Below are 288,358 nucleotides of genomic sequence, written 5' to 3'. Positions count from 1 at the left end.
GGAAGGGAGGGGCTTTGCGCATTGGTAGGCCCATCTGAGAACTTTTTAATCCTTATTACTGTTACACTTTTCTATGCCTGCCAGCCCGCAAGAAGGTTTGAAAGTCAGCCTGACCTCTTGTGTGTCTGATCTAGATCCAACAGGGAATGAGATCAGGGAGCTGTGAGAAGCAAGCTTAATGGGGAGACTGCTGCAAATGTAGCAAAACAAATAATAGAGGCTCGAGTTTTTTTGTTGTAGAAAATACAGTGCTATGGCTTTTGGGTGCCAAGAGGCAGTTCTTTTAATAGCTACATTCTTTGTAATGCTGATGAGTGGCAATATAGAAAGATGAAAGTAGGAGGGCATTGTATTATAGTCTTACATATATTATGCCACAAAGAAAATGCGGTTGCTGGGTGGGGATTCTTCGCCCTCCTCCTGCTGAGCTATTCATACAAACTCTCCTCTGTGGATGGCAATCCCCATTCCATCTCTCCTAAATCCCAAGGGGTTTGCCAACTGACTTTCAATTTTTCAAGTGGAAATCGCAGGACTGAATGGTGCATTGAAGTATTTCCTCCTACACCTCACTGCTGCTTTAGGAAGTGAGCAGACATTTTTTTTCCAAAAGATGTATGCCATCTCCTGGGAACAGCAGAAACTGCAAGCCCCTTGTATGGAAATCCCCTGTAAATTATATTTGCCTTTTCTCGGAGGGCATTCTACAACCACCAGAATAAGGTCTGCATAGCTCGAACTACCTCCCACTTCTGAATTTGTTGAACTGTCCACAATTTACACTAGCAAAACTCAAATGACACTGAAAACGTCATCACTTACTTTGTGTATCGGAAGATTTGGATGTATGCCAAATAGCATGACAAGATAAGATTCATCATTACATGATACTTATCAGTTACAAAGTAGTGGCGGAACTTAGCATACACTGATGCGATGTTTTAATGCAAAGGTACGAGTGCTGAAATGCAGCCCACGGCATTGCTCTGATGCATCTATTTTGTCCTACAGGACAAGTGCAAGAGACAGAAGAAAAACATCAGACACTTCCTTCATAAAACACTACAATATGATTCTTTAGCATACAAGAGAAGATACGTTTCTCTTAACTCATAAACTGCACCTTGCATGTGTCAACAGACTCATCTCCTCATCACCATTAGGCTTTTTATTTGCTACTAACATAGCATTTATCTTTCCCCTGTCAAGAAGACACTACAGGGAATAAAATCCATGGATAGAAATAAATATCTTTTTTCATTTTGAATTAATAGATGTATAGGTGGATTAATCCTTTGTCTTTGAACTGGCCCTTAAAACAAACTAGTTATTTCATGTGGATAGGTCCTTGAAATAATGTGCATAAGCATGGTTTCACACATAGAATGGTTTTCTGGGTTATGTCTGTTAAATATACCTACAAAAATCATAAAAATAACTTTGGTTTCATAAAGGTAGAACAATATCTACTTTTAAATAATTAGGGATGACACACTCTATGCACATTCAATTTGCTTTTATCTGGTAAATGTTAGATTTAATAATCTTAATTTTTTAATCATTTTTTTATCACTTAATCTTCTTAATTTTTTTTTATCCCTTTGTATTTCTTCCAGAGACCTGAGGGACTTTGGACAAGAACAGGAATGGGACCTTTTTTTGAAAAAAATATCATCTGACGATACCAGCAACTTTGTATAATGGCACCAAAAAGTAAGTAAACAGTCTTCAAACAAAATTTAGCATGATGTAATTTATAAAGTAATGTCACTGTTCATCCAGCAGCTTCCCGAGAGGCACCAAGTTTCAGCGGGAGATGGTGTTTGACAAAACTTATGTGCAATTTGCTGGCATGATGAGAGGTCACTCTCACTCTGTAACCCACTGTCACAGGCGTGTAATGTCTTTTGGTTGATTTAGTAACGCACATGCACCCTTGTATACATATCCTCTGCTAAGGAAAGGAAACTGTCACAAAACGTGGTCTTCGGTTTGAACTTAAAAGGCTAGAAAAGAGAAACCAGCAATGACTGCGGAACAAGAGAGGACCGTGACAGGCATCCGCACTGACTAGTGGCTGAGCTTCAGCAGACGTCACCTCTTAACTCCCCCAAGTCAAGTCAGGATACTCGAGTCCTTGCTGCCAAATTCCCAGCTTCATAGGACTTTGGCTTCATAGTTTGTCTTCATCTCCCCCTTCCTGAGGTCTGCCAAGTGCCTCGGGCTGCCATTTGGGCTGTCCTCACCCTGCGCGGTGGGGCGAGGGGAAAGGTGGGAGAAGGTGGAAGGAGGTTCATCCCTGGCAGGGTGATGGAGATCCCTTGCTAAAAGGAAGCAGGATTTCCTTAGGGCAGATCACCATCCACCTACACAGAGGTTTTAATAGACCATGCTCTCTAATTTATGTCCAGCTGACTGAATAATAAAATATATTCTAAAGCTCCAACCACAAATAAAATATATTTATTTCGCAGCCTTCGCGCAAGTCGTCGCCCGGGGAAGCAGAGGCAGAACTTCACCAGATCACCATCTAGTGACAGCGACCTGTGTCCCCTGCAGCGGAGATGGGGCTGCTCAATCCCCCCTCCTGTGCCCCCCCCCCAACCACCAACACAAACTTCTACCGCTTAACCCCCAGCTCGGTGAAATCCTTCTGGCACACTTGCAGGTATGGAGGTATAAAGTACTCACACCTGCATGGCTTAAATTTTCAGGGAGCAAGAGCTCTTTGCACCAACAGGAAACTCTCTAAATTTGGGAATGCAACATCTCGATAATTTTAATAGAAAAATCACCAATCGAGTCCAAAAACTTTAAGAAGTACACAATCTTGTAGAACCAGACTTACACCGAGATTTTTAAGTTTGAGCAGCCAGAGCTAATACCATAGTTAGGTGCCCAAAGAGGAGGTACCTGGTTTGCCTAGAAGCTGCAGATCTCCTTGATATCCATGGCAACTGATGTTTCTCACAGTTTTGAAAATCTGATCATTTTCATTTAAGCATCTCAAGTATGGTGTGGAGGAATCTGCCTGTAGAAATCAACACTTTCAAGGTCTGGGCTTACACACAGGAGTACCCTGCCGGCTGCCTGCTTATACTGGCAAGGTGTAGAGAAAATTAATGGAAAGTTAGTACCATCTAAGTGGATTTCTGCAACGTGTTTGCTATGTGCAGTAGGCATTTACTTGTCTTTTGAGACCATTAATTTTATATACGTGGAACGGTTAGCTGAGACAAACCACTCTTTTATAAACCATCAGTGCAATGCAGGACACTGTTCCACGGGTTCTCATTATAACGTCTCCATTGTTTGGGATGTCTCAGAAGTAGAATTTTGGAGGGTGGCCAAAACTAGAGGGAGAGTATATTTCTAAAGAGATATTTTTGCTACGCATACTCCGTCTCTGACCTGGACTTTTCTTTCAGTCTCTCTGAAATTGCTTCTCTCAATAATGCCTATATTTAGAATTCTAAATCTTTAAAACTAAGATTCGGTGTTTATGTGGGTGGTTGATGTATCAAATTTAGCATAGTGATTAAAGAAAGGCTATTTTATTTTATCCTGTTTTAATATAGTTTACTTTAATTTCCCATTTGCAAACTCCACTTGACAAAGAAATAAAATCTCTTTCTGAAGCTAACTAACTCCTACAGTTAAAATTTTACTCATGTCTTTGCTCTGAGGCAGGATGTAGAATACTCTGGGTTCCCTATGCAGTCACCTGGAACATAATGCACTTTTTAGGGTGGGTTTACTTGAGAAAACTTACTACACAACTATCAATCACCACTGGTCCCATCGATCTGGGACTCTTAGTTGACTATGCAGTCTTAACGTAGCATGTATTAATAACCCTATATATATTAAGAGCTGATGATATGAAGTAGAAAGGCACTGTTTTTACAGCCTGTATTCTCGACGGGTTTTTACTCTATGCAGGGACACTATGCAGCCAACACACCACAGGTAAGCTCTGCTTGGCACTGAAGAGTCACCATCACTTACGACCCACACCAATTCTCCCATACTGTAACCCTGAGCAATTGAAAGATACAAATATGAACTAACCTTTAAAAAAAAGTTCTAAAGTTGAAAAATAAAATCACAGTGACAGCAGCTCTGGACTGAAAATTGAAATATTAAAAGGTGGAAAATGAGGAGAAAGCCCTCTGACGTTATACTCCAGTGATTCAAGATAACAAAAATCATCGCGGTGTATTAAGACTGAAGCGGTTGGTGGGTTTTGTTTTTTTTTTTCCTCTTCCTGTTTAATCCCACAAGCTGTTGACTGCTGAGTTCAGGGTCCCCAGGCTGCTGTTGTAAAAACTTGTGGACGTCATTACAGAAATCTTCCTTCAGTGGACAGCAACGGTTAAACTTGCCCAAGGTTACCCAATAAGGAAGCTTGCATATGGTATCATCAGTGGGAAACAGCAGCAGAACCCAAGAGAAGGAGGGGGAAGGAAAGTTTGAAAGATTGCAGGCCATTGAGATAGATACAGAGCACGGAAACAAAACATGTTTTATTTATTTGGAAGGTCAGTGCCCTCAGCTGGAACAGAGGTTTTGGAAGTGTATTAGAGGAAAAGTTTAATCTATCACAAGCACTAGTTAAAGCATGTTTAAATTCTGTTTATGAAGCAGTTTAGGTAAATTTGGGCAATGGGAGTTGAGAAATTGTAACCACATTTGTCTAGTAGATTGCAGAAATAATAGCAGCCAAAGTTTAGGCATAATCCGTCCTGGAAAAAAAAAAATAATTTTTCAACAAATCTCTGTATGGAGTGACCTAGACAACACTCAATTCCCAGGTCATTTAAAATGCATATATTGACTGCTATGAACAATGATGTAGATGAACTTGACTTAAAACAACTATTTTCATATGCCTTTAGCCTAAACCTAAAAGGCCTGTGAAAGATAGAGCAGTCAGGCTTGTCACAGAGCAATAAAATAAAAGGCACTTTCTCTCTGGCATGTCTTTGATTTCTTTCTGAACAGCTTGGTTCAGTCAGATAATTCTGTTCATGGTTATATCTATTTAGTCTTGGAGTAATGCCATCAAACTCAATGGTATTATATGGATTTACACTGCTTAAAGGAGAGGAAAATATGTGTATTACATCACTAGTGTTACTCTGGAAGTGCATTTGGCCTAGAACATGCAGCTAATGTGCCAGATTATTTAACTGTTACCAAGATGAGACAAGCACAGGACATAGTCTCAGAGGCCATAATATAGCAAATACTCTATTCTTTTACTTTTCAACATTTCCATATATGATTTGTTGCTTTTCCCACACATGTGGGTGGTTATCGTTGAGGCCACAGCACATTGCACGCGCACAATATACATAGTCAATGCCTAGGAGGGTTAGGGAGAGGGAGTTACTGTGCTCTCAATATTAAAAGGAGAAATGGCACTCCCACCTGATATTTTTGCAGTATTCCTTGCAAAACCGCATTATCCCCTTCTTTGTGCGAGTATGCACATGCTGTGCTTACATGTTCACACTCACTCTGGGTGCCAGCTGGTTAAAACTATCCGTGGGTTCGTGACACCTACAGCTTATCTAAGTGCATATGAATCAATGTGAATAATGCAAATCCAACGAGCAAAGGACGTATCCATAGGTTCTGAACAGTATGACAGAAGCCAGGTCGGTGGTAATAAATTGTTTAAAGAGTGCCATGTTGGGGAGGTAAGAGAAAAGGCCTCCTCCACTGTCAGCTAGCTTGTCATTAGGAAGATGTTCTTCTTGTGTAGTAACATTGACCAATATTTTTAAAAGATGCAGAATGAAGTAATTTGAATTTAATCTGATGAGTTAGAAGTGGCTGTTGAAGCACATCTAATCATACCGCTGTTAGATTGCTGGTGTACAGTCACTGCACCTATGTGCAAGGGTAGGTGTAGTGAAAATAGAAGTGGTGTGGTATTATAATGACAGTACTGAGTTTTCATTGTCTCCCTGGTGAAGGAAATTGGCAAAAAAATAAATAAAAATAGCCCTTTATGGAAAAAAAAGTAAGTTCCAATAAGATAGTACGTTATGGACTTTCTGTAAGGTAAATTGTTGATATGAAAAATGATATGTATGAAAATTGGAAACCCTGGTGTTTACTTATATGTATGAAAAGAAATAGGTCAGTGACTTTGTTTCCATGGTGACCATTATTGGAATAAACCAAACTGACACCAATGCTGATTTATTTTCCTATTCTGCACTCTTTTTAACAATCACTTTAGTCTGAGTTTGCTACTGAATGTAAACAGGACGTCAGAGTGAACTTTCACAATGTGATCTTCCGAGGTTCATTAATGAAAGAAAGACCTAAAGAAAGACCCGCTTCAGAACAATTCGGTTTTCTGAGCAGGTGCCAATTCTTACTATCCTGCAGTAGCGTAGCTGACATGCTGTAGAATAAGAGCTCGTTCAGAATTATTAAACAAAACTAGTTTCAACAATGAAAAAAGAAACAGATTCATCAGATCCACAACATTTCCCAGAAGGATGGCAACATTTTCTTCTTTGGAAAATTTTTGCGTGAACAGATGCTTCAGGTCTGTATTTTCCAGTCAAAACCAGACACAGAAGGAGGGACTTGGGATTCAAAAGTTTGGCAACTGTGAATCATTCCTGGGTTTGCCGGTGGCCCAGTCTCTGCTTTGAATCGGACAGGTGCTGTAGTTATTGGTTTCTGTGACTTCAGGAAGACTTAGGCATCTAAACCAGGGACATCTTTTGTGCTCCTGGGTGCAGGGATATTTTAATAGCTTTAATAATCTTGGTCTTATTCTTTGTGATGCTGTGATGCTCACTTCCCAAATACCTAAAGTGGTAATTATAACAGTTTTCTATTTCACAGAGGTTCTGTGAGGTTAAATTCCTTGAAGATTTTGAGATGATCCAGTAATAGGGTTATATAGACATGCTAGAAAGAGAAGTCTTGCAGCTTTTCAACACAACCTACCAGACCAAGAATATCAACCTTGTTACCTTACCATAGCACTTAAGAAATAGTAGAGATACCGTGTTTGTTTGGCAATATCTGTTGGATATGAATTGTCATGGATATGGAAATGGAGGAAAAGAATAATACTTGTGACAAGAAGATCAATATTTGGGAGACGTCGAGTGTACACAGTTTATTTTTTTTCCCTGATATCATTGTTTTGATCTGTTATAATCATAGTCAATAAATTTATTTAGGCAAGGTAACTAGTGGGGAACATCCCAAGTCAGAGATTTACTGGTTTTATCCTGCATATGATATTGCAGCAACCCTACTGTTTCTATTAGCACATATGAGAAAACAAAAGGTGAAGGAACACATAAACACTTTTTAAACCTCAAACTGTAAAAGCAAAGTAAATACAATGAGGTGTGTTTATCAGAAAATGTATGCCTATCTACAAGCACGTAAGTCTCTAAGGAAACAGAAACATAAAGAACTGAAATGACAGCTATTAAACAATGTGAATTTCTCTCTCCCTGTTCTGTATGATGAAGTCTGTGACTTCAGTGAAAGCAAGATTGGACTCTACCTGCTTTCATTTATAGCAAAGAAAATGATTTCCTCCTCAGCTTGAGCCCTGAGCCCAAAATGCCGTTTAATGATATTTTTGGTTAGGATGAGATTTTTTATTTTATACCTCCTTTCTTGAAGTCCTTTCAGTGAGTTTCAAGTGGAGGTTTGGATGCCATAAAAGTAAAAAGCAGTGACAGATGTTGCTACTGCTCAGACCTGTACTGATGGTAGCCCAGTGCAATCTATTTTTTAATGTTGGTAGTGATTTCCTATACCATTGTTTTGCCATCGGAAAAACAGCAATAGGGAATCATGGCTACTGATTATCATGTACAATAAGGTGTAGGGTGGAGGACCGCCAATTGATCACATATTAATTTTTAAATAGAAGAAAAGTTATCTTTTTAAGTTCACTGTATACCAAACTGTATCATTCAAGGGCAGACCATTCACGTTACTGAGTTATTCTTCAAATTATTCTATGAGTAAGATGATAACAAAATCAGGGAAACTGGAATAGTCCTTTTTCTACCTCAATTCAGTAAAAAGGCCAGTAACTCAATGTCCTGAACGTTTCATGTAATGCTGTGATGGTTATCTTCTTATCCTACAAGGCTTCTTCTCCCAGTCTAAAGATTTACCTCATCCATTTTAATTATTTGGGGTAAATGCAGATTCCTGTAAATTCTGGTAAATTTTTTGACAACTTGTTTTGCTGCTAATGCTAAGCTAGCTCTCTTTCTTAAGGCTCCTTATCTCCTAGACATATGTTTTCTCAGGGCATGTCACCTGCCTGATGAGGGAAGAGATACCCTTCTTGTTGTACACCTTTCTGAGGGTTGTTGCTCTTTCACCATACTTAGGCTCACTTTTTCCCTCTGTGTCTGCATCCCTCTGTTCAAAGTTTATACAAAGTCCTCTGCTTTTGTTTCTACATAGTTTAAAAGAATTTGGGTTTTGATATAGCCATAAATAGAAAGGAGTTGAGAAAGATCAATCTGTATACCCTTTGCTTGAAACCCAGCCTGCTGAAGTCAAAGGGCTAGAATGAATGGTTAATTTTGATCCATCTCATAGCTCTTTACTAAATCCTGCCTTTTGGGCAAGCAAGGACATTCCTTTGAATTCCCAGTGACTATTACAGTGATACGAAACTGTAAATACCTACCATGAATGGATATATTCAAGACAAAATGTCAGAGCAATGAAGAGAAGCAGATGTCTTCTTATCAGGGATAGCTTCAGAAAGATTAAATTAAATTTGCCACAATACCAACACATGCATGACTCATCAGTGGTCATTTGCAACTCAAAATAGGCAATAAAGTACTAAATTATTTTTGTATAACAGCCTTAAGTTCCCACAGTTCTTTTTTTATTTAATTGGCTTTTCCAGACTAAGAAAGAAAACAAACAAACCAAACCTCAGAGATTATCTTTTTTCTTCATTATTAAATTCTTTTCTCAAGAAGGAAAAGGTCTTGTGAGCTGAGGAATGTTTCACTTGACTTGAAAATGGATCATTAATACTGTTCAGAGGAGTGTAATGCAGAATAAGTTGAGGAGAAACACTTAGGAGCAACCCAACCAAAGTCTTTGAACCATGAAATTGCAATGGTACAACTGATACCAAGATTTGGCTAATAGTTTCCTGATACGTGTATCTGATTTCCTTGCTTACATCATATCTGTCAGTGAATAAAAATAGACCTAGAGATACCTCAACCATATTGTCAGAACTCTTCATCTATTGCATAGTGTAGCTTAATATCTCTCTAATTATGCTGCACTTTTTGTTCTCTAATCACAGACCCAACTTCTGTAAATAGTGCAGGTATACTCTTTCCCATTGTCAAAATTATCTAGAGGGCAATTTAGCTTAAAGAATTCCACACAACTCACCTAGAGATATAGAAAGGCATTTTTTTGTAAGGCATTTTGCCTTTGAAAAATACATTTGAGCTACACAAAATGTAGGAAACACATATGATGGCCAAGCTATGGAATTTGCCCGCAATATAGTGTGCTTTGTGTTCTAGACTTTAAAAGTACAGACGAATTAGGCTCTAGGTAAATGAGATAAGATGCTTTATCTCTGGTAATTTTTGACTATTACAGTGCTCCTCCTTAGCCAGAGGAAAAAGAGGCATGCTTTCTTAAGAAGCACGCTTTCCTAAACCTTGCCCTCAAATAAACCTTGGGTTGTACCCTGCTATTGCAACTATTCTATTTATATATAAACAGAGCACATACATAGTAGGTGAGAAGGTATTTAGCAACATAAAGAATATATGAAAAGTGATCGTTTCCACACTTTTGATCATATTTGGCCAAAGGAAAAAAATAACTCGTAGTCCTACTGCACGACTCACGGAGGAAGATGTAGTAAGGCTGCTTGTGCTCCCCTGAGCACTAGCTGAGTGAAACCAGTAGAATGTAGGGCAATATCTCTTCCCCCAAAAAATGTGAGCAGCCAAGAGTATGTCTAAATGGCTGTAGCGTTTCTGAGCTTCTATGCCCAGGTGTGCCTCTTGACAAGGTATGGACCCCATACCGTGGTGAGACATTCGCACGCCTCAGACCATCCTGTCTTGGGTTTTGGTGCAAAACTCATGCGTCTGGGCTGGAGGGACCCCCAGGTGTTTGGTGAGTGGCATCTGTAGGGTCTTTCTCGGCAGCAGGTCCCCATTGCTTCAGCTAAGGGCAGCCCTGCACACCCCAGCTCTGTCTGCTTTCCCTCCGGTTTGCACAGAGAAAGCAACCCGCAATTCTTCATGCTTTTGTAGCAGATGCCATTAAGAAGGCTGTGAGGTGAATTGCACACGGTTTAATAGCTCCTGTGATGTAAAGGGGTTTTTTTTGATTGAATGTAGTTTCTAATTTAGGAAAAAAAGCCCAAGTAAACAGCAAAACAAATGGCATGAGTTCCAGTGCATGTAAACAGACATTAAACAAATGCTCACTAGAAACACAACACAAATTATGACTGCTGAGGTTAATTAATTGCTAAAATGTATGGGGAGGGCTGAAGTCAGAACTGGGTCTTCCTTGAAAACCCATGCCAACTCAGGCAGACATTAGGTGCTGGGTGTGTAAATTATTGGATGAGGTACTTTGGCCTCTGTTATGCTGAATGGGTTACTATAACCTATTAATTGCCGAGCAGATCCCTGAAAGAGTCATGGACTGCTCCTTCCCACTTTCCAGTGGAACAACACTGTATGTACATCTATATAGTTTTAGGTATGCAGATATACTGATTAATGTAAGTAGTGATACCTATCATTTAAACAGCATATAAATATGTAGGAGATATTCCACAGCATCAAGTGGCTCAGATTATCTGCAAATACATTGATGTTGCTCATATTGCAATTCTATATTCTGGTAATCCTACAGTGGCAAATGGGAATCAGCTAGATGTATGTTAAATCTGTGACAGCATCAATTGATCTGACGTGACAGAAGAGAGCTTGGCATGGTTTTCAGCTCTGCCTATTTCTTTGCCCCTTTCTTTACTAGGTCACCTGTGTGAGACCAATGTTGTGAGGAGTCAAGATGACTAGTTAAGAATATAGACTGGGATTAACATACAAGTCAAGAATAAAAGAGGCTTTTCAGGCAGCAGTTGCAGTCACCGGCTCGGTGAGGAGAGCTTCAGCTGTTGATGGGCTGGTTCATTTAGCTGTCAGTCCTATAGATGGTCTCAGCCACAGCTACAAAAGCTGGGTCAGATCACTTGGGAATTTTTTGCAATTCATAGTATAGCTAGTTCAGGTATTTAGTCAGTAGCCACGATGTAGTTTTCCTCATAATATTAATGTGGACTTCTAATAATAAATAGAACAAACGATATCTAAAGCTAATACAAAAATGTTTGTGGTGATGCATTTTTTTTTTTTCTGCTTTAAGATAACAGTTTGAGTATATTTGTTTCTATGAGGCAAAAACGAGTCTACAAAAAAGTACTAGTATTTTAGCGAGATTGACGCTTTTGCTCACATGGACAAGTAGTTGCTCACCTAAGTAATCCTAGCCTGGTCCCAACAAGGCTGAGGTAGGACAAGGTTTTATTTTTCTCTTCTGCGAATATATCTAGAGCATCGACCCATGGGCACATAATTCAACCATTTGATTTCAAGTGCTTCTTTCCAGTATGGTGACTTCTTTGCGCACAGTTTTCTTTCTTGTGTATGCCTGGTGCCATCTCTCGTTTGGCCCTGAGGGTAACGAGCTGAATGCAACACGGATGACTCACATGGAGCGCCAATCAAGTTGAAGAAGGCTGAATAAAAAGAAAGCCTTGAAATGTGAAACCTGAAAATAAATCTGGATGTGTAGATACAGCAGATGTGTACGCCTGCTGCCTTATGTGATAGCTGGAAAGGGGATGGGGATCCTTTAAATACAGTTGTGGTAATAGGACATGGAGCCTAAGGCAAAGAACTAAATGATTTAGCTCAGATACCATTTAGTCAGGGGAAGCCAAACAACCTACACTGTAGGCCATCCGAGTCAAAACTGTGGGCCTCGAATGTCTCCAAGACGGTTCGTGTCTCAGCCACACAACAGCACTCACTGCCCGAGGCACCCGAGTCCTCGGGAAAGAGCCGGAGGACTTCTCCTTTCTGCTCTCCCCTCCGTCCGCGTTAGCAAAGAGCAACGGCAGAACCTAACCCAGCCATGGACTGCACACCCTGTTGTTGACTGTCGGTCTTCCAGTGGCAGTGGAAGAGGGTCCTGTGGCACGGGAGCGATGAACGGCAAGTGCCAAGTACGATCCTGGCACAATATTGGGAGTTCTGGATAACTTCTGTCCCAAAACCCCGAGGTACCTGTCAGTAATGCCAGCTGACATTCCTTCCTACTGCAACACTTTGCTTTGGTTTTTATTACCAGACTTTACTGTTAAAATTAAGCCAGGAATAAGTAGAAAGATCTCACAAACATTGAAAAGCTCCCTTTAAAAACCCTTCCTCCTTTCTTTTTATTTGAACTTATTTTTCTAAACAGACAAAGTGCCCTCTATTTACAATATTTTTACTGGGGATCTAAATATGCTTTTTCAAAAACTAGTTCATTTAGGCTCAGTATATCCTTCTGAAATAAATAAGAATTGTTTTACAAATAATAAAACTGAAGCACATACAGGTTTAGTGACCTACTCAGGCAGACAAGTGCCTGTCAGAGCCGTGAAGAGAATCTTTCCTGTTTTCTAGCACTCTATCCTAATCAGAACAGTACGCCTCTCTGCATCAAACAAAAAGCAGAAGACAGGTTTGTTTTAGCTGAAAATGTGCTTCTATCCACAGAGAGCAGGTATCATTTTTCACTGTGTTTGACTGATCAAACTATATATTACACACGTGCTGTCTCTTCTTTTTCTTCTGATAGATTTCACAGGAGACCCCAAAACAAATATATTGAACATAGAAGGCTTTAGAGCAACGTTGTCCTGTTTCTTGTGGGAATATTCTGTAACAATCACATATACTGGCAGAATCCTCAGTATATCTTAAAAGCCAGCAATGAAAAGTCCTTAGTTCTTTAAAGTTTTTCAGGTTTTTATTGAAAAGAAGAAGAAAGAAAAACAGCATTACTGAGGTAAAACCAGCCACAAATGTGTGACTCACCCACTCACTGTCACATCTGTATTCACACTCCATACTGTCCCTAAAAGGCTCCCTGAGCAAGGAGAAAGTCATGAATTTGAGTACAGTAGCTGCTAATCAAATTGATACTACGCAGAGAAGCCAGTTTACTAATTTTACTGTAATAACAATATTACTGAAAAATGTGACTTTTTTGGCTGGAAAAAGGAGAGGGAATAGAACACAGATAGAGTTAAAGCACAATTAAAGTGTTTTTAGTAGAATAACACTTTACTGGAGGTGCCTATTTCAGTTGTTCCGTTGCTACAATGAAAACTGGGACAATTCCCTCTATATATAACTGAGAATTTTCTACTGCCTTGGTATTGCTAAACCAATAAGAGAGGCAATTTATTCCTGGAACTGCTACAGATATTTCTGAATGATAATTTTATTCCATTTGGGAGAAAGCAGAAAGCACCAAATTTCAGGTATTTCCAACAGCCTTGCTGGGTCAGGAGACTTCAGGAACTGAACACAGGAGCAAAATCAATTTTTCTGACTCCACTCCCTTTTTCTGCAACAAAGCCCAAATGCAGACCACCACCTCTAATTTCACTAGATATTATATTGTCACATGAGGAGCACAGTTTGTGAGAATTGCACCACTCTGCTGCAGTTTTAAGGGTTTTACCACTGGGGTTCCCGTGGATGTTCAGGTGTGTTGGCAGCACAGCATGAAGAAAGCCGTCACAGCCCTACCCAACCTCACCAGTCTGTGAACCGTGCCATCCTCAGGACATTTGGTTTCCTCCTTGCTTTTACTTAGAAGGGAGAGAGCTGGAATTACAGCAGCTCATTGCTCAAAATGGCAACTGAGTGAAATCCTTCTGGACACGTGTGTAGGGCAAGGCATAATGTGGCATTAAAAGAGGTGGCATTTGCCTTCTTCCAGCACAGCTCGTCAACTGTGAGTTTCTCATTAGCTACCACACGGCTGCTGCTGTTGTGTTTGGGCTTACAATGTTGCAGGAAAACATGTTTGATTTAATATTTTTTTAATAAGGTTTGTACCTGCAATATTTATCAGATTCTCTTCACATCAGTCATTCAAAGGGAGCACGGCAACTAGTGTATAAAAATTAAAGGTGGGTCTAAGCTGAGACCAGAAGTGGGTCAGCCTGCTGATCTGAGCTGGAGGATTTTTGTGGGGGATTTTGGCTTGCACGAATCAGTGATTTCCAAATGAACTTTGCATCAAACAAAACGACTAGACAGAATATCAGGTGATACTTATTTCTCTGAAAAGCATGCCACAGTCATTCAGCTGTATGCTGGCCATCTACATGTGGCTGTTCAGAGAACTTTTTCTCGGGTATACTGTTAATGCGTCAAAAAAATCTGAATGGAGAATATAAAGTAAGCATTTTATACCAAGCTGCCATAATTCTTCTTGTGCTGTGGTAGGTTTCAAGATAAATAACAAAAAGTGGGTGGAAAAGCAGAACCCTACAGTTTTATTAAGCATGAATGACATTAAGTGTTGGCGTAAACTACGGGGTGAGTCAGTGCTGTTAACTGCAAGGCATTATGTCCATCTCCTAGTCATATGATAGAGAAGGAATGCTGCTCACAGCGCACACAGAAATGACTTGTCTTGGCAGCACCAGCAAACGCACAGCCCCAAGGCATTTCTCTGTAATAATTTCCCTAGCAAAGGAACAAAAAGTATGACTGAAGCTTTCCCTGACCTTAGAAGTTGAGTCAGTTGGTTAAAGTTGACCTACTTTGGACTTCCATTTTCAACTTCTTTAACTAAACAGTTTTTTTGTTCTGTGGCACTGGTTTTTGGTTTGCTTTGTGGGGTTTTTTTTGATCCAGGGAAGAGCAGTAGATCAAGGATAAGGTTTTCAAGCATGGAGGGAGATAAGCGGAGAAGTTGTTTCCACTGCAGATTACATGTTTTCTTATAGCACGCTTATTTGCTAGCAAATTTATCCTAAAGCTGGCAGGCAACACGTTTCCTTTACTTCCTATCATATATTTTGGTGAATCGTAATATCTATGAATGAATCCTTAATTAAAGAAGAAAACAGAATTACCATAATGGTTTGTGTCATCAGAGTGCCTCAGTCATGGACCACCTAGGCATTATACAAACCCCGAAGTACTAGTTTTTATTATTTGTTCCTACAGATTTTAAACTGGCTGCAAAGAAATGGGAATGTCAGTATTTGCTCTTTACAAAAGATAAGACTTAGGGTAGCCTACCCTGTACAGTACAAAGTAGAGTTACCGACGTTTTTTTTCTAACCGCCCAAAGCAGCTGCAGGCAGTCAGCTCAGCTACAACAACAGGGATTTTCACAGAGCTGTAAAACTCCCTCTCTGGCTCGAGACAGAAGACAGAGTTGCGTTCCTCATCCATATGGGTGGAACCTCCACAATTATTCAAGGGAATTTCTACACAACACTACCGTTTGGCCTTTGGAAATAGGAAGACGTATGCTTTGGGTATGAGACTCGCTCACTAGCCTCTTGCCTCCCAGACGTCCACTCTGGGACATCACCCATCATAGGCAGCTAGACAGTGACCCCCTAACCAGCTGCACCCGGAGCTGAAGGACACTGTGGTGGTCTCTTGCATAGCGACCAAGGAGCAAGTTTCCTAGCAATTTTGGTGTAGCGAGGAACCCTTTTAAAGGGCATGGACTTCAGCCATAGTCTCATGCCAATGAATCTCTCGTTTAAAAAAATTACCATTTCTCCCAGCCTACTTAGTCAGCTGTGACTGAGCACTTTTCTTTCCCATCCTTCCTCCCTAGTTTGTGGTGATCAGAAGACGCTCCAGAAATTGAGACATATTTAAGATCTTAATACATCCTGCTGTATAGCGGTGACTTGATTTTCTCAAACACAGAGGCAGAGCCAGATATAAAACCCAACATCTACCTACCACCATAAATGCTGGACAGATATTGCTTGTTTTAGTGGAAGCAGATTATTATATATTATGTATATGAGGCTGGCATCTAAGCATGAAAATCAAGCAGACTGCCAAAATAAGGGAAGGGCTGTCATCTAGCACAGGCATAGAAACACTGTGAAAATGAGCAACAATAGTCTCCTTCTTATGGTAATCTGAGTTACCTTGAGCAACGCTGGAAAACACTATATAAATATTTCTGTTTGCAGTATACTTCATATGGGCTAGAAGTCTGAAAAGGATTTGGAGCCTGGCCATCAGTTCAGAAACTCTGTGCCAGAAGCAGAGCGAAAGCAACATTAAAGGTGCTTAACTAGCCAAATGACGGTTTCTCTGCATCCTTACCATCCACCTTGCAATTGCTGGCAGGGAGACAAGTGTCTTATTGGGTACTATTAACAGCTTAAGGTAGAGCAATCACAAGCACCAAGCGTACCAGCTTTCCCCAAAGCTGGGTTTCTACAAAAGAAAGTAAATCTACTTCTATTCATAAGGAGCTGCAGTAAGCACAGACAAGCTACGTCCATGCTTCAGGCCCAGAAGGCACATTTACTTTGTCATAACTATAGATTATACTACTACTTTGGATACTCAGGCCAGATACTGACACCTTCAGAGTGCACCAGAGTGCTGTATTATACAGTAATCCTGCTGTTTCCAATGGGACTATTTCATAGCACTAAACCCATGTACAATTTTACTGGGTATAAATTTAGAAATCAAAGGATGTAAACCAGTTTACACCAGTTGAAGAACTTTTTCCAAAATCTTTGCTTTTCTATAAAGTGTGCGTAAAGTCATAAAACAATGAATGCTTTTGCTTAATTCATCTGGAGGGAGAGACACTTCAGTAAGTCTCAGCAGAATCACAAATCTAGGGTCTAGCATAGCATAGAAAGGGATCTTAGGGGGTTGATTTAGAAACACTTTATTTCTAGTGTTTCCTTTGCAAGGATGGAGAAAATGGTAAAGAAAAGTGTGTAAAGCTTCTCTTCCCAAAACATCATGTTTGGCTGGTTCCTGCTTTATTTAGCATTGATACCATGTCAAACATCCACCAGATGACACCAATGCAGCATTCACCATGCTAGCAGAGACTGGTTTGTTCTGCTGTTTCTATTCTAGAAAGAATTGAGATCTTTCAAAAAGAAGGCTTGTTTTAGAACTAAATTAATTTCTGGAGTTAGATTAAAGATGTGTGTTCTCACTTTGTGCATTATCACCAATCTCACTGATTTAGAAGACCTAAACTCTCATGCAGTTTTGTAGGGTTTTTAGATTTATAAACAAATAACAGTGTTCCACCTGAGACCTTTTTGTCCTGTACAGGCTGAACACATTTGATGTCCCAATTTTCCTCAGTCTTCACCCCTGTGGTTCATGACATCAGTGTTGTTCCTCAAATGAATAAGCCTCCATGTGCCCCAGAGTCTTCTCTAATCTTGTGTATCCTGTATCTCACGAATGAAATGATAAAAACTAGAAAGTAACAGAACATAGTTGTAGTGTCTACAAAATAACACAAATAATTATTTGATTACATGAAAAAAACCGTTATGTTTCTCTTCTGGCTTCTTGGACACAGTTCTCTTCACTGCATAGATATAGTTTATTTCTTAAGATCTAATTTTCTTGTAAATCTGTATAGAAATAGTCAAGTACAGTAACATTCAGAATAACTTCTTTGAATCAGTGGGATAAATTCTACTCTTGTTCAGTTCTATATTAATTCAGCAATTTACTGCAGTGTTGCAGGGGTCAGAATTTGCCTGAGAATTTGATTTTTTGTCACTCTAAGAATTAATATAGACTAATATATTAGTATGGATGCTAGATTAATTAATCTAGTAATTAAAAATCCGTATAGAAACCAAATTTCATTCAAAGCCTGATATTAAGTAATACATTTTTTAAAAATGTATCTGTAAGTTACAACATTTTCTACCTCAGCAATTTTTGAACCTGTTATTCAGACAGAACTGCTTTTCTCTCTTTTCATGTGCAGTCTAGCTTTGCAAGGAAATAAGAGTTATGTGATTATGATGTAAAACGTCTTCTTAAAACCTTTGATTTCCTTTCGCCCATTTCAACGCAATTCAATGGCATATAGGTGCAACATAGTAGTGCCACAAAAATAGATGGGAATGTATAAATGGGATTCCACTGTTTATGTAGAAACTTGGGATGATTTAGGTTGGAAAGACACCTGAAGATTACCTGGTCAAACCTCTTTCTCAAAATGGGCCAGCTAAGCTTGCTCAGGAACTTGCCCAGTCAAGAGCACACCACCTCTGTGGACTGACATTCCACAGCTTCTCTGGGCAACCTGTTCCAGTGTCTCACCATTGTCCCTGTGGAAATAATTTTGCAGTAATGCAAAGGACGGGTATGAACTTTTCAAGCATTAAAAAATCTGCAGTAGAAATGGCAGAGCTCCATTATGAGTAACCCTACCACGGAAAAGTCTGTTAGATCCCTGAAGATGCAGTTGCACAACTGTTCACAAATCAAGCTTTGTTAATTTGACTGCTCCCAGAAAAACTTGGTTTTTTAAAGGATTTTAAAGTTTAGCAGCAGCATTCTCCTACAGCTTATAAAAGTCCTTGAGCAAGAACAACAGGATTTAATAATTTAGAATAAGACGTATGACAGAATACTGGGCAGAAATGTATTCCCCTAGCACCCCAGAAGAGCTACTACATAGTAACTTAATGAGGACAGAGGGGTACCAGGTACCCATATGTTCCTCGGCACTCTTCACAACGCAGTACGAGGAGATGCGGATCCCACTGACTCATTATGTATTCTCCTCACACAGGCAGGCAAGAGCAGGCAGATAGAGATTAAGGCTGGAGAAAGCTTTGCCCGAAAGCCAGCCAGCGTATCTTTGGGGTTTTTGCACAGAGGTGTTTACCCTTCTTCTGAACTGCACTGGGAGTTGGAAGGGGTTTTCCGAGCGGAGCACAACAGTGTGTTTCTTCTTGCCCTGAACTGCTTCTGGAGTCCTAAGTGCTGCACGTATATTGCGTGGTCTCCCCAGCTGGCGCGTCCAAGCTTATGCTGCCGTCGCATCCTCACTCCGTGTAGGCTGAGACCACATTTCCTATTCTCCTTTCGGCTTTGTGTTTGTGGAAAGGGAAGCACGGTACGTGGCCTGGAAGTGAGGGGAAAGGCACTTATCAGCTCGTTTCCCAGTTTGGTGAACTGGGACAAGCACACCTTCCACACAGCTTAGACCTCACTTGGGTAACACCACGCGTGTACTTGCTCGCTCTGACAATAAGCAATGCCTATACACTTCGCTGATCTTTTACACTTTATTTAAACAATCTTTTCCTTTTCTCATTGAAATACATACATGTATGTATGAAAGGAAATCAAAATGTAAAAAGAATCTTCATGTAGCGTTACAGGGATGCAGGGGCACAAAATGAAGTACTGTAAAACTCAGTGCTACATTGTAAAACTCAAAAAAGCTTTTTTTAAACTCTGAAAAAAAAATTTCAGTCACTTTAACTCTATTCAGTACACCTACACCTCTTTCACAGGCCAAATATACATCTTAATGTATTATTGTAGAATAACCCTAAAATAGATATTTGGTGTGGATGATTTAATGTGGTTGGAAAAAAATTCCCTTTTAGGATCTTCTAACCAGTAATTGTGTGACCTTACATGTCCTGTTTTACACTACCACTAATTTTTCACATGCAAGACTCACATTTGAAGATACAGTGTATAGGGACTGACAAGTAATACTTTGTTTTAGGTTTTCAGCAACAAGTACTTTCTTTATTACCAAAGGACATTTCACAGAGTCACTTCAGAGAATGCAAATGAAATCACAGAGTAAATGTCTTTCATCTTACTTCATGTTGGAGGAAAAGTGCGGTCTTTCTAGAAAATATTCTATTTTGGCATCATTTGAAAAGAAAGCTTTAATTAATAGTACGTTCAGTTTTCTGATGTTGAGTACTATTCAGAAATGTGGGCATCTGCAGCCAGCTAGAGGCCATTAAACATGCTTTTGCGCTCTGTTGACAGGGTTTTGCTTCAGTACAAAAAAGCTCCAACAAAAGTCTCTCCAGCAGCTACAGAAAAGTGAAAGAGTAGGAGAAGACTAGGAAAGCATGTTAATATATCAGGTAATGCACACAAGACAGAAAATGAAATTGTGAATCTGTATATACATGGAGTTAAAGGTTTATGTGAAATGGAAGCTGAGTGACTCATTTCTTGGTTTGCTGACTGAACAAGTTTGCTCCAAAATAAATGTTACGGGGTTGTTATATGGGGGATGCAAAGGCAGAAAGCAAAATGAAAAACTAAAAAAATCCACCTTGTCTTTTAAGTCAACTGAAATTGCTGACATGCAATGGCATTTTTCTGAAAACATAGTATCTGGGGGGGGGGGGGGGAAGTGTACATTACAGCTAGTTCAATCCCTCCTGACATTTTGGACTGGCCACCGTCAAAACAGGAATACTAAATATGCTGTGAACCTGATCTGTAAGGTCCTATTGTCCCTCAATTTGAAGTGACTCATTTAATCCATCAGAACAGTGAGAATATTCTGAGCATCTGCTGCAGGCACTTGTACAGTTGCATAATCCTCAGGAACAGGATCTTGAGGGGAAGGGAAAAATCTCTATGCTACGTGTTCAAGAATGTGATTTCTAGTTCTTTTTTTTTTTTTTTAAATAACTGCAGTCCTGCAAATATCTTCATGCTTAATCTCGGTATCCCAATTCGTCAGGTGTTTCACTGTCTTCCAGTGAAATGCTTTATGCACCAGCCACTGGAAAACTCCCCTGCAGGTTTGATTGATCCTATTAATGCTTATGCATTTGCACGGTGCAGTGCTGGCACACAGTTGCTAGGACGTCTTAGCAGAGATTCTGTAGCAGCCAGAGATGCATTCATAGGATAGCTGATTGCGTTGCTATGCCTGCCAACTAGTGGACAGATGAACAGTGAGCCCCTTAATTAGCTGAATCCATGTTAAGAGTACATTTTCTACATCTTCTTTCTGCATGCGCCTTAGGTTGATACAATACTGGTTAAAATTTTCTTTTCTTTATATTTTCTATCTTGAAGTCACTGCCTGTTCCTTGCTACATCTCTTCTATTGAACTTGATGGGAGATGCAAGTGCTTAATTATCTAAAAACCTGGCCATTTATTTAAGTGCCTGAATGTAGATTTTGAATACAACTTTGAATAGTGATATAGATTTTAATGTTTTAATTTTAAATTTAGATAGCACAAAATTCACACTTTGTGCAAGATCTAAGCTTAGAAATATACCCAAGGCCTTCTGATCTTCACAGAAATTGTAAAAAAATTACTCTAAAGTGGATCACGTGTAATAACATCAGTCAGGATGACACAGTGTGTCTTCAGATGTCCTACAGTAATTGTGTCCATGCCACCTATCCTTCACAAAATATTTTTTTGAAAGCATTAAGGCAGGCGTAGCTCTTCAGTAACACAGGGGTCAGAAATGACACTTAAATTAGTTCCAGCTGGTTCCAGAAATGCTGGCTTATCCACAGGATAGCGATGCTGGGGTTGTTGATATATGTGTTGTGGACAGTTGGCACAGTGTGCAGAATCACCTTGGGGATTCACAGGGTTTGCTAAATCTGCAACGACATGCAAACGTGGCTGCAACGACCGTAAGTGGGAACAGAAGAGGCCTCTAAACATATAGAAAATGGCTGTCTCTCTACTCGAGCCTCAAAGCTTCCTTCTTTTCAAGTCTGATCCCAGCCTTTAACACATGTGAAGTAAAAGAAAAAACCATAAAGCTGAGTATTTGTCGCTGTGAATGTTAATGCCAGAGCAGGGGATAGCGAAGGGGACAACTGAAGTTTACCAAACGTACCCCATGGAAGTCATCACCAAGACCGGTCAATTGCAGAGTGCAGAAAATGGCACTGAGAACCATGTGGCGATATTAATTCAACTGATTCGACCAATACACGTAGCCATGCATGTGTCCTGGAGGGCAGCTTGAACACACCAAGCTCGCTGAGGTTGCATGCCACTCCGTCGTGGGGAGCAGAGACGGGCACCCGCCTGACTCCCTGCGCTGCTGACAGTTCGAAGCAGTTGAGAGCAGAAGGTTGTTTTGGCTTTTCTCCTCCACAGATAGAGAGTCACTGCCGGCTGCTGGCACGTAGCACACACCTGAGGCATTCCAGGGAACAGTTAAGACAAAAAAAAGTACTCTAGGAAGTACAGAGCAAATCCACCATGGCCAACAGTGATGAAATTCTGATATATCACCACACCTGTTCGGAATAGTTGAAGGATGTGAAAGAGGTGTTTAGGACAGTTTTATGAGTGTGTCTGACTGTGTGAAAACTGAGAAAGTGGCCAGATAAGTACGGATGAGGTGACTTATTTGGAATGTAGGATGAGAAGTGGTCAGATCAGACAGCAACTGGCTACACTGGAAGCTAACCTACCTAACAAACACCAGATGATGACTCCTTGAGGTTATTATTGCCTCTCACGGTAAATATCTACTGTCTAATTGCCTAAGACCTACACTAAAAGATCAGTGGGGTGTTTCTTTCTGTTTGGGAGGATACATGGGATGATCACAGACCATAACGCCTTGCTGGGGATATTTCATTACCTACGGTGTGAGTACCAAGTCTCTAGAAATATTTGTTTCAGGTTGACCATTAAAGTTGTTTGAAAAATGATCCAACCCATGTGATGTACAAAAAAAATTCTTGGAACAAACCACTAGAACTAGATGTCTATGGCAGATGCCTTGTGATTAATTTCATGACTGCAACAAAATTACTTCATTTTATGCAGGACTATCCTTTTTGTTTGTATCACATCTACTAATTTTTGTTTTCTCTCCTACAGACAAAAGATTGCCACCTAAACATATAGGACAACATTATTGCACTTTGGTTGCACAATCATCGGAGTTCATAAACTAATACCTATTTTCCTGGATCCGTTCTAGGCAGCATTCCATTCAAATATGTGATGAATGCCCCTAGCCAAGGAAAGTGTCAGAAATCTCTTCCTGTGATCATACATTCATTTTTCTTGGACAGCTAACCTCTGAAGCCCTTATTTGAAGTCAAAAGGAATTTTCCTTGGAAAAAAAAAAGAAAAAAAAATCTAGCCCAAAGCAATTTTGTTTTTTAATACAGAAAGTTTCCAAAAATCCAGTGAGCAGCCCAGTCTTTATTCAAGCAAAATGTTTAGTTACATCACAAGAGAACATAAAAGCCATGCAAAGAACAACTGTAAAAATAAGAAAACTGACTTATCACAAAGGCAGTTATCTGCCACATGAATTAAATGAAGCTAAGCATGCCATTCCTGATAACATAGACAACACAATATTTTCTCATTAAATATTCTTTTAGTGGATCTGCTAGTGGATGCAGGTGAAGACGGCTTTCTCCAGGAATCTCAAATATTTGCAAAAGCTCGAGAGATAAACACAAAGAATTTTGGGAAGAGCGTGACTATGAGAATACACATAGCTGCAGGGTTCCGCTGCTGATCTACATTTAGAGCAGCTTAAAATTGTTTCCGTAGCAGGAAAAAACGGTGCCTTCATATGTTTTGCTTGAAGAAGTATAAAGCACTCTTGAATGGTCTCATCTCAATGCACAGAGGACCCTATACCCACACTGAGATGGAGATACACTACCAAAACACACACACACACACCGTGTTTCTTTTTCTTCCAGATTTTTGGATAGAATTTCATTTTGATAAACTGAGATCTATGCCGATGTAAATTACACATGCAAATCTTCCATATGTCAAGATGGGAAAATTTACCGCTTACATTTTGTACTTTATATTTCATTCTCCTGACTAAAGTAATTTTATCAACATAATACAGGCAGCAGGGCAACACTTCATAAGCCAGATGTTTATTGACCTCTATGACCCTCCAAGTGTTTTTCTCCTGATTATTTGTGGTATGAACATAACAGATAACATCTGAAGTAATGTGGGAAAATGGGCCTACAAACCCAGTCACTTTTGATTTTTGTTTCAGATCATTTTGATTTCATTGGATTTTGTTTCCTGAAGGTAAGAACTTAAGGTGAAAAAGACCGAGAAAACAATTGATCTGCCTCTCAGAAAGTCCCTAAGTTCCACTGTCGAATGCTGTAAGAGGGCACTGAAAATAGGATGAAATGAGAAACAGGTCAGTAATTGGATTCTACTAGAGGACTTATATAGCAAAATAGATGCTGTGTATTGTATAATTAACTGTTTGGTACTAACTATGAAGTGCAATATATTGGCATAGTCATTAAACTATTACAAGAAAATAATTATTCTGAACTAAAAAAGCTAGAATCCTAATTGGTACAATGCACCTGAAGTTAAAGCTATTATAGAAGAATTTAAGGTACAATGAGGGTTAAAGTTGTGTAAACAAGCAGGATAACCCTTTGGAGAGTATTATGCCAAACAGCAATTAGCTATGACCAGAAAATGATATTTTTCTTTCTGGATGGCATCTGAAGCCTTGAAGTTCCCTTATATTACACAACCCCAGCAGAAAGCACAATAACGAGAAACGAAACACAGAAAGGAAGATGGATGCTCAGTCTCATCTGCTTTTTCTAAATGAGTAGTATGCAGCCTTTGGCTAGGAGTTTCCCAGCTGTGAAAAAAGCAGTTGTTGTAGAAATAACTGCAGCACGCACTCCTCTTCCTCTATCCCCAGATATTTTAATGACTCCTCAGTAGGGCCATACAGCTGATTTAGTGAAACAATTTGTCCGTGCCCCTCGTTCTGTGCAGTGCCAAGTCACCTGGATGCCTTGAACTATCATCAGCTAGGATTTAGGGCAGCCCAGCTGGTTTTGTCCTGAAATATGCAAGGTAGTGATTTACCAGACCTGATTCATCTGTCCAGCTGCGGAGGAAGTAATTGTGACCAGAAAGATGGTGAGATACAAATATTTCCGATCATGACAAATATTTCTGAATTTGGCATGGTATCACCCATCTTTCTCTCGAGAACAGAGAAAGAGGCTGTGGAAAATTCATTGTTATTTGAGTGATGGTTGGTTGCAGGACAGAAGTGTCTAAAGAAATTATTCTTCTGCTTTTTGTTCCTACTTCTATTTAAAGAAAAGAAACTTCTGCATAATTTTTCAATGCACAAATTACATTAGTTAAATAACTGACTTGTCACTAATTTCTGTTTCATACGAAAAACTCAACTGCAAAGCTCTGAATTTTGCTACTGCTCAGCGAAAGGAGACTACTCTATCTAGATACTCGCCACAGAATCAGAATACTTCATCATTGCTGAAACCAACTGCCCTCAAACACTATTATTTTTCATTAATAGATCAGGCTGAGCTATTTAATTTGCCCTAGGTCTCATGGAAAACTTGTAAACTGATGATGAACAAACTGTGCTGAATGCTATAGTCTCTGGGCCAGAGATGCCGCAGATGATTAATTTCAAACTGTGTATGAAAAATACCACCAGATTTACAAAAGTGGTTTCCAAGATAGGATTCACTAAATCTAACACTTCACCTTTCTTTGGATGTCACAGATACTATGGTCGAACTCCTGTCCTCCATTAAAGACAGTGCTAACGATTGTGGTTCCGTTGTACATTTTGACTGCTAGTAGGATTTGCTGAGAACTGATTTTTCAGTTCACCGTCAAAATAAATTACGAGGTTCATTAACCTGTCAGAGCAGAAACTCTCCACTTTTAACCAGCAGCTCGGGGCCCTCATCCAGAATGTGAAACCAGGTTCGATGCCGTGTGCTTCAAACCACACGTGAGAGACATTCTGATGATGACGAGCGGGCGTTTAAGTAGGTTACACAAAATGAAGCAAGGAAAACAAGGTGGTGTGGGAAGATTCGCCCTCAAGCAGCCTGAGGAGTGATGCTTAGGAGGATCGTGCAAGAATCGGAAGGTCCAGACCGGGGAACGTTCGGCTGTTTATACAAAGGGGAACTGAGTAAGAGGAAGGGACCAAAGGCACTGGCTCCCCCATCCTTGCATACTAAAAACTTTGGGTTTAAGGTATTAGTCTGGATAGATGGGGCTTAAAAACGATGTAAACTCAACCTCATTTTTAACAGTTGTTTCTTATTTCATCTTCAAATGCTTCAGACATATTACTAGTGCTTCAGCCTTTGATACCTAAATTGGATATAAAGAAGCTATATTAAAAAAGGAACAATTTATCTCAGTTAATTTCCACAGATCACAGTTATTAGTTTCTTAAAGGAAGCATTGGAGAACTTTGCCTGCGGTATGTTATTTATAAACTTCTTTAGCCAATAAAGCTCAGATTGAGAAAGCTTTAAGCGTATAAACAGAGGTGGTAGTTGGAAGTCTTATTTTAGCATTAACATGTTTGAAATTAGATTATAGATAACATGCGGAGGAGTATAAACACAAAGCACTTCTGTTGCTGTGTGTATGTAAGAAAGCACGACAACCTCTCACAGGCTACAGAGCACCCCAGCAGTGCAGCGGCAAAACACGCTTGTAATACGGGTCTGAAAATGCCAGATGGACTCCAGAAAACTGATCTTAAAAAGGATTTAAGTAGCCTGTGGGGGAGGGGAAGTGTCTAGTGGACAATAACAAAGATTACAGTGCTGCTTGGTATTGGACAAAGCATTAGCCAGCTCAGGTAGCATAACTTTACCTGCCAAAATCCAAATGTAGCATGCAGTGTGCGAGTAAGAGACAAACAAAACCTGTATTCGTATAGAAAATGTAAAACACTGCTGTGGTTCTTCATGTAGGGAAAACAATCTTTTCTACAACCTCTTTCATGTTTCAGTTTGATGTCAATTGTTTTGAACAACAAAAGGGAAAGGAATAAAAATTTGGACTAAAGCCCATGTTTACTGAAATGTATGTGTAGGGAAGTACCAAAGATGCCATATGGGAAGGTTTTGACTAAACATTAACAAAGCTGTAATGAAAGAAACTGAAAAGAACAAACAAGAAGGAAAAAGAGCCTCTTCTGATTTCCTTCAAAATTTCATTACAACGTGATGGGATTTAGACGTCCATATGAAATATTTGAAATATATATATATGAAATATATATTATCTACCCCCCCCCCCCATTTACATTCTACTTGGGTATTTGGTTTGGAAGAAGAACATAAAATATTATTGAGTGGTGATATGCAAAATATAAAAACAAGTAATTAAGTATTCATTTGTACAAGCTTGAAAGGTGGTTATAAATTACATATTTGTGGATTCCCATCTGTGTGTGTATTTACTACAAGCTTCCTGAACAGGGGAAATAATATTTTGTCCATCCCACAAACAATTTACCAAGATGTTTGTCTTCACGTAACCTCAGAGGACTGAACTCAGCTCTGATACAATTCCAGTCTTTTCAAAAGAGTTACAGTTGTTATATGAGGCCTGAATGTGAGATATTCTTCTGAACTTACTTGCATTTTCATCTTTGCCCTGTATTGCTTCCTTCTTTACAGCAATGTGTAGGTGGTGTTTAGTTTTATCCTTGATACAGTTTTCCTCATCTGTTTAGGAAAAAAAAATTGACAAGAGTGGTAACAAAATTAGGATTATTTTTTTTAAACTGTAACAATGAGACATAATTTAAACAGATGTAAATAAGGCAAAGTTTTAGGGTGCCTGGTTGCTTTAGAGCTCTTTGTACAGTCTCCTTTAGTGGGACATTCCTAATGCAGATGAAAGCAAGCAGCTTGCCTCACGCCACACTTCTGAATTGCTTTTATTTTACTCAGTTTGGCCAGTTTCAGATGTTGTGTCTGTACGTTTATGGCATACTAGATTGCAGACAGCATTTATGGGCATTATTTTAGTCCATTGCCTATATTCAAACCGCATTTACTCACTATCTCCATCATCAAGTCTATGTCTCATGCACTTCAGGTTCACAGGTTACTTGAAGAAGACCCTTATGTGTTTCATTATGCAGCTCAAATAGATACTTCATACTCGTTCTTTCCTGAACAATGTAAAGAATTCCCAGAATTTCTGTAAATAAATGCACCTAATTTGCAAATAGTGGAAATCTCACGCTCTCCCTCCACTGGTGTCTAAAGACAGCGGCAGTTTTGACTCCCTAAGCTCCTTTGCGTGTATGAAAAGAAAAGGACAGCTCCATTCTCTAAGATGCAGGGTGGTCTGTAGTACCCCACTCTTCTGGCTCCATCAAATCAAGGTGTCCAGAAAGTCTGTTGTAGTGGCCGGCTGCTGGGCGGCGATAAAGGAACACAGTGCAAAGTCTTGTGAAATTTGCCTTGAGCCCACGGTCTATGCCTGGCTCTCCATTTGCTTGAAATGCTTCCTGTGTACATGCTAGGATCATTACTCTTTAAGTCAGTAGTAAAACGAACAGATTTCTAACAGCAATTTGACTTTTTGTGCATTCAACAAATGTGCTTTCTCTTTTAAACAAGACTCTCTTTTCCCACAACTTTAGAGGTAATATTTATCCCTCCACAATTAAAAGGAACTATATTTGGGCTCTCCACTGCTACAGATTTTTACTTTCATATGCCTATTTTCATGTTAATGCATTTAGCTTCATCTCTGGTCCCTCTCTATGCGTTGTATTTTATTTTTAATCAGACCATATATTTCATCACTATTAATCATGTTTTCCCCTGTAATTGCATCACACATACCAATAGCAACTACATTTGATTTATCTCTAGTTTATACTTCTTTTACAAAATAAGTCCTCAACTGTTTATATTAAGATTCTTGGAATGAAGAGCATTTAAGAATTGCCTATGCAACAGGCCGAACATTAACTCAGTGTGAAGATATTATCTCATGTTTTAACATATTTTGAATTAACATTTACAATTACATCAAAGTTTCAACAAACACTGAATTACTGAATACTAAAAGCTCATGTTCTACATTTTGTATGTTCCCCATTTGTGTTTATTGTGGGCTTCATGTGTCAGTTACTTATTTCCCTATGATTTTTTCTTTAATTTACAGTTATTTATTCTCTACAGTTTCTTCTCCTGCATTGACCTTCTAAACAGGCATACAAAACCAACATACATAAAATGAGTTGCATTTCACAGAACAGGATACATGGTGGTCCTTGTAATTATTCAACACGTCAGAGTCTTTTAGTAGGAGAATACAATTAACCCTGTGTTCCTTAAATCTGTCTTTTTAGCAAATTTATGTTCATCAAAACCCTTTTTAAAATCTGTGATTTGGGCTACATATTATTTGGTGTCTTCAAAGTGTCCTCAGAATCTTTTTAAAGCTTATATTATCTTCTAGACTATTTCTCTCAAGCACCTTTTATTCCTTCATCTATGCTATTACTCATTAGTTCTTTTCTTTAAGTGTTTTGGTTTATTGCTCCAGTTAGTATATCTGGTTTAGTGTTAGGAAAATCATGCCCATGGCATTCATTCACTGATGGAGATCTTCTTTAGAAACCGCATGATGTTGCTGAGTCACAGATTCTCAGAATAGTTGAGGAGGGAAGGGGGGAAGGGACCTCACCTCATCTGACCTTATCCCCCCCAAAGCAGGGGCAACTAGAACAGGTTATTCAGGACTGTGTCCAGTTGGCTTCTGAGTATCTTGAAATATGGCCACTCCACAACCTGTCTGGAAAACTTCTTCCAAGGTTCAACTACCCTTACAGTAAAAAAGATTTTCTTATGTTCAAGTGGAGTTTCCCTTATTTCATCCTGTCCCGTTGCCTCTTGTCCTTTCACTACGCACCACTGAGAAGACTCTGGCTCCATATTCTTTACTCCCACTCATCAGGTATTTATACACATTGATACGATCCCCCTGAACCTTCTCTTTTCCAGCCCAAAGAGTCCCAGCTCCCTCAGCCTCTCCTTCTAGGTCAGATGCTCCAATCCCTTGATCATCTCTGTAGTCCTCCACTGCACTCAGTCCTGTATGTCCATGTCTCTCTGTACTGGGGGCCCTGGGACATCTGGACACAGCGCTCCAGACGTGTTCTCACTGGTGCGAAGTGGAGGGGAACGATCAGCCCTCTTGACCTGCTGACAATGCTCTTCTTCATGCATCCCAGGACGCTGCTGGCCGCCTTTGTCACGGGAGGGCTTTGCTGGCTCATCCCGGGTCCTTCTCTGAAAAGCTGCTTCCCAGGCAGTCGGCCCCCGGCATGTACTGGTGCATGGCTTGTTCTTCCCCAGGGACAGGACTTTGCACTTCCCTTTGCTGAACTTCATGCAGTTCCTGTTGTCCCAGTTCTCCAGCACGTCAAGGTCCCCCTCGTGTATCAGCCACTCCCCTCAGTTTTGTACCACCTGCCAACTTGCTGAACATGCACTCTGTTCAGTCATGCAGGTCTTTAATGAAGAACGCTAATGAACAATACCGGTCCCAGTAACGAACCCTGCGGCACATCACACGCTAATGTATTGGCCTTGAGATGGACTTTGTTCCACAGATCACAACCCTTTTGAGACCGGCAGTTCAGCTAGTTTTCAATCCACCTTGCTGTTCTATTTAGCTAGCCCATATTTCATCAGCTTGCCTACAAGGAGGTTATGGGAGATGACATCAAAAGCCTTACCAAAGTCAAGACAAACCACATCCAGTGCTCCCCTCATCCACCAGGCCAGTCATCTCATCATGGAAGGCTCTAGGGTCGGTTAACCATGATTTCCACTCCATAAATCCTTGCTGACTACTCCCAATAACCTTCTTGTCCTTCACATGTTTAGAAATGCTTTCCAGGATTATTTGCTCCATCACCTTCCCAGGGATCAAAGTGAGGCTGACTTACTTGTAGCTCCCTGGATCCTCCAACTTGCCCTTCTTGAAGACAAGAGTGACATTTGCTTTCTTCTAGTCCTCAGGAACCTCTCCCAGTTGTCATGACCTTTCCAAGATTATTGAGAGTGGCCTTGCAAATGACATGGGGTCAATGAGTCCTTGTGCCAAGCCTATTGGGCAGTCCTTTTTCTGGCCTACCACTTGCTGATCCATCTATATAAATCATTTTGTGTTTGCTACATCTTTTGCCCTGCTGAGATACCTTTTCAGCTTCCAGCTTCGTTTGTAGATTATGTTCTCTCTTGATTCTTTTCTTGATTATTTTGTTAGAAACATGAACTAGAGTAAAAGACAAAAGTTTACTATTCGATATCATGTACTTCACCACTAAGTGGTCAGTGATTCCTCCTGACACTGATTAATAAAAGTACCCTTAATTCATTGCCTTCATTCCCGTACTTGATGTAAGCATAAAGTAATATTAATATGAAATTGTTTGCCAAGAGTGTTATTTATGGCAATACTAGCTTGACAATATGGTAGGATATAGGGTTGAAGGTGTGCCAACTTTCTGTTTAATCAAGAACTTCTTAGATATGAGTGGTACTTTGATCAGCTATAAAACAATCATTGCTTTGGCATGATGGCACCACTATGGTATCTTCTGCCTGGAAGATTTTATTACAAGTATTTATACTCAGCAGCATGAAGTTTTATTTCAAAAGGCTTCAAAGCCTTGACTTACTGTGACCATGACTAATTTTGTGCATCATATTTGCAGGGTGCTGATAAAAATTAAAAAATGTTTCAGGCAAAAAGAAATGCTGGACAAAAATGAAATGCAGCTAAATACAGAGCTAAACACATGCTAGCATTGGTGGACACAAGCTTTACAGAAATTATGCCCTGTCAGAGTACATATAGGTCAGTTTTGCTGCAACTTTCATCATAAACTAAATAATTACAAACACTCATAATTCTTCTAGCAGTCAAAATCTCAAGAGGTCATCATTTTATGTTTGGCTTTCTCAGTGACTTCAAGAAATGAATATATGGTCTGTTCAGTACAGAGAATTAATGAGTAAAATGTAGCAAAATATCAGCTTGAAGTCATAAGGCTCTGACATACCAAGAAGGTACCATGGGGTAATGAATTGCCATGTGTCAGCTCCTGTGAGGTAACCATCCATATACACATTCTTCCTCTCCTGCAAATGCAATATAATCATAGGTAGTTTTTCTCTCAATTAAAGGCCAGGCTATTTTGCTTTTACTTGAGGTAATAGAATGCACACAGAGAATTCAACATGCAAATTTACTACCTCCCAATAATTTGCTCATATTTCCTACGTATCCGTAAGAGTTCAAATGCAAAGGTGCTGTTAGGATTACCTAATCTAATACCCTGCAGAGCACTAGCCAGCAAGTTTCACTCATTAATTTCTAGAGTCATCTCAACAACTTTTTGTTCTAGATTACGTATCTAGAAAGCCATCCCACCATAAAGCACGCCACTTAAAGACAATTAATTTGAAACACCTCCTAACATGTCATTGATTGTCCATTAAAAACTTAGGCATTTTGCTGAATTAGACCTCAAAACTGCAGGACATGAAGAATAATAACATTTTCTCATAAGCTATTTCAAAGGTTAGTTTATTTACTTTCTACTTTGAGTGCTTCTGGTATTATCTTCCAGGTACAATCCATCCTCTTTTTCTGCTCCTATGTAAGTACTGGAATTGCCATAATCAGGCAGATCAAAAATCGCTCTAGCCCCATTACAGAAGGTCAAAATGGTCACTGAGGGAGACAGCATCAGAAACAGATCAAGTGTAGAGCAATCTTTCGCAGGAATATTCTCCATATTTCCAGGTAGATCCTGCATCGCAGACTTCTTTGGGGCTACTGTATTTAAAATTGCAATGGGCCTATCCTTCTTAAGTTTGTCCAGTCCCTTTTATTTAACTAACTCCCTCATCCTCCCTGCCAAATACTCAATTCTTGTTACAGCTGATGAAGAAAGCTCAGCAGCTGTAGAGCTGGCATGTTTACCGTGCAACCCAGTAAGTTAGTTGGATAGCACTCATATAAATGGGGAACGAATGGGTGCTCCATCCTCATTCTGCTCCAGCACTTAGGATGGGGCCAAGAGTTACTCCAGTGCGAATATGAGAACAATAAACAATAGGCCACAGATCAGTTTTTAAAAAAGCAAAATTTTAGTACTATGGATGCTGAGAATAGATGTTTTCTCTAATTTACAGACAAGCAAAATCAAAAGGGCAACAGCAACTAGCTTTTCAACATACTAACTGGAAGGAGCGAGTAAGGGCCCCTTTGGGGAGTGGTAACTAAGTAACTAACTAAATAGGTTGCAATTCAAGAAGATGAGAGAGATGGAGAAGGTCCCCGGGGCGCTGGGAGACTGATTACCGATGCATACATATGAGAGGAGTAGAAACCCAGAAGAAAGCAAGAGATGTCAAGGGCATACCTATGTGAGTAAGACATGCAGGGTTATTTGGAGCAAAATTTCTGGAAAGCCAGGCAGATTTTGATTTTTGAACAAAGAAGCTGCCTTATAGTGATTATTTCAACTGTTTCCTAGAAAACAGGATGGCGCATATGTTCTTGTAAATTACCAGGATTGTTGCTATTGGGCTATTCTCCATTTCTCTTCCTAATGCAGAGAGGCTCTAAATATTGGCTAACCACTCCTACCAAAGGCAACGAATTTCTTCTTTATGTGCAAAACTGAGAAATTTACCTTCCAAGCCTTTATAGAATTACGATCACAGTAATATTTGCATATTTTACAGCACAATAAACCAGACATTTTGTCATGAGGTACCAAAGTGTGATGTGACATATGAGATTTATATGGAGATGTTAAAGCCTGAAGGTTCACTGTTTGACTTTTATTTAAAAATGAACCATGACTCATTTTTCCAGGGCACTGTTTAGAACTCCATGAGAGCTACACCTGTAAAGTGAGAAAAGATTATGGTATTACGACTATATATTAACAGTTTCAACTAAGATATAATAACTTCCTTTTGTAGTAATTTCATTCTATGCCTTATAAAAAAAGTGTCATACTAACTACTTTCAGGAAAAGTTGGCCCCAGTCTGGATACCTTTGAGCATTTCACCCCAAATGGTTTACTCTGTCTGAAAAATGATTGATAATCTGATTAGCTTTTCCCCCAAACATAATTTTCTTTGGAAAGTGACAACCATGCTGTGTCCGAGACAGACATGGAGAACTACTCACCCTCTTTCCAGAGAAAAAAAGGATGGCTGTAAGCCCATCTTGCCTGCCCGCTTTCAGGACTAAAACTAAACAAGAAATCTTGGTTTGCACTTTTCTTGCTGTTTTAAGATGAAAAGCAGCCAGTTTCAAGGAGGTAGAGTAATAAATTTATTTATATTTCAATAAAAAAAGGACATGGAAATGCAAAAATGCTTTAGTTTCAAGTGCCTTTTGTGTTACACTAAGTCCAGAGGTCCAGAGTTCTACTACCTGAACAGAACAGTATCATTTGAAAAGAAATTGCCTTCTTTTCAAGAGGTATATTTCAAGAAGTATATTTCCTTCCATTACTTCTGCTGAGCTCCAGTTCCAAAATAACACTTCTCTGACAGTCAGAATCCTGATTCTAAATTCACAGCTTAAATTTAATTATGGTCGCTTCACAGGTATTTGTTATTCTGCCAGCATTGTCCCCTTAGCTGAACAGCTCTTTTCTCCCCCTCAAGGTTTTGTCACCCTTTTATACATGCATGTCGTAGTGGCTGGTAAGGTAGGTAAAACACCACTCTAGGGTAGAATCCATCAGTGCCTCTATTTATGATCAATATTAGTTATTATTTTTCTTTAATGGTCATGACACAAGCAGCATGAAATGTGTTGATGTCACATATTTGGGAAGCATCAACAATGCAAACCAGGACTGGAATATCATATAGATGTATAATTTTAAGCAGTGGAAAAAAACCCATCAAATGAAATGTAACAGCTTAACATGCAAGATGCTGTGCTTGAAGACTAACAGCAGAAACTTCTGCTCTGAGAACTTTTGCTCTTTGTACTTGTGGTTGGAAACATGTTTTTGCACATATTGATCACACATGAACCAACAGGCAAAGGGAACCCAGAACATATTGGGAAAGGCACTGCAGAGATACTGCATCTCTCTGCCACCCCAGAGTGGCACTCAAATGTTTCAAATCTGAAGGGATTGCGGAGAGGGACTGGGAGATAAGGTAATGAAGAACCCATTTTCTGAGACATTTATTTGTTTAACCTCAGTTCTGTGTTTTATTCTGTAATTTCCCATGCAATTACAGCATTACAGTAAAGTATTAAATACTTTAAATCTACTGAAAATCGAATGGAAGGATATTGGATGAAGATGATGTGATTTAATTTTAGTCCTTCTAACCACTATAGTGCTTTTATTTTACTAATTTTCTTCTTCCTCTGTACTTTTGCCAAGTGTGGAAATTAACATGAATCTCCATGTCACTCTTCCCCTGCTGTGCAAGCAATTTCTAAGCATCAGGTTGAACTGCATAAGCAAACCTATCTTGTGCTCCATACTGCTGCAGCTAGGCTGCTTCCAAGACATGAAGTAATTTATGTACAGCTACACTACATTTTAAACAGCGCTGTAAATATGAGAACGGTTTAAAGCTTCTATTTTAAAACTCCTCTTACCTAGGCAGAAGAACAGCACTCTAACAGTTAAGTGGAGTCCATTTTCAGAGATTCTTCTTCTCATAAAAAATTCTCAGTGACTGTGACTGAGCCCTCATAAGCAGAACTTTCCTCCAAAACCAGCCTTTAAAACCTGCTTGACTTTTGCTGCTTTCACACACCACTGCCTTTCCTCTCAAAGGATCAGAGAGATTTCCCTCTGTCCTTGAGGTGATGAAGGCTAACCACATCTTGCGCTGTATTGGGAAAAGTGTAGCCAGCAAGTCAGATGACGTGTTTTTTCTCTTTTATTTTGTACTTAGCAGACCACATCTGATGTACTGTGTTCAGTTTAGGGCTTCTCAGTAAAATAAGGACGTGGACATACCCGAATGAACCCACTGGAGGGCCGCCAAGGTGACCAGGAGGCTGGAACCCATCACACGCGAGGAGGTGATGGAGCCCTGTTTGTTCAGCCTGTACGAGGGAAGTCTAACGGGGGCTCTTCTGCTACAATAACATGACAGGGACAGTTACCTCTTGTACACAGTGAAAAAGTAAGAGGCAATGGTCCTAAGTGGCAACAACAGAAATTTTGATTGTATCTTAGAAAACATGCTTTCACTGGGAGAGTGGTCAAGCACTGAAACAGGTTGCCCATGCAAGTTGTAGAATCTGCTGAGAAACCTGATTTAACTTCCAAGTTAGATCTAACTTCAACATTGGTCCTCTGCTTTGAGCAGAGTACAGACCAGATGACCTCCAGAGGTCACTTCCAATCTAAATTAGTCTGTGGTTCTAACATAATCTGAGTTTGCAATTCTACCTTGCCTTTGTAACCCTTTGGAAATGTATGAAAGAGTCTACTGGAGTTATTTATTCCAAAAGACAATGAAGAGATTCTTCCCTCTTAGCATCTTACCTCTTTCCTCTTGGGGAACAGTTGGGTTTTTTCCAGGCCTGCTCTTGTGACTCTTGTGTGTTAAAGAGGAAACTTTGCTCAGGTCAACCTGCCTCTCCCTGGTGTTAGTATTAATCTTCAGCCCTTTCCTTCCAGATTCTAGGCCACTCTGTAAGATGCCATCTGAGGGTGAAAGAGGGTGCCAAGTTGCCTCCACAGAAGAGACAACAGTATGCTCTCATCACAAATAAAACAAGCAGCATACTGGGCTGTATTAGAAGGTGAGTGGCTAGAAGATAAAGGCAAGTTGTTATTCCCCTTCTGTTGGTGCTAGTGAGGCTGTAACCTGGAATACAGTGTCCTGCTTCACCCACTCCCTGGCTCAGAAGGGATGTTGAGAAACTTGAGAGTCCATCAAAGTCGTAGGAAGATGGAAAGGAGCTATAGGCATAGCTCTTCACATATGTGGGGAGAAATCTGTTCGGTTTGGTGAAGAAGAAAATATGGTGTGAGCTAATAGTGGCCTGCAACTATTTGAAGGGGAAATACAGAGATGACAGAAACTTTCTGTGGTAGTTGCAGATAGTTTTGCAAGGGGCAATAGCAGCCATGTGCAGCGTAAGAAGTTCCAACTGGACATTACAAAAAAAGTCTTCACTAAGAGCGTGGTGCAGCTCCAGGACAGAGAGACTGACTCCATCCTTGGAGGTTTTCAAGACTCGGCTAGACAAAGCCATTGCTGACGTGATCAGCCATGGAAAAATCCTCCTTCGGTTAGGCAGGTGGACTGGGTGATTTTCAGAGGCCCCTCCAACCACTATGTTTATATTTCTGTAATTCACAGTCTCCTATACTACACTGTTATCTCTCCTGCTGTGATCCCTGGGTATCTCCATTTCCCTGCTTTTCTAGAGAGGCAACTCCTGTTCTTTCCAGAAAATGTGTCTTCTACTTCTGTCTGTTCTTTGCCCATGCTTTTCAGTGATTTAAACCTGTTTTTCAGCTCTGCTCCTCCTCCACTAGTGATCTCTTCTTCCATTTTGACCTGTTGACGTATGGGGTTTTTTTGGTCATCCAACTCATTTAAGCATCTCTTCTCTATGTCATCTCATTTAATTGGTGTCTATAAATTTCAAGTCCCTGCACAGCCTCCTCTCTACCTTCCTTTGCCCTCTATTTTCATATCGCTCTTTCACCAATCCTCCAGCTGCAGCACTAATCCTCAGATCTTTTCTTCTGTCTGGCAACACTTCATCAGTAGGTAATTTCCATCAGGTACCTATTCAAGATTAGAAAATATTCTACAGCTTCTGCATGAAGTCCTTTTCATGCCTGTTCCATTTTTAGTCAGATTTTATGCATTAAAGAAATTGTATTTCTCTATCCCTTGCCTGTTTTTAATAGACTGTGGAGGCTTTTTTGGATGTGTCATATTGAGTCAACAACAATCTGTGTGGACATGAAAATATATAGTAACTTATGAAGACTATCAAGTTTGTGAAAGATGATTTTGCCTGACCTTTTAAAGACATGTGGTGTTTAAATTAGTTCTGTGAGTAAGAGATCAATTCAGATCAAATTTCCCTAAATTTAAAGAGAAAATTGTACTTCCTTCATCTCACCCTATAAAAACATTTTTTTTAATGCTCTTTATTTCTTCACTTTTATAGTCCCTGGATTTTCCTCAACATTGGCTACTTCCATTGTAAAATCTCAGCAGTTAACTGTCCATCAGGGGTGATTAAAAGCAGAAAGCTTCAGCTGGCTCAGCTGCACGCTGTCTGTGTTACTCAGCATCCCTGGAGAAGACCGTAAACTACAAACTGCAGCAAACCGCAGATCCCGCAGACTCCAACCAAGCCAACTACCACCAACCATTGCGACCTTGTCTTTGATTTGAAATGAAGTGGGAAACTGAGAGAACATGCCACAACTTTTAGTATTGGCTGAAGTTCCCTAAACTGGGGAGATTTACTGCGACCAGGTAGCTGGAATTGATATAGCTGATTTGAGATGTGACAACACATGAGTAAGTGACACAAATTTCTAGTGCTGCAAACTCATCGCTATGTCATGATTTTTGTGGTATTTGGTGATTTTCTTGAATATACCAGTTCTGAGAGTCATAAGACTACAAGAAAACACCAAACGTCACAGATCTTAGACATTGAGGACACTGACTGCAGTCTTCTGCTCGTGGAGTACTTTAACCAAACCTATTTACCTTGAGTCACTCCCAGTCCTAAAGATCTATTTATTGAACTGCTTTGCTCCTGCAAACTGGCAATCATAATATTTGATTTATGCATACATAATATGTTCACCACAATAAAAAAAAAATTAAAAAGTTCATGCATCACATTGTCCCAACCCATATTTATGGACTTTTATTTTTGGAATTGGTGGTTCGATGATAATTCAGATCTAGGTAAAACACCTAAAAATGGAGTCTTCTAACCATCATTCCTAGTTTTGTTTGCTATGTAATTTTATGTCTCTTTTCACTATCTTTAAATTAATAGTCTCGCAATATTTTGGAATAGCACTAGAATATCATGTCACAACATGGAGATTATGTTATTTGTAGAAGTAGGAAGGATTTAAATGAATTAGTAATGCTGAAAGAGAGTGGAAGGAAGAGTTTTAAAACCACATTTTTTCAGCTGACTGTAGGATATACCATAACTGAAGAATAATGTTTTTTATTGCTTGCTTATTTAGCTTCACTTTTCTTTTACAATGAAGATGCTTGTATTAATTCATATTTACTCCATCTTTTTTGTGTGGTAGTAAATGCAACCCTGCACAAACAATGACACCATCTGATCTACTGCTGCAGATCTGTTCCAACAGTTGGATACCAAAAGGCTTTTTAAGAATATGCTGTAATAAAGGCTGCCATTTTCTTTCTGTTCTGACTTCCTTATGTTGCTTTACCACAGTTTTATGTGCTAATTTTCTGTAAATCTTAGTCTTTGAAATATACAAACATAATTTCTTTACAAAAAAGTAAGAAAATATCCTATAATATACCAACCACAGGATCCTCAGAGTGATCCTCTTAGGGCCTTGCTCCTTTATCATCATGATTTGAAAAAAACTTCCATAAAAATACAAAGTGAAGGGCATTAGGGCTGTGACAGAAGCTTTTGTCTGACCTTTTGTGGGCTCAGGGGATTTAAATTAGTTCTGTAAGTAAAGAGCAATTCAGATAAAGATACTTGAATGAATAAATAACTTGGAGAAAAAGGGAACCATTTTATTCAGGTTAAAGCTGAATTCTTTATGCTTTCTTTATGCTGAGGTGATTTTCCTTTCCAAGAGAAAAGAATATTTGATGGGGTAAAAACCCCACCTTTTTTCTCTCATACAAGATTTGCAATCAAAGGACTGTAAGAATCAGGAAAAGAAGCTGAATTCAATGTAAAGGCTAATCAGTTATTTTTCATGTGTTAGGTGCTTTCAAATAGATTTTAAAATTTATGGGGGATTATCTGTTCTTTTTCAGCTAATTTAACATAGGGCACAACAAACAAATTTAGTGAGCAGTAGGAAGTAGGAATTACAAGATTTAAAACTGTGATAATTAACAAATTAAGATAATTCAAATAGGCAATCTCTGTTCATACCTAATCATTGCCTCAGTTTTTCTGTATCAAGTTAATATGGAACACGGTTACAATTTCGCTCAATTCCTACATAATCAGCACAGTTAATTGCACAAGAAAACTAAGCAATGTTTTTCAAAACCTGAAAGTCTTTCAAACCTATTTGTTTTCTGGGATTCTCTGCCAGCCTAGTACAATTACATAACCAAATCATGCTTTTTAACTACAGGTATTAATGATAGCTATAGGTAATATGCTATCCACTGCCCCAAATTAAGCCCCTCTAAGTATAGTTTTAAAATTATTTCATCTTCTAAATAAGTAACTGGTATCAAAGACAATAGGTGTTGGAGAGAGAAGACTCTGCACAGAAGAATGCTTCTGTATATTAAGAGGGACACAAAGCACTTCAGATTTAGTTGTCTACTCCTAAATTTGCCCTAAAGGTCACAGAATTAATTCTAAAACCTGTAGACATCTTCAAGATATTTTACGTTACTATGAGTCATGAAAAGGTTGGCTGCACTAACAAGATGAATACTACAAGGCCAGAAATCCAGAACAAAACTATAAATTTGTATCTCTCAAGAGTGAAAAGGTTCACACCAAAACAGGTATTTGAGACGGGATTTAATTTTAAATCTTTCCTCACCAATAATCACCAGTCTTTATCATCTCTGTGCCGTTGAAAAGAGTTTGTGGAATACACCGGTGAACCTAAGGCTATGTCTATGGTAGTGAATTAAACAGCGCTTGTGAGCGTTCCCAGGCGCTGCAATATGACTGCTCTGAAATTATTCGAGCGGTCCCTGGCATGCTCTTGGCCTGTACCAACTAGCAGTCTCCCAAGCAATTCCCAGGCACGGTCTGGGAGTTAGAACATCCCACAGACCATTACCACCCAAGGATTTGCATCCAGCCACCCTGTTCTGGGGCTCTGTTTGTTTACCAGTGTACTTGCGAGTCAGTCCATGCCAGTTGGCTTCCCTGCCTGGGAATATTCTTGGGAATGGTTTTATTTGCTAGTATAGACATACTCCTATCCCTTTCCCACTAGAGCTGAGGACAAGCAGCAGGCTTCAGGAAAGTAAAGACCCAATCAGTAAAGTTTCATTCAGTTGGAATTACTTTTGATAGACAAAACCATAAGGATGTGGGTTTTTTTCCATTTTTTAACAAGCCACCCTCCCGTTATTTTAAACCCACTGCAACAAAGGTGACACGGTATTCAGGTAAAGTCAGAAAGAGTTTGAGGTGCAGCTTGGTTTTTCTGTATCTTGATCAATCCCATGCAGTGCGTCAGGCTGCAGTTACATTTAAAGGCAGAATATGTCAATATTCAACATTCTAAGTAATTGGAAGAGAGTGCCCACCACCCCAAGTACTGTCCTCGAAGCCAAGAGACCAGAGCATTAATTCTTGCTCCTGCAGAGTCCTATCTTGTTTTGGGCAAATTGTTTACAGTCCAGTCCATAATGTCTAATCTGTTAGGCTGCAGGATTACAGGATTATGCTTCTTCTCTGCCTCCAATACAATCCACTTCAGCCTGCAATAAGATGATGACACCCCAAAGCAGACCACCAAGTACCCTAATGGTTAAGGCAGTCCTAAAGAGATGCTGATTTTAAATTCTTCCAGCTGAAGAGAGACAAAGTGGAAGGGCCAGTGTCTAGCATTTGCAGGCTAAATGCTCCAGCCATTAGGATAGAAGGTACAGTACAACCAAAGTTTACTTGCTCCCTTCCTACCTGTGAGTACTTACTCTCAGGGGAAATCTAGATTCTTACCTTGCAGTCTTGATATAGATATGCAATTCCCAAACAGAATGAGTTTTCAAACCTAGGTATTACCGGTACCTTTGGGATAATTTTAAGTGGCTCCTCAAAACATGACGTTTTGGGGTTATCCTAACTTTGTCTAGTCCCAAATTCTAGGCTTTGGATTCCATTCTTGAGTCCCAATCTCATCAAATTTAGCTGGGCTGTGCTGAACTTATGGACACCTAATTGCTGCAATAGCTCTGGCTTTCAGATCTCTGCTGTATTTACACTGTCTTGTTACTCGGGGCCAGAGTCAAAGTACCCTGGGGACTGCCTGCATGATGACTATCACTGATTCTCATCTGGAAAATCAAGGTGCCTCTCCAAAAAAGAAATCCGAGGCAGAGAGCAGGACCGGCTCTTACCTGAGCTCCTGCTCCTCCAGGCCATACAGACGTAGCTCGAGCCATTTGGCTCTTTGAGTTCAAACACAGATTTCAAAGTCGGCAGAAACAAAGCACTGCCTTAATTCCCCATGCGTAATATGGGGAGTAGCCGAACTTTTCTACTTTACAGGGATCGGGAAGATAATACATTCCCATTTTGGAGCCACTCAGGCAATACACCATGGGAGCCATACAAACCACACAGCCAAAGAGATGAAACATCTTCGGTGGCGCAGAGGAGGGCTGCAGGATGGAGGCAGTTACGGATCACTGGTTCTCAGGACAGACTCACCCTGTCCCAAATCCTGGTGAAAGCTTCTTTATGTACACCAGCTGAGGATAGCTGAAGGGCAAGGTACTCGCAGCCCTATGGCACAGGAACAGAGCGGGGCAGGAGCCAGCGAAGCGGGCTTGATGCCAGCTGAGTCCCCCAGCGCCAGGGGAATTCTCAGCTGGGAGAACCTGGCTGCCTTCCAGCCTTGCTCCTCTGCATATATATATATATGTATATATGTATAGCAGAACTTTTAAAGGAATAATTATCTTCCATATGTCTTCTAGTTTGAGTAAGATTTTTATCTCCTATCTAGTCTAGTATAGAATAAGCCTGCAGCTGCCTGATCTGTGATTACCCTCAGCTTTCACATAAACCAGATTGTTAAGCGATCATGTTGACAAAAATTTCTATGCCTCTCTTCTCAGAAAAAATGAAGACTAAATATCCCAACAGTGTAATGGCTGGAATACCTGTACTGGAGAACAAATATAGGTAGGCACTCCAATGATCTGCAATAACAGAAAATATCTTTTCGTACCTAGCACAGAAATACGTGGGTGAAGGTATTGGCTGAAAGCAGAAGGGAAGAGGGAATACCTAAATGGATTTCAAGATAAAAGTAAGTGCTCATTTCTTCCACCCTAAAAAAACCCCTACTTTACTAGTTACCAGGTGTTTCTAATTTAATTCATTTCATTAACTTCTTACAACTTGTTCAGCCAGCTCTGCAGACAATTGATTTTTATTACTATATGCCTCAGTGACTTTCTACACTAGATTTTTTTTTCCACTGGCAGTTCTTCAAATCTCTTCAAAATTATGTTTTATTTTGTTTCTGTCTTTTCAGAGGTTAGTCTGCCTTTTCGATCAACCCTATCACTTATTTAGCAAATTCTTCTATAAAGCAAATATAACATACATTATATAACATCAGATATTTGCATATATGGTCGTTGCTTTCAAAGGTGTGATTTCAAAGTTTTCATTATGGTGCTGCTGCTAGTGAAAATTGCTGACAAGACAGAAGAATAGCCCGATTATGATATTGTAACTATGTGATATATATCGGACATGTGAAACAACAATATTTGGAAAGTACTTTTGAATAATAAAGGAGCTTTTAAGATCCACAGCTGAGGATATCATGTGATGGCACTGAAACTTCTTAATCAGATTGTTTTCACTCTTAATTACACGGGCAGAGTTCACACTGACACCTGCTGTTAAGATTGCCTAACTTTTCCCAGTATAAGACCATTTTCAATTTCATTGCCAATTTAACTGTGTGGCTGATCTTTTCTGGGATAAGAGTCATCTTCAGATTTAAATCACAGGAAAAAAGAGAGAGTCAGTGTTTCAGATGAAATGTTTTTGTCATTTTCAAGAATTACGTGAGGTATAATAGCTCGCTCACTTCATATGAACTCTCACGTTACTGCATTTTAAAAAAATCAGTTATCTACATCCTTTGAAACAAGAACTTGAAAATCATCAGACTTTCACTTGCTGAAGTTCCCTAGAAAGGCATCCATACTTGGCCAAGCTACAATACACACTGACGTAAGTGGAAGGGTATTACAATTTTCTATCCAACATCTTTGAAGATTCCACTTGCTTCTACCTCTGACAAATTGCCAGGAGTTAAAAAAGACAGCTGGGGAAGGCAAACACCGACAAAGTAGGTAGGATGATGTGAACAGAGGTGTAGCAATGGGGTGTATGAAACAGAAGAAGAATAGACAAGCTCGGTAAGACATGCAATGCCAGTGAGGACTGAAAAAACAAACATTAACAAGAAAAAGAGATGGAAATACTGGGGAGGAGGATAGGAGGCAACAGGTGTTTAAATGATGAAGTATTTAAATCACAACTCCAAAGTCTTGACACTTCTCTGCTCTTTAGTAAATAATTATGAGGCATCTACTGTAATTTTCCATCTCTTTCTTTTTGTGTGTCCACAAAAAATGATAACCAGTTTTTGTTACTTCTTTGATAATAAAATAATGATGAAGTTCTGTGCCAGAGACCTAGGCAGCCCAGGCAGATAACTCACATGGAAGATGAGCGTGCAGTTGTTCTAACCTCCCCCAAGGAAAGTCAGCATTAGGTTTCTGTGCAGTTGACTGCATACCTGGAAACTGAGTCCAGACATACGCTATTACAAAATCATTTGTTCTGCTCCTAAAAATGATATTACCCAACTCATGTTACGCAGGGATAAATTAAGGCAACAATTCTGAAACACACTTCATAAAAGAAACAATGTTTTAAATTACTGGCATCCCTAAAATTGTTAGTGTTGAGTGCTCTTCTGCTAAGACCTACATATGAAATTGATGTTTGTTTTTTAATTAGGAAGATTTTACAATTTATTCTTCACCTCATCCCCTCTCAGAATTTGGAATCAGGAAGTCTGGGGTTTTAACCCTGAGTTTGCCCCTGGTTTTCTTTATGACTTTTGAAAATTCAGTAAACCCATCTGCCTTTGCTGTCTAGAATGTCTATAACATAGATATGCGTGTATGTGATCTACCAGCAATTTACAGAGTTTTCCACATACACGTTGGCAACTACATTTTGGCCCAGGTCAGCAGATGCTGAATGTAGCAAAGACTACAACTAACATCAGTAAAGGGCAATCCTCAGTGTCTGTCTTTGATGTAACACTCCTTGGCATTTATCGTTTCCTTCTCCTGTACTGACAAGTCACACAACCCCAATGTTTTACGGTCATCTGCCACCTAACTAACACTTCGTTAAGTAGAACACCTGCAGTGAATTTAACTACAACCCATGGTAATTTAGCCACTAATGGTCTACATTAGACCAGCAGTCATAAACTGGTTGGAAACTATCTGGTTGTCTCAGTCCTATGGGGTTTTAAGAATAATAATAGATGAATTATAGAAAATAGATGAACAATTGGTTTCTTTTCCTTATTTAAATAAGGAAAAATATTAAAATACAGATTTGTTGTGATGCTGACTGATGTATTTTTGAGCTGGTATAGTCTTCAAATACTGATAAAGATTATAGAGAAAAATGCATTCAAATAGCTGTCCTCCTGATGTCAGTTGGAACTTATTATGTTACCTACTGGCTTTCTCACCACTTCTTCATTTACCAGCTTGCTTATAATATTCCTGATTTTATGTGTTTTGTTTAGTTTAGAGTCCCAGAAGGTCATCCAAAAACTTCATGTGGAGCTGGACTCTGAAATACATTAAAAGATATGGGTTTAAAAATTTGCATTTCAACAAAATAGTTAAAAGAGATAAAAAAGCATACAACAGCTGAAAAATTGCAAATGCAAAAGAGTATTGAAATAATTGTATTTATTTTAAAAAAATATTCAGTCCAGTATTTTGCATTCAGTTGTGGTCATATATGTTACAATGTCTCTGTGCACAGAACTGCTGGGCAGCCTTCACCAAGTCTTTGGATGCCCCTAGGGACCAACAGGTGCTATTCAGAGGTATTCTGCTTAGTATCTTAGTATCTCTATTTCTCTGTTTTTATGGTTTTTACCCTTTCACTTTTCCTTCAACTTTTTTTTTTATTACAATTATGATGATTATTATCATTTGTTGCCCCTAATGATAATTTTAGTTTCTTCCTGGTTCCTTCTTCTGTAGCTTGCCCCTTGTCATTGAAAACATCTCCTTTCAGTCTAAACAGTTACAGCTTAAGTAATTTCTCATATGGAAGTTACTCTCTCTCTCTGATCATCCTTGTTGACCTTGACTAAATCTCCTCCAGTCCCTTGTATTTTTTTTTGGAGGTGGTAGGGAAAGACAAGGCCAGAACTGCACAACATAGTACAGATACGGCGAAACCACAGATTTACATAATGGCAGAGTGACATTTTCTCTTCTGTTCTTCATTCTTCTCCTAATAGCTCCTAATATTTGATTTACTCTTTTGATCACTACTGAGCACTGAGTGATGTTTCTGTGTGACTATCTATCATAACTCCCAACTCTCACTCCAGCCAGCTCACAGCTCATGGAAGTAAAATTAGGATTTCTTCCCCTTATGTACAGCACTGTACATTTATCTACACTGAATTTCAGCTGTCATTTTATTGCTCAGTCACTAAGTTTTACTACCCTGAATAAATTAATATCACCAGACTTGATTATCTCATTGCTAATGTGCTTTTTAAAGTCAGTTACAAGCTTGTTGAACAGCAAAGGCCCTAGCATAGATCTTACGGAACCTCATCTGTCACCACCTTCCACTGCAAAAGCTGACCATTTATTCCTGTCTTCTAACCATTTAACCATACAGGGATCTTCCCTCTCGTGACATGGTGCTAAGTTTCCCTAAAAGCCTCTAATAAGATGCTTCTCAAAAGCCTTTTGGAAAAACCAAGTAAGCTATGTCAACCACATCACAGTTATCCACATAGCTGCTGAAAAGACTTCAGAAAAGCTAACACGGCTTTTCTCGAAAAGATCACTTTATCAAGATATTCAGTAACTCTGTTCCTGCCAGCTAATCTGCATGGTACAGATGCCATGCTTAAAAGCTAGGTCGTTCTCCAGGTCTCTTCTCAAAACTTTTTAAAAATTGCCTTCAGATTTTCAACTGTCCTTGGTCTTTGGGTGCTAAGGCAGCTTTGTGTGAGAAGTCACACCACTGTCATGTTTGAGGAGCCATTCAACTCTTTTAGACTTAATTCCTTTTGAACTCTTTCATGACCACCACCTCGTCCTGGCGATGTGCTGCTCGTTGTGTGCTCTGTCTGCTCCATGTCTTGTCTTCGGTAGTCACCTCCTCTCCACGTGGGTCCTCTGAGGAGTCTCTCACAAAGACGACTTTAGATCAGAACCTGCCCCATTTCTCGTGCAGCAAGCACTGATGCAAATAATTAATTTAGCTTCTCTGCAATGGCCTAACCCTCCCAAGTGGTCTCTTCATACCATGATTATCATCCTGGTCCTTCAAAGTCTGATTACTTCCTGCTTTTGATATATTTGAAGAAAGATTTGTCGTTACTTGTGAATCCTTCTGCTATATACTCCTCAAAATTCTTCTTGTCTTATTGTGCTTTTACATGTTACCTGCCAGAATTTATGATCCTTTCCATTTTTTTAATATGGACATCAGTTTTTTGAAGAGTGTCTCCTTGCTTTCATGATGCTTGTCACTTGCTTCTTAGCTATGTGCGTTTTCTTTTGCCTTTTCCCACGCTTTTCTTCATAAGCAGGGTGTGTTGGCCCCGCACTTCCAACGCGTTGGTGACCTAAATAAATTCCAGGTGAACTAAGAGGATTTAATTCTCTTAGCTGACCTTTTTTTAACAAGGCGCTTCTTTTACGCAGCCCCCCTTTCTGAGAGAGCCCAACCGCAGCCGTTCCCAGAAAATTCCTGAAGCCGAGGGTGCCACGGCGTCTGCCGCAGAACAACCCTTCAGCTGTGGGGCTCTGAACCAGTTCACGGGCTGCAGACCCTCCTGGGCTCTCCCTGAGCAGGTGCCCCATGACACAGGTACTGATGGTGATCGCCGTGTTATGGTCTGATGTAGGACCGGCCCGATCGCTGTAGGTAACTGTGGAGGTCCATGATTATTCTATTTCCCGCTTTGGCTGCTTCTTTGATGGTCTTAGGATACTGAAACCAGTATTATCATCTTCGCTGAGCAGTTGTACAAAGCCAATGATACGTTTTTCTGATTTAAGCTTCAGATTTCAGTCCATGTGGATTCATAAGGTTGCTTGATGAAGTGGGGAGTTTCTTCATTAGTTTCTAATTTCTAAAAAATATGTAACACTACATCGCTACCAAGAAGGTCTACTTCATCTTTCACCTTCATCACCAAATATTTTGTTTTGGTGTTACAATCTGCTGTGGATTATCTTTCTTCTGTCAAGCTTCTGATATGTGTACTATGCCACTTCTTTCACTTAGGGCTAGACTTGCTTCCCTCATCCTGGATCTCAAGCACTTGTTTCTGCCATGTTTTCTTCTTTAACTGGCAGCCTGTTTGATCTTTCTCCCCTCTGACCAATGTATCTGAATTCCCATAGCATTGCCTGTACCACAAGTTCCATTTCAAACCACATGTTCTTCTGCACCTACTGGCTTTCTCACCACTTCTTCATTTACCAGCTCGCTTATAATATTCCTGATTTTAAGTGCCAGAAGCCCAGCTCCCTTACGACACCTCTTGTATGGTCTTGCTCTAACAAGGCGATGTTCCCAGTTCCTGGTAAATCCAACTCCCTGATTTTTGCAGCTTTAATATCTGGCTGAGGAGATAGCATTTGTGTTTGGCACCAGTATTATTGTGCTTGTCCTTTAAAATGGGGTCGGTTCCGTGATCTATTTCGAGTATGGTGTGCCCCCCGGTCAACCGTGCCAGCACAGCCCACAGTGACAAGCTGTGGAGAGAGGAAAAATCAATGAGAGAGTGGTAGGGAGGGAATTCCTAAGTGAGAACAGCCACCAAGTATTTCACAACGTTCAGCTACATCCCCAGAAGGACTCTGTATACAGTATCGCTCCTTCACGTGAATTAACACCATAAAAACACAAACCAATTGATTACATTGCATTGTTTGCTATCATGTGAGTTTCCAAAATGGCCAGACTATGAACATGAACATTGAGATACTTACATTGACCTAGAAAAGGTCACGCTTAAGTTTAAAACAGAAATGCTTTTATCAGATTTTTCTAATAAATGCAACGTATTATTTCAGTTGTTCAAGGAAGTATAATTGCTTACTTTTTTACTGTCACATTCCCTGCAAACACATACTCACTTCTTTTTGTGCTTTCTCACTGTGGGCTAATTTATATTAATAAATACCCATGTGTGTGATACAGTGTGAAAGACTCCCATCAACAAGTAGCAAAAACATATGCTTGTGAAATTATAAAAATCCCTTAGCTACCTATGTAAATAAAGTATGGATTAGCACTGGTTACAGCAGCTAAGATCTCCCCCTTTCCTGAATGAGGCTGGAAAACATTATTTTTTTTCTTCCTCAGGATCAAAGTATTTAGCGAAAAGTCCTATTTCAGGGTAACTCCTATTTCAGGGTCACTCCTATGCATAGTCTAGCTCTAAAGTCTGTAAGTTTGTTTCCATTGAAAATTTTGGGGGAAAAACAATTCCTGTGCACTTGAGTTGTGAAGCTTCTACAGTCTACACAGCATCCAGATACCAGGGCTCAGTAGCGTGTCCAAATACAAGCAAATACAATATATTTGGACAAATACAAGTAGTGCCCAAATAGAAGGATGGGGGGGTTTTTTCCTGTTAAAAACATCCTTCACATGAAAAGATCGATTTTCCAAACATAGTCTTCATACTGAAAAATATGTAAAGTCTAATTTCTATGAATGGAAAGCCTCATTTCAGAAATGGCTTTGCAGGAGACATCTTTAGACAGAATGAAGTCCTGAGCCTCCACTCTTACTTTCAACATTTGAAACATGCACCTGTTAGAAACAAGTTTACTCTTGCATATACATGAAATCATGAACTCATTGTAGTCACAAAGATAATATGTTTAGTAACTGGACATTCTTTACAACAAAATGGACATAGGAATGCATTTGAAAAGGCATATCTTGGTCATTACTTGTAAAGACTACTACATATTCCAACAACATCTGGGTATACCAAGAGAAGACCAGGGAACTTCATGCTTTTAGAGGCCTTCTAGGATTTTACATTCTCTCAAGAACTAATGAAAGGGTTTTTTTAAAAAAAAACAACTGTGGTCAAGAATCTGGGGAAGCAACAGACCAGTACATTTCTGAATTATGCAAGATAGCTGAATTCTGTAATTGTCAGATTAAAATCCTCATAAATTAGAATGAAGCCGCAGGAGACTGAATGAAAAGATGCAAAAGCTCCGTGTTAATATTATGAAGAGATACAGACAAGTGCAATATGAACAGCAACTCTCCAGCAGAGCAGTCTCAGAGATAATTTGGCATCTAACATAGGAAAAGAACAGAAACACGGCAAAAAGCCTGCCCAAGAACTCACCCCCAACACTAAAAAAACATCAAAAAGCAATACAGAGCAGAGAAGACAGGAAAATGACAGGATCGCATAAAATCGCTCCTGGTGTACTATGAAGAAAAATTAGATGATGGGCGGACCTTCTGTTTGGGGTCATACACTTGTAGCAGAAGAAATTATCATGCCAAAACTTGTAGACAAGGGAAAAGGAAAAAGGAGACGGAAGACGAGAGGAAAGAGGAGAGCAGGAAGGAGGAAGAGAGAAAAAAGGCAACATAAAACAGAAAACATAAACCTCAGCCTATCATAAGACATCGAGACGAGGCAGCATACAAACAGGATATTAAATGCCAAGTACACAGTAAGGCATCAGTGAACCTAGTGGATTATGAAGACTCCTATATTATTACTGGGGAATAGAGAGCAAAAATGCAACCACAAAAAGACAGATTAAAATTATACAATGCATGATCATAAAACCACAAGGATCACGTAATTACCCCAAAAAAGGACACACAAAGAAAACATACAGAGAAAGCTTAGAGGCTGCAATTTCAGGTAGTACAGACAACACAAAACCCAATGTCACTAAAAGAAATCATGAAATTTATTAGACTAAATTTCTGACAAATTATTTAAAACAGATACCAAAGCAAAGCAAACCCAACACCCCATACCATCTAGAGCAGATAACACACTATGGCATCCCTGCAGAAAAGCTACTGGAAGATTAGCAGGTTGTATTTGAAGGACTGGAATGTCTTCCAGGGATGTTACACCCACAAACAGAAAATACAGTTCAGCTGGTGGAGTACCTGCACCACAGGTTATACATTACAAGAAAAGAAGAAAAATGGGAGAATCAAATGCAATAGAAAAGACACAGCTCTAGTCATAGAGCCTCAGACTGATCAATATAATAGTAATAACTGCACATTTAGGAAAGCTGCACAAGAAAACTGTGGTATCTGTGTTCAGTTTTAAACGTGGAATGAGCCTTTAAATCCCAGTGTAGGAACCAACCTAGATTACACCGTTTTGTAGGAATTCGTAGCAATCCAATTAGAACTCGCAACACCAATAACGAATGTAATTTCTATCCTTTAGATGATCAGTTTGAGTTAGTGCCCAGCTGGCAGCAGATGAAAGTCACACAGACGTGAGATAATCTCAGTTCAGCAGCGTATGTTAAAAGAAGCTGCTAGGCTCAGTGTTGTCCTTACTGGATTAGTGGTCCCGGTCTCAAAATACACTGATTTCACCTTTAATATAGCTGTACTATCTCAATATACTATAGTACGATAGTATACTACCTCACTATGCTGAATTTTCTCTTAAAATACTGAACTGTGCATGCAGCCTTATGGCTGCCAACAAGAATTTTATGGGTACTATTCAAGTGGCTAACAGTATTTTCATTTACCTTTTTGATCTCCATTAAACGTTTTTTTGTAATGAATGTAAACATTAGGTTTTTACAGAGTATTAGTTTTTCATTAAAATACTATTTTCCACTGGAACAGCACCTTTACAAGCAAGCTAGTTGACAGGGCTGGAAACCCAAATCCTTGAGCCACACAAAAACAAATCAAGAAAGTAGGAGGCACCCTTCCTTTGGTAAATGAACAAACTAACCTAGCAAAGCAGAAAACATTTATCTTCCCTTGGAAATTAATATGTTACCATTGGAAAACTACTTCTTTAGTGAAATCCTACATACAAAATGTATACTGCAGTTCTCACAGCGTATAATTTTAACAATTACATACACGCTAAATATACACCAGATCCATTCTAGCTTTTGCTATTATAGTAATAGGAGAGAAGACTGCTGCTTTTATTGACATTTCCACATTACTGCAGGTTGTAGTTCAGGTTATGTCCTACAAGCATGAAGTTGCTCTTCCTGGTACAGCTTATTTCATTTTGACAACACATACAAGTCATTCCTAAGTGTATTTACTGTTTTGTGCCTACAGTAGGCAAATGTGCTGGTATAGCTACTGAAACACCCTTCTATGAAGGCCTGGCTATACTATGTACATAGGATATTGCGATGGCCTTTATTTCTCTCACCTCTGGCTGAACCCAGAACTACTCTGGTGTATCAGTATTTCCATCATGGTGGGAAAATTGCAAAGTTTTTTCTTAAAATGCCATTGCCTAAAGTCAAACCATGATACAAAAATATATTCATTAGAAGTATGTTTGTTTCTACTTCACAAGCATTCAGATATGCAAAAGCTAAAATATGAGAATTCAAAAGGTGTTATACTTATTTAAATGTCATTATTTTAAGCAAATTGTGGAGGGATTTGCCAGCTTGGGACACTACACACCTAGAGCTTTAACTCAGGGTAAGTACTGTGCTGCTCCAGCTTGGAAAACATGGACAGAGAGCTGTTACACGACCCAGTTCCTTAGAATGAAAAAAAATATAAAAAATATTGAGCAAATTCTAATCATTTTTTTGGAAACATGTATAAAAAGGATAAATTTGAAGTGTTATTGGAGAGAGTAATGCATTGGAGAGTTCAGCATCCTGGCTTAAAATTCATGCTAGAGTCAAAATTTTCTATCATTGGTTTCACTGATGAGTGCAGCAAATTTATGTGCCCTCTTAATAAAAAAGGTTGCAACATAATCTGACAAATAGAGGCAGTCTGTTCAAATCAAGCAAACCCAAACTGAAGTTAGACAGCTGGCATGGGAATTTTAGTCCAAACAGTTCAAGTGTAGCAAAGCCATAAGCAACTGAAAATAGTCTCTTACAACAGTAAGAGTCTGACAAATGTAACAGTAAATAGTACCCTACTTAGTAAGTAGCTTTACTGAGATGGTTCACCAGATTTCATTAGTTTGCCTTAAAATTTAGTAGCACATCAAGTACTACTAGTTGGTAGTAAAACCTAGAATTCAATTTGTTCTGTGGCCTTGTGTTAACCTTTCTCTGTCACTATATTCTTCATCTGTAGATAAAAAGCAAGCATAACTTTTCATGTTGCATATTTTAAGGGCTGACACTATAGCTGCTTTTCTTCCTAGAAATTAGTGATACCGGATAAAATTCATGATAGGAAGACTTAAAGGCCAACCAGCTAGCACTCTCTGTATTATGTTACAGATTCCATCTGGGGAACAGACCCACGCTTCCTTTGCATGGACAGCAGAGCATGAGTAATGGTCTGCTAGGCTCTCAACTGAGAAGGGGCTGGGTTGCAATGCTAGGGCACACCCCAAAACTGAGAAGTTTCCTGTGTAGCATCTCCAGAGTAATGCCAGAGACTTTAGAGAAAGACTGTAACAGGTTTTTTTATTATTTACAAACCACAACAAATTTTAAATATTTTGAAATATCATCATCTCTGCAAATGTAGACAATAGATTCACTAACAAGTAGAGCAACAGTTTTAGCTATGCATGCAGTGCCTTCCTTCCAGGAGTTGCGAAGTGCAGGTGACAAATATTATGTCAATCACATAGACAAAGAAGGGAAATTACACAGAGATTAAACAGCTTCGATAGATTGAAAATGGCTGTAAAGTTACAGACAATATTTTAAGCATATGATTTACCACTGAATTTTCTTATTAATAAAAAGTTATTTTCATATGCACTTCAACACCAATTCCATACACCCTTCATAAATCGTTATTTGTCTCCCAGTACCACAGGCCCCTGGAGGATCTGAAGTAAAATCTGATGTCTTTTCTACTTTTATGCAGAACTAGTTTTGTACAGAATGACAGAGTGATGCAGAAGTGTTAGAAGACTGATAGGCAACAACAAGCACACCACATAAATCTGGAACAGATGATGCACAGATTTTTGCAGTACAGAATTAACCATGACTGTGTGTGCTGCTGCTGAACACTGAAAGAACGCGCAGGGAACAATGATGTTGAAAAGCTAAAATAGAGATTAAAGTTGGCTTTTGCATTAGACTTGAAAAATGAGGTACAATTTTCATTACTATCAGTCCGGACTGAAGTTGCCTGCACAGACAATCCCACTTACATTCCTGCAAAGTGTGCATCAGTTCTTTTTAAAACTGAACCAAAACTCAAGATTCAAAGTTCTTAATCCTAAAGCAGAAGATCAACAAAAAATACAGATAATCCTGATAACAAAGTTAGAACAAAATCAGGAGTAGTAGTTAAAATAATGAGCTTGTGCAAAGTTTTTCTAGATACTGATTCAGTTGGGGTTCTTTGTTTCTGAGTCCCGTCCCTAGGGTCCAACTGAAATCATGTGAACAGCTGTCCCCTTGTCTCATGTACTTGCAAGTTGTAGTTCACTGCTGAAACGACCAGCAATCTTAATTTTCAGCACAGAACTAGCCTATAACCACCAGAGGACACTGCTGTTCTTTGCCTTTTCCCCGCCCGTAGCTGGGCTGTAGTGAGTAGTCAGCTCACAGGGGCCCCCGCAAGAGTCACAGCAGCTTCAGTCCTCCTTTCCGTATTTATCAATACTGCGCTCCTGCAGAGAAAATTAAACACAGTACACTTTTTACTTGAAGATAGAAGAAGAAAAAAATATCTAAATATTGCTTACCCAACCCTAGCCTTCAGGAAGAAATGAAACCTTGCATTCCAAAAACCTGATTTCATTCTTCGATATGATTAAATTTGGTAGCTAAAGGCAAGTTTTTACATGCAATTTAATTAGGTATCTGAAAGGCATTTAACTTAAAACTGATGAAAAAAATAGCTCCATACATTTGCCACAGAACAAGATAAATGAATTAACAAAGTGTTAATTAACATTCAGTGATGTAAAAACTATTAAGTAATGTTTTGCTGCTATAGTTTACAGGTGTCAGTATCCCGCCTGCTTATTTGTCAGGTGAAGACCCTGGTGACTGGAAAAAGGGAAACACTACACCCATTTTTAAAAAGGGTGGAAAGGAGGACCCTGGGAACTACCGACCTGTCAGCCTCACCTCTGTGCCTGGGAAGACCATGGAACAGATCTTCCTAGAAGCTAAGCTGAGGACAGGGAGGTGATTTTGAGACAGCCAGCATGGCTTCACCAAGGGCAAGTCCTGCCTGACCAAACTCGTGGCCTTCTGTGGTGGAGTGACTACATCAGTGGACAAGGGAAGAGCTGTGGACGTTGTCTAGCTGGACTTCTGTAAGGCCTTTGACACGGTGCCCCACAACACCCTTCTCTCTAAATTGGAGAGATATGGATTTGATGGGTGGACTGTTTGGTGGATGAGGAATTGGTTGGATGGTCGCATCCAGAGAGCAGTGGTCAACAGCTCGATGTCCAGACGGAAATCAGTGATGAGTGGTGTCCCTCAGGGGTCCATATTGGGACCAGTACTGTTTAATACCTTCATCAGTGACGTAGACAGTAGGATTGAGTGCACCCTCAGCAAACTTGCAGACACCACCAAGCTGAGTGGTGTGGTTGACATGCCTGAGGGATGGGATGCCATCCAGAGGCACCTGGACAAGCTTGAGAAGTGGGCCCATGTGAACCTCATGAGGTTCAACAAGGCCAAGTGCAAGGTCCTGCACATGGGCCAAGGCAGCCCCCAGTATCAATACAGGCTGGAGGATGAAGGGATTGAGAGGAGCCCTGCCAAGAAGGACTTAGGGGTACTGGTAGATGAAAAGCTGGACATCACCCAGCAATGTATGCTCACAGCCCAGAAAGCCAACCGTATCCTGGGCTGCAGCAAAAGAAGCGTGACCAGCAGGTTGAGGGAGGGGATTCTCCCCCTCTACCCCACTCTCATGAGACCTCACCTGGAGTACTGTGTTCAGCTCTGAGGCCCCAACACAAGAAGGACATGGACCTGTTGGAGTGAGTCCAGAGAAGGGCCACAAAGATGGTCAGAAGGCTGGAGCACCTCTCCTATCAAGACAGGCTGAGGGAGTTGGGGTTGTTCAGCCTGGAGAAGAGAAGGCTCCGGGGAGACCCTATAGCAGCCTGCCAGTACCTAAAGGGGGCCTATAAGAAAGTGGGAGAGGGACTTCTTCCAAGGGCATGTAGTGATAGGACAAGGGGTGATAGCTTTAAACTGAAAGAGGGTAGATTTAGATTGGATGTAAGGAAGAAGTTCTTCCCTGTGAGGGTGATGAGGCACTGGAACAGGTTGCCCAGAGAGGTTGTGGATGCCCCATCCCTGGCAGTGTCCAAGGCCAGGTTGGATGGGGGTTTGAGCAACCTGATCTGGTTGAAGATGTCCCTGCTCATTGCAGGGGGGTTGGACTGGATGACCTTTAAAGGTCCCTTCCAACCCAAACCATTCTATGATTCTAGGATTCTATTTTTTTTGATCAGTGATCTGAAGTACCTGCTTAATACTACCTGCAGAGACTACAGCAAGTGACATTAAAGTAATGAATGTAATAAATGAGGACAGGGTCATCCAGCTTGCTTAACTAAGCCTACATGATATTAAGTGTGTTTTAATACCGGCTACTGAAACACTGTATGATTTGAAATAAAGAACCCAGCCAAGTGCTGGCCATATAGGATGGGGAGAGGAAAAAAGGCATATCCTGGAAAGCAACAAGAACTCGAGCATTTTAACATTTGAGCAACTAAGCAGCACCAACCTGGCTCAGCAGGAGGTGGGTTTTGGATCAATCTTTGGGTAAAGACTGAGTAGCAAAAAAAAGAAAAAGGTCATTTTATCACTGTAGGCAGCAATCTCATAGCAGTTCCCTTTGTACAGATATACACCCTTTATAAAAGCATATTTAAAAATTAAAAGATGCAGAAGGAAAATGTAACTCAGAGAAAGCATTGGAATCTTACATAGATCAAACTAGTGAGATGATGAAAAAAGATTAATCAAGTCGCCCATCAAAAGCAAGTGTTTTGTATTTTTATTTTTAATTTAGCAAGGAAGAGGTGCAATAAAAATCTCATTTTAGAAACTGAAGCCCTATGAATTCAAACCCAACATACAGCCGTGTCTTCAGAGACAATGAAACCCGTGAAGCCCTGGAAAAAGCCATCAATAAAAGCATCTCCATCTTTATCGATACCTTTCCAGAGGGCACACTTCCACTGCACACAGGTGACGGCATTCAGTATTATGGCTTATGACAGCGAAAACCTGCTGTTAAACGATCTTTTATGACCCCCCCTTCTCCAGTTCTCCTCAGGCAGTACGCGATTCAGGCAGCAGAGCTCAGAAAGGTCACAGGCCGGCCGGGATTTAAGCAGCAAACCCCGCCAGCCCTGACAGGGATGAGTGCTGGAGGCGAACGCCTCTCCGAGCCCCGTGTCCGCCCTGCAGACTCTGTTACAGAGCTCTCGGGCTAAAACCAGAATTCGCGGAGGGCGCAGGGAACGATCGCCCCCAGAGAACGGCGCCCGAAGGCCCGACCGCCCGGGACCTGAGGCCGCCCCACCCGTTTCTACGCTCTGAAGGGGAAACTTCAGCCCTCCTGCGGGACCCACAGGCACGCAGACCCGCCGCGCCGGCTCCTACGGCCAGGAGGAGCGGAGGCCCTGACCGCGCCACACACAACCCCGCTCCGCCAGAGCCCGCCGCTTCCCGCCGCTGTCGCCACGCGCATGCGCCGCCATACCCGGATGTACCACCCCCCCCCCAAGGCGCGCAAGCACATCCATCCTCCCCTCACCTCGCCACTTGGCGCATGCGCAACTCACCCTCCCTGCCACCGCCCCTCCGCGACCTCTTTCACACCGCCGGGTACCCCCTTCCCTTCCCCTCCCCGGCGAGGCGCCCTCAGTGCGCCTGCGCCGCCTGGCCTTGCCGTGAGTTCGCCTCTTCCCCGCTCGCTCTTCACCCTCCCGCCTCCCCTTCCCTCCCACGGTGCGCCTGCGCCAGCTCCCCCACCCCGCGGCCTACTCCCACGGCGCCGAGCCCCCATCGGCCCCCGTATAGGGCCGGGTTCGTTTCCCTCTCTCTCGTCCCCGCCCCCCCCCCCCCTTCACCAACCGCCGCGTCCTTCCGCCGTTGCCAAGTGTGTGTGTGTGTGTGCGCGCGCTCGGGGAGTGAGGGAGGGAGGGGGGGGCGGGAGGGGAGGGAGGGGGTGGGGGCAGCCATGCCGAGGGGGCGGCCTCCCAAAGGCAGCAGGGAGAGTAGCAGGGCCGGTACCGAGTCAGGTAAAGAGCGCGGCCGGGCTGAGCGCGATAGGCACCCCGGGGGCGGGGGGGGGGGGGAGGTTGGAAGAAAGCGGGGCGAGGCGAGAAGGCGGCAAAAAAAAAAGGAAAAAAAAAAAAAAAGCCTCCGCCGGGTTCCGCATATAGTCCCCGGATATGGGGGAGGAAGGCCGGGTCTATTGTGTGAGTGTATAGGCGAGAGAGGGCGGAGGGGAGGGAGGGGAGCCTGGCCCGGCCCTGCGGAATGATACCGAGCGGGCAGCTCCCGCCGCCACACACGGCGGCACCGGCGGCGGTGGGAGCGCGGTTGGCCCTGCCGCTCTGCCCGCGGCCTCTCGGGGAGCGGCGGCCGTTGTAATGGCCCCTTCGCCCGCAGAGGGTGCCGGGGGGGACGAAGCGGCCGAGGCGCAGGCCGTTGCCTTGGCTTCTCTGCCCGCGCTGGGGCGGCGGCGAGGCTTTCTCGGAGGGTTTCTCGGCCCAGGCCAGCGGCCTTGCCTTCCTCTTCCTCCCGGTGCTGCCGGGGCAGGTGCCGGCGCCGGGCTGGCCGGAGCGGGTGAGGGCCGGAGGAAGAGCCCGGGCGGGCTTGCGGCGGGCAGGACAGGAAGGCTCCCGACTCCTTCCGCCTCTCGTGCCTTTTTTTTTTCTCGTTTCTTTTTTTTTTCTTCCCCCCTCGCACTGCCTCCCCCTTCCCCTCCCCCGGGCCAAATTAATGAGAGCTTCGAATAAAGGATGATAAACGAGTGAAACTTAAGATTCAACTCTCCCATTTTTCTGATTACGAGAAGGAGGGTTTTTCTTGTTTTGAGGTTTTAAAAAACACCTTTGTAGTCGTTTTCTTTGTGAGTATATGCATCAGAAAGAGCTGGTGGTCCTTCCCAAAGATGTACTAGTGCGTGTCACTATTTTCTAATCTTTGCTTGCATTTTAGCGTCGTTGATGGCTACAGAATACTTCAGGACAGGATTGCTTTGATGGGCTTGGGTTTTTTTGACAGCAGTTTGTAGCTAGCGAGTTTTACGGCTCTTTTGTGTAGTTCGTTTCTGATGACATTACTAGGGATCCATGAGTAGTATCTGAATAAAGCCCGCAAACTGCAAAAATCCTGTGTTTTGGGTAGACCTGAAACCCTCTTCAGTGACTTCTCTTTCAGCACAAGCTTGTGGCCATAGATGATTTTTTTTTTTTTAACCAGATAGAACAGGGAGAGGTTTCATAAAACATTCAAATACCATGGTTCTTTCTGTCATGAAAAGTCAACTCATTAATATTTTCAGTATATATTTAGAATGTCTGGTTTTCTGAATGCTTGCAGATGAGCTCTGGCTCTTCAAGAGGAATGTGTAGGTGAGCCTTCTGTGGAATACATCTTGTAGAATCTGTAGAATTACTGGCAGGAAAAAAAAAAAGGTAATGCTGTACTGTTACATGAGTGTTGGGAAGCTGGGTAAAATGTTTTCTCCAGTATGGAAAGCCAAATGGGCCACGGGAAGTTTTTATTATATTTTGTTGTTGTTGAAGCCGTTGATCTCAGCTCTTGAACACTAAATAATAAGTATATAAAGAAGGACACAAAGAGCTTTGGCTGTTAGCCGTTTTGGAAGCTGTGGTTTTGGGTTTTTTTAAAGTTTATTTTAACTGTCTACTTAATTCTCTAGTAGTTTTTGCAAGGGTACACATGTATCATATGCATGTAAGCTCCTATAACAATGGCACGGTGTATGAATGAGAAAAAGATCAAGACTGAGACAAGCTGTCCAGAAAAAGTGCCTAGTAGCTGTATCCCTTTTGCCTGTGGTTGGATCTTGATCTTAGACCCTTACTATGCTAAGAGGTATGGCTGACAGGACTTACTGTGGGTTCAATCATATTTTGTATTTTTCTTATATTTAATTTTTTAAATATTTATTAATGAAATTGTTTCATAGGGGTAGTTTGATTGCAGACAGTGATTTAGAATTACAGGGTCTAGGGCTACCGCAGGGATTCAGAGGCTTCTACGGTCTGCAATTGCAAGGCCTCTGCCCTGTATAGGCAAATTTTGCAGATTCTGGAGTTTTTGGTCCTTGAGATTTCAGCAGTTTGGGAAAATGGCAAAGTCAGTGTTGGCAAGCATCACATTTTTTTCTACACTTACGTGTGGCTGAAAGAAGGTCATGAGTGAAGAAGCTAGCTGAGCAGGACAGCTTGATCTGGGAAATTTATGTTCTCAGAACATTTGGCTGTTTGTGCCATTCAGATACAGGCTGACAGACTTCGAAAACTGGCTGTGAATTCCATAGGCTTTGCTTTTAGCAGCAGGAATTTTATTTAGAAAATAGCTGTTACAAAAATAAATTTCTTATCTTTTGCTTAGGAAACTGTACGTTTTTAGGTGTTGTTCCTTTTTAGTGTGTGCCCTCAGAATTCCTACAACCCTGGTATGCTAATGTCTTTCATGGAAGAGAAGTGTTGCTCTCTGTAGTTGTACAGTCTGTATGTTTATGATAATACAGCTTTGTTCTAGGAAAATAAAGTATTTTAGAGAAAAAACTGAACTCTAGGCAGCAACAGTCAAAGCAGTATCTTGACCTCAATGGCTGCTATTCTAAGAGAACTTCTTTTGTATTGGTAGTGTTTTCCCCAAACTGTCTTGTAATTCTCTCTCTCTCTCTCTTTTTTTTTTAAAACTTAATTGAACTGTTCAAGTTGACCTGTCTGATGGGCACAAACTGAAACACAGGATGTTTGGTCTGAGCATAAGGAAACACTTTTACACGGTGAGGGCGACCAAGCACTGGCATTGGTTACACAAGGAACTTGTGGAGTCTCCTTCCATGAAGATATTAAAAAAACGCCTATACGCAATCCTGGGCAACTGGCTGTAGGTGGCACTGCTTGAGCAGAGGGGTTGGAAAAGATGACATCCAGAGGTCCCTTCCAACCTTAACCATTCTGTGATTCTCCTTTGAGGTGGATGCAGTATAGGGTATGATTCTCCAGAAGCTTAAAAGAGCTAATCTTCTGCAATTTGGGGTTTTGCTGCTCCTTGATTCTTGCTCTGGCTGCTTAGCAGCGGCTGTATAGCAAACCCTTCTACAGAGGTGCTGCAAGTCCTTGGCTCTTGCCTTTCTGGAAATTTCAGGATGAGACCTTGTATGTATATTAAGCAAGAAGAATGCATTAGAAAAAATGCTACTCTGTGCAGATGCTTTTAAAGGAAGAAAAGGACAAGCAGCTCTTAACACATAATTGGTGTTAACACACTAATAGTACCTTTACACAGGTTCTTGTGACATAGCCTCTAACCTAAGAAGGAAGTTAAAGAATTATTCATGTGTGTGGCCTGAGAGTTTCCAGTGTGGCTGCTGTGATTATAAGTAACCTGCATTACAGCGTTTGAGCTGTCAGAGTTTTAGGCCATGTGAATTTTCTGTAGTCTGTTGGGCGTCATTGCCAACATTCATTTGACAACCACTGGCGGAGGGGCAGTTCTGTTTTCTCTGTTCCCTTAGGAATCTCTGTAAGACACTAGAAAGCAATTCCCACTGCTATTGTGCAGCTAAGGTAGCACAAAGAAAACATGCAGGGCAACATTTATTGTGTTCTATTTATTTTGGTATATGTTTTCTTATGCCCCTTTCTGAATATACTTATTTCTCTGATTTAAGCTTGTATATCTTAGCGATACTTTCTTAGTTAATACTACCTCAAACTGTTAGATGTACTTTTAGTTTTACTAGCTGACGTTGCATAAGATATTCTTTGTATGCTTTCTTTAAGATATTGGTGTAGTAGAAGATGCTAATTTTAAATACTTTTGGAGCTTGGGAGAAGTGCCTAAAAATTGAAAAGAAAAAGCCTTGAAACACACAAGTGTTTTGGAAGATGCGATATGATTTTGCTTTGAGAAGAGCTTTTAAAAATATGGTAGGCCTCACAGTGTAAGGATGTTATTTTGAAAAATCTTACTAAACTCTTTGTTTTAATTAGAATTTAGCAATGAAGAGTTGCTATTAAGCTGGAATTGAAATAAATACCAGGCTTTCACTGTTCAGTTAGCTAATGAAAAGACAATGTTTGAAGACATATTTGTTACAAATCCAGAGTAATATTTTGGGTGCTTATGGCAATGTTATTAGCTACTATAGTGGACCTGGGTTTTCTATAGGTCCTGTGAAAACTGGAGACTTTTGTCACTGGTTCTTTCTCTTAATTTGTGAGAATTTCCATTTTGTCCCAGTAAATGTGTAGCTGTTGCCATGAGTTGGTAGTCACTGCTTCGCTATTTCTGTCATTATTTCAGGTGTATGAGAAGGATTTTGAGGACTCTGTTGCTGTTCTTGGAGCCTCAGTTGTCTTTTCTTCCCCTATATTTTCCTTCCCTGTAGTGAAGGTCCTCTCTATTTGTACCAGTGCTGTTTGTCACTGTTTGAATAGCAGTAACATGAATGGCTAGTTTTGACTTCACAACTGTCTGATCATTCTCAAATAGCAGAAGAGGAATTCTTGAAACAGCAAAGTGAAATATTTGCAGGGTGTACTGAAGCAGTTTTTAAGCCTCGAGTCTATGTCCTATATTTAAACCCAAAGGCTACTTCTACACGTTTAAGCTGAATTTCTTTGTGAGTGCAGTTAAAACTGAGTATGTTGTGCCTTCAGAGGGCCTGAATTTTAACAGACTTCACATATGAAGAGTGGTAAATATTAAACACACAAAGATAAGAAACACAAAGAAGGAGATGTAGCTTTAAGTCTGCCTCTGCAGAGCTGGCTGTATTTTGTTTGCTGCCTGTCAGTCCTCTAGCATCAGTTAGGGTGTGGGTATATTGAATTAGGAGAAAGTCAGTTCTGAGGCTTTACATTCCAATTTTGTATTACTGAAGAAAAATGCAACTTGAACTTCCCAGTTAGGTCTTCCCTGAATTTATACTATGTAGAATATTTTAGAAGTGCACTAGGATTTTATATGGTGACCTCTGACTGACAGGAGAAGAATAAGGGAGTGATGTTGGGCAGGCAAGAATGAAGAGGTGGTGGTACTGCTTCTGTGATGTGGGCCAAATGTTTTAAATGTGATAGGTAAAGGTATTTGCTTTGTCAAATGTGCAGGAGGGACAACTGGCCAAACTTTTGCCTTAGAAAAGATAATCTGTAGGCTTTAATAGTGATACTTTTGTTTGGTCATCTCACTGTTCTGCAGTAACAAAATCTAGGTTTGTGTATGAGGGGTGTGTTGGGTCTTAACGAGAAGAAGAGAGACTTAGATTACACTGGTGTACTTTAATTCCACATTAGTTCCTCACTATACTTGATATATGTCTATGCCTTTTCCCCAGTGATCTATGCAGTTAAATAACTTGTGTTTAAGTTCTGGCTGTGGGATAACCTCAGCCCTTGTTCTGTCCCTTCTCCATAGCTTTCTGCCAATTGCAGGTCCTTGTTATTTTATTCCCTATTGCAGTTGCGCTCATACCTTCATACCTCATTCTTTCCTATGCATTAAGTGCTTCCAGATGTAATTAAATGTCTGTTTGACACCTCTCATGTCTTTTTCTTTTGAGTTTTTCTGCTGTAGTTGGATTGTGTTCACTCTCAGGGAGAGGGAAGATCATCTAGCAAATCATTTAATTCTGAAATTTCTGTTAACAGTGTAGTGGCTGGGCACAGGTAACGGTCAAGGTATCAAGCATGAGACATCCCAATCGTGTAAAAACAAACAGCTGAAAAATGCTAGCTTGGTATATTCATATGCAGGTGTCAAAAAAAGTGTAACTCCTGTTTTGGAATGTTTAGCAGTAAATATAGCAATATTTACCTGAATGCCAGATGAAGCTGTCAGAGTTGGTTAAGGAAATGCCAATTTTCAGTGATCTGTGTAGATTAGGATGATGTGGATGGTATCTCTATGTGGTGGGTTGACCCTGGCCAGCAATTAAGCACCCTCCAGCCACTCGCTCACTTCCTCCTGCAGTAGGGTGGTAGAGAGAATTGGAATAGCGAAAGCAAGAAAAAGTGTGCGGGTTGGGATGAAGACAGTTTAATAAATGAAGGGGAAAAGTAAAAATAACAAACAAACAAACACCAACCACAAAAAAACCCAAACAATGAACCAACAAAAAACCCAAACCAAATGGTGCAAAGGAAAACATTCCCCACCTCTCACAAGTAGACTGATGCTCAGTCAGTCTCTGAGCAAAGACTACCTTGGAAGGACTACCCCTGAGTTTGTATGGCTGAGCATGATGTTGTACTGCATGGAACATCCCTTGGGTTAATTTGTGTCAGCTGTCCCCTCCAACCTCTCTGCCACCCTCATCCTGCTCATTGCAGGGGCAGAGTGAGAAACAGAGAAGGCCTTCACACTGTACAAGCACTGTTCAGCAATAGTTGAAGCATTGCTGTGTTGTCAGCATTGTTTTAGTCACAAATTAAAATACAGCACCATACGGGCTGCTATGAAGAAAGTTAACTCCATTCCAGCCAGACCCAGTACAATCTATTTAACATCTAACCAGGCCTGTCAGGCTTCTCTGCTGCCTGCAGCGCATCAGTGTGGCTGTGCAACTTCTGGAGTCATCTGTGGTCTCAAAAAGAGTGCAGCTGCTTTGTGTTGGCAAATGCCGAGCAATTGGCACCTGGACATCCATCCCAGCAGTGTGCTCCTGGAAGCTAAGTGTCTGGACTGGTACTACTTTAAATACCAGATTGAGTATTGACCAAAATGTAATAAAACTGCCTGGTCTTATATGAGCAAATCTTGATTGATTTCTGGATTTTGGTCCAATACGTGGACCGAGAGTGGAGTCTTTCCCCTGCTCCTCCCTTCAGAAGTCATGAGGAATGGCTGTTTGCTGTTTTTGTTTAAGAATGCTGACCAAGGTTTAAACTAACCTGATTCTTTTATGATTGCAGAACTAAGCAAAATGTTTTAATGATTCATTATCTTTTGTGCTCTATGACTTCAAGTGTAGTATGAGGAAACATTAACATTGCCACCCCTGTTTTGTTCTCTTGTTCTCCCACTTTCTTTCCGCTCATAAGTGAGTAAATAGGTTTTGATAGGGTCAGACCCTTTTGTTCCTAGACTTGCCAGCTGCCATTTAACTTCAGTGACAAGTTTTCATCCATGAATTCCGCAAGCTTGAGTGTTGCATTCGCTGTGTCCTCTCAGTCGGATGTGAGTAGGCTATTAGAGATCTAATAAGGCTGTGCTGCATTTACAGCTGAATGAGTCCATCTGCGCCTTGCAGAGAGGACTGCAGGCTGTCATGAGGCACGGTGCTGCTTACATAAGGAAGGAATGGTTGGGAGTGCTCTAATTCTGTCTTCCTCCTTCCACATTGAGTTGTCATCAGTGGCTTATAGCAGAGAGCACCTGCTTGCTGACTCAACTCCCGAGGTCAAGTTTTCATGGAGACTGTATCACAGAAATCTGTAGCTGAGTTGACCCGAAGCTTCATTGCTGCTGCTTCTCTGTGAGGGACAATTAATTTGAAAAGAACTTAAAGGCTGTAATGTTAAAGGTTGTAACATTAAGAGTATTTAAAAGTCCATCTTTATTATCATTGATAGGTACTTTGTAAATCTGATTCTGGTATTTTTGGACACTTTGGACAAACTGTAAGCATACAGACAAAATGTATGTTTGACAGTGCATAATGAGCTAAGTCCTCCCTGTTTAATTGTATTGATGCTTGACTGTCTCTCTCAAGTTGTGATGGAATAGGGCTGATTTATGTTGCAACTAGACAAACATGCCAATTGGAGGGAAGGAAAAAAAAAAAGACAGTAGCTTTTGCACTGTTTCCATGCAGCTAATATTAATAAACGGCAGTGTTCTAAACTTTGCAGCTGTTCAGCAAGGTTTATCAATTGTTGTAGTGTGCAGACCTGAAAGGATCACTTATTTTTCAGGGGATTAGTTACTCTGATACTCATTTTCTATTTTCTCTGTGTGTGTGTTTGTTTATGGATGTCAGTAAGTAGCTTCTCTCTAGTAAGAGCATGCCAGCTTTTCATGTGATTTTGCTGATGTTATATGCTTAATCAGTTAATGTCATCTCTAACTAAAAACTCAAAACTTTTAATTCTGTGTTGTTGACTTGAATGGCATTCTGTTAGTTCATTAACAGACAGCAGACTTGTGTTTTCGTCTGGACAGTGTATATCTGACAATAAATAGATTGCTTAATCTGTGTACTTTATATTTTTCTGAGAGCATAGGCACCATATTAGGAATTTATGATAGGGTTGCTAATCTGATAAATGGTGAATTATGACCATCAAACACTATGCCACTTATGTCAGTATTTTTATTTTGTTTCCCTTTGGTACACAAGGGAAGTTTAGAGTTGCTTTTTTTTTTTTTAATTAACAAATTTCTCAGTGCATTTAAAAGTACAGGTTCCATACCCCACTGCCAACTTCTTGAATTGGCATCATCTGTGTGGTTTTGGTATTCAAAAATATTGGCCTTTAAGATAGATTCAGTATTTTGCAGCGTTTGATTTGTTTCATGATCCAGGCCAATGCGTCTGAAAGCATTTTTTTTCTCTGATATAAGGAAAGGTGATTGCACAACTGGGTTTTATTGCTGATTTCCCTGAAATATGATAGGCTATTACTTTGAATTGCTATGATAAAGAGGTATCAGTGTAAATAGTGTCTTCATCTGGTTATTAATTATTGCAACAAAAAACTCTCAAACTTTTATTTCATTTTTATATTGAAATGAAGACAGACCCAAGTCATACTTTATGAGTCTGTGACACCTGCCTGAAAAGTCAAAATGTAGCTCACTTGCTTGTTACTTTTTTTAATTTGCAATGTCTTTCCTGTTTTTCTGTCTTCCCCATTTTAAACACAACCTAACAGTTTTGTCCTTGCAGTTATCCAATTGCATGATTTCAGTAGGGTTATTATTCTGAATATGCTCCTTGTTGCTGGAAGAATAAAATAAAAAGTCACTTCCTGTATCTTTAAGAAAAGGGAGCCGTGCAACTCTCAGAAATACCCAGTATTTGTCTGGTAATAGAGGACCAAACTATTTTAGTGAGAACACAAGTAAAAGAAGATGATTATAGTCTCATCTTTCCCTTAAGCTACTTCAGACATAGTGTTAATGAATAAATGAATTTGTGTTTTAATTTTAGTCTGCACTAGATCCTGCCCTTTGAGTGGAAGTGAAACAATTGAACTTTCAGAGTTCTTTTAAATCCAAACTGGACTGTTTTTCTATTCTTACCGGCTGTAACTACTTAGAGCAGTCTTCAGCCTGATCGTCCAATAGTTGAGCCTTTGAAGATTTCTGGAATCTAACCTAAATTGATATGCTCTGCTTTATCCTTAAGGTTTTCTGTGAGAGTGCTCTGCCAAGTCAAGCTGGACCTTACAGTCCAGTTGCTGATTCTGGAGTCCAGTCCTGACTCCCAAACTTTTTTTTTTTTTGCTCTTTAGCAGTATGAAAGATAGGACCAAAAAAGCATAAGGTTTGGCTTTGGAAAGAGTTACAAAGATTTTCTTTGAAAGAGTAATGCTAGAGATGTTAACAGATGTAAGCAATGAATTTTCTAAATGTGTGCCTTCCACTACTTCTTCCTTGGGGTCTGAGGGTCTTTAGGAAGGTGGAAAGGCTTGCAGGCACCTTGGGTTTATGATCACCCATGAACTAGTCTTGAGAAACTCATGTTTTGACACGGGGTGTGATATGCTCAACTCCTCATTTCCCAAAGTGTAGGCTGATTTTTCTTTCCTATGAAATATTTTAAGGTTATGTTTCTGTTACCCCTTTCTGTTTATTTTAGTGGTGATCATTTCCTTCTTTTTGAAGAAAAGCTGAAATATCTTCATGCTGTATATCTCTGCATCAGGTGCTATGACTTCATACACTTATAGTCATCAAATTTTATTGAAACGTCACAAGGATATTTGATTTTTCATTAACATACAGTTAATTTAAACTCCTTTTTGAATTCCAGAAGAAAATTCATAGCTTGTAGATTAGTCATTATTGTGGTTGATACAGATATGATACACATCTTAATAAAAATGATATATAGAAATGTTATTGGCCTAAAAAGTAAGCAATTTGGTAATACTATTCAGACGCTAGTGAGCATGTTGCTTTTTCTGTGTTTCAAATTGTAGAGAAGTTAGCACCTTTGATTTTTTCAAAGTTACACTTTGGGTACTTCAGTTGCTTAGGTGTTGTTTTTCTATGTTGTCCAGTGTCTTTGATCTCCAGAGTGAGTGTTTAAAGATGACAGTCTCTTTGGTTCATGGAGAAGGTTTAAAGCCCTTTCTGAAATCATGGATTGGACCATTTTTCTGTTGTCAGTTTAAAGTGAGAGGTCAGGCCTTCATGGGGTTGAACAATCACTCCCTTTTCTAGGGGAAAAGACTCTCAGAATCATAGAATGGTTTGGGTGGAAGGGACCTTAAAGATCATCTAGTTCCAACCCCCCTGCCATGGGCAGGGACACCTTCTGCTTAGACCAGGTTGCTCAAAGCCCCATCCAACCTGGCCTTGAACACTTCTAAGGATGGGGCATCCACAACCTCTGTGGGCAACCTATTCCAGTGCCTCACCACCCTCCCAGGGAAGGATTTCTTCCTTACATCTAATCTAAATGGTCCTCTACCAAGCAGATCCCTGAAGAGCCCAAAGTGTGCTCTCCTGAAGCCCAGGGTAGCGAGCTTGCTGTGCGCCCTCCTCCCTGCCCTAAGGATCTTGAACTCCGCCGTTTCATGGTCACTGCAGCCAAGGCTGCCCTTGAGCTTCACATTCCCCACCAAGCCCCTCCTTGTTGGTGAGAACACGGTCCAGCATAGCACCTCTCCTCGTTGGCTCCTCCATCACTTGGAGAAGGAAGTTATCCTCAACACATTCCAGGAACCTCCTGGGTTGCTTATGCCCTGCCGTGTTGTCCCTCCAACAGATATTGGGGTGGTTGAAGTCCCCCATGAGGACCAGGGCTTGTGAATGTGAGGCTGCTCCTATCTGTCTATAGAGGGCTTCATCCACTTGGTCTTCCTGGTGGAGTGGCCTGTAGCAGACCCCCACTATAATGTCACCTATCCCTGCCCTCCCTTTGGTCCTGACCCATGAGCTCTCAGTCAGATCCTCATCCATCCCCAGGCGGAGGTCCATGCATTCCAGCTGGTCATTGACATAGAGAGTGACACCCCCTCCTCGTCTCCTCTGCCTGTCCTTCCTAAAGAGCCTGTATCCTTCCATTCCAACACCCCAGTCATAGCAGCCATCCCACTACATCTCCATGATGCCAATAAGATCATAGCCCTGCAGGCGTGCACGTCGCTAACTCCTGTTGTTTATTCCCCATGCTATGTGTGTTTGCATAGGGGCATTTAAGTTGGGCCCCAGTGAAGATGACTTAATGGCTGGAGTGGCTGGGATTCCTTTGTGCTGCTCTTCAGGTGCTCTCCTGCTGACCTGTGATGCCTCTCGAGGCTCTGGGTATCTCTTGCTGGCACTGGCATCAAACTGGTAGCGGGAGAGGGATGGATTGAGGTTCCCTCCTGCAGCAACTTTAGATTAAAGCCCTCTTCACCAGCTTGGCAAGCCTATGACGAAAGATGCTCTTCCCCTTCTCTGACAGATGGACCCCGTCAGCCCCCAGCGGACCAGGTTTTTCAAAGCAAGTCCCATGGTCTAAGCAGCCGAACTCCTGGCTGTAGCACTGGTCCTGTAACTATTTGTTGATTCGCCAGATTGGACTGGCCTTTTCAAACCTTTTCCTTTGACCAGAAGGACTGATGAAAAAACTACCACCACTCCCAGGGCTCTGTAATCCTTCTTGATACTCCTCAGACAGCTCCTGGCTGTATTACTGGTGCCCACGTGAAACAAGAACAGTGGATGATAGTCGGTGGACCGTATGAAGCTTGGTAATATCTCAGTGACATCCCTGATACGAGCCCCTGGTATGCAATACACTTCTCTAGAAAATGTGTCAGTTGGCAAATGGGTGCCTCCGTACCTCTCAGAAGAGAATCGCCTACTAGGAAAGCTTCTTGCATTACATTTTCATATAGTCCAAGTACTGGAGTAGATTTTTATTTCACCTCTCTTTTTCTTATCCTGTCAGTATTTACAGAAACTGATTTTGTGCCCTTTATTATACTCAGGTATGTTTATCACAAGGACACTTAAAGGACAGTGTCTTGTAATTAAAGCTGTGCTTTTCAGCTTTTGAAATCTGAGCCTTTCAGAGATGTTGTTGATAGTGCCTGCATATACTATGAATTTACAGCTGAGAGTCCTTTAAAGGATGCAGTAGGTTTAAGTTTATATATGTGAAAGATTTGTGATACTTAAGCAAAGTGTTTCTGTCTGACAGAAAGATGTATAACTAAACTTTGCAAAGCAAAAGTTAATTGGGCAATTTAGTCCAGAAATGGGAAGTGCAAGTCCCCAGGAAGTTGGTTTTAGTTGTGATTTCTCACCCAAAATATCTTATGCTGAAATGTTTCCTAGAGCTTTCTCAACATCAAGCTTTTGAAGTTTGTTTATGAGAATTTTAGCAGGAAAAAATGATGGTTAGGGCATAAGGTACTGATTTTTATTTCTTTTTTTCTTTCCTTGTAAATGGTGCGTTGAATGAGACAGGGCATTGAGGTAGGTGCAGTACTGAGCAGAAATACTGTATGAATCATAATCTTCAGTTTCCTCTGAGGAAATGTAAACAGGATGCTGTGAACTTCTAGTTTTGTTGCCTATGCCTAATTCTTACATGGTGAGAAGTACTGACTTTTAGTAAAGGAAAACATCAGGCCTTGCGTGTGTAGATAATAAAATCAGCATTCCCTTTTTTTTGCATCCTGTTGCATTTTGTTGTTGATGCACTTCATTGAATTGTGGCAGTGTTTGAAACTGAATTCTATGGTTTTTTTCACTTTAGTGTCCTTAATCTGCAGTATGAGTCAGATTTTAATTTTATTAATACTGCTTTGAATGTTCTTATGTATTTTAACTGCTCCTGCCAATTGCTTTTCTTAAAAGTTTTTCTTAAATAAAGATAAGTTCCTTAGTAATACAGTATCTTCTCAAGTTTAAAATGTGTTTAACTTACTTGGATTAATATTTTCCTTATATCTTAAATATTTATAGGACTGACTTAAGCCATTTGAGCCAGAGGATATAGAATCTTGCAACTTGTATATCAAAAGTTGTGTGACTGTAGGAGTTCAAAACAAGAAAGCTATATGGGCTTAGACTGGGTCTATAAAAAAAAAAATATTCTCCATTGAATTCATGTGTACACAGTTTGACTTGCAGTTTATTGTCTCTCTCTCTCAGCTTTTTGAAACATTGGTATTGGTTTTACAACTGTAAAGGTAACTAATAAAGGTTTTACATTGCCAGAAGTAGAAGAAAGAAAAGGTGCCTAATTTTTTCTTAAAGGAAAAGAAAAAAAGAGAGAAAGCAGCAGGGGAGGGCAGAAAACCTGTGTAGTCAGAACTGCTGACTATGTTGTATTAAAAAGTTTTTTTTAGAAACACATGATGTAATATTATTAAAAGCAACCTCTGCCAGTATCTCACTCATACCTGGTGTTTTTGGCAGCATTTTATTTTGTTGCAAACTTGATGGGTATTTATGAAGCACAGAAAGACTTTATTTCAAATTACTAGGAAAAGGTGATTATTTATCTCCTTAGTGACTGGCGGTTAGAGGGATGGATGTATTCTGTTGATCCTGTGTTAATGGAAGCAGTAATCATCTTTGAGATCCCGTGAAGTTAGAATCTTGTATAAGTCAAAATCTTACACAAGTTTGAATAGTTTGTGCTTCAAAGAATTCTGTTTTTTACAATAAATTATAAGTAAATGAAATGTGACTTCATACAAATGTTTTGTTGCTTGTTTTGTAGATGATGTTCTGACACCGAATATAGAGAACAATAATTTTCCCTACCAAGTACCTACCTTCCATAAGTGTGAAATCTGTTTGCTGTCTTTTCCAAAGGAGACCCAGTTCCAGCGCCATATGAGGGATCATGAGCAAAATGACAAGGTATGAATTTTAGTAGATATAAACTTAGAAAATACCAGTGTATATTGATATTTTCATACACTGACAAGTAAAGCTAACACAAGACATCACTTTCAATTTTTTTTTTAATCACATCATTAATAATTACTACTTGGGGACCTCGGAGTTTTATGAAGTTTCTCTTCCATGTTTCCTCATTCTTCCTTTGAGACAGGACCTTAATTTGTTGTCATCTAGTTAGATTGTTGTTTCCAGTTCAGTAATTTTTAATTTTAGCCATTTTCTTTGATTTATAAAATATTCAGGGTAGGTGAGAAAATCTATGGGTTTCTTTTAATCGAATTTGCAAACTGATTCTACACATTAGCAATAAAAAGAAAATAATGCTCGTATTGATTAACTGGACCCCACTAGTCTCTTAGAGATGTTCTCAATAATGTCAAACAACCTAATCTAGTATGTATGTATTAGTAAATTAATGTCATCACTTCAGCTGCTTACAAATCAAATTTGGGAAAGAATGAGAAAAATACAGATATGTGATTAAGACTGGAATGCCTTTTTAAATGAAGCATTTGCCACAGGTTTCATATGTAATCTGAAGCATTTAATTTCTGTTCCTTGCTTTCTATTTCACAAAGCTAAAACTACTTTACATGTGATGGAAAAATAGTTTTATTACTGTTTGAAGTAGCTGTAGATACAGATTAATTTTTACAAAATGTAGGACTTTGAGATGATAATTCATGTATACAAAGAACTACTTACACAAGTTTCAATGTTGTAAAGTTGATACATAAAAAATGGAAGATGCTATTGTTAAAACCATGCTATTGCACACTTCTGTAAGAGCCTTTATATCTAAAAGTGAAGGTGCTCTTAAAAGAATTTTCATGGTTTAACCCCAGCCAGCAACTAAGCACCATGCAGCTGCTCACTCACTCCCCCACACCCAGTGGGATGGGGAAGAGAATTGGAAGGAAAAAGGTGAAACTCGTGGGTTGAGATAAGAACAGGTTAATAGAACAGAAAGGAAGAAAATGATAATGATGATAATAATAACAACAACAATAATAATAATAGTATTAACAGAATTTGAATATACAAAACAAGTGATGCACAATGCAGTTGCTCACCACTCACTGGCTGATGCCTAGTTAGTTCCTGAGCAGCGATCCCTCCCAGGCCATCCACCCCGCCCCCCCCCCCCCCCCCCCCCCCCCCGTTTATATACTGGGCATGACGTCACATGGTATGGAATATATCCCTTTGGCCAGTCTGGGTCAGCTGTCCTGGCTGTGTCCCCTCCCATCTTCTTGTGCCCCTCCAGCTTTCTCGCTGGCTGAGCATGAGAAGCTGAAAAATCCTTGACTTAGTATAAACACTGCTTAGCAACAACCAAAAACGTCAGTGTGTTATCAACATTCTTCTGATACTGAATCCAAGACATAACACTATACCAGCTACTAGCAAGAAAATTAACTCTGTCCCAGCTGAAACCAGGACAAGAATGAAAACTGATTGTGCAGATACCAACTGAAGAGCAGTCAATCCTAGCATAAACTAAGCTTTTTGCTTTGCTGGTTCAATTATTAATTTTGCTTAAGGAGAGTTCACAATCTAAGTTAAAGTAGGAAAATTTATTTCTGTCTCTTGCTCATTCTCCTCTCCTGCTAACTTCACTCTCCTCGGACAGTCTCAGTTTTGAGCCTCTGCTTTCTTTAGTTCCTCTGCCTTTTTTCCCCGTATGCTCTTGAAATGCTGTATTTGCATTTTCAGTAGTGAGATACAAAGAATAGAGAATAATTAAGACTGGTATTATTAAGGATCATTATCATATGTAGATACTTGAATTGCTCTTTTTTTAATTTTAAACATTTTGATTTGTAAGGTTGTATGTGTCACCTAGGGTATATGTAACTTATGCGAGGATTGAATTCTGTCTTTATTTTTGTGGTTTTAACAAACAGCCTCACCGATGTGACCAGTGTCCGATGTCATTTAATGTTGAATTCAACTTGACACTTCATAAATGTACTCACAATGGTGAAGATCCTACATGTCCCGTGTGCAACAAGAAATTCTCCAGAGTAGCCAGTCTGAAAGCTCATATAATGCTACATGAGAAAGAAGAGGTAATTCATTAAACCTCATAATTTAAATTTTGAAAAGACATGTCATAATAGTTGTACTTAATCCCTTACCTATATGATTTAGATTGGAGAATTGAATAGATGTTCTCATTCCGAAGAAATATAAAACTTTTAGTGGGGAGTCTGTTTTAATAATAGTATCAGAAATTAATATACTGGATATAAGCAATTGTTCCCATCCTCTTTACTAACAAAGAGAATCTGTGTGTGTTTGATAGATATGATATATGAACATTAACTGATTAGTTATTTACAAATACTTTTATTGTGAAGCAATTCCTGTGACTTCATGTACTTTGATAAGCCCAGATGTAATAGTCTGGGTGATCACTTTTGATGGCAGATGTCATGGTGAGGCACTCTCACCATCTATTTCTTGCACCATGAAGCTGTTCCCTTATCTAGAACTCCCACCCCTTTTATTGAGTGGTTTTTTCGCTTGCGAGGACTTCTTATTCCTTTCCCTCTCACAATTTCATTTTCCATTTTTGTAAGGCATTGGTTAAATTCTTGTCAAGGAATTAATGCATAATAGTATTTTACACATTTTCTAGTCATTACTGCATTACTGCAGTTGCTGGAGTTGATTGTACTGCCTGGAATACCAAGTTTTCAATCATGTAATTACCTCTTCCTCCTGTGAAGGCTTTTTTAAAATTGTACTTTGTGTTGGAGAATTGGAGCTGAGTCAAGAATGCACTTTTATTGCCAGACTTCTAATCATAAACATAACAATTGTATGTTTCTCCATACCAATTGCAGACAGCTAATAGCAGTTTTGACCAGTAGGTTTGGGATGATAGGCCTATTTGCATTTTTCCCTAAACCAGACAGGGAATGCCATCTGTGGAGAATGTATTCCTTCTTCAATCTTGTTATCAGTTCATGTTTCATCATGTACACAACCGAGGTAAAATGAGAGGACTTGCGTACAATTTCGTTGCTTGTTAATGTATCTATAATGATATATAGCTTAATGGGTGTTTATTGAGGAAACTTGATTTATGAATTGCTAAAAACATCAGAATAAGGAAACTCAGCATTGAGAAGGATGCCTAAGAGTGATTTTTAGTATTCATTTCTGTCACTAAGTGATTTTTCATCTGCTTCAGCAGCTCTGCTTTTGATACTTGCTGCAGATGTCAGAAGAATAGGTTGTGTGATGCCTTCCAATTTAAAATTCAGTCTGCAGCTTGAAAATTAAATTTATAAAAATATGAATACCTTTCAATTGCTAATGAATGTATTTTTATAATGCCCTATAATTCTGTGGTAAAACAGAGATGAACGTAAAAATTAATTCACGGAGAATTGTAAGAATGACTTTTCCATTAGTTATTCACAGGGCCTGTAGGAGAGCTGGAATTGGAACTTGAAGCAGAGGGTCTTGACGATGGTACTAGTTGTCATTCAGGAGTTTTTCATAATGTGCAGAATAAGAAGTTAAGTTATCAGTGGAGTATATTCTCCCTTCTGTTTGCTTTTCTTACTTCTGTTGTTAGAAGGATTGAAAATTTGAAAACAAGAGCAAAGGTACATACTCACTTAGGGAACATATGTAGCAGTTGAGGAGATTGCTGTACAAAGCTGAGGTTTGGATAACTTTAGCCTTGTTTTGTGCTGCATCAGCCAACTTTATCTACAAATGGAGTGCAGAAGGGCAATAACAAGAAACTACTGTGATTAGCTTTTTGAGCTCTCCAGTTAGGTTGGGAGACTGTGTCTGTCTGTGTTGAAATGCAGATTTTTGTGATTGCTCCTGTGAGAGGTTTCCAGAAGGAATTTTCTGGGCTATTGAAATTGAGCTTGCAAGAGACTAACTTTTCTCCTCACATTCTTTGGTGATTTCTGTGTGATAAACTGGTGTAATGGAAAAAAAATCATGTTTGAAATTCCTCACTTTCAGGTAGCTTTCTTTTAAGAAGTCATAAAGAACATACCTTGTGTAAATATGCCCAACCTTGTAGAGGATTCTTGGTTTTGTCAGTTTCCTCAGTGGCAATGGACAGTGGTATCCACTGCTACTTTTTCACCTGGTGAGACAGGAATGCTAGATACAAACTGAAATTTTTTAATTTATTGCACTAAAACTTCTAAAATGTCTTCTTCCTCTGTGAGCATGAGGTTTTCTTGGGCTTTAGGAAAACCTTAATCATAGAATCATAGAATGGTTTGGGTGGAAGGGACCTTAAAGATCATCTAGTTCCAAGCCCCCTGCCATGGGCAGGGACACCTTCCACTAGACCAGGTTGCCCAAAGCCCCATCCAACCTGGCCTGGAACACTTCCAATCATGGGGCATCCACCCCTGCCCTGGGCAACCTGTTCCAGTGCCTCACCACCCTCACAGGGAAGAACTTCTTCATTACATCCAATCTAAATCTACCCTCTTTCAGTTTAAAGCCATTACCCCTTGTCCTATCACTACATGCCCTTGGAAGAAGTCCCTCTCCATCTCTCCTGTAGGCCCCCTTTAGGTACTGGAAGGCTCCTATAAGGTCTCCGCGGAGCCTTCTCTTCTCCAGGCTGAACAACCCCAACTCCCTCAGCCTGTCTTCATAGGGGAGGTGCTCCGGCCCTCTGACCATCTTTGTGGCCCTTCTCTGGACTCACTCCAACAGGTCCATGTCCTTCTTGTGTTGGGGGCCTCAGAGCTGAATGCAGTACTCCAGGTGGGGTCTCATGAGAGTGGGGTAGAGGGGGAGGATCCCCTCCCTCAACCTGCTGGTCACACTTCTTTTGATGCACCCAGGATTCGGTTGGCTTTCTGGGCTGTGAGCGCACATTGTCAGGTCATGTTGAGCTTCTCATCAACCAACCCACCCAAGTCCTTCTCCTCAGGGCTGCTCTCAGTCCGCTCATTGCCCAGCCTGTATTTGTGCTTGGGATTGCTCTGACCCATGTGCAGGACCTTGCACTTGGCCTTGTTGAACTTCATGAGTTGTGCACAGACCCACCTCTCAAGCCTGTCAGGGTCCCTCTGGATGGCATCCCTTCTCTCCAAGCGTGTCAACCGCACCACACAGCTTGCTGTTGTCGGCAAACTTGCTGAGGGTGTGCTCAATGCCACTGTCAGTGTTGCTGAAAAGACGCTAAACAGCTCCGGTCCCAATACTGACCCCTGAGGAACGCCACTCGACACTGGTCCCCACTCAGACATCGAGCCGTTGACCGCCGCTCTTTGAGTGCGACCATCCAGCCAATTCCTTATCTACAGAGTGGTCCATCCACCAAATCCATGTCTCTCCAATTCAGAGACAAGGATGTCGTGCGTGACAGTGTCAAACGTTTTGCACAAGTCCAGGTAGATGATGTCTGTTGCTCTTCCCTTATCCACCAACACTGTAACCCTGTCATAAAAGGCCACCAGATTTGTCAGGCTCAATTTGCCCTTAATGAAGCCATGTTGGCTGACTCCAACCACTTCCTTACTTTCCATTTGCCTTAGCATAGTTTCCAGGAGGGTTCACTCCATGATCTTCCTGGGCACAGAGGTGAGACTGACTGGCCTGTAGCTCCCCGGGTCTTCCTTTTTTCCCTTTTTAAAACTGGGGGTTATGTTTCCCCTTTTCCAGTCAGTGGGAACTTCCCTGGACTGCCACGACTTCTCAAATATGATGGATAGTGGCTTAGCCACGTCATCTGCCAGTTCCTTCAGGACCCGCGGATTCATCTCATCAGGTCCCATGGACTTGTGCACCTTCAGGTTCCTTAGGTGGTCTCAAACCTGATCTTTTCCTACAGTGGGTGTTTCTTCATTCCTCAAGTCCCTGCCTTTGCCTTCTGTATCTTGGGTGGTTGTTTTGGGTTTGTGTGGCGGGGTTTTGGTAGTGGTGGAGGGGCTGCAGGGCTGGCTCCTGTGAGAAGCTGCTGGAAGCTTCCCCAGCTCCAAGTCGGACCCGCTGCTGGCCAAGGGGGAGCCCATCAGCGATGGCGGTAGTGCCTCTGGGAGAACAGATTTAAGAAGGGGAACCTGCAGCGGGGCAGGAGATTGGAACGCGAGAGAAACCCCTGTGGAGACAGCAAGGTCAGTGAAGGAGGGGGAGGAGGTGCGCTGGAGGAGGTGATCCCCCTGCAGCCTGTGGAGGACCCCATGCCGGAGCAGTTGGATGCCCCTGAAGATGGCTGGGACTTCATGGGAAAGTCCGCACTGGAGCAGTCTGTGACTGAAGATCAGTGGCCCACAGAAAGGACCCATGCTGGAGAAGTTCATGAAGGACTGTCTCCCGTGGGAGGGACCCCCCGGTGGAGCAGGGGAGGAGTGAGGAGTCCTCCTCCCCCTGAGGAGGAAGGAGCGGCAGAGACAAGGCGTGAGGAACCGACCCCAACCCCCATTCACCGTCCCCCTGTGCTGCTGAGGGGGGAGGAGGGAGAGAATTTGGGAGTGGAGTTGAGCTGGGAGTGGGGGGGGTGGGAAGGTGTTTTAATATTTAGTTTTACTTCTCATTATCCTTGTTCTGATTTGATTTGTAATAAATTAAATTGATTTTGTTTTTTCCCCAAGTTGGGCCTGTCTTTTGCCTGTGACTGTAAGTAGTGAGTGATCCCTCCCTGTCCTTGTCTCGGCCCACGAGCCTTTCTTTGTATCTTCTCCTCATCCCACCGGGGCTGGCGGGCGACGAGTGAGTGAGTGAGCGGCTTTGTGGTGCTTTGTTACCGGCTGGGCTTAAACCTTGACAGCAGTGTGGCTGGAGCACTTGCTGCTTAAGACTGAGGCAAAAAAAAGTCGTTGAGTACCTCAGCCGCCTTCTCCATGTTGCAGGTAACCAGGTCTCCCGTTTCCTTCTGGAGAGGGCCCACATTTTCACTGGTCTTCCTTTTATCACCAATGTACCTATAGACACTTTTCTTGTTGCCCTTGATGTCCCTGGCAGGGCTTTGGCTCTCCTGACTGATCCCTGGCTGCTCAGACAACTTCTCTGTATTCCTCCCAGGCTACTTGTCCTTGCTTCCACCCTCTGTAGGCTCCCTTTCAGTGTTTGAGTTTGTCCAGGAGCTCCTTGTTCATCCACGCAGATCTCCTGGTGTTTTTGCCTGACTTCCTCTTTGTCGGGTTGCATCGCTCCTGAGCTTGGAGGAGGTGACCCCTGAATATTAACCAGCTTTCTCGGGCCCCTCTTCCCTCCAGGGCTGTATCCCATGGTACTCTACCAATATGTTGAAAAAGTTATAACTGATGTTTGGTGGATATAAAGTGAAAATTATGTTATTAAAAAATCCTGGTGTTTTGGGTTTTATTCTTTTAAATTATGTTCACTGTTTTGTCCTGTCTTATAATTAAGGAGCAATAGTCTTTGAAAAAGTGCAAATTGAAATCAGAAGTTCTTTTACAGTCATTGATACTAAACAGGTGGATATGGCTAGTTTCAAGGTATCCCTTCAGATACTGCATCTGATAAGATAAAGATAGTTAATACAGGTGAAATTAGATGAGTAAAGCTTCATAAAATTATTTCTGATTTGGGGAATTTTAATATTATCTAGCAATGTATGAACAGCCCCTTTTGTTCAGTGTTAGAAGGTGAGTTTAACCATAGTGAGGTTAATGATGTGCAATTACTTGTTCGTGTGTAGTGGGGGATTTTTTGTTTGCTTGAGGGGCAAAAAAATAAATTGCTACTGCCTTCCAGAGAGAAGCTATTGAGCTTGATATATTGCTGGTTTTTTGTACAGGTTTTCTGTTTTCCCATGTCCTTGCTTTTCTACAGCAAATTCTACAGTAATGAATAAAAATACATAGACCTTTGTTGTCTCAAATACTTCTTAGGCTCTTTGTGGAAGTTGCTTAGTAGAATGTGTGTAATAGCAACTTAATGTCGTAGGCAATGTGTGTCTGAAAAATGCTGAGAAGCAATTGACAAACTCTCAATTTTGGGGACCATGAGCGTGATATAGTATACATTGTAAGCCTCTCTTCACGTAATTTTTCCCCACTTACATAAAAGGATCATTCATAAACCAAATTTGTTGTGCAAGAACAGTATTTTTCAATAAGAAGTATTCTTACTGAGATTTGAATGTAGATCCTGGAAAAGAAAGTAAGATTTATTTACATCTTGTCCCAGACTGTAACTCGAGTCCAGTAATAATGATCTCTAGGTTAGATTAAACAAGTCATTTTGGGGTAGTATTTAATTTCATTAACGGACTTCAGATTTTTAAGTTTTTGTGTGGAAATGTTGTCTGGTGATACTGCAGAATTTTTGTTTTTTTCAGACTTGGGGAACACATGTATTGTCAAAGCATTTTAAAAATAGCACTGCATATCTTTGTTCCTCTTGATTAAAACATTCTCATGAATATCTTAATTTAACTGAACACTGCTGTTTTTTTTCCCCGCTTGTTGATCATTCAAGGAGAAAAAAAAGGGGTAAGGTTAAATAACATTTCCATTTGCAGTGATAATCACTATTAGTGAAAAATGAACCGAGACAAAAACTGTCTCAAATTTCTTACACACACCAGCAAGGAACATGTAACAGATGTATAGTCAAAGAGATGGTGAATATTTTTAGACATTTAATCTTAACTCTCTGCTTAGATTTTGCAAAATAAAGATATACTGAGAAATAAAATTAATGGTTTTGAAAAGCAAAAGGAAGTCAAATAAACGCAGAGCTTTTAGTTTTCATTGAAACAATATTTGACTTTGATTATTGCTCTGAATTTCAGAGAAATGGCAATGCTTTTGCATTAAACTTTATAAATATAATTTCTATTCCTAATGACATGGAATACTAATACAACTGGGAAGTTGTACGTTTAACACTGCTGTAAAATTAATGGGTTGAAGTGATATCTGTCAAAAACATTATATGTCCCTATTTATTTCTGTCATCTTTTCTGTGAAGATAGCTTAAGAAAAGTCAGTAGTAACTGTGGTGGAATTACTGTTAAAAAGTAAGTGACAACCTGTATCATTTTAACCAGTAAAAGTGTAAAATCCCTGAAGCTACAGTTAAGCTGTTTTTGGTTAGAAAGTAATATTTTTTACAAATGTTTAGGTAAACCATAGGGTAGTGACACTGAGGTAAGCTTCTGTGTGTATCCTGAACTAGCCTACCAAGGGAATAGGGCGTGGTGGTGATGGTACTGAACTGCTTGTTTCTGCTGTCATATGAACTTTTTTGGAATTCAGTTTCAGTGGAGTTTCTTAAAATACTAATACTACTGTAAGCTTGCAGTGATTATTGCTCATGATTTATACTATGAGGCTCAAACTTTTTTGCTTGTATACTTTTATTGCTGCTTGCTTCCAGCTGCCAATGTCCATAGAAGGATACATTCATCTACTTGAGCAAAGCTTGTGCACATGTACTGCTGTTCGGGAATCTTTTGAAAAATCAGTCTCTATTATCTCTTTCAGAATCTTATCTGTTCAGAGTGCGGAGATGAATTTACTTTACAGAGTCAGCTGTCCATACACATGGAAGAACATCGTCAAGAACTGGCAGGCAGTAGGATCCACAGCTGCAAGTCTTGCAAAAAGGAATTTGAAACTTCTTCACAGCTAAAGGAGCATATGAAGACTCACTATAAAATAAGGTAACAATCATGGGATTGTAACAAAATGAGCAGATGTTACTTTTATAGCAATAGCTGGGGAAAGCTAGAGTAGCATTTCCAGTCAGCGAAGTACCATGATCTATGCAGATAATTTCTTTTCTTTGGTATGCTGTTATGAAATGGCATTTGTTTTTTAAAACCTTGCTAAAAAAGGTGGTTATTTTTGGAGGGTTCCCCCCCTTTTTTTTTTCCTGTTTTCCTATTTAGACACCCATACTAAGCATAGTTCCATCTGCTAGCTGTTTGTAACCACAGGTGAAGTTTTTCTGATACAGAGTGCTTTTTGAAGTGTGTTTGTGTGTGATTTTTAAAGGCTAATGGCAGTACATTGAAGCAAATGTGTGTTAATTTTACGTAGCAGTTATTGTAATTGCAAAAATCCTAATACCTACCTTCTGCAAAGTAGTAAATTGTTCCTTGCAGTTTAATCGTCTTTTGCAAGTAGTCCTCACCACAACCTGCCGTGAGTTTATTGTAAATCTGAAAAAGCACAAAATGAAGGGGAAAAACAGGCCTCATAAATGCTGTTCGTTCTTTTGGAGAAAATTTGTTCTGTCCTTTCTTTCAGCTCTCTAGTTTAACTTCACTTTTTAGGAGGTTGAAAATTACTTTAAGTTAGAACAAAGAAAAACTTACTTCTATTGGTTTAGTTTATCCATTAAGAAGGCTTAAGTTTTTTGACAGGTGATCTCTATTTTAATCTTTCCACTGTTTCTATAAAAAACAGATGGGAAAAATTTATATTTAAAAATGAGAAATACTAGGTATTTCCAGTTATTTTCATTAGCAGATGATGCAGGTTGTGAGATCTTAATAGTTGTGTTACAGGTTTTAAAAAAAAATTGTAGATTTCCATCTGCAAACTGAAAATTGAGGTAAAGTTGTTACGTTTCTATTGAGCTATGTAATATTACACACAAAAAACGTTCTTGTTGTGTATATCTCCTGTGTAAGTTAGGATGACTATATAAAGAATGGATGAGTGAATCTAGCGTGATGGCTGCGATTTTGAGAGAGTATTATACATGCTACATTCTGATATAAGTAAGATGTAAGTGCTTCATGATGACTTGTTCTTCTTTATTTCCATAAACATGTATTATTTCTGGATTCAGAGCTTCCTTATATGAGATTCACCTCATTTATCAGTTCAGATGTAGAAACATGTTGCATTTGTATTCAAGAAACTACTGTCCGTGATGGTGTTTTACTGTCCTTTCACCAGCAGTACCAATACAACCCATGTATGTGAGCCAGGTTAATGAATTGCATAAATGATCCAGCTCCACCTTCTGTATTTCAGTAGAAGTGATTTTGAAAGGGAAAAACGTGGACATTCCAATTTTTTAATTTATTATTTGACACAATCCTCTCATACTGTTCAGATGAATTATGAGAAATTAACATTTGGCCTAACCTGTTTGACTGTATATAAAAGACATACATCAGTCGTTAGAAATCTTACTATTTGATTCCTGCTTTTCATTGTAAAATAAGCTTCAAATAATTTTTAGGATTCAATATTATGATGAGCTTTGTTCCCTTAAGTTTGTTTTTTTTTTCATAAAAGTGGTTGGCTTTTCCTTCCCTAAAAGGTGTTCATTTTGTCTTTGAAACATTCAAATGGAAAACTAGTATGAAGTTATAATTTAAATTTAGTATCTACCTTTTGCTAAAAAGAAAATGGTCATTATAACTCTAAATAGTGAAATATTTTAGAAGGTGATCTGACCTTGAAGGATTGTCCCTACAATTGTCTCCAAACTGGATATTATTTCCTTTATTAAAATGCTATAGCTATAGTTGAAACAGATGTTGCTCATCAGAGAGCACATTCTGACATTCAGGCTGGTCTAGACCTGTTCTGAGATGGAAAGAAGAAGAGGTTCTAACATCTGTGCTGTTCTCTTTCCTTCTTTTCCATCTTCAGTAGATTTTACTCTGGATACTTTAGTAAATTTTGGTAGATAAAATTAACACGTAAAAGTAAAATATATTACCCAAAATCTGTGCTCTCTCTGCAAGAGTATAAAAAGATTTTTAAAATGCATGTAATATTTGTTTGAAGTAATTGGAAGGGAAAAAGTGCTTTGTTTTAAATATCTGGGTATCTATGTTCTCTTAGAGTTGAAAGATGGGTCATTTGAGCAGAAGTTTAATGACTTCCTATGTTATGCATGAACTGTTACTTTCCTGCTATTTTTTTATACTGTTATACCAGCCTGGGTTTCAAGGTGGTGGTGTATTTTGCACATCTGCTCCACGTTAGCTAATTCTTATATCTCAGTTGTTCAGAAAAATACCAGGTACTTAAATTTGTGTAATTTCAGTTATCTTTAAGCAGCACTGACAAGCTGGATTACTGCATAGGTGTAAATACTCAGGCACTACGGAAAATGTGGAGTAATCTAGATATCATACTGCTTTCTGGTTTCACCTTTTTTAGCGGAGTTGTTGTAATCGTCTTTTAATATCCCCTAGGTTTTTTCCTTTTTCTTTTTTTCTAGCATAAAATCAGTTGTTGTTTTTTCCATGTTGCTGTTTTTCAGCAGTCATTTAAACTAATCAGTTTGATGTATAGAGAAATGGATTATGGGAATTTATATCATCTGTTACCATGTCTCAGTGAAAATTGTGATTTGTATTTGAGGAGCAGTGGTGAATATTTGGGTTGTTAAATTCTTAACCCGTTTTTGTTAGACCTCAGCAACTGCATTTACTGCATGCTCTACTTCATGAGCTCTTTCTGTTCTAGTTAAGAACAAAAGTGTTGCTGTGTTCCGGCAAAAGAAATAAAGTCATGCAAAGTTGAAAGATCCCACCAAAATAGTGGTTGTGAAGTCACTGTATACTTCTAGCAGAATTTACAGTGAAAATGTCTCTAGAGAACCTCTAAGAAGTATAAATTTTATTACAGAAATAACTAAAATTCTTGGTGTTTGTAGAAACTTTTCAAAGGGCTCCATTTACATTGTTCTTTTAGTATCGCTAAAGAGTTTGTTTTTTAACTGTTGCAGCTGATAATATATATTGTCATCGAATTTACACTGTATGTTAAAAAATGATGGGGTAAAATCAGCTTCTTCAAAATAATGTTTAATATTAGGATAAAGAGGACTTTATTAAAATTCCTTTTTTTTTTTTTTTTAAATGACAGGGTATCAAATACCAGATCTTACAACAGAAATATTGATAGAAGTGGGTTTACCTATTCCTGTCCTCACTGTGGAAAGACGTTCCAGAAGCCAAGTCAGTTAACACGACATGTTAGGATACACACAGGTGAGACTGTCAAACTAATTATTTTAGTTTGCATTTGTTTTACTAAATTCAATTAATGTGTGAAATGCTAAATATTTTTCTCCCAGACGGGACTTGAAATAGTGTTAATACATCTGGCTCATTAGATGCTGTTACCTGTTGATTTAAAACAGCCTTTATGTAATTCCCTTGCTTAGGAAGTTTATATGCTTTTAAAATCTTTTTAACTGTTTCTAATGATATACATCTGGAAATTTTAAGTACTTCACAGGTTTCGTTTGTTACAGAGTACCAGTTTTGGTACTTAAGGTTTCAATGGGCCCTAAAACTGGAATACCTCGATAAGGGCCAGTCAGGTACTCTAAATAAGATCTTATATAGTCTAGAGTTCTAAAATTTACAATCACAAAAAGAGTAGAAATACATGAGAATGAATAATACTACTAACATAGTGGCCTTGCTTTTTTTTTTTTTAAGATTGATTTATTTAAAGTTACTGCCATGTATTTACTGTACTTACTGTAACTGCCATTTTCAGGATGTCCAAAGTGAACTTGTGAGGTGATAAACCTAGACTGTAATTTTGATACTTGGAGAGCAGGTGACTGTTGAGTTTTGCAGAATCAATAGCAGATGGATTTTGCAAAATTACTGTAATAAATATGTGCATGTATTTAACCCTTACCCTTGAAGTAAATGAAAAATGCTAAGTATAAAATAATACAAAAGTTTTTGAAGTGTACAGAGGACTGTAAGAATAGTTCTCAAGTTTTAACCAGATATACATAATACAGCATGAGTTTGGCTTTAAACAAAACCTTCATTGAAGGTGCTCCAGTGATGTGCAATATATATGTATTTTCCATCTTGTGAATAAATTGCTGTTTGTCTAGTTTTTAGCTAATTAAAGTAGTAAATTATGTAAGTGTGCAATGTTGTTTGTATTAGCAGTCTGTTTAGTGATGTGACAAGTTGCCATGTACAAGAATGGCTTTGTTTGCCAAGGGAGAAATAAAAATTCTGTTGCATGACTCCTTCTTAGGAATCTTTTTAAGCTTTATAATTTAACTGTAAAACAGTAACACAAGAGGTCAGCCTTGTACCTGCTTTAAAAGTTGTCTCAAAGTATATCTAAAAAAAGCCTTTGAAAATTAACTTTGTTATTTTAGAGTTTTGTATCTATTCGATATATTATTTTAGCTTATTCTAGTCAGAATTAAAGCAGCAAGATTATAGTTGGTTGAGGACACTTTTCTAAAGCTTAAAAAAAGTTCAAGAGCATTTACAGTTCTTTTGAAGAGTAAAAAGACATTTGTCTATTGGGAAACCAGAGACAGAAAGCGTAATCCCAGTCAGCACATGAGGGTAGATCACTTTAAGCTCCAAGTAGCTAGTGAATACTCATTTAATTTGTGAAGTATGTTATTACTTTAAATCTGCAGACAATCTGTTTGGCATCCAATTGCTTGAGGTACTGTAAAATAATGTAGGAAAGAAGAACTCTGCTTTAAAGAATTTAGAATACTTAAGTCTTTAATTGTTAAAAGAACATGTCTGTGCTACGTGTACAGCATTACATTAGTGCCTTAATTGCAATACTTTTTTTGTCCCTAGCTATTAATTTCAAGCACTTACACCCTTTGGGAAAAAAAATTTAAGTCTCAGGGATTGCAATTCCCATATTAATAACTAAGTAATGAACCCTCACTTCCCCCTCCCAAATCCGTATTTTATTAAGTTATACTTGAGAAATACAGAAATTCCATGTTTCCACACTAGAATTAAGATTTAGTTTTTAAAATGAAATTTATTTAAATAGGCAAGCTTAACCTGAAGCAATACTTGTGTGTGTCCACCAGCAGCTATTAGTGGAAGCTAAGCCTTTTACCTATGAAAGCCCAATATGAGTTTTGTCACTGTATTTCAAGATCTGAATTAGTGTTCTGTATTTTAATCTATATTAAAAAATAGACAGTTAAAACCTACAGATCTTAAAGCATCTTCAAAAGCCATAAGCAGCAGAACAGAAAATATACATTCCTTCAGAGTTGGTACTATGTGAGTTACATGCTTGTAATCTATTTCAGAAAATAGCTGCTTTTATTTAAAACTGTGAATTTAATTAAGAATTAATCATTTTAAACTAGATGTAATTACAGCTATATAATTAGAAGTCGTATGAAAATATTCATTAAAACTGCTTTAGTGTGCATAATGTTTAACACATGGTAGTACTTACTGGTGTAGCAGACATAATGTAGAGCATGCTCATAGTGCTTTTGCTGTGGAAATGTGTGAAGGCAGAGTGTTAAACCTTTTCAAGGTCCTGGAGTTACCACAGCTAAACTACTTTCCTAAAAGAAAAAAGAGAGTAATACTGAGTTCACAGTGGAGATTTCCAGTAGTCAATTAAGACACATGGTTGTAAGAAACTGAACTTTGTTCTTAGTATCTGTGTGTTTAAAATATGTAGCTTTGTAATATGTTTATGCAGTTCTATTATGTTTTATCACTTAAAATTTCTGGGGAGTTTTTCATGCTTAATCTGTTACCATACAAATAGCTGTAAGTACATGTAGCACTGAGAACAAAATCAGGAAATACTGACAGAGCATTCCTGTAGCAATATTTCCTGGTTTTTCTTTAATGTTCAGTAATAATATGAACATTCAAGGTTTTAAAATTATTTTCTGAGCAGGGCTGTACAGTATCTCATATAATAAAAACATTATTTTGTTGCACATTTTCTATAGGTAATTGTAAAGAATGAACAGCTATTAATATTTATTGGGGAGTTAGAACTGTAGGCCATGTTTTGCAGTGTCACTGTAAGACTTTTTGATTTTAGACTAAATAAAAGGTTAAATTTTTGACTGTTATTCATTATTGTCGATTCCACCCCCTGCTCCCCTGTTTGTTTCAATGCAGGTATATAAGCATTTTATAGGATTTGGTGTGAAAGAATGGTGTATGTGTTCTTCCTCCTCTCCCTCTCCCCTTCTCCCCTCTCCCTCTCTTTCTTCAGTAGTTTTGCATAGGAGCTTCTGAGATCTTCCAATCACAAGTTGAGGGAGGTTGTTCTAAATAATTGTTTCATACAGGTTTCATTTATTTTACCCATTTTAACTGATAAATGTCAGCGGGGTCATTAAACTTCCATTGGAGATGTGGAGGTTAGTGGTCAAGGTAAACAATTTCATTGTCAAAACACCTAATAATGTCTGTTTCTGCGCTTATGTGTGTGTATGTACAGATATCTGTATGCAGGATTTTATTTTGCCTGTTACAATTTTTAATTTAGATACAGGAAACTGCTGACATTTATTTAAAGCCCCTTACCCCACATCCTCGTTTTTCTTTTTAGGTGAAAGACCTTTCAAATGCAGTGAATGTGGAAAAGCCTTTAACCAGAAGGGGGCATTGCAGACCCATATGATCAAGCACACTGGTGAAAAACCCCATGCTTGTGCCTTTTGTCCTGCAGCTTTTTCTCAGAAAGGCAATCTTCAGTCACACATACAGAGAGTTCATTCAGAGGTAAATACTATTATTCATAAAGTGGTTGGTGCTAATATACTGCTTATTTCATTTTCGGTATTTAAATTTTCCTGTTTGCTATTCCTATGCTCTCTGGTGCTTTCTGTAGCCAATATAGATTTACTGCTGTAGTATAGATTCTAGTTTGTTGGTTTTACCTGCAAGCTTTCCTAAAATAGCTTAATCTGTATAAATGTATACTTAGGATGAATAGCAAAACCATCATTTACCATTGTCCTTTCAGTACGTTGATAGATCAATAAATTATTAGTGGGTTTAGGTGTATAAAAATGTACCTGTCAGTCGTGGGAGAATGACGGCTAGAATCAGATGAAAGTAAGCCAAGAGCAGCAAAGCAGAAAATGGTGAAAAATTTAAAGGCCAAACAGCAGCCCACTAACTCCATCATAGAGCATACTTGAAATTTGTCTTTGAAGCATATATCTTACAGCCTTTTTCAGAGGTTTTTCAGTTACAGGTAGAAGAAAATTACAATATAAGATAAAAAACATTGTTGTCTCAGATGCCTTTATGCTGAGTTTTTCTTCTTTGTGACAATTTTTAAAATTCAGAAGGTACTGCTATGATAATGTAATACAATCTTCTGAGCAACATTGGCTCTGCAACTTTGTTCAGTAATTTCCTTGCTGACTTTAGTGATTTGTGGTTGGAAATACGCATATAAAGAGACCTAGTTTTGATTTGGAAGGTATGAAGTGATAAAGGCAGCTTTTTTTTTTTTTTTTTCCTGCATGCAGAATATTGTCTTTGCTCTCACTCTTTCCCCTAACTCTGCCTGACATTTGCTTTCTTGTTTTCCATTTTTGTGTTACAATGACAGGTTTTATTTATTAGATTTTTTAATTTTTTTTTTTACTAAGGATCCTTTTAGTGTGTTAGTTTCTTACTTTTAGGATATGTCTTAGTATATGACTATGCCTCAGTGGTTTGTATTATGCTTAATTATATTAAATCATATGTTTACATTTCATATAACTCTGTGTGACTAGTCTTCCTCACTGTTCACAGCTCCTGTATGTGATAGCTTTTGCTACATAAAAAAAAATGCACCAACATTACTTTAATGAATTACATTGATTTTTTTTTTTTTATATTACAAGATTGTTGGGGATCAAGCCAAAAATATTTTTCACTTTTTTCTCTGTTACTCTGTAAGTAACCGTAAGGAGAGGGGAAAAAAAAAAAAAGTTGTGGAATAAGGGACTTTAAATAAATGCTATCTCTTGATCATGTCTTAGGCTGTGTTTTGTGATCCTGAGCTTACATTTTAGTTATTGTTTTGGATCATTTTTTGATTTTTTTCTTTCTTACTGTTGCTCTATTTCCTTCAAGACTGCATGCAGAACTCTTAATTCTTCATTTTATCCTGAGACAGTCACAACATTACAGGTGATAATGAAATAGGTTGATTCTCACTTCATATATCACTGTTTACTTGTATCAGTATTTTATTAGTTGATACTACTTTCTGAAAGTCTTGTTACCGGTTTAAGCTAATGTCAGAAAATACGGAATTCCATACTATATTGCAAACAGTGCAGTGTGTTTTCTTTTGAAGACTTTTTCGTTCCCTTTATGTTGAAAGTACTGCGCTGGATCTTACTGATATGTGATAGACCGAGAAGGAGGGGGAAGTGAGGATGGTTGGAATCTGCAAATATAGCTGCTTTTAATTACCTCAACCCCTTGGCCTGAAAGTCCCAAACAGGTTGCTCCTGATCCCTTTCTCATCCTGTGTGTTCAAATGATACATTAAACTTCTCTGCCCTTCACAGTGTTAGTTTTTTTGGTGTGTTTTTTTTTTTTTTTATGCAGTCCCTATGGCCTTTGGCCCAATTTCTCGCCTTCGTTCTACTTTGACCCAAAAAAATGGATTTTATTTTTTCCTGGAAATTTATGAAAGATACTTTTGCAAAAGTAAACAGGAGAGTGCCAAAATTTGAAGATAAATTATCTGCATTTTATACTCTCCGTATTTCCAAACTTGTGTTTGTATTACGTACAGCGTTACATCTTCAGGCACATCTTAATTGATAAAGTTGCATTTCAGTTTTGTTCTAAGTGTGTAATGGTAGGAAATTGTAACGAGGGAAAAGTCTGAGGCCTCATTTGCGAGATGACATTTGTTTTGCTCTCTGGTGCTTCCCAACATTAAGAAGTGGTAATAGGAGATGACAGTCATGCACGTAGATTACAGTTGACTTGATATCCAAGAGACACCAGACTGATTCCATAAGTGGATGTCAGTAACTTGGAAAAATAAACTGGTCTAGTTCTCATAATCCTACGGCGTGTTTGTATATGATGAAAAATGTAATATTTGGTAGATGTAGGGAAAATTTACTTAATTTTTTTTTGTTTTATTGAAGGTGAAGAATGGCCCTACATACAACTGTACAGAATGTAGCTGTGTCTTCAAAAGCTTGGGTAGTTTAAATACACATATCAGCAAGATGCACATGGGTGGTCCACAGAATTCTGCGAGCGCTTCAACAGATGTATCTCATGTTACGGCAGTAAGCTTTGCTCATTATATTGTGAAAATGCCTTTAAGAGTTTAATTAGTTCTATATCTTAATTCCAGTAATTCTTGAGATAGGTTAGAACTAAAAGACCTGTAGCTGTCTTTTGTGTTTTTAAAGTTTTGTGTCATTTCTGGAATTGATTTGCATGATTAAATATTGGCAGAATGTGAATTGGCCAAGTATATGCAAAAAAGGATTTACAATTTGAAGGTTTGGTTGAAAATAATATTTGGGAAGTTTTACTGGAACAATGAAATTTAGAACTATTCAAATTATATATTAATTTCATCTCATTTTCAGAAATGAATTGTTTGTATAATTCTAGTCCATATAAACACATAGTGGATTCTTCTGAGTATTTCTGATAACTTGTTTTAAATGTTAGCTTCTTATTTGACAGATCACAAAGGAAAAATCTTAGCTTTACTGGAAGCACTGAATGTTTTTCTTTCTTTACCAAGATACAATAAAGAGCTAAAATTCTGGTTTCATAAAACTTATTTTTTGAGCCAGTGCATGTTTAATATATCATAGTACTTCTTTTTTGTTCTTTGATTAGAACTACCTTTTCTACCTTTATTCCACTCTGGTTTGCATAATTTCCAACTGTTAGGCTTTAATGTTCAATAGATGACAAGTAATACCAGACTTTGAAGAGGAGGGTTAAAATTTAAAGTCTCAACTTCATTATGCAGCTGTATTTTCTTGAAAACAAATGTCTAGTAGTGTTGTTTGGAGAAACTTTTTTTTTTTTTAAGATTTCATGAAGGTTTTTTTTGTATGGCAGATGCTATTTGTTTCTTCATAATAATAAAAAAAATACTTATGTGTCCTATTTGCTTGCAAGTGCATATAACCTCTATGTCTGTTTGTATATTTCTACATTCACAAGCCTAATCTTAAAAGCAGAATGGAAAAAAATTCCTTCATAGTATCTCATGTTTGCTTTCCCTGGCCAGCTCTGTTTTTCTTGTTTTGGTTTGCTTGAGTATTTTGCATTTGTGTTGTGTATTGATATTACAGCAGTGTGGTGTTATCCTTGCTGCATTCATACTTCTCTGCTTGCATGAAAGAGGGGAAAAGTAAAGAACACCTCCGTACAGTAGTATAAGGAAAATGGGAGGAGAAAATTTCTTTCTAAAAACAGATGCCAAGAAGTTTAACAAGGAAGAGCAAATATAACTACTGACATGTCAATTGCATATTAAGAGTATTATGCCTTTTATTTTTAATTTTATATCTGAAACTGCAGATATTTAATGATTGTTTGGGTTTTTTTGTTGTTGTTTTTTTGCTATAGAATGTACCATCTTTCTTAGATTAGCGCTAGCATTCTTAGATTAGAACTGACTTCTTCATTCTGCTCGAAACTTGCAGAGCTGCTTTAACAACAAATCTCCAGTGTAGTTATTCTGTTTTGAAGTTTGGAGTCTGTCATCCCTTGTTATATACCTGGGGATGAACAATGATTATGTCCTTAATAAATACACATTCCAGAAGTTGAAGTCTCCTGAAGTGCTGTGCTACCAAAGAATGCATTCTTGTGTGATACATGACTGTATCTTGTGAAATATGCTTACTGTAAGGCTGTTATTTGCCTTTTGCTGCATCAGTGCTTATAGCAAACATTTTGGTTTCTGTAACGTGTGTTCATTTAATGTATATAAATGATGATGCAACGTTAGTGATTGTGTGTACTTTTGTATCTCTCCCGTGGTCTCATTTTTTCTGTCCCTGCTCTTCATACTGTGGGAGAATGAACTGTGCTACTTTTCTGCATGATGTTAGCCATGTTTTTCTTATTTTTGCTTAAAATACTTTCTTTTCATTTCTTTGTAGGACTCTGTCACCCAACCTTTAACAACATCCCCTGCTAATCTTTTGCAACCTGTTGATAACAAATGGAAGAATGTAAGTGTAGAGGTTTTGTCATATTTTTGCGTCAAGACTGAAAGTGGGAGAAACTTTACAGAATTCTGTGAACTTTAATTTAGCTGGTGAAAAAGGATATGCAGAGGAAAGGTCCTCTGCGATAAGTTGATCAGCTAATATGTGAAAGCAAGCTCCTTAGTGAATGCAGCTGGTTACTTAGGAATGGAACAGGTCTTGAATGATTATATTCCCTCATTTGTTATATGCTCATGATTTTGCATATAATTCTGTTCATTGAATCTTCAAAATGGAGGCAAATACTCTCCTGTATAAAAAGACCAGAGGAGAGTAAGGACTCTTAAAAATAGTGGATTATCCTGCTGCTCTGACTTTACTTCACAGGAATACCATGGTTTGGGTGGAGAGGGAAGGAGCTGTGTTCATGCTGGTTGAGTTGGTTAGAATTTGAGGCAGCAGTGGATCCCTGGGTCTCAGGAGGAGCCCATGGAGCCGGGGAAGGATGATGCAGGGCTGGCTTTCTGGAACCTCATAGCAAGATATCTGAGGCAGGCAGGTCTTGATGTGCCAGTCACAGTGAGAGCATTAGTGTGTTTTGTTGCAGCTATGTACTGTGTCGTTTGTCAGCTATAGGTTGCAGTATGGTATCTTAGTGACAGATTTTTTGACTTAACTTTCCCCCCTTCCCATCTTCAGCCACTGATTATCTTCTCATGTACTAGAATCCACAAAACCAATGGCTAGGAAATGCGGCAGTATTGCTTTAAAGTCACTATAACCAGTCTATCCACTTTCTTTTTATCTTGTACTGTGAATTCAGTGGGACCAGTTAACTTAAAGCTGAACTGAACTGGTGCAGACTAATTAATTACTAATAATTGCTGTATTAAATAATTATACTATGTTTCTTGTAAGCTTTTAAAAAGTATTAAAAATGGCTGTTCTTCAAAAGCAGTTTATTTTAAGTAAATTTTCTTTTTTTTTAACCAATTGAAATGATTTTCCGTCATACAGAATGGGATCGGGTGATGCCTGGTTTTTGGGGGGGCTGTGTGTGTGTGTGTGAAAGCACAGGCCTGAAAGGAAGATAATAATCAATTTAGGGTACACTTTATTGTAAATATACTGGATTAAATGTAACATATTCGTAAATAATGAAGTTTTATAAAATTATAATCTGCATATATTTGTGCTAGATTTATGTTCTAGAAAGGGAGGGGGAAATTTGCCTAGAATGTAGTCTGTCAATTCATATTGATCTCTTAAAAATCACTTAAAAAAATAAAATTACAATATTAAAATTCAAGTCTTGCATAGTCCCCTCCATTTCTCACACCACTGTCCACCCCCCACAATAAATTGACTTTGTTTCGTATAACATGGTTTATATTCAAAAACCCTCCAGCAAATCAAGTTCCAGAGAGGAACTGATGATGTCCCTTTTTCTCAAGAATTAAGAGGATGTTTTTTGTCTTTTTTTTCATTGACTCTGAATATTGAAATTAGGCTCCTCTGTCAGGGTGTCATATTGTGTGGTTCCCAGTGAGAGGTGCCAGTTGGGAGCAATGGATCCCATTGCCCCCTCCTCCCATAATTGTCTGGTACTCTTGCCTACCAAGTGAGAGAACTGGTCCAGTTCCATCCTTAGTCTAAGCATCTTTCTCCAGAGAAAGATTTGGTAACTGCTGAACCACCAAGCATTTTAAGTGTGAACCTTTACAGAGTCAACTTCAGCTTACGTGTGGTGGATCTAGGAAACCAAGCAAGGAGAAGCCTGACTTTCCTAGTCTAGCAGTTAGAGCAGAAACCTGAATTCTCCTTCCACTTGCTAGGGTACCTTCTATTTTTACAGTTCTAACTATATACTGTAACATGTATGGGAATCTTGTGGAGAAGGAATGCATGGCATCACTTCAAAACTAATGAAGACAGACATCAACGCTAAGGTGAATCAGCAGCAATTTTGTTACATGTTTTCAGATATTCCTCCTTTGATGTACTATCTGCTTGTTTCCATGCCTTCAGATGCACAGCCTGCTTGTTTATGTGCAGTTGCTGTTCATTTGTTGAACTAGGATATATGCTCAGATTCCTCCATGGGATGGCACCATGTATCACCCATGTTTTTAAGAAAATGTATACGTATTTTTCTTTTATTTAATGTTTGCTTTTTGGTAAGTAGAGCTAGTTGCATCCTTAATGATTCTTCATTTTCCTTCTTGTAATGGAGATGATAAAAAGCAGGGATATGTTTTTTGTATTTTCAAAGAGAATGACATACTAAAATTAACATGAGGCGCCATGAGTGATTTTTAAAACTTTCTGAGAGAACTTGTAAAAGAGGTGTGCAGGGAATCACCATTGTTACTGTGTTTCTGATGGAGTCACTTGGAAAGTAATTCTTGACCCTACACTACTTAATAGTTTATCAGTGACCTGGAAGAAAATATAAAAACATCACTGATCAAGATGATACAAAGATTGAGGTAATTTATGAAGAGGACAAATCAGTGATACAGAGTGATCTGGATTTCTTGGTGAGCTGGGTGCACCAAACAATATATGTTCTGATGTGGCCCAGAATAAAATCACATATAGAAGAACAGGAAAAGCAGGCCATATTCACAGGGATAGGAGTTTTCAAGGATTTTAAATTCCCCTTATAAATAGGGATGGAAGAAGTAATAATTGATATATCAGCTAAAGGTTAGGTTTGCCTTGCCTGGAAAGATTAGTTTTAGTCTTTTTGTTTAGAGAAGAAACTTTGCACAGAAATGAAAACTCCCCTGTATTTCATTTGGGGAAGTTTTGCTTTTTTCGGTTGTCTGTTTACAGTGTTCACTATTCATGAACTATATTCAAAGATACAGGAGGAATTGGAGCCACCAGAATTCTTAAAGTATGATATGATGTATTTTATTATTTAAGAGATTCAAGGTGCATTATCTATTTTGCCCATCAGATAAAATATTTAAGGATGACTAATTCTGCTGTTTTGAAGAAAAGGGAAAAATCTGTAATCCCTTTAATAGGGAAGAGGAAAAATATTTTGAGGGTTGAAACTAGACAAATTCACACTTTGAAATAAAGTATGGAATTTTAGTGTGGATAATTTACTGTTGCAGCAACTTGTTGAGGTTGAATAGCAACAGGAAGTTATCACAATAAAGTACTTGATTTAAAGAACTGCTATAATTTTTGTACATTCAGTTTACTTGAAGGAGTAATTCACTCGGAGCAGTCACACGGTCTGTGTTACACAGCAGATCAGACAGACTAAGGGTGACCACAAGGTGCACTATTCTAATGGAACAAATGTGGAATTATGAAGTAGTAATAAAACACTTCATTCTCTATGCTATTTTTAAAATTGGGTAGTGAAGTGTGACCTACAAAGAGACCTGAAACTTTTTATGTTGAACAGGTATCTTAATAGCAACAACCTTTATATGCATGCATATATGTATGTATTATTTTTCAAGAAAGCTAACCTCCATGAGACTGTATATAAACTGCTGTGAACATACTGGCTAAATAAATGTAGTACTGTCATTTTCATGTCAAAGATGATATTGAGCAGTTCCTTCATTAACAATTTTTCTTCCCTCTTGCTAAAGCCTGGGAAAATTTTATAGACTTTTTAGTGTAGGCTTCCTGCTCTACTAAAGAGCTTCCCTGCATTCCTTTGCAAGAAAATGAATGGTCTCCATAAAGAGCTGTTACTCTTTCGCAAAACACTTTGCCTCAGTTCCCGTTTATTGCAATGAAAATGGCATACAGGGTGTTTTAATTTGTAGAATACATATTGAAATGTTTATAGCACTTTTGCTAAATTGGAATCTGAAGAGGTTGAGTCTTTCCATCTGTCCCACTGGTGAGGTGAAAAAAGATGAAGTAATGGTTAAATCAGCAAAATAGCGAGTGCTATTCTTGCATGCATGCAAGAGAAATGAGATAAGGGTTTGTTTTATATCATCTCATGAGAAGGCATTAAGAATACTTAATCAAATGCACAGGATGTAACTCGAGTCAAGCTAATTTTTCGTAATACCTTTCTTTGTAACTACCCTCAAATACGGTGACAGTGTTATTCTAACTGTCCGGTGTAATGTGTCAGTATAAACAAAATCTTAGGAGAGTTTTCAGATTGGAAGAAATACTACATGAAGCCTAACATTATTCTTTGTTAAAAATTATCTAAAAGAAGGTAGCGTTTTATGTATGCGTGTATGTGTGTGTGCGCGTGCAGGCGCCTGCAAGTGATTATTTTTGGTGAACAGAAGTGAATATTGGAAGCAAATTTCCAGTGTGTTCTAAGAAACAGAATTATGGGGCTAGCCACTATATAAATATAAATTTCTCTTTTCTACAGTAAAATAAATGATTGAAAGCAGTTGTTTCAGTAATGGTATACTTACAGAATCTATTTGTTATAACAAAGAGGAGTTTATAAATGAAGGAGAATAGGAGTCTTAATTTCTGATTTTAAAAAGAAATGCCAAGGCTCGTTATCATTTTTTTCTTCATATTTGTTACTGAGGTAGCCCAAGATACAATTATGAAATCAGAAATAAAGAAATTTGGTTTTTTAGACTTTATGTTTTGTTAGTATTTTGACACAGCTCCATCTGTATTTAAATTTTTAGACTATGAAGAGATTCTCCTAAAGCTAACAGATTTAGAAGATTGAAAGTTGAAGGGAAAAGAGTTAGTAGTTTGATTGTTCTGAAAGATTTTGATGTCACAACACAAATAATTTCATACAAAAAAATCTCAACTAATAGAAGGTTATTTTTCCAAAGGACTTGCTTTACTTAAATGTGAACTTTAAAAAGACGACCATGTCAGTGCCATTTATTTGTTGTGGAATTACTTTGCATGTGGCCTGTACATGTGGAATTCAGTAATTGATCCCTGTGTTTTGTAAACTGGTTGACAGTTCAGTAGTTACGATAACATTAATTCAAGCTGTAAGCTTACAGTTATGCAGCTTGGGAAGAACTCCAGAAAAGGGATATAGAGAAGCAATTCTTTAGTGGAGTGAGCAGACCTTGAATGACAGCTCTGTGTAATCCTTATGTTTTATGCAAGTGGACATCCTTGTAGTGGACAGTTGACATATTTCAGATAAGGCAGCTGAACAGATCAGTTCATACATACTTTTCATCTTCCTTTACAAATGTGCTGCTATATATTTCAGGCCACACATTTCCGGTCTCCGCTTCTTCAACAGACAGAAAACCAGGTGTCATCAGCTACTGCTCATCAGGGTCAGCAGGCTGTAACTGATGTCATCCAGCAGCTCCTTGAGTTATCAGAACCAGGTCCTGTAGAAAATAACCAGCCTCAACAACCTGGTCAACAGCTCAACATTGCAGTGGGAATCAATAGAGATATTTTGCAGGTAAGAGCTGTGTGTGAGAACAGCTTTATATTTCAGTCGTTTCTTTCTCGTTTTTATTTTAGTGAAATTTGTTCTCAGTATTTTCAATGATAGCATTCCTTCTGCATTTCTAAATGTTTTATCAGTCAAGAAAGAATTATAGAAATCTACTGAAGGAGTGTGGAATGCACCAAGGTATCTTTTTGTATAATTTTACAAAAACAAGGTTATGAATATTGATTACATGACCTAGAAGAAAGCTTTAAGTGTACACACCCATACATGGATATTTTATTGATCCCTTTGGCTTCTTTTTTTTCCCTGTTGCCTAGAAGGAGTTTGTGGCATGTCCTTAAGTTATGCTGTGCTTAAAACATGATGACATTTTAGAGGGGAAAAATATTTTTACCTAGTAAAAAAAAGAGAGTGTATACAGGGCCCTTATCCTGTTCTAATTAATAAGGCTATTTGGATATTTCTTATTGGTGCAAAGAGAATTCCTTCCTGGGTCAGACCAATGTTTTGCCTAACCCATTATTCTGTCCTTGATACTGGCAGTAGGAGATGCTGTGTAACAGAAGAGATGCAGGCAGTAATTCAACTGTCTATGCTTGTTCTGCATCCTCCACTGCATAATAGAACAGGGCAGAGAATATTATTCTTTAGTATTGGTGGTAGCCTGCTATAACCATTAAGCTATTTTTTTAATCTCTGGTCTTTTAATTACCATTTAAATTTTTTTTGGAAGACCCAAATGTTACATGTAGCTATGTGCCGGTTCACCATGTTAACCTCTGCTGAGTTCTCTAATGTTGGGACTGTGATGTGTAGTTGCACCAAATTAAAACACAAAATATAACTATTGTTGTGATAGCTATTAAAAAAGAAATCTGTCTTTGAGGTTGGTTCTTTAAGTTATTGTATGAGCATCACTAGCCATCTTGTTGTACAAAATAAAAATAAAACATTGTTTTCTTCCAAGCAATCAAATATCTGCACACTCCTACTTAAATGTGTGTTTGAGGTCTTTGATCCAGAGACTTTTCGGACACAATAGTATGCATAAAGGTGCCTACACCCCAGTCCCTTCCAGGTGTACATAAAAATGAGTGCATAGCTCTTGCCTTGGTCTGATGGTTACAAGTGGTTTGTTAAGAGAGCCTTTTGAGCTTTTCAGAGTCTGTCTTTGGTTTAGCATTCTTCCTTTTTCTTTATATCTTTTATGGCTTCTCCACAGCTGACGGGCTTAAAATTTGATCTTCTATGGGGAACTATTCTCTCATGTAGTAGGCATAAGAGAGTGCTACGTATTTCTGGCAAATGCTTGATTCTGTAGAAACAATTGGTACTTTTCTGAAAGGCAGCTGTTGGCACATGTATTAATGCAGCAAATCCAACTTAAAATCTCACAGGCAGTCAGAAGTCAGTGTTGTGTGAGAATGTTTTTGCAAGTTTGAAATCCAGCTGAAATTCTGGGAGGATGAGACATTTAATTCCTTTAATTATATTTGCATTATATCTTCTAAGTAGCTGTTTGAGAAAAGTTGGAGCAACTGCGGAATGTTTCTTTCTTAATCTAGAAGTTTTTTGTTCTCTTTTAGCAAGCTTTAGAGAACAGCGGGTTGTCTTCGATTCCCGTCTCTGCGCATTCTACTGAGTGCAGCCAGGCTAAGACTCCTGGGGCTCAGGATCAGAACCCAGACGTCCAGACTCTCTCAAATCATCAGGCTGACTCTAATAATGCAGAACAAGATAAGGAGCAAGAGAGTACAGATAAACTGGATAAAAAAGAAAAAAAGGTTATTAAGAAAAAATCACCGTTTTTACCTGGTAATGTTGCCACTGCTTGCTACTTTTTGTGCTGTAAGGACTACAGTATTTGTGGGTGTGATGGCTTTATAAAGGGATTTCCCAAAACATGCTGTGGATCCGTTACATTCTTCATCTTCTTTTATCTAAAATACAGTATGTGTGTAAGTTAAGATAGTAGCATTTATGACTTTCATTATACTGATACTAAAATGTGTCAGAATGGCATTAAGTGAAGTTACACTGTTAAATCTTTTGGATTTAGATCAGTGGAGTTTTTGGAGGAGGACAAAAAAGAAAGAATATAAATCTTTTTCCCTCTTTTTCCCATCATCCTTCTCTGAGGAGGATTTGGGATTTCATGGTGTGTCCCAGAGCAGAGGGTTCTTGCAGGCTCTACTCTTCCTTCTTGGAAGTGAGGTCTCGCAGAGGCAGAAGTGCAGTGCTGCTGCCTCATGCAGATTTTCACTGATCCAGGCCATGTAGGGAAGGAAGAAGGTTGGCATTGTGGATAATACTTCACGTCGCCTGTGTTTGGAATCATAGTGCTGATTTCATACCGTCACCATAAATGCATCTTAATAGTTCACCTCCTTACTGTATTGTGTGCATGCAAGTCTGGATTTTATCTCTGTGTGCTTAAATGCAACTTTAGTGTTAAAGTTGCTCAAGCTTTAAGGTTGCCAGCTCTATAATAATCAGTCATTGAGCTCTGTCCATAGTAACTTCATAGATACATTGACGTTGCTTTTTTCTTTGCAAGGGTTGCAGAAATTGATCCAAAGTCAAAAACTTATCTTGTCCAGCATAACTGGGCTAAAAACCGACATTAACTTTTTCGTCTGGTAATAATAACTATTTTGTTCCTTGTGTGTATCAGTAACAACTCGCTAACTCTGACTGCAAATAAAAATAAAAGGTCACTGCTGTATAGTCAAACACAACCACCTTTATTTTTTCATAAAATAATGTAACCTAAGTGTATTGACATGGTTTACAGAAAAAAAACAACGTGAACTGATTGAAACGAGCAAATGTCTGATATTGAACAACCTATATGAATAAAAAACCCTGATGGGATTTAGAAGCTTCTTTTGTCATTTTTATTGAGAAAAGGTATGCTGTTGCTTTAGGATGGAGCTTAGGGTTCTTGGATCATAAAACAACTTTTGTGAAAAAGTAGCCTTAAATTGTAAATATTTCAGAAGGACTTTTAATGGACATTTTACTCCTTTAAAGATGCATAAAATGTAATTTAAGTCTGAATTTGCAGAAGAGAGGGCCATATAAAGTATCTCTTCCACTTAGTTAGATAAGTGTTTAGTCCTTAATACAATTTGGTTTGGTTATGGTTCAGGAGTTATAGTCATTGTTGGGTAATTTTATGTTAGATATGGTATTTATAAGTTAACTGGTATATTATATTGCATTACAACTACATTCTGTATTTCTAAGTGGCATACAAACTGAATGCTTTCTATTCTGTGAAGTCAGAATTTCTTAGCTTTTTTTTTTTTTTTTTTAAAACCACCTTCCTTTTTGGTAGCATAAAAATGTTTGAATTTCAACAGGATTGTCTTTGGTTGTGTTTTTGCCATTCTAGACCATCACTATTTTTGTGAAGTAGATTGTATCTGATGGAGAAGTTAATTGTCTGCGAAGTGTGTTGTAATGGCATCTATTTCACAAAATGTTTTTGTGTTTTGATTGCTTGTATAATGGTGTCAGTGTGGTGGATTTTTTGAAGAACTGTTAAAATGTTTGAAACATTCATTTTTGTGTTCCCTATTTTAGGTTCTATACGTGAAGAAAATGGAATAAGGTGGCATGTTTGTCCATATTGCTCTAAAGAATTTAAAAAACCAAGTGATCTAGTGCGTCACATTCGCATTCATACCCATGAGAAGCCATTCAAGTGTCCGCAGTGTTTCCGCGCCTTTGCTGTTAAGAGTACTCTCACAGCTCACATAAAAACACATACTGGCATTAAAGCTTTCAAGTGCCAATTTTGTATGAAATGCTTTTCCACCTCAGGGAGTTTAAAAGTTCACATTCGTCTACATACAGGTAAGGCCTCAAAATTGCTTTTGTATTTTTTGTGATGTGGGTGAGACCTTAAATGAAAAAACACAATGTGAAGTGCTTAAATTGTAGAGATGTCTGTCACATCATTGATATATATCAGAGAATGAACTGTTTTTAGTGCCTTGTATGATGAACTTAAATTTTTGTCCTAACCTTTTAGTGTTTCATGGCTTTGAAACTTTGTTTGGGCTCTTACAAAAGCCATGAACATCTAGTTTTCTGTTGAAGAGTCAGCAGTTACTCCTTTTTAATATCAGTATTGTGAGTGTATTTAATGGTGCTTTCTAAAGGGTCATACTCTTAGAATTTGAGTTCTGATTTTACTTATCCCCAGTCATCTTTCATATTTACTCTACATCTTTTCTTCCCTCCCGTTCCCCACACTTGTTGATAATTTCACTATATCACTCAGGACTTTTTGGTTACTTCCCATTTCATCTTCAACAATAAGGTGTTGCTTTGTGCTTTCACCAACTTAACTGTTTTCAATATCTTACACTGCATAAACTCCTCTGTTTGTATGGTCCTTGTTTACATCATATATGATGTCTTCAATACCCGTTTTTCTGTGGCTGAACTTCTATCCTCTGCATAGAGAAAAATGAATTTTCCGCTTTTGGTGGACTACCTGGTTGTTTTGCACTTTTTCTTTCTTTATTCCTGCAGGTAAATAAGTTTTCAGAAAGATAAGCTCGTAAATGTGCTACTCTTTCCTTTCACTCCTGTTTGTGTATTTACATTCTGCAAAAGTATCATTCAATGGCTATGTGCATTTGGTGTTCAATATGTTTTATAGTCAAACCTTTAATCCACGAAATATCAAAGTTGGATTCATCTGCAGAAAGTTTTTCACTTTGTTTTTTGTAAACTTGTAAACTAGTATTTTTCCTATTACTTTAACATCAGCCTTGCTTTATTTAAGGAGTCAGACTCATGCAAAGTGGCAAAAGCACTAGGTGGCTTGAAAAATGGGTAGTCCAGTGTTTATGGAACTCCAGCATGTAGTTAACCATCATTCAGCCCACTGTTTTTTCCTGTCAGAGATGTTTGTTTCTTCCTCTGTCTAGCAGGTTGGGCTTACTGGGTCAGGTTAGAGGTTCAGCTAGCCCCATATGCTGTCTCTGATGGCAGCGTGCAGAAAAGGGGAAGCCTACAGTAATGCTTCTTAGCAGCATACAACCAGCTTCCGCCAGTCTTTGGGTTGAGGACTTCATGAAGCAGGCTGTACCTCTGCACTAAGCAGCAGTTTAAGTTTTTGTTCCAAAGAACTTAGCTGATTGATTTTGAACCCATGTGATCTTAATACTAGAACAGCCTCATATAATGAATTAAAACGTTGAGCTACCTGTTGAGTAAAGTGCTTTCTGTTACTTTAAATATTCTGTTCAGTAGTTTCATACGATGTTTTAGTTACTGTATTGTGAAGAATGGTCCATTCTTATTTCTTGTGCACTTTTTCTATCTGTGATTTTATAGAGCTTTCTTCATAATACCCAGTCATGTTTCCTAGCCTTCTAAGTCCAAGATCTCCCCTTGAACAAAAGCTTGAAAGTTCGACAGCTTTCATTGTCTGTAACTTACCAGGTTCTCCAGTAACCTTTCCAAGGAGAGATTTCTACCAGATATTGCATGGCAAAAGTCCTTTGTTAATAATTCCTGTTGGCATGCTTTTTTGACTGCCATCAAACAGTGTTGACGTTTTCAGAGACAGATCTAGAATTCTGTTAGACTTTGTCATATCACTGTTCTTCTGTTTTATTCTATTATATATCATTCGTCTATGTGTTTGTTGACTCTTTTTTCTCACAGTTTTTTAACAGTTTGTTTTGGAAGGACATTTGACCTGGTATCTGCAATTCTTAGGATAGCTTCTGGAACCCGTTGAAAATTGCTGTCACTTTTGCATCATCCAGTTTCCTGATAACAAGCTTGTGTAAAGTGATGTGTTACAACCAGTTAGTAGTTCAGCAATTTCATATTTACTTTTGATTGGATTTTATGGATCTGTTTTGAAAACCTATTTAACAATAAACACCCTTATAGGAAAAAAAACAAACAAAACCCCTCAAAATAGAAAAGAGAATCTGTATTCTAAAGGTACATTTCTAGGGCAGTGGAAATAAAATCACAAACTAATATTTTTTTTCTAATCTTTTGCAGGTGTTAGGCCTTTTGCTTGTCCTCACTGTGACAAAAAGTTTAGAACGTCGGGCCACCGGAAAACACATATTGCTTCACATTTTAAACATACTGAACTAAGAAAGCTGAGACATCAACGTAAACCTGCGAAAGTTCGAGTAGGCAAGACAAGCGTTCCAGTACCAGACATTCCTTTGCAAGAGCCCATACTCATAACTGATTTAGGTAAAGAGCAAGTAAATCTGTGCTGTCTTGAAATTTGGATTTCACTGGAAAATAGAGGTCATGGTTTGATCAAGCAAACCCATTCAGAGCTTACTGGGAAAGATGTACTTTGAAATAAGTCATCAGAAATAATCAGGCTTCACAGAAGTGCCATATTTTGTATTTTGCTTGCACTAGAATTAACAAGAAGAGTCTTTATTTACAGAGAAACTGTATAATCCTTACTGGAAGAAAGTGTATGCATTTTTACATTACATTAAGAGAGAAGTTAATTTAAACTATTGTTAGACTGTTGGTATAGAAAACATGACAGACAGTTCATGACCTAGATTCTTCTTAAGATGATCATATTTATTCAAATTACATGTATTAAGGAGTTGGTGTGTTATGTGATTTTAGTGTATTTGTTACTATCATGACCTCAGCTGAATTAGTGGTAATCATTAGTGGTAATATTTCAAAAAAGGGCAGAATAATTCTGGAATGTACTATAGAGAATTCATACAGTTATTTTAATTCTGTTGTAGAATAATTGTTACAACATTACGTAAAACCACTTTTTGGAAAAAGGTAAGTTGTTGTACAGCTCAATCAAGGCAGTATATATTGTTGTCCTGTAGAGGTCAATGTAGTGGGCAAGGCATTTACTCTTCATTGTTGTTTGACTCACCAGTCTGCTAACCTCTGCCTTGTCTGCTGTGTAGTCATTTTTATATAGTAGAATATTACATTGGTAATATCTTTAGCCTAAAATCTTTATCACTCTTTAAAAATCCTTTTGCTTTCACTGCTTCCAAGAATTACCATCTGCAAGAGTAGTGGTTATTTTGGTATCGGGTATAAGAAACTTAAATTTTCAGACTAGCAACAAAACTTAACTGACAGCTTCAGATATTCAGATCACACAGTATTTCTTTCTTGAGTGAACCCTGGAAACAGGTACACTCCTATTTCTTGAATTTAAAAAAAAAAAAAAAAAAAAAAGCACTTCAGTACAATTAAGATCTGTGCGGTGAAATTCCGTTTTTTGGAAAAAATTTAATATTAACAAAAAAGAAATACTATAAAAGTTGTTTCCTACGGGTACTGATAACACGTGAACTCTGCTGATAGTGGAGTGTTCAATGTAAAAATAAGAAGTTCCACCATTTGTCTAGAAGTTGTCATGTTTTTTCAACCCACTGACAATATTTCCACTGTTTCCAGAAAAAAAAATACTCTTCTTTTAGAGGTGTCAAGGAACTAGTATTGTTGCTCTGTATTAGTGTTAATCTTTGAGTGGCACCTTTTGACAGAAAAAAAGAAGAATAAGTGTTGATATATATTTTACTTTTTAAAAAAGTCTAAATTATTCTAAATGTCTATAAAAAAGTCTGCAAATTGTTCTGTACCTGTTACAATGTTTGTTTCATTTTATTGCATTAGTTGATGGTATTTATTGAGTAGGAAATGCAAAAAACTTACTGTAATTTTTCCTAGCGTGTACTGTGGTTCCAAAGATGGAACTGATGGGAGAAAAAAATACCTTTTTATAGAACGTTCCCACTCAGAACTATTTTGCTGACTTGCTATGTCCAGTGTAGAGCCACCTTTAACTATTCTAACAGTTTGGAGAAATGTTTCATTTATCCGAGTTGAACTGGTTGAGTAAATAGTTTGGAAGTGTTTTATTAGGAATTTCTGTTATGTATCTTATTAGGAAATTCTGTAGTGCTTCTGTAGACCAGAACCACTGAAACCGGGGATATGCTCACAAGTTTGCTATCATTCATTCTAAGAGTTAACTGAATTATTCTGCTTTTGTATAATCAAAAATAACTGAGAGTAAATATTTGTCATACAGAGTTCCTTTTCCTTCTCTTCTGATTTGGAAGACTTGTGTCATCTCCTGTACACTACTACTAATTACCATCACAGAAGAATGCCAGAAGGGATTTAGAAAGTAGGGTTGTGGGTTTGGTTTTGGTAGGTTTTTTTGGTTCGGTTTGGTTTGAGGTTTTGTGTTGGTTTTGGGGGGTTGTTTTTTTTGTTTTGGCTTGGGTTGTTGTTGTTGTTTTGTTTGGGGGGTTTTGGTTTTGTTTTTTTTAAGAGAGAATGTTTTTACTAGGCCAACTGAGTTGGCGAAGGTGAAGGAAGTTTTGGCACACATGTATACATAAACTTTTTCAAGTCTGAGACAGGTAAACTTGTTCTTTTTTCCTTGTTGCAATCTCCTCTCAAAATTGAGAGGATTCCCTCTCCTTGTCTTCTGCTCTTTTCAAGTAAATGTGGAAGTCAGCAGACACCCTTTGGGCTTTCTTTTCTGAATATGAAACATAGCATGCTAGGTGAAGCAGTCTGAAGAAGGAAGAGACAGCATAAAAGGCTTTTGTGGTGAATATTTAGGACCACAAAGGGATCTTTTGCATGTTTGTTGAAACTTTTCATTACTCTCTCAGCCTTGTATATTAGCGTTGTGATGAGTACTTTTGAGTTCACTGATGTGTGAATGATGATGAGTTTGTTTACTTGAGAAGTCTGCTACTGTTCCCATTCTGTCATGGTGTTTGGGATGAGATATCCTTCTGTTGGCTGCTTCTGAGACAGCATACTCTTGTATTAGCAGTTGGACATTTAGTAGCAGGAACTTTTAACTGATTTTCCAAATTGACACTTGACTGACTTCCGGGACCAGTGTATAAACAGCATTTGTTTAAATAAGTTGGTTTGAGGTTTTGGTTCCCCCCCGGCCCAAGTACATTTTTGGAGGTCCCCAGAGAACTAGCAAGACTGACTGATTAGCTAAAGTAGATGTGATGTACAAATAGAACAATTTTTAATGGGCTTTTTTTATCCTTTAAGTAAAGGCAGATATATATCATGGTGTTTTGTACTTTTCACAAAATGCATATTAAACATTTGTCAAGTTAAAATGTATATCTGGGGTACATTGATTCAATGTCATTTGGTTAAGGTGGAGGTTGGAAGAGCAAAATATTATTTGATTAGCAGTGAAGTCATAACTGTCAGCTTTTTTTAAAGTTAATGCTTATTTTGGACATATGTGAGGCTTGATGTGATGAGGCAGACCTATGGATAAAAGAAGAGCTATCACTAAAATAGATAGCATGTGCAATATAATATGTATAATGCTAAATAGATGCATGCATAATTTTAAGTGCTGAAAACATTCTCATTTTCTTTATTTTCTTGCATACTAAAAGTTTAGTCACATTTTTTTCAAATACTAGCTCTTCAGACTGCTGCAACTTTGGAATAACTTTACGAATTAATTTTTCCTTTTTGTGTGTGTGTGTTTATGTGTGCAGGTCTTATCCAGCCAATCCCAAGGAATAGCCAGTTCTTCCAAAATTATTTTAACAATAATTTTGTGAATGATGCAGACAGACCATACAAATGTTTTTATTGCCATCGAGCCTATAAAAAATCTTGTCATCTTAAACAACACATCAGGTAAAATAAATACAAAGAAGAAAGGAAATGTATGTAATAACAAAATTTATGGAAAAGCATGAATTTATTTAGTGTTCACTGAAAAGACTTCCTTTTTTACCATCTCTTAGGTAGTGAACCAGTGATAACTGATTTTTCTGGTAAAGTTGGAGGAGGCTTTGGACTAGTTCATACCGATGTGCAGTCCTAGTGGTTGTGTTCAGTGTGCAGTTTAGCTTATTAAGACTCAGACTCTTTTCCTAAACTATGTATAGGAAATAGCAAGCATTGCATGTGGGTTTTTTTTTGTAATTTTGTAATTGCATACTGCAGATCATCTGCTTTGTATGTAACTCCTATTTTTTGAGAAGGAAATCAGCTTTTTATCGTGTGCACTGTTTCCTGTGTAGTAAACCCAGAAGAATTTAGGCTTACATTGTAATCGCGTACATGTTCTTGGGGATCATTTTGTTGCTTGAAGTTCTGTTCAAGTTCCATATAGTGGGTGTTTGTTGCAACCAGAAGGTTATGGAGTCACAGAAAAATTTAGGTTGGAGGGGAACCAGTGGAGGGGAACTAATCCAACTTTGTTTTGAAAAGAAAGGGTGGCTTCAAAGTTAGATGGGGTTGCAGTTTTACAGGCAGTGAGCTTTGACATTTAGTCGAGTTATCAAACATTGCTCCTTGATAGATAAACAATGAATAACTGGAGGAGAAAACATGAAAAAAACCACCAAAGATGATTACTAGGATTTAAGGAAAGATTCCATACAAGTGGGTGGCAATCTGCTTGTTTCTGCAATGTAAGCTTTGTACCACTTTCTCACTTTCTCTAATTCAAATTGTGGCGAGTTCCTCATGTTCTCCTTACAAATCAAGTTCTGTGTTGGTAGGTTCTCAAACTGGCTTGAAACAATTCTTGGTTTCTATACGCTCTCTTAACGGGAGGGGGCAAAGCCTTGCAATACCACATCTTTTCCTTCTATAATATCCTATCTAGATTTCTCACCGTCTTTTGTAGACACAATCAAGCTGGATTGATTTAAATCAAAATAATTTTAAAGTAGTAAGTGTTGCTGGTTTGCGTCATTATGACCTTCGATGTCCTTCATTGAAACAGTTGATTTTAATTGCGTTTCACACTTGTCTCTCTGTTTTATTAAAATAACTGTCAATGGTTAGTTAACATTAAAATGTTTGTTGCCACTAAAGAGGGCCATAGCTGCCTAAAGATGGCCTTATTTAGCCTAACTATAAGCTAAATTTATGCATATTTTACTGAAGCATTTATGTAGTTTACAGTTTTATGTAGATTCATAACTTTTCATCTTTCATTTGTGTTAGAGAAATGTAGCTGACTACCTAGTTCATTTTTCTTTCACAGTTTTGTCAGAATTCTTTGAATGGAAATTGAAAGTGTTTTTATTACACAGAACATGAACCGCTTATTGCTTAAACAATTGGTTTACATGCACTGAATTCTCACAATTTTTTTTTTTTTCTTGTCAGAATACACTTAGTGTTTGAAAATTCTGTTCTTCAAATGCCTGTGTTTGAATTCATTCTGCTGTTGGGTGTACACACACTCTAGCTCAGGATAAACTGTCTTTAAAAGCCTCGCTGCTTATTATGTGCATCTTTGTTTTTCTTCTCCCACACTGAAAATACTAAGATGTGATGGGGCTACCAGTCACTCGCCCCTGTGCTTCTTTCTGATTGATCTTTGCAACAAAGTACTTGAGTGAAGCATAGCTTAGCTTGGCTTTGTTAGGGGCTTTGTAGAGGAATTAGAAACTTTTCTCTTTTTCCATGTTTGTAAGTTGGCATCGCTATACCTAAACTACTAGACTTGATGCTTGTGTGGTTGGTCTGTCTTCACGGAGTGGTGCTGATCATTGCTTAGAAAGCTTGTTTCCCTCTCTGAAAACAGAGGGAAATTTGTAGAAGGGGTATTTTCAATAGAGCAGTGACTGAAGAAGCTCTGTGTGTCAGATTCTCCCACAGGCACACCAAGGAAAGGTTGGGATACCCCATTGCTGATTTCCGTAGATGTATGTTGGTAGCAAAACAGTAATCTTGATATCTGTCACGCTTCTTTATTATGGTGTCTGATGTGGTGACCATAGACTTCTAAGGATATTGTAATCATAAGCCATCCCTAACTTTTCCCAGTTTTATTAAATCCTCCTTCCTTTATCTTCCATTTCCTAGCATTCACATTGCTTTCCCCCTAGCTCTCATTCCTGGGATGCTACAGTCATAATCCTTAAAACTCTCGTTGCACTCGGCTCCATTTCCTAACTTGTCCTTCAGTCTGTTTTATATCTCGATGTGGTCCTAAAGGGAAACTCCTCCAGCACCTCTGGAAGGAAGGATATAGTGAATGGGATGTGTTGATAGTATAGGTGAGAGAGGTTCCCCGCTTGATTATTGTTTTCACATAGCAGTCTGAAAGACTAGTTGTACTGTGCCTTGTTCAGGGGGTATTCAGGGTGGACACAGTTCTTTTCCCAAAAATTCTGTTATTAAACGTAGTAGTAGTAGTATATAATATGAGGAGGTCAGTATATTTTTCTCCAAATTTTCGTGGTCATTGTTTTAGCTCAGTTGAGGAAGATATATGCAAATGATAATATACTGGTCTGAAGAACCTAGTACGTTATCTGGCATGGAAAAATTCAACCCAAATGTTTTAACTGAGGCAAAGTATGATCAGAAAAGGAAATTGGACTGTAGACCATAAAATTGTCCTGTAGTATTGCTTCTAGCCCTGCCAGTGATGACATGCGGGTTGTTTATAATTTATTAAAGCTTTAATTTCTGGATTTTCTTAACTGAGGCCTCTTCCATCCATACAGCAGTCACCTTAGTTTGGTTTATTTTGCTCATTTTAAAATTCAGTCTTTCAATAACTTTGTAAATCAAGCTGTTAAATCTACTTTAACTTCTGCTCTCTCTTAAAAAGGTCACATACTGGTGAAAAGCCATTTAAGTGCTCTCAGTGTGGAAGAGGTTTTGTGTCAGCTGGAGTTCTGAAAGCACATATTAGAACACACACTGGATTGAAAGCTTTTAAGTGTCTTATATGCAACGGGGCCTTCACTACTGGTGGTAGCCTCAGGCGACATATGGGGATCCATAATGACCTTCGACCGTATATGTGTCCATATTGTCAAAAAACATTCAAGACATCACTAAACTGTAAAAAACACATGAAGACTCATAGGTATGTTTATAATTTTTATATGAATCCTTCAATATATTTCAGTAGACCTTCCTTAAAGATACTTGGAAAGGCAGCTTTGCTCTGTAGCAAATGCTAATAATTGAATAAGGATGTTTGTTTATGGGTAACAAACACTTAGGTAGCTCTGAAGGTATACTAAATTATGGCATATAATAAAAATAAAAATTTGTTCATGTAAATAATTAGGATAACTGTCTGAAGCCATGAAAAGACCTTACCTTTCTTTGCAGATACGAACTTGCACAGCAGCTTCAGCAGCATCAGCAGTCTGCTTCAATAGATGACTCCACAGTAGATCAGCAGAGCATTCATGTTTCTACACAGATGCAAGTGGAGATTGAAAGTGATGAGCTACAGCAGTCAGAAGCTGTTACAACAGATCAGCAGGCTATTTTAGAGTTAGACCAGCAGCCAGTAGTAGGCACAGAAGAAACAGCACTAGAACAACAATTGGCTGATCAGCCTTTAGAGCAAGATGAGGGTGAGTATTTGAAATATGATAAGGTTTATAATGAGGTAAGTTTACAAGTTCTCAAATAACTTTTACTTCACAAATGTCAATGATTTGAGTTTCAAGACAATGCAAGTAAACAACTAGAAAAGTATATGGAGTAAAAGCTAACTACTTAAAGTTTATTATACCATTTCTTTCATTCATTGCTGTGTAGATTTACTGTTCAAAATACAAAGATTGATTAAGGTTTGCACCATTTAGTTGTATCAAACAGAACTACTAAACAAATATATAGAAAAATAATACTATGCGCACAAAACTTTACCACATCACCTCTATTATTAATAAAAAACACTGCTATATAGTCTACTTAAGAAGTAATACCTGTGTTTTGAGATGGGAGAGTATAAAATATTTCATGTACTTATTCTATTACTAATTAGTGGAACAAAGTATTTTGGTTTTGCTTATTTGCTCTTTTTCATGATGTAATGAGTTAGCAAGTACTACAGAGGAATATAAATAAAGCCTACAATAAGGAAAGATTTAAATGCCTATTCAGCTAATAATTTTCTATTTATTTTTAATGCAGTAAAAATTCAGATGACTACAAAATATAGGTTTTTGGGAACAACTGAATTATCCAGTTAATTACATAATCTTTTCTTGACATTTTTTCCTTCCTTTCTCCCCCCCCCCCCCTTACTTTCCCCATTTCAGATAGATTTGTGACATCCCAGCATGCTTTACAGGAGAACATCACTCAGTTTGAACAACAAGCTATAACACAGCAGCCATTTGATCAACAGGGCTTGTCACAAGGTTAGTAATAAATAATGGGGTGTAAAGTGATTTTTATAAATCTGGCTTTATAGCATAGTTATCATAAAGCATTTCAAAAGTGGGCATCCACAGGCAAAGTAACTGCAATGCAGAGAACTTGCAAAAACTTTTTCTTAAATTACTATTTTGAAAGTATATTTGGTGGAATGTTTTGAATAGTTAAATATAAATGGATTTTGCTTTTATGAGCCGATATTTAGTCATTACAGTATGGGGTCTATAGTCAGGCTTTTCATATTCTTTCCTTGATTGTGTTTGAAATTGCTGTAGCAGTAGGCAGTTTACACAACTTTCCCCCTAAATATGCATGCTCGTAATCTGAGATGATAAGAAACACCATCTAAGATTTGACTAAGTGGCTGTTGGGATTTATTATGGAATAAGTGCAAAATACAATAATGTAAAAATCATACTTTCACCTAACCACAGCAGTTTCCTTTTGTATTTTATAAAGCTACATAAGTAACAAATAAAGAGATTGTAAACATTTGGAAACTCTTTTTTTTTTTTTTTTTTTTTAAATCTACAAAATAGTGAGAAATAGTGTAAAGCTTATGTCACCTGCAGAGAATGAAGAAAAGACTGTGTTCCTTTGCTTTTCACTACTGGATTTCTTGAGTTGTTGCTTGATATGAAGCTACTAGTTTTGTTTGGGTTTTTTTTTGGGGGGGGCCAGGGAAGGGGGGGCTATGTTTAAGGCATTTACATTTCTTTTGGTTGGGAAGCATACCTCACTGGCTGACCAGTCGATCCTCTTCCTCCTTGTTTCTGACTCCAGCAAATAACTTCATACTTAGATAACTGATAACCAGTAATTGGTATTCCATCTGCTTAAACTTCTCTGTTCTTAATTTCATTCCCTGTTGAAGTATATAGGGCCTTTTGTAAAACATAATTGACTGTGCTAAGTTGAATGACGATGTGAAGAAATAGTATAGTTTGCTGCCGATTTTAATTCTCTAGTTTGTACTGCTTTGTATGTAACTTAAAAAAATATTTAAGTGTCTGCCTTTATTAAACAAGACTGAACCAGGTCCTGCTAAAACCCTATGGATTATTTTCCTTGGTTGCCTTTTACAGTTTTCCAAGTGAATGAGAAGACACTACAGAAAAAAAGTGCAACCTTTCACTTTGTGTTACTCTTAAGAGTGGTGGTGGGTTTTGTTTGGATTTTTACAGCTCCTTTGAATTTGAAAATCCAATACGTAAACCTTGTTTTGTTATCTTCTTTAGACTTCAGTTTCTATGTATGTGTATCTTCTCATTAAATAAATATTGAATACTGAGTGATTTCTTGGGGAGGGGGGAGACTATTCTAAATCTCACAAAACAATTCTTTCATCACCAGAAATCTAGGCTGATCATCGGTACATTATAAAATTGGTACAGAGAATCAGAACATTTGTGGTGTGGTTTTTTTAAGTCTCATTTGTATAAGATGTCTCCTATTCTACTTGGAATCTCATCCACAGATTCCCAACTCTTTGAAGTTTCCTTGAAGATCCTGGAGCCCTTCAAAATTTTTGAATTTCAGGTAGGTAAGCATTTGCGCGGATGCATGCGTTAAATTGGTCGACCCTCTCCCTATGTCTGCATCTGTGCTTCATGCTCCTAATTTCTTTTTCCTGTCAGCTAGGCAGAACATTCAAGCTTAAAACACTATGTCTTTTTTATCCTTGATATTTATAGGCTGTATTCTTGTGAAAATATTTTGGCTCAGTGTTTATTAATAGAAAAACATAGGAGTTTTAAAAACTCTTTGGTAGGTTTTTTGATTTTTCCTTTTCATTTGATGAAAAAAAGAAAATCTTTGCATTTCAGACAGATAAGGCTGATCTCTAGGCTGCACAGACCTGTCAGAACTTTATTTGTTCTTTCAGGTTTGTAATACTTCTACAGAATTTCTGATTTGTTCAGATAGATTTTCTTGATCTGTTCAGACTTGTAAAGAAGTGCAGATCTTATGAGGGTGCTGCTGTATCATAATCTGTTACTCATATGAGCTAGATTTGAAGACTAAGAAAAAGAACTTCAGTGTTCTTTGTAGTTTACATATTCAGCCATCTTCATCTGAAGACTTGTTAGTGAGGTCAGAACAACCAAGTGGATCTTTTATCAGAAAATGTCTTTGGGTTATTGAATATCGTCTGTCACCAAATGTGTTTTCATATAGATTATGTCACCTTTTCTTCCTTTAAAGTCTCCCTGTAAGCATGATTGAATGTTAATAATCAGTGGTCATAGGAGAGTGATTTTGAAAAACTGCAAGTCCAAATACTGTTATTCTGTAGCCCATACAAATATACCCTTGCCACCAGTCTGCTGTTCTGCTTTGCTAAGAAGTTGATCTGCAATTTCAGGACTTGGAATTCCAATACTTTCAGTAGATCTTTACAGATTGGCTCTGGTCAGTACTGTTCAGCTAGTTCCCAAAAGTTGCCTAGGAAGCAAACCTGCAGAACATTTAAATTTTAGTCACTGACCCCCACTGAGATGCACATGTGCATGTAGATACGTTTGTAATGTTAGAATTCAAATGATCTGTCAGTAAAGACTTCCAGTTTTGTCTGAAGTGAAATACTGTATTTGCTATGAACTATCATACTGTTGTTTTCTTATTCTCCTGTACAAGACATATCTTTCCACTACTAAACTGATTTCCAGAGTATTCTGTTTTTTCAGTATGTTTTGTTAACGTGGAAGAGATTAGGTTGGATGATGTCCTAAAGCCAAGAAAAAAACAAGCAATGCAAATGATTACTTGTACTGAAATAAAACAAAATCCAATTTCAAGTTTAGAGGACTTTGTAGTAAGAGACTCCTCTTATTATACAGAGCTTAAGATGCTCTCTGTTCTTTGAAGATTAAGCAAAAGCTTCTGGGAAACGATATGTAATGGTGAAAACAAGAGCAGAAAATAAAGGTTCTGAAATTTATTTCTATCTCTCCCTCAGACTGAACGTCTGGGTTTTGGTGTGGTGGTTTTGGGTTTTGGGGGTTTTTTTTTTTTGGTTTGTTTTTTTTTAATGCTGTTCTGTAGAAATAGTATGGTGGTAGCAAATGCCTTTAGCATGCTCAAAATTGTCAGATCTTTTTAAAATTTTGAGTGGAAATTGACCTTCGTGCCAGGTATTGAGCAAAATGGGGTTGCATCATGCATATTCTTGTTGAAGTGTTGGTTTATATTTATTCCAGAACTACCTTCAGAAGTAGTATTTTTTCAGTTTGTCCCCAAATACTTCTAAATTTAGAACTTTTTTTCCTGAGTGTTTTGTTGCATGATCCTGGGAAATTTTTCAGGATGTCAATAATTGCTTTTATTAAAACACTGTGAATTGAAACAGGTCATGGTATAGTCATTTCTTTTTTCTTTCTTCGCTAGTAGAAATTACTTACCAATTTAAAAAAAGTTTCGGGTTTTTTAGATAGCTGTTTCTTTGTACGTTTAATAGTTATGTCCTTTTTATTTTTTTAATGTAGGGCATAGAAGTGGCATCACTTTTGCTTCACTTTCTTGAGGCTTGTTTTTTTGTGTTCTCATCAAGTGTAGGGGGGAATACCATTTTTCCAGAAAGGTGCTTTTAAAATGTATTGCAAAATAGAAAGTAGCCACCTGCTTATCACCTTAAAGCTTTGCATCGCTGCTCTTCAGGCTACTTTTTTATTTTGTGTTTTCACTAAGAGTAATGGAGGTGCGAGGTTCAGCTTTTTGAATCTTTTTTTCTTCTAATCTTGGTAGTTCTAGGAGAGAAAATAATAAACAAATTGCAGCATTAGGTTTGGTGATAAGTTACAACCTGACTAATAATGCTTTCAAGATTTGTTTACATTTGTTAGCTGTCATTCCACGGTGTAAGCAATAGCATACAAGTAGGGGGTTTTTTTCCTATATTGATAACAGTATTCTTCTGCTGTGAAAAGTGTCTTTTGGGAAATTTCTGCTTAAACTTAACACATCCCAGTTTTAGATAAACTGTAATTCAAAACGTTCTTTAAGCATTGCTTTTTTGGCCTTTGATGCTGTGATCATCTGATGTGGGTTTGTTTCTACCCTGTTTTCATAATCTTCATCCTTTTTGTCCGCTAAAGGCAAACTGCACAGAAATAGTAAAATTGCTGCCCTTACCTTAATTACTGATACTTGTGGTGTAATTTTTTTCCACATAACATTGATTTTTTTATTTTTTTTTTTAATATTAGAAATATTAGGGCTTAGAGAGGTTGATAAAAGGGCATTTCTAATAGCATTAAAAAACGCTGCAATCTGAGCTATGCTTCCCTGGCTCTGAATCATTGATACTATCATTTCATTCATTCATTTAGGCAAAGGAGGTGATTAAGATCTGATATTTCAGAAGAACAAAACCGAATAAAAATTTCAGGTCTTTATACTGGCAATGTGAATAAAAATATGTTTATTTTTTACTTTGCAGTTTGCCTTTGAGAGGCTCTACTTTACTATTATCTAAAGAGTGGGAATATGTGGAGGAGATCCAAAGTAGGAGAAAATGGGGTTACTTTATCAGAAACTGGAGTTCTCCTATTGGGTTATCTCCTCCACTCACCCGCCATCCTCCCCACTGAGCTTTGCATCCTTGTGATCGGCTTCCAGTGTAGTTAAGGGAGCGTGGTACCAACGTGGATAAAGGGAGATGGGTCAACCTGTTTGACACATGCATGCTTACATACAAGAAATTCAAAATTTCAATGGCTCTAAGGTAATTGTGGCACCCCGAAGAAACTTCAAACAGTGTTTTTCTGTGGAGGAGATTTTCCAATAGAATTCCAGCTAATGGTAAGTAACCCTATTATGCATATTACATAGATGCCAGAAACACTTGTGTATTTTGACACTCAACAGTGAAGTGTATAAAATGAGTATTACTATATGGTAATACTACCTAGTCTCTTTTGAAGGTAGTCTTCAAAAAAGTGTGGTGTTATTCAAAGACCAATTCAGTGTTTTTTCCAGGTTTGTGACTGTTTAATTTCTGGCAGGTTTTACAGTGAATGACAGCTACAATCAACAGACTCAATTTCCAGCTGTACAGCAGCTGCAGGATTCAAGCACACTTGAATCTCAGGCTCTTTCAACAAGTTACCATCCACCAGCTCTTCTTCAGGTTCCAAATACAGACACTATTAACGTAGTAAGTACTGCTAGAAGGCAGAATTCATTGTTTGGTGTTCAGTGATGAGTTTCTTTGAACTATTTCATTGGTGATTAAGTAAACTGAGAAGTCAGAAGAGTTTCGTGATTTCTTTTCTAGAATTTCTTGCTTATGTTTAACAACTGGAAAATAAAAGGTGGGGAGGGGGGAGGATAAGTGGACCTGGCTACATCTTTCTAAAAAAAGAGTTGTACGTTTTGATGCTTTAGGCTTAAAAAGGGATATAATGCTTTAAAGTTGGATTGTAAGTCTAAAACTAAGGAAATCACCTAATGTTATGAAATATTTTTACATTATTGCACTATATTCTGTGCTAATTCTTTAATTTTTGTGCATATAGATCTGATCAAGCAATAAAAATAACATTACAAATGTGTAGTGATCATTCATGGAGCTTGTGTATTGCAGTATATGATGTTCTTTTGTGGTTCTCATTTTATTAAATTTGTAGAAGAGTTTAGTTGCTAAAAATACAGTTTAAATATAACTTTTTATGATGGTAGCATTACCTAGCATGAAGACCATCTGTAGTAATGTGTTTACCATGATGACCTGCATGAATTATTGTCCCTTAATGCTCATTTGCAAAGGGATAATGTTGGTCAGAGATCTGAGGTGGCTGTTAGGATCTGGAAGAGTTTGAGTAATTTCAGCCTACAGGCTTTGGAGTTTTATTCTCTTCAAATCTTAAAACATGCTGTCATTCTCAAGGATTATTCTGTGGTGGTTTTTGCTTAGAGGAAAAACCTATTCAGAAAGCCATGAAGTCTGTCAGCACCACTGTACATTTTACTACTCAGTGTGGGGCCCATACTGTTTAAAGCAGCTGCTTTCGTGTTAAATTTAACCCTTCTAACACCAGAAAATCTATGAGACTCAAGACATGTTTTTGCATAGATTCACAGAAGTTTAAGTGCACCACGTTGTCTGTTTATTCTGATTCAGTAGGTGCACATTTTGCTGTTTTCCTTCTCACTATGAAAGAGCGAGGTATCATATTGCACTCTTAACTTCTTGTCAAAAATTTACAAAAGCATAAATTTGATTACTTGTGTTGACTGTAAATGCTGTAATTATTTCTTGCCTATTTGTGTGACTTTATTTTGTGTCATTGTGTTATTGAAATTTACTTGAGGCTTTGTTCTAGACTACTCGCTTGATACAAGATCAGTCATCACAAGAAGAGCTTGAATTGCATACCCAACGGCCTCATTTTCTTGAGGATAACGAAGATCAAAGCAGGCGTTCATATAGGTTTGTTATACTTTTAGGTTCTGTTACAGAATTTCCTGAGTCTTTTATGGCTGGTAATTATATACAACTAATGAAAAAAAATTTCTTCCAATAGGTGTGAATATTGCAACAAGGGTTTTAAGAAATCCAGCCATTTGAAACAACATGTACGATCTCATACTGGTGAGAAACCTTATAAATGCCAACTCTGTGGTCGTGGCTTTGTTTCGTCAGGAGTTCTTAAGTCACATGAGAAGACTCATACAGGTAACAGAGTATACCAGCTCTCTATTGGCTTAACTCACGTTTGGGTTTCGTAAACGTGCTGTATAAGTGAACTTAAACAAATGGGATGCTACTTATTTGTTTCTGTTACTTTAAGGAGTTAAAGCATTCAGCTGTAGCATTTGCAATACCTCCTTCACAACTAATGGCAGCCTTACCAGGCATATGGCAACTCACATGAGCATGAAGCCTTACAAGTGCCCATTCTGTGATGAAAGCTTTCGAACAACTGTTCACTGCAAAAAACATATGAAAAAACATCAGGCAGTCTCCTCAGCTGTAGCAGCAGCTACAGAATCAGGAGGGGGAGGTAAATTACTTCATTTTTACTCTTACAGTCCTTACTACGTAACAAGTACAGATGTTTCAGTGGATTTCATGAATGCTGTGACAGTAATGTTATAAATTAGCCTTCCAGCATGGATAATGTCTAATGTCCAGAGCCACTGAAATTGCTGTGTTACCTAAATTGTTTAAAGAAATCAGTTTCCCAGGAGTCTGTCCAGTGTATTCAAGTTATTGTATGTTACATCGTTATTTTAGTGTGTCACTAAAGTAGAACATTTTTTGTCCTGAATACTTATACCTGTATTTAATTATTGTAAAAATAAGAATTATAAATCCAGCTTTATTTTAAAAGCAGACATGAGTAGTCAGACCTCTGACAGAGATTTAAGTCCAAGCATGTAATGTAGTGGCCATGTGTTTAATAATAAACCTTTCTATTTTTGTAATTTCTGCTGGCAGATTAAACTAAACAGACGTGTGTATTTTCTTTTTTTTTTTTTAAATAGTTGCATGTGTTGAAGATGATGATGAAAACTCTGAAAGAACTTCCAGAAAATCTCGTCCTGGTGTCATAACTTTTACAGAAGAAGAAACAGCAGAACTGGCAAAGATCAGGCCTCGAGAAAGTGCCACTGTCTCAGAAAAAGTTCTTGTCCAGTCTGCTGCAGAGAAAGACAGAATTAGTGAGATCAAAGATAAGCAAGCAGAACTTGAAGCAGAGCCCAAATATGCTAACTGTTGTAGTTATTGCCCCAAAAGCTTTAAAAAACCCAGTGATTTAGTCAGGTAAGGAATGGAAAAGTTTTGCGTATTTTCAATTTTCTAGATTCTTCACCAGGAACTTTGCAGTAAGAGTTTCATATAACTTTTTTATTCCTAAGCTAAAGTTTGACTCATATTTACATACATTTTTCTTTTTTGGAACAGTTTAAAAATATGTGTCAAAATGTTATATATTCTGAATATGACTAAACCAGCCTTTTCATATTTCTTTTCCTGCAGTATTAAAATTATTATTATGAAGTTTAAGAATAAATTACTCATTTCTTGTTGTAGGACTTGCATATAAAAACATGTAAAAATCAGTTTGAAAAAAGGCAAATGCTTAAACCATCTTCTTTACTAGTTCTGCTTAATGTAATGTTAATATAAGTATTCAATTAATTCTAAAATTAGCAAGATACAAAATAAAAATTTCTACAAACTGACGTAAGAGTAGAAATTCACATATACATGTATTCTGGAATTATTAGGCATGTTCGTATCCATACTGGAGAGAAGCCATATAAGTGTGAAGAATGTGGAAAGAGTTTCACCGTAAAATCCACTCTGGATTGTCATGTTAAAACGCACACAGGTCAGTAAGATTTTGAATGTCTTTGTTTAGAAATTGGTTACTTTCTTGACAGGGTATTTTAACTAAAGATTTTGCAAGTAATGGAATGTTTCACCATGATCTGGGAAATGGCACTATGAGTGGCAGTGCTAGGTGAAATTCGGTGCTTATGGCATCATCAAATGAATCGTATTACGGTACTTTGAATAAACAGTATTATTACAGCCTTCTGTATTAGTAGGCTTATAAAGCAGTCATAGTCTTAGCTCATGGAAGAACTATGTATTCTATTAGAATACATAGAATTCTGATAGAATTCTTATTATTCTATTCCCTAACTATTTAATTTCAAATCTGCTGTAGCATTTCAATGCTAAATGATTTTCCTGAGCAAGAGGGTGGAGTGGGAGAATTTTATAAAATTAAGTTAAAGAAAAAAATTCTAAATGTAAACATTTGTTTTGCTATGTAGATTGAAAAATAAAGACTGCAAAATTTGAGCATTGAGCCATTTGAATCATGCAAGCTGAATATAAACCTAATTTCTGTAATATTTAGGTTTTTACAGTAGTTACTTTGTATTCCTGAGAGAGGTCTGATTTTAGTAGTATTTTTCAACCCCAATTTTGCACAAATTAAAAAAACCAACCTCTTTAAATCTTTTGTACTTGTTTTCTCCTTACCATTGAACTTTGGTAATAAACCCAATCCTAAACTAATTAATTTCTAAAATTGGCTACAGTTTTGCTAAGGTGCATTATAAGCTTTTTTAAAAATGAAAAATAAAAAAAAAAGAAAGCTTTTAATGCTGTGTTGTGGTTTAACCCCAGCCAGCACCTAAGCACCACACAGCTGCGCACTCACTCCCCCCTCACCTAATGGGATGGGGGAGAGAATCGGAAGGAAAAAGGTAAAACTTGTGGGTTGAGATAAGAACAGTTTAATAGAACAGAAGGGAAGAAAACGATAATGATGATAATAATAATAAAAGGATTGGAATATACAGAATAAGGTATGCACAATGCAATTGCTCACCACTTGCCGACTGATGCCCCGTTAGTCCCCAAGCAGCGATCCCTCCCAGGCCAACTCCCCCCAGTTTATATACTGGGCATGACGTCACACGGTATGGAATATCCCTTTGTCCAGTTTGGGTCAGCTGCCCTGGCTGTGTCCCCTCCTGACTTCTCGTGCCCCTCCAGCCTTCTTGCTGGCTGGGCATGAGAAGCTGAAAAATCCTTGACTTAGTATAAACACTGCTTAGCAACAACTGAAAACATGATGTGTTATCAACATTATTCTCATCCTAAATCCAAAACATAACACTATACCAACTACTAGCAAGAAAATTAACCCTATTTCAGCCAAAACCAGGACAAGCTGTAATATATAATTATTTTGCTCATGGAAGCTCCCTTTCCAGTTCAGTGTATTTGTACTTTCTGTGGTTGTTTAGTAAGAAATACCACTCTTGTTTGTTACACCAGATCTCTGTAGATCAGTATCTTGTCTCAGTAGCAGATGCTAAGGATAATGAAAAGAACAAAGCAGGGATTTGATCATGTTCCAGGTTCAAGCAGTTTGCAAGTTGTGGGACTCTGAACTAGAGATTGTATCTTTTTGCTCACTACCTTTAATGGAATATTTTTCATTAGTTTTATCTAATTCTTTTCTGAACCCAGAAAAACTGGGTAAAAACGAATGGCCTCTAGTACATCCAGTAGTAATAAGTTCCTTGATTCAAATTTGGTTTTCGGTGTGCTATCTGATGATTTTGTTCTTAAGTCTACTAGTTCTTTTGTTCAAGAAGTAATGAGAAATTGTTCCCTGGTTTTCTTTTTTCAAGCTTTTTATGATTTTACAGACTTTTTAATAATATAAAACAGAGCTTTGTAAAATATTGTTTTAATATCCTTAACAGATTTTTCCAACCTGTTGTTCATTCTCTATTCCACATTATAATTTTGACTAGCTTGGGTTCTCACTCATGTGCTTAAAGAACTCCCTTGCTGACTTCCAGCCTTGTGAAAATTTTACATATAATCCTACCTTTTTTCAGTCTTATAAGTGTTTTTCTTCAATTCTGTCCTTTTATCCTGTGATAATTTTTTCTAAGGTCCTTTCATATAAAACCAGAGTAAAACTCCAAAAATCAAAATACAGTTTTGTTAGTGAAAATCTAGTCTGCTTCAAAGAGCTCTCATATATTTGTGAAGTATAATTTGGCTACAAAAGCCACGTCAAGTTTTCCCTATTATAACTAATTCGATCTTGTGGCAACTTCTTCCATTTTCTTTCATAATTGCGCCAGCTTGTGTTGGATGAACATGAAGTTTAACTGGTGTGCAGTTTCTGCATTTGAGCCTGGATCCCTTTTCAGAGGGCTCTTTTAATCTGTGGGCTACCCCTGCCGCTAATAGTTCATTGGTTTTATGTTGAGCCATACTTACTGTATTTAAATGATCAATAAAAAAAACCCTACACTGTGGTTGTCTGGAACTCCCCTAACTACAATTCAGTTTGAAAAGCTACTCTGCTCCTCACCTGTAAAAGAAATTTGCCTGGGTAGGAACCTACCTGACTTCATCTGTAATAAACATTGATGCAAATAGTTTGGGGTTTTACTGTAGCTTCTCTTGTATCACCACCTTTCAGACCAGCAGGCTGGCTGGAAGTTTTTCTGTGACATATATGGTTCTTTGGCCAAACACTTAGTTCCTGTAATCGGATGTAGCAAATAGTGGAATAACTGAAGTCATACATCATTGTATTTCTGCCTTCATTGCTTTTCTAATTTCCTGTATATGTAACAGTTTTTCTTAACATTTTACTTGGGTAGCCAGTAGCATGGCATAATTGTAGATGCAATAAAACACTCAATTTTATTATATTAGGAAGCAATGACAATTAGGCATTTGCTATTCCTGTATGACTTTTCATCCCAATTTGTGTTCATCTTCCCTCCAAGTTTCTCTTGTGGCCACTAACTCCTTGTCCATGTAGTTTGACATTCTAGTTCATCCATCTTTCTTTTTTCTTTGCAGATTCCTAGTATTTACACAAAAAGCTCAAGAGTCAGGTCATAATCTGATTGAATATTTTAATGTTTTGTTTAAACGGAACTTCAGATGTTCAGTTTGTTCCTCGCTGCTTACTTTTTTTTGGTTAACTTTTCTTTCTCTGTGTGTCTTTTTTTTGTGTTGGTTTTTTGGTTTGGTTTTTTTTTTTTTTCATATCTCCCAATGAGTATTTCTTTCTTCTGTAGTGGAAAAGACTGCTAGACAGGTTTTTTGTGGACTCTGTATGTGGTAGACAGCTTTGCTGCAGCCCAGATCCCCATTGTCTTAATGGTTCATGTTACTCTTGGGCTCTTTCTTCTCCATTATTTAAAACAGAACATTGTCAGTGCTTTACTTAGTTTTGTTGAACGAAAAGTGACAACAATGTTAGGGTTTTGTAATCTAAATCTGTAATCTGAAGTAAGTTGAATTGTAATTCAGGAATTTGATGAGAGATTCTTCTGTGTGAATGGAAACTAGAACTCAATAGCAGGAATCATAGGCACACACTGGTTTTGTGACTTCTTTACCAACTGTGAATGACTAACATCACCAGAATACAGTAGTGCTTTCTGATCTGGAAATCAAGTCAACTTTGTTTTGGCGGTGATCTAATTGTTTGCCAGGTAAAAAGGGTAACTTAGTCACACTTAGTACTACTTTTTTTTTTTTTTTAAATGTATTTTTCCATCACAGCTATAGAGAAGTCTTGATTTTATTCTTTGGTAAGGAAGCTATGCAAAATACATTGATTTCTTTCACTTGTTTAGCTAGGAAGCAATATTGTGCTGGTAGGCCTTGGAATTTCAGGATTTACAGTGGGTTTTCAGCTGCAGTGGCATGTTTTCTGCCAGATATTTACATTATGCTTTTCGTGAGTTGCACAATTGCACATATGGTTAATGAAGCGAACTCTGTAGTTAACTGTTGTTATTTGTAGTACATTAAAAATTCCATTTGAGACCAAGGATTTTTTCCAAATGTTATTCAATCTGAAAGGAGAACAGAGAAAGAGGACCATATGTGTATAGAACAGATTTCTGTACTTCTAGATTACTTTGAGGTGGTTGGTATTTTGGTTTAGAATATTGTCCCACTTACAAATTCTATTCATTTCCTGCTTGTAATCCATTAATACTAATCAGTATTGAGGTAAAGGCTGAAAAAGAGGAATAAAGCTGCTGGAATTAAAAAGGAAATGAGTAGCTAAGTAAGGAGAAGCCAAATGCACAAGAGGTCAAGATGAAACTTAATTCTCCAGTTTTATGAGCTGTGTACTTGAAACAACTTCATAGTCACAAAGGTGAGATGATGAGGAGGACAGAGGCATTAAGGGGACCAAACAAGGTTCTGCATGAAAGTTTTAACAGCATATTGAGTTTTAGAAATAGGAAAAAATTAAGATAACCTTCATTGAGATCCTTAATCCATTTGAAAAGCAGTCAAAATTATAAAGAAAAAGGCTGGTTATTTCAAATTTATTCTGTTCAAATTAATTTAGAATCTGTATTTTTTTAAATTGTTGTTAGCGGTATTGATTTTTAGAGGTTTTATCACTTACCTTTCTGTTTTTGAAACTTTTCCAGGCCAGAAGCTCTTCAGTTGTCATGTATGCAGTAATTCTTTTTCTACAAAAGGGAGTCTAAAAGTCCACATGCGTCTGCATACAGGAGCAAAGCCCTTTAAATGTCCACACTGTGATTTACGGTTTCGTACATCAGGGCGCAGAAAAACCCACATACAGTGTCATTATAAACCAGAGACAAAGAAAGTTAGGAAGCCTGTCGCCCGTACTTCAGCTGAGGGACTACAGCCAGTCAGTCTTCTTAATTCATCCTCAACAGACCCTAATGTTTTCATCATGAATAACTCCGTTTTGACGAGTCAGTTTGATCAAAATTTACTTCAGCAAGGACTTGTGGGCCAGGCTATCCTGCCTGCTTCAGTGTCAGGTAAAAATGGATGACTTTTTGGTGGTGGTGTTGAGATCAAGTACTGAACTTTGCTTTCTATTAGAGTTCACAAAATTATGCCAAACGCTACTTCCAAACAGGTAAGAGTTGTACGGAATTCATGATTCGATGCACAGTGGTGACGTAAATAGAAATCTATTTATTTAAGAATGAAGGGGAAAATGAAGGGGAAATGAAGAGGTGCGGTTCACCTAAAAAGATCTCATTCAGTACTGTTGTGGTGTTAAACTGCAGAAAGGAAGAAAATAGAGATAATGAGTAGCTGGACTACTTGTGTTCTTTTTGGTAATACTCTGTTGCATTTTCTTAAAAAGGAGAGAAGCAAAACAGTTATTCTGTAAGCTTTCCATTCCATAAGATTTATTTTGTATTCAAGCATTCAATCATAGAGCAAAGAAAAGTTTGTCTACACCAGTTACTTATATGAATAATGAAGAGTGTGTTTTAAGTGCACATGCTCTGCTGTACATGTGTAGTTAATAGTACAACCCCCCCCCCCCCCAAAAAAAAAACAACCAAAAAAACAAAGAAAACATTTTAGCGATACAAAAAACTACTAGTGTAGGCATGTATGTTAAATAATTGTCTAGGCTATGAAGTCTTACTGATTGACAGTGACTACAACTGCATTAGCACATTAAATGTGCCACAGGCCATTCTTTGACTCTGAGGCCAAGTGGCACAGAACATCCAACATACTTCATGTTGCAAGAAAATGACCTTTTGAGAATGATCCTTGCTAACTTCTAAATTGCTTTCAGGAATTCTTTGTATAAGTACTAGCTGGCCTCAGGCAAAGTTGGGACAGGGACGGTTTTAAAAGCAGAATAGTGTTCAGGTGTCTGGAAATGTTCCGTGGTATTGTTAAATTTACTACTTAAGTTGTGGGTCTTGGACCATCTGTCACTTCTGAAAGTGAGACTCTGATTCCCTGTGCTTCTTTGGCACCTTTTTTCAGTCCGTGTCTATGATTTTGAAGGTATGCCCACAAATTCACAGTAATGTATCAGTCATATTTAACTGTAGCCATTCCAGTTTGTCTGATTTGACGTAAACTGTTGTCCAAAACCAGTAAATTGCTGGTTGTTCGGAAGATACTGGTAAATATTATTTGACAGGCACAGTTAACGATAAGTTTGTGGTTAAAAACTGTCTGATATTTGCTTGGATTCTTGAGTGAACACAATAAGGAGGGGAGTCTTTGGCATGTTCAGATCTCCTAGAAAGAGGCAGGAGCCTTCTTAAATAGAGATTAGTGATGTGAGTTTTGCCCAGAGAAGGTATTTCTTGGGGGGCATTGTAAAGCAGATTTATTATACTAAAGGATTTTGGAGAGGGAAGGATAGATAAATGTCTTTGAAGCATCAACCAAAGGAAACTGGTTGATCACACTAAAGGTGTTTGGAGAAGGTATGTCAAACACAAGGTGACTTTTTCCTTATATTCTCTCAAGACCTTTTGTAGAGGTGGTCTATTCAACTTTTGAAATTAGGAGCTTTCTAAGTTATAAAGATTTTTGATTTCAAATGCTAATGTACCTTTATTTCCATCCACGTGAGTGCATAGGATAAACTTTGATACCTTCTTGAACAACGTTTGTGCTGTGCAAAAATGTGGCAGTAGCTTTCATGTGTATGTTCAATACGTATGTGTGAGTGCTGCTTGTATTTAGGCGCAGCACACTCTCCAAGGAAGTTGATACCAAATTTCTTCATTTTCCCAAAGCTACTCTGGAGTGGTTCTTGTTTTCTAAGGTGCTAGCTGGTGCTTAAATAATAACAATCCTTAAATTACATAGAATTTATGAAGCTTTAAAATAGGTAATAATGTACTTCAAGTTATTTTTCTTGGCAAAAATAAATGTGTGTGTGTGTAGCTTTTGTATTGATTTAATTTATAAAAATAAAAAAGCTGAAAGAGGCAGTCAGTAATGATAAAGAAAAACATTATAATATAACTGTTTTCTTTGGTAGCTGGAGGTGACTTAACTGTGTCCTTGACAGATGGTAGCTTGGCCACTCTTGAAGGAATACAGTTACAACTTGCTGCTAATCTGGTTGGACAAAATGTTCAAATTTCTGGAATAGATGCCACCAGTATTAACAACATAACATTACAGGTAGGTTGCTCACAGTTTCTTGCTTTTAATTTTGTAGAGTCACTTTGAAGGCTGAAGGAAGTTTAAGAAGCATACTTAATTCTGGGAGAGTTCCCATTGAGTGAGGCATGTGGCAATACCATGCTATATCAGTTGTACCATGTTAGAAGACTTAAAGAATAGTTGCACAGTGGGGTTTTTTTCTGGTTTGGTTTCTTTCTTTTTCAGTTTTTCAGTTTTTTCTGCCCTGCTAGGATTTTGGCACATTGCTCTAAAATCTGTATTTTTTTTCTTTTAATTGCATTTTGTCTTTTCACTTCAAAACCGTTTTAGGCTCCCCACTCAACCCCCCAAAAGAACCTCCCACCCCAGAAACAGACCAACCCAAATTATTGCACAGAATGTTCTTTTCCTTAACATAAGACACCTGTGTTATTTGGCAAGCTTTTAATATTTGGATTCACAATTTAAATTCTCATTGAGCTTGTAAAATGAACAACAGAAAAAGGTGAGATTATTATATTTAAAAATTTGTATTTGAAATTATGTGGAAGACTGAATTTCATGAACTTGGTTGTTTGATCAGTTTCACAGAAACATTGAGGTTGGAGGAGACCTCTGGAGGTCACCAGGTCCAACCCCAAGGTCAGAGAAGGGACATCTTCAGAGTTGCATCGGGTTACTCAGAGTCTATCTACTCAAGAAGTTGTTAGCGTAAAATGAAGAAAACTATATTTTAGTTTTGTTTTCCCCAATCATCCCTAAAGAGTAAAATGTCTAACTGTTGAGAACAGCTGTTTGATTGTGAACTGGGACCTTACTGAGCCCTAGGAGCTGAAAAAATAGATAATTTCTGATATCAGTCTTCCCTCTGCTCCATACCTTTTCACTTTCAAAGACCCGAAGACAGTGATAAGCATTACATGCAGCAATAAGACAGTACAGAATGCCAGCAGTGCGGGTACCTGGTGCCCAGCATACTCATATGTAACTGTGATCATGATTTCCCAAACATTTTGGTGAGAGAAGGGAGGGAAGAATCTACAGGTGAAGCTGAATAGGCTGTTTACATAGTGACTTTGGAGACTAGCTATATACAGACACTTTAAAAAATAAATTTAAGTTTTAAATGGTTAATTATAAAGCTTACATATTACATTTACTCTATACACAGTGAATATAAATTCTGGATTTATGTTAAGAATATTCACTTAACCTGTAATTTTTAACTTCAGATTGATCAGATTGAAAACTTCCTTTTCAGATTGATCCAAGTATTCTACAGCAGACATTACAGCAGAGTAATTTACTTGCTCAGCAGCTAACTGGAGATCCCAGTATGGCTCCACAGAATCCCTCCCTCCAGGCAACAGAAAATGCAGTGCCAGCTAATGTGGTTATTCAGCCTATATCAGGCCTCTCTTTGCAGCCCACAGTAACATCATCTGCTAATATGACAATAGGATCCCTATCTGAGCAAGAGTCTGTGCTGACGACCAATGCTAGTGGTAAGCAGTGTCAATATTTTATTGTGCTTTGAATTTCTTAGTTTTACTTATGGTATTACCCACAGTGAGAAAATTGTGTCCCCCTCCCCCTGCCAAATACTTCATTTAATAAAATAAGCATACAGTTCTTGTATGAGCATCTTCAGCAAATTTCACAACTTTGTTACTATTTTTGAATATTATTTTTTCAGAAAGTGGACGATATAATGAAAATACTGAAGGACATTCATAGTCTTTAGAAAAATACAAGGTCTTTGTTCTGAACATCTTAACCCGCAGAGGAATAAATTGGATATGAAAACAATTTATTCTTTAGAGTACAAGTTCTAGCATCTTACCTTGGCTACATCTTTTTTTAGTAGTTCAGAAAATAATGTATTAATTGCTTTAAAAAGTTGTGTCTATTATAAAGAAAGGATCTTCACGGAATTTTTTTGTTCTACCCTCTTATATTTAGGTACACAGGACATCTCTCAAGTCATGACTTCACAGGGTATGGTATCATCTTCAAATGGACAACATGAGATAATGTTGACCATAAATAATTCCAGTTTGAGTCAAGTTCTAGCTCATGCTTCTGGTTCTACTACTACAAGCTCGTCAGGAAGTCCTCAAGAAATCACTCTTACAATATCTGGTTGGTATTTTTAATGATCTTTAATGGTACCAGATCTTCATTTTACAAGGAGCTATACAGTAGCATTTGAGGATATTTTCACAGTCCACAGCTTTGCTGTAGTATATTTTTTATATTCATCAGCTTTAAAAGATATTCCCCAAATCTGCTTTTGAAAACCAAATACATTTGCTTTGAGGATGCGTGTTAGATTGGTTCGGATTTTATTCATAGCCTTGAGTCAACAGATGTTTATCTTGGTGGCAAAGCCCATATAACCAGTTCTTATTTCCTTGCTGTGCCTCACTTGGGGTAGTGCAACTCCTGGGTAGTACTGGGACAGGAACCAGCAGGGCAGGCTTTGAGGATGAGTTTATTTAATTTAGTTTTCTTTAAATGCCTGCGGAACCATGCTTTACTAAATGTTCTGATCATTCTTTGAGGTCTACTATTCAGTCTTTATAATATGTAGTTTAATACTTCAGGTCTCTCTGAATAAATTCAGACTGACTTTCTTACTGCCTCCAAGAGATTGATCCTATCTATACTATAGATATCTATTTCCCCCAAAGACAATTTGTATTTTGTGTCATGACATTTCTTTAACAGATCTAGTATAATATTTAGCGCTTTTCTCTTTCTTTTCCTTTCTTTGTTCTTTTTTATTGCTTTCTTTTCCTATTTTCTTTTTCTCTTTTCTCTGTTTCCATTTTCTGTAACTTGTTTAGTGGTTTTAAGTGTCATGACAGTAATGTCTGTATTAAGGTGCCAGAGTCCCCCACCTATGTTTTTCTGCTTGTTAATGGATTCATCCAAGAAATAATTCATCCAAGAAAAATAGAGTCCAACAACTGATAGAATCTGCTTTTAGTTTCTATATGTTCTGTGCTTGTTGACCATTCCACAAAATTAACACCATGTGAAGTTGCATTTTTACAAAAGAGTACATATTCAATGCAATTCATTATCCATATTGTAGATCGAAAAAATGCCATTTTAACCATTAGCCTTTAGTTTGCTTGATTTTTATAGTTTGATGAAGTTGGTGCCTTGAATCTAGATAAGTAAGATCAATATTTGCCTAAATATTAATAATCTCAGCTATTTCTCTACATGTTACTATCTAGATATGTGTTATCACATCTGTATTAAAAACTTGTTGAACCTCTGCATAAAAATCTGTATGTTTAGAAATTAATTTTGTATTTTGGTTGTCTTTTATTATTTTATGATTACTTGTTTATAGTTCTAAGTACTGTAGCAGAATAACATTGAGACATTTCCAGTTATAATAGGACTAATTTCTATTCAGGCCAAGATCTTATTCAGCATAATTCTGGAAGCAGTGATCTGAATAGTGGTTTAAGGCTGACAGCGCCAACCATCAGCAGTCAGACTACAGGTGCTACATTAACTATAAGCAACGACCAGCTTCTTTCTCAAGGCACTTCACTAAATGCTCCAGGTATGCATACAGTGATTTTTCTAATTAAAAATATTTTGTTAAAAATAAATATTAGACCAGGTAACTAAATGTGAAGTGGTATAATCTTGCATGTTACGATTCAGGAACTACACGGCTTTGAGTGTTTTCTCACTAGCTTTAAATTGTTATGCCAATTTAAATGAAGTTTACTCCACATACTAAGAAGAAAATAAAAACAATAAGGCATATCTAAAAATAATACTTTGAGGCAGTTACAAGAATATTGAAGGACTATTTCTATAAATTGGAGGATGAAGAAATTTGATACATTTGCTGCAGACAGATGATAAAATATCCTTTATATCACATTTGCTCTAGGATTCAAATTTTGAGATTTTAAATGTGTATGAATTTCTACCTGTATCTGTTTATATATACAAACACATGCGCGTGTATGTAGTTGTTCATACTTTCAACCAGTGCAGCAGGTTGCATTGGTTGCACTGATTGATTGCAGCAGGTTGCACTAATACAGACTTATGACTGATATGTAAATAATTTTTTTCACTCTTATGCATGCCTAAATTTTCTCTATCTTCCTTTTCCTTCATCCATCTCCTTTCATAGCTTCCTTTAGTGCTCGTATACATCTATAAAGCAAATCTGCTTTAATGTCATACTGGGGGAAGACTACCCCACAGTATCCTGTAAAATTTGAAGGTTAAGTCGTGCTCTTGTGTAATGAATTAGTAAATGAAATAGTAAAAGCAGACAATTGTATTGTACCTTCTGTAGCATCCTCTCAGGATTTTAAGGCTTATCATAAACGGAAAGCCATGAGGCCTCTAGTGTTGTATTGGAGAATGTATAATAAACTATTATACAGCTGTTACAATCAAACTGTTATGAAATACCTATTAATAATAAACTGGCCTTTTTTGCTATTATGGATTTTCAAACATGTTGCAAGGATAGGATGGGAGTGTTGTGTTATGGAGTTACCGAATTTTGGGGTTTGCTGCTGTGAGTTGAAGTGTATTTCATTGAGAATTCTGAAAGTGGTCAGACTACAGAAGCGTGTAACCTGAAACTTCTTCAGGTGTCTTTTCACCAATAAGTCATCTCCCACATGCCATGTTACAAAGTTATTTCGTTGCAGTATGATGTCCATTGAGCTACATTTAGACGTAGTTTTTCTAATTTTATCATCTGAGACTCTGACAATTTTTGAGATGTGATTAATTGTTCAACTGATTTATTTACTTCCAAAATAGAAAGGCCTAACAAATGAGAAATAGAAATAAAGTTAAATTAAGTTTGTGGCTAAGAGTTTATGTATGTAACAGATTATTTTTTTTTTTACTATTTTGCATATATTCCAGAACTTAATACAACAGGTGGAACAAACCTTCCTCCAACAACACCCATATCTCAGTCTACAGTTTCTGCTCAGAATTTGGTAATGTCTTCATCAGGAGTTGGAGGAGATGGTAGTGTCACCTTGACTCTTGCTGACACTCAGGGAATGTTGTCAGGTGGTCTTGATGCAGTTACACTTAATATCACTTCACAGGTAAGAAATGCTTTTCTGAAATGACAGATTAACTACCATTACTGTCTTACAGGGCAGGAATTGGAGATTTTGCTTAGAAAATAATTTTGCCCTGAAAATACATAGTATTTGAAAAGTCAGTTAACTTTCAGGCAGCAGTGTGTGCACACTGGCATCTAGTAGCATTAACTATTTAAACAGAAATACAGCTAAATTTTGCAGAGGTTTTGTTGCAATAAACATGTAGGTTCTACTGTTGCGAATGTTGTTTGAGATCAATCTTTAGTGATAAACTAAGCTGTGTACTTCATCATCACTATTCAGTAATACAGCCTAGTATTCCTAAACTTTTTATTGTTTAATATGGTAAATTTTTCTTTTCCTCCTTGTGAAAATGAGAGTTCAAGAGCAGTTGTGACAGTTCCTTTCACAGCAAATAACAGGACAGAATCTAAATTAAATTGACAGTCTTTAATAACAGGTAGTGTTGCAAGAAATTTTATAAGAATAGTGTTTTATGGGCTATCATCTCCCCAGTAGCTTTAGCACTAGTTTCATTTTTATCATAATTTAAGATTTTTCTGGTGTCATTAAGAGCCAAAGACATGTTGGGAAAATAGAATGTATAGAGTGGGGAGAAAAAAAACAAGCCATACATAGTATTAAAAGACTAGAAAGTGAAAATTTAGGGTCATTGTGTGGTTGGCATTTCAGTGTAGATTTTACATCTGAAAACTTGGGCTGTTTCTTCTACTTTTGTAGCTTACCTAGGTTTAGATTTATTTTTACTTACTTTTTGACCCAAACTAAAATGTGTAAATGTATATAAATGAAAGACTATTTGTCTAGCATATGGTGTGATTAAACCTGTTGAGGCAAAGCTTGTGAGGATGATCATATGCTTCCCTCTGCAGTTTTGCTCTGGGGAGGGGAAGAAAAGACCTTTAAATAGTTCTTATGACACATTTGTGATTTCTGGCATCACAGAGCAGCAAAGCAACATGTGGTTTCATTTCAGACTTTGTAATAATTTAAGCGATTACATTTGTCAGTATTGATGTTTATTAATAAAACACTATGCCTAATCTTATTGCAGGTATAAGTAAAACCAAAATGCTGTTTGGGCCACTATGCAAATGTAGTCTGTGTTGCAGGAATCATGTTGAATAGGCAGGTAGTACATAAAGGTGCTGTATTTCCTGCGAAAATTGAAGTCTTTAACAGTAGTGTAGAAATATAAGTAGTAGTATGGTATTAGTAATGGTGTATCTTAAGTAGTAATTTTGTACCTTGATTTCATGTAGTTTGGCAGTAAATTTAATTAAGGGATTTTAAAAAAGGAAAATACTGTGGGAAGACCATGCAGGAAAGCAGAATATAGGGGCTAAAGTATCAGCTGAAGAGACAAAGACAAGGGAAGGCTGAAATATTCAGCAATTGGTGCGAGGCTGGGAAAAATTAATCAGAACTGAATCTCTACTCTTAGAGATTTACAGCTGTTGTTGCCTGTAAATTGTTAGACTTAAAATGGAAGGAGAAAAGGAGAGAAAACAGTATCATTTGTTCAGAGAGGATTCTGGAATGGTCGTTATCAAGAAAAAACAAAAGTAGTTTTGAGGTGTAAATATAATTTACATGATTACAGTTAGCTGTTTAAATATAGTTATTCTACCTTTTTGGTTTTTCTCCCCTCTTCAACAGGGTCAACAGTTCCCTGCTATACTCACAGATTCCAGTCTTGCTAGCCAAAGTGGGTCAGGCTCACAGCAAGTCATACTGGTGAGCCATACACCCCATTCAGCATCTACAAACTCTGATGAAATAACATATCAGGTAGATACAATATATTTCTGTGTCTTTTCTGGGTAAAGAACATTATTTAATCAAAGTACTGGAATGGTTCCTCTATATTCTGAAGCAGGAAGACTGATGTCATTCCCAATTAAGAGTATAGGGAAGAGGCTCACTGTGACTTCCTAGTCACCCAGATTCTGTTTTTAAGTTTTGAGTTAAAAGCTCTTTTTCATATACAGAGAAGAAATGCAATTAATAATGTGTTTCTTTTTACAAATTACATAACCATGCTTTCAACAGAGACTTCCCCAAAAATTTCCAGTAAGTTTGTAATTGGATAATAAAATAGACAAAGTTGAGAGCTGTGGAAAAAAACCCCACCTATTGCTACACATTTTCCATTCTCTTTTTGTAACCAAATTGCTTTAATAGTGGTGCAGCATAAAGTCTTTTCAACTTCTTATGTATTTGAATTTCAATAGAAACTTTTACATATGTAATATAGTATTAATATTAGAAAAAGTCGTTCAGATTTCTCTTGTTGAATGCAAAATGAATGTTTTCAACCAACCTGGTAAGGTAAGCTCTAAAATAGGAAAAAATGGGAGAGGCAGATGGTGACCAACAACCAAGCAAAGAAGTAGTAGACTGGACTGGCAAGGAAAGGGCAAGAGGTGGGCAAGTTGTGGCTGATATAGGCATGAGAAACTTCAAAAATAATAAGGACTGAAGGGAAGGGGCCTGCCTCAAGTGTATGTGTATGAATAAAGGTGCTGAGACAACAACATAATAGAGGAAACTCCAACACTCTTCTTGGAAAAATTGTCACAACTGGCTGTCTCTCTGAAGTGCCTGTACACTGGTCCATGCAGCATGGGGAACAAACAGGAGGAATTGGAGGTCTGCATGCAGTTGCAGGGCTGCGATCTCATTGGAATTGGAGAGAGAAGGTGCTACAGCTCACACAACTGCCATGTTGGATTCAGGATCTTTAGGAAGAATAGACTGGCAAGACAGCAGTGGGAATGCATGGAGCTCTGCCTGGATGGTGAGCCAACTGAGACCTTATGGGTAAGGATTGGCAAGCAGACCAATGTGGATTGACACTGTCGTGAATACTAGCCATCTGCTACAGATTGCCTGATCAGGAAGAAATAGAAGATGAGGCTTTCATGTTGGTCTTGGACAACCTGCCCTAGCTGACCCTTCTTGAGTAGACGAGTTGGACTAGATGATCTCAGGAGGTCCTTTCCAACTTAAACAGATCTGTGATTTGCAGTCTCTGGTCTACGTGGGTTACTTCAGCCTGCCTAAGATCTGCTGGAAGGGCAACAAGCAGGGCACGAGGAATGGAGGAAATTTCTGGAGTGCATTGATGATAACTTCCTGATACAGATGACTGAGAAGCCAGCAAGTGGAGGTGTTCTTCTGGGCCTGATAATTGCGAACAAGGAAAAACTGATTGGGATCGTGAAGGTCAAGGATATACTTTATTGGGGTGACCATGAGATTGTGGAGATCAGGATCCTGAGGGAAGGAAGTAAGGCAAATAGCAGGATCACAACCCTGGGCATCAGGACAGCAGACTTTGGGCTGTTCAGGAATCTGCTTGTGTGGTGGGTTGACCCCGGCTGCATGCCAGTGCCCACCAAAGCCACTCTATCACTCCCCTCCTCAGCTGGACAGGGGAGAGAAAATAAAATGAAAGGCTTCTGGGTCAAGATAAGGACAGGGAGAGATCACTCACCAATTACCATCATGCGGAAAACAGGCTCTACTTGGGGGAAATTAATTTAATTTATTACCAATCAAATCAGAGTAGGATAATGAGAAATAAAAACTGAATCTTAAAACATCTTTCCCTTACCCCTCTCTTCTTCCCAGGCTTAACTTTATTCCTGATTGCTCAATCTCCTCCCCTCCCAGCAGTGCAGGGGGACAGGGAATGAGGGTTGCAGTCAGTTTATCACACATTTCTGCCGCTCCTTCCTCCTCAGGGGTAGGACTCCTCACTCTTCCCCTGCTCCAGCATGGAGTCCCTCCCACGGGACACAGTCCTCCACAAACTTCTTCAATGTGAGTCCTTCGCATGGGCTGCAGTTCTTCATGAATTGCTTCAGCGTGGGTCCTCTGTGGGGTCACAAGTCCTGCCAGCAAACCTGCTCCAGCGTGGGCTCCTCTCTCCACAGATCCACAGGTCCTGCCAGGAGCCTGCTCCAGCGTGGGCTTCCCACGGGGTCACAGCCTCCTTCGGGCATCCCCCTGATCCAGCGTGGGGTACTCCATGGGCTGCGGGTGGATATCTGCTCCACTGTGGACCTCCCTGGGCTGCAGGGGGACAGCCTGCCTCACCATGGTCTTCCCCACGGGCTGCAGGGGAATCTCCGCTCTGGCACCTGGAGCACCTCCTTCTCCTCCTTCTCCTCCTCCTCCTTCTTCACTGACCTTGGTGTCTGCAGGGTTGTTTCTTTCTCATACTCTCACTCTCTTTGGCTGCAGTTGCTGCTGTGCAGGGTTTTTTTCCCCCTTCTTAAATATGTTATCCCAGAGGCGCTACCACCATCATTGATGGGCTTGGCCTTGGCCAGCGGTGGGTCTGTCTTGGAGCTGGCTGACATTGACTTTGTCAGACGTAGGGGAGGCTTCTAGCAGCTTCGCAACCTCTGTAGTTCCCCTGCTACCAAAACCTTGCCATGCAAACCCAATACAGCTTGGAATAACCATATGGTAAGCAGACCTGGAGAGAAGGAGAACCAGGAGAGCTAGTTGATTTCAAATGTTGTCCTCCTCCAAGCTCAGGAATTGTCAGTCCCAGTGTGTAGGAGACCAAAGGCGAGAGGAGGCCAGCATGGAGGAACAAGAAGGAGCTCCTGACGAAACTCAAACATAAAAAAGAACCATACATAAGTGGAAGCAGGATCAGGTCACCGTGAAGGAGTACAGAGACACCATTCAAGGAGACAGGGATGAGTTCGGGAAACACAAAGCCCACCTGGAGTTGAATCTGAAAGGGACATAAAATGTAACATAATGTAACACAGGTATATCAGCAGCAAAAGGAAGATGAGTTGGCCTGCTACTGATTGGGGCAGAATACCCGGAGACAGGATTTGGAAAAGGCTGAGGTACTGAGTGCCTCTTTTTGCTTCATTTTTACTGATAAGATTTGTCTTCAGCAATCCCAGATCACCAAGATCAGTGGTAAAAGGTGGAGCATTGAATATGTACCCTTAGTAGAGGATCATGCACAAATCAAATGCGTCAGTGATGGGATACACTCGTGAGTGCAAAGGGAGCTGGCTGATGTTGTCATGAGATGAATGTCTGTTATCTTTGAAAGGTCATGGCGATCAGGAGAGGTTCCTGATGACTGGGAGAAAGCAAAAGTTACTCCTACCTTCAAGAAGGGCGGGGTTGGAGAATCGGGAAAGTACAGGTCAGTGACCCTCACCTCAGTCCCTGGAAAGGCAATAAAGCAAATGTGTTAGGAAATGATTTCCAGGATTGAGGGACAAGGTGGTGATTAGGAGTAGTCAGCAGAGATTTATGGAGGGGGAGACACATTGAACTGACCTGAGAGCCTTCCACAATGAAGTGACTGGCTTGGTGGATGAGCAGAGCAGTGGATGTGGTTTGACTTTAGTAAGGCTTTTGATGTCATCTCCCATAACCTCCTCATAGGCAAGCTGATGAAGTATGGGCTAGCTAAATAGAACAAACAGCAAGGTGGATTGAAAACCAGTTGAACTGCTAGGTGTCAGAAGTGTTGTGATCTGTGGAACAAAGTCCATCTCAAGGGCAGTCATTAGTGGTGTTCCACTGGGTTCAAATACTGGGGCTAGTACTGTTCATTAGTGTTCTTCATTAGTGACATGCATGATAGAACAGAGTGCATGTTTGGCAGATTTATCGGTGATGGAAGACTGGAAGGAGTAGTTAACAGACTGAAAGGGTGTGCTTGCCGTGCAGAGGGACTTCAGCAGGCTGGAGAACCAGGCCAACTCAGAAAGATCAGTAAAGGGAAGTGCAAAGTCCTGTCCCTGGAGGACAACCCCATGCACTAGTACACACTGAAGGCAGCAGGAAAGCAGCTTTTCAAGAAGGACCAGGGAATACTGGTGGACAAGTAGTTGGCCACAAACCAGCAATGCGGCAAAGATGACCAACAGCATCCTGGGATGCATTAAGAAGAGTGTTGCCAGCTGGTCAAGAGGGTTGATCTCCCCTCTTCTCAGTACCAGTGAGAACACATCATCTGGGGTGCTGTGTCCAGTCCTGGGGCCCGCAGTACAGAGAGACATGGATATACAGGAGTGAGTGCAGTGGAGGGCTACAAAGATGATCAAGGGATTGGAGCATCCAACATAGGAGAGGCTGAGAGAGCTGGGACTGTTTGGCTTAAAAGAGAGCAGGCTCTGGGTCGGGGGGGGTGTCTTATCAATGTGCATAAATACCTGATGGGAGGGAGTAAAGCAGACGGAGGCAGGCTCTTCTCAGTGATACCCAGTGAAAGGACGAGAGGCAATGGGCACAAATTAAAATTCCATCTGAGCACAAAGAAACCCTGTTTCACTGTGGGGGTGGTTGAACCCTGGAAGAGGTTGTCCAGAGATGTTATAGAGTCTCCCTCCTTGGTGACATTCAGAAGATGTCTGGGCATGGCCCTGCGTGTGCTCTAGGGACATTGGACTAGACAATCTCAAGCCATCCCTTCCAACTTGAACTATTCTGTTTCTAATAACATCTTGTGCATATGATTTTTACATTTGCATATGCTTACAAGTGTGAGTTCTTAACAATTTTAGTGTTCAAATACTCTGTGAAGATGGATGTTTTAAAATTTAACATGGAAGTATTTTCTTACTCTTCTGAACTTAAAACTAGATATTGTCTTTCAATGTATATGCTTTCATAAATCAGGTTGCCATTTCATAAGGCTTATTATAATAGCACTTGCAAAGTGTGACTGTGTCCAAGTAGCACTATTGTAGTAACAGTCAAAATGTAACGCTGATGTAAACTAGTTTTCTGTCATTACCTGTAATGTTTGTATGTTTTATTTAATCATGGTGACTATGTTGACTGACCTTTCAACTTTTCACCCCTTTCCCGAAAGGTTCCAACTAGTTGGAAACACACATGCATGCATGCACACACACAGGATTTTTTTTTGTCATTTCTTTTAATATGTTTTATATTGCATCTTTACTTTCTAGTATGGATAATATTCTACTATGTTCTGTATCTTTTCAAGTTTAGTTCATCCTGAATGATTCATTTACAATACTACTTCCTTTATCTTTTCTTCATTTGTTTCTTTCTATAAGCTACTGTATTTAAGATTCTTTTGTATCTATAAAGTTGAAGGAACTCTGTGTTATTTTATTTGAAGAAAGTGAGATTTTTCCAAACACATGTCATTGATTAAAACAAAACAAAAATGTAGCACGACCCCATCCAAATTCTAGCAACTTTTCATTGTGTTTCAGTACTTCTGGAACTTTGTGTTGGTAGCTCAAAGCTTTACTTCCTTCTGAAAATAGTGTCCCCAATGAAGAAATTAAACAAATGGAAAATATTCTTCTCCTCTGTAAAATCAGAGATACTTTCTTTTTTTGTCTGAAATGTTTTTGGCTTTGAATTTTGTTTGGTGAGAAATGTGAGAATCATCCGAGATGCTCAGGAATATAAAACTGAATATTGGAAAATATTGATACAAATGCATTCTGTTTATAATGCATAAATGAATTTGATCATAGTTATAATCTTTCTGTTTTCTTAAAATACATATATGTGTCATTCTTAAGAGCAATGAAATACAAGTTCATATTTACATACAACTTACTTATTTCCTTTGTGTTGGTAAGTTGCTTACAAGTACTGTCCAAAAATTGGTCATGTGGAGGTAAATAATCCTTGTTGTGGATGTGCCTATGAAATTATTTGATAGTGTTTTTGTAAATTGTTACAGGTGACAGAGGTTTCTCCTAATGTGACTAAAAGCAGTCAAGCAGAAAAAGAAGGTCGCGTGCACCAGTGTTTTGAGTGTAGTCAAACCTTTTCTTCAGCCACCATGTTGATGCACCATAGTAAAGAGGTTCATGGCAAGGAAAGAATACATGTTTGCCATGTCTGCAATAAAGCCTTTAAGCGGGCAACACATCTCAAGGTATTTGGTAATAACAGTTGATTGTTCTGTTAACTCCTTTTGTTTTGGACTTTTTGCGATATTAATGGAAGGTACCTATTATCCCTTTACCTTTCCTTTCCTTTTAACAGTGTGAGAGGTGTGCATCAGAGAGAGGGAGTCTAAGTGGTAATGTATACACAGATAGAGAACTCTCTCCTGGAGCATGGAGAGGCTTTTAATGCATATATTGACTACAGAATGAAAAATGTGAATGCCTGTCATGCAAATAATAGTGCCAGGAAAAGATTTCGCTTACTTTATTTGCTTATGTATGTCATCACTGCTAATCCTGATTTCCAGATAAGCTTTTGGAATCATAGGATGCTACCTGCTTTGCACTCTTATCATCTGATTTTTAGATGTTCTGCCTTGTGAGTACAAGTGACATCTGCAGAGGAACCATTTGTTTTAAAATATCCTCATATTATTGCTGTTGTCTAGTGATGTTTTCTCTGTAATTTTCTCTAGATTACAAAGAACCTGATACTTCCAAGTCTTTTAAAAAAAATTAGTGGTGTGTTTGAGTTTTTAATTACATTATAAAATGTTCCTATTAGGAATATTGGGCTGTACCAGATAAGTGATATGTCCAGGCCAGTATCCTATCTCTGAGAGATACTACAAGGCAGTGATTTGAAGAAGTCCTTTATGAAAAGAGCAAACATACAACGTAACTTGCCCAGAATTTTGCCAGCTTCCCAGAATACATAGCAAGAAATTTCTGGAGCCAGAGGCAATGTCTTAATATTAAGTAGCTCTTAGAAGAGCTCTTCAATAGATATTCTCTCACTGCAGTATTATATTTTAAGGGAATATACCCTGTTTGTGAAGTTCACCCCCTTGGATTGATCACATGTGTTAGTCCTTGGGGAATCTGTCATAAAACGTGGTGTTGTGAAACTGTTAACCTCTGGTTTAGGAGAAGTTTTCCAGAGGAAAAAAGAAAAAGAAATAAAGTATTGATACTTGTTTTCCTTAAATAATGATAACAAACCCCAAATATCAGTCTCTCTTCAATTTGTTTTCTTAGAATTGACTGGTGGTTTGTTTTTTTTTTCTTCATAATTAAACCTTGACTTCTATTATATACTAGGCCCAGGGTAAAGGTACGACAGGCTAACTTCCTACCCTGGTATGGCCCTCACATTATTATCCCACATTGCTTTTTCATGTAGGCAGCAATGAAGTTGCAATAAGTCCGAGGGCTATCAAAAGAGACTTCGTGGCCTTGGGATGACTAGTTAAGAGATGAGGAGCACAAGTAGCATTCTCCTCTATCTTTCTAGTTGCAGGGAATGATGAGGGAAGAAACAGGAAGAGCCAGCAGATCAGTAACTGTCTCTGAGACGGGTGGCACCAGCCAGATTTTCGGTTTTTTGATCATGGGTCGGTCTGCACGACACCAGGCATGCTAGCAACAGATGGGGTACATCTGTTTCAAAGGGGGAAAAGGATCTTTGTGCAGAAGTTAGCAGGTTTCATTGAAAGAGCTTTAAACTAGATTTGGAGGGGATAAAACCAGACTTGCTAAAGATAAGCCTGAGGGTGGCATGCCAATGTTTGAAGGATGGTGTGCTAGCGAGGTCCTTTGGTCTGCTCCACAACGTGCTGAATACACTGGAGAACTTCTGAAATGTCCATGTACTAATGCACGCAGCACCCTAGCCATCCCAGTGGAAGTAGGGGATGGAGATCCGTGCAGCAGCAAAGACGCGAAGGTTGTTGATGTGTTGGAAACCACAGAAGCGCCTCAGAACAGTCACATAGGGATTAGGGCTTCTCCTCCAAAAAAGGTGGCAGGATCAATAGCCCAGTTGAAGTGCATCCACACCAATGCATGCAGGAGGAGCTGGAAGCCATTGTGCAGCTGGAAAACTATGATAATAGTCACGGAAACGTGGTGGGATGACTCACAGAACTGGACTGCTGCAATGGATAGCTATAAACTCTTCAGAAGGGATAGGCAAGGAAGGAGAGGTGCTGGGGTAGCCCTGTATGTTAGGGAGTGTTTTGATTGTCTAGAGCTTAATGATGGTGATGATAGGGTTGAGTGTTTATGGGTAAGAATCAGGCAGAAGGCCAACAAAGCAGATACCATGGTGGGAGTCTGTTACAGACCACCTAACCAGGATGAAGTGACAGATGAAATATTCTATAAGCAGCTGGGAGGTCTCACAATCGCTAGCCCTTGTTCTCGTGGCGGACTTCAACTTACCAGATGTCTGCTGGAAATACAATACAGCAGAGAGGGAACACTCTAGGAGGTTCCTGGAGTGTGTGGAAGAAAACTTCCTGACACAGCTGGTGAGTGAGCCAACTAGGGAAGGTGCCCCGCTGGACCTGTTGTTCGTGAACAGAGAAGGACTTGCAGGTGATGTCATGGTTGGAGGTTATTTTGGGCATAGCAATCATTAAATGATAGAGTTTTCAATGCTTGAAGAAGTAAGGAGGGGTGTCAGCAGAACTGCTACCTTGGATTTCTGGAGGGCAGACTTTGGCCTGTTTAGGAGCCTGGTTGACAGAGTCCCTTGGGAGGCAGTCCCGAAGGGCAAAGGAGTCCAGGAAGGCTGGACATTCTTCAAGAAGGAAATCTCAAAGGTGCAGGAGCAGGCTGTCCCCATGTACTGAAAGATAAGCTGGTGAGGAAGAAGTGTGGCCTGGCTGAACAGAGAGCTTTGGTTGGAACTCAGGAAAAAAAAGAGAGTTTATGACCTTTGGAAGAAGGGGCAGGCAACTCAGGAGGACTACAAAGACGTCGTGAGGTTATGCAGGGAGAAAATTAGAAGGGCCAAAGCCTAGCTAGGACTTAATCTGGCTACTGTGGTAAAAGAGAATAAAATATGTTTCTGTAAATACATTAACAACAAAAGGAGGGCTAAGGAGAATCTCCATCCTTTATTGGATGCAGGGGGAAACATAGTGACAAAGGCTGAGGAAAAGGCTGAGGTACTTAATGTCTTCTTTGTCTCAGTCTTTAATAGTGAGACCAATTGTTCTCCAGGTACCCAACCCCCTGAGCTGGAAGACAGGGAAGCGGAGCAGAATAAAGCCCCCATAATCCAAGGGGAAATGGTTAGCGACCTGCTACCCCACATAGACACACGCAAGTCCATGGGGCTGGATAGGATCCACCCAAAGGTACTGAGGGAGCTGGTGGAAGTTCTCACCAAGCCACTTTACATCATTTGTCAGCAGTCTTGGCTAACCAGGGAGGTCCCAGTTGACTGGAGGTTAGCAAATGTGACACCCACCTACAAGAAGGGCCGGAAGAAGGACACAGGGAACTACAGGCCTGTCAGTCTGACCTCGGTGCCAGGTAAGGTTATGGAGCAGATCATCTTGAGTACCATCATGTAGCACATACAGGACAATGAGGTGATCAGGCCCAGTCAGCATGGGTTTATGAAAGGCAGGTCCTGCTTGACTAACCTGATCTCCTCCTCCTCCTTCCTTGTCTACCTAGACTTTAGTAAAGCCTTTGACACCAGTTCTCCTGGAGAAACTGGCTGCTCATGGCTTGGACAGGTGTACTCTTCGCTGGATAAAAAACTGGCTGGATGGCCAAACCCAAAGAGTGGCGGTGAAAGGAGTTAAATCCAGTTGGCAGCCAGTCACAAGTGGTGTTCCCCAGGGCTCAGTACTGGGGCCAGTACTGTGTAATATCTTTATCAGTGATCTGGATGAGGGGACCGAATGCACCCTCAGTAAGTTTGCAGATGACACCACGTTGGGTGGGAGTGTTCATCTGCCCAAGGGTAGGAAGGTTCTACAGAGATATCTGGACAGGCTGATTGATGGGCCGAGGCCAATTGTATGAGGTTCAACAAGGTTCAGTACCGAGTCCTGCACTTGGGTCACAACAACCCCATGCAGCGCGACAGGCTTGGGGAAGAGGGGTTGGAAAGCTGCCCAGTGGAAAAGGACCTGGGGGTGCTGGTCGACAGCTGGCTGATATGAGCCAGCAGTGTGCCCAGGTGGCCAAGAAGGCCAACGGCATCCTGGCCTGTATCAGAAATAGTGTGGCCAGCAGGAGCAGGGAGGTGATCATCCCCTGTACTCGGCACTGGTGAGGCCGCACCTCAAGTCCTGTGTTCAGTTTTGGGCCCCTCACTCCAAGACAGACATGGAGGTGCTGGAGTGTGTCCAGAGAAGGGCAACGAAGCTGGTGAGGGGCCTGGAGCACAAGTCTTATGAGGAGCGGCTGAGGGAACTGGGGCTGTTTAGTCTGGAGAAAAGGAGGCTGAGGGGAGACCTTATCGCTCTCTACAACTACCTGAAAGGGGGTTGTAGCGAGGTGGGTGTTGGTCTCTTCTCCCAAGTAACAAGTGACAGGACAAGAGGAAATGGCCTCAATTTGCGGCAGGGGAGGATTGGATATTAGGAAAAATTTCTTCACTGAAAGGGCTGTCAAGCATTGGAACAGGCTGCCCAGGGAAGTGGTTGAGTCACCATCCCTGGAGGTATTTAGAAGATCTGTAGATGTGGTGCTTGGGGACATGGTTTAGTGGTAGGCTTGGCAGTGTTAGGTTAACGGTTGAACTCGATGATCTTAAGGGTCTTTTCCGACCTAAATGATTTTATGATTCTATGAACTTCCTCTGCAAAAACAAGATTTGAAAAAAATCTGCAGTTCAACTCAGATAAGGAACAACATGGACAAAAACCTGCTTGTTAGATAAGGCTAGGGTAATGATAGAAAAACATTTATATTTGAAGGGTGACTTCTTGAATGGGTACTTTCTAATGTGAAAGACAGCCTTATTTGCTTTGTTTGGGATGCTTCTTTAAACTATGGCTTTATACCAGGAAACACTTCCTGCTCAGTGCAGTGGATCATTTTCAACCTTCAGATCCAAAGACAATCAGCGTTTGCAAAAGATCACGTTTTGTTAGTTAATAAGAAGGGAGGATAATGTTGCATGTATCTGTAAAAATTGGAGAGTGAGCCTCACCAGATGATGAGGAAGTTTCAACAGTTTCTTTTCCCATATACACATACAGACATATGCAAACCAGCAGAGTGACCAGCCAAGTTTTTGGAACATTTCATCAAAAATGTGGAAGTTTGCAGTTTGATACAGCTGATCCCGTGGAAGCACTATTACTCTTTGTTGACCAGCTTAACAGTTTGATCTATATCAGTAGAACTAGTGGGTATGAAAGCTGATAAATGTTATTTCAGGAAGGTTTTCTCTGTATCCTGTACAAACCCAATCCAAGATTTCTGATGGTGAAAGTCAAAATGAATCTCCAAATCATCATTTTTCACTTTTGGTGAGGAGGAGAAGAGGATGTTTTAAACAGAAAGACAGTTTCATTTACTACTTGGTCATCATGTCCTAAAACAAATTCCACCTCTTCATCAAGGTGTTCCAGAACATCAACTGTGAGCAACCTTTAACAGGAAGCTCAACAAAAATAAATGAAACCACAGGTTTTAGCTTAGGGTTTTGGGAAGGGTTCACTGTTCAGTGATCTCTTACTCAAGGTCTTCATTTTATACTGATGGTGTTCTGGAGATCACAAAAAATGTTAAGAGCACTGCCAAACTTCAGGCCATCCAGAAAAAAACAGTAGGAGGTAAGGGTACCAATGTTTAGATGCCAGAACTTAACTGTATTTCTTTTTTCCAAAGGCATCAGTACCAGCAATTTCACAATTATCCACAAGAAAACCTTTAGGGATTATGTACGAACACGCCTACCAGTTACCCCACCCCCGGTGTCAAAAATTTTCAGTCCAGTGTCTTCAGTTCCCCTTCTGATGTTGGTGACTGTCCCAATTTTACAGCTTCAGAGAGGAGAATCTGAAGACATGCGCAGTGACTAAACTGTCCAATTCCATATCATTAGATAGTGGAAATACCTGCAAGATGACTGTGGAGAGTAAACAAAGCACGGACATCAGTCGAAGATGAAAATAGAATGAGGTCGTGATCTTATTAAAACAATGGAATGAAACAAACTTTTTATTGCCATACTTTCAGAGGTGGTTACAATTAATATTTCAAGATAAGTCGGGCATGAGAGTTGCATACCAATGCATGAGCGGGCGGGTAAAGGGCCATTTCAAAGAAGGTTTGCTATTCTTATTTTCTCATTAGATAATGCTCGTTTGAGACCCCAAGGTAATTCCTATCTGAAAAATAAGAGAATTACACAAATAAACTTGTAAAATAGCATGTGAACAATCAAAGAAATACTAAGTATGTCTATAAAGAAGTGCTTGCACTTCAGAGCATTGTATTCCCATGAACTATTTTCAAAAGCATATATTTTACAGGAAAAGTATAAGGGATTGGCAGATCAGTGGAACAGAACTGCATCACAGACTGTTTCTTCAGAGAAAGGTGACGGAGAAAGGTTTATGGCAGCTATCTGGATGCTCTCCTGTTTGCTTTCAAGTAGAAAATGGGGCATTGGGGGTTGTTGGGGTTTGGGGGTTGGGTTTTTTTTTTTTTATTGTTTTGGGTTGGTGGTTTTTTTGTGGCAGACAGAAAGAAGCAGCCAGCTTCAGATAATTTTTCTGGAGTAGGTCATACTGTGCTTCCACCATTTCAGTGCTTCAGGAGGTAATGAACAAGATAAAAGCACAGTATTTTCTTCATCTTCAACTAAGCTGTGGTTTATGAATCTCCAGTGATTTTTCTGAGAAGACCTTTTATTATTTCCCTGTAATACTATATTATTATAATTACTGTGATGATAATATTCTTCCCTGTAACTGTCTTACTGATTTTCCAGTGAAAACAAATTCTGCAGACACAATTTACTTCAGTTCGTGGAGTGAGGAATAGGACTTCATAGACCTCAAGAAGGCTTATTGTTTAGGTCTAGTAAAGACTAATAGTCTAGTCTGTAATAGACTAGAAAAGAGTATCCACACACATTTTAGAAAGTGGACAAGTACCCACAGTACTGTTTCGCATACAGTTCTTGATTAGATTTTTAAATTAAATATGTTTGTATTTGCTTTCTTTTGTAATCTGAATTGTATCTTGGTAGTAAAAAAGATTTTTAAATTAAAAAGTTAATAGCTAAGATACTCCTTTAGATTTGCAAAACTTCTGGGTCCAGCATCAGTGAATTAAAAACACTGAAGTTAGAACTGTTATTAATGCTTCTTCATAAAGATAAAATGTGTCATACCCTCATTCTGCTTTCTTACTTGTAAGGACCTTAGTGATTTTTATTTTTTTTTAAATTAATTTAAGAGTTCATTGTGAAGTGGTTCTGTTTGCACGTTGACATTGTGCAGCTGCATGTCTGTGTGTTGTGATAGTTTCCTCTGTGAGGCCTGTCCAGTTTTACAATGATACTCAGGTGCTGAGTAGGAATACTTATCTATTGGGCAAGGGGGGAGATGGGTACTGTACAGGGGAGGGAAAAAAATCCAATATTAACTTACAATGTCCAGGTGTCCAAAATTCATGTTTGTAAGTGAACAAACCATTTCAAGAGCTCTGGTTTGGTTTTTGGTTTTTGTTTGTGGTTTTTTTTTTTTTATTTTGCTGCAGTTAATTAGTGAAGAGACTAATGTATGCAAAAAAAAGCAATGCACAGTTATTGACAGAGGTTTTCAGAAATGTAAAGACACTGATGCATCAGCCTTACAAAGAGTTGATATACAAAAATGCTCTCTCATTTAAAAGGGGAAAAAAAATAATGCAGGCTTCCATCTTCTTCTAGCTTGTCTGCTGATGCCTTAAGATCCTCTGTTTTTGTCTTTAAAGTGTGAATATATTTCTACATTAAATACTGAAGTTTTTTTAAATGGTAAATGGCCTGAAATGTTTTTTTTTTTTTCTGTACTGGCTTAGGAACACATGCAAACCCATCAGGCTGGACCTTCACTGAGTTCCCAGAAGCCTAGAGTGTTTAAGTGTGATACTTGTGAAAAAGCTTTCGCTAAGCCAAGTCAGCTGGAGAGACACAGTCGCATTCACACAGGTAACACCAGAAATTATTTTTATCTTGCAAGGTTTTCTCATGAATATGTGGGTGTTGTATTTGAGTCCTTGATCATGGTTTCAGGTAACTGCATTTAAATATCAACTTAAGCTTAAAAAAAACCCAAAGTAAATTTCTAACCCAAAGAGTTTAGAAATTAAAATGAGGAACAGCAGACTTGAAATCTTAGAAACTGTAGCCAGAACATCATGCTTCACTAAGCTTCCCTATTTTTGGGGACTGGCAGTACTGCAACAGTAATGTGAATGCATGAGCTTGTATCTAGAAGTTCGTCAGTCTCTGAAACAGATTAATAAAAGCATATTTTAAAGCATTGTTTAAAGTGGTGTATATGATCATCTTCAAGCATATAGGAGAATGTGCAAATGAGTGGGTGTGCTCAGTGACCTTAAATAAGGGACAGTCTTGACTGCTGATACTGCTGTATGCAATGCTTGACTGTCATTGAATCACTTAGTTCATCTGTTTCTTATGCCATTGGTTTTAATTTGTGTTCTTCTCTGCTTAATTATATTCTTCAACTGTTACTATATAAAAAGACTACTGATGTCTCTTAGGGAGCACACATTTTCTGTGATAGAAGTGCTTTTCAGGTTGCAGTTTCTGCCCTGCTACAAGTTGAAAGCTGTACATCGGATAGCCCAACTGCCTTCTCCTTCACCTTCTGTATCTTAAGAGTAATGTTCTTAAGAACATGAGTTCTAAATAGAGGAGTCAGTTCTCCAAAACAACTGCTCTCTTCTCCATACCATTGCTACTAATAAAGAGCTGTCATGGCTGCTAGAGTTAAAAAAGACAGGGGAAGGTTGTCTGTGTTGCTGCTAAGCTGGAGGGAACCAGGAAATTTGACTGGATGTGCTATAGTGTAAGAAGAGTCCCACAAAAGGATAATTCTCTTTCTTTCTGTAAGTCAGCCAGAGCTTTTTCTTTCCCCAATATCAACTTCTGGTGGTTAGCTTTTGACTGATCTTTGTGCATTTTAAAGGAAAGTTCCTAATCTCTTCCTTTAAATTATCTTGTTAACCTGGTCGTTTTTCCTTGGTTAGCATCACTTGTCCATCTTATGACATGTAATTAGAGTTCCATCTTTGAACGGACCTTCACTTTGCACCTTCAGATTCAATCTTGCAGGTTTTGGTATTGCATCTTTGAAGTATAGACTTGCCTCTATATCCAAGTGTGTTGTGCATGCTCTCATTTCATGCATCAAAACTTTCTTTTCTCTGGCTTTGACAAACACAGTCTTATATAAACACACACACTCTCACATGCATTCTACCATGCTGTTCCAAATGTTTGGAAGGGATTTAAATGTTTATTCGGTAGTATCTTTGATTTCTTCTTGTGTGTCTCTATGATAGCTGATAGGCTGTTGATGTCTTGGGACCACTGCCAATATTGATAATTTACATTATGTAAATATGTCCTTACATACTTGTCTATCTGTTAATTTCTTTTCTCTTACATTATGTTTATGGCAAGTTCTTAAAGGTAAGGTCTGTCTCTTTGCTCTTTTTTCATGAAGCAGTTAATGTGGTGGAGTTTCAGTCTATGTCTAAGTGATGTTATGAATAATAAATGTGATATTACGAATAATAAATGATAAAAGGGTTTCCAGGGAAGACAGAGGAAAAAATAAAAGTAGATGAAGCTGAAAACGTGTTAAGATTGCCATGGTCTAGGAAACTGCTTTAACTTCCCATATAGCAGTGGCTATATAAAATAGTCATTGTTATGCAATGAATGACTGTGTCTTCCATTACGGTTAAATTAGTTCATACTTACCATTGCACATAAGCAGATACTGAGACATAACTAGTTAAGACAAGGTCATACTTTTTCTATCTGTGCTTTCTTGCTGGCTTTTGCAGTATTTCATGAGGTTTGTAAAGGAATTGATGCAGTTGGATACTTTTTTTTACCATGGGAAAAAAGAAGAATTGGAGAATAATTATTCAGTGATTCCAAACGTTTGTGGATAAATTAGATCAGGGCTATAGAATGTGCAGCCTACTGTGGCATTTTTTATTTGTTTTGGTAAAATAAGGCTCATTTCAGTTGCCTAATTCAGCACATGGTTCATATACTGTCAAAGGTGAAGTAGGGGCAGTAATTGCAAGAGCTGTTGCAGCTCATTTACACATGAGTGTTTGAGCTTTGAGGTGTTAGGGTTTGCTAGGCAGCTGAAAGCCAGAGAGGTCCCATGTCCTGGCCCTGACTTTTTTTCACATTTTATTCAGTTGCTGAGAACTCTCTAGCAGAAAAGGATAAGGAGGTTGGATAGAGAGGATTCATGAACTTGGCAAATTTGTGGTTTGAGTTCTTTTGCTAAGGAAATCCTGAGATTTGGGAACCCTAAAAGCAGATTTAGGGATGTTGCAATGGAAAGGCATGGAGAGATAGGGGAAGTACTGGGCATGATGAAGAATGTGGGTGATCATTGAGCTGGGAAGGGATGAGATCCTTATGTATCAAGTTGTGAAATACTGCAGTGTGGGTGGTATGTATTGATTATGGCGACAAGAGAGTATTGTAACAGGAGGGGAAGGTTTTAGTGCAAGTATGATAGGATAGACTTTAATAGTAGTGGGCTGGGTCACCCACTTTCAGCAAAACTTAACTTCTGGAGGATAAGCAACAACTCTTGATAAGAGTAATGGGTATTTGCAGCCATTTGTCAGCTAGCAGCATTCATTGCTGATCAATTACTGTTAGTTGCAATTATCATACTATGAGTGTGTATAAGCATGTTTTATAAGGGGTGTTCGTACCAAATGGTTGAAGGTGGTTTCTCATCAGATTATGGGAGGAAACTTTGATCTAATCTATTAGAGCTGGTTTTATGTGTTAGGGGTCTCTGCTGACCCTGTGTATTCTCATCTAATGGGTTGACTGTTTATGCTTCTTTTCCCGCCTGCCCCAAGAGACATGGTGACTGCTTTTCCTGAGGGTAAAATTAAAGAACGGGAACAGAGCTGCTTTGTGCTTACTGTGGTAGACTGGAACATTCTGGTTATACTGGGGGCAGGAAAAGAGAGGCAAGAGTTACAATCCAAGGAGATTAAAAGTCTTTAGAATGCCCCAATAATTTGCTTTCTGCATAAGTGACTTAAATAATACAGACATTAAAAAAAGGCAGTGTTCTAATTAAGAGGTTCACAAAATCTGAAAGCGGGCAAGAAGACCAGTTTCACTTTTCCCTGCTTTGATTTATGCTGCCCGTTGTAATAGACACAGACAGAGCACTTCAGGAAGGCTGGGAATAGAATAGATTCCCTTTATGCATCTGTTTCTCATAAATCTGCACTATCATAGGAAAAATTCTTTCTATTTTGGAAAGACTTGTCATTTACTCAGTAAATCCTCAGATATTTTGGGGTTTCTTGTACTTGGGTGCTCATGTGCTAGGAATGCCCACAAACTGTAACAGTCCTTGCTAAATTTTTTTTTATATTACTGTTGTTGAAAGAGCAAGTCAATCCACATGACAGTCATTCTTTCAGAAAAGAATGTTCTTCTAAAAATCCCTTAAGACCGAAAGAGTGAAAACGTGCTGCACAGAAGTTTTTAGATGGGTGCTCTTACATAAACTGCGGTAGGAAAGGCTCATGTAAGTCTAAACTGATTTGCTTTCCTAAAGGTATAATCCTTGTCTGTGAGAAAGTGCTTGTGATTGCTATCTTGATTAAACATTTTTTAATGATTTCTTATGGGCAATACCTACTGAATCAATGGCCAGAAGGAAAACACGCATTATTTCTCTGAATAGCTCTAAATATCTTGTACATTTGGATTTATCAGTGAAGAGCAGTTTGGAGAAATGTTGCTGAAATTAGAGGGAAGCAGATGCTTAGTTCTGCCAAAGAGCCATGCGGTAATCCATTCCACACCACCAAAAAGGCTGTTCATCTTAACAGAACACAAAACCTGGAGTCAAAAGTATCTGAGGAAACCTAGATTTCACTTCAAACTAGTGAAATCATTGTTAACAAAAGTAGAACACTTCTGTGATTTAAAGGACCTTTCATTGATCGTTTGAGAAGTTGGATTTAGCATGGAGGCTACAGTGCATCTGGGGACACTAACATACAGGTAATGAAGGAAGAGAGAAATTGGTCCTTTAAGGAAAATTGTGGAAAAGTATTTACACTCCTGCTTGTGCTTTATTGTGCTAACTAATAACAAACCATATTTGTAAGTTCAGAAAGTGCTTTTAGAAGTCCTTAATGACATACAGCAGTGTGTCTTGTGTTCATGTCGGAGGATGTGGTGTTGAGTGTTGAAGCAAAGGTCTGGTTTTGCAAAGAAGGTGTTTTAAAAATTTTTAAATATTTTTATAATGAATATTTTCTTTGATAACATATGAGAATCACTAGTAGCTATCGATATAGGAGGTCACAGGTCCCATGTAGAATTACCAGAACTTTTTTTTAACGCATTTGACTTTCTAGTTTCTTACAGACATCAGCTTTGTTAATTCTAGAATATTGCTTTATCTACCTTATTCTAAATGATGTAAAAAGGTGATGGTTCCCTTGAGTACAGAAAAGTCAAACTGTTGAAAACTGATTTTTCGCACCTCTTAAATAATTTACTTAGATAATAAATGGGATAGGAGAGATAACATCAGTGATTTAGGACTTACGTAAATGCTCTGACATTTAATTTGGGATGTTTTGCTGATTATATGGAGTCATAGCACTGTTTTGAGAAAGTCTCAAGGAAAAAGATCATGACTACTTAATTGCTAGGTCATCTTGATGATTTTTACTGAATTCTGAACTGTATTTTTATGTTGAAATGAGAAATTATTAAATACCTTTTTCTCTTTTATAAGGGGAACGGCCATTTCAGTGTACACTATGTGAAAAGGCTTTTAACCAGAAGAGTGCTCTTCAAGTCCACATGAAAAAGCACACAGGAGAGAGGCCTTATAAATGTGATTACTGTGCAATGGGATTTACACAGAAAAGCAATATGAAACTGCATATGAAACGGGCTCATGGTTACACTGGTATGTAGCATAATGATAGTAATGGTGAGTGCAGAAAGCCATATGCTTTACTAGGAAAGCGAAAAACATATCCCTTAAGTTATTGAGGAATTAGGCACTAATAGCCAAAACCCAGAGTTGATGACCTAGTAGTTGCACATGCAACCCAAAAAGCAGGTTGAAACAGAGATTGGTTACTGCTTATGGCTCCTTGTTTTTTACATGGAGCTCTGTAGTACAGAAATACAAAGTTCAAAAACTATTACAGGAAAATGATCTATTATTTTAGATTTTTTTTTTAATTTTTCAAAGAGATCTAATGAATTTACAGAATCTGAAGTAGTTATGTAGTACCTTTCCCAGCATGATTCCTTTATTCCTAAGTGCTATATTTGCATTCTTCTACACCATACATCAAATCATACTCACTCATCTTTTTCTCTTGTACTTCGGTAGGTCCTGTACAAGAGCCTGCTAGTCATCAAGAACAAGAAGGGGAAGATATTAGTCGTGCTCTGAATTTAGAAGAAGTGGTACAAGAATCTTCAAATGAATGGCAAAGTATAGGCAATGTTTTTCGATGACACCTTAAAGTTTGAAAGCTAAAAATGTTTCTGGGACTCGAATTTATTGAAACAAGTTTTCAGAAAAGTAACAGATGGATTTTACAGTTACAGCTTCAAGCATTGAAAATATTAACATAAGAATAATATATTATAGTTTTTTTAATTATTTACAAGAATTACCTAAAAGAATCATTCTTTTTTAAGCTTGTAGAAGAATATTGGGAAAACATCATTTAATCTGTGCTAAGTTGTCTGTGAATCAATGAACTCAGGTAATACTGTATACAGTTTCATCTTCTAATTCACAGCCAGTATATCGATTTGAAAAATAAACTGGAACTTTATATCAGAATAGAATGATTCCCATTTTTAAAGGAGGTGAAGAATAACTTTGTGGGAAAACCATGAAACTGTTGGTCAGCTTTCTTTTTTACATGTTTAAAAAAATAATTGAGGTTGGATACAAAATGTTACAGAGGAGATGCATGCAGTATAAAATAGTTTTGGTTTGTTTTGGTTTTTTTTTGGTTTTTTTTTGTTTTTTTTTTTACAAGGCACAGGAAAACTCTGTATTTCTGTTTTAAGCTTTTTTTAGTACATTTTGGGAATTTGTTAAAAAAAATAAAATGCCATGAACTTAATGGCTTTTCTTGAGTTAAACTCTTGAGAGGGAGCATGTTCATTTCCATTCCAACCGCAGAGGCAGTTAGTTGTTAGTTTTTACATTAAAAGTCTGAGGTTTTAAACTCGGCAATAATTATTTAAAGAGAATCCAAACTAGAAGAGGTTCCAGTGAAAGCCTTTTCTTTTATGTTTGCTGTTTTGGATCAGCAGGTACATATCTTAGTATCTGTGGAAAACACAGCCATATACTAAATCTGGGAAGTAAACATACAATTTTGTGTTAGCAGTGAGAAAGTTAGATGCATGCTAGGTCACCTATGTTATACAATATTCCCCAGTGCTGTAAACAGTTATCATTTCAAATCTGTAAATTCCTCATTATTTTCTTTGTGAATTTTGGAAATATGTTACTTTTATTTGTTGTTGTTTAAGTCATTGTTTCAGAAAAACTACCTAGTTGACTAAGTAATGCTTTGAAAGGTGCCACTTGTTAAGTATATTCATAACGAAGAAACACTGGAGTAAAAACATAGTCATCTTTTAGACATTCCAAAGACAGAAGCTCTTTTCTTATTTTTATCTTGTTCTTTTGAATTTTATTTATATGTTACATATATATAGATATATATATATGTGTGCTTGTATGTATATATATATTTAAAGTTATATGAGCCTCTGTGTGGCCGATCAGTATATTTTGTAAATACTAAACCCAGTTGCAGGAAGTTCATCTTTTTGGTTTGCCACAAGTACTTCTAGATCAGTGGTGGATTTGTTGTACTATAATACAGAGCTGGATTTTAATTTACCTTCTGAAAGATAATTGCTCTCAGATCCAAAAAGCCCATTTCTGTAAATATTGTCTATACTTTCTCTATGATACAAACTAGTTATTTCAGATTGCTGAAGCAAGAAATCACTGTTGGTTTTGATAGGGCATCTCTTAATTCTTTTGTTAACTCTTTGGCATATGTATATAAGTAATATAGTTGGTGACATGAAAATAACACTTTTGTTATGTGGAATATTTAATTCAGAAACATGTTAAATAATACTACTTTTTTCCAAATCTTGTTTCGTGTATTTTTTAAGCATTTGATTATGTATTCTAGGAGATTCTAAAAACTCCATTTACTGGAAGTGTGTGTCTCAATATTCTATGTAAAGAATGTATGTGAAGTTCTCCCAGCAGTGCCTTTCCTTCCAGACAGCCTATTAATGTTTCAGGTGTTTAAGACAGACATTATTTTTTTACAGTTGTCTGAAGGCATACTGGCCCCATGGCATAGTGCCCTGTTTATCTGTAATAATATAGTAAAATGTGTTTTGTTGCATGTACCACGTGTAAAACTTTTTCCCTGTTCTTTCAGAGAATACTGTATAAATATACCAGCAAAATTTGTTGGAGTTGCTTTATGGCATAGGGGATGACACTTTCCAGAGGTTGCCAAATCCAGTTTGACAGAAGATGATTTACAGCTGGTCACATCCAGATGCAAATCCATCCTTCATAATAGGAACGTGATTCCTAAACGCTTGAAAGCATTCAGTCTGCTCTAGCTGCGATTGCTTTGCCAGCAAGTAAAAACCGGTAGTGGTTGGTAGTTGGTGAGCATGTGCTAAAAGCAGGTCTTGTGAGTAAAAAGATGCTGGTTTTAAATGGTCACTTCTCAAAGAGTTATGTCTTGAGTAGAGACAATGAGTGTGTGTTGTAAGTCTTGGAAGTGTTCAATAAGCAGTGTGAGTTACAGAGTCAGCTGACATTTTTCCTGAAGTCAGTTTGTTACTCCTCCAGCACTTGGAATCCTGTCAGTTACAGTAAACAGACTTTTTAAAAAACCTTTTTTGTAACATGGTATTTAATTTCCTTCCCTGCATCCTCCTCCCCCATGTGCTTCAAGAATTCCCTCCTGAGTATCCTTACACGGAGGTTTTCATAGCCCAGGTTCATTGGTAAGATTGAGTTGGAGGTTTTCAAAGCAGTGTTTCTGTTGATGTTCTGTACAAATACAGACAGTGTAACCAATATGTTGATATTTTAAAAAGCAATGTTGAAGCAGATGCATTTTTTTAAAAAGCAGAAAGAACTCTTGTTCTAAGGCATGTTTGAAGAGTCACATTGTATAGTGGGTAAGTGAATAGTGCTTAGGAATGTCTCTGTTCTTTCTGGTTTGATGCAGTAGTAGGCTTATGCTAGCCTCGGGCTTTTTGGTTTGTGTCTGTTCAAGTATTTCTTCTGGTCTCTGTCCATTCCTTCAGTACAAGAAGTGACACATTCCTCATACTGATTATGCGTTCTTGTTTCAGGAAAAATCTTTTGCTTACAAATTAAATAGCCGTTTAAACTGCTGTTGTTCAGCAAAACTGCTAGTGAGTAATGAAAACAATAAATTTCAGTCTTAAGTTTTAATCTCTTTCAAGAGACTTGTGTTGGTAAAATAATGCTTTAAAGTACCGTACCTTTTCTGCTATAGAAAGTAAATCCACAAAAGCCACCTCCAGCCTCTGGAAAAGATGACTGAGAGGAAAGCAGAGTGACGAAGGCAGGGAAGAAGCTTTGGATAAGTTCTGTAGTTCTACAGTGTAGTATTTTGGAAGATGTATTTCTCAATTTTTTTAACCTTAAATAATCCTTCCCATATTTGAAGGCTGCTTTAAAAAACAACTTGATTTTCACATGCCGCGTTCAAAGAAGATACTTTGTGCTTTACTTGTTTAGGAAGGGTGGGATTTCATTGCCTGTGCATAGGCATTTTATGCCTTGCGATAGCCCCCGGCCTTTAGCTGCCACTCCACAAAGACACTGGCCTCCCATAAATCCGGTGTCATATTGTCAGCCCTGTGGGCCATGCTAAGGCACCAGCAATGTCACCAGAAGCCTTTGTGCAAGCAACTGGGTCCTGGGTCCCAAAGTGTCATCTTCTAGTATCTGAACATTATTCATAAATTGTGGGGAAAAAACCCACAGAAATTCGTATATATGATCTTCTCTATTGTAAAAGACAAAACCGGTCCAAGTTTCATTTCAAGTTGATTACTTTATTTCAATAATGAATATTTTTAAAAGCTGTGTTCCTATAAGAACAATACGTATTCAAATTAAATCAACTATTATGTTGCAAGGTATACATCTGAATGAAGCTACAATAGAAAAATACACATAGCAACCAATGTAGGTAATAGAGATGTAATATGTGTGTGTATGCTTAATAATTTTGGTGGTTTTGTTTTCTTTAGTCTCTATGTATTTTCTATTCTCTCATCTTTCATTGCTTCATATTAATGGACACTGATTTAAACCTACAATAATAGATTTAGATGTGAAATGTAATTAACATACATATTTATAGGTAACTTTTACTGGGCACTTATTAGGAATGCAGTTTCAACCTGGGAAGCATTAACTGTACTCTACAATGCATAGGCTAAAACTAAAAAAATAAAAGAATTAATCAGACACTTAGATGACACGTTGAAGAAATGGCAAAATGGTAAGTTTAAGTAATAAAACAGTGCAATTCAGAAGAGCCTTTTATTTCCCTAAGTGTGGTTGGAAATACCATTGCCACACATTCATTTTAGTAATTTGTGAACAATTAATATCTAAATCTAACACAACTATAATTTATTTCTATAAGGCAACTACAGTACAACAGTTAAATGTTCACAGTAGTTTACTATGAGTTTGCTTTGGTGCACTGCCCTTAATAGGCATCCAGATGTTACTCAGGCAAAAGATTAGCTGATCAAATATGACACTGCTGCAATACCAAGAGAAAGATTTGAAATTCTAACATGAGATGTGCAGGACTATCTGAGATACCAGTACTGAAGGGCTCTCTTTCAGAAATTAGACTTACTTGTTTATATATTCATTTACTTATTTATTGTACTGCAAAGTTAATGCTGTTGCAGCAGAGTTTGAGTGAAGCACCAGTGACGTCCAGTGGCCACTTGTGCAATCTTAAGATGTTTCTTCTCTGGGAATATCCCTTGTTGCTTAACATTAGTCTAACTCAAATTTGAAATCCTCTTTCTCTCCCTCATCTGCTCTTAATTCTAATGGTTTGGATGCGATGAGCAATTCATGGTATGGAAAGAATTCCCTTATTACTATTGCTCTGCATCGTATTGATTCTACAACATCTGCCCCCTCCCACACTTCACATACCTTGAACTCCCAATGTTTGGTAAACCTTTCCATGACTGCCTAATCCTGTTATGAAAATAAATTATTCTGTGAGTGAGAGAAGGAAGATTAAAACAAAACAAAAAAAAAACAAATCAAAAAAAATATTTGGATAAACAGTCCTTACAACTTCTGCACATGGTGGATTTTTTTTTTTAACAGCAGTGTCTCAGAATCATTAACAGCAGTGCTCAGTATCCAAGACATTAGCTCTTTATTTGTAATTCTGATGTTCACTAAAACGAAACCAGAAGACTTGAGCTCAAATTAGATGCTTGGGAGAAATAATGAAGTCCAGCATACAGTTAGGGCATCCTGAAGAAGAATGAGTAAAGTCAGAGATCTTGTTACTTCACATAAAATAAGGAAAACATCTAGTAAAGCTACTTTTTGTGTTCCTTTCATTCAACTGTTGGTCAGGGATTGCCAATAGAAGTTTGTGTCATCTACTGCATGCAGAACCTAATTGGCATTAAGTAATGGATTGCATCTATCTAGGTAATTGTTGCAGTTGTTATTAATTTTAAGGCAGTTACATTATGAAGCAGAGTACGTGATCCTTAGATGGCATCTTAGAGCTTCAGCGCCTTGCAACTGGTGAACCAGACCGTGATCCAGGTCGGGACCCAGAGCCTCCCTGTGGAGGGAAGAACAGAGTTAAGTTAATTAAAAGGTACCATATGTTTGGGGCTATAAATTGAAAAGCATCAATCTGTAGTACAACAAAATTTTAAATAGCATGTAATGAAAATGGCTTGCAGCAGCATCTAGTATATTGCTGAATATTACTGGAATTTTCACTTCAAAGAGATGATTGCTTTTCATATATTTTTCACATAGGATTAATTTGCTCTTACTAAATCTCTCATACAGGGCTAGACAGTCTCTCGTGAATTATTTGTAGGTACATATTCTTAATCAGGCCTTCCTAATGAAAGCAATTTATTTACTTGGACATCTCGGAAATTTTCATTTTCATGGCTACCCCTGAATTGTTAATATACTTTAAAAACAAAACAAACAAAACCAGAAAAAACCAAACACCAAAACCAGAAACTGAAAACCTTGCGTACAAGTTGTGTAATCGTCTCACAGCTGAAAGAATTGAAATGTAGTAATTTTATTCTGTAATATTTATTAGGGTAACTTGTTAATGTGATTATATCAACATCAGTCTTGTATGGAAAGCTCAGATGCAAATACGAGATAAAACCAAGAAAAGATAAAGGGCTGAAACCTGGCCTATTTTTACAAATAATAAGAAAACATCAAACTAGGAAAAAACAAAACAAAACAAAAAACCAAACAAAAAAAAACCAACAACCTTGTGACAGTTCATAAATCTGCAATTGAGAAAACCCCTACAGCAGTTTTATAGCAAAGATGCTCCAAGCTGAAATTTTGGCATTTCATTTTTGGAACTTAATTAGGTTAACTGGGTGTCTTTTCCCAAGGCTTTGGCAACTTTCCAGGCAAACCGTGAGTGATAGACTTATGACCACAAATGTGAGATAGTGTGGTAATTGTTGCTGTAATCAGTTGATAACTGTTTATTTCAAAAAATTAAGCATATGTGTACTTCAGGCTTTTGTTTATTTATATGCTTTTTCTTATCTATCAGTGCTCTCTCCTTAGTTTTACTGAACTGTTTCAAGGAAAATTTCATGTAATACATTAGGTAATTGGCTTTTTTTTGTTTCAAAGTTATCTTAAAAATTGGATAACTTTTTTATTGTAAAAGACTGTAAAACTATATAAATAAATAGTTACTAATGCCTCCTGCTATAAACAGTGGGTCTAAATCAAATGGGCCTGAATAAAACTCTGATACAAACTCCAAAAGTTATAATGGCTCAGAAAAGGCTATCTAAACAGCAGAACTGGTACATGTATATCATCAGATACGCATAAATCCAAGCTAAAATAGTTGTGATGGTTATGTAAAAAGGATGTTGCGTTTGGGGAGACATCGTTATCTGATATTTTCAGATGCTCAAAAGAAATTTTACAAATAATGTCAGTATATAGCTGCGGCACTGTTGATGTATTGGAACTCTGCTAAAAAGCTACAAGTGCACAGTCTGAAAATCAGACTTAAAAGGTGAATGTTTGATTTTTACCTGGGCCTCTGAAGAGTTCATTCCTTTTCTTAAATTGCAACATAAGAATTCTTACTACCTCCCTTGAAGTTTTCAAGCTGTCATTTGGTGCTGCATATGTTTGAAAACCAGCTCTACAATGAAAGATACATACCCTAAACCACGTAAGAGACAAAATGTATTTTTGCTGCAGCTGAAGGTGCTGTTATGTCTCCTGTTGCAGAGAAGAGTATTAAGAGTCTGAGATGATCAGCTCTGCGAACGGGATCTCAGACCTTCTGTCCTGAAGTTAAGATTACTGCTGATTGCATTCCTCATGTGTGAATAGTATACTAGGTGATTTCTTATCAGTGAATGTTTCACTACCTTTGAGGAAAAATAGAGTCTTAGTGAAAGCAGCTGCCAGTGGATGTGATGTGCTTTTCATGGGGTTTTTCCTGACATAGAATGTGAAAAATCCTCACGACTGACTTTTTTCCTGTTCTGTTTTCATTTATTAGCTGTGTTGGTGGGGCTGTGCCATGACTCGAAATGGTGAACTGAACCAGATTAAAGAAAATCTGACCAAATGTTTATTTTTCCTATGCCACAGTTTCCTAATGCGCCCAACTACGTGGTGTCGCAACTCACTGTACTGACGTATCGTAGGAGATCTGCACCCGGGGTGGGAACAAGCAGGGACTGCTCAGGTTGTGACTGCATCTCAACCAAGTACGTGTCCAACACTGCCCAGTGCTACCATTCTGCAGCTTATCAGTTTGCCTTCATTTTCACTATTCTAAATAACTTAGCAGCAGCAGCGAGCTGGGTCACCTCCTCATTCATCTTCTGTGTTCCAGGTCGTTCGTGAGTTCGGCAACAACACGGATCCTGGTGCGGGACTTTGTGGACTTACCTTCTTTCCTGATGGTAACTGACTGTGTATCTTTACTTTTGTTTCCTATCATGTAAGTAGTTATTAGGCCATGAGATAACCTTCTGTTTTATCCAGGCAAATCTAGTTCCTTCAGAAGCTTTAAGGAAATATGGTTGTTTCAAACATGGCAGGTTCTGGAGAGGTTTGGCTTCTCTTTTTCCTGGACTCAATTTTTTTGTACTTAGAGTAAGTTCAATTGTACTTTACCAGTTTAAAGATTCTGGAAAGAGTGCCCTGGCCCTCATGATAGGATCCCTTATGTCCCTTGTGAGCAGATTTATGCTCATAGAATTTTCCGCTTCCTCCGTATCCTGGCTTGTGTCCTTCACCACCCTGCAAAGAAAGATTTTCATATATATTGCAAGTTACCGCATTCAAATTATCATATGCACATTGTAATCTTTGTTTGTGAATACTGAAATGTAATACTCGAATGAGAAATTTAGAGGTGTTGGAATAAAATAATCTTTTACTTAATAACCAAGGATGAAGGAAAATAGTAGGAGATTATCTGAATGTACTCAAATCTGAGGGAAGCACCAATCTGTAAAAGAGGAATTAATAATAAAAAAAAAGGATACTCAGAACATTAACCTGCATGACAAAACTTAAAATGTTTCAGTTTCATGAGTTCTAAGATGCCAAACACGTCAACTAATTTGTGTTGTTCTGACAGTGAAAGAAATGCTTAATGGCTTGAAGGTTTTAATATTTTGTCTTAAAAATGCAAGTAATTTACATGTCCATCTCATATAAAATCAAACCTGTGGTAGAGAAGTAGAATTTAATTAGTTGAGAGGTCACTGTGGGAAGAACTGGTCTTATAGCTGTTTAGGCAGATTACCTCTTACTGAAAGGGGTTGCAAGGAAAGGTGGGACAAAATCCTCGAATTAGTGACAGTGTTAGTTTTGCAGGCTTTGTAAGAGCAGTTGGAACCGTGGAATAAGCACCCATCTCGTTCCAGCCCTCCCTCCCGTTTTTGTCCTTCCCAGGAAGAAAAATGCAGCAGATGAGTCTTCCAGGAGTCTTTAAGGGAAGAGAGCTTTGCCATGCAGTGGATTTTGCTCCCTTTGTGCTAAAGCAAAAGAAATTATCGCTGCAAGGCTGTCAAGTTGCTGGATAAGAGCAAGCAACAAAATTACCGTCTGAAAGTGCTGTGGGAGGAGGGAGGAAAGTGGAACAGGAAAAGCAAAATAGCAAAATTGAGACAAAACAGAATTATCAGGTTGCTGCAGCAGCTTGAGGCAATGGAGCAAAGTATGCTTTGGCCTGGTAAACGAAATGGCTGTTACTGAAAGCACATTCATCACCTACCCAGCTAAATCTGGTGAGGGATAATCCTCTTCCCTGTACATGCAAGAAATAGAAACAATGAGGTGATGATCACTATGGAACAGAGCATCTGGGTGTACCGTGCACAGAGGATGAAAATGCAGTAAAAATAATGAAATACTGGCCAGATAATGAGGCAGGGGTTGAAAACAACAGTCTGTACAGTCATTCCATGAAACAAAACAGGCAAAATTCTTTATTATGATTACAAGAACTGACTTCACTAGCCATGGTTTGTCGGTATTACGTACTTTAGAAGCCAACTGAGCTTAGTAAATGTCAGGACAATTCCTGGTGGGTGAGGCTTGTTTCAAAGCATTACCTATTATTAATTTAATACCTAAAGCAATCACAACATCAACTGAATATAAAAATCCCTGCGAGTGGCTTTAATTTGTCATGCAGAAAGTCAAGAAGTGCATGAGGAAGAAAACCATGGCTTTTCTGTTTTAGTCCTTTGCTTTAAATATCCCCAACAATAACTCCACATTTTTACTTGGTGCCATTAAAGAAAATGAATCAGGCTTGCAGCTGAATTGTATAAACTAGCCCACAAAAGATCCTGGACATTGCTTGAGCCCCTGAAAACGCTTACCTTTGCTTGCATTGGGGGTGGTGTACGGGGTGAGACCTAAAAACCAACACAAAAAAGTTGTAAAACCAAGGCAAAAATAAATGTAGGTAATCATCAAGCCTTTTACATATTATCTATGAGTTAGCAGGATTAAGTGCTATCTAAGTAATTGCACTGAGAAGCTCCTCTGCTGTCTTAGGCTTTGCCTAGAACACACCGGATTTTTCTCTATTTTTAAACAGAAAACATTCCTTAGTACAGGCAGTGCTGAAGACACAAGGACAAAACCTGTAGATGGTGAAGCTGTATAATTGTGATGGTGGCTGTTGAAATTTGACTATGCTAATGGCAGGTTCCCCCACTTCTTTTTTTTTGTAGCGTTTCAGTGTTGTTTGTACTTCCAGGTAAAAATTGTTTTTGTATTTGAATGGCATGACGAGCTCGAAGGCACAGTACAATTCACAAGGCTCAAAATAATGGCTAATGATTGGGGAGTATTTGGTTACTGATGGATCCTAAAGAAAATGTTTCATTTTAGTGCATAACAAGAAGAGAGGAGACTTACAATGTTCTTGAAGAAGTGGACTACGGGGTTGTCGTCACCAGGCCGGCCATGCTGAGATCTCTGGGGGATGGACCCTACGTGGTGGCTAGCCCTGGCTGCATGTATGTCCTGAAAAGCAGAATAGGCATATCGCCAAGTCAGCCAGGAAGGAAAGAGAATCGGCGAACGTACGAAGAGAAGAGTCATTTTCACCAGGAAGGAAAAGAAGAGAAAAATGCCTTGGAAATCTACAGAGATTGCAACCTAAAGTTGTCAGTGCTGTGAAGGAACAATTTTTTAATACAGTGGCAAATACAGAGTACGTACGTGGACATATGTTGTGCATATATATATGGGTGTACATGTTTTTAATGTTAGAGCCCAGTGTGGAATTAAACCCGTTATTGGAAAGTTCTGATAACAGAAACCTGGTAATTTTCCTTCTTTCATAAGTAGGATTGTAGAATGTAGTTTTAGAAATGAAACCTGAAATGGAGAAAAACTTAAAATCATGAAATGATGTTGGGTCATTCTCCGTGCGTGAGCAGGAATGGATCGTGTATCGTGTGTCAGTTCCCAAAGACTACATAACACTGATGAACTGCAAGAGCAATGGTTTTTTTGGGAATGAGGGAATCAAATGAGACTGACGATACTTTCTATTTTCAGTAGGACTTCCTGAGCAATACATAAAGAAGTCCAGTAAGCGAAGGTAAAATAAATAACAGAAATAATACATTGTCATGTGTGAATACCTTGACTGGTGCTTAGATCGTGCTGCATCTGTTGCAGTGAAAATAGTGTCAAAAATTTGGTTTAGTAGTTCCTGCTATCTGAATACAGTATGATAAAGTTTAAAAAAGAACTCTTACATATGACTGACCCAATTACAGACATCTGCCCATCACTGCAAAGGTAGAGGCACAAGGCTTCACGTTCAGTGCAACAGATCTGAAGTATGTTCAGTGGGGAACAGAGAAAGTAGGAGAGAATGAAAATAACAACAGTGCTGCAATCGTTCTGGTAGTGTAACGGATTCCCTGAGAATACAATGATGTTATAAGCATCATGCGGATACAAAAAATTTTCATTGGCCTCTAAAATGAAATGGAAATCCATAGTGAGTCAGTAGCTCACATAAGCACTTCCCTAGTAGCACAAAGTGAGTGACTGTGAAACATTATGAATAGTTATGAAAACAAAGTAAATTTTAAATCACATACAGAAAAACATTGATCAACTTGCCAGGGAAAAAGCTTAGTCTGATTGTTGGAGCAGGAGTCCTGACTCATGAGTGGTTTGGTGATTTCTGACAAATAAGTTAATATCTATAGAACAGATTTTCAAAGGCTTGAAGAGTCTTTTTGCACTTTGAGTGAAGTCTCGTGACAGCAGTAGCTTTCAGAATGACCCTGACCGCCTCAAGCTATTACTACTGAAAATGGCTGTGCAGAGGTTTACATGTTGTAAGACTCTTGAATAGAAGGTCCCATGAAACCGTCTGGTGTTACTGCTCAAAGCTGCTACATGGAAGCTTTATTTTTAAGTGAACGGCGTCAGATCTTGTGATCTTATGCGAATGAAATGGATTTATATTATGTTGGATCATAAAAAATGAGATGAAATATCCATCTTCATGAGTGGCTTTCTAGGTTATGTAATTCTGAGGAGAAATGAAATTCAGATATATTGTTTAGAAGATTAATTTCCTTAGAATAAAATATGAGCCAATGCAGAGAACATCAGCTGGTATTTATCAGCTTGCTGATTTTCGCATGCTGATGATATGTAGAGATTTACTGTTCAAAAACCAAGAGTTTCTGAATTTTATCGGATCTGTGAGATTTCTGGTGTCAGGCAGTCAGTCTTGCTTACACTTCTGCAGCAGGTTTTACTTTGTCACTAGTTCCAGTGTTGCCAAAACAGCCTCTGCTGTCGTGATTTGGGAGAGGGAGCCAGTAAGGCATCGACGCGTGTTTAGAACAAGTTACTTGAGCCATGTGCTTGACTTTTTAAGCTACATTGAAATGAAGCATCGCTTTTCCTCTGGAACCAGCTGACTGCCATGTCTTTGGGATAAATACCATGATAAATACTGTGCTGGTGCAGATCTGAACGTCCGTCTTTAGCGGCAGGAACTGGTGGCTTTCTAACGGCAAAACCATTGCAGTACGTGAAGCAGAAAACTTCAAAATCAGATTTGATTGCGTGTAGCCTGCAACTCTGCGTTGGGCTATGGCTTGCCACCAGGCAGTTATCCCAGAAAAGGTGGGATAATAGGTTTTTACAGTTTAGATGAGGTTGAATTTCCTGATCAATTTTTAGGTGCTAATAATGTGGCTTATTGAAAAGCTTATCATGTAGTAGATAGAAACTTTCTTCTGTCTGCAGTGCCAAATGTCAGCACAGTCTTTGACTGGGTCCCCTTTTAAAGCTTATTGGGTAGTAGCAAGTCTGAAGCCATTTTTAATGGTGGTTCTCTATGAGATTAATACCAGGGTTTTCCCAGTGTTACAAATACAGTGCTTTCCTTTCATGTTATCACCAGCAACCTTCATCTGTGGTCAGAATCTTCCATGTGATTCTCAATTTGTGGCAGTTGATCATGCTTCCCTTTAATTTATTGTTAGAATTACTCTTCCACCTGTAGTTTGTTCTTTCAATTTTTGGACTGGGGCGGGGGTGCAAAATCCAGTGTTTTTTTCTGAGATTGCTCACGTTCATGATTCATGACAATCGTTTCCTTCAGAAGAGTAACAACTGATATCTATAGGTGTTAAAAGTTAAATTTGGATGGATTCAGGCAATGCTTTACTGAATGAAAGAGAAAACAAATCTGTTTTATCCTGCTAGCATGGCCTGTGGAGGTGGTGTTTTATAATTGGACTTTTTTGAATGAGCTAATCTAGTCATTGCGCATTTCACTAATACATTCAGAAACCACCATTTATCTTTAAATATGCTTTAAGCACTCGGGGGAAAAAAAAAGCATTAACCTTAAAGCCTAATAGGAGTACAGCAGAGCAACTGTGTTTTAGGAAAAAGTGACATTTACTTGTTTCTTTGCGTTCCGGGTCTCTATCGCCCGGCAGCTGCAGCCAGCTCTCCCCACGCCTCTTGTAACGTTGTCATGAATTTCAGTCTTGGGAGCATTGCCAATAAAAGGCAAGCTTGGCTTCCACATCTGTATGTTATGAAATGTACTTGCAAGTATAATCTTCAATTCAGAGCCCTTGGGTACTCTTTGTGAATTTGGAAACAGAGGTGCTTCTGTTTGTGCCCTTAAAAAAAAATAAAATTAACAAAATTACAACCTCTAGGGTAACTGAATAGTCTGTAGTCATGAGCAGCCTTTCTTTCAAAAAAATAGGACAGAGGAGAACACTCAGGTTTTTGCTGTTCCCAGGTAACTTTTTGTTTGACCTTAGTCAAGGATCCCTACAAGTCAACTGTGCTGTACATCCAAAAAAGCCAAAAAGGGAACATTCCTTAATCTGAATAATCTTAATTAGAAAATGTTTGCCAGTACTGGAAGTTTAAGCAGTATCTGGGAGATCCCGTGACACAGATGCAGTTTGCAGCTTCTCTGTGAAAATAATAGCTTTCAGGATTAATAATCTGAATAAGAACACCCTTTAAAAGGTATGTAAAATACCCACAGTTATTCTGTAATGGGGAGGGATTCAACAGTGGAATCCTTTGCAGCTCTTTCTGGTGATGCACAGGGAAGTTGCAGTGTTTCACTGTGCCACCTACCTTATGTATTTTGGGCCACTAAGGCAAAAGAAGAGAGTAAGTTTCAATGTAGTGCAAAGTAAACATACAGGTATTTTAAGTCTTAAAAGGAGCTATGCATTGGCATTGCATTCCCTGTGTTAGCCATGTACTTTCACATCAAACTAATTAAATGTAGTGGCCCAGCCTGTATTAATATTTTGAAAGAGCTGCTGGAAAAAAAATTGCCATTTCTCTAACACAGTAGCAAGAATCCATATGTAATCCAACATGTGCTTCATTTTGGGTTTGTGCAAGATTATTACATTTCCAGTTGAGGTGAAGATACTCGAGTATATGCTCTTCAGTGTTCGGAGACAGCAGGCTTGACCAAGTCTCTTGGTATTTTCTGTGGCACTTAATAACGGTTAAGGGGTGTTACTGTCTGTACCGTAACTCTACAGGACACTAGAGAAGAGGGTTCTTGTGGGTTTTGATAAATGGAGTGGGCATTTCTGGTTTGTATGTTTGGACACCGTCTTTGATAATCCAGGTTTGCGATCATACATGCATCTGACTTGAGATGTGGTAGGATTTGGGGGATTAAATTCACTTTCATATAAACAGAATTGCAGTAATGTATTCTATCTGTCCTATTTGATTTTGTTTTCAGATTTGATGCAGAAGTGTAAAAAAAGTGGTTTAGCAGTAGCAGATATTTTTTAGTGGTATTTCATGGGATCCCATGACAAACATCCCTGGCTTTGCTTGGTATAAACATGATATGTTAGATCTTGCAACTCATACTCATTAAGAGGGACTTTTAAATGCGTATTATAAGCTCTCTCTGAGAGCTCTCATCCTCCACAAGAGGATTGCTTATAACTAAAGATTGCATATACACATAAATACAAACTTAAAGCTCTAATTCCCAATCAGTAGATGATACGCATTAGTGACAATAATAGTATTAAGATATTTTTGGAGTACTGAATTTATAGGTTTTCCAATACCTTTCAGTATCATTATTAGGTATTTTGTTGCCTACTTTACGATATGAAATGAAAATCTGAAGAACATCAGATGTCATTTCTGTAATGGCAAAATCCAAATACATATGAAATGTAGAAATAGCTGATTTAAAATTCAATCAAACCAAGTAAGTATTTTTGACATTAGTAAGAATGAAAAACAATGGACATTTTCACGGGTTCAGTAGGTTTAATGGTTTCCAGTGGGTTGTCCTCATAAGAAACCTAATGAGCCACTGAGTGGGAATTTAAAAAAAAAGATACAAAATCTACAAATTTCAAATGGATATCGGTACAAAAAGTACATTTAGATTGCCTTAGAAAACCAAACTGTTCCACAACCTACAGGATGTAATGCTTTACCCCCACTAAGAAATTTGCAACCATACTGGTAGACTAAAATTATCCTTTAAGCGTTAAGTGAGGAATACTGCTTGTGCTGGTTTGTGGGAAGAGTAAAATGAAAGAGCAACAGGCAGTTTGTAAGACCACTGCTAATTCTGTGTTGTCCTTGAAATGGGCAATCGAATCCAAACTCTTAAGTATAATTCCTACCCAGGTTTGAATTTCTGTAGTTAGTACCATTTCAAAACAGTATTCCAGACAGGAATTGGGCTGCACCCTCTCAGTGAACATATACACTATTTTTATTTTTTTTTTTAAACAAGAGGAAATTTATGATATACTGTTTGACTAGAGCAATCGTGGGAAATTTGACAGGCGCTTGTATATAGAAATTGCTTCACCTCGGGGTTCGGAGGTGCTCTGTATGTGGGGTTTTGCGTTCCTGGGTGTAGCTGACGCTGCATCAGAACCTTCCAGCGCTGCTACCCAGTGTCTTGTCCAGCAGCGATGCAATATAGAACACGTGTAATGTGAGGATCTATTTCTCCATGCTTACTCTAGTAGTAATATACCTACTGTAAACATGCACTGCGAAACCAGAGCTGTGTTATACTGGTGTCGTTGCTTCTGTTTTCATTCGGGGTACAACCCGAGCTCTGATTTGCAGTTTGTGACGGTGTTTGTTCCAGGCTGTTCACAACTTACTGATCCGTTACAAAAAGTGATGGGAATGCTGACATCTTCCCCACATGCTGGTCTGCTGGTGACATTACGATTAATTAGCTAATTCAGCAGGCTTTTCTAATCACAGGATGATTGTGATCACAATTATTAGAATCATCATCATCCTTTCTAATCACAAAGGATGAACCACACATCGTTGTAATGGTACTGTTAATTTTTACTAATGTGGAGGTTAAGACAGAAATGAAGTGACTTGCTCAAAGTTACAGAGGAGAACTGGTAGTAAGAGAGATGTGGAATCCAGGAGATTCTGCCTTCCAGCATTGTGCTGAGACCATCAGTATAATCTTTGTCTAGAAAGAGGTGATGAAGAGAAAGAGGAAGAATTCTTAGCAGAAAGATTGGAATAAAAAACACGGGAGGAAAGACAAGAGGTGGCTGAGAAGTCAGAGACCCAAGGGAGGTGAGAAGAAGGACGGCATGAAGAAGGAAACCATGGAGAACACTGACCATCGAGAGAGGTAAGTGCTAATTGATAATCCAGAACCACATTTCTCCATAACCCTCTTACTCCTTAGTGACTGGGGTTCCTAAATTAGAAGGTGAGAGGGAAGAATTACTGGCGAAAAAAGAAGAATCAGGACAGTTGTTCAGGATAGTAGTTCTGTTTTATGATGGATCCTGAGTGAGAGACTGGTGCCATCGCACCTTGTCCAGTTTATTCTGGTGTTGTGACACTTGATAAATGGTTTCAGGAGCAAAACCCAATGCTTTAATTTACCTTTGCTTTTCTGAAGCATTTTCCTGCCTAGCATTGATCATTTTATGCAAATATTCTTCATGATAGCAGTTCTTTTTATCTGCTTGGACATACTCTCTGGTGCATATTCAGTATTGTCCTCTGTGCTGTTTTATCAAGTTGGCATCAGTGACATAGATTAAACCTTGTTGAAATGATCCATCACAGAAACTGTGTGCAAGACTTTGGGTTTGGGGTGGATTGGTGGGTTTTTTGAGGATAAGCACTCCAACAAAAAAGAGATTGTGGCTAGTAGGTGTTCTCAAAGCAGTTTCCAGGGTAGCTTCTGCTACCAACAAACTTCACAGCCTTAAGGACTTACTTAACTGTATGTGTCCAAGATGTGGAAGGCATCATAGATGAGTATTCACAATGATAAATTTCTACTGATAGACTGCATATTTGGTGGAGATGCATCTGTTGTTACAGCAAAAGAATGTAACACTGTATAGCTATTAGTAAGAAAGCAGAAGTTTGTAAAAATTTTAAGATGGCCTGTTGCCTAGTATTTCATATAGTCAAGAAGCTCATACAATAAACAAGATGATAATTATTTAGAAAACAAAACTATAAATCCAGGTGTACACTATTGCTTTATAGCTGCTGACTAGAAATAAAGAGGAGAAAAATGTTACTACAACCTTAATTTCTTGAAATACACCTTTTATCTCTCAGGTTGCACACACTCACCCACCCACCAGCTATTTTACCAGTTCTCATCTTCGAAGGCACTGGCCCAATTTTGGTTTTTCTGCCTTTAAATAGGTAAGAAAATGACAAGCTAAACCCTTGTACAGGTTTGTTAGAAGTACTATTGCCTACATCCACGTAACTTATGGGGAGAGTAAAATAGTAAGGACATAATTAGACATGGCACGGTTAACAGCTTATTTCTTCAAAACAAATACTACCACTCAGAGGTAAAATTTCCAGTAATGCAGTCAGTATAAGATGGGGGGTGGAGGACAGATGGACCACCCAAAACCTGAAGCTTGTACAGTTTCCAAGGCATGTTAACGGTATGATAGATCAGAAATGGAAAAGTAGATGCATCATAAGCAGAAGGTGAAACAGAGCTAAGGTTCATCTTGGGTCTGCAGCAGTAATTCAGTATGTTTTACAAACATTTTTTTTAAATAGCTTTGTGAGAAATTCAGTAAAAGCACCTGAAAATGGCAGTGGCGGATTTTTTTGGGGGTAGCTCAGAAGTGAAACCAGCTAACTTACTTCAGAGTGAAATTAACTGAACATGTCAGTCTAACTGGAGACCACTTCAGGAACAAGGTGAGATGTTTTGCATCAGTACACAAAATGGAAGCCAGCAATTGTCGCTCATGGTATGCAATGATGGAGGTACAAAACAAGGTCAGTAAAATGCCTGCTAACTTTTGCCTCAGTTTTCTATTGGGCAGTGTTTACTGTTGTGCAATCTCAAAACAGCTGAAGAACAAAAAGTCATTAATTTTGGCATTCTAGGATGGAAAGTGCTAAGGATAATGCAGTTCTTCATTTGCAAGAAATTAATATATGCGATTGATAGGAAAAAACCCCAATATAACAGATTTTAATATAAAGCCACTTCTCTGCAAATTTATAAATAAGAAGTAAACACAATGAGAAAAATTTAATGTTAGGTAGAGAAAATCCTCATGCTAAATTTTTAATACATCCCTTTGACCTTCTGTATGTGAGTTTTGGGGTTCCTGCTTGTATAAACAAACCACCCCCTCAGGTACATCATAGTAAAATTAAATCCAGACCCTATTCTCAACTGGGCTGCGGTTGAAAAACAGAGGAATTGCTGCAGAACAGCCAAAGCCAATTCCCCCCAGAAGAGCCCAAAGCTGCCATCGCTGCCTCTGCGCTGGGGCCCAGGCAAAGCCCACCCGCGAGGCTGTAACTTCAGCGAGCACCTGAGAGAATCCTTGGAGCTCTTCTTCAGAGCATGCTATTACCTCCCTCTTAAATAATCATTATATCATACTGGTGGACAGAAGAATCTAGGAACTAGTCTAGCAAAGACTGAAGTGGGAGATACTATTGGAAGTTTAATGAAAAGGGGAGATTTTTTTTGCTGCAGACTGATTAGAAATGGCGATCTTTAAAATGCTTCAGTTGATTAATTAGTATTTTAGCCTGCACACATTACTAAATACATCTCTGAATTTAAGAGGCAAAAGACAACCATGTAAAAGGACAGTAAAAACAGTGAAGTGCAAAGGTTTTTCCTGTCCACCCAATCATGATTTTTCTCTTCAACTGCTCATACAGATCAGCAAGCCCCAACTACTTTGTCCCACTTCTGAATAAACCTTGCCACGCAGCTGCTGCGAGGCTGTGCACAAAGCATCACTAGTACCTTAGCAAAGTTAGTGCTTGCTCTTTCTAAGCCTCACTTAACAGGCTCGTCTGACTTCCAAATTCCTCTTAGAGTTTGTAGTAATTGCTTCAAGCAGTACTTTCCTTGAAAATGCAAGAGATGATAGATAATTAGTTCCAGTGCATTAAATAATGTGTTAATTATTAAGCATGTATAACATGTATATGGTCATTCGTGTGTTAAATGAACATGTTAAAGTCAATCCTATGTAATGTTGGCTCCTAAGCCTTTCACTTATCATGCACTGTGTGGTACTCACCTGTTGATACTTGCTTGTTTTGTACAGATTACTATTTTTTAAAACGGATAAATCTAAAGCACTCAGAGGCCTACTGTACAAGCTAAATGAGCTTTAATCGAACTGACAGTTCTGATACACGAGTTCATTTTTAGGTCATTCATCACTACCTGCTACAAAAAAGAGAAGCCAGATTCCATTCCATTATCATAAAGTGAGAACACCAGATTTAGCAGCTTCAGTTATTTAAAACCTAGTTGTTTCCTTACAGAAGGCAAGCTTTATTCATTTCTGTCCAATACAGTGTTTTAACTGAATTTTATAGAAGGACATACAGCCTCTTTCATGATCTGAAACCCCATCACATACTATGAAGTAGTTTGTTGCAACTTCTGTTAATGGATTAAAGTATTTAAAACAAATCAAATCATTAGTACACCGATTTTGTGATGTAAACAGTTTAATGAATACATAAAGCACATATAAAGCAAAAGATTAAAACAAAATTATTGTTACAACCACCATAAACTATATAACAAAAATTTTTTACAGGTATACTGCTTGCACAGCAGGTTTTACAAAACAGTGTATTACGAGCAATACCACTCCCTGAAAACTAAGATGTGGAAATAAAAATCACAGTAAGTATTGATTTAAATCACATCATATACTAGTCAGACTAGCATTGATTTAACTACTTCTCAAAGTCTTCATGGTACTGTAGTATACATTAAAGCTCGCACAAGAAATGTGAATAGAGTTCAAGTGCAAAAAGAAAAAAGATGCCTGGATATTTGATGAACATATCCATCCATGACATTATTTAAAACTGGGGTGGGTTTGGAACTGCTGTTTCAGAAATGCTGATCCTAAACCCTGGTTCTGCTCAACTTCTGAGAAGAACTTCAGCCCCAGTACTCCTCATACCTTGTATCTGTCTGTAGGAAGGGGAAGCCCCGTGTCCACCTTCTATATTCCCTGCAGCCAAACCCATATACATTGGGAAAGAAATACAGGAGCAAGGCTTTATACAGGCAACAGGAGAACATTACAAGACTGCATACAAAACTGAAGCAAAATGTCAAAGAAGAATTGATCTAATCTTTCACTAAGTCTGCCCTCATCCTATTATTTACTGTCACTCACAATATTTTGGTTTGTTGCATGTGTGTCAGAAATGTAGTTTAAAGTTTAGTACGTTAATGCATAATGTTAAACCAGGACAGAAAAGTTCTTGTTTCACAATCCCAACTTTTAGTAAGGGGGGGGGGGGGGAACCCAAACCAAAAAACCATGAACAGAAGAATTTTTAAAACAAACAATTGCGTAAAAGAAACAAAATAGCACTCAGTACATATTGAATACAGGCTAATATCTAGGAGGCACAAGAAAGATTTGATCATTTTAACAAACTTGCTTATATGCTTTACAAATGTTTAGATAAATATTCTATGAAGATTAGAAAGGAAATAATTTATAGTTACACTACTGTCTTGCATGCTTTCTAAAATGTCTGCACTGCAGTTTCTGTCTGTCACCCTTTTAAAATCTTCTTTAATACAATTAAATTTAGGCTGTGCACAACAATAGTTTTGTTTGGAATATTCTACCTTAGAAAAAAAATTGTACAAAATTCAAGCTGGTTTTGATTGAGTTTCAGTTACCTAAAATCTTGTTGGGGCAGGGGGAACAACAGCGAATGCAGTTGCTGCCCCTTAGAGGAGAAGGAGTATTTCTGTACATTCCAGTATTTCTATTTTTATTTACTCCCATGGGACTCCCATGCACTCCTAATTTAACTTCAGAATTCCAGGGTAAGGGAGAACCTGCTCCACAGGAGAAAAGGAGGCCACGAAACAGTCCCTGCTTTGTTCTTACCCCACCTTTCCGTACACAATAGTGAATATTATTCATTAATGTACTTTTCAGCTATGGATGCAAGATGAAAATGCCTCCACAAAGAATTTATAATGCGTTTTGCTTGAATGTCAGCCCTAAATCTGTACAAAGAGCAAGTGTTGTCTTTGCATTCCAGCGCTTGCTGGTGTGGGTAGTTGAGATACACGCTCCCACTGGGGCACGGGCTAACTGAAAAAGGGAGACTGCAAGAAAGGCAGCTGCAGAATTGCTTTGAAATGCTTCAAAAATTAATCAGAAACAAGTGTGAGCAAACAAACAGTGCAGCTCTAGGAACTTTTCAATTTCAAGCCTTTGAAATTCATCCTTTAAGATACTTTTCATGGTTTCTTATTTACCAAAGACCTGTTTACTTAGTGGAGTCTGGAAAACTGCCAAGGGACTTTATTCTGCTCGAACTCATCCATGAGCACCTTCATCACCTGTCAGTACTCTGACACTCTACAAAATTCAGCAAGTGACAACCTATTTAGGTTTTAAGCACAAATAAGACTATTAGCCATCTAGATTTCCTCTGTATACACACATATAAATAAGTGACACCACAAGCCTTCCTTGATACAAGAAACCAAAAGGCATTGATTCAAAGGCTAAATAAATAATAAATGAAACAACTGTCTGTGGCACTTGCTCAGTATTTTCCACGCTAAAGCCCTCCTACGATAGAGCTTCCTAGGACATGTTTTCACGCATCAATATTATCATTGCATTAAATAGTGCTAGAGATGCTTTGGCACTGGAAGTTCTAATGTGACTGACTTTTGCCAAGACAATAAAACTTCTCTGTGCTTCCAGCTGAGATCTGCAAGTCAGGACTCTGTAACATTACAAGTAGTTGTTCTTAAAAAAAAAATTACTTCAGCTAGGTAAAAAATGTCAGAATTGTCCATAATTCTGTACTGTTTTGCAGACATTTAAGTGCTTCACAATAGCAGTTTACTGAACAGCAACAGAGATAAGACAGATGATATCCTGTCCTCTTATACATAATTATGTAAAGATCTGTAGAGAATCATAGCGATTGTGTTCACACCGAAGGATAAAATACAGACTCTGTACAACTTGCAGCCATTTTTCAGTCACCCCTACTAAAAAGTGAGTTGGTTGGTTTGTTTTATTGCTAAGCAAGAACGTACATACGTCTGTATATCCTGTACGCAGAATCTAAGTTTTTGGTATTGTTTCCTTGGTGTACAAAGAGCATTTCATATAGTATTTTTCATCGAGTCACACAGTATACGAATAAAACAGCAAGAGTTGAGCTAGCCAACCAGGTTCCAGAAAATAGCAGTGTTGGGAACAGTCTCTGATATTTGCAGTAACAGCAAGAAAAGTGGTTTTCTTCATTCTCACAGCAACTGCTTGTTGCATGTATGAACATTACATACCTACAGAAACAACTGCGTTAATTGCTAAATCTTTGTCATGAACTTCACAGGCCCCAGTTTGTAAATGTGAGGAACAAAAAGACCAAAAGACACAGCTTGCTTCCTACTGGCTACCAAGTGTGAGAAGCTTCTGGTTTTAAGTTTCTAGAGCGTTTTTCATCCAGTGGTCTATACACTACAGCTCTTCAGGGAAGGGCTGTTATATACATTGTGCTTCCAAATGCAGAGCTGTGACGTGCATGGACAGCGTGCAGCTGCCATACGATCACAAATCAGTTTTAAACCACAGGCTAGTATGTACCACGTCCCAGTGCAACTCTGTGAGAGAGCCAATCTGGGAAAGCTGTACCTGCTAACCCATCCCGGGTCAGCAAGCATCACAGGTTAGAACTACCGAACAGACAGCAAAGGTTGTCCAAGGTTATTGAAAAATTTGGGCCCAGCCAGCAACTATGAGCATTGCTTTTTGCGACACACAACTTGAGCAACTACATCAAACAATATATTCAGCTAAAACAAGGTTTTACAGCCCTACAGTAGTTTCATTCAAATGCTTATGTAAGTGCATGAACACACAAACACAAGACTCCACTTATCATGTACATGGCAAAGGGTACAGTGAAAATATCTTAAAACTTTGCCACTCGAACAATAGTGAACTAACATGCCATCTGCGTAACATCAGAGGAGGCGGGTTAATCCTGGAAAAGGAAAGAGTTCAAGCAATATCCTTTCATCAATACCTTGTTTTTCAATTCATAATGAGGAAATGGCTTGTTACACAATTTCTAGTATGAAATACTTGGAATATAAATCTTCACTTCTCGCCAGGATAAAGCAATTGGGACTATTTTGTACGCCTGGGATTCGGGATAATAATCTGGCAAGCCATCTCCTCAGCAATGCTATCAACTGACCTTAAAACACACTCTTGCACAAGCAGGCTGAGAATCTGGTCACAGTTCTTTTTCTTACATCTATTTCCAAGTCTGTCTCTCAGTTAGTGCCAAACTATCTAGAGATTGTCTTGCATTTAGTGCTCTCATCCAGCTATGTTTCGCAAACATTTAAGAACAATGCACAAAAGCAGACTGAAGTTTCTCTAAATGGCACAGCATACAAATGCATACAACGCACCACATTAAATGTTCATAAAAATTGCTCTCAGTAATGTTTCTAGACCCACTTGGATTTCTAATACTCCTTGTTACTACCCAGAATAGCTCCTCGTTTCCCAGATCTATGCTTTTGTTGTTGTTGTTTTCAGTTTAAAGCCAAGCATTAAATTACACATCTGCAAGTACCATCTTGCTGGCTAAGTCAACTCTTGCATTATAGCAGTTACACCTTCCTTTTAGTCCCACCCTTCCTGTTTAATTGTACTTTATTTTGCTGTAGCTGTGCAGTTCTCTATTCCTCAGAGCTCACCTTGCCCGAGCCCCGCCGGGGAACGTGTCTTTCACCTCCAAAGAATCTGCCCAGCGAGTCAAGTAGACCCGAGTCTCTGTGCCTTGGAGATCCATGTCTAGCATGGTCTGTAGTGCTCGCAGATGCCATTTTTGATCCGTGCCGGAAAGAGGAGCGTTTTTGTGAAGCCATCAAATCCGAATTCTCTGAAGCTGCTGCACTGTCCTCTTGGATGGTCTGTAGCTCGTCTGACTCCGAGGGCCGATCTTTGAAGGTGTTGTCTTCTCTTCCTGGGGCATCTCGGGAAAAGAGGCGGATCAAGTGGGGGCGACCAGTCGTGTCAGCTGGGTTGGCCTCAGGCCAAGCATTCTTCGGGTCTGCTGTGCCTTTGGAGTCTGTCACCGCTGGGCTCTTCGTGGAGGTCCCATTGTTCTGGTTCACATCTGCCTCTCCTGCAAACAACAAGGATGAGATATGAATACAGGCCTGTGAAAAACAGCCCTGGAACAATGCTGCTTTCTTTCCCTTGCCTTGAGATGCTCATTTCATACAAAACCCGTAATATGTGCAGTTGTAATGAAACTATGTTCTCTACCAGCCTTTAAGAACATTGAGCTATCTTGGAACCGAAACCGGGATGATGTTCTCACACAAAATTTGCAGTAGTTCTAGGTCGGTTTTTTTAATAAAACGTTCCTTGTAAATAGATCGAAAGGTTGTTCAAAGCATAACTGAAACCAACTTTTACATGGAAGGCTTCCTGATGAGGAGGCTTTCAGTGAACAATCAAAATTCCCGTACTTTACCCGGAGGACCGCAACTCTAAAACGTACTTTTTTTCCTCCAAAACAGGGGGAAAAAAATAAATAATTAAAGTGACAGTGCAGGACCAGGCCTTCTCCAGTGAACATTCCCTCTCCACGATGTCAGAGCTTTTGTACCTGAAGGTTTTGTCCCGATTTGGAATCTCTCACTGTAACTTCAATACCGATCAAACAAGTGTAACGAGGGGAGGTTTTTTCAGTATTTTAAATTGTCCTCACTTCAAAAAGGCAGAGAACGCTAAACTGCCATTTCTGTTGGCCTCCCATGACAGTTTTTCTCCACGTATGATCCTAGCACTCAGCATATGATGTCGCAGCGCTAATGCTGAAGGCCTAGAGCAAAACTGTCCGATTTGCATTTAGTGCTTGTGAGAAGTGACAAAAACAATTATCAGAAACCAATGAGCTTTTTGCCAAGAAAGGTGCAAGACAGGCCTCTGTGGTGTAAGTAGGTGAAATGTCTGCTGCCTTCTCCACAGTTGTGTTCTGACGCACGCAGTAAAATATCTGAAAAGAATCAGCTGCAGCGCACACTTAACCTGTAGTAGCTCCTTCTATCACTGACAAAAACATTTATGGAGATTTTTATAGTCTGTACCATTATTCCTACTGTTATATAGGAAACTGCACCCACTGAGGAAAATGTCTTGTCTCCAAGGAACACCGAAAGAATATTAGTAGGTCATTGCTTGAGAAGCAACTTTCAGAGAAGACACCTCCCACATAGTCACTCTGTGTCAGAAATGTTTTTTGGAGTTAACTGGGCTCAGAATCTCAGAAATAAGTTACAGTTAGTCATATTTTTACCTCTAAGGTTTTCTAATTACCTCATTATGTCTCCATTTGATTTGGTCCTTGTTCCCATGGGAGGGATAGGATCTGGCACATACTGCTGTTTTTTCAAAGTACTCTGGGCTCAAGTACTTTGCTGATCCACCAGAGCAATTTTAGACTTGACACAGTCATTTCATATGATTTCGCCCACCCACAGGGCACTAAAGAAACCTTTTCTGAGGCTGAGAGTAATTCAGAAATAATTTTATGGATAATGACACAAGACAGTAATGTTGGCTTCTGCAAATATATACCGGTACTTAGGTTACAATTTGTTGTAATCATTCTGCTACAGTTTTTCATATAAAAAGGTAACATGCAGTTTTGCTGTGCAGTTTTTTTTTCTTTTTTTCTTCTGTGGAAACTACCTAGAAAATGTTGGGGAACTTCAAGAACGTTTTCTTTGGTTAAAACATCTGAAAGTATTTCTCAGGAATACAACCATTTAACCAACACTAATTGTCACAGAAGACCTCGTAAGTGGGGAAAAGGAAAGTATTTGCTGGCAACTTTGGGATTTGGGTTTTCATGAAAAGATACTTTCAAACTTACTAGGAACTATTAAAGTCCCTAAATTACGTTCTTAATCAAATGAAAGAGAAAGTAACTAACATGGAAATAGGACACATTCTAAAACTGCAAAACATTTTAAATAGCAACTCTAAGCCTAGATTCTATACCATAATACAAATCCATTCAAGGACAGAAAAAGAAAAACAAACAAAAGAGCTATTGTATTTAATTAAATGCATTAACAAAACACCAGAGCATCTGCATACTAATATTTTTTACAACAGTTGTTCTTTGTGTCACTGAATACGGGTATTGGTGAGCCACAAAGAAGGGTATTTGTGCCACAAAAGTAGCTTCTCCTAATGCATACGCAGTGAGCTATAAAGTATAAATCTTTCTGTATGCTTTATTTCAGTAATGAAAGCACACATTTCAGTTTTCCTCTAGATTTTCTGCATGCTTAAGTCTTCTCTAATATTTAAAAACATATAACAGAGATATTGTTAATAGTTGAGCTAACTAATCAAAATCTTCAAGTGCATTTGGAGAGACAGATCACTTTAATAATGTCTTAAGGACATCAAGAATTAATGGAGCATGTAAACATATGCTTATTTGTTCATTTAAAAACAAATATTTAGACTTCTCCTATTAAAACTCATTATAAATGCTGTGCATATGATACTGATATTATTTTCTTTTTTTCTCCCTGGAAGAAGCAGCTCTCTTGTTAAAACAGAGTACCTTTCTTGTACCATATCACTTGTACAAGAGAAAGCTGCCCAGGGAGGAAGAGGTCTTCAGGCATTCTTTTTTTTTTTTTTAAACCCTTGTAAAATGGGTTAAAGAGTAAGTACAGCAGAATGCATTGCCATAGGCATTACCAGAAGGCTATTAAAGTGTCGTCTATTTATATTTAAGTGAATAAAGTCATTGAAAGCTGCGCAAGTGAGAGCATGAGAAAAGCACATCCTTGCGTTAGCCCAAAAGCAGCAGGAGGGAGCCAGACGCCGAGCAAGGATTTGGCACTCCAGGCGCAGCCGAGGACCGCTCCCGAAGGCAACGCCACCTTTCCACCTCCCCTCGCTCCATGCAGCTCTGGAACCTGCTGCTGGCACAATTTTCCCTGTGCATGTTGGTCAGAGTGAACAAAGCCGGTTGTTCCCTGTATACACAGTGACTTCCCAAAATAAAGGAATATAGATGGACCAAAAATTCTGAACAGTGTGTTAATGAAACAAAACAGAAATTCCAAAGGTGTTTTCAATGAAACTATATTAAATCCATCCCCCCAGTGCCTTTAATAGGAGTTAGGCGACATATAAGTATTTTCAAAACCACTGTGCCTTACTGCTCAATTTGACATTAATAATTTATCCCACTTCTTGAGAATCAAAATAACACTTTTACGTAAGCCTCTAAGTAGCTGGGACCCCTCAGCCCCATGGTTCAAACAGCTACTGTCAAGACCATGGAAACCTGTTTCATACAAAGTACAATCTCTGACAGAGAGTCCTTGGATACAAATACCCTTCTCATGGGTCACTTAGTAGAGCTGCTCTATGGTAGTCCCTCCCTGTGTATATAGAAGTCTGTAGTCTTCCATACAGATGACACGCTGACTGTTAAGCTAAGAGTTTTAATGTGTTAAGTACAAAAAAAAAAAAAAAAAAAATTACAAGTTTTTCATCTCCTCCCACTCCTTTTCAGTCTTGCTTTCTTGCAGATACTTGTAATTCCTCTCACATTCTTATTGCTGCTCCCTCTACAAATGTTGTAAAATAAATGAGGAAAATGAAGCTGATAAAAGCTGAAGCATATTCCCCTACTTTGGCTTCTCAAGAGAGGCTTAGTTCAACAGTCACAGCATATTGAAAATATTGATTGTAATAATACACAACAGCAGCTTAAATATTTGTACAAAATCTTAAGAATTATTTACTTGTTACAAACACCAGAAAGTACATTAATCATTTGTAACACCAAACTTTTAATATATTTCATTGTAACTACAGATTGTTGTGACTGATTTCTAATTTCCTTTTTCTTGGCCCTCTTTTCTCAGGGTATGAAGATGAAAATTATATTACTTAACTTTGGGACCTTTTGAAGCTAAAATAGAAGTTGATTAAGTCATATATATTTATAAAGCAGTGCTCTTCAGTATGTGAAATATAATGTGTATTTGTCCTTTTCTACTGTTTTGGTCCTATCTCTTCTGTAAGAAAACAACTGGATAGTTAAATATAATGCAGTACAGTTCTCAATTCTGAGACAACTATATTTCAGTAAGTTTACTGGAATGCTGATAATAAAATATTAAGTAAAACATCTGGAATTTTGTACTGACTTACCTGGTTTTAGTCACTTGAAGAACAAAAGGTTACACCTAAAAATTACTCAGCTTTGTAACACCTAAGACTTCGACATCTTCAGTAAGCTGTAACAGTAAGGCATATGTGCAATGTATTAGTTTGCCTTGCATTATATAAGAGGTTGAAAACCACTATTCTGGAACATGTGGCTTTCAGTAACATTTGTGGTAATATCAAGACATTTGAAAGAACTAAAAGGACAGAAAAAGCACGTCCATCATCACTATGTATAAGCTGCAGTTGAGGATGTCTGGGTTCCAACTGTGTTAAAATAACCGTTTCCCAACATTTTGCCTTTCCTTTTTATGCAGTGAAGTTCTCTAGAAAAAGGACCTTAAGGAACTGTTTTGCAGGAAGCATAGCCTAAAGGCACCACTGGGAGCCCTAATTCAACTCTGTCTTTGCATACTGTCACGAAGCCACACACTTCCATTTTTCCTGCACCACCACACACCTCACTTCAAACTCTAGTAGATGGGACAACGGAGCTTTGGATGTGCATGTCAACGAGGACTCTGACATGCAGCAGTCATTACACACTGGGACCTACTGCAAGAGCCAGGATCAAATAAAATCAGGCCAATTTAACAATTTCCTTGGAAAAAGGATCTAATTACTTAGTGCTTAGCTGCATCCAAGGCAAGTGTAGCAAAACCTGTTCGTCCTGCAGGCCGGTGCAGGTCATCTGCCAGAAACAGCGAGGCCAGTCCTGGCTTCCAGCCAGAGCTCTACCGCTGGAGATGGCACCAAGGAGCGCTGCACGGCTTAGCATGCTGTGGGAACACCCACTGATCAGACTAGAAGGAGAAAAGGGGATGAGAGAATGGGTGCAAACCAGCAAACTGGTGCAGAGAAAGGTTCACCAAACAAGGCTATGGATCTCCTGAAAACACAGGTGTTATCTGATCAAAATCCTTGAGGCAGTTCCACTCTCTCCCTTGGGCACCAGTGAGAGGTACAATCCAGCTCCTGGTTCAGCCTTTTACTGCAGCACAGCTCACGGAAGAATGGCATGTCTACAGCCATTAGGCTTTACTACCTAAGTATTTGGGGAGAGGGAGGAAAAAACTATACCTGCATTGTTAAATCTGAACCGCAAAGCTTGATTTACCCTCATTATGCTAAGACAGTGCAGACAAAAAATGGCTCTCAGCCTAACTTCACTTAATATGGTTAGAAGGCAATATGCCATCAGACATTCCACTTCACAGATCTAATTACTGGGTTTGTCTGATGCTTGTCAAACTGTTGGAAATCAATTTTGAACAAATATTTCTGTTTGGAATAGATGGCATGCAGCATAATTGTGAAACAAACAGTTGGTCATAGCTCTGAACACAACTAGAACCGATCTGCGGGTGCATTTAGCCTTTACGCAAACACCTTTCCCCATTTGCTAGCAGAATGAATGCAGAAGGAAGTGTCAGTATGCCTCGTAACACAGGTTCACAGGAGTTTAACACTCCTACTGCAGTTAGCTGAGAGACTGCTTCCATTACAGCTCACTCTCCTCCCTCCCTCCTTGCCAAAGCTTGTCACTTTTAGGGAAAAAATTGCCCCCAAAGGCAAACTTTCTCTATAGCTTCAGAGTAACTGAAGGAAGAATATTTTTCTGCACAAGAAACTCAGTTTTTCCTACAGGCTAATCAAGCTGTAGACCAAACCACCACAAAAATGAGAAGCCATCTACTAAGCATAACATGCACTCACTCCTTTGACCTTCCTCCCTCAATGCATACATTAGACATTATAGAGCGTATAAGGCTCTTACCAGACAAGAAGCAAAGGTTGTGAAGGTGTTTCCATTCCACTGATGAGTTGAGTACACTTCTACGCTGATCTGACGAAGCAGTGAATAAGGGGTCTGTTGTGGCACAATTTTCCTTACAATAAATCTTACTACTAAAAATAGAGTAAAAAGTGTAAAACCCCACCTGGCCCAGGGTCTTAAATACCTGTTACTACAGAGTTGTATTTACTTCTATTGAACTAATTTGCATAGAAGACCAAGTTTAGTTCTGTACTACATCTTGGGTCAATAAAGATCACTGCACTGGCTAAGCCTGCTGAAAAGGACTGCACTGCTGTTGGTAAAGGCACAACACATTTTTAGAGCTGACATTTAGACTGCATTGTTGTGGCTAGATGAATGGAAATTCCACTTAAAATTTTACAAGAAGAGTCCAACAAATGCTGTGTTCCCCGAATCCCTTGATGCCATGTGGAATACCAGTTCTTAGCCATTCTCTGCAGGCAGCATTATGCCCCGAGAGCTGCTGCGAGATTGAAAACCAATAGGTCAAATAGGATCTACTCACTCTAGACCTTTGCTAATACCCAAGTCTTGGCACAGCTGTTTTCAGACTCATGAAAGATCTCATCTCTCCAAGCCCTCCCTGGCCCTCTGCCACTGAAGAACAGCCCTCAAGGAATCACAGCTTAGCCTTGCAGCAGAGCTCACACGAAAACACAAAAAGGTTTTGATGGAGAGAAGGGAAGTGGCAGTTCGCATCCTATTATGGAAATTAAACCTGTCTTTACAGGTTTAGCAGGAGGAAGGAGTGACACTATATGTCTATAGTGTTTATGCTCATATTTTGAAGGAGATAAATATTGGATTCACTCAGGTAGAACAGGAATATATCCTTTTTAGCACAAAACTATGCTGTAGGAAAAAAAATGGAAAATTGCATAGGAGAATGCCAATTCTTTCAGATACTAATTACTACAGTATGAAGAAATCAGTGAAATTCCTCTCACTTCATTTCTGATACTAACCTAAAATGTATTCCAGATCTGCTGAAAAAAAGCCTCAAACATTTGGCATCAATTCACAAGTAGCTGTTTTACTAGGGAAGAGACCCAGTAAAATCTGTCTTGAAATGACTAGCAACCTTCTTTCCAAGGGGCCAGTCAATGAAAAAGTTGCTAGCTGCCAAAGGTGTCTGTAACACTAGTGCTATTCTTTTGACACTGAGATGAATAAACCTTCCAAGCCAACTTGACAGTTTCTTCTCAGTTCCCTCAGCGTACCAGACAGTAGGTCTTGTTATCACCCTGAGACATACCATTTTCAGGACTTTCCTCAACTACGTGAAAGATAATTCTCAGAGCTCAGGAAGAAGAGCTGGAAGAATCTACCCGTGAAGTAGTTTATCCTGAAGGTTGCCAATATGAGAGAAGTGATCTGCCAGAAACATTCTTTACTACATACAGTCACTGTTGATCTGTGTAAGAATAATCAAAATCATCAAGCCCCTGCTTGGAGGACAGGAAAGGACTTCTAGATTTTAAGTACTGGGCCTAGCATACACATTGTTTGTACAAGCAGTACCAGTTTGCATGGGTCCCACAGAATCTGGTTAAAATAAATACACTTCTTTCAATATGGCAGCAACTGTTTCAAGGTCATATTTATACTCAGGCAAACTGTAAAATTACATGCAACACGACCAGTAAATTATGTCCTTTAACAGCAATATCATCTGCTTTCCTAAGTTTGCCTCTTTCATTTCAGGGGCCCAATGCTTAAAAGCTAGATGATGAACACAACATAGAAGTCAGTACATATTTATTTCATCTATAATACTAGTGCTGGATTATGGAGTGATAAACAGTAAGAAGTATTAATTTTGCAAGTTCCTGAGGATAATCAACAGCTTGGTGGTTTTTTTTTTTCGTTCCCCTAAATTCTGCTAGACTTCACTTTGTCTGGGACAGTGTTTAATATCTAACTGTGAACCATTGGTTGTTACAAGAGTACTGGTTTCAAGATAAACACATCCCTAAAGCATCGCTCCGCAGTAAAGCTAACAAAGGTGAATTTGTCACTTAACAGCCTTTGGAAGAGGAATCCCTGTAACAGGTGGTACTGGCGTTGTGGGGAATTGTTGCTGCGGTATCTCTTTTGGTAGGGTAACTATACTGACTTTTTCAACGTACCTGGTAAAACCATGACACAACCAATGACCAGTGAAAACATGCAGGAACGTGACATCTAGCTGGAACGGTGACGCTCTAATAAACATGCCTAAGTCTTATCTCCTGAATTAGCAAACAGCACATGATTTTTAGTTTCACTGACAATTTTATGATTTGAAAGGGTTGGTTCTATGAAGCAAATATAAAAATAAAGACTACAAATACAGCTTGTGTTCAGCATTATTGTTCCACTGAAGGCAAATAAGTTTTACAGTATCACTGTGTAAAAAGTAGTAATACTATCCGAGTCAGAGATTTTTGCTATACCATCATCAGGGGTCCTCTTGCTGGAAAACTCTTCTGTATCGTCAGGCTTTTCAGCAAGGCACACATAACTCCTAGCATCTGCGTGTCAGAGACGTGAAAACACTTGCAGTCTGGGCAGTAATAACCCAATGTTGTAGTCTGTGCCCAAAGTCTGAATATTAACAGGAAGCACAGTGTGGTTACTGTGGGCTGAAATGCGTTGATATCCCGTTACCCGCTGTGCCGGGCTGCTCTCTGGGAGCCAGGTTTTGGACTTGAAAAACAACATCACACCTTCCCCAAACTTGTACACCCTATATTCTTTATGTCTTTGAGTATCCTCTTTCCTCTCTGTTCTTACTGAAGACACTCAGCCCTTCACACGGATGCTCAATTAAAGTAGCAAAATTAGTAGTGGCAGCAGCTGAAATAGCCATGTTCATTCTGGCCATGTCAAAGGAAAGAGATCGAGCATTTCAAACCATAGGAACTGTAGTAGTAATCGCATACCAACTCTGTGTGTTCTCCTGTTACAGATCACGCTGAAGCTTAAAACCAGAGGTACAACAGACCTTTTTTTCTTAAACCTATTCTAAAAGTCACACCAGATTCAACATGCAAGATATTAGCTGGGGGCCTTACGTTACACACTGTCACTGAGCTTAATTTCCTCCTCTTCCCCTGTTCTAATGGGGTTTTATAGTACAGGCTATATATGTATTTCTGCAACTCAGTGATGCATCTTTGTAAGAAATTACCAGTTACTCCTAACTTTTGACGTCTTGCAGAAAAGTCTTCTACTGAGCCATCTGCTGCCTTTACCTAACTGCATTGACCAGCTACATGTAAAGAAAGCCACCTATCTGGGAATACATGGCACAAACTATAGCAAAAAGAAAACAGCTCTGGACTTTGTTATTTACCTCATGGGTGTGTGAAGGTGTTGTATGCTTGTAAGCATATTTTAAGTAAAGAAATATGCCAGTAAAAAGAGGCATTCAAGAAAGTTAAAAATATCCCCCGTGGGAAAACAACTTTTGATCTCAAGGTTGTAATTAAAACCAATCCACTTGATCGCACTCTGCCTGTTTTCATAGTTGCTCACTTGGTTATCTGTGCCGCTGATTTACAATGAAGAGCTGAAACGAAGCCCACACGGTGGCCTACCATTGCAAAGGAATGCAGCAGTGTAGGCCTGGCTCGCAGCCTCTCTCTCTTGTTTTCCAGAACTTCAGGCATTGCCTCCATTTGCTGAGGGTTACAAAGGAGAGTACAGAAAACAAAAAAGCCTGTGGTTGAAACCAGTGGGACTTGCTATGGCAGAAATTTGGAATCTATGAGAAGCATGTGGCAATTCTCCACACAGCCCGCAGAGAGTTTTTTAAAAACTTAACCAAAGAATTTTATCCACCCACAAGTTTCTAAGAAAAATGTTCCTTTGTGTTACTAGAACATATAGGTTTGTTTTAATCTTGAGTATCTCACAAAGGATCCTGCCACAGCAAAGTGAGCTGGGGCATCATTTGTCAGAAATAATTTCATGTACTTGAAGAGGAAAAATTAAATCACCTGTTTGATCCATCAGCATTTGTCTTCTTTAAAAATTGTGCAACTGACTAGTGTTAAACAAAGACTGCTTGATTATTCATCTTCTCTGCTAGTCACATTCAGCCTGAATAATTGTTAGGCTGCACAACCTGTACATATCCCGCCCACTCCCAAAGTAATAGCACAACAAAATGACTAGCACTTAATCAGATTTCGCAACAATTTCCACTATCTCTTCCACATCAGTCATGTTTTTCTGAAAAATAACCTGTTCCTGTCAGTGCAACTGAATATGCAAGATTACACTTACATTTCTTCCATAACACCATAAAGAAAAGAGGCCTTAAAATCAGCAGAAAAAAAATGCTGGTCAAACAAGTGAGGTGAGGACAGTGACTGAACCAGCTGGTTCAAAGGCAGTTGCTTAGAGCATGATAAGCAGCACAAAAAAACAGCTGTTAGAATATTTTCTGTTAAAACCCATCATGTAGCCTCTGCAAAAGAGGGCTTGATAACACTGCTGTTTTGTCTTGACCAGGGGCTTAGTGTCTGAGTGGTAGATTTTTATTTAGGAGGTATAAACTGCAGAATAAAATACAGTTGTAATAAGTTAACCAAATACGCTAACTTTAAGAAACACACTTTGACTGTGACCACAGGGAAAATATTTACATCTACAAACCCCTACTTATATGAACTAGGTTTTACTCCTACAGAATAATACTGTTCATGTGCGTTAAGTTTTCCTGAGACCAACTACCTAAACATAACCCAAACAAAACACTTCACCGTAGTGAATATAGCCTATAGTACTGCATATGAGTTCTTCATATGTTAAAAAAAAAGAGAGTATGAATGCTTGTAACTCTCCCCAAAATAATGCACTGATGTGCTGTTTTGGGGACATAACTTCGAAGTTTGATTTCCAAGACAGCTTTGTATAGAGCAGGTGCAGGGAAAAAGCAAATTACAGGAATGAGGCAGTCGGAAAGAACAGCACGCTATCCAAGCTGGGTATTTGGTAGCTGTGAATTACCTGCAGGATGCTGTAATCAATATGCCTGAAATTTTCATTCATTCTTCAGGTGTACATTGCTGTATCTCTGGATTTCTCTATTTTTCCCTGCTAATGTATTCTGAACTGAAGCTTTTTTAAATAGCCCACTTGATCTCAGGGAGTCACCATCATTATAGAATACGCAGTGAGGTACTACTTTGGTAGTTTTTAGAAGAATTTTTTTTCTAGAAAATTCCAATACACTACAGTCCTATAAATGACACAGTCAGAGTACGAAGTACATATTTGCTAACATTTCCAAAAATATCTGAAATACCTGGGCACAAATGAGCCTGTAGATCGTTGCACTCTTGCACATGTAAAACAAAATTGAAGATCTGGCTCTAAAGAAGCTGACAAAAAAAATACTCAAAAAAGCCCCAAAATGGCTGTAGAGATGTTCAAGGCTGTCTAAATTGCAGTTCTCTACAGCCAGAACAAGTCCACAACTGTTAGACGCTGTATCGGTCTGACGTTATCTTCACTTTGGAATTAATTTTCACCTTACAGCTGTGGTGAAAGGTTAGAGGAGCAAAAGAGAGCAGGAGTTTCTTCCCATTGCACAGAGTTTGCTCCCAGAGCTCGTCACGTTTCCAAAACTGATGGATTACTCTAAAAAGACGTAAGCAGCTCTGTGCCCTGTGGGAGGCAGAAACCCAGGTGGTGACCCACAGCTCCCACCCACTCTGCCCACAATACCGACAGCGAGAGCAGCTCCCCTGGCCCGTGAGGATGCAGAGGCCCGTGTTGTGGACCCCCATCTCCAGCTGTGTCCAGGAGGTAGAGGATGCGAGTACCTCCGGGTCCTGGGGCAATGCAATGACCAGGTGGTGACTCACACCTCCAGCTCAACCCAAGACATTAGCAGTGGAAGCAGCTCACACCTCTGTGGGGACAAGAGCCACACCATCAGCCGGACCCACGAGGTGGAAGACATGAGCACAGGAACCAGGTCATGAGCCTTCAGGAAGCAGAGGACCAGGTCATGAGCTTTACCACTAGTTCAAGATGCTGGCCACGAGAGAAGATCCCTGTCTGATATGGATGCTGTGTGTAGCAGTCATCTGCAGCTAAAGCTCTGCCTTCGGTATGGACAGGGAGAAAGTAATTCTGCCTAAAAGATCAGCAGCTAACTGCAAATTTTAAAAACACAGTAAATGCTTCGCAGATGTGTCACTTCAGGGATGTTCAGCATTTCAGATTTTAGTTTTTGTCTGCCTGACAATGCTTACTCAAAACAGATTTTTATATGTATTCATATAATAATACAGGATTCTAGAGGTTGACAGTCAAAATCATCACTCTGAACTCTGAAGATAAACCCAAAAGCCAGGTTACTCAGAGGACAAATTCCACACGCCATATCCAAAGCCATGTACAGAACTCCCCCCACACACCTGAGCACATTTATGACAAGGATGCTCCCAGGGCACAAACTCCCAAGGCTGCGTTTGGCCGGTTCTCTCTGTTTAAAATCTCTCTGCAGGCCCTGGCACAAGTTGCACAGCACCCAAAGATGATGCATCCTGCTGACTACCATGAAGGGAGGGAATAGGATTTTTGCCACCGTGCTGTGTCTCGCGTGTCAAAACAGCTTTGTCTGGAAGCTGCGTAATGGAGGATGTCAGCACAGACCTAGGAACAGAGCCCTGTAATCGCTGTGGCAGAATGAGCAGAGGGTATAAAAATATTGTAATACATGCAATAGACAGTGGGTAGTTAAGTTAAACTATTAGCAAAAATTCTTTCAAGTCCTTTGTATTTTTATAATCCATGAAATTAAAAACCAAAGAGTTTTAGAGGTAGTTTGGATCATACAGCAATGATAAACAATTCAAAGCCTTCTCAGTGATTTCCTCAGTGAAGAAATTTGATACCCCAAGAAATATTTTTCGGAAGGGAACTCCAATATATGCCTGAACAATTGATATGAGATTTGATTAAAACATCTGCCTGCCTGGCACAAAAAAGACACATTAGGAGGAAACCGTATCTCCACAATTTATCATAGGGTTTACAGGAGGCCGTATCTTCATAATAGCCTCGAGCACAGTCCTAAAACCAGAAGCAGGAAGCCAAGCAGGAAGTTCCCGCAAATACAACAATGAATACAAAGGACTAAAGCAGTCTGCACTGACTGAACTGGCACAGGGTCTTACAGCAGGGAGATTATTCCACAGAAAGAATATAAAATATTGGCAGAGAGCTGAGAATAAGATGTTTGGAAGAAAGATACCAGAAAGAAAGAGATGAGTGTTTCTTTTGATAATGAAGAGGTTAATGAGAAACATGAACTCAGATATTTAGAGCCAGATACAAATCACCTTGTCTGTCTATCCTGCAAGCAATGGCCAGCATTTAGCAGGGAATAAAGAAACATGTTACAAGAAGCCACATGGAAAGACCGTACACTCCACGCTGAACCACAGAATCCACAGCCTTAAATTTCTGAATATAAGTCTTCCAGCCCTGAAGGCAAGGACAGTATTTGCACTTCCAATTTGTCACACCATCCTGCTGCTCTCCCATGTCAAGCACCGTCTCCCTCTCTGGCCCCCCACCAGCTGCCAGTCCTTCCTCCCACCTCCTCCTCTTCACTAGGCTCCTGGACCAAACCTGCTGTCCAAACCACTCCGCGTGCTGCCTACCCCACTCCCACAAGCTCTACCTCCACAGACGTCAGGATCCCTCACCATACTGCTGCAGGCTTTATCTTCTGGACCAAATTCCAGATTACCTCTGCACAGCAATTCACCTCGGAAATCTCTCCTGGTCGTAAAGCCCACCTGCCCAATACCAGGCAGAGCTGTCAGAAGCTAGTACAAATAGACAACACATACTCCCTTCTAAATCAATTACAAGAGTCACAAGATTAAAGTGCTACCTCTCCTAACTTAACGCTGTCATATGCTTAAAACCCATGTACATATTACGATACTGGGAGTTAAAACAAAATGTCTAAATACAAAGGCTTCCCACTTGGAAAATACGTACTGCACGGGCCTTTGCCCTTTCTCAAATCCTTCTGCTGCTCTGGATTACTGACGTTTGTCTACATTAACTGAGAGCTTTCAAAGTAATTTCACAATACATTTCGCAAACATCTTTCCAGAGGTACCCCATCAAGCCTCTACAGCTCTGCTAACAAAGCACTGCTGATTGGTGTCTGCCCACAGTTCTCTTATTCAGCCTTAAGTGTTGCTTGGTCAGTGCCACAGATTGATCCAGTTTTGGAAGTTCGTCCTTTCTGCACTGAAAGAAGAAATACTTCATCTTTCATCCTTCCCAGAGGAATGTAAATGGCTGTGCTAACAAAAAGATCATCCAATGATGCCTCCTCTACGTCCCAGTTGCAAACAGGTTTCTCCCCATTTCATTTTACAAGCTCATCTATACAGGTAGTGTGTGGAAGGAAAACAAAACATTTCTATATTGGCTGAAGAAGGGGGCAAAATTAAAATATTTCCAAAGTAGCCTGTGCCATTGGTACCATCTGCACAGCATGAAATCTCACATTTCTAAAAGATGTATTTACATGGTGTTTGCTAGACTGAGAGCAAATGTGCTCTGCCCACACACGAATTCAAAGTCATCTTGTTTGCCATGTATTTGAGTCCAACTCAAAGTTGTACAGCTTCACTAAGGCATGAGGCATAAGCAGCTCAATTGGAAGAGATCCTGACAACTAGCTGAAGCTTAGCACAGTACTAACGTGGCTTCCCTCTGGCAGCAAAATACAAAGTAGTCAAGCTCCAAGTCTCACAGCATGCCTAAACTGGACAAGAGTGTGGTGCATAGACTCATTGCAAGTTCTTTCCATGGATTAATTTCCAGCACACAGCATAGGCAATCACTAACTCTTCAATATTCTTCTGCTAGAAGACCAAAGGAAAACCAGATCAACTTACCACAGAGGTGGTCATCTTACACTACTTTTAAATCTGTAAGTGCAGCTCAGCTACTGCTCTTTGCTAGAATTATCTGTAAATCTAGTGCATGACTGAATTTTACACTGTAAAGTTTATCAATAAGGACAGCATACTTCTATATCATACTATTTATATGCAAATTTTATGTAATTTTTTGCATACTAATTGAAAGCAGAAGAATTAAAATTCCCTACCCCTCTCTCCTTTCCATGTTCATTTCTGCTTATTTCAAGGTCTGGATGGTAGATACTGTTTAAAGAAGCCTGTTCTCAACTCTGCTTGCAGAAATGGTACCCACTTTTCACCTTACCGTAGTACTTTACCCTGATATCAAACTTCCATACGTACGGAGACAAGTTTCAATCTCTTCTCCCTCATGCCAATATACTCCAGACCAACACGGTTGAACATAAAAGCCACAGGCTATCACACTGATCTTTCTACTAAGCACTCAGTGGTCTTCAGTATAGCAGTTGATTTAATTTATCTCACTTCTTTTGCCTTATCTGATTATTGTTTTGCCTAAAACATGTAAAATAAAATCTTCAAAATAGTCTATGTTTCCCTTTGCATGAAGAAATCGTATCAATTCAATTGACTTTGTTAAAAGAAATTTTCCTTCTGTGTGTATTTATACCTGGGAACTCAGCAAACTGACAATTGCTGTCAGTTTTTTAAAGATAAAAACTAGTTAGAAAACTCACATGAATACTTTGCTCCCTCTCTGCAAAATTAAACATCTCCAACCTCCAACAAGTTCTAAAAGTTTCCAATTGTCATTTTTTCAGGTTGTCTCACCTTTGAAATAAACATTTCTTAAGAGTCTTAGTCCTATCTTTTCCCACCCCAGAATGCACATCATAGCCATGAATGTGCAGAGACCAGTTTATATATACACATTAAACCAGATTGCTTAGCATAAAGAAACGCATTTATTGTGCTTACCACCGTATTTACTGTGGTAAGTGGCAATGATGGTAGTGTCAATTAGCATCTCCATCAATGCAGCCAGAAAAATCTGCCAAATGAAAACAACATTCCTTGTGGAATCACTAAAGAACATTCATAGGGAAACAGTTTGTTTAAATCAATGCTATATTAGAAGAAACAAATCAAATCTCGGGAAAAATCTGAATCCTTTGGTAGACTTAGGATCCTTAGTTGCCAAAAGCACAAGATAATGGGTCCTAGCAACAGACCCATGGAGCACAACAAACTCTGTGGCACTGCGGGAATACCAGTCTCTGTAAAAAAACTACCAAAATTTATGCAATTCATCTCTTTAATTAAAGACATATATATCTAGTATTTCAGTTGGATTTTACCCTAGATACAGTATGCTCTTAGTCAGAAAAAAAATCCAGGAAAATATTAGGAAATCCCAAAGTTGTTAAAGTAAATCTAGACATACAACAAAAGTCCATTTCTGCCTCTGAGCTAACCATCTGTCAGAACAGCCTTTTAGATTTCTGCTTTAACATTTTAGTATCTCACCTCAGCTATTCTAGGTCTTTAGAAATTCCATCCCACTCTCCATCATTATAAACCACATTATACACTTCTAAATATATTAATAAACCTGTTCTCATGTAGATTAGGCCACGTTAGACATATTTTCTATACACTAACAAATCACTGGTATTAGATTATAAATAATAAGGGGGGACTGTTAAGTAAAAAAAAAAAAAAAAAAAAACAAAAAACCCAACACTTTTTCTTTCCCCCCACTGCTGAACACTTGTGAGCTGTACCATAGTTCTAAATGTGACTCAATGCTATACGAAGAACAATGGTGACAAACTGTATAAAACCGCGGCAGTGATCGATGGTACTTTACACAATATCTGCTTTTCAGTAGCAGCATTCTAAGAGTGAAAAACTGCTTGCACAGTACCAAGCCTTGTACCAGTTTGTGGGAGTTACTGCTATTAAAAAAAGAAAGGAAAAAAAAAGAATTCACAAACTTTATTTTGCTATTTGAGTATGTATAAAGTCACTTTTTATGTGATGAAGAAAACACACTCAGCAAAAAGAACTATTAGTTCTGAAGACTAAAATGATAGTATGATCGAGCTACACATGATCTGAAATATTTTAACAGGCAAGAAATGCTATGAACACATTTTCTAAGTGTACTTTGGATACGTTCCTCTCAATTCACCCAGCAAGTATGAGAATGAGGAAACCCACCACTTCTAGAACAATAACCTTGAGAGCAATTCAAGAGGTCTGACCAGAAGGAATATCACAGGGCAGCGCACGTATACAAAAGATGCACGCGCCACACATTCCTGGTTACCCTAACCGAAGGTGCAACCCCAGGAAGCCAGGCAATACCGTGCCTGCCTTTTGCAGGTATAGACTGCTCTACTCACATCCCAGGCCAGCAGAAGTCATGTCGTGGCCCTCAGTATCGTGCCAATCCCAACTAACAAACCTGGCTGATGCGTGGAGCGGGCTTGGTGCTGCGCTAACCTGGGATTCACAGCCTCCAGCTAGCGATTCCTCAGGTCCAGCAAACTTGTGCCCACCTGCAAAAGGCTGAACAATTAGTAGTTCTACAAGAAACGTGTGTGCATGCCCATGTGTGCAGAAGCACTATGGGCAAGCCACCATGTGTTCCTGAAATAAACAAAAACAACAACTCGGCCTTGATTTTCTCAGCAGGAAGTTTTCATTTTTCTACCTCCTAGGAAGCTGTGCAGACAACTCATGAAAGGTAAACAATGCTCCGTAGACAGAAATTAGCTGTGTTAATCTTACCTCTGAAAATAAAAGGTCATTTATTTCCCAGGTAAATGCTTTAAGAACATTTCTATAGCCACAAATTGTGATTGTTTGGCAAAGTAAGAAGTCTTTCCTATTCACAGTTCATGCTATCCCAGAAAGTTATTTAGCATCCTTTTGAAATATATAAATAATGCAATCTATTTATAAAGCCCTTGCAATTTGGTTCAGTTCTCAGTTGAGGATGTAGTCCATCATAGTGAATCATGGGCTTTGGTTATCCTGAGAAACCAGGAAAACGGGTGCAGCCTGCCAAGGTGGTGCCACACTGTAGAAGCCCAACGTGCTGGAGGAGGTAGCAAGAAAATTGCCCGTGTACCTCCAGATTTGTGTTCACGGCTTACTGACGTTCTCATTTTTTTTCCCCACAGAAAGCCTGAACTACTGGAATCAAGAGACAATGGTATAACAAAAGGCAATTAAAAAAATAAAAATCAAACCAAAAAAAGCTAACTCCTTTATAGGAAGAATAGTTTGAAAAAACCCACGGCTCAAGGTTACCTTGCCAGGGTCCTGAGCGCACCAGACAGGAGCAGGCTCTGCAGCCTCTTCCCAGCCACACACCTGGGAGTTTACCTGTCCCAGGTCAGCTCTGCTATGGGGTGGCTCTGACCCAGGCTCAGATCGCTGGGAACAGCTCAGTCGAGAGAAAGACCTGTGAGAAGCCTCCGGGGTGGCTGGCCTGGGGTTGCGGTTCGGCTCCAGCTCTCGGCCAAGCCTGGCCTGTGCCATGCTGCCCGTGCCTGGCCTCATGTCTCGCCAAGGTGGGACCTGCCAGGTCACTGCAGACTTGCCTGGTGGTCACCAGACAGCACCCAACTCCGATAGCCATCCCTGGTCCCACTGCGCTCCCCTTGTTCAGGTAACTGAGGTGCCTGCCCTGCCTTGCCTTGCTGTCACCCTGGGTCCCAGCTCGCCCCCGCGCTGGGCAGGCCACTCCCGCCTCTCCCCGACAGCCTGAAAGCATCAAAATGCAATAAAACAAATGCATTTAAGTTTTGAGGCCTCATTTGTTATCTCTGGCCTTCAAAATATACTGAAAGAGAACTAATCCGTGCTCAATCTCATAAGCCTAAGAAAAACAGAGGTTTCCAACTCGTTTCCATCTGCACTGTCAATTTAGAGAATTGCCTCCAGTATATGCTGCATTATCCTAAGTACCTAAATAAAACGAGACACTTAGAGGAGGGGTTGAACCTCAGGGATATCCCTTCCAGCAGCAAAAAAACCCACCGAGGATAGTATTGCCCAGGAAACAAAAGTAAAAAGAAAGTAATCACATACTGATTAACAAACTGAGATACCTTTTCTTTAAAAAGAAGAGTAGTTCATAATTAGCACAAAAACTTGCACTTGCAAAAGCCTCCAGCTCTGACTGCTTGCCTTTCAGAAAATGTCATAAAGATGCATTTACTGGAACAAATCCCTTCTCCCTACCCACATCTCCTCCTAACTATTCTTTCTGTGACATTAAATAAGACAGGTCTATCAAGCAACAAAGAAACTAGGGGAAACCTAATATTTGGAATAGGAAAACATCCACCCCATTTCTGAATTTCCGATTTTCTATTCTGACAAGGAAAATATTTTTAACGTACTTGAAAGGAATAAAATTAAGGCCTATATTCTTTGCAGGTGGCTGACAACATGGTTGAAATCAGCAATTGTGAAATTATCCCACACTTCTACTGATCGTACAAGCAGTGTGTTGCAATCCATATAGAAAATGAGAAAAAGATACAGGATAACTTGATTTGGAGCTGTACCATGCCATTATCTGGGCATTTATACTTTTTCATACAAATCTAATATCTGACTTGCTACAGTTTAACTAGATGATTGCAAGCTGAAGTCATGCTGTTACATCTTTTTTCATTGCCAGGTCTGAAACACATAACAGAAGGCTTCAAGCTTCCTGAAAACAGTGAAAGTGAATTGAAAGAGTAGTTCACATTTAACACACTTTGTGCAGTCCTTGAAAGTTGTATGGAGTTAGCTAAATGCTATCATCATCATCACCACTAGCCAGCAGAAAAATTGCATAATCTTCAGCTACTCTTCTGCTTGCACTGCAGTATAGATCTGCTAATTTTCCTTAAGATTATTTTAACTGGCAGTCAAGTCATTAAAAGCCACTTGCGCACATGTGAGTGGCAGGATCTATGACATCTAGCCCAGCTCACAGGCACTTTAGCATAACTGGATAGATGTACAACCTTGTATATCCAAGATGTATCTTAGATACAACCACAAATCTCAACTCTGTTGAGCCACGTTGTGAAAAAAAAAACATTTGCATCTGTACAGCTCTAAGTCAGCACAGACTCACAGATAACTGAGACTTATTTTATGTAACAAAACTACTAATTTTGTAAGCAGAAGCCTTCTGTCAGCACTATCCTGCATATACACACAAACAAATTTCATGCAATTAGTAAATGCCAACCTATCTGCTGCCTGAATAAAGGCAATTCTCTTAATAAACATAAACCCTAAGCGAATGGATCAATGTCCGCAAAAGGCAATGGTGGATGTACTTACTCCAAGTGGAGCAGAGCCACCACATCCCTGAGGAGTGCACCAGGTTACCTTCTGCCAGTGAAGCTTCTCACAGTGGGCATACACAGCTTCTCTAGCAGCATCTACATGAACGTGAGCATTAATAACTCAGGAGTACCAGCAGCGTTAAGTCAGCAGAAGTGTTAGCTAACTAGTTCAAATATGCCTTGAATGGTAGCCAGAAAAGGAATCCAAATATAAAAAAGAAAGACATTTAAAAGAGCCAGTGATTGGAAGAAGGAAATTTATTCAAAGAGACTGTCTTTTCATGTTTTGTAACACCAACTGAAATAGAGCAAGAGGCTCTGCTTCTGAAAAACATAACACTCAATGAATACCATTGCACTTGAATGCTGACTGGAGAGATGCCAGTGATGCCAATGATACCAGAGAAACAGCTACAGCAATGTCTTTTCCTCCTCTACAGAAAGACTGTTTGCCCTACGTGACCTGTAAAAAGTCTTAAAAAAATGACTGAGTGACACTTTATTACCTCTGACCAAGCATACATATCAGGAACTATGTGCTTCATCTCTCTTACAGGAATTACACAGTATCACGGTTCAGAACTAAGCTGATGCATGCTTGGGAAACATCCATCATATTGTCCAAGCATTCCTTAGTCCTTCCTCCACCTATTTTACACAAATTGAAAACTGATCAAGGCTAGTAATTACGGCAAATCTCTAAAGAATTAGGAGGCAGCCTTAGCCACATTGCCAACGGCCTGACTGTAGAAAAACAGTCTATCCTTTTTGTTCATTCATACCGCATGCATTCAGGTTACAGAGCTGTACCCATGCTGCGTGGCAGGAAGCGAGCTCTGATGTCCTCTGTCACCCAGCCTGCACATTAAGGATTCTTTGACATGGGAACATGGACACAGAGGTGTGGCAGGGGGAAGCGAAGGGACTGCATGCACACGAATACAGGGAGAAGCCAGGACCCAGCCCCAAGAGAGCGCTGAGAAATGTTCCTGGGGTCTTGCAATTCAGATGGATCCTTGGTCTCTCATTATTCTTCAACTTCAAAAGAAAGGAGAAACACTCCTTTGTTTTTAATGGTGCATATACAAAATAAATCATTCACTGAGAAAGAATTTCAAAGTACAGAAATAAATCTTTAGACTCCAGGACCAGTTATGTGCTTGATCAGGCAACTTTTCTATCCCACTTAGGATGTGAACACTCTGGTATTGTATCTGTCCAAAACAGAGCAACGAGCCAAGTACTCAAAGCTTTCCACCCATGACCATGGCCAGTGAGAGACACGTGCCATGAATTTCAGACCAGAATCCAGCTGTAAAAGAAGGAAATATCCTGTTCCTCTACTAGCAGAAATGTACTCTCCATACCTGTACAATTCTTTTGCTTCCCTTCTCTTCCCACCCCATGCAGGCATAACAAATAAAATCAACTGCTGTGTCTCTTCTTTTGGCATACAAGGGAATATATTCACCCAGAGCAATTTAAAAATGAGAGGTCTCCAAAAGTGAAATTAAGTATTTTTATTGTGTGGTTACTGCCTTAAAACACCTCCCTCTTTGGAGAGGGCTTTTGCGTGACTCTTCATCAAATTGCTTTTTAAGGCAAACATTGATACTTGTTAGCAAGCCAACTTCCATTCTTGTGGCTAGTGTGGCCAGGTTATTTTGGCAGTAAAGTCTAATGGAAATTAAAAGCAAATAAGCCAAATGTGTAATCACTCTACCCTGAAAATAGGAAAATAGGCTTTGTTTGAAATGGGCCGCATGGAGGAGCTGGCAATAAAGCAGCGGCTGTCACGTTCTGCTTCTGGACTACTATTGCTAACTTAAGCAACCCTTCCAAACAGATTACAATGTGCTCAAAAAAAAAAAAAAAAAGAAAAAAGTAACAAAAGATCAAATTAGTGCTTAGCCAAGTGAACTTGGATGTTACAGACTGCTGCTGTTTAAGAGTGTGCGTCCATTTAGCCATCTTGTTTGGCTGTCCCCAGCATCATTCTTATGAAACACACAGAGCTAGGGGCACTACTCCCAGCAAAACTGGAAAAGTTTAGTGGTGTCAGTATTTCACCTGTCAGGTTAGAGCTCATATGCAGTCTGGCATCCGTTATTTTGACCTTCAACTCTTCCAAAAAAATCCCTGTACAAACTCCCAAATGTCAACAGTTATTTTACATCTCTGAGTTCCCAGAACATGGTATTGACATAGTGTTCATTACTAATGCTTGCATGGTCCAGATTTTTCTAGTCCTTCCCTTCCATTTACATTTTTTGTCTTCGAGACTGAGCTGTGAATTTGAAAATGCTTTAGGATATTCTGCAGAGTTCACCTCTGTGCTTAGTCGTTTTTTGTATCATCACACACGTTATGATCTTTCTGACAATTTTTCCAGAGTATTTAAAAATATCCTTCAGGTATTTCAGAAAATCCATCCACAACATGGACATTGCCTGCCTAAAAATTTCACATCTGCTTTTTATTTTGTACCAGTTTCATACCCTAACAGATAGCGTAACATGCTGTCAATTTATCACGCATTTTCATGTTTTTAAATTTTAAATCTGAAGCAAGATACTAACCCATAGGACTCAAAATAATTAAGAAAAGGGAAAAAAGGTCAGCACTAGATTCAGACATTAAAACTACTTCTCTATGCACTAAAAAAAAATCTTGCAGCAGGACAGTAAGAAAACTGGCTGTGCTAAATATGCTCTGCAAGATAAAACCGTAATAACTTTCCCACCTCCCCGTTCTTCCTTGGGACCATAGTTAGGCAGCATTTTGTTGCTACCTAAATAACGACTTGCTTGTGGACTCATTATCAGATGTGTTCTGCTCCATCAGGAGAAAGCAAGATTGAGAAGGAAGAAATGTGTGTGCAGCTTTTACTCAGCAAGGATTATAAAGCACAGCTTGTGGTAGGCTCTTCAGCATGTGATTAGTAAACCTAACAGTGGTTGCAAAACTTACTTTACTGTCTCTAAAATTTCGTCAAGTCAAAACCTGAAAATTCAGTGTCCGAGGCACCTACGTATAGGACTGTAAGTTGAATAAAGTTGATGGAAAGAAAAGAACATATGACAATGTATAAAGAATATCAAAGCAAATAATCAAATTTATATGCCCCCATTTCCAGCCTCTAGCACTCCAACAATGCAAAAATCTAACAAACTGTGTGTTTCCTGATTATAAGCAGCTCAAAGCCAACCATCATAGTCTCTTCTACTGGGATGAGCTGGAAGAAGGGGAATGCTACCAAACTGTCCTACAGCATCAATGGTATCATCTGTGTGAATGGTCCCTGTTAAAGATGCCTTTGTTAGTGATCTACTTTAAAGTCAGGCAGAGCTTTACTTCAAAAGTTCAAAGTTGGGTGGAGTAATCCAGCCCAAATAGAGCACAATAAAATCTTGAATTCTGCAAGATGGTGCCTCAAGTGAGAATACAGAGCACAATGCTGAAGATAATTATTTGCAAGGCAGTAGAAAGGGAAAAAACAAGCGTAAAAATATCTTCAGCTCAAAGCCACTTCTACCTACTTGACATCATGTGCTTCGAATATAAAAATAGGTTTAGCCTTCATCTTTACCCACAAAAAAGAGTCCACTGCATGACTCTCTGCTTTAATAAAACCTAGACTTCAATTTTAATTTTAAGCAAAATAAAACAACACAGGAAATTCACAGCAATTACTTTTCTATGAAGAAATGTTTAACGTTTATGCAGTTGAACAAAAGTTTTTGTTAAATTAACTGGTTCATTAGAGTGCAGACTACAAATGTCTCAATCTACACAGAGCTCAATTTCAGATAAAGGAAGGTGCAACCACCTGTCAGCATAATTTGGCTGGATTTAACAACACCAAGGGGCTCTGAAGTCAAGCAGGACATAAGATAGATTATATGCAGGTAACAGCTGGTATTAGATTTTTCTGAACTACTGAGAGCAAAAGGATTGGTGACAAACAAGATGCTTTAAAACTACTATCAGAGCAAAAAACTCTCTCGAAGTAGTAGCATCAGTAGGAAGAGCTAATGAGGACAGATTCCAGACACAATAATAGGTCATATCCGAAATCTATGGCTAAGAATGAAATTCATTCCCTTTCCTAAAATGTACATACAAACCTGCAGTATAGATAAATAGTATAAATAAAAAAGTAAAAATATATTTCTTGGTCCAAAGATGGTAAGCTGACAGCATCAATCTAATTAGCAGGGAGGAAAGGGGGGGGGGGAACGCGAGTAAAACTAATATGAGGAATACCAATATTAAGTTGAGGCCCATTTCAGTGGCTGAGAACGTAATCAATTTTGCTTAAGATTATACTTTTTTTTTTTTTTTTAAGATTTTAACAGGGCATGGACACTGCACCACCAAAAAAATGTAAGCACCTGATCTTAATTTTAAACAAATGCATTTCACAATCTTCTACTTTTATTCTTCTTTATCTAGAATGAAAAGGTTAGGTAATATGAACATCCAAAAGAACACAGAAAATAATCTATTTGCATTTATTCTACTGCTGTCTAGCTGTGCAACACTTGTGTGTCATACAAATGCATGTTTGTACACACACATACACAACAAAAGAAAATCATGGCATCGTTATAAGTTTTCAGATTTGAAGAAAATTCCAAAACTGAACAGATTTACTTAACATTTTAAAAAGTTCTCAGGTTAGCTAATTCCTTTGCCTTTCAAAAACATACTTTCAACCATTGTACATCGGCCAAATGGTCTATTACTTGCTTAGGAGACTGATGGGAAGACAGTACTGCTTTATTAAAGCTTCAGCTTTTCAGGAATGCCATGTGTTTGCTAAAACCATTTAGTAAAATTTCTGTTAATAACCATAAAACCTAACTAACTTAGTTAATTTTATTAGTAGCAACTGCAGTGGATCAGTCACAGTAAGTTAAGATCTGTGCACTGCAACGTACAAGGGATTTGTGGTTTATGAAATGTACTTCAGGATGCAAATACTTTAGTGGCATTTTTATAGCAGAAGTACCTTCTTTTCCCACAGGAATAATTTTGTTTAAAAATTGCTACTATGTAAGCAACTACAAATAAAACCCCTCTGTCTAGTAAGCAGATTAGAGACAGCAGGTCAGATTCCAATTTCAATTGAGATTTAGATTTTTATTGTTTGTACAACAAATTAACCACTCGGTGATGATAGTATTGCAAGTTCTGGAAAGCATAACCAACTTGTAAGAGAATTTACCTAGAGTTGTAGTCATAATTTATTTTGCCATTTGGTAAGACAGTACACTTCCACTGATTCTGACTCTGTATATCTTCAGCCCAAAATCTGGTTAAAGACTCACTGACTACAAGGACTCTTATCAGAAAAGAGTATAATTTGTTAGAAGAAACTTTTCAGAGAAATTTTGTATTTCAAGGACATCCTGTTGTGGAAGATGTCTCAAACCTTGACTACAATTTGTTATTACAGCAAAATGGGCCCAAAAGCCCTAAGCACTGCTATTAACCCAGGTCATCTCATCAGTATTCATCTATGCAAGGCTGGAATATTCACTGGCATGTGGCTTGCAGTGTCTCACTGTCCTGGTTTCAGCTGGGATAGAGTTAACTGACTTCCTAGTAGCTGGTACAGTGCTGTGTTTTGGGTTCAGTATGAGAAGAATGTTGATAACACTGATGTTTTCAGTTGTTGCTAAGCAGTGTTCATACTAAATCAAGGATTTTTCAGCTTCTCATGCCCAGCCAGCGAGAAAGCTGGAGGGGCACAAGAAGTTGGCACTGGACAGAGCCAGGGCACCTGACCCAAACTGGCCAACAGGGTATTCCATACCGTGGGACGTCAGGCCCAGTATATAAACTGGGGGGAGTGGGGGTGGGGGGATCGCCGCTCGGGGACTAGCTGGGTGTTGGTCGGCGGGTGGTGAGAATTGCCCTGCACATCATTTGTACATTCCAATCCTTCTATTACTACTGTTGTCATTTTATTAGTGTTATCATTATTAGTTTCTTCTTTTCCGTTCTATTAAACCGTTCTTATCTCAACCCACGAGTTTTACTTCTTTTCCTGATTTTCTCCCCCATCTCACTGGGTGGGGGGGAGTGAGTGAGCGGCTGCGTGGTGCTTAGCTGCTGGCTGGGGTTAAACCACGACACTCACATGCAGCATACATCCTGTCAGCTTATTACAAATAAGGAAGGGTATTTGACTTTTTAAAAATCAAAAAAGAAAAATCTAAATAACTTTAAAAGTGACCTGTAACATACAGATTTCCCCCCCCCCCCTTTTTCTTTTTCTGATATTCAGGGATGCAAGAAGAGAGATGGCTAGTACTGTGTAGTATGGTCGCAGCAACATCCAGGTTAATAATCAAGAACCTTGCCAGAAGGAGAACTTTGGGTGTTTGTGGGTAGAGTAGCTGCTAGAAAGCAGCAGAGGTAGATTTGACACCTGGCAGTAAAGGAAGACCATGAAGAGGAAAAGAGAGTGAAGAAATGGAAGGAACCAGCTAGATGGAAGGATGCAAATGCAGCTAAAAGAAGGTCTGGCAGAAAGAAATGGATCACTAGGCGAGAAGAAAATGTAGGGAGAAAAGCACTGGGAAAAGATTGGTGGTAAGCAAAAGCGGACAACAGCAGTAAAACATCATAGTCACACACTGGGAATAAGTCACAGTAAATAGGAAGAACACTAGGTTAGAGAAATGACCCACAACATAAGAAAAGTACAGTCAGCAGTACAGGTTCTGTTTACACCAGGAGGATTTTTAAACTGATTAATGCAAAGCAGGCAGGCCAGAAAAGGGATTGGGAAAAAAAACAAACCCAAGCACCAGGCAGGTGACATCTTTGCAAAAATCTATGTGTTAATACGCAAAAAGTCTTGAACACTTATTTATGCAGCAACCTATTCCACTAATACCAGGGGTTTTGCAACAGATTAGGTTGCATTCCTTGACTGCCAAACTGGTTTAATTTGAGATCGTAACAACAAGGTAACATACAAACTCTGACTTTTCTCCTCCGAAAGAAATCATGGCAACCAGTGATCCTATTGTGCTTTGTTGTTGCATAATTGTTAAAGAAATGCTTTCCGATGCCCTGTGAGAGGGGGTACTATCTCGAAAGCTCAAAGGGATTGTTCATTTGATCACTAAGCACAGTGTTATTCTAACCACTCGTGCATGCAGAGAATGCCTCTATTCTTATGTTCCCCTGAGAGTTGAGATCATCTGAGATATGTTGGCTATCACATATAAAGGCTGAGGTAGAACTGTTGGTAGGACACATTTAGTGAAGGATTTTCACAGACCTGGAATTTCTCTTCTGCATTTTTGGATGACAGCTGAATTTGCTGACCACTGGGCTAGTTTAGAAGGTATAAGTATACAAGTAAACCTTTACTTAAGGATTTCAAGCTTGAGAGCTTGTGTATTGAATGGTGAAGCAGTTTTAAGAATGACAAAATAGATACAGATGTGTTTCTAATCCCAGATGCATCTGGCTCTCCCCAAAGCCACAGGCAGAAACCTGTAAGTGCATTTGATCTGAGGCTCTTAGTACAATCAGATACTACCACAAGACCAAAAAAAACCAAACCCACCACTCCAAAACACAAGGAAACCCCCTACACTCAAAACCCAAACGCTAGGCTAAAAAGTTGCACACAGACATAATGTAATTAGCAAAGAACAAGGTTACTCCATGTTGTCCTGTCCTACCACCTCCTAAGAATATGTATGAGTTTTTATTTCTGACCTCTTAAAACCTGTTTTACAATATTCCATTCAAGTCACTAAGATAGTCTTGTGATGCACGTTAATGACTCTTGAATCATTTTGTTGAAAACATTAAGGTGTTTACCAGTAATCCCAAAAATGAAATGCCCAGCCTCTTACCCATGCATATATTAATAAAAAAAAAACCCAAACCACCTGATTCATGCTACTTTAGCACAAGTAGCACATAGGCAAGAACTCGGATCAGTACTACGTGCTAAAAATCTACAGAAGACTGATGCACTTCCCAGTTTACGCTTGAGAGAGACGTGGAAATTGCCTATGCGTCTCCACTGTGTGCACATTGCTGTTCTCTGAATTAACACGCAAACCAGCCTAACCCCACTAGGAATTAAATAGATACATCTACAGCGCACGAAAGGACATAAATATGCCTTATCAAATTCCGCCCCCTAATCTGATTTATACTTTTTTTTTTCCCCCTCTCTGTGGAAAACACAGCTTACTAGCATGATTCCTTATTTTTGTGTATAAATAATATCCTTAAAATAAATGCACTATTGTAACTATGACAATTTAAGGAGGTCTGAAGGATTCTAAAAACCTATACTTCATGCAAATAAACTGCAATTTTCAGAAAGAAGTGACCTCATTAGAAGTTCTACAACCAAGAAACGTTAAGATATTTCACTTGGATGAAAATGTCGTTATTATGCACAGATATTTTTTCTTTCAACATTATAGGTCAAAAAAAATTACACTTTTCCAACATTCGCACTGAGAACCTCCAAATCAACCCCCTTTTTATTCTCTAATTTAGAAAAGCAAATAAAACACCTAAATAAAACCATCATAAGGATCAAATATTTCTATACTTTCTCAATTAAAAGAAATCTGTTAAAGGGGTTATATTTTTTTTAAATCAGAATATTTGAATTATGAACCTGGTGCTTAAAATACAAATCTTTATGTTGCAGTGCTGCATCACAACTACGTCAACATAAGCAGACTAATATAGATGGTGGAGAAAATGCCCTAATTTTAAATAGCTCCCTATGTCTAACTAGCTTATATTCAGGCTTTTCCCACACATCATTCCTGATAAAGAACATGATTATGACACTCTGAAAAACACAGGGAGCTGACTAGAAAAGTTAGATATTTCTAGATGTCAGTAGTGATTTATTACAAAGAGGTCAAAAGTCACGATCACTAGTCAAAGCAGTGTGTGATTTTGAGTAACATGCTCATTTAAAGGCATTCACTTCTGCTTCCTTGAGGGGCAGCTCCACATGCTTTGTTATTTTCTTTTGGAATCTTGAAAATAACTTGCAAGAACATTTAGACTCAGAAATCCCGTAATAGGTACCTTAACTTTAGGTAGAGCCAAAAAGGGGCCTTTTACACGATAACTAAGAAAATACACTAGAAAAGACCTCATATTTTCACTGCAGGAGATATTTGTAATCAGCATGTAAGTTAAACAAAAAAAACATTGGTGAGAAAAGTGTAACTCAGAAACTAGAAAGACATTTTTCACCCCTTATAATTATTTAGAATTGAAAGAAAAATTACAAGTCAATATAGAAAGACTGCTGACGGGAAGGGCTGGAAAGAGAAATAATTGAAACGTTTGCTTTCAGGGAGCAGTCACTAGCAGTGTTGCGTTGGTACAAGTATGACATTGCAGCTGTAACTCTGTCCAGAGCAGAAATGACATGTAGAGAGGGTGCTAATGAAGCACACACCTAAATAGAGTAAATGTGCTGTTGTGATTCTGCTACTGAGTTTTCCCAAGTAGAACAGGCTTTATCATGAAACTGCAGTTCATCTGCAAAAACCAGAGCAATTTGATTATTGTACTGCAGTAAGCAACAAACTGCTTGGTGCAAAAGTAGGTTGACCAGCAGAGGAAGTACTTACTCTGAGAAACAGGAATCAGCTGTAAGAGGTGCAGAGCAACTTTCTTGCACACTTCCCATTATGTTTATAGATCAATAGGCTTAGCAAGGTCCTAGTCCTCGACCAGGTGCTTCTGCAGTATGAATAACTACTGAAATAATGCTAGAAATGAGTCTGCATTTGCATTATGGTACTTTAGTAATAGAGGAAAAAAAACATGTGCACCATGAAAATAATTAGAGCAGTTAAAAAGGGAAAAGAAAAATCCCAAACATGCATGCATTTAAAAGTCCCACCACCTGGGCTTCTCACTTTCAGAAAATCCTGTTAATCAGGTTCAATCCCACTGATTGCTCCAATCCACATCCTGAAAACAGGCCACTAAATACAAATTACTACAACCAGGTGAGCACTGATTTTGAAATAGAAGCCAGATTTATTCTTGCTGGCTTATGGAAACAGAGGTAACACCTCTCTGCTGGAGCCCAGGGGGATTTGTCACATAAGGAGAAGGGGAAAACAGTTATTTTGCCCAGTCTTCTGATTTTCACTTTAAGCCCAGATCCATCAAAATATCTATGTCAAAATCTGGATAGTATTTCAATGTGATAAAGCATATTCCTAGTTCTGCTGAAATCTAGGGAAGTTCCTCTGTTTAGTTTCATTTATCATTGTACCTTTGTGGACTGTGCAGTTCACAATTATGTTGGCCAGCCACTGATCCCTCACAGCAAGGGCAAAGTAATTTGGTGGGAAAAGAAGAGGGAAGCTTTTATTTTTCAGGGGTCTTGACAGTTTTTGGCTGAGGGTTTTACTTCAGCACGGATCTTGAAATAAATTTGCTTTCAGATCTTCTATAAGAATTATGTATTTTGAAAAAAAGCAGTAAAATTATTTCAAGAAATTTTGGCAAATAAAGAGAAGTAACTTTCAGATTTTATATTTAATGCTGAATAGGGGATTCAAACTGAAATTAGGCTTGCTGTATAATTGGTATCCACACATCTTACGTTTTCCATTTCATCCCATTTTGTAATAGATTTCCTGTGCTGACAAATGCAGAAGAAATGTGGTAACAGCAATAAAATCTGGAGACTAAACAAGAGGGTCTTGTGGTCATTTTAAGGATGGCCAGTTTACATACAAGATTGAACACGACAGAAAACAAGAACAGCCTGAAAGAAAGTAAAAGGTAAGAGTAATACTACTAATGTGGCAAAATCCTCCTCATACCATAACCTTACCTTACAAAATTAGATACTGGAACATTTTAGACCTGATGAATAGGTGAAGCAGAAGGAGGCAAAAAACGTATCTCTAGAACTAATCCCACCCAAAAAGGCTTTGCAAAGAATTCAGTCCACTCATGACAATAAATGTCAGAACCGAGTTTAAAACTTGGCCCTTCAGTTCAAGAATAAAATTGTCTACTTCTCCCATTTGACTTTGGGTTGCAAGATATCTGCAGACAAGAAAATGGAAATGTCTTCCTGCCTGAAGCTGCCTCAGCGGCATGCAGGATGCCTGATGTGAAAGATGGCTTCCTGAAGCCTGTTAATCAAGCCGAGAACTTCATGCACCACTGACCCAAGATCAGCATCTTCCTTGGTAGGAACTCAGGCATAACCACTGCAGAGCTCTGTTGAAATCAGTAGAGTTGCTGTGCTGAAAAAGCAGGAGGTCCTGCATAGATAAATCAAGGCAAATAGAGTCACCACATCCTGATAAACATTCAAGGAAGCCCACTTATTTCAAGGAAGGAATAGTTTGTCAAATGTTAGGTATCTATTTTAGAAGCATCAATATTTTCATTCTGTCTCCACTGAGTTCGGTGAAACCAAGTCTATTTATGGTAACGTTGTGTAATGGCTCAGTTAGATGTCCAAAACCTATCACTTTTGTTTCAAGAGCATATTCAATCACTTTTCCACAAGCAAAGGTTAAAAACAAAATCCTATTACAGATCTTTCAGAACAGAAATGAGAACTCTTGTGAATTTCTTTTATCTGTAGCCAGATCTACTGAAGTCACTTGAGATAAACAGAGATTTAGAAGTATTTTTGCAAAAGCATCCATACATGCGTTTATTTAACAATGGCGTTTAGTCTTTAAAATGCTGATTGCTGCTGCAATCCTGCTTGTCAGCACTATCAGGTACACTGTTAGCTTTCCATGGTTAGTATCATACACAGCAGAAATTTTAAGATGCTATAGCAAGAAGGATCAAAAAAGAAAAAAAAACAAACCAAAAACCACAATGGATGACAGCTACTAGAAATCACTCAGACTAATTTAAAGTTCCTGTTTTGATGGAGATACTTTGCATCCGGTAGAAAAACGGTTCCTTCTAATTAAGTGGGAATATTAAAAGGCCTAGAGAAAGCCAAGCTTTTCATTGGCAACAGGGAAGGGAAGCATAGGGAAGGCTCTAGAGAGGGAGCCTGCCTGAACAGCACTGAAAATAAAGAGCAGCATTATCATGGCTGTTCCCTGCTCCTCGCAAGGCTTGTAAGCGACTGCAGTCTTGTCGCCACCAGGATGTTTCTGTACAAGTACCAGTGTGTGCACACCAGTAAATACTAGTCCTTTTCACTTCTATTTTCCTCATCAAAAATAAATACCTCAGATGTGAATCTCTGCTCTGTGCCTCCTTGTCAGCACTTAAAGGGATACTGTCACGCCCATAAAACTGAACTACTGCGCAAGTGCTGCCAAGCTATCTATTTGAAGGCGTTAAGCCAAACCACACAACCACACTTGAACAAATGTGTAACAGAAAGCCACAGCTTCAAGTATGGGCTGGATTTGCTGCTTGACATCCATCGTACTGGAGCCCTGGAGTTTTACAGAGCTCCAGGGTACAGAGATGGGAGCACCAGGGGGAAGCCAACAGATGCCAAAGTCCTGCACATTTTCATTTGCTCATTCAAAAGCTCTGCATTCCTTCTTGCTTTCACTCTCCACCACCATTAGATTCATTTTCAGTCTTGCAGACACAGTTGCAAATGTCATACCTTAGGCTGAAGCACAATTTAGATTAACTCATCGTAGAAATCAAAATATTTTGTCAGGGTCACCACCAAAACAGCTTGTCTGGGGTGTTTACAATATGCTGTCATTCTCTATTTTCATAATCCTTTCTTGCTGCTTGGCTCTCCCTTCCAGAGCTACACCCATCACATACCAAGTCTGATATTTTCACAGAAGACCTGCTGCTGGACAAGGGGATGCAGCTACAACACCTCTCTTGCCACCCTTCCACAGTCTTTGGGCAACAACCTGAACATAAGAAAATCCACAGCTCTTTTCACACTCCAGCCCACCCCTTTAATGCTGGAAGGACAGGTTAATGGATTTTTGATTTTTAAGCTCAACTCACTGTCTTTATAGTTTTGCCAGAGTCAGTAGAGCGAATTACAATATTGCTAATGAATGAGACTTAAACAGGGGCATGAGTGAGAAGTACCACTAAGAAATCCAAGCCAGAATTTCTTAGGCCCATCTGATCCTGATAATTAATTGAAATTTCACCCAATTGACAGCACACTGGATAGGAAGCACCAACCTAATACTGACCTACTGTGTTTATGAGGGCAAGATGTTTACCTCCCCTTTTTTCCTCTGGTTTCTATCTTCTGCATTCAGATAAGAAAAAATCTGGGTTAGGATCTCTCATGACGTGTGCTATGGGCAGCCTAATGCAGCCAGGTCACACAATCAGAGGTAATTATGGGGGCTAGACCATCAGCAAAGTGCCTCTTTTTAACCAGCATAACTGACCACTGAAAGCCTGAGAAGAATCCATCTTTTTCATACAATTCTTGCAATAGGACATTATTCTGGCTCAAATCAGGTATTATGGATTTGATCCAGGAATTACCCAATGAAATTCCATAACTCTTACTATGCAGGAAGCCAAAGTAGGTGGCTTTCATATTTTATGGTTTTTAAGACACAAAAGGATTATCAATCTCAGCTGGTGTTTCCATATTCTCCTAGTAGATTGTAAAAAAAGCTCATTCAGGTTCTCTTCTAGCCATTACATTAAAAAGTGAGTCACATTGTAATTAAATTTTAATGACAACATCTGTTTCAGCTAACATGACAGAAGAGGGGCTGGCCCACGAAGGACTATTCTGCTTCTTATTTCACTCAAACAGGCCTTTATTCAGGCTCACCAAAACTGGAAATGGGACAACAGCAACATCCCAGCTACTTTCCCCAAAACAGATCTTTCAGAAGCATTTTTAATTCATTTACAGATAAAATCCTGCCTTAACCAAACTGGATGGTACATAAGGATCAGTGACGGAGAACACTAAGGACTTTTTCTTCTGTGCTAACATAATACTCCCTTGGGCTGCAGCCTGCTAACAGGACAAAGAGGACAAAATATACTGGCAAAGGAGTAACTTGTTTTCATGGCTAGCTAATTAGCCAAAGGCCTCATATCACCACCCAGCAACATGTGACATTAGACCACCCTTAGCCATCCTCACTTTTACAATCAGCTACAATGTGTGCTCTGGATAACAATAGGATGGTAAACGCCTATTGTGCTTCCCCCATCTCCCATACAGACTCACTCTTACTGAATAAACAAGGGGAAAAAACCCCAGCAGCAACTTTACACTGTATAGCAAGCATTAAAATAATGAACAAGTCATTTATTATACCATTATTGTGCTGATTAATTACAGCAAGCACAGCCCACCAGGCCTGCACTGCTAAAAATGCAGCAGGGATCACTGGCTCAGGTCCATGTCTATGCTAACAAATCTAGTAACAACTCCAGTCCCCATAAAAGAAGAAAAATCCAAATGTCTGTTATGCATGTAGCTTGCATGTGATAGAGACAAGAAAAAAAGAAAAATCATACCAGATCAGACTTGTTGAAATGCCCTCAAGTGCTTGTGCACTAATTTTGTGGCAAACATCAGTGCCATGCTAAAAGTAATCTTACAGGTTTAGATGCTACTGTAGACCAGTAAATTAATTACAATGGCATATTAACTAGTTATATGTTCAAGAACTACTGTTACTATTTAAAGCATCAGATGGCTGCCAGAAAAAAACATGTTTGAATGCTATTATTAAAAAAGAAAACCCATAAAAATAAGCCATAACCGAAACAACCACAGAATTAACATAAAAAATGCAAATATCTATACTTTAGAAAAAGCTTCAAACCTTAAAATAACAAAAAATCCCACCAGCTGGCCAACTGCTGCCTCTGAAATCCTGCAGGTTTCTTTCCACCACAGCAGTTCTCTAGTCTTCAGCTTCTCCTGTCCTTACATAAACTACACATAGTTTGCAAAAAGCATTTTATGATACATAAGATCTTGCAAGGACAGAGTTTCAACACTTTCCTGGTGGGGGGCGGAAGGGGGGAGGCAAAAAAAAAAAGCTTTAGGTGGGCATAAAAAACATAGCAAAAAGAGAAAGCTGTGAGCAGTAACTGTGAGATCCAACAACTGCACAAAAAATGTCAAGCCAAGCGGTTTTTTTTATTAAAATGTAAATCTATTCTTTCAATCTCAGAAAGTTAATCCAGTCTTGCTGTTGTAATTTTGATAAGCCAGTGGTCTCTGGATGGAAGCAGACAGGCCAAGCCTTGCAAGAAACTGGGAAAAGGAAAGAGATGGTGAAGAAAAGTAGAAATATATGGACAGTTGGAAAAACAGAATCATTACTTAGCTTATAATGAAAAACTACAGGAGACTAAATTCCCCCATTTACCTCTCAAGCAAGAGGGAATAACTGCACCATGGTAATAACACCTATTTTAGGACAATTTGCTGTCTCACCAGATTGATTTTTTCATGTAAGCTTGCCATTATCTTGCATTAAAGTCATAGCTTGTGTCCCACAATAGATTGTGTTTACAAAGAGAGAAGCTTCCCAGTAAGAAGGTCACTGAACTACAATAACCCTCAGCTTTTAGCAAGCTCCTGACAGGACCGCATCACCTCCTGATAAAGGCACTGTGCAGCCAGGAGCTGCTAAATGATTTCCAGCTCCTCATTTTGCATTCTGCACCCTCCCTTTTTTAAACAAGAATCAAACAGCAAAAATGGATACAAGAAAAGAGTGAAATCCATACAGATCTAACATACAATCATATACATTCTCTAAGTATATTCTGTACAACTACTTGTTAATTTGTAAGGGATGGACACTGCCTATTATTTTGGGCGAATGGGCTTTATATACTATCATTAAATCCCTAACCGAACAAAAAAAAACCCCAAATCTGGTATGCGGCACACAGCATACAGAAATTCCTAGGTCTGGATGCAGTAGGACTGCAGCAACTGCAGCTGCCCTTGTCCTACCACATTAAGAGAGCCCAGCGGTGAGCATGACTACATCTGTCAAACAATTACAGGTGGAAATCTCACGGAGACAGAAGTTCTTCAACCTGTGTGAGGTTATACAACTATCCACAGGACATTCTGTGTAGGACACAGCAGCAGGCTTCAGCATAAGCAAGGAATCAGGGTCAGGCAGGGTTGCTGTGGAATTGTGCTGAATGTACGGTTTCTAGCTACATACCTGAGCTCTGCATACAAAAAGATACCTCAGGATGTACCCAGTACTGCAACTAGAAATGGCAGAATGACGGATGGTGCTGCGTTCAGTGTTACTTTGCCACACTCGGAACAGAGCTTACCTCTTGCCTAAGTGAAAGAAAAAAAAAAGCTCTGCAATTCTGATGTCTTCTTTTAGAGGAAAAAGAAGAGTTTGTTTTGCCTTTTTTATAAGAAAAACACATACACAAAACCCCACCAAACCCAAACAATAACAACAAAAAACCCAACACCCCACAGTACAACTCTAGTCACGCAGCACAGATCACTGGAAAGCACTAAGCCACGAAGAACCATGGCCACATCAACAGATATAATTTTAGACCTGATCTACTAGACAGAAATGAAAACTTTACAGTGTGAGAAGGTCAAGACTTACTGTATCTTGGAAAGTTAGTACACTTTGACTTTTCATTGCTATCAGAAAGGGGAATATGCCATCAACATACTACAGTTCTCCTACAGAGAATTTTTCCTTACTTGTAATTTTATGCTAGTTCAATCCTATGGGGAAAAAAAAGTATCAATAAAAATCTGCGTTTGTCCTTTTCCAAGTTAATGCAATACGGGATTGCACCAAAGGAAGGTCCAGTCCTCCCAGCAGTGAGAAGGACAGGCAGTTTGCCCCCCTGCTGTTGCCTCACAGTTGTAGAATAGGAATGGATCTAATAAACTTCTGAAAATAATCTCTGGAGGCTAGCAGTCACCTCCTAATCCACTTCTGTAAATGCACAGCACTCTACCCAGCAATTTTTTTCTCACACTTGGACTGAGATGTCATTCACGATCCTTTTCTGACTACATACTGGTTGCAACAGAGACCATGTTGACTACGTGCAAGTTCAACAGAAGTTTGTAGCAAGCAAGACATTCTAGTTCCACATCACAGATGCATATTCAGTATATATCACACAACAGAACTCTGTTGGGTGTCACAAGAAAATCCTTTCAAAGGACAAACAAAACTAACTCTTGTTAATTCAGAATTTCATAGTTACAAATACCATTACTGTACAGACTAGATTTCTTTTCTCTCCCATATTCTTAGCCTTCTGCTCCATTTCTCCACCTATCCTCTTTAAAAAGTTCACCGTCTTTGAGAATTAGCTCTCTGAAACACAAGACATACCTGACTTGCTTCATAAAGCAGCTGGTACAATGCAGCTTCACCGTTGGTAAAGACATTTCAGCTATACAGCAGTATAAAAATAAGTATTAAAGAGAAATGCAAAAAACCCCTCCAGAATGGCAATTCCCAAATCCAACTCATATGAAGAAGAAAAAGAAGAAAACTAAGACATTCATGTTCACTCACAAGTGGCCCTCCCCAGCAGTGGATCAATCCTTGCTTGTATCTACAAAGAATGCTGTTGGGTCTAGCAGACTTGGAAGAGATATCCACACTTGTTTCTTTAGCAGCACAACATTTTCAATCAATAATAAAGTGTTTGCCTCCAAAACTGTACCCAACTGATAGGGACTGCAGAAACCACACTTACTCTGGAAGCTAGTACTTCCAAAAGAAATATTGCTGTATTCAAACAGCACAGCTCCCTCGGATATCTTCCATATAACGATCTCTAGCAATTGCATCTATCCTGTGCTGTCCACAGTACAAAAAAATTCCCTTTTCCTGAAAAATCATATTGTCTCCTGGGCCAAGACAATGCTAACCTTGGAGAGCGGGGAGACAAGAGCAAAGCAAGAGATTTCTGCCTAAAACACACTTTCTGTCTCTACAGAGCCTTTGACCTGGCAGTCCAGGCACTCTGATGGCTGCCAGGGACTGGTGATTGCTGCCACCGGGCGGCTCAGCAAAGAGGGACAGCCCAGTGCTTTCAGGGGGACCCGACCCCTCCGAGCACCCGCTGCACACACACCCACCCACCCACCCACCGAGGCAGAAAAGGCAGGCAGCAGTCAAGGGGTGCTGCCCCCCTCTCTGAAGGGGGCTCAGCGGCTGCCCCCAGGCAGGAACTGACTTCTCCGCTGCCTGTGCTAACCCTTCTGTAGGGGGTGGCATTGTCCAGAGAAAGCTGGGGAAAGTGAATCTTTGTGAAAAATAAGTAAAGCACAGAAGACAGTGATCTATGCGAAAAGGGAACGCTGCGCTGCACCCGCTCAAAGAGACTGGAGGCTATTTAAAATTCTTCAGAAGAGGGATTCTAGTCAAAGCTGAAGCTATAAATTAAACAACTCCTGGTGCATACTTGATGCTCGTTATAATTAGCATCACTGGGGAAAAAGAAAGAAGAAAGAAATGAGGGATAGCTTGAAATAGATCAAGCCAGAGGGAGAATAACTGAGCAGGGTCTGTAATCTAATCATTTAAGTCACAGGACAACAAATAACTCACCTAGGGAAAACTGTTTCAAGCTTATCATTTATCCCCTATGAGATGGATTTGAACATCTTAAGAAATTGCCCAGAACTGCAGGGAAAGGCAGGTATATACAACAGTGTCATTCTCAGAGACGTAAAACTTGTATCTGCCAAAATTTTCTCCCTGACTCTCAGGGAGTCTCACACTCAGGTGGTTTCATTTGAACCTTCAGTCCACTTTGATTTCCATACTTGACCAGGGTGAAGAAGAAGATTACAGACTCCACTTGCACCATAATTCCTCTTTTCTTTTTTTTTTTTCCCCCCATTTTGATCTAATCTTAAAAACAACAAACAAACCAGACTTTCATTTGTAAAGTGGTAAAAGGGTTGATACAAGACACTATAGTCTGGTTTCAGAGTTGGAAAGAAATTTTCCTCCTTGTGCTGCCAAGTTATCAATGATCGATCATTGGCTTATCTTAGATAAGCAGTTAAGTTCACAGATTTGGAACATGGAAGTATTTAGCAATTTGTTAGTAAATCATTACCTTTAAAAAACATGCAGTACACTACATGCTGACCTTCTTAAATTAGTGAATTTGTTGTGAGGGTATGGATCACTGGGTGGTGAGTTTAAGCCTACCAACAGTGAAATTCATGGGTTTTAATTCCCATTTTTAAGTTCACAGTCCTCATATGGACCACAGGCTTGACTAACTACTGGTTTAGTTCACTGGTACATGGGGCTTGTGAACAGAATAGAGAGGTTTAGAAGCCCGAGATTTTGCTCATAGAAAGAGGCAGATGGAGGTCTCCTTGCTTTGCTGTCTCCGTACTTCTCACAGAAAGAAAACCCGAGATCTGAATTGAGAAAGGAAGGACACAGTTTGAGATGCACATTACACAGTGCCAGGGGGCTCTATAACCAGTAACACTGGATCTACTGCAAATAACTGGTGGAGCAGATGTAGAGGGAATGAGGTAATAGCCTCACCACTGAATTAATAAAGTTGAAACCTAGTTCTTAAATCCACTTGTGGATTCTTCAGACACTGGCATTATATGATCAGTGTTGGAAACATTCATACCAGGAATTCAGGCTCACATGCCAATCACACTACATTATCTCACTGAGGAAAGCTGATTTTAAACACAAGCTGTTTAAATGGTCACAAGCATTGTTTCCATATATAGTAAGAAAGATTTAATTATTCATGCTCCATTTCTTTTGTACCTTGAAAGAAAAAAATTCCTTACTGTGTTTAAAAATATTTGACTAATCCAAAAGTTTTCAAGCTAGTCAGCCTTAACAAAATCGACATGACTTCTGCAGATCTTGAGTATCCACTCCAGAACATAATGGAGCTAAATATTACACCAACTGATAAACTTTCAGCCTTGCCTTCAGCTCTCCTGCATTAATGTTAGACTACTGCTTTTTTATTGGAGTTCTACTAGCATAAAATCAATGTGAAGTTGGAATAGTAAGGCTTCCCTGGCTCTTTTCCAAATCTTAATGCAGAAGAAAAGGCCAAATGCAGCTTTCAGATCAAATAATAAAACTACCAGCAAAATCTATAAGGGAAGCAGGGGGGGATTCACAGAAAACTATGAAGAGGAGCTCATCTAAGATCCAGGCCTCCCAAGTATCCTCAAAGGTCATCTAGTCTATCCTTCTGCCACAAGATGAACTACGTTACATCAGTTTAGACAGTTACTTGTCTAAACTGTTTTTTAAAGGCCCACAATGATGAATCTCCACACTCTCCAGATGATGCGTCCCAGTATTTTAGTATTCATTTTAGGATTCCCCCTCCCAACATTTAATCGAATCTTTATTTCTGCAATTTAAAGAATTCACTGCTTGCCCTACCCATCATAGATAGAGAAATGTTTATTTTCCCTCTTACTGCACACTTTTTTAATTTTGTTGAAGACTTGGATTCAATCTTTCTTCTCTGTGGTAACCAACTGCAAATCTTTCTTCAGAGATGATTTCTTTTAGACCTTTGATCCCTCTGTTTTCTTCTTGGTCCTTTCCTCCACCTTTCCAGGTCTCTGTGGAACTGTACGACTCGCACTCAAATGCTATACACCAACATTAAGTAGATCACAAGGACTTTGTGGGAATTCTCTTTTCTGAAGTAACAGATCAAATAACATTGTCCAGTTGTTTGAGTAACTCACCAAATACTTCATTATCCTCTGAAGACTGCTGTGTTAGTCTGGCTGCTTTCGGACTCTCTTTAGCTGCTTCCTCCACCTTGGTTTCAGCATTCTGTAAAACAAACATTTCTTCAGATTAGGTCTTCTTTTATAGTTATCAACCAGAAACATTCCTCAAACTTCTTAATTACACACACATTACACTCTTAATGAATATGGAATCATTAACACAGAGGGGTTTGGTATCTTTAATATATATATATATACACACACACATATGTCGTTTTGCAACATATTGAGGGAAAATACTCTCAGAAAACACTTTTTTTTTTTTTTTTTGAGTCTGTTTTAATCTGACTAGAGGACATAAGATGGAGGGCTAGAGAAGACATCTAAATAAGAGATCTTAAAAACCATGACAGCCTTGTAAGTTTCCACCTTTCCTCCTCATAGTTCATTTTCTTTCTATTGACATCTTCCATTGTTGACTTAGTGAACCAAGAGATCAGAAGATAGTGCAGAAATATTTCTCTTTACAGAGCAAAGGTAAGTGAGCTAGAGAGAGCTTAGGAACAGCCATCTTCAAGTCTTTAACCAACTCATGTACTTAACTGTTCAAAGCACAAGTACCTATCTATTTCTGAAACAAATCTGCCAATTAGCTACCTGGTATTAGACTGGGCCCAGAGATAAGTCAACAGCTTCAGCACTTAAATTGTTCAAAATCAAAACATTTCATTCCGTAGCTAGAAAAGACTGAAGAAAACATAACTTGTAAAACCCTGAGTTTTAAATATTTGTAGTGCTACTAATGAAAAAATAACTCACATTTCCAAAATGTTCTACTTTGGTACTGTTAAGGGAGAGGCTGCTGCCCGAGCAGTCACACACCATCCAAGGAGCCGCACACACACCACCTGAGCCTTTAACTGCTAGGATCAGAGTCCCTTTGCAGTGGGCGGCTCCAGTGAGCCGATGGGTGCCCCTTCAGACTCCTCACACACACAAACACACACACACACCTTGTAGCCTAAGACTTTTGCAAGTCTTTATATTAATGCTAGACAATGAATTTCATTTGAGTTAGGAAGTGACTATACAATGGATTCTGTTCAAGCTACTATAACAGTACTCAAGGGAAATGTATACGCAAGCTTGCAGCGATGCAGACAGTAAACTGCACATGCAGTCATCTGTAGAGCAATGGGTATGAAGTGACTGATGCAATATTAAATATCACTGGAAAGACTTGACTAAGAGTCGAAGAAGGGAAAAAAAAAGAAATATAGTATGCCTATGCTTTTTAAAGGACAGATATTGCTCTATTCAAGCACATGCTCATTCAGAAGACTTTGTGTGATGTTTTGGAGAAACTACCTTTGTACAATCTATAAAGTCTGACTTACATTTTGAAAATGCTGCTATACAATCTGTCCATGAAAATTACCGGTTCTACCTTCAGAAACAGAACATGTCTAAACTCTAAGTGGTCTCTTATTTGCCCTTATTAATAACCACACAGAATATATAAGACGACAGGTAGATTAAGTCCATCAATCTCGCTACAGAACACAGGAGTAGAAACTTAGGGCATGTAAACTTAAGAGACTTTGAAGCAAGACAGCAAGCTTTGTCAGGAGAAATGAAACAAAGACCTAGGAAGCCTACTGGTGTCACACAGCAGCAGACAAGAATTAGAGAAAGCAGGGAGAACAGGAAAGAAAGGAGAAACTGTGCTTCAGAGGAAGAAACACCTGCAGAAGAGAAAGGATTCTGCACTCCCTCAAGGCATCAACCTCAGCATCCCATGCAGAAAACCCATCAGCTATGTGTATGTCAAAGCTGAGGAGACAAGTCAGTTTTAGCAGATGCTCACCTCGGTTTGTGTTAACCAGTGTCCCTCAGGAAGATGGAGGGACCCAGTCAGAAACCAGCAGTGGCTATACTGGGAGACAGCTTGCTTTGGGTGAACAGCTTTGTGATCAGCACAAATAATTAAGCCCTGTCCCAACAGATACCATTTGTAAGTTGTGGAGCCACCCAGTTCGCAATGCATTAAGTGCGGTCCACACACACAAGGGACACACACCAAGGTCCACAGCATCTGTACTGGTTTACAGAATCACTTGCATATAGAGGCCATTGATTCAGTAAGCTGCATATTGAAGTTGGGTTCTCCATCTTATTTTAGTTGCTCTATAGTGAGCAGTAACTCAACTACATCTGCTTTGTAGGAAGAGATGGAAAACAGCCTTCAACTCTGAAAAAAGCAGAAGAGGACATCTGCTACAGCAGAGTGAGCCAATCCCAAAGTAAAAAGCCACTAAAAATTTTGCCATCACACATGAGACAAAATTCGTACAATTAGATGACCAAACCAAGTTCAGGGCTTTCTCAGAAGAAGGGGCAGCTTATCTCCTGATCAGAGCTATTGCTCTAGGTTTTGTAAAGATAGTGCTTGTTAGCTCCATTTTCAAATGTATTCCATTGTATTTAGTGTATGGTATGTACCTGGTGGTGCAGAAGGAGAGGGACTGCTGTTCTTCTTGGGAAACAGCTGGAAGCCCAATCTGCTGCAAGGCATCAAGAGCAGTAGCAACAAAACACTAACCAACAGATACTCAGCGGTGTCTATGAAACGAGTTGTCACTCCAAGTTCTTACTAGGGAGATGTGCACATCCCTTACTTTAAAAACATGGGTTTGGCACTCTCAGGGAAATCAGAAAGACTGAGCCCTGAGATATTTTGTTTTGAGTTAAATCACTGGGAAGAACTACACAGCAGCTGTGCTGTCTGCTCCCTGGATAAGCCACAATGTTGGTGTTGACAGACGTCAGCTCCAAGATGTTGACAGGGAAGTTGTATGATTTATCAGCCTAAAACATGACAGCTCACAGTTGGATGTAAATCCACTTGGCCTGGCTTCTTACACAGAACGTAAACTTTAAAAAGATTTCTTTTGCTTTATTATTTGCACTAAAAAATTTACATGACACATTATTACTGGCATATCTAATATTCATATTACCAAAAACAATATAAGGAAAATCACTGCAAAAGAACAACTGATGATCCAGATGCTCTAAACAAGTTGTATTAAAAAACACCATCTTAAAAGACAAGATTTAGCCAATTGCTTAATTCTTTTTTCCACTGTCCTAAAAATTCTTAAGTGTCTTTATCCTTCCAATCAATGAACAGAAAAAGTGAAAACACATTCCCTTACACTGCCTGAGCTGTGCCAGGAGGATTCTTTACCTACAGTTATAAAGTGCTTGTGGTTGGTTATAAAATAAAGACCCTTTGTACGTAACATAGTAAATGTAATTCTACCTAGCTCTTACTTTCAGGTTGAGCACCCAATCCAATTTCAGAAGTGACAGGCAAAATAGGTTTATTTTACAGTGTTGGTTCCCAAGAACTACAGATTACACCTGTTTTTATCATGAAATAAATATTACATAGGCCTAAATTCACAAAAACTCTCTCTCCCCAAAAAGCATCTCCTTGACCACTGCAAAAATTAGCATTAAACTGGAACTCAAGTCAAGCTTCTTGAGATGAGATGGGCATTCTCAATGTGCTTAGACCCTTCTCTGAACTAAGGCCTCCAACCTGTACTTCAGAAAAAGTGAGGAGGACATGCCCCATTCTGCAGGTGTTCTGACACTGGGAGAGAAACCACAGAGCACCAACATCACTATCAAAGCACACTGGAGTTGCATTTCTTACATGAATCTGGCCGCTCGTGTTCCAAAATACCATAAAATACCTAAGTAGCAAGCCAGCATCTACTGCATCATAACAGCTGGTCACAGACTAGAAATACTTCTATCATTTCATAAAGCAGTTACAAAATAAGATGTGCATATATGTTGCAACTGTATATATGTGAACATGTACATATACAGCTGCTCTTGACTCAGCCCTGACAAAAATTAGAAATTGCATTATTATCTGCCAGAGTTTTACAAGACACTTTTGGCCCACCTTCCCATTGCAGCTGCTCACCAATGCCTTGTGACTCAGTTCACCTGTTTTCCTATTATCCACCAAGTGAACAACATAGTCTCCGTATTACACAACATTTTAAAACTTTGATAGGTAAATATACAAATAATGGGTAGCTATCAAAATATTTGCAACAAATGAACAGCAATATTAAAAAAAATAATCACATTTTGGCTATATATACACCCATTAGTGCAAGAAGCAAGGCTATTTGTATTTTGCTACTATCAGTGCCTATTTAGATGATCTTTACCTAAATGGGAAACATTAAGAAACGCTGAGTTACAATGAGCTGTGTTCTGCAGGCACTACAGCAGCAGGCCAGGTTAAAAAGTGCAGTGAAGCATATTACATTTACTGAAGCAGCTATGTCCTCAAGAAAATATAGGACTTGGAAATGGAAAGTTGTACTCTGGAGTATTCAAGCCAGCTTTTTAACTACCTTGCCGTTTTTGCATACTAGTTAGGAAGGGCTTTTTTTTTTTTTTCCTTTAACCATAAAACTATTACTCAATTACTTCATTTTGCAAATTCAAAAAGACACAGAAGAATTAAAACTTCTCATTAGAAACCAAACAATTATTCAAGAAGTGTTACATCTAAAAGAGAATTAAAGAAAACCAATGTGAAGCAGAGATTCATAATCTGTGCTCTCATTCCTGCCTTTTACAAACTGTTTTCTTATTATGTACTTAGCTAGTATGTTTAGCTCCATCCCAATGGCACAAATGAAAACAGACTGAAATTTCCTTTACTTTCAGAAATGTGCTGCATTGACATCAAAAGTTCTAACTGCAGCAAGACAATACAGACTGAGAGTGCAACAACTGCTCCTTTGGCAGCATCGCCATTTCTCCAGTTCCTTCTCTCACTCTCATTCATTCATTCCTGTCCATAGCATGCTACCTTCCCTGCACTTAAGTCCACACACCTAGCGGAACTGGGGGCATAGTGAAACACTTGATTCTTCCTCTATGCTACATTTACGAAATTAAGATAAACAACAGACACCACCTCAAAAGACAGATGAGAGTTTCTAGTGGATAAAGCCAGATTTGACCGGCAATAAACCTCCATTCTGGAATAACAGAAAAAGGGTAAATTGTTGCAGGCAATAACAATCTTGATAATCTAAACTGTATCCATAGCAGAAGATCATGCAACTGCAGACTTGGCTGAAGAACTCTGCAAAACATTCCTGATCTTCCACTTCTGCAGTGATATTCACCTAAATTCTACCATGCAAGGCCACCTTTCATTTAATATTCATAAAATGTATGTATGATGTTAGGTTATAGTATATCTTTAGAACATTATATACATTGCCTCTGTTCAGAGCTAACTCATCTTCCACAGAGTTCCACGGGGAAAAAAAATAAGAAGAATCTTTAAATCACAGATACGTGCTCCTTCAAAAATGTCACAGTAACATGACTGAGCCATGTATCAGTAAGTCTGCCAAATGCACGAACATTTCTCTAAATACCAAATACTGCTGCAATCAATCGACAGGACAGGATGCAAGTAATTCTTAACAGTGATAATTGTCACTTTTGTATTCTGCATCCCCAGATTAAGTACTAACAATGTTGCTTTCATGAAAGCTGGAGAAGTTCCTGGTTATTTTCTTCTCAGAGACCTCCATCAGTCTCAAAGTTTTTAGCCCCCATCCGTTGGGAGGAATTTTACAAGCACAGCTTAGCACAATCAAGCACATGAGATGCTGTGGACAACCCTTATTAGCAGCAAGAATTCATGGAATGGCAGTTGGCCCTCTCCAGGTAGGCAGAAATCTCTTGGACCTGCATTAACAAGTATGTTCAAACATCTTCCTGAACTCATTCATTAATTCTTCTTAACTGTGGAGATTTTCCAACCCCCTTTCCACCAATTTAGAAACTCATTCACATACTAGCAAGCTCCAGGCTTCTTGCACAGAACATGAATGGTGAATTTTAACAATGCCATACCAGCTAATTCATACTCCCTGAGCAAGACTACTGCCATCATTCAGAATAGGGTAACGCCAGATTGAAGCTGGGCTCTTGTTATCTCTACAGCTTCAAGCTCTTGAAAATGTTCCAGGAACTCCCACATCAGTTCCGTTTTCAGTCCCCACCAGTCATTTCAAAGGATTCAAATTTTCCCACTAATTTTCAGATAAATAAAATAACTTTTTAAAAGAGCAAGCTAATCACAATCATTATCTCCAGTTTTCTGGTACACCTCATTCTCAGTTTTATTTTCACTTCTACAGATTTTTTATATTCATTTTCTAAAATGCAATACTCAAAATATCCTCTACTCAGTAACTTCTATATAGAGTAATTATTCTTATGTTCCTGTGCATGTGTCAAAAATCTTATTTAAAGTAAAAGAATGAAAAAAATTACAGAGTGATGGAAAGAGAGAGGGCTAGAGTTTTCCAGGGACAGTTTTCTGTTCCTCTCAGCTTCAACAGTATAGTGCTACTGCTGCTAATGTCACCGACGGAGAATTTCAAAAGAAGTTTCAAACAAAAGGATCCCATCACTAACCCCCAAGGCAGACAAAGGCCCTTTGAAAAAGGTTTGAAATGCCTCAAACACATTATCCAGGTCTTTGAAGAAATGCATTCAGTCTATTTTAAAACCTTTAGATACTGAGGGGTTGCAGTAAAAAATACTGAATTCCAACTCAAAAATTTGCTACATTCTCCACTACCAGTTCCACACTGTTTTGCTATGTGCTTCCCTCCATTTATGAAAGGCATTTAAAAACAATTATTGTTTGTGGAGAAGTTCTTACAAATTGTGTTAATACACTGGATATCTTGCCTTTATAGCAATTTTTTTTCATTTTGAGAAAAGGTTCCTGGCCACACTGGGGTTCTCATATTTTATAACTGAACTAAAATCTCTTCAGCTCAGAATGTAACAGATAAAGACAACTAATGGGTCCACAGTATGCTACTAGTCAGCTTTTACTAGTCCGCAAGGTATTCCCCCGATGCTGAGGAGGGAGGTTCAAGCATGCAATAGGGAGAAAACAAGTGATTACATTACTGTGTCCACACCACTGACAGAGGCTAACTGCATTTGGCATCAAGGTGCTAAAATGACAGATGGGAAACATTTGGGAAACAAAACATAAAAACCAGGACAGACAACCCTGTGCAAGAATCAAGGTTTTTCCATGAATACTGTGAACTGAAGAAAAAAAAAAAAAAAGGGCAACAAACCCAAACCCATGTACCCTATACACAGGGGGAGAGGGAAGGAAAAGCGATGCGAGTGACCTGTTATTCTGTAGGTACTCTAAGACACTGCCAAAATCGAGAATTCTCATAAAACAGCAAGGAATCTGCAAACAAGTTAAGACAGGACACAAAAATATGCTCTGGGTCAAGATTTTCAATTTGAAGCAAGAATCCTGTCATGTGTCTTTCACTCTGTGCACATTAACTCTGAAACTGTACACAGGAAACCTGAAGGTGAATCACATAAAATTCAGACAAGTACAGACAGAGCTATAACTTGCTATTTCCTCTACCAGTCCCACCCTGGTCCTACAGGGCAGAGCAACCACCACATCAGCTGTACAAGCAGCGGAGTAGCACACACAATACAAAACTGTGAAGATCAATATAAGGATCTAAAACCACACTTGGGCACACACCGAGTTTTGACAGCCTCCAGAACACTTGACCTGAAATTAATGTTATTAAAGCACATGTGCTGCCTGCTTTGAACCCAGGCAGTTTTTCTATAGTGCCGCTGCAAACAGCATCTGGCAGGCACATTGATGGATACAGCTCTTGACCTTATGAATCAAAGAGGAACCATAACAACACTCCACGAACAAATCCAAGCAACCACTTTGGCCATCAAGCACAATAGCAAATCTCTTTTACAAAAGGTGTTTAAGCAGATTTCCAGACTAGCATGAAGACTGACAGCTATCAATACTGATGCTTTCATGGTCCACTCGCTGCCTTTATCGTATCTAGACTGAGTGCTAATTTACTTTTCCTTTAAGCACTCATTTTAGCCACATGCTGAACAAGTACAAATATTTCACTCTATTTTTTTTTTCCAAGAAAAGGATGTGGTTTAAGTTATAAATACAATCTTGATGCTGCAGCCTCAACTCGCAGCGTATCTCCTTAAGGACTTCATACATACACTGAACAACGGTAGTGTTACCCCAGCAGACGTAATTTTCAAATGCCACCACCTGAGGTCTTTCTGAAGGGTAATAATAAAAAAAAAGTACAAAAGCAATCCTGTTTCCTTCTGCTAATGAAACCACTTCTATATTCTAGCATATTGATAAAAACTGAAAAGAATTCATATAGCTATCCCATACACCAGAAAAAGATAAAAAAGGTCATCTAAGCATCTGAATACTCGATCTATGCTAAAATCACAACAGAGATGCAAAAACTAGAAACTAGTTACAGAACAATGCACAACAGTTAAGAGGGGAAAAAACCCAGAACTATGACGAATTAAAAAAGTGCAAAATAACAATCCACTAGACAGGGAGACAGGATTACAAATATTTTGGGCTTCTTTAAGGCAAAAATGGCCTTTCAACCTTGTACACTGAACTTCTCATATCACAGGTTCTAGTTTGGCACTTTGTAATGAATAGAAAGCAAAACACTTGCCACCACCCGAATTAGTAGAGATTCTCAGCCTTGAATCCTCCTTAGAGGCCTATACAGGCCTGTCTGTGGCAGTAAACCTGTTGATTTTCCCCTTTTAATCACAGAAAGGTAGAATAGAGATAAAAGAGATGGCAGATCTGTATGGGGAAGTACAATGCAATGGTACAGCAGGGCACTCAGCAGCACTACAAACCTGCCTCAAAGCAACACCGCGAGGATTTCTGCAGGGTGCTGGCCTGCAGAGTCGCATGTGTGCGCTTTTATAAAGCGGCACTGAACAGCAAATGAAGCAAAGGCACTGAGAAAGCTCTTCAAACACTTCCCTGTGGGCAACCTAGAAAGAGCTGGCCGCAAAGGAGTACGTCTGGGAGACTTCACCATTCCAAACCATGATTCAGTGCAGAAGTTACCTGATGTCATGATACTCAGAGGAGAGACTACAGTCCTTTCCCAGAATCCCACCAACCACTGCCTGTATGATGCTGCATTTGCCTGCTGCTTGTGGAGGTTAAAAAAAAAAAAAAAAAAAAAAAAAAAGTCCAAATCTGTTTCATCACACAAAAGGATGCATGCAGTGGCCCAGGAACAAGAAGATACTCTAGAGTGTCTTAAATGAGTAAAAAAAAATCAAATATTCAATTAAATATTGTTTTCTTCCTTCTATTACCTAGAAGATATTTTGAGTGAAATAAATTATAAAGTGAAAGTTATTACAAAGCATCTCAGAAATATTCACTGTAAAAGTATCAGGCCTGAGAACAATACAAGACTGTTAGAAATCAGCCAGTCTGCCACCTCATCAGCAACAAAACAGCTTTTCTGGGCCCCCAGCTGTGAAAACCTTCTGGCTCTCGCAGTACTCCAATTGACAGTGGACAGGTATTTTTGACAAAAACCCAACACAGCTGACAGCCTGGCTCTGCAGCCAGCATTACCTTTGTTAAGAGAAAATAGATAAGGTTTTCCTTGTCAATATAAATGGTTGACTCCACAGGCCTGCATAAGCAAAGCAAACACACGTGACTGTGGGCCACAAAGAGCCGAAGCACAACTGTGCCAACTAAACACACAGAGAAGGAACTTGGCACCCAGTACAACAGTTTAGCTCTACCCAGTTTCCCAGGAGCAAACCAGATTGCAGCGAGGCCATCACTTCTGCTATTTTATTCCTAATTCTATTACATGGAAGAACCAGTCCTTCAGTGTGCAAAATAAATATGCCAGCATATACATCTGGGTCATTTCTATACGTGGTTGAAGACTGGCTTTACTGAGTAACGAAAGCATCTTTTTACAGCTTGCTCTGCGTTAAGAGAGTGCCACAAAAAAAGGCTAAAAAGGGTACACGTCTTTAGAGGACTTTCTCACTATTCTACTCGCAGTGATAAATTAGACTAATCCAAATCCCCTTTGAGCTTAATGAGTAGGAAACACACTCTGAAACAATTTCCACTGCACAACAAAAATGGATTTTCAACTTCTTGAATTTAATTTTCACGTCCAAGCTTTCAGCTCATGAGGAAAGAAAGCTCACAAGCTGCTATGTAGAAGCACTTTATATTCAAAATTACATCCCTGCAACTCCCTAAAAAACTACCAAGACATTTTCAGCATTTAAAACGCAAAATTTACGTTTATTTGCCAAGAATTAAAAGAGGAATTAAATTTAACACCAAGCAGTTAATTTTAGAAGGTAATTTTTCCAACATACTGATTTGGAAGGAAGACCATTTTCACTTTGGCAGTCTCTAGCCTCATGAAGTGTATTTCCAGGCCAAAGCTAAGAAAAATTTTATACACAAGCTGGCTGATACTAAAATATATTTACCTGCAAGACCTGTAGGTTCAAAGGAAATTTTGATCACAGTACTGACCAATGCTTTTGTCTCTGCACTGTGATAAGAGAAAATTATCAAATGTTTCTTAAAGCTTGTACAAAGAGGGTTTGGTTTTGTTTTTTTTTTTTTGGGGGGGGGGTGTTAAGGAAAAGACATCTTTGTTTTTCAAAAGTGGCAAAGTATTTTTAACCCAGACGTTTCAGCTCTCCAGTAATGTGCACTCTGCCCATGTCCCATCCCCGTGTCCTCCCTCTTCACCATCCCCTCAATCTGGGCTGCTCCCTCAAGGCACTGGATGAGGGGTGGGAGAGGGGCTAAAAATAATCCTTCTTAACAACATGAGGGGAGAGAGAGGGAGAGAAGTGAACCAGACTGACTCTCAGATCCAGTCCACCACACAGCCCTCCCCAGTTTTAATGGGTGGAGTTTGGTTAAGGGGGAAGCTGCCACGAACTCGCCACTGGTCACAGTGCGAGGCCTTCATACAAACATTTCCATCTACCCACGCGAGACAAAGTAATGGACTTTGTAACTGAATGACAGGAGCTCTTCCACTTCCCTGTTTAAATAGGCCAATATTAAATGCACGATCTTGAAAGAAACTGAGTTTTATTTTTTTGTGCTCCCAGAAGAAACACTGGTCCTCTGCATAGTGTAAATGAATGCACAAACAACACTTAAAAGAAAATATTTTCAAATGTCAAGATTTATGGGACAATATTTACAAAACAATCAATGGATGATTGCCCTTCTCAAAATGTAAATATAGATCTCTTTTCAGATAAGAGTTCTGAAATACAGTTGGCATAGAAGTAAGGTTTTTTTAGTTAAAGGAAACTGATAAAGACACAAAATAGATTGTATAATTGTAAAACATTGGTATGACACCTTTTAACTCCCACTTAAGTAAATTTAAAAAAACCCAAGCAGACAAACAAAAAAACCCTCTATTCACTTCAAAAGTGTATGGTGGTGTAGAAGACCTCCAAAACTGAAGCTTAAGGCATCAGCACAGAGTAGTGATGAGGAAAGGGTAACTATCAAGAACAGAGACATGATTTCCTGCAGTCAGTCTCATTTCTCTGTTGTATTTGAAAAGTAAGTGCATCCAGCAAACATCACAGGTGATGAAAAGTTCCATGTGCAAAAGTACGGGCACAAAAGTACGGGCACAAAAGTACGGGCACAAAAGTACGGGCACTTCTTTGCTTTTACAAGTTCTAGCTTAGTGTTACCTTCACTATCAGTATGTGAAGATAAGGTAAGACATTGACCACGTTATCAAAGATCACTTTTATCAAGATACTAACGTGTCAGAAATAGTTTCTCACTATAAGACTATATACAAAAAAATTGCTACAAACATTAGATACTGAGTTTTATCAAAACCTTGATGGAGACTAACCAGGATCATTAGACCCTAGGCAAAAATAAGTATTTCCTTGATAGTCCATGGAATCAACTTCGGCCTTCAGCCCTGTTGTGTTCTTTCCAAGGCTTCTCTTGTCCACATCACCCTGTGCCCTTTGTTTGCCAAGCCAGTCCACCACCTCCTCGCTTGTCTGTGCGTTGTCACCTGCCTCCCTCATTGTTCCCAGTTTAACGCCCTCCTCACCAGGTTGGCCAGCCTGTTGGCAAAGATGCTTTTGCCTGACTTAGGTAGATTCAGTCTCTTCTGAGCAGTCTTTGACCCCCAAAGATGGTCTCCATGGTTGTAAAAACCAAATGCCTGTCATCAACATCAGCTGTGCAAGCAGTTGTTGACCTCCAGGATCCATCCACTTCTTCTCAAGCCCTACATCTCCACTGGGAGGACCAAGGAGAAAACACTTGGCCTCTATGCCCTTGTTCCTCAGCCCCAGAGCCGTATAACCAAGTTTGACAGGCTCCAGGTCTCCCCTACCAGGATCAAGGGTGCTCATGTGGAATTGCAGCAGAAGGCAGTAATAGTCCAAGGATTTAATAAGCCCCAACAGCCTCACCACAACACCATGGATCCAAACCTCTCTCCTAAAAGAGAAAAGTACATGAGAGAGAAAGAGAGCATGCACAAAAATGTGGTTGCACCTTAAGTAAAGATCTTGGATTTCAAAAGACAGGAAGGAGGAACAATTGGGAAGTATATGTTAGTTTTTAGAACTATAAAGTACCTCATGGTGTTTGCTTCTCAACAGACTTAACTAGAAATTACCTCCCTTTCCCATACCTCACCAAAGACACTGCAAGTAGACTCTTAGCACTATTAGTCACCTTTGCAAATCTTGAACAAAACCAGATTAAAAAAATTAAAAATTATCAAGCTTTCCCACTTTTATATCAACAAAATATGGTGGTTTAAGAACTTGGATTTAAACTCTCTCATCATTAATTATTTCTTAAAAGGAGATATACAGGCAGATTGTACTCCAAAATAACAGCAGGCATAAATGGATTTTTAAAACACCTCTGGTGGCAAATAGGTATTTCATTGTGTTTTTCTTTGAAAAAGAAGCAATATCAGAGATTTTAGGTAGTAGTTACATGAATACAGCACTGCAAAAAATTGCAAAAGAAAGCCATAACCTAAAGTACCATCTTTCTCTGCCCCAGTAAATCAGAAAGCTGCAACACAGTAAAAAGAAGTGTTTCATGAATAATGGTTCCTGCAAAACATTTTCATACTTTTGTACCATAAAAGGTTTCTCCCTCCTTCAAATAAATCCAGTAAACACAAATTCAACCATATACCTCCGGAACTACCACTAAAATACATTTTAAAATACATCATTTTAAGAGACAGACTTTGCCCATTAACTCTTAGCAACTTCTATTCTCACGCAAGACAATTAACAGGGAGCAAAAGAAAGCTAAATGCTAAATTTTGACATGAAAATCATATGGAAGAAACAACTACCTTTTCAGAAAGCCACAGTACTATCCCAGGGATTTGTCCACCTAATGTGCAAATATGAGCCCAAATCTGGCTGGCCTTCCTTTCAGCTGGGCACTGTTAGTCTCTCAAGTATAAAACAAATGCTAACTAGTAGATAGTTGTCAATGATACAGAAATAAAATTACTTACTAGAACACAGAGAAGTATCTGGGATTTTTTCATGTTTAGGAAAAAAAGTCACCCTAGAGCCAAAGAATAAACACTGAAATGCACACAGTACTTTTTTGAATATTTTTAAGAAAGCAATATCAGCCTATTCTAATCAATTTATGATTTTGCCTGAGGCATTTGAAGAGAAGCACAAAGATCCTTTTCTTACGTTCCCTAGTCACCTTATCAATCAGAAAATGCAAAATCTAAAGAGAAGATAAACTAGTTTCTGAAATATTCGAGCTGTCAGTCATTTTGCAAGAAACTGTCTACACTGAATCAGAAAGACTATCATAAGATACATAATAAAAAACACAAAACAATAAACCTAATTAACACTAAAGCAATAGAACACATCAGGAGAATCTCAGAAAAGCTAACAAAAATAATCCACTCCAACAACAAGGAAAAAATTCCACAGTAATGCCTCCACCACAAATAGAAACTGCTCCCATTCACTGCTTGCTTTGACCTTAGCACCCATTATCAGGAATGGAAGAGCAGACCCTTACTGAGATGATAATTTCCCTTTCACAATGCTCATATGCACTAAATAAGATCATGGTTCTTTATTATCATTTTCAGAGAAAAGGCGATTTGAAAATCATTAGGAAGCCAGTTCTTCTTCAGACATCGTATACACTCTCTCCAAGTCTTCAGCAAGTACCCAGTCAGTACCCACACAGATCACTCATTGTGCAAGAACGCTGAGGAGACAGGAAATCTGACATTACATAAAAATCGGTATTTTCTTCGACAGCTTCTTCAGAAGCAAACTATTTTGTGACGTAGCCAATGGTGAGAATTGCAACTCCAGACACGGCAAGCGAGAGGCTCTTCTGAACTCACCATTAAAGCCTGCTCAGTTTTTCACAAAGATGAACGCCTTCAAAGCAAAATTTGTCAGCCACCTCTGTGTAAATGGCATTATGTCAATGATTTGTGTAAAAACAGATACCTCTTTGCATGATTTTGCTTCTTATTCTGTTATTTTGTTTTCTAAAAGCAAAAGAAAAATCCTTTCCTCCATGCTTTAAGCCAACACAGAGTCACTCTCACAAAAACTACTGTGCAGAGTTACAATTGCACCAATATGATTAGAAGAAAAATGGACCATTGTAACACATGTACGAAGCTAGCAAGCCGAAATATTAACCTGCATGTTCAATAGTCAAACTTTTCCATCTTAGAAGGGAATAACAAAGTCTCGGAGGCAAAACATTTTCGAAAAAAAACCCAAAACAAAACAAAACACAAACCCAACTGTTTACTCAAACATGCCCTGAGAAATGACATTTTAATTGTTTATTTTCAGGCAACTGTTCAGTCTGAGTTTAAAATGTCTAAATTGACATTCAAATTGTACTGACCACTGTGAGGGGGAAAACAGCAACAACAAAAACCAAACCCTGAAGAGCTATCAATGTTAATGAATCGCAGAATTTCATTAGTTGCCCCACAATTGGTATATGAAGGGCCTCTAAAGCAAGAAGCAAGCTACAAGAAAATAGAGGATGCATTATTTCATTCAGCAGCAGTAATATCAGAATGTTTATGCAATTATGAGATAAATGCACTTTAATGAGCATGTATTTTAAACCCAATCAGAGCACCTGATCTCACTGGGGCTTCTAGACATTGCAAGGGCTATCACTCAGAGCCTGACCTCAGCAAGTTCTACTTGTGGCTACTAGGCCACAAAGTGTTTTTTTTATACCAGCTCCACTGCCACCTTCAGATATTGGTGTCCTCCTCTGGAGCACACTGACACTCTAATGCAGCCCAGACTGTAACATGCAGATGTGGATACTTACGTATGCAATCTGATTAATGTTTATCCAAACTTAGGTAAAGTGATGTGGCTGGTTTCTAACATGTCTTGGTGATTTCATATGCAATGAGTACAGGTAAAATGTTACATTTTTTTCCTATATATCAAGGATTTAACACATTCCCACCTTCCAGAAATAGTTACCTCGAGTTAACTATTGCTGCTTACCACAATGAGCCAGTGGCAAGACAAACCTTGAGAGCCCGAGGAAATGACTCACACAGATCTCACACTTAATGCTTCTTCAGTCCCAGGTGACACCTGATTCATCAGAAAATACACACTATTACTCACCTGGAAATAGGGGAAGTTTTCCTGTAGAGCTAATTGCTTCCATTTATGTACACCATAAAAAAGAGACTGATCACAAAGCATTTATCATATTGGACATCTGAAGACACTTTTGATAAGATACATGCTCCATAATACAAACGTTTCATAGCGCTGTTCTCATACCTTTTGAAAAGCATGAACACCTAATCTAATCACCGAAGAAGAAAGATGCCATCTGCACTATACACAATCCTGTTCTTCAGGAGCACTTCTTGTTTTGTCACTGTTTTTTAAAATGGAACAGTTTACATGAACAGTATTGCTTCCAACAGTTGTAACTACCATTTTCCAAATATATGATGTCAAACAAAGAAAACAAACCTGAGAAAGACCAAGCAATAGAAATTTCCAACTGACTGCAAAAATTATGTCCATCTTTCTACTTACTACTAATTTAAAGAAGTATCAGAAGTGATGACAATGAAAGACTCATGCACATGTATAGATGGGAAAAATGGTAATACAAGAAATACAACCTGTGAGCAGCCACTTTATCACTCAGTGAGCCAAAAAGCAAATAGAAACTGACATTTAAAAAGATGATTCAGTTTACCACAGTTTGATTCATTAATGTGGTTCTAGTAAAAACCCTGCACACCTTCAGGAGAAGAAAAGTATCACAGTGGGGGGAGGCCAGAACAAAGACATATCTGTATCACGTTGAAATTCAAAAGCTATATGTTAAAAAAAAAAAAAAAGTGATTTAAGTAAGTTCTACTTTTGCACCATTTACAGTCATCTGTGCAAGCCCCAGGCTCTGTTGGGGAGAATAGAGCACTACCAGGAAGCATTTCTGTTCACTGCTCGGGTCTGTCTCAAACTCCAGGCCGGAACACTTGTTTTTCTCTTCTTCAGCTTTTGTCTTTTCCTTCAGTGCCTCGTTTTCAGAGCTTTCCTCTTTTTTAGCTATTTAATTAAAAAAAACCAAAACCCCTTAGTGTAGCCAGCCAGCATTGCCTTTGTTCCATGACCACTCAACATTAACTCTGTACTGTTAAGAGTTACCATATACAGACTGATATCAATTTGTCAAGTCCTTGACAAAGCTGTGACCAGTGTCCATCTCTCTAGCAAGGTTTCAAGCAAGCAAGGATCATCATCCAACTAGAAAGTGCACTTCATGCCTCTTCTCTCTTTTATGTGGATTTGTCTTGAAAGAAAAAGGCCTCATCTCCAGTATTTTTTTGTCCCAAAGTGCAATACTTCATTGAAGTATAAAAGACTGTCAAAGGTAGGGTACATTCTGTGTTCAACAGAAATGTCTGCATCTACAGTGAAGGAGCAATAACCCATTGGCAAAGTGAGAGTCATACTTAATACATGGCATTTCAAATGCTTAGCTGTTTTTATCTTTTTATTAAAGGCAGATGACATAACAATTTTAACAGTAATTGTTCTCCATGGATAGAAGGTGTGTGGGAACAGCCTGCTTGGATTTACCAAGGGCAAATGGTTATCTGACCAACCTGATAACCTCCTGCGATGAAATGACTGGTTCTGGGGAGGAGGGGAAAAGAATGACACCATATCCCCTGACTTTAGCGTGGCCTCTGACACAGCCTCCTACAGTCTGCCACTCTACCCTTATAGTCAAACCGAGAAGGTAACTTTTCGGTAGGTGGAATACAAGGGGTGGATAATTGGTTGGACTACCAGGCTCAGTGGATTGTGATTGATGGCACAAAGTCCAACCGGCAGTCAGTCAGCAGCCACATCCCTCAGGGATCAACACTAAGGCCAATATCATTTAATGTCTTTATTAAAGGACCCAGGTAATAACAAACTGGGGGACTGGTCAGTACACTGAAAGACAGAGCTACTATTCAGAGGACCCTTGACAGGCTACAGAAATAAACTGACAAGAACCTCATGAAGTTCAACAAAGGCAAACACAAAGCCCTGCATCTGAAATGGGATAACCCCATTCAGTAGGATTGGCTGAGGGCCAACTGGCCAGAAAGTAGCTTTGCAGAAAAGGTTTTGTTTATTTTTGCATCCATTTTAGTTAAGTGACTGTAAATGATTGTATTACAGGTGTTTGGAACTGATGAGCAGTTCCTGAAGTACATGGCAAAGGCAGGCAAAACGGCTTAACCCCAGTTTTCCTAAACTTGGACATTTGAGAGAAAAGATGCACATGAGCAACCTATAGAGCAACAAGACGCTCCCTATAGAGCAACAAGAAAAGGGTCTAGAAGAACAGATATGCACTTAGGAGTTCTGTTGACAATTTTTCTCCCCTTGCTCTGCTTTGTTTCTTCTATAGACTTTAAAGATACTTTGCTTGGAGTCAATACTGTCACCAGAGATGACAGTTTCCTGAGGGAAAAGCTGTGGCTAATACACCAGTTTAAAACCACTTGAACAGTCACAGCTGGTCACAGACAGTTACAGAAAAATAGGAGCCTGACTGAGCAATGATGAACTCGGGACTGATTTCTCCCCAGAGGGAAAGGCTTCTGGTCTCAAAATCAAAATGGATGCACTGTATAAGAGTACAAAAAAGCTCGGATACTACACTGCCTCAAACACAGGCTAAAAATGCAGTCAGACAGTACTTTAGAATTATAGCCCATCAAAAATGCCAAGAGGCCTTACAATGCCAGGAACAAAAAGAAAAAACAAAATTCAATGTACACATCTTTTACAGTGATGATGTCAGTAGGTTTGGTTTTGGTTTAGGTTTTTTTTGTAAATCCTCCATAGCAAGAAAAAAAAAAATTAAAAATCCATTGCAGTGAGTGAAAAGATGAAGTGAATTTTGCAAAGTTGACAAGTTATGATACTATTCACATGACAGTGGCAATGTTGGCTACTGAAGAGCCCAGGTAAATAACATGAGATCAACTCCTGGCGATAATGCATTTCTCAGTGATTCACAAATAACATTCTCGGTTTCAGCTAAAATAACATTATAAAAAAATCAAGAAACTAATGACTAAATATGCCTGATAGATATTTATGCTACTTCTATAAAAGGACCATGGTAGTAGTTACTTATTAAAATTTATTGTTGTACATCTTTTATGTACACTGACATAATGATATAATTAATACAAGAACCTCACTGAAATTAAGTTTTACATAGTCCATGGTGAGCAAATCACACAGTCTAATAAGCTCATGTTACCTTCTCACTGCAATAATTATTCACATGAACACACCCCCCATCTTCCAAGTATTTGCAGACAAAAAGTAGCTTTTTAACAAAGAAATTAGTTAAAAGCTGTAGGACTTCATGACAGTTCAACAGCTCAATTTCATCAGCACATAAAGGTCTCCAGCTCAAAGCTGTTTAAAGTTTAAGTTATACTAGGTATGATTCAAAGGAAAGACTGATCACTTAAGTAGAATCTTTTTCAATACACAAGCTCCATCTCAAGGCTAGACACATGACCTTTCCATAATAACATTCCTTGAAAATAAATCCTTTGAAAAAACAAATCCTCTGATTTTTTTCTAATTTTGCACAGAGGTTAACACAGTTACTAGAGGAGACACAGCTCAAGGCAAACTTCTCCTTATATTATCAACACCCAATCTATCCCTGAGTCACAACGGTCTTTTTGTTTGCCACTCAACCTTCTTCCCCCTGAAGGAGGATACACATACAAAACATACTGATTACATGTGGAAACCTTTCTACCTATAGGTAGATATAGATATAAATACACACACAAATGTATCAGGGTCCATAATTAAGGTGTGGTGTGGAGAGGATGAGGCAGAAGAGGAAAACTGGGTTTCATCTGCTGTCCGCAAGACCAGGCTGCAGAGAGACTGCAGCTCTTCAAACTACACTGCTGTTGTTTATCCCAAGGTTTTGCTCACACATAGCCCACAGCAAATCCCATTACATTAATGTGCAAAATCTATGTTAATGCACTACTTGGCTGGCAATTTGAAGTACACAGACATCATGCAGTTAAATACCGCATTTCCCTCAGCAACTGTTACTTAGTAACCCTCTGCACATAAATAGAATTTTACATTACTGCATATGGGTTGTGAAGGCTAAAATCCATGCCTCAATCCTATAGGCAAGCAGGAATTAGGAATTAAAGGAGTCATGCAGGAAACTGTAAATCAAACTTGCACCAGCTACATTCAAGTGCTTCTCTAGGCAGAGAATTTAACTGGAGAGAGGAAAACCTGTGCATGAACAAGGAGGTATTTCCACTGCCATTCTCTTGCTGGTATTTCATCATAAAAAAGCAGCAGGTACAACTTCAAAGAAGTTGTCCTTGGACAGACTTTCTGGTATTATTTATATGTTGTGCAGTGGAGACCTTAGACATAAGCACACCAGACCATGCAAAGCTCTTCACCTTCTCCCCTAGAGGTAGTATAATCCATTGGCTACGTAACTTCCAGGTAGAATTGATACTGCCAGAGCCACACAGTCAGAACATACTAAAAAAAGCTGTGCAAAACAGATCCAGGGCTGAAGAAAACAGGTGGAGCATGATGGATGTAAACAAATAAACAAACAAACAAACGAGGCAGATTAGAATTCACCAACTCTAAATACAAAAACTTAAATAGCTGTATGGTATTAACTTATATATTTGGTCCTTCAAATACTACTTGTGAACTAACAGGCTATTCAAGCTGCTTGAATAACTATCAACACGGGACTTCAGAATCACTTTAGACCAAGAGACTGCCTTTTTAGCACTGAACAAAATAGGTGGCCTGCTGGAAATACCTAGGCATCTTTTTAGTTCAATTTCCTACCATTGCAAAGAACATACTATCATTACTTCGCTTCATCCCATCCTTTGCCTCTAGCACCCCACAGTTTTATTTCCTAAAATGATTTATTGTAACAAAAGTGGATTGTCTTGACACAAAAGCAACTGATTGTGTCACATACATTGCCTTTCACAAATATATTCATATGAAGAGGTCACATGTAAACTATAGTGGCAATTATTGCACTGAGTGACTAAGTATAAGCATATAGATAAGCAAACACACTTCATCTGCAATTCTATTAGCAAGTTTACAACGCCTTACAGTCTAGCACATCTCCTTAAGTGCAGCATTCAAATAATCATTTCCCATTTCTTCCTAACAATTAAAACCAATTATCCTAAAAAAAGGATTCATCCTAAAAAAAGAACTCTGGAAACTCTAGCAAACCAAAATACTCTCCCCCTCAAAATTCCGCCCCCCCCCCAACTCTTGTCCTACAATAGGTAACCCAACAGATAAAGTTCTCCTTGCAAAATCCCAGAGAATCAATCCTTCAAAATATGGGTTCCTACTTCAAGTTTTTTCTCTGTCACAATCGTACCTTGATACTAACAACGCTGTAACAAGCAAGATGTCCTAACTCAGACCAAGAAGTCTTTACTCCTGTTGAGCATCAGGCTTTTTTTTTTTCTTTTAAGAAAACAAAAATCAGCTAGGAAATATTTCAAGGTTTGAAACTAACCACGCTGAATTGTGCCTAAGAGAAGTCCAAATGCTCAGAGGTGTCCCTGAAGTCCTCGTTTTCTTAAAGCCACAAGACCCAACTTGGCAGCGCAGCAGCAGAATTGAGAACAGAGCGGGAGACTTGGCCAAGTCTTAGTCAGTGATTGGGACAATTAACCGGCCATCTGGCTCTCCGCAGGAAGAAAGCAGCTCTGCACCTGCTCCACCAGCCCACAGCTCGTAGCCTAATTGGTTAAAGCAAGCTGATCAGGGCAAAAACCAGAATGACTTGTCAACTGCTGAGACCAGTGCTCAGAAGCTGGGATCAAAGCCAAGGCGCCCCGCTCCTGGTGGAGCCACCTCCCTTGTGGGCTCCATTTAGACACGTTCAGAGGGTCTCCTCCTGTCCCTTGCATGCAGCAGCAGGAGGCTGAATCCGAAGTGATCAAAGACATGCAATTGAGCTGATACAAAGTCTGCGTGTCAAGCCCCATAAGCTTCCAAAATGCCACAGGTCTTTTATTCTCCCATAATCAGGTGGCTCAACAGCTGCAACACAGTGTTATTACAGTATTAACTGCATTACCCTATTGCATTATAAACTCTTTCTGTGAAATCCCAGAGTAGAATCTGATGCCTGAAAGCTCTCAGCGTCCCTTTTCAAAGGCAGACATAGCTCTCGTTCCCCTGGCTGTTCATGTACTTGGGGTTCAAGGTCACTGGCCCGGACACCTGGGCAATCTGGTGAGACGGTATTAGAACCCCAGGTTCACCATCCCACCTGAATGCATCCACCAACATGGACCTTTTGGCCTCATTTCCCCCAAGCTCCATAAAACTTTCATTTTCAGATGGTTTTATTGACCTTTATAGGGCCTATATAGCATAGCATAATAGAATAATAATGAAATAATAAACAACAGAGAAGATTCCAGAGAAAAGGGAAAGGGTGCAACAGGCAGAAGAGGTACATTGCAGAAATTGCAGAATGGAGTTATGTTCCCTCTCCTCCTGAGAGGATTGCAGGAAAGTAAAATACAAAGCACTGAGGTCAAAACAAGAGAAAAAAGTGTTAAGGCTTAATTTTAAACAGCTATTTCACCTATTTTTTTCTACTTACCAATACCCTTACTTATAAGGCAAGAAGTTAGCTGAAGGAATTATAAAGAAAAACCTTTTATTAAGAATTATGTATTTTTTAAATATCAAATTTTAGAAGAAAAATATCAACATTAAAAGTAATTTATCAAGTAAATGAATCTGCAAGAACCCTAAGGCTCAATGTTCACATCCACATTGTCAGCACCTACAAATAAACATGCTTCACTTAAGTCAATCTGAATGTAATGTATTACAGTGGTTCAGATCCCACCTCAAATAAAATACATAACTTAAGTCTTCTCCAAGCACAGATTTGATTCTGAAACTGAAGATTAGCACCACACCATAGCAGGGGACCTCTTTCTATCAGCAAGTATCCTGCAGCATAAGGCAAGTCTTCTTTCAGTAGAAAAAAACCTTAAGTTTCAGTCTTTATCACGTACAGCTTTTGATCTAGAATCTTATCTCATGTGACCAAAGCTCCAGAAGTAACATTAATCATCCCAAATATACTGAGTTTTCTGTGTAGCAGTGTACTAAAGACAAAACAGTTGTTACTTTATGCAGTGGGTATCACCTACTGTGAGTTCTAAAGCCTTTCCTAGAACACTAAGATATGTTTATCTACACTAGTACTATATATTTGTTAAATATATTAAAGATTTTTTAATCAATAAATAGTATTAGTATATAATGAAATATCTTTAATATATTTTATGAGAAATAAACACTCCTCAACTGTTACAGGCACTGACTTGAGATTCTCAGTCTCACATTCACCAGACTTTCATCTACCAAGTCTCAAAACAACACGATTGTCTGAAAGCTCAGACATTGAGGTTAAAAAAAAAAAAAAAAAAAAAAAAGTGATTATTCAGGCTTTATCACTGTCCACCATAAGGCAAGTTTCATCTGCAGTAGAAAACTCTGGCTCAACATTAAGAAAACATTTAGCCTATAATTCATAGGGAAGATCAGAATGGATAGCCAGACTCCCCAGGATGGAAGGCTACTGGTCTTGCCTTTTGAAACTCATGTAGCAGGCACATTTGCAGCCATACACAGACATAAGCAGAGTATCTATACTTGAATATACTCTTGCATTTATATATTTTTTTAAAAATATATACACCTGTACTTTTTTATATATAGATGTGTGCATGTATATATATATGTACACGCAAGGAATTAAAGTGGGATTTAAATTTTTTTTGCATACAGTTTTCCACTTCACATTGACAGATTTTAGCCACGTTTCCCCAAAAGAATTCAACAGCAATTCTTCTGTTTTCAGCATAAAACAAAGTCTATAACAGGTACAAGGTAAAAATGCAAAAAAAGCAACACAACTTTATGACAAAACACTATATAAATGATGATGATGGTCATAAAAATAACAGTAGACAGTTTTGATTTTCAGCTTTCAAATATTAGCAATGGCACTAGGCTGGGTTAGTTGCTGAAAGTCTTAACATGAAGAGAGCATGCTGGCTGGAAGAGAAAACAATTTTTCAAATGGATGTGTTGTCAGAAAAGTGCAAATTTTCTCTCTTTTCTTCTATAGTGTTGCCACCTTCCTCATCAGACTGCCTGTTAGCTGGCCATCTCTTCACTGTTTCTGAGCATGCAACTGCACTGTTAGCAATTAAGTATAATTTCTAATGCCTCAGAAAAATCAAAACGCAGCACTGAATTCATCAGAGGTGGAGATACTGGCAGAAAGTAGCGTGCAGAAAGAAACTGGGTGTAAGGAGTAGAAGGAAGATAAAGGGAGGAAGGAAGAGGGAGCGTGTGAAAGGATGGGAAAATGTGCTAGACATACAAGTCAGTTATGACCACACACACACACAAAAAAAATGACTCACATTTTAACATAACAGTCTCAGATAGTTCCTTTTAACTGAGATGCTTCCAGTATATTGGGATTTTCATAACTCATCTGAAAACCTTGGCACTACCAGATAGTGAATCCAATCGTGAAGCTCTTACACAAAACAGGAATAATTGAGGACCCAAAAACGGTGACTATGGTTTTGATAAGTGACTCATTTAAGGATAGATCCCATTGGTGATAGGCTTGCTAAGATTTCTAGCTCTTAGGTCTCTTTCTGTGGCTTTTGAGCTGCACAGAGTTCACGAGCAAGCCGAGTGCCCTCATGCCTCCCTAAATACATCTTTCAGTTCAAGCTAAGTCCAGCTCACCAACCTGAATGTCATTCTGTGGCACTGTGATAAAAATGCAACATTTCCATTATTGCCTTTTCTTGATTATAACTGATGCTCAGAATTCCCCCTAATTATCCAGGTTAAGTGCTATATATCTTGTGGCTTTCAGCTCTATGCAAATTTTGATATTTTTACGGCCACATCCATGGGATGCTGCACTGAAAGATCAGATTGTTTTTAAGAGTGGACCTTATCTTAGCAATCGAGAATAAAGTCATCTTACTCTGCTTAAAAGTTTTTCAATTTCCTTTTACAAAAAAAACCTTTTTTTTTTTCCTCCAGCAAATGCTGTGTAAATATTTCCATCAACTTAAAGCAGAGGGCATGAAAAAAAGTTAAGTAAAAGGAAAAACATCCCGTGACATTTTAGGCCTAAGTGGAAAAATCAGTTTTTGAATTGTAGCTGCAGACAAATTTACTCAGTGTACAAATAACTGCAATTACGTAAGAAATTAATCTTCAGCTTCTCAAGTGCAAAAAAGAAGCTACTGTTACAGTGATACTTTGCATGGGAAAGCCCTGTATCTTCTTCCTTCTGACATCCATTTCACACTTGCTGAATTTACAAGTGAAAGCAAGATTCAACCCTCCCTAGGAATTTGGAACTCCTCTTTTCTCATGGCAGAACATTTAGCATCAGATCTGAGCAGAGATGGGGTTTTGGCTTTGTACCAATGTGTAGCGTAAAACCATGTTTTACAACTAGTTACGCTGACCTAGCTGCACAGTCAGTTACACTATCAGAAATACAAGCGTTGTCAAACTGAGAATCAAAATAAAACATGGCTCCAGCACTCTTCTTCCCAGCTACTGCCCAGAAGCATCAAAGACAAAAGAACTAGCATTAGGGGAAAAAGATGAGGACAAACTTCAAAATGCACTTTTACTGGGGTTTAATACTTTGGTAAGTGCTACAGGACAGATCTACCAGTTACTGTCTTAGATACTGGAGATTCTGCTGTGATTTGACCCTGGGTACCCATAGGTAAAGCTTAGCAACCTCTCTAATAGGAAGAACGCACTTCACCACAACTGATTTTACAGATACAACTGCATTCTAAGGTAATACATTACTGCAAAAGTTTTTTTAGGCTCTTCTCAAATATAACTAATGGAAATTCTAGTTTGTGACTTTGACCTATCTCACCCTATTTCAGAGCAGGTGATACAACATCTCGTTGCATGCTGATCTATGACCACCACAACAGTAAAAGCACAAAAAGGTTATGTGAGGAAGGAAGATATTGCTCCCTTTCAGGATCTCCATGTCCCTTACTGCTTCCTCAAGATTAAAAATACAAGCAACTTTGCCTTCATTTTTTCCAGCGTGAAGATGCTAAAGCACTGAACAAGATGTTCTCAGGCTGAAGTATAGGCTGACTTTTCTAAGAAAAGTCAACAACTTCCAGCAACTATAACAGTTCACAGAGAGTTCACAAAGAATGGGCAGTGGATTACACCCTTGTTCTTCCAACTCCTTGCTAATTAAGTGGTACTGTCATTGAACTTATTTGACAGGACATTCATCTAGTTCTATATTAAAGCTACCAAGAAGGGAACTGTAGGAAAGTCTACCACAACAGCATGGCATCTGAAGCACAAGACCTTAAAAAGTACAGAGTGTACTTCCCTGTTTTTCTAGTTAGTTCTGCAGGCTGAGGGTGGGAGAACAAAGCCTAAGACCCTACCTCCTCCCCAGCCAAAACCACAGCGACTGCACCTCTTCCTTTTACACCCGTGCAAGCTCAACCAGCTCGAGACCTAAATCAAGTTGTGTGCACAACATAAAAACATGCTCTCAACTTATTTCATGTAACCGTTACCTACATATTTATTCACATCTTCACTGAAATGCAGATCTAGCGACATACTGCCAAGATTAAACAATTCGGGTAACTCCTTAAACACTATCAGCAAGTGCTGTGGCAGTGACCAGAGCTTGCTCCTCACTCACATCTGCCTGGCCTCCCACCTTTAACTCTTTCACCAGCTGCTTTGCACAGCAGAGCACTGTACCTTCAGCAGCCTTCGCATACACACAGCAAAGGGAAACATGGAAGTGTAAAAATACCAGCTCTGATCCAGGGACGGTTTATCTTCCACACATACTTATGATGAGCTTACCATATTTTAGATACTAGAAAGATTAAATATTATAACTACAATTGACACTATTAAATTCAGCGCCTGAAAAGTTTAATGAACAGTCAAGTATTCAAACACGATTTGGATTTAGAGACATTAAGTTGTTCCCTTTAACTTTATAGTAGAGCTACTTGCGTACTTAAACATTAGACATAGGCTTCCAATACCATACTGAATGATGGTCTTAAGGTTAATTTTTGAGGACAGATGTCATAGCTACTGCATACTTGGCATTCTCAGAGGCTTCAAACAGTACAGTCATTTCTGTATCGCTATGATATCATCTCACTAGCTGAAGCACATTAGTGCCTGAAGGCTCTACTCAAGGTCTCCAAGCACTACTTTTAATACAGAATGACACTGCATCTGTCCCAACAAACAATCCAGTTAGACAGTATGAAGGTTAAGAAATGAAAAAGGAGGATAGAGCAAGCACAAAAGGATTTGCTCAAGGCCAAATCTATGTTGATGGTAGAATTTGAAGAAAACAAACGTCTACCAAATTGAACTGGTCTGGCTTAACCTGATTGCCCAGAACTTCCCTTCACACCCTGGAAGAGGATTTGCCCCTTCCAAAAGCAGCACTTCCTTGTACCAGGCACCAGTTTAACCAGACACTGGCTGGTCACAAGAATTTCTACAGTGTGTAACCTCTAAAACTGGCTGGTGAAAATGTTCATCAAATCTCTCACAGAAAACGCTGGCACTCTCAACATGTTAAAGTTTTTTTCTCTTCTTCCTTTGGCCTCAGAAAGCTATTGGCTTGGGAGGGAGGGTTTTAATCAATATATCAAATACAAAGAATACACCACTGTAGCTAGCCCCTGTGCTCTTTATTGCTTTACAATAAAAGGTAAAACTCTGAGAAAACACATAATTGTACTAGAAAGTAAAAATAGTGCTATACAACTTTGCTAGGGCAAAAAACTGAAAAGGCTGCACTCTATGTATGGTAATAAAGACTATTTATTGAAATGTAATAAAATCAAATGTCACCTTTTTTTTTCTTTGAGGTTTTTTATTTTTTACAGAAAAGCATATCCCAGACTTCAAAATCCTCACAATCTGTATGTCACATGTCTCTCAAACTGTGAGTATTAAAAAATATACCTCTATCTTATGAAAATAACACTTTAGAGAAATTAATAAAGCAAATAAAATTATTTCATCTGTTGTTTTTTTCCTTTCTTGATACTTCATGATGCATACCAAGAGGAAGCACCTGGTAAAAACCACACATACGCTCAGGTCTGTAAGCAGTCTCAACTATGAGAGGTCAGGCATCAGATGAGATCTGTGTGAAAGTCCTTTTGCTTGCAGATCGTTGAGTGTCTATGAGGTGAACAATACAACTACTGGCCTGTGCCAGCCATCTTCAGAATTTCAACTCCCTCTCATCAGGGAGAGCCAGAAAACTTCCTGCTAATGTTATGAGGACTAAGGCTGCACAGGGTGCAAATTTCTGAACATTAGCAAGACAACAGGGAAAAAAGAGGAAAGAAAACAGAATCTTCTCAGAAGCAGCATAGAAACCATCCGATTTATTGAAACATGCTCACTGTAGCAATTTAGCTTCAAAGAATTATGCTGAGTTCTCCTTAAACACTAAGAACCAGTTGGTTTATTAAAATTATCAAATCAACCACTGCAAAACACATTATAGAATTTAGGTACATACATAGGGCAATTAAAGGCAACATTTTTCGTAAGTTTACTACGCAGCAAGACTTGGTCATTGTTAACAGGTAGCTTTTAGTTCAAACAAAACATTAAATTGTAGACTGAGTACCTTATCATCACTACATCTGTTTTCAGTTTTGGCCTGTGAGAAAGCAATATACTGTGGCAATTATGTTTCCCAAAGTTTTTCAGAGTTAGATATCAGAGGTAGCAATTGGGTTTGGTTCCTTGGTGTTTATTTACACCACACCCCAAGTATGTCAAGGATGTGAAATAGGTAGATGATGCAGTATTTCCAATAATCTAACATGTTCCAGGCCTGTATAAGTTTCTTGAGCAATCCCTTGACATGACAGGGCAGTGGGGTTTGATCTTTTATTATAGGTCACAAACTTGGTTTCCAGCTCCTCACAGTACTATGTGACCTGAGACACATGGAAACCAGGCTCCATAGACTTGATGCCATTTAGTAGTTGCTGTGGAATAGATGGGACGATGCCACAAACCTCCCTTCCAACCCCATCTTCCCAAACAATCAATGAAGTTAAGGACCAGTTTTGACAGGTACCAAGAAAGTTGGAAGATTTTGGGATGGCAATATATGTGCTGTGCAGAATTCTCTGAGGGAGACAGTCAAATTGGAGAGTAGCAGAGAATTGTGCTGTTGTAATACTTACAGGCAGCTTTAGCTGTTACAAAAGAACACGTGGCACTTCATAGTTAATGATGCCAAATTAACACAGATCAACTACAACTCCAAACAAAGACCAATAAAACTTCAGTCATCTACGCTGTCTACTCCTCTACATTTAGCTCTTCGAGAACTTCAAGAAACTCACAGGGCATGAAGGACAGCCCATTCTTTTTGCTATATTTGTTCTTAGATACATTTTTGTAAGTTTAAATGCAAGTATTAACACTAACAACAAAGTTAAAGAAAATAAATACTTACACATTTACTAATGCATTAAGCAGACTGCAAAGTCTATTATCATCCAAAGTAAAAAGAAGATAAATAAATACAAAAGAGAGAAATCTGACAGAAATGAGATGGAGTATGTCATTGTTATTTGAGTAAACCATGAGGGTTTTGTAAGTATTTTCTGCATTATTTAGGTCAAATAGACCAACTATTTCTCAAAACATTCAATTTCACAGTATCTCATTATTTATTAAATAATCACTGTAGCTTGGCATATTTATAAATCAAGAGAACAGTATTTTGAAAGAAGTATCACAGCATGGGAAGCCACCTTGTTGTCTTTTGCAAACTTCCTGATTTTAAAGCATCTTGGTGTCATGTGAGACATTTGATGAAATAATTACCTTCCAGATCTCTATTTCTCATTTTGTAATTCAAATACCCAAATTTACTGAAAGTAAAGCAAAGCTAGATGCCGACTCAAAAAAACATCCCCCATAGTTAACTGCTGTATTACAGGACATTTATCAGACAACCAAGAATTAGGATTGCAACAGTTTGGCAACAGTCCCTCTAATGTCACTATACATAAAACAGCCCTCTGGAGAACTGGTCTATCAGTTCAGGAGCCAGGACAGTGTTTGTGCAGCAAATTTGACATCACAGGCTCAAAGGAGGTGCCCCAAATGATCTTGTTCTATATTTTGGGGAAAGGAAATATAGTAAACAGCCTGAAGTTACAAGTAATGAATTTTAGTAAGACCCTGAATGAGATGTTAGTCTCTTTCATTGCAGTTCTATTGCTAAGAGGGAGAAGAGGCAGTTCAGCATTTCCACTGTACTCTCTGCAAGCCCTCAGCAATTGTCTCCCATACCACACTAGAAGACTGGTGGGAAAACAGTTCTAATTTACGGCTATATTGAACAACAACAACAAGTGCTACTTCAACTTAAAAAAAACGAAAAAAAAAAAAAGAAGAAAGAAAAGAGCATGACATATGGTTACTATTGCCGGTAAGAACTTTAACGCTGCCTGTAAGAACTCAATCAAGATTGACTAGTTACGTGGAATACATAGTAGCACCTTAACCATATATTTCCTGATTTTAAATCTGTGGCCTTATCATTTCTTGTGACACGATTACTGTCTTACATGCATAAAGGGAGATTTTGATCAAGCATTGCCTATTTTAAAGTTAAGGCGTTTGGTGCTTTTGGTTTATTGTCACTTTAGGAGGATGAATGAGGGACAGAAGATATTACTACAGAAGTAAGTTCCCGCTTCAAAATATTTTAGGTAAATGAATATTATTTTGATTGCAGAATCAAGTATTCTCCATGAACTAATTAGGAAAAAGAAGGAATTAAAAAAAATTGCAGCAATCCATTTCCTTGTAGACCTGTCTTACACACTAAGTGCAAGACTCACAGCCACCTGACTCTTGCTCACCACTGCAGAACTTGGCACCTATTGCATAGGCTGCTAGGGTTTGAAGAATCTTTTCCTTTTTGAGGCCCCATGTGCCCAACAACTCACTCACCTGCCACCCAGATGTATCAGACACATGTGATCCTACAGCAGGAGAAAAGTTATGATGTGTTTTTCTAAGCAATTTTTTTCCTCAAAGACCAAAGCAGGGAATACGTGGTGTACAACAGCCCATCAAGCTCTGTATACATGCCATATGACACCTGCAAGATCTCACACCCTTGGTCAGAAAGGATCAAAATATTTGGCTAAATACATCTGTTTGGTGCATTTGACTTTGCTGGATCTGCACAATGGAGTTTTCTAGAGGGGAAGTCTACAAGACCAGTCACTACAAGACCACAACCTGGGACTCACGCTATTGTTTGTATTGAAACTGAAACTTTGGGCAACAAAACCAATTTGCAAAATACTGCACAAACACAAAACAAAAACACACATAGCCAGTTGTCCGCTCTTCCTGCTGTTTTCTCCCTATTCCTTCCAGTGTGCTTATATATTTTCCTAAAGGAGGTGGCAAAGAAATAATAACTGCATGAATTCTAGTTTGTATACCTTTTAGGGATAGCTGCTTATCTGCCACAGCAGTGCAAAATACCCACATTCCTCCAGATAAAGCACAGAACTATCTGTTTACATCATCTGTCCAATGCAAAGGGCAATAGCTTTAAACAGTGGGGGCTCAGACTGCAAACTGTTATTTTTGGGTGGGGATGGGTGGAGGGAAGTTAGCAATAGCTAGCAAGAAGCAGCATCTTTTTTATATATATATGAATATATATATAAAAAGAAGTATTTTTTTAAGATATGCGTGAATTCTCTTCCGGTACAATGTAGAAAGACAAATAAACAAGATATTATCACAAGGCAAACAGAATACCACATAACGTGCAAAATACACAACAGTGTCAGCAGACGCTCAGAAAGCAAACTCATTTTTACTAAACATTTTGACAGTTCTCATTGGTTTTTTCTGGGGACAAGATTTTTAAAGCCGTATCTCATCAGACTGACAATCTTTTCCTTTAGAATTCTCTTATTTTACATGTTTCTATATAGTTTCTTTCTTATGGATAAAGCCAATGACTGCCCAAATGGAAAGCTGTCAACATGCAGAACATAATTCAGCTCTGCGTTTCTGCAGTATCATGCTTGTAAGGCTCATTTCATTCAATTCCACCATGACCAAGAAGCTTTTTATCAGTTACGGATCTGATGCAGGAAAACATCACATCCCTCATTAAATCCAGCACAGCAAAATCCTGGTTTGGCCACATCTCATAGGACCCTCTTTGAAAAAAAGCTGGTGATTTTATACTGACAACTACAAAATAGTAATGGTGAAAGTGATCTGGTAAACAGACTAGTGTACTAAAAAATGTGTATTTCAAAACACATATTCTGAAGTGGCCCTGCCTCTTCAATTTTCTACGCTTACCTTGGTTGACTTGTCAGCGCTATGTTCTCGTTTTCCTACGTGGTTCCCCATGATGGATCACCGGAACTTTAAATTCTGAAAAGATAAAACCAAAACAGCATTTTTGAAACCAATACATTTGTAGTGAAATACAAATTACTATGTCATCTGACACAGAACAAAGAGAGAGTTCTCATACAATAAGCATTTTTACAGTCCAAGGTAAGATCTGTGAAAGATCTTAAAAAAAAAAAAAAAAAATTTAAAAATGCTTATCTGGTCTACTTTGCAAATCTAAGCAATACCAGAAAGCTTTCCTTCTTCTAACAAAAGACATAAACAGAGGAGGAAAAATAAAGTGTTCATTGTGAAATTTGCAGATAAAACAAGGACTAGATTAGAAATTAGGTAGAGGCCCGGTCTTTCAATACTACGTTTATAACACCAAAACAGTGTAATATGTACCAAATGATCTGTAACTACAAACTTCCGTAAAAGATCAGCTAAGTTCTTTTGAATTCACATTTGCCATTATATAAACAGCAATTACTGAAAAAAAAGCGCACCACACTAAATGGCTAACAATTTGCTGTGAAGGTGAGAATGGATATGTTCTTTACAGCCCACACTTTCATGACAAGCACATAAGAAAGGAATGCTAACTCTTTCTTTGTATTTTCTGGCTCATCCTGTTGTATCTCAGCTTTAACAGAGCTTATGTAGGTTAAACCACAACACTAAAATTTCAGCTTTTAGAGTAGACTGGTGGTTAAGCTACATATTTCTTCTCGTAGAAGCATGTGTTTGTATAGAATCTTATACACAGCTGCTGCCTTCAGCCGACTTGAATGCGGTGTGAGGTAGCATTTAAAGTCCTGAAACTTAAAAACTACATGCAAAAGAAGCTTCAAGTGGACTTCTTCCTCTCAGAATTACGAACTGAACTTTCAGTAATAAAGTTCAGTTTCTTGTGCTAACAGTAACACTTCATTACACTGCAATAACCAGAGGTATATACCATAAAACCTTAACATTAGAAATCCTGGCACAACGCTCTCGCTATCAGAGGGCGAAGTTATTTCATTAAGCATAATCTTCAGAAAAGGCTTGGGAGAAAAGTACAACCAGACCTCTGCTACGATAGAAAACGCGTAAAGTAAAACAGTAGGCTATTAACCAGTTTCAGTCAGTAGAACATACAGTTATAACCCCAACTACACGTACTGATTTGTTTACCAAAAGACTCTAAAGATAGAAACTTTGATTACTTCTGACTTTCCATCACAGAAATGTGCACTTTATCAAAAGCAATCTTGTCCTGAATCTCTACTGCAACTTTTGGAGTGACTAACAGATTTATTTCTGCCCGACTCCGATGACAGATTTTCAAGTTAGTCAGGGTCTGCAGTGCTCACATGGCTATTCACTGAATTCCATTCACTCTGAAATCAAAAGTGCCACCTATCAGTGTATCCAGTTAAATAACTCCTCACAAATATCCACTTCTAATGTCTCACAAAGGAAAAATTAAAAAACATCCAACTCATTAAACGTACTCAAGGTAGAGTTCATTGGCAAATTGGAAACAGAGTTGTTTGTTTTTAAACAGCACTATTACATAAAAGATTGAAAGAAAAACCCTACCCTTTTAAATTGTGAAATCAGCACAACCAATTCACATTTTTGTGAGATTATGAAAATTTTCAAGGAAAAATACAAATAAATTCGTATACATTGGGTTTCAGAGCTGAACTACCCCAAACAGGCCTTTCCTCTACAAATTACGAGCAGCAGCTCACCTCTCATCACCTACTTTGCATATAAGGAAAACAGAGTGGAATACAAAACTGTAAGAAATGTCTACAGCAGAAAATAAAGGCATAATGTTCCGAGTGTTACTCTTCCTGTCATTTATCAAAAGATTAACTATCAAACTTGATCTGTAATATATATACGTTTAAGTAAACAGATTACGGAGCCAACATAACACTTGCAGACCAGAACTCTGATCAGTGTACTCCTGCCTCCCCTTAGTCTCCCTGGTGTCTCTGGAGTAATGCTCCATGAAAAACCACCCTGCACCCATACAAGACTGAGCATAGCGGAGTCCCAGCCCTGCAGTGCCATCTTAAAAAAAGATACCAGATGCAGACAAGCTATGCTGTGAAACTAAGCCAGATAAATATTTAAAAATCATTTGTTGGCAGTGAAAAGAAAAGCAGTAAAAACTTCTATGCTACCACACCATAGATACCTGAAAATGATAAGGCCAGTTTTCTGCTCAGAAGCCTGCACAAAGCAAGCAAACAAAATGAATACCAAGCAAACAGAGAAGCATATGAAATGGCTAAGCAACACACTCCTGATTCCCAAATGCATAATTCCTTCAGAAAGACACTACAAATTACACATGGAAGAAATTAAAAAAGAAAACAAGGCTTGGAGAAATGGAAATGCACAACTCTATTCAAAGTTTAGGAGTGTGGTTTGAGAGTACACCTACAACTGGGCCAAGTGTTCTGTTTCTCTACAGACTTAAAAGCTGAAAACTAATGGCATTGATTAAGCCCATAAATCTGCACTTCTGTTTCCTTTATTGTTTTGAACGTGTTAGAAGGACAGCATATGGTCTAAAGTCGCATGACAGACCCGTTCTTATTCTCACCTCATATCCAGAAACTAACACTAATACAACTAGATTTTACTTCATCTTTTTCATGCATAAATGAACACAGATGTTTAAACTCAAGATACATTAGCTACAGGTACCTGCTATAAAATCCTCACACAGAGGTAAAGCCACTTTTTAGCCAAAGGGACAAAAGCAACCATCCAGGTAGCAATAATATCCTAAAAGTTACAGAATTCTTCATGCTACCTGTTAAATGGAGAAAACTAAGTAATTCTTTGGGGAAAAAAAAAGGCTTCCAAAAAATCTGACACGAATTAGGAAAGGAAAGCGCCAACTGTTCTGTAGATACCTGATTAGGAAGCAAAAACATACATACATCCAAGCCTGTAAACATTAAATTCATTTACAGAAACAGAAAGACCTTATTCTTCATTTTAGCCTCAAGCAGAACTCTGCCTCACTTGATTAAAAACTGAACACATGGGTCATTTTCACTTCAGGATGCGAGTACATCCTGAAGTGTTGACTTGAAACACTGCTTTTGGTTCTTACTGTCGTGAGAAGACCACACTGCACAGTTTCTACCTGTGCCAATCTTCACGCAATGAGTTGAGTCACTGACTTCAATGGGATTACTCATTGTACGATCTTTGCAGGAACTTGCAGTCAACTATGCAAAAAATCTGAGCTGGAAAAAGATTTGTATTTTCTTTTTAGTCACCTTCATAACATACAGGTTGCCAGACTAAGCAGCTCTCTATAAAGTGAAGCAGCAGCTTCTTGCACTTATCAACACATGTCAGTCATCTGATCAACATTCTTTTCTGCAGAGGAATCCATACATGCTTCAGCACTGATAAACAGCCAAAAGAACAGTGATGAAGCACCAGAACAATGCAAAAACAGAAGTGCTGTAGAAATGCAGTAACCTTCTTTCAATCCAACAAGAATCACACCTAACAATAAACTGCCAAAATAGGCCTGAGCACGAGATTGAGCTTATGACCTCAACAGCGTTTGCCTGAAGCCTTTGGGATGAAACTCTGCAAGTTTCATAAATCCTGTGAGATGAAAGATTTTGCACATGGGCTTGACTCACAAAATGAGAGGGGACGCTACACAGGTCTGCGGTGATCAGAGTACAACACTAGCTCCCCTATAAAACTCCCCATCAAGACTGTGGGTTTCAGCATATTAAAACCGTCTCAGACGCTCAGGAAATAACAGGCCATGTGAGCAAATTGATTTAATAGGACTAAAAGTTGAAAACATTTCAGCTACCTAACAACTCTTTGGGGTGAAGTGAGTGAATTACAGCAGGAAGCTGTGAACCGCCGCTGCAGACGCTGCCAGCAGAGTCACCCAGCCGCCTCACACCACAACCACGTACCCAGCTGAATCAGCTCTGCTGCCAAGACCTGGGCACTTCCCAGTAATGACTGATACAGGAGTAACTCCAGCTATACAGGCTGCTTCCAGTAATTCCAAAGACAGCCCGGGGATTTTGCCTGGGGCAATAAAATAAAGTGTCTCCTCCCATCAATTTACCTTATTACGGAGTCAATCTAACAGGTAACCTCATGGAAGCCTAGACCACGCTGCTTTCCCACCCTCTTCATGATAGGATGCCATATTCCAACTACCAACAACTACAGAAACGCCACTGCCTTACCCAAGGAGAGAAATTTCTCCTTGCTGTCTGCCAAACACAAAATAAAAACCGAACAAATACAAATATATAAAAATACATGTATGTTGCGATCAAGAAACTTATTTCTCTTCACCTGAACAGTTGATTAAAAATAGGGGTTTAGAAACATGTATCATCATATCATTTTTTTTAGCCCATTCTAGTCTGCCTGTTGAAATTAAGTGGATATTTGTAGTTAAGAAGAGGTTCTAATCATTTTCCCATACACACATAGAGTCCTATGAAGAAGTTTAAATTATGATTTAGAATTTCCACTGAAAGGCAGAAAAATACTTCTCTGAACTTTTTGAATATACCAAGAAATGCAACGGTATTACTTTCTGCAGGTTACACTGTTTTAACTGCAAAACAGCATTTTCTTTCTTACCCATGGAAGCCTGAGAAAAGTTCACCCCTTGTAATTGTCAGACTCTAAAGAGTGTCCTTCCCCTGCAGTATCTCACAGAGCATTGTAATTTTTGTATATGCTAAATACAAATTATAAACTTCAGCCCAGAACTAGTTTACAGTGACAGCTCACCAATTGTAATTCAAGAGTTACAAGAGGCTATAAGCCAATGCACTTGGAGCACCTTTATTCAACATTAATGTTTACTTTGTATTAAAATACATGAACTACCAAATGTAAATCACAGGATGCTGCAAATGGATTGTTAAATATGATGCTTGAAGAGTAATTTAGTTACGTAAAATAAGGGTTCAGTCTTACCTCTTCCCACACACTTAGTTATGACTCAACAGAACTACACATAATAATAAAGGTATGCAAGTGCTTACATATTTACAAGTATCAGAACATAATTATTACCTTGTCTAGGAATACGTATTCACCACAGACTGATGTTGTTGGATAATAGTGCAGAACACTACAATGCTAGATATGTTTAGCAAGTGCTCCTAGCCTTACTCACGCATGGGAAGGGTAACCGTAGAATATAAAAATATTTGAGGAATTTACTTAAAACTACCTGCTAAATTAATGACTGTTCTTATCCAAGCAAATGTTACATTTTAGTACTATATCCAGATCTTATTAGACAAAATAAAGAATGTAATTACTTTTAAGAAATGTGCAAGTTCTCCCTAATTTTGGTAGCCCTCTAATGTAGACTCTTAATTACAAACTTATCCAGCAAAATGACATACACAAGATTATTTTTTTTCTAGTGTCAGGTCCAAGTTATGCAGCTTCCTGGGAAGCAAGCTGACACATTGCCCAGCACCAGCTGCCAGCTAGATGGAAATCTTTGAGTGGGTTTTTTTAGGCTCTCAGCGTGATACACATCTTTGGAAGAAAGCCCTTCACTTCAGCCTTCTTTCAAAACAGATCGAGATACTGGGCATGCCTCATCTGTTTCTTCAGAATTCCATCATCGTGGTAACCTAGTATGCCAATGCACCAAGAGAGAAAACATCCAGCAGGCATAGGTGAGTGACCTGCAGCTAATTCTATCAGCAGCCACAGTCAGATGCTTCAGAGACAGATGTGAGCAACCACATAACAAAAGCAACCTGCCTCATGGGCAAGCTTCTTCCCAGGGATCCTGTCCTCTTAATTCAAGTGTTAAATTATTTCATAAAATATAGTGCCTTCTATCCATTGTTCCATTGTTATTTAATGCAGATTTAATTTTTCATTACCCATGAAAGCATGCAATCCTTGCTAGATCAAACCTTATTTCACTTCTGACTTCCACAATGATATTTCTCTGAGGAACCCTTCCTGAAAGAAAAATACATTATTCCAGACACATTTCCATCACGAATGATCAAAACCAAGATTTCAGTGGCGACCATAATATTTAAATCAGAGAAGTCACAAGGAGTTTAGTACCGATAGGTGTATTTAATCATGCTTGTACAGTGCCTTACGTATCAAAGTCCTGCCCTTCCTGGCCCATCCAGACACTACAGCAACTTTCATGTTTATAGACAACTGTATGTGCCTTAGCAAGGATCCTAGACCTAGAAAACCACCCCTCTGAGAGACAGGCCAAGTTCTGAAACACTATTTATCTGAGAAAGTACTCCCCAGTCCTAGCATAGTTGTTTGACAGTTTACATACACCTCATAGATTATTGCAAAGGACACAAGAATTAAATAATTTTCACTACAGTTTTCTGCAAACAGTACAACACAGGAGAAAGGCTGCAACACTGAGATAGAATATATTCTGGGAAAGAACGCTGTTGCAAGCTATTTCCTAAAATTGCCATGGGGTAAGCACAGCAGACGGGACCCAAGGTTTGAGATCTTTTCTGACTGCTTTGATCACAGTTTTCTGCTATCTATCACCAGCAAGAAGGATGCTGCATATTATTTTTTGTAAAAGCACATGATTTTCAGAAATCTCACCTCAGCACAGCTAAGGATAGTCCAAATCTGATTATAGACAAGTCTGTAAAAACAATTATAATGAATTTGGTAAACCTCATATATTTATTTTCTGTAGCTTACGTTTCTCTTGCTTTTCTCTTCTTTCTTCCCTCAACCCACTCCACTCTCCTTGCTGGAACACCATCAGCCTCATCCCGCCCATTAAGAAAAGATACAATTTTAAAACAAATTTCTCAAAAGGGCTTTTCTGCTTCCCTTCATGAACAGAAAAATGCCCACCTAACATCATTTAGCGCATACTGACATCTATGCTCCCTTATATAAACATAAATCGTCAATTATTATAATCAAATGGCATTAGCCACATGCTTACTTTTTGTCTTCAAAACACTAAGATTAGTGGAGCTCTGTGAACATTATGTCAATCCACCTGCAGGGTCATAAGGAAATTTCCTTAATCACCTCCACTTTAAAAGAGAGACCAGTGCATTTGATGGGGGAGCTAGGTACCACCCCAAAGACCTGGGGCAAGGTACAGGTGCCCCCAGCATGCCCAAGCACCCGACAATGCCATTCCTTCTGTTTGCTGCACTACTACAGCACCTACACTTCAGAGGTTTGACAAAATGTGGATTTCCTTGTATGCCCTCCATGCCTTTTCTGAGGTACTTGTGCCTCACAGCTATTCCCCGTGTAGGGAACAGAGAGAACCACATATATGTCTAACATAGACATCCCTTGAACCTATACCAAAAAGGAAATGTTGTCCTCCTATGAAACTACGACTGATTTGTCTATTTTTGTCTCAGTCACCAACATCAACATATTCATTTAATTTGCTACATACTGTCTTTTATACACAACACAACAAAACAGGCTGGTGGTTTTGAGGTTTGGTTGTTTTTTTTTTTTTTTCTTTTTTCATATTGGAGGACTGTTGAGGTCTGCGTGGCATACAAAACCTAGGAGCAAGGACCAATTTTTCCCAGTCTTCTGAAGAGGATCAGACACATAATCATTGGTGATTTTTTTTCCAGCACCTGTGTGCTCCAGAGACAAAATAATTTGACACTGCAGCAAAATAAATTCTCTAATGAAAAAGAAAATGGAGGGGAAAAAAAAAAAAAAGGACAGAGAAAGAATCATAGAATCATTTAGGTTGGAAAAGACCTTTAGGATCATCAAGTCCAACCATCAACCAACCAACCAAAGATATAGAGAAAGAACAGAGACAGATCATAATCTCCTTCTATATATTGTAAAAATATGCACCAGACTCCTAAGACCATCACTTTCCACTATCATTGCTTCTGAACTACCATATTTCCTTTAGGAGTATGCCTCTGCAACTGTGGACTTCACCTCTTCGCCTCAATGAGTCAACAACTAAAAGGTACACACTTGTCCTAAATGCTAAAATATGTTTAAAAAAAGATAAACGAGCACACAAGAACATGTAATGTAAGTGCAGTATTAACCAGGAAAAAGAAAAAAGAAAGAAATTAAAATTCAAATGATAGAGAATGCCAGGCCAAAGTAATAATCTTATCAATACCTGAGGGGGAAAAAGCATGGAGCAATCAAGAAACCATACAGACAAGTATCATTATTTGTTACTTGCAGACTTTCAGGTTTTGAGATTAAAGTACTCTGAAATCAGACAAGACCTAACATCTGTTTTCATATAAAAATGAAAAAATACCATGACAATAAAAACAAGATACATTTGAAGACTCACATTTTTTTCCCCGTTCTCTGCTTAGAAAAACAAGTCCTCTCCAAATGGTGAATGGTATGTTCTCCCTTTTAAAGTGAGGTAGGACACCTAAGCTTCCCAGTGAACACAGCCACTTTGATGATCAGCATTTCATTAACACAATGTAGAAACTTATGACAAAATGCACACCTGCAGTTCTAAATGCACATGAATCAAAGGCACTGTATGCTGGCTCTTATCTTCTCATATGCAACAGACTGACAGATGGGACAAGAAGATGATTCACTCTCTCCAGACACCGCTAACTTTGCTGTAAGAAAACACTGAACCACTATACGCTTCTCAATTAAATAACTCAATTTAAAAAAAAAAAAAAAAAGCCTCTCTACCTGCCTGACATTTCTCACCCTCTGTTCTGACTTCATATATAATCTATCTATATTGTAAACATATCAACCAAGAGATGGGTTTCCTGTAAATGCTCCTCTGTTACATTTGGCATAAACAGTGCTATTACAGAAGGGTCCAACTTTCACCATACTCCAAGTTGACTCCCTCTTGGCTTAATCTACTGCTGTAAAGTCATGTCCCTCCCTTCCCATAAACACACCACCAAAGAAGCGCAAAACCCAATCTTTCTTTTCTGACATGAAAAAAAAAAATGCATCTTTAACTATATGCTTATATTTCTCACTTTTTGTGCATTACGCTTCTCATTTTTTTTGCCTTTACTTTTACTAGCTTCATTTCCTGAGGGTTTGTGCATGAGATTATGCTCTTAAATTAAGTAATTTGATGGAGACTTAGTCCTCAATATTTTCATGTCTGAGTGTGCTTAAAACACATAACAAGGTTCATGTGACAGCCTCCTAACAGGTTACCATTATCCGCTAGCACAAACACAAATAAAGACAGTTCTCCAGCTTGAAATGGTTTCCTATGCAAGTTGCAAGTGAGATCTCATGAAGCTTAAGTAAGGATTTGTAAATTCCTCTGCTCCTAAATCAATAAATAAATCTAGGAACAAAGTGATTTACAAAGCTGTAGAGAAGCAATTTTTCTGTGCTCATGAATGCCTACCTGGAAACACAAACTATGATACGAGTTTGGGATTTTCTCTGGCAATGACATAATGGGCTGCTTTCCCTTCTGAACAGAGATAGTAAAAATATTTTTTGCTAAGAATAACTGTATATCTGAAAAATAAATAAACCTATCTCCTTTTCAAACAGAATTTTAGTCCAGGTATTTGGGGCTTTAGTTGTTTAGGTCAGAGGCTCAGCAGGTTACAGTCACTAGGCTGTGAGTTGTTGCAGTTGGAATTTTAAATAATTAATGAGTAACAGCAGCAACCCTGGAGCTGAAATCTGCATGAGAAACCACTTAAGTCTTTACATCATCCTGATACAATTATTGTACTTATGTGCTTCTTCAAATATGCTTTCAAGTACTCATGCCTCATACTCAAACATCGCCTCATTTTATCAAAATCTTAAATTTCATGTACTGATGTTGCTTTCCCAACCTTTATCCAGGCTATGTACGAAGACAGTATAGAAATAGCCATTATGGAATTACTATTGAAGAGGAAAATGACAAACCCAGGGAAAAATTTCTATTTCAACATGAGAATGTATGAAATATACACAAGACAATTATTTCCCCTTCTTTCACTAAAAAGAAAAATCAGACTATTTATTTCATGTTAAAAGGAAGACAAAAGAATGTGACAAGCCAAACACTCACTTCTTCAGCATCATTTTCCAATTCAGTTCACCATTTACGACAAATTCAGTGTACAAAACAATCCCAACAAAGTCAGGCAACACATCAAAATAATGGAGTAAGAAAACATGTGTTTCAGTAAGGAGACTAGCAGTGTATTCACTTTCACAGATGATTACCAAAATATACCTCAAATCCACTATATGATTAAAAGTTAAGTAAGCTTATATATAATATTCACAGCACCCGTCACAAGACAATCTTGTTCTAAACAAGTTGCACTTGTAAAGTACGGGGAGGAATGGGATGAACTATTTTACTTTTATTGTTAACTGAATGTTTTTAAAAGAAAAAAATGTTTTAAATACCATCATTAAAATTGTGACAGGGTCCACAGCCTTGAACCAAGAGGGGGGTCTCATTCCACACAGTACGCAAAGACAGTGAGGAAGTTCCCTAAAGTCTTGCAACATAAGTATACAAAACACATGAGTAGGAGGTAAAACATTCTCCTGTATTACAAACATAGAACAAAGGCAGAGATAAATTAAGGGCAATACGTGAAAAATTACTTACAGCCCACTAGAAAAGCTTAGGCAGACATTAGAAACTTAAATCCAGAGTTGTAATTCTGAAAACCCATTCTCAGCTACTATATAATGCTTGGGTTTGTAATCACAACAGACACCTCCTTTCTTATTTTACAAGTGCTTCATGGACTTCAAGTTCTGCCATCAGTCATACAAAATAATACTCCAGGCATGATGACACAGCCAAGCAACTCCACATGATTTTACACCAGAACCTCATCAATATACGAGGTTATTTCTCTGCCATCCTAGGTCTTAATTCAGCAGACTTTCTCAGACACAGAAAATGTTAACCATCAGGCTCAGGCTTATCACAAGACGGAGTGGAAACCGCTGTAATGCCCCCCTCCCTGACTTTTTTTAAACTGCTATAGCAGGAGGTCACCCATACCATTAGATGGTAAGCTTGTGATTAGCATACTCACACAGGATGTGGGAAACCAGGGATCATTTCAGAAGATACTGAGGGGAAAGATCAGTCGGACTTGATCACAGGATAACTGTGAGTCAACAACGTGATCTAGCAGGGGAAAATTAAAAAAACAAAAACAACAACAACAAAAAACCAGACAGACAAACAGACCTACGTTGTATCATGAGGGGATATTTCCAGTCAAGATCAGGAAGAATTAATGCCATCATACAAGCCACTAGCATAACCTCAGCTGAATACAAGGTACAATTCTGGTCAGCCATATTTAACAACATGAATTTTTTACTAGAACAGATGCGAGGATGATGAGAGCAATAGGAGCCTATTATACAGGGATAAGACTAAAAGCCCCATGACACATCAAGGCTAAGTAAAGCAAAACTAAATGAGTGTTAGAAGAGGAGAAAATACATGCTGCCCACGTATAAATCCAAGTTAAAGTCAGAGTGCTTCTAAACATCAGAAAAGCAGGGCTCTGGAAGAACCAGAGGAGAGCAGAAACCCTAGCTATGTTCAAGGTAGAAACCAAGAGTCTGACCACTGTGTTTCAGAGACTGTGTGAATGGCGTGGTTCTTGCCATGGCGGAACAGCCTCAGGTAACACAGGCAACTCCTTTTGCCCGAGGATATTCCAATCTACATTTCCAGACAGTATACCTGGAGCATTGCAGGGTAGGGCGGGAACAGAGAGGGACCACGTTTTGCTGAACCTGTTCATACACTGACAACTGACTTAAAAAAAAAAAAAAAAAAACCCACACAAAAAACCCCTATACAAAATAAAATCACAAAAATAGTGATACCCTGGAAAGGGAGAGCAAAAATGAAACGTGCTAGATTTTAGCCAGCTGGGTTTCACTGGGGTATAGGATACTGGACAAACAGACTTTATTCTCCACTCTGAGTTCATCAATGAGTTTCTGTTCATCCGTTTTATCCTGTAAGCAATCAGTATAAAGTACAGGAAAACTGTAACTCTCTCTGCACAAAGACATATATCTACTGAAGAAAGGGACCTGCCCAACAGCATCTACCTTTGCAGCCTGCTCCTTGGAGTGGGAAACACAGGTCTGAACCCTTTGGGGAAGAGACAGTGCTCATCTCCATCCCAAGCACAGCATGGTAGGGTCTTGGCTAACCAGCTCTTCTGCAAGTTTGTGGGCACGTGCCCTCAGGAAAGGGTTGTGAGACACACACGAAGCCCACCTCTGCCCCCCGCAGCTCTGGGAACAGGAACAGCACCATAACACACCTTGTTTGGACAGATACTGACTTTAAGAAGCCTTCTACTCGGCTTGTTGGCTACACCGGATAATAATCTGAGACATCTAATTCTCAGTACAGATAGACTAGGTGCTTTATACAAGGCTCTTCAAGTCACTTTAACCCCTATTTCCCAAACAATTTACAAACCAACTGATCTTTTCATAACATTCCTCCCAAGAGTATATTCCAGAATAGCCCTTAAAATCCCCTCCCCTCCTCAAGCACCCTGCAGTAAACACACCACCATGGGAAAGCAATAATGAATAATATTTCTACAGTTTATGACTGAAACTTTACATCACATATATATATAACACTCTCTCCAGCAACAGAAAATTCAAACTTCTGTGTGCATCGTATCATTGATTCCATCAATAAAGGTGCCTCTCACCTCGCTCCTTAACAGAGTTAAAGCTTTTCAGAAAATAGATGCTGATTTGGCTGAATTCCTTACTTTCCCACTTTAAACAATACCTCCATCCAACCTGTTACTATCAATTCTTAATTCACCTATAGTGTTCTGAAGCAACAACAGCTCATAGCACTAAAAGTGCAGTCATTAATACAAGTTACTTTCTGAAGTACAAATTACACAAGACCCAAATCAAAAACTGTCTGTCCTTTAACACTTACAAGAGTTATCTGTAAGTGAAAACAATGGGTCTCTTATTTAATGTAGCATCTTGCTTAAACCAGCTTTTATTGAGATTATAACGGACTTTGCAAGCAATTAAGGTATACTGACAGCTTTTAACTGTCTTATAACTCCTTTTTTAAGTGGAAATCCAGCTATTCTAAGTTAGTGGTTATGATTAGTTTGAGATGTTGCAGCTGGAGCCTTTCACTCCCAAATACATTGGTGACGGCCCATTTACAGCACCGCTCCCTTCTTTATGCCAACACTGCCCAGCTGTGGTCCCTAATATTTAGCCTGTGGCATTTTAAAACCTTACAATAATTCTGAATGACCAAACTTGCCCTTAGTAAGCTAATACTAGTTTTAATCACTAGCTTCTTTTGGTGCATCCAGTAAGTCTAACGCATTTCCCTTTATAAGTAAGTATCTATTAGTAAATCCATTCCTGGTTTGGTATTTGAGCATCTGTCAAAATTACTGCCAATGTCCAGAACAAAAATACAGCAATGCGGGGGGGGGGGGGATAAAAATCCCCCATTTATTATCTTGAAGCACACAATACTTGCTCAAAAAAAACCTACCCTGATCAAAAACATAGCGCCACCCCCAAACCACAGGTTTCATAGTATCTGGCAAGGATGTTTAAAAACAAGCTAACAGCAATGCAGACTTTGTATGTTTAAAGTTAAGCAAAGTGGAAAGCAATTACCACCACAACTGTTTTGTTGGGGTTTTTTTTAACATAGCTGCATGTAAACATTTCATCAGTTTGCATACATCAGCGTTCACTTATATTCACTCCTAAATCCAATTAGTAATGAGCATAAATTTCCCTTATGTTGCCAACTATATCATATGAGCAGCCAGTCCTAAAGCACTTAAAATTACGGTATACGTTGGTTGTCTGCTAGAATGGACAAGGTTTGAAGATGATACCACAAATGCTCTCTCAAATGCCACATGGGGAAAAGGTGTAAGCAGATAATAATGGGATCAGATGCAGAGTGATGCCAGGCCCACTGGGACAGGGACGTGCACAGGTTGATAAAAGCGTGGTATCACAACATAGCAGAAACAAGGGTGGCTAATAATTTTGGTACCAATTATTATTTTGCTCATTTCAAGTCATAACACTACTGCAATACCAGTATCTTGCTCATCACTTGCTTACCCTTTGTACGCTGCAGCCTGCCTATACCCAAACATGATCCAGAATACGTAATTTTTCATGAAGGAGATCATGGTCCCCTGCCCTGACCTGCCTGACTTTATATTATAAATACACTACTGCAAACAGAAGGAAATCTTTTTTGGCCAGAAACACGCTATGTATGTCCCACAGCAATGCTACTCAGCATTCTGTTCAGTCTGAAGTCTAATTTCTTGCCTCAGTTTCCCCTGAACATAATTTTTATTTTGTTTCATGTGAACTGGTACTACTTTTGTGACTTGCCTACTTCAGGCTCTTCATTACAAATTTCTGTTAGGACAGGAATCACAAGAATCTCTCTAATGAGGAGCTAGTCTTGTTCTTTATGACAGGGGTTGAAGTGTAATAATAAAAGTGTATCTTTTAGTTTCATCTAATGATAGCTTAATTTTCAGGAACTTGAGTGATACCAGACCTCATAAAAATTGGTATTCTATGTAAAGTCGGACTATTAGATCATAAAACATTATTATAAAAATACGATCTCTTAAGAGTGGCAATTTTAGTTACAACAAAGATTAAAATCTGTTCAATAACTTCAAAGCACAGGGTTCCCAACCAAATACAAATAAGAAAAATTTCAAACATTTCTGAATTACAGCAACCTTTAAATAGAGAATACTTAAAATGCTTAAAACAGTAAGTGTCAGGCAACTCATTCAACCGACACTACAGGAGGAATTTTTATACAAACAGAATGTAATTATAAGTTGGAATTGAGTCAACATACTCTAAGTCAATGCCTCTCTCCATCAATTAAAAAAAAAAATCATCACAAGATAATTCAACACCACAAAAAGACATACGCAGAATAACCTTTTTATCTATTTATTATCTATTTAAAATTAGTGTGACAACAAACATTAACATCTTAAAGTCTTCCTGTGTTCATTTGATCTTACTTATTTGGGTGGTCTTTTCTTATACAAGCAAGCCCACTGAAGACAATCATATTGTTTCATATTGATGGCTGGAAACACATCCCATGCCCCATGCCACTGTCCAGAACACTATCCTGGGCCTTGAAAAGCAAGCCTTATGGTGACACAGTACCCCAGAAAGAATTGAGTCAGACAATGGGACTCATTTCCGAAACAACCTCATAGACGCCTGGGCCAAAGAGCATGGCACTGAGTAGGTATATCACATCCCCTACCATGCAGGAGCCTCTGAGAAAATCAAATGATACAATGGACTGCTAAAAACTACACGGAGAGCAATGGGGAGTGGAACCTTCAAACATTGGGATACACATTTAGCAAAAGCCACCTGGTTAGTCAACACCAGAAATCTGCCAGTCAGGCTGCCCCTGCCCAATCAGAACTTTTATGTACTGTAGAAGGGCATAAAGCCCATGTAATGCACATAAAAAGTATTCTAGGGAAGACAGTCTGGGTTACTCCTGCCTCATACAAAAGCAAACCGATTCGTGGGATCGCTTTTTCTCAAGGACCGGGGTGCACTTGGTGGGTGATGCGGAAGGATGGGGAAGTTCTATGTGTGGCTCAAGGGAATTTGATTTTAAGTGAGAATAGCCAATGAATTAAATTGTACGATGTTAACTGCTACATAACCCTGACACTGTATGTCATCATTACTACAACTGTTATGTGCCATTATCAACGGTATTACAGTAAGAATCACTTAGATTAACGAAGAACGAACTTTGATAAAACCAAGCGAAGCAGGGTAGCGATGGAACCAGAACTGCCTTCAGCATGCAACAATCCAGCGCTACACACCATCCTCCTGCTGCGCCCGGTGTCACCCGCCCACTGCACCACACCAAAGCCCAATCCTGCTCTGCCGACTGCGCAGACTTCGCACCATCCATCTTGCCCAGAAAGACTGTTACAACCGGTGGAGCCCAAAGTCATGGACTAGGTGAACTCAACAGACATTTCATATGGATGGCCCATAGACTAAGGAAATGGTGTGGGTGTGTGCGCGCACATATCTCTCTCAAAGGACAGGAAAGGGGATGGTGATTAATTGGGATGTATTGGGAAGTGTGGGAACTGAGCACGATGTAAATGGTATAGAATAAGGCATGCATCAGGAAGACACTGCAAAACCAGCTTTCATGCTTGTGTGTGCCAGTATGATTGCGGTAATGCATGAGTGATTATGAAATTATTTAATTGTTCTCTTCCCAAAGCCCTGGTTATTTCTCTCAGGTTAAAGTACAGAGCTGGCTGATTGCGAAATACCTTTAATCATTTGGCCATCTTCAAATGTAATATTCTACCAATGTCGTATTTGCATGTTAATGTTTTACTTGCAGTGATTAATTTACTAAGTTGGACAAAAGGAAAATGTGATTTTACACTTCAGAAATAATTAAAACACAAAACCAGATTCCTAAAATATTGGAGACATAGACATTAGAGATAGAAGTAAGAACTTACACACCTAAAACTTACTGTGGAGGTACTATTTACCTTTTAGCATCTGGCTTTTTCCCCTACATGCATTTTTCAGTGTCAGTTTAGAATCATCAGTATGATTTTGGGGTACATGTAAGATTGAGTTAAAATACTGACAAAGTTTTGCAATCTATTATGATTTTTGCCTACAGTATTAAAGTCTTACTGCAATTAAACACTATTGGAAGCATTAAAATCATGAGTTAATTACATATGCCATTCAAAACATATTATGAAAGCTGTATTTCTGGTTAATTCACTGCGGACAGAATTATTACTAGAACATTTCTGAACTGTAAAATGTAACTCCTACATTCAGTTCAGCTAGTAGTCCTGGAGAAACATTTCATTAAATGTATTTATAACCTTACTCCCAAGAGGTTTTTCAGATCCATAATAATAATGCAAAGAATAAAAATGAATACCTAAAACATAAAGTATAGTTCTACACAGCATGAAACTAAGGACAATTATCATCACATGACAAAATTACTTTGATACATGGTGAACCACACAGAGTAATCATTGTTCATCAATAACAGTAAAAGTTGGAAAATTAAAACATCTGAACCAGTAAATCATGTGGTGCCAATGATAAGATCTGAGAAATACTAAATTCCCCAATAAGTCATTGTGAACTTAGTGCTCAGCACCATACAACCAGGTTAGATTTGTTTGCTTCTGAGTACGTGCAAATCAAGCCAATCTCAGTTTTACTATGGGTCTTACTGCATTTGAGGGTTGCTGGTGTTTTCCAAAGACCACCTAAAAAATTGTTAGTAATAAGGGACTATCAAAATAGTGATTAGTAGAAAAGCAAGCCACAACTGGAGAAGTTTTAAATGTATATTAGCAACAACAACAACAAGCAAAAAAACCACAAACAAAAACCAACGATGAAAAAAAAAAGCTTCAAATACATAAAAGAATGCAAATAAAGATTTTCACATGGCCTCTCTCTGACACCTGCATATGCATTTCTCCTTATTATCAAGCTAATGGCAAGATAATGGACCTAAATCAATACAAAAGAGAACACAATACAAAGCCCACTGGCTATAAGCAGATCACCAATACACTGATCAAACCAATATAATTATTAAACTTACTGTCACTTTTGCTACCACCTTCCTTTCTTGCAAATTCCTCAAACACACACAGGGAGCAAGAATCACTCTAGCAACAACAACCTGTTCCTAACAAGCTTGTTCCCCCAGGTCACATGAAGTCCCAAGTCATTCATCACAACATTCCCAAGATGCAGGTGCTCCATCCTGTGACCAGCATGCACTCAGTCACCTACAGATGGACAACAACTGGGCATCAGAAAAAAAGGAGCAGGAAAGGGATTATGCACAGGTTACCAAGTCTGAGGGATCACTGGGAAAGAAAGCATCACAGTCCAGCCTCCTTTCTTTGTTTGTTAGTCCACTCCCATAGTATGTTCAGACATATGCTCACCTGGATATCATTTCTGGGCATATGGAGAAGGTGGTGACTGGGAATCACCAGCATTAAATCATGCCTGACCAGTACAATTGCCTTCTGTCATAAAATAACAGGATTTGTGGATGAGAGGTGATCAGTGGTATCATCTACCTTGATTTTAGCAAGACTCAACAATGTCTCCCGCAGCATCTTTGCACCTAACCTGATCCAAGTTACAGTCTAGATGGGTAGACTACTAGATGATAAAAAAACCCTATCTCTACCCTTAGGCTCAAACAGTAGCTGTTAACGGTTCTCAGTCTGCCCATAACCTGGCTACATGTGCATAGGTTAGCGGCCCTATCCTGTTTAATACATTTAACAGTGACCTAGCAGAGTGTACAGAACATTTCATCAGTCTGCGAGCAACACCAGACTTAGGGGTGCAGCTGCTACACTGGAGGGTGGGGTTGCCTTTCAGAATGACTTAGGAAGGGCTGACAGAAACATCATGAGAGCACAGCCTGAAGACTAACTTACTGGTGAGCAGCTCTGCTGAAAACCACCTGGGGGTCCTGGACAATAGTAGGCAATACATGAATCAGCAGCCCACCTGGCAGCAATGAGAGCTAACAGCATCTTGGGCTTTGGCAACAGCAGCACAGCCAGCGGACTGAGGGAAGCAATTGTTCTGCTTCATGCACAATCCATTACTCTGTTATCTGGACTACTAGGTCTGCTTTTGGATCCCCACTATGAAGCATCAGTCAACTGGAACTAGTTCAGGGAAAGGCCACAAAGGCATTTGGTGGCTGGAGCACACGCCCTGTGAGGAGAGGCTGAAGACACTGGGATTGTTCAGCCTGGAGAAAGCTTTGGAGCACCTAATAGCAAATTTCCAGTATCTAGAAGTAAATTACTAAAAAGGTGGAGCCAGGCTTTTTACCAAGGTGCACAGGGGGAGAACAATGTCAACAGAAACAGGGGAAGTTATAAATATTTATTAGATAAGGGAAAATACACACTATGAGGATAATCAAGCATTGGAACAGGTGCCCTGAAACATAGTGGAATCTCTGTCCTTGGAGCTTTTCAAGACACAACTAAACAAAGCCCGACGTTGCTTGGTCTGATGAGTGACCCCACTTTGGGCAGAAGGATAGACTGGAGACCTCCTGAAGTCTCTTCTAACCCAAATGAGTCTACGAATCTGTGTTGGAACTGTGTACATATGATATGCAGAGCATGCACATTTAGGCACAATGCACCCAGAAGACAAGAGAAACTTCAGGCATACTCAAAACATGCTGTAGAAATGATCTACGTATGTGCAGTAAATTGAATGCCTTTGCTGTTCTGTGAATTGTATGCACTTATGCAGATCAAAAGAACTGCATATGCATGTATTTATTTAGTCATGGGACTGACAAGGGCCCCACAGAACATGTCCTTCAAGAGCCTCTACAAAGCTACTTGACTCATTGAGCCAGGAAGGCTGAAAAACCTTAACCACAATTAATCCTAATTCACTTAGTAGCACTGCAGCTATGGGGACAAGCCACCAAAACCAAAAGCTAATTATAAATAAGAAGAGACTACAGGTACAGCATACATTTCATGGCTGATACAACAGTCCCTAATGGTAGAATATAAACTGCAGTTAAGAATTTCGAATATGATGCTACTCAGCGTTGTACCATATAACTCCATTAAGTCAAGGAGCATACTTTTGTTGTTGCTGTATGCTCTTCGTGGCCTCCCTAAGGCCTAACAGTTGGGCAAAATATTACTCAGAGAGATGAAATGTACAAACCATTTACAATAAAAGGCCAATTAGAAGTAACGAAAACTATTTTGCAACCTTTCTCATGCTTTCCAGGGACACAAAGAATTATTATTTGTGGCTACAATTCCAGCCTTTAGTTGGAACCAGATTTCTTCCTCTAGCGCCTTCATTAATAAAGAAGATCATGGTGTTCAGGAGTTAGAATTAAGGGAAAAAAATAAAACAAACCACCAAACCCAATAACCACACTACATACAAAGCTTTTTACCACAGGACGAGAAGAATATTTTGCAACCCACTCTACAGGTCAGCCAAAATTAAAGATGAACTTTTCAATACCAACAGTCCTGCATTCAGTTGAAAACCACCTACTAAAATTCCCGTGAAAACAACAACTTGTCCCTGTGCGCTTATTCTAAGTTCTTTCCCATTTGACAAGAGTATCTTTCTGAAAAACAAAAACAAAGCCAAATTATTGCCTACCCTCCAGGTGAACAGTGCTGACTCAGACTATGCTGATGAAAGCTACACAAAAGTTTATACTTACCTCTTTTCCACAAACAAGTCAGGGCAAAGTAATAGTACAGATAAAAGATTATGAAAAACCAAACCAGGGAGTTTCTATTTGTAGAAGCCACGCACTTTGTTTAGTAATAAGTCCCTCAGTACAGTAAATTCCATCATTTGGGGAAGGAGTCTAAGAGGAAAAGGCCCAACAAGAGCCAAAGTAAAAGAAAATAGCAGTTGCTTTAAGTCAGTCCCAATTATTTCAGCACGTATATTAAGCTAAAACCAACTATGAATTAAAAAAACCACCAACCTGTTTTGTTTTCTTTCTACTTTCACAAAAATGGGAGAGTTAACACCAAGCCTTAAGAAATGTGAGAAGGCTCGCCCGTCTTTGCTATCACCAATTTCGCCAATACATGAATGTGATGGGTTGACCTTGGCTGGATGCCAGGTGCCCACCAAAGCCGTTCTATCACTCCCCCCATCCTCAGCTGGACAGGAGAGAGAAAAATATAACAAAAACTTGCGGGTCGAGATAAGGACAGGAGAGATCATTCACTAATTACTGTCACAGGCAAAACAGACTCAGCTTAGGGAAAATTAGCTCAATTTATTACAAATCAGCCAGAGTAAGGTAATGAGAAATAAAACGAAATCTCAGAACACCTTCCCACCACCCCTCCCTTCTTCCCGGGCACAACTTCACTCCCGGATTTCTCCACCAAACCCCCCCCAGCGGCACAAGGGGGACAGGGATGGGGTTTACGGTCATCACACGTTATTTTCTGCCGCTTCACCTCCTCAGGGTGAGGGCTGATCACGCTCTTCCCCCGCTCCAGCGTGGGGTCCCACCCACGGGGTCAGTCCTCCACGAACTTCTCCAACGTGGGCCATTCCCACGGGCTGCAGCTCTTCATGAACTGCTCCAGCATGGGTCCTTTCCACGGCGTGCAGTCCTTCAGGAGCACACTGCTCCAGCGCGGGTCCCCCACGGGGTCACAAGTCCTGCCAGAAAACCTGCTCCACGGGCTCCTCTCTCCGCAGATCCGCAGGTCCTGCCAGGAACCTGCTCCAGCGTGGGGTTCCCACGGGGTCACAGCCTCCTTCGGGAACCCACCTGCTCCGGCGTGGGGTCCTCCACGGGCTGCAGGTGGAGATCTGCTCCACCGTGGACCTCCCTGGACTGCAGGGGGACAGCCTGCCTCACCAGGGTCTTCACCACGGGCTGCAGGGGAATCTCCGCTCCGGCGCCTGGAGCATCTCCTCCCCCTCCTTCTTCACTGACCTTGGTGTCCGCAGGCTTGTTTCTCTTACATGTTCTCACTCCTCTCTCCCGCGGCTGTTTCTCCCCCTCCCAACTTTTTTTTCCTTCTTAAAAATGTTATCACAGAGGCGTTACCACTATCACTGATTGGCTCGGCCTTGGCCGGCGGCGGGTCCGTCTCAGAGCCGACTGGTACGGGCTCGCTCTCTCTCGAACACAGGGGAAGCTTCCAGCAGCTTCTTACAGAAGCCACCCCTGTAACCCCCCCCGCTACCAAAACCTTGCCACATAAAACCAATACAATGAAGCACACCAGGCAACCATTTCCACAGTTCACCGTCTTTTGGTCCGCCTTTCAGGCACCGTGGTTTCTTCCTTTGAACTAAGCAATATAGAGATGAAAATGCCTGGTATCAAATTGCTGACTATTTTTCAGTGACCATTTCACTAAAGAGACAAACTAAAACAGGATTGCTGTGTAACCTGACAGTGGATTTTAGCATTTTAGGGGATTATGGGTTTTGCTCCTATTTCAGCTATCTCGCATGGTGTGAGCTGTCAAAACACTATGAATGCAACACAATAAGGGTCAGAAAGTTTCCTATTATAGTATCATTCTTTATAGATAAAGCTTTGAGGGACATGTCAATCTCCAAAGTTACTGCTTTATATTGTTTCATCAGTATTTTATCCCATACCACAGATCTACTGAAAACATCGGCCAATTATTTTCCTTATTTTGGCTTCAGCCTTTGCTGCCATAGTTTTCACTATAATGGGTCCTTTCTGGACACAAAGTTGTACAGCTGTCCTTCAAAGAAAAAAACAGCAGACGCACAAATCCATCATAATTCCTTCTGTACCTTTTTAACACTCAAAGGGACAAGTATATCATTTTATTTTAACCACTGCAAGCTCTGCCTATGCTAGCTTTTCAGATGGTATTCCAACACTACTTTCCACCCAGAGAATTAACAAGATTTGACAATAGAGTTTAACCAAGGACTGATTTTTTTTAGAATCAGAAAAGGGATGCTGACATCTGGGAAATAACAATGGAGGAAGGTTAAGTGAAAAGCATTACATCACACAACATCATAAAGCAATGTTTTGCTATTAACCATGAAACATTGTGACTTAACTGCAATCACAGCAACTGACGAGTCTTGTTTTAGATGAGCTGAGAGTCTAGGTTACTCAAGGAGTTTGTCACAAACTCCAGAAACACTTCCTGGGAGTGGGTACTATGGGAAGCCAATAGAAGTTCTAAATTATATATATATTATTTAATATATTAGTCAGAAGAAAATGGCTGTGAGCTAGGGATATGCTTATGACACTCAGGTTTATGTACAGATTTTAAGGCCAGAGGACAGTAACAGCTGTCACTGGGATCTGCAGAATTGCTGCATTAAAAAAAGCCAGAAGCCTAGGCTGTATCTGCATCAAGACGCTAACCCAGCCTATACAAAGCCTGAGGAATGAGTGAGATTTGGTCAGTTGTAGTGGACAAGGTGCAAGTGATACTGTTAGGTTGGTGAAGAAGATTTGAGGAGACAGCAAAGACCAACTCTACCACTTAATGCACCCAACTGGCATTACCAACCTGAAGCCAGTCTACTCCAGTTTGTCTATCTGAGGTCTATCAAGGAAAACTAGGAATGTGAATACTAAGTAAAAGATACAGGATGACTGTCCTTAGGGCTCTGAGGCTATCGTTACATTGGAAACTATGATTTTACTGTGACAGTTTTACCAGTGAAACACCTTATGTCCAAAGACGAACCTACCTCACGGTTGGCTTCTTACCACCATACCACACTTTGGCAATACCATGCCCAGAAAGGGCTGACAGAAGAACCAGCTACACGTTGTCCTCTGAAAGACCCTTGGATACCCAGAATATGCAATCGCCTTCCAATCTGGAAACTATCATGGCCCAACTTATAACTGAAAAAAAAATTGGTAGGGCACTGACAACTACAGAACAGCTGTATTTCAGGGTTTTTTGAATCTCTGGAGGACAAATATATTCCAATTGATGTGAGAGGCTGCTGTTGCACTATACAAGTCCTTGATCAAACCTAACGCATTGCATATAATCATTATTTTTCATGGTCTTGCATGTATTCACAAGACCACAATCAAGAGAACTGACTCAAAAATGCAGCCAGGCGCAACAAACATATCAGTATCTTTGATAACAATGTTCCCTCTCCTGTATTCTTGAAAAATCTCTTTCAGAAAGTCAAGGATTAAAAGGAAACATTAAGACCAGGTACAAGGGTTCTAAACAATACATAAACTTTCTCCAGAACAGCTTTATATATGTCTGTTAGTACTGATCTCTCACACTGCCAAGCCTCTGTTCAAGTATCTGAATTCCAAAGATAGCTATAACTTGTCCAACTGCATTGTTTTACCTGAATTTTGTGACTTCTAAATAAGAAGTAGGCTAAGAACAAACATATTTTCACTTATGATCCAGAGATTTAAACTCTTTAGCAGAAGCCAAAGATAACACACCAGGTAAACATATAAAAATACACTACATGCCTGAATTAATTTTAGGAATACATGTTGATGTGTATTTGCTTTGATTTTCCTTTCCCTCTCACTTTCAAATCATAATAGTTAGACGCTAGATACCCTCAGCCCTTGATTTCATCTATCTGGAAAGGCTTGAATTTAAATATTCCCAAATGTTTAAGTTTTCTCAAAAGTTTAAGAAACTAGATATTAAGAATGGCAATTATACACTATGAAATTTGGCAAGTGTTGGAACAAAATACAGAAAAGTAAGATTTAAAAAACATCTTTCCTTCCAATGTACAAAATGAACCTAGTACAGCTGATACATTGATCAAAAACTGTTGAAATTTTAAAAATATTAATATAAAAATTATTGTACCTTCAGTCACTGAGTATTTAGAAAAAAAACCACAAACTCTGATTTGATCAATCTTTTCAGATTTATTACTTTGCTTGCTTCTCCCCTTTGAAAGACCTTACCAAAGATTCAGAAAAAAAAATTGAAAAAAAAAAAAGCAATAGTGAAGTAAAGATCTAGAAAACTATCTTCCCTACTGAGTTATTTCAAAATCACTTCAGGACAGAAGAAAAAAAAATGGCTGGAAACTTCCATGTTATTTCTTGTTTTTCTCTCACTTGCCCTTTGCGTGGGCTTTCCTGGGATATGTCCAAGACTTACAGCTATTCCAAGCAACAGAGCTGGGATTTCACAGTTACTGCAACTGATGCAAGAAGCCTCATAGGAACAATCTCACTTCATATTAACCAAAGAGTTCTCCAATTATTTTTAACTGAGCATTTTAAGATGCATAAAGCTTTTTTCCAAATATGACAAACTCAGAACATTAAAATCTAAACACAGTTGTCAGAAACTGTCCAAGTGTCTGCTATTTATAAATTCTTTAGCCACAAAAAATTGTTCATAACAGATTCTGAATCCTTTAAAGAAAACAGTAGGAAGTTGTATGTCAATCTCTACAGAAAAGTTAAACTCAGGATGATCAACTTTTTACAGAAGGGTCAGTCTCTTCAAACCTCTCAACGAAGACGAGGTGTAGAAAATTGAGGTGAGACTGATAACTCCTGGACATCAAGAAAACTTCTTTTAGAAAAAAAGAAAAGCCAAACTCTGAGAACAGCTGGCAAAGCAAGAAAACATGAGTACAATTTGTTCTTCAGAGAAGTTAATGAAATTGCTAATCATCTACATAACTAACATCAAAATTATTTACTATTATACCCAAAAGCCCATGTGACACAAGGACTCAATCAGGATTACATTTGATATTTGTATGGCGATTAGATGGTAGGAGAGAGAAATTTCTTCATGTGCTACTAATACATGAAAATAACCAGAGAAACAAATATAGATAATCCATAGTGATTTGAATGAGAGGATTAAGTAAAGAAAATCTAAAACCGAGTGTGACATAGCCTTTATTTAACATCACTGAATAGGTAAGAATAGACACTACCATTGTCTTGCTGGGGGAGAACCTCCAATGAAGTTTCGTGCAACTCTTTCCAACCACAGCTAATTCTACAGTGCTTAGCACAACTACGAACATTTTGTCTAAATTCTCAGGTGGGTGAAACACCTAGAGACCTAGATTTTGATTTTGTCATTTTAATTTATGAGCTAGTCAGTATCACCATATTGTGCTCCTTTAGCTCAAACACAGCATTCACATCTTGTCTCACCACAGTGAGAACAATCTGCCTGCAGAATGATTAGTACAGCGAGACCCAGAACTACAACTGAAGGCTACAGTAATATAGCTCTAATGTAATCTCCACTGACTGAAGTCAGCCACTGCCTCTGGCAACTGGATCAGTCTCTCAGAGACCAACTTGTTCATTTTACACCGATTATCTCATTAGGTCCAAATTAAGCAGTTTGTGCAGAAGACTGGGTGCACCAGAAAATGGGTATTAACACAGGTAATATGCAAATAAAGTACTGGAGCCTAATGTCATCTGTCTGAAACTCCAGTTGTACAAGTTTTTGAGCAGTCAAGCTCCAAAGCCTACATCTTTTTTCTGATTCTCCTTCCATTGGTTACTAACTTTTTTTTTTTTTTTTACATGTAGAAATTCAGGCTTCTTCAGAAATGACAGTGTCCTACTGATTTTTTTCTTGGCCTACTGATTTTTTTTCTTGGAAGCACCTAACAATTCTGGACAACTGTAATGGCTTTTTCCCTTTCCATCTTCAACCGACCATTTTAAAGAAACCAGACAAACGCCTGTTTTATAAAAGACCATCAACTGGCTGTATTCAAAACTGCATCTAAAGTTCCTGACCTGTTCATCACTGGTGTCCTTTATGTAAGTAAGAGCCTCACCACAGAAAACACAGATCACAGCTTCAATGTGACACCTTGCCTGAGAGAAAAATTATTCAGGTAATTAAACACCACAGGACTGGGTACCTCACCACTGATCCATGAGACTGTGCTATCCTTTAATCCATGAGAGAGTTTACACTTTAAACCTGTACGCAAGACCAGAGTCAGACTGCAAGCTTTCCAGCCTTCTCCCCCATTAAACACTGGTTATGCTTTCAGTGCTTTAGCCAAATTATACTAGATTTCATCCACATTAGTCTGTATGTTGTGTTGACTGTCAAACATTATGTTCCCGTGTAAATTAAATCAATTTAGTTCTGGTAAGTAAAAATTTGAATCAAACTGCCCAGGTTCTAGTATATGAGCACTCATCTATTTTCACAGCACCTCCTTTTGGCAGGTAAGAAATTAACAGAAAACAGTGTATAATTTTGAAAACTTAACAACTTTTGCTACTTATGCTGCAAGTATGAGAGGTGGATTTCAGTTTAATCTGCTTTCTCTCAACAGCTTATAATGAAATTGTTTCTTTAGTCATAACAATCATGTAGCAGAGTAATTAGAGCCTAAACTATAATGATAGGTTCTATTTGATGCAATAAATAACTGCAGTGGCTATTTCCACCATATGGAGAATTTATATTGAGTACTGAATAAAAACATCACAAAAAGAATAAACAGAAAATTTGTGCATATGCAATGGTACTGAGATTCAAGGACCTATTTTCCAAATTCCGTGTTTCTCCAGGCAACACCCAAAGAGAACACTGGCACTCCCCTAGGACAGGTTGCTCTCTTGCCTGATCCTACCATAATCGTTCCATGTACCTTCCTTTGTAATCCAATACACCACTAACACCCATCTTCTCAAACCCTCAGAACTGGAAAGAACTAGAAGCATGTCCCAATTATGCTATTGATTCACAGGGTGACCAACGTCAAGTCTTCCCTTGACAAGATATAAACCGATATAATCCTTCTCTGCATGCGCAGGACATTTTGAGTCCATGATTTTTCTAATTCTGACAAGCTTGTCTTTAAAAAGGATGTAATGCCTTAGTTGACTAGAAAACTAAGTATCATATGGCAGCTGACTTTATGAGGAATAAAGCCCAATGCAAGAACAATTCTGTCGTGAAAATTTTCACAAGCGCACAACAGTAAAAATAGTTTCATATTTTTAGTTGCTTAAGTAACGTGCTGCAATTTCTATCATAAAGTAAAGGGCCTGTGGTGGGCCAAAATTTATCACTACAATAATGATTATTCAGTTATTCATAGTAATTATCATTATAGAACAGAGGCTTCAAAAGTCTGTGTACATTCTTTAGTTGTACAGCATGGCATAAACTCTTAATTTCTATTCTTAATTCTCTACTTATAAATCCAGTGAAACCGACAAAACACTACATTTTATTCATGGCTTTCTCCCAACTCAGTGAAAATGAATTTGAATACATTTCATCAGGGCACATTAGAAGAGCATAACACTCTCTGCCTTTTTTTTTTTCCTCTCATTATAAATATCAAACTTTATTCTCGATGGATTATCTCAGAGCCTAATGCACAAACATTGCTTAGAAAATGAATATCCATTAATATAACTTCTATGCACAGGCTGTCGCAAACTAGAAATTGCCCTTTGACCATATTACTTGTGATCAATAATGTCTGCAAAATGTTCCATCTGGTTACTTATTTCCTCAGGTACCTATTACCTTACTAGAAGTCTACACGGCTTCAAAAACTACTGTGTAAGATCAAAGTAAAAAAAAAAAACACAAACAAAAAACAAAAAAACCAACAACAAACTTTGTGTCTGCCAAGCACAAAGGCAACACTTCTACCCAAGGGAATCCTTGAGCCACAGCTGCCTGTAGAGAGTATTCTGGGGAAGCATCACTGCAAGCTTTCCCTATTGCGGTCCTCTCCAGGCACCCACTCTTGGCTGCTGCTAGCAGAAACTTTGCTATATCCTGGTGTGGCATTTTTAATGTTCTCATAGGTGCTCTTTAGAATAATTCAGAAGGCATACAGGCAGAGCTGATATAAAACATTAAAAGTATATAATCCATGATGCTCGAGAGCTTTGACAGACTCGTACCAGTTATCCCTAACTGCTCTAAGTCCATTTAAAGACCTTAGAGAACTGTTTCCTACTCAACTGCCAACAGTAATCAAATCATTAATGTAAAACAAGAGTGTTCTCTTACTCTGTTATTATTTACCTTGACTGACAGGGAGCACTTCATCATCCTTCCAGCCAGGTATTTCAAGCCTTTATACACACTCACCCTGCAATCTACAGATTAACTTGTTTGTATCTGTGAACTAACAGTACTCCACAGACACAAAATTATATTCATTAATCTCAGCATTTCAAAAATAATGAGTGAATATAACAGAAATAAAACAGTGCAACATACATGCTGTCACTCCTGATCACCCTCAGGACTCAATTCTGGTCCCACTGAAAAGGGGGAAAAACTTCAGTTTCTCCACAAGAAAGCCCTCATTTTCACAGTTTCTTCATTTTTTTGTTTTTATAAAGATCAACATTACTCCAAATGTAGCATCTGATACGTTGAAGGACAAAAGTGATGCCCACAGGAAACACTATCATGACTGACCTACTTAAAATTACAAAAATACATGTTGACGTTCTTCCCAAGACAAATCGTGCAGCGATTCTGGAAAAAAGGAAAAAAAAAAAAAAAAAAGTCCCCCACGAGCACACGAAGAAACTGCAGCCTTCGCTCTCGCCGCAGCCCGCCACACACACGAGTGATGTTAAAGCACTTGCCAAACCCTCCACAGAAACCGCACAGCCCCAGCGCAGCCGCCGAGACGAACCAAAGCTACGGCGGCTTCAAACGGAGCCAAAAGCCGGTGACAGAGGAGGAGAAGGAGGAGGACGAAGAGGAGGAGGAGGAGGAGGAGGTGGTGGCGGGGACCCGGGGGTAGGCGAGGGCGCTGACAGGAGGGAGGGCGGGAAGCCTCACAGCGGCACCTCACAGCCCGCGTTCCCCGCCGCCGGGCGCACCTTTGGGTTTTCCTCACAGAAACTTCCCAGGAGATCCCTCGGCAATAACCGGTGAGTGCCCGGGCAGGGCGGGCGACAGCACCTGCCACGCTCCTCAGCTCTCCGCCAGCGCCTGCCGCGCGGCTCTGCCCCGTGAGGTAAAAAACAGAAGGAAAGGAAAAAAAAACACACACAGACACACACACACACTAAAAAAGGGGGAAGTTGGCCGTTTCTGTTTAAAACTCCGGGCACGGCCACGATGTGAAACCGGAAGACCACGGTACCGACTTCGGGCCTCCCGCTGTCGGCCGGGGCGCCACAGGCTGTGCCCCCCCCCCCGTCCCCGTCCCCGGTTATGCAACGCACCGGTACCGGATCCTCCGCTCCCCCTCACCGAGGAGCAGACACCTCGGCGGGGCGGGCCGGGACCGGGCCGGGGCGGGCAGCTACCCCCGCGGCGGGCGGCGCTGCCCTGCCCTGCCCTCCCCAGCCGTCCAGCCGATCGCGGCGAGCCGCCCCGGTCCTGTCCGCAGGTACCTGTCCCGGAGGTGGAATCAAGGGAGGAGGAGGGAGTCCAAGGACCACCTACCGCTGCCCGTCCCTGCCGCTGCCGCCACCTGCTCCAGGTGCTGCCGCAGCGCCGCCTGCCCTCCGCCGAGCCTCCCGCGGCCGCCCCGCCGAGGGGGAGGGACGCGGGGCACACAGGGCGAAGAGGAAGAGAAGGAAGCCGAAACGCTACCACACCGCCTCCCCGCTCCCCGCCCCGCTCTACCGCCTCCTTCCCCCGGAGCACAACAACAACAAACACGGCGGAGCGCGGCGTGCCGGCCGGGTACGGCCCCGGAGCCGGCGGTGCTGAAGGGGGGGAGGCCCTGCCAGGCTCCCCTCCGCGAAACCGCCCGGACAGAAGAGGGGACGGGGAGGGGGGAAACCAAACCCACCAAAAAAAAATAGAGTAAATCACAACGCACCCGGCGTGTCGTCCTGGGCTGCGGCGCTCCGGGGGCTGCATGCAGCCGAGGGCCGAGAGGGCAGCACCCCCCCCCGCCACCCACCGGGAGAGGCGGTGGCGAGGTGCGGGGAAAGGCGGGGATGGAGCCGGGAAAGGAGGGAGGAGGAGAAGGAGGAGCTGCCCCCGCTCGGTGTCGGCGTTTTGCTGTTTGGCGGCTTGCTTCTTCCTCCCCTCAGAAAGCACGGCCCGGCGTTGCCCCCCCCAGCTACCTGCACCGGAGGTGCGCCCCGGCGGCGGCGGGCCAGGGCACTGCGCCGTGCCCCCAGAGTCGGTGTCACCTCAGCCTGAGGCCCGGGCGAAGTTTGGCCGGGACGAAGTTTCACAGCGTGGGGCTGTCTGGGGCCGAAGGGGAAGAGAAACTGCCTTTTGAATTTCCTCTGGCTTCTTGGGGGGGGGGGGGCAGTTCGCTTTTATGAATGCTTTGAGCAAATAATTAAGTTTCCATACTGTGCAAAAATAGGAAGTAAATTTATAGATAGTTGCTTTTTTTTTAAGGAGTCACTTTATTTGGAAGGTTCATTGGCGATTACTGTATTTATCTGTTGCACCTGCCAAGCACATCGTGTTTAAACCTCAACAGATGGAGAGTTATAAAGTCAGCTACCCACTAATTCCTCAGTATGTAAATCTTTTTTGGCTTGGTGTTCCTTCTTGAAGATGGAGGAGGTTTTAGAAAAACATTGGGCCAGATTATAAACTATATGTTCTTACAGATAAACAGTTATTTACATAAATACTTCCATTGTACAAAAGGAACACCCTACCACTAATTCCTTCCAGTGCAAAGTGAGAAGTTTGCAATGTTAGTCTTTATTGTATGTATGAAGACTACCGTACAACATGCTAAAACCTGAAGATAAAACGCTGCAGTGCAAGTTAAGAAAGATCGCAGAAGGAAGGAGGGATCGTAGAGGAAAAGAATAGATTGAATATCACCACTATGAGCAATTCAAAGTCTGGGAATTTTATATTAAGAATACAGAAAGTACTACTTTGAATCTCTCTTTTTCCTCGCACTCCTTCATTGGCAAAAAGATACCACTTTCTTTTCTTGGAAATTTGAGGAGCACATTAAATGAGTTTGATAGTTAAGCTTTATGCATATTTTTACTTTTAAATGGTAACTTTGTTAAAAATCATGACAAAAAGAAACCAATATTTATCAACTTTAAAAGACAACACCCAATTTCAGTCTTCAGGTGGACATCTCTAACTTTTTTGCATAAAATCTGAGGGAAAAATTAGATCCAAAATCTCATCTAACTGCACGTTCATGAGGCCAATGAATAGATCGTGGTAAAGAGATTAGAACCCCTATCTTGCATACTTTGATATTACATGTAGCTTTGAGCTAAGATAATTATCCTGCAGGCAGTGGGTTACGTATTTAGACATGTGAACATACCTTTGCATACATAAATTACACAATATATATATAAAAATACCTCTCTGTGTGTCTACGTACATCTATGCAAGGTTACTCTGTTGAGGCTTAAAGGTGTGAGGAGAGTCAGAATTGCAGAATGTGGATTGTCATACAGTATGTAGGAAAAAAACCTGGAAAAATTATTGCCCTTGTACAGCTGTGTTACATGGCATAGCTGCATCAGGTCTCTCTTAAGGTGTTGAACATCTCCCTCCTTTTCAGTTTGTAGCTTCCCTTGTCGTTCCAGGATTTTTGTATGTAGGCAGATGTCAGTATGCTCATTTATGTATACTCATAAAAATTAAACTTCTGTAAAAACACTAGAATCACTGGACAGCATTGGTAGCTAGAAATGTAGACATTCTGGTTTGTAACTTTGCTATTAATGATTGCGAGCTCCAGCAATCTCTTAATGAAAAAAGCAAATGTTCAGCAGCAATGCTTATATGTCCAGGTCTAACACAGCCAGTATCGTTTCTTCTTCTGTTTGCTTCCTGTTGTGTGGAGAAAAGAAAAATGTCTTCTTTTTTAAATATTCCCCACACACTATTTCACCCCTGCCCTTTGGGCCACTTTAAAGAGCTCTACCTGAATAAATGACAGTATGAAAACAAGTGACAGGGAAATTAAGCTTGGGGTGTTTTTAATTAGCTGTCCAGTAAAAATTGCTTGAATCAAGTATAAAGTGTTCCTTTATGCAAATCAGAGAAAGGGAATGGAAGGAAAGCAGAATTTGCACAGTATTTCATATGTACTTTTGTACTAGAATTGGCCGTTTATTATTCCTAATGAGAAACAATTGACCTGGCTGGCCAGTAGGTTAGACTTATTAGGGAAACTATAGTTTGGGTAGGAAAACCTCATCATGGGTAACCAGACCAATGTCATATAAACTCAAAGAATGATTTAATTAAAATTCACAGGAAGCTGTTGAATTAAGATGAAAGAACAGCTATTCACTTTCAAGAACTGAAAATGGCAAATGGCAAAATGCCGTAATGAGGAACCGTCAGAGACAGCGGTGATTGCCGATGCAAGATTAATGGTATCAAGCCCTACATGCAGAGGAAACATAATCTAGACCCAATTATGAACTCATTTGAAATTTCTCATGAATGGACCTTCAGTGAACTCCAGATGATAACACCTTCTTTAAGTCTTAAAACCAAGTCTTAATTATAAAGACTTGGGAGGTTGATGTATTTCATAAAAACTTTTATTATTGTCATGGTTTAACCCCAGCCGGCAACTAAGCCCCACGCAGCTACTTGCTCACTCCCCCTGGTGGGATGGGGAGAGAATCAGAAGAGTAAAAGTGAGAAAACTCATGGGCTGAGATAAAGACAGTTTAATAGGTAAAGCAAAAGCTGCGCACGCAAGCAAAGCAAAACAAGGCATTCCTTCCCCACTTCCCGTGGGCAGGCAGGTGTTCAGCCATCTCCAGGACAGCAGGGCTCCATCACGCCTAACGGGGACTTGGGAAGACAAACGCCATCACTCCCAACGTCCCCCCTTCTTTCTTCTTCCCCCAGCTCTATACGCTGAGCATGACGTCGTATGGCATGGAATGTCATATATATGGTCAGTCGGGGTCAGCTGTCCCGGCTGTGTCCCCTCCCAACCCCTTGTGCCCCCCCAGCCTCCTCGCTGGTGGGGTGGGCTGAGAAGCAGAACAGCCCTTGGCTCTGGGTGAGCACTGCTCAGCAACAGCGAACACATCCCTGTGTTATCAGCACTGTTCTCAGCACAAATCCAAACCACAGCCCCGTACCAGCCACTAGGAAGAAAATTAACTCTACCCCACCCAAAACTGGCACAATTATGGATTAGTCCTTGAAAATAACAACACAACACTTAAAATACTTTTATAAGCAGAATCAGGAGGAGTTCCTGATACTTTTTTTTGCAAGATTACTCCAATACAGGAGCGTCATTTCAGTAGGTGCTTGAGTAATCTCAGACTGCGTACACAGGGAAACAGGACAACGTTATCTGCAGATGCTGAGATCTATCACAAACTGAGAGCTATGTTTTAGTAGTTGATGAATCCCAAAGTTAGACTTGGTTGCTGGGAATTTTCTGTATGGTCATGGTGGCTAAACTTTAGAAGATCTCTGCCAAATATTTAGAAAAACAGTTCAAAATATGTCCTTCAGCAAATACCTGTGAAAGGGCAGTGAAAAAGCCACTGTTTCTGAAGCCTTTGCGTCTTTAAAAAATTGCATTTTTATTTTCTAAATGAACCTTGAGAATCGAGGAGGTGTTCTGCAGCCACAAGGGGACAGACCCTCTTCAGAAATCTTGTCAGAACTCATAGTTTCTTAATACCCATGGGCAGTTAAGACATATGACCTCATTGTAAATATGCATTGGAACAAAAATCTTTCTCCTGGTAAATTATTATTCTCTGCTGGATGAAGACAGCAGTGGATAAATGACAATGTAATAGATATTGACAGTCCTTGCAAATAATATGTTATATCCTTGCCTGAATGAGAAAGTAATCATATACAGAAATACTGGCATTTAAAGATCTGAGTGATACTACATTTTATAGTAGAAATAATCTAACAGTGATCAAACAAGAATTTTTGTTCAGAATTGTTTACTGAAATATTTTATCTTCAAATTCTAAAGCATTTTTCAAGAGATGAGCATTATTTTTATGACACCACCAATATCCTGTTTGCCAAAAAGATCAGAAAGTAGTTGTAGTAGCACAGAACCGTGAAGATGAACACAGCAGAATTTCAAACTCATTTTCTCCATTTTGTAGTTTTTTGTCTCTGTCTAATCGTTGCCTCTGACAACCCAGTTTTCTGTAAAACTGATCATCTCACAGGATATTTCAAATGGATCTCGCATACTGCTACAATATTGGTCAAAAAACTCCTGTGATAAAAGGAGTTTTTACTCTTCTGTTTCTTCTAACACGAACATTCCAGCTAATGGAAAAGTTAGTCGAAAATATCTGATATGTTTAAGTGCTCTTAAGCACAGGACAATGTTTCTGTTTTTCATTAGCACTTAATCAGTAGAGAAAACATGCCTGATGTGTGCAGTTAATTTACAAATGAAAGAATGGAAAACAAGCCTGTGTATAAATACCTCTTCACTTATACAAATTAAAATGTCTGTATTCTCACTAATTACTTACAGATGCATGCACACACACATATACGTACATATGATACATGTATATTCATTTTTTCTTAAGCCATGATAGAGTGTGGTAAAGGCTTGTGTGGGCCAATGGAAAGCTAACTTGAAGAGGGACAGAAATGGATATATCCAGGACTCTATTGAACCTCTGTTCTTCTCGTTTTCTGCTTCCCACTTATTACACTTTGGCTCTT

At 39.0% G+C, this 288,358-nt stretch overlaps 2 protein-coding genes across 9 annotated transcripts; one reads left to right on the top strand and one right to left on the bottom strand.

The window, feature by feature from the left end:
* Positions 1-58,526: 58,526 nt before the first annotated feature.
* ZNF236 (zinc finger protein 236) lies at positions 58,527-157,672 on the top strand. Of its 7 annotated transcripts, none has more exons than XM_075022858.1 (33): positions 58,527-58,686; positions 72,555-72,697; positions 74,647-74,811; positions 82,195-82,373; positions 85,552-85,676; positions 89,020-89,192; positions 91,583-91,729; positions 93,578-93,649; positions 98,829-99,032; positions 100,613-100,841; positions 102,615-102,887; positions 105,066-105,269; positions 108,578-108,722; positions 111,667-111,927; positions 112,179-112,429; positions 113,123-113,224; positions 118,244-118,395; positions 119,564-119,670; positions 119,765-119,916; positions 120,032-120,244; positions 120,729-121,008; positions 121,476-121,579; positions 126,204-126,569; positions 128,564-128,709; positions 129,953-130,196; positions 130,654-130,833; positions 132,125-132,277; positions 133,621-133,811; positions 135,492-135,623; positions 141,556-141,753; positions 149,594-149,723; positions 154,582-154,758; positions 155,194-157,672. In XM_075022858.1, the coding sequence occupies exons 1-33, from the start codon at positions 58,626-58,628 to the stop codon at positions 155,319-155,321; spliced, it is 5,787 nt and encodes a 1,928-aa protein (XP_074878959.1). In that variant the 5' UTR covers positions 58,527-58,625; the 3' UTR covers positions 155,322-157,672. The 7 variants fall into 7 exon arrangements, with proteins under 7 accessions (XP_074878959.1, XP_074878963.1, XP_074878965.1 ...); XM_075022860.1 differs by having other exon boundaries at positions 58,528-58,686; positions 128,594-128,709; XM_075022861.1 differs by lacking the exon at positions 58,527-58,686 and adding an exon at positions 61,540-61,592.
* Positions 157,673-158,945: 1,273 nt separating this feature from the next.
* On the bottom strand, positions 158,946-283,272 carry MBP (myelin basic protein). 2 transcript variants are annotated; one of them, XM_075022856.1, is made up of 9 exons: positions 283,154-283,245; positions 253,008-253,082; positions 220,860-220,950; positions 179,507-179,937; positions 165,604-165,711; positions 165,060-165,095; positions 164,447-164,479; positions 163,339-163,464; positions 158,946-160,753 (listed from the first exon to the last, which is right to left on the bottom strand). In XM_075022856.1, exons 2-9 carry the CDS (start codon positions 253,056-253,058, stop codon positions 160,697-160,699), a joined length of 933 nt encoding a protein of 310 aa, XP_074878957.1. In that variant the 5' UTR covers positions 253,059-253,082; positions 283,154-283,245; the 3' UTR covers positions 158,946-160,696. The 2 variants fall into 2 exon arrangements, with proteins under 2 accessions (XP_074878957.1, XP_074878958.1); XM_075022857.1 differs by lacking the exon at positions 164,447-164,479 and having other exon boundaries at positions 283,154-283,272.
* Positions 283,273-288,358: the final 5,086 nt, after the last annotated feature.

This window comes from Buteo buteo, chromosome 3 (assembly GCF_964188355.1).
Source record: "Buteo buteo chromosome 3, bButBut1.hap1.1, whole genome shotgun sequence".
Lineage (NCBI taxonomy): Eukaryota > Metazoa > Chordata > Aves > Accipitriformes > Accipitridae > Buteo > Buteo buteo.
The sequence above is the reverse complement of the archived record's forward strand: the minus strand, read 5'-3'. Positions and strand labels throughout refer to the sequence as shown.

Excerpts from the sequence above, each read along its gene's own strand:
- ZNF236 (XM_075022858.1), top strand. The coding sequence starts at position 58,626 with ATGCCGAGGGGGCGGCCTCCCAAAGGCAGCAGGGAGAGTAGCAGGGCC. Across the intron at positions 111,928-112,178 it reads AAACACATGAAGACTCATAG|ATACGAACTTGCACAGCAGC; the intron begins GTATGTTTATAA and ends CTTTCTTTGCAG. Across the intron at positions 119,917-120,031 it reads ACATGAGAAGACTCATACAG|GAGTTAAAGCATTCAGCTGT; the intron begins GTAACAGAGTAT and ends TGTTACTTTAAG.
- MBP (XM_075022856.1), bottom strand. The coding sequence starts at position 253,058 with ATGGGGAACCACGTAGGAAAACGAGAACATAGCGCTGACAAGTCAACC. Across the intron at positions 164,480-165,059 it reads CACCCCCAATGCAAGCAAAG|GGAAGAGGATTATCCCTCAC; the intron begins GTAAGCGTTTTC and ends TTGCATGTACAG. Across the intron at positions 163,465-164,446 it reads CCCTCACCAGATTTAGCTGG|GGTGGTGAAGGACACAAGCC; the intron begins GTAGGTGATGAA and ends CTTTCTTTGCAG.